The sequence below is a fragment of the Betta splendens genome, chromosome 3 (genome assembly GCF_900634795.4).
Source record: "Betta splendens chromosome 3, fBetSpl5.4, whole genome shotgun sequence".
Lineage (NCBI taxonomy): Eukaryota > Metazoa > Chordata > Actinopteri > Anabantiformes > Osphronemidae > Betta > Betta splendens.
In genome coordinates this window covers 4,358,054-4,630,553 of record NC_040883.2, presented here as the reverse complement: position 1 = coordinate 4,630,553, position 272,500 = coordinate 4,358,054, and the positions used below count along the sequence as shown (strand labels likewise).

The 272,500-nt window shown below is 45.5% G+C and overlaps 7 protein-coding genes and 3 long non-coding RNA genes across 25 annotated transcripts; 7 read left to right on the top strand and 3 right to left on the bottom strand.

Annotated features, from left to right (window-relative positions):
- The first annotated feature begins 22,591 nt into the window (after positions 1-22,591).
- On the top strand, positions 22,592-31,184 carry mmp2 (matrix metallopeptidase 2). Its single transcript, XM_029144396.3, has 13 exons — positions 22,592-22,954; positions 23,108-23,334; positions 23,796-23,944; positions 24,154-24,282; positions 24,367-24,540; positions 25,061-25,234; positions 25,854-26,027; positions 26,108-26,263; positions 26,359-26,482; positions 28,015-28,151; positions 28,658-28,817; positions 29,069-29,178; positions 30,167-31,184. The coding sequence occupies exons 1-13, from the start codon at positions 22,802-22,804 to the stop codon at positions 30,268-30,270; spliced, it is 1,971 nt and encodes a 656-aa protein (XP_029000229.1). The 5' UTR covers positions 22,592-22,801; the 3' UTR covers positions 30,271-31,184.
- Positions 31,185-31,340: 156 nt separating this feature from the next.
- Positions 31,341-37,275, top strand: lpcat2 (lysophosphatidylcholine acyltransferase 2). The gene is made up of 14 exons (XM_029144397.3): positions 31,341-31,889; positions 32,140-32,282; positions 32,980-33,197; positions 33,533-33,645; positions 33,818-33,878; positions 34,011-34,069; positions 34,196-34,230; positions 34,318-34,372; positions 34,473-34,555; positions 34,646-34,771; positions 34,856-35,009; positions 35,095-35,193; positions 35,557-35,698; positions 36,480-37,275. Exons 1-14 carry the CDS (start codon positions 31,779-31,781, stop codon positions 36,656-36,658), a joined length of 1,578 nt encoding a protein of 525 aa, XP_029000230.1. The 5' UTR covers positions 31,341-31,778; the 3' UTR covers positions 36,659-37,275.
- Positions 37,276-41,548: 4,273 nt separating this feature from the next.
- slc6a2 (solute carrier family 6 member 2) lies at positions 41,549-54,262 on the top strand. Its single transcript, XM_029145069.3, has 14 exons — positions 41,549-42,526; positions 43,499-43,630; positions 44,558-44,792; positions 48,152-48,290; positions 48,447-48,581; positions 48,808-48,911; positions 49,484-49,608; positions 49,693-49,805; positions 49,930-50,058; positions 50,479-50,578; positions 50,928-51,028; positions 51,808-51,975; positions 52,530-52,601; positions 52,724-54,262. Exons 1-14 carry the CDS (start codon positions 42,229-42,231, stop codon positions 52,745-52,747), a joined length of 1,875 nt encoding a protein of 624 aa, XP_029000902.1. The 5' UTR covers positions 41,549-42,228; the 3' UTR covers positions 52,748-54,262.
- A 4,891-nt stretch (positions 54,263-59,153) lies between these two features.
- Positions 59,154-70,951, top strand: slc12a4 (solute carrier family 12 member 4). 3 transcript variants are annotated; one of them, XM_029144660.3, is made up of 25 exons: positions 59,282-59,413; positions 62,342-62,474; positions 62,602-62,761; positions 63,338-63,435; positions 63,520-63,651; positions 63,946-64,092; positions 64,226-64,280; positions 64,524-64,654; positions 64,781-65,022; positions 65,186-65,400; positions 65,535-65,699; positions 65,868-65,966; positions 66,086-66,143; positions 66,258-66,432; positions 66,689-66,807; positions 66,905-67,003; positions 67,125-67,244; positions 67,335-67,439; positions 68,074-68,242; positions 68,325-68,520; positions 68,622-68,791; positions 68,905-69,036; positions 69,254-69,669; positions 69,764-69,897; positions 69,982-70,951. In XM_029144660.3, exons 3-25 carry the CDS (start codon positions 62,716-62,718, stop codon positions 70,071-70,073), a joined length of 3,315 nt encoding a protein of 1,104 aa, XP_029000493.1. In that variant the 5' UTR covers positions 59,282-59,413; positions 62,342-62,474; positions 62,602-62,715; the 3' UTR covers positions 70,074-70,951. The 3 variants fall into 3 exon arrangements, with proteins under 3 accessions (XP_029000492.1, XP_029000494.1, XP_029000493.1); XM_029144661.3 differs by lacking the exons at positions 62,342-62,474; positions 62,602-62,761 and having other exon boundaries at positions 59,155-59,413; positions 69,254-69,361; positions 69,482-69,669; XM_029144659.3 differs by lacking the exons at positions 62,342-62,474; positions 62,602-62,761 and having other exon boundaries at positions 59,154-59,413.
- Positions 70,945-76,358, bottom strand: dpep2 (dipeptidase 2). Its single transcript, XM_029144663.3, has 11 exons — positions 76,097-76,358; positions 75,551-75,683; positions 75,310-75,436; positions 74,963-75,092; positions 74,725-74,875; positions 74,227-74,296; positions 73,705-73,881; positions 72,456-72,540; positions 72,292-72,367; positions 71,827-71,962; positions 70,945-71,713 (listed from the first exon to the last, which is right to left on the bottom strand). The coding sequence occupies exons 1-11, from the start codon at positions 76,128-76,130 to the stop codon at positions 71,510-71,512; spliced, it is 1,323 nt and encodes a 440-aa protein (XP_029000496.1). The 5' UTR covers positions 76,131-76,358; the 3' UTR covers positions 70,945-71,509.
- Positions 76,359-76,613: 255 nt separating this feature from the next.
- Positions 76,614-80,205, top strand: LOC129603882 (uncharacterized). 2 transcript variants are annotated; one of them, XR_008694199.1, is made up of 3 exons: positions 76,614-76,859; positions 77,354-77,406; positions 78,970-80,205. It is a non-coding gene; the product is annotated as an uncharacterized LOC129603882 (long non-coding RNA). The 2 variants fall into 2 exon arrangements; XR_008694200.1 differs by having other exon boundaries at positions 76,615-76,859; positions 78,919-80,205.
- Positions 80,206-82,651: 2,446 nt separating this feature from the next.
- On the bottom strand, positions 82,652-84,625 carry LOC114851929 (ribonuclease P protein subunit p25-like protein). 2 transcript variants are annotated; one of them, XM_029143834.3, is made up of 2 exons: positions 84,256-84,624; positions 82,652-83,746 (listed from the first exon to the last, which is right to left on the bottom strand). In XM_029143834.3, the coding sequence occupies exon 2, from the start codon at positions 83,676-83,678 to the stop codon at positions 82,923-82,925; it is 756 nt and encodes a 251-aa protein (XP_028999667.1). In that variant the 5' UTR covers positions 83,679-83,746; positions 84,256-84,624; the 3' UTR covers positions 82,652-82,922. The 2 variants fall into 2 exon arrangements, with proteins under 2 accessions (XP_028999667.1, XP_028999666.1); XM_029143833.3 differs by having other exon boundaries at positions 82,652-84,625.
- A 43,358-nt stretch (positions 84,626-127,983) lies between these two features.
- celf6 (CUGBP Elav-like family member 6) lies at positions 127,984-234,902 on the bottom strand. Of its 12 annotated transcripts, XR_003785289.3 has the most exons (14): positions 234,426-234,899; positions 225,853-225,935; positions 163,910-163,958; positions 155,559-155,687; positions 151,677-151,756; positions 144,142-144,315; positions 143,084-143,231; positions 141,651-141,800; positions 140,824-140,886; positions 140,245-140,325; positions 137,348-137,491; positions 133,900-134,049; positions 130,654-130,725; positions 127,984-128,310 (listed from the first exon to the last, which is right to left on the bottom strand). XR_003785289.3 is itself a non-coding variant. In XM_041069988.2 (13 exons), exons 1-12 carry the CDS (start codon positions 234,673-234,675, stop codon positions 133,922-133,924), a joined length of 1,443 nt encoding a protein of 480 aa, XP_040925922.1. In that variant the 5' UTR covers positions 234,676-234,902; the 3' UTR covers positions 127,984-128,310; positions 133,900-133,921. The 12 variants fall into 12 exon arrangements, 11 of the variants coding, with proteins under 11 accessions (XP_040925922.1, XP_028999659.1, XP_028999657.1 ...); XM_041069988.2 differs by lacking the exon at positions 130,654-130,725 and having other exon boundaries at positions 140,245-140,322; positions 143,084-143,228; positions 144,172-144,315; positions 234,426-234,902; XM_029143826.3 differs by lacking the exon at positions 130,654-130,725 and having other exon boundaries at positions 140,245-140,322; positions 234,426-234,901.
- LOC129603883 (uncharacterized) lies at positions 144,206-157,878 on the top strand. The gene is made up of 4 exons (XR_008694201.1): positions 144,206-144,339; positions 147,457-147,590; positions 157,153-157,361; positions 157,434-157,878. It is a non-coding gene; the product is annotated as an uncharacterized LOC129603883 (long non-coding RNA).
- On the top strand, positions 182,667-186,584 carry LOC129603884 (uncharacterized). The gene is made up of 2 exons (XR_008694202.1): positions 182,667-183,189; positions 185,802-186,584. It is a non-coding gene; the product is annotated as an uncharacterized LOC129603884 (long non-coding RNA).
- Positions 234,903-272,500: the final 37,598 nt, after the last annotated feature.

Below are 272,500 nucleotides of genomic sequence, written 5' to 3'. Positions count from 1 at the left end.
AATTAGGCACATTTACAAGTCGCACTAACATGGGATTTGACACTTTTTGAAGTAAATTAAAAAATTATTGGATAACGGCGTATTTTCATTGTATATATTTTTATACCCTTCAAGTAAAGGACATGATTTTATTGCATGTCCCCTTCCTTAGTGCTAAACTCTTGGACAGCTCACAAGACAAGAACTGCAGGAAAGAGAGAAATCTCTCCTGCACCGAGTCAGGCAAAGTGCAAATGAGCAAGAAATGGCGTGTTTGAAAATGTTTGCCTGTCTCATCTTCTTTGAGCTGTGACATTATTAGTCATATGGGACATCAATGATGCAGTGGGCTAACGACACATCCAGCCCATGAATCTTTCAGCTCCTCTCCCCGGCCTCGGCGACGCATGCCGGGGCCGTTCCTGCTCGGGATCTTCTGGAGCCCGGGCGCGTCTGCCAGCGACAGCGCTTTGATCTCAGCTTGTGGAACAGATAGCTGCGAGGCCGGGCCTGGATCTGCCTGGGACGGTGCTGCTCACGCACACGCACAGCAGCTCTCGCTCCACGACCCCGCGCGCGCAGCCAAAAACTTTTATTTTGCAATATACAGGGTTTAGTTTATGCTGCAATTATGATTATTATGGTTATTTTTAAACATATGCAGGGAAGCTAAATGTTTTCCTTTGTTAAAGTAATTAAGAAACTGCAGCAGTTGATGTTTTTCCGTTTTTATAATTAACTACACAGCCCTACTTCCTTCTTTTTCATTCCACAGGAGCCAAAATTCAGGAACAGCCGGCTCCATTCACTCCCTGGGCAGCTCCACTGACATACTTTCCCTGCTAATGGGGCCACCTGCAGGTCTGCTGAGGGCCCCGTTCGGACAGTGTCAGAGGGGAACGCAGACAGAGCAGGCGGCGGCGTGGCTGGGTGGTGGTGCTGGGCATCTGTGACTGGCACCGGCATAAGAGCTCTTTCATTTCCCCCCTGTTCTGCTCCGTGCCACAGGCACACAAACAGAGCCGGGCACGGGTACAGGCCAGGGCACCAACACATGTCAGGAAATACTTTCTCTGTGATCCGACTGAGCGAGGCCCAAGCTAACGCTCCCCTGGCGCTCGAACAGCAGTGTAAAAGCTGCAGAGAATGCAAAAGAGAAAAGGGTCATGCAACAAATCCTGAGAGAGGCCACAAACCATACTGCTGAACACCACAGCACCATACACTGCTAAATACACAGCAAATTATATATATCCTACAAAATGTGACCTTTCCAGATTATTTTCCTGAATCATATTACTTCGTCCTTGCATTCTTTAACATCAAATAATTGTTTAAATTGTCTGACATTTTACATTATACAGTATAAAGTAAAAGTAAAGTAAGTAATTTGTCTGACATAATTGCACTACACCATAAATAAAGCAAAACTAGTGCAGCAACTTAATAACATCATTTAATAAGTCTCTAATCATTCTAAACAAACCTCAACTGAAGGTACTGTATGAATGAATGTGTCTTATTAGGTATCATCCCTGGGAATTCTGGATATTTTCACCGTGGGGTAGGAGCTTGTGTCAAAGGAGATGCTTGGGTGCTATATTTGAATCCCTCCAATGAAAAATACCTCACACAACAATTATAATATAATATAATTATAGTAGTAATTATGAAAATAGGACTCACAGCAGCAACCGGTTGGACAGGCGTGGAAAAAGAAGAAAGGCTGGGAGTGTGCGCTGGCTGAGGTGTAATTTACTCTAACCACCGTCCTCGGCTGTTAAGGAGGGGCATTTGGGAGAAAACAGTGTGCGATCCCCACACGACGGGCCCTGCCTTGGGGCAAGCGTGCAAATTAATGACTGCACCTTGCTCATTACACTCGAGAATAATCAGACTTTTAACGCAGACCTATAATTTCCCAGGTCCCTTCAGGCCACAGGTCTATTCGTGTCATTTACCTGTTCACACAACTGTAAATTTCACACGAGCCCAGCGTTCTTTTTTATAATGTGTTTTTGTGAATGTTTAACCGAGCCTGTATTTATTCATTGTTCATTTCTGACTCATGCTAAAATAGCACTTTATCTAAATATCTAAATTAGCCATATTTCTTGTCAACAAACTAGTATACACACACAGACAGGTTCGCTCGGCTCATCAAACGCCACAGCACTGAGAGCAGAAACCCGACTCCCCATTCAGAACAAAGCAAAACACACAGGCCGAGTTAAGAGGGAATCAAAAGGAGAACGATTTAGAAATTCAAGGGGATCAAATGGTAGCTTTATTAGGACCCGGGCTGCGGGGCTGGGTGGAATGAAAGCCTGTTCTGTGCTAGTCCTAACTGGCCAGGTCAGGCGAAACACTCAGTAAGAGAGAGCACTCAGGCCTGGAGGAGCCTTCACACCATCAGCCAATCCCCAGCCTTTGGCCTGCGCTAATGTCTTTCTCCGCAGACACTGTGAGCAGGAGGGCAGCCAGGTAACCCAACGCTGATGGGATGAGTCAGCCTCTCCGCAGGCAGGGCGGTCACTTTTCTGATCATCGTGTTAGCACGGCCGCTTATGAGGCGGCGGGGCTTTCAAGTGAATAGGCTAAATGAAAAGGAAAAGCATTCGCTCTAAGCGGCGAATGCAGGTGACGACAATTCGGGTCAAAGATTATCTGGTGTCTTACAGGGGTGTGTGGAACAAATCCAATTTCTGCAACAGGGAGAGAAAGTAAAGTAGGCCAAAGAGGATATCATTCATAATTACTAGGCTTAGCCAAAGCGAAATGCTCCCCCACAGAGAACTTCAACAATGGCCTTAATTACATTTTTTCCTCCAACCCCACCTCAAAGTAAAAACACGGATGACAAATTTGGCATTGGGATTCCAGCTCATGGCTATTCTCTGTGCCAATTCCACTTTTTGCTTGTTGCCAAGACAAATCATATTAACACGTTACTAAAGAATGCTAAAACCTTTTGGCTACGTCCCAGCCTACCGGTGCCAGTAAACTTCATTAAAGCAAAAAATGCTTTTAGGAAACCTTTCCTCAGTCGCAATTATAAATAAGTTCCTTCATGGAGCTCCCATCATGGGTGGGCTAGTAGCCCAGGGGCCACTGGCGTGCCGACAACTGATCACTAGGCTGAATGGAAAGCAAGCCCAGGGAGCCGGCTCAAGTAACTGCTTTGTTACGGAATAAATGCAGCTAGCAACAAAGTTTACAAAGGGGCCATTTGTCAACATTTTTATGCCATAACGGTTTTTCAACTACAGTGACGGTGGCCATGAAACGTGCCTGAGCCCACCAGGGAGTGGAGAGTAGCCTGTTCAGACATAACACAGAACAACCTGACCAAAAAAAAGCACAAAAGGGTCCGTGCTTGATCCACATTGTCAATGTGTAAGGAGAGATTGCTCAACTTCTATAAAACAGGAGCGTCTCACATGTTCCTGCCAAAGGCCTCAGTCTGTGGCTGCCATCGTGCTGATGAGAACTAAATCCTCCCTGAGTTGCTTTTGCTAATTAAATCTATCTTAAACACATTGAATATGCAATTCATTCAAACTGTTTTACAAATTTGGCAACACTCACAGTTCTTCCAGCCTCCCTTTAAACCCCAGAGGTACATAACATATCAATTTAGTCTTAAACTGTGCCATTTATTCGCTTATGAGGAACTCCCAACTGTGTGAAACCTGCGTTTGCTACAGTAGCTAGCTAGCTAACGAAGCAGCGAGACTGACATTGTCCAAGATTACATATACATATTCGGAGTAAAATCATCTTTTTGTGCTAATGTCTTGTGTCATTTTCAAAAGAGTAGCAAAACAAGACCTGTGGGTTTAGCCCTATTCAAGCTGGTCTTTTCATATCCTCGTTAGATAAGGAGAGCTGTTAAGTGTTGAGGCCTACTGACAACATATTAGACGCTTTTCATTAGCAGCTGGCCTCAGGGGACTCGCTAGAGGCCAGGCCATGAATGGGGGAGCTGTTTGAAGAGGCCAGCCGCTGTCTTCTCGCCGCTCCATCACTCAGTGACCTTCTCCCCAGGACACGGCAAACCAATCAGCAAAGAGGCCCCAAAAAACCGCCCTACCTGTCCCACGCAATCCCCGACCGGCGAGAGGAGTCCTCGACGGACGGAGGCCATTAATCTTTCTTCCCCTCTCATCCTGACACCTCAACCTGTCCCACCCAGCAGCCGCCTCTCCTCCGAGCGCGATAAGATCGGATCCTCACCTGCCGAGAGGCAGCGCCGCCGCGCTGCCGCCGAGCTGCCGCCGAGCAGATGTGCGCGGCGTGCTAAAGTATACCACATTTACTGACACAAACATGCACCTTTTGGTAGCTCGCTAACGGGGAAGCCATCTGAGACCCACGCTGACAGCGAGCCGACGCCTCCCCCTCATCTCTCCCGCACTCACAGTCGCACAAACGCATCGCTGCCTGACAATTTCTCTCATTGTAGTCAGATGCCAAACGCAGGGAAGTTGAGGGGTTTAAGAGATGACTTCAGACTTAAAGATGCTCCTGAGGACGAGGGTTTTTGCTTAAATACACATTTGTTTGAACACACACAGGTGCGCTCATACCCAAATGTTATTCCTGTGTTGCTGACACTAAAATGATGTTTCCCACTGAAGCCCCTGATACTAATGCTTCCTCATGAACTGGGTGGATGATGGGATGACGGTAAGTTCAGAGGATGCCGATGATGCGCAGTGATACGACAGCTTACAGCTGTGATACTTGTTTAGACAAACCCTCTGACAACAACATGTGTCACTAAGTAAGGCTTTAGCGCGGCACATTCCCTCATAACAAGATGCGGATTTGTTTGCCTTAGAAGTATGGAGACTAGTCTCCAAGCCGCTCTTATGACAGTTAGCGCTAAGCCACACTGTTTACGCAGCCTATTGGGGCGACTCCACCAAAATAGCAGTCATCTCCCAAATCTTCTTGTGACGAGCGAAAGTCTCTTCGGCGAGGATAAGGGGAGGAAGGGTCAAGACGAGCTTGGGGATTAGCGGCCCTAAACTCCTGCACGGCACACTCCGCCGTCTGGTACAGCACGCTGAGCTGCCTTGACTGGAGGGGGGCCGTATGGCATTTGAGGGGGTTAGATGGGGTCACGGAACCTTGCTCAGCAGGGATTAGGAGGCGTGTGGCCCCCTTCGCTTTTAATCAAACCCTTCCAATCACCTCAGATTACAATGGCATAACAGTATTGTGCTGATACTACTTCTCCCTTGACAGGTCTACAGGACGCCTGCATGTCAACTGAATGAAAATTAGAATCAGAGTTGCTTCTTACAAGATACATTAGTCAGAAATGATCAAACAATTGTTTCTCCAGTCCCTGATCTTTATAAACTGGAGTTCTTTAAGGCAGATGTTCAGCCCTTTAATGCCGCCTTTCAGTCGCGTGTTTGATGAAATCTGAAGTAGCTTTTTAGATGGGTTGCCCATAATGAACTCAAATACATCACAGATCGACCCGACAGCTAAAATTCATTCTCCCAAACTTTGGCTGGCAAAGAAAAGAAACTTGTTTAGTGTCTCACATGTGCAGCTGCTGGTTTGATTCACTTGCATCTCCTTAGATCCGCGTCAGGCAGATCACAGAGGGCTTTTGTCGCAACCCACTGTTTTACCAGTCGTTTCAACTTTGCAGAGCTTTTCTCCAGAGTTAGGTAAACAGTGTTAACAAGGTAGACGTTTTCATGGTCTGACTGAACAAAAGCCAGAGACAAGGCGCTCTGCCCGCGCTACCATCCACCATGATCAGTCTCCTTAATCTGGGAGTCAGGCTGCATAGCTTCTGATTTCTCTGTTAGAACATGGAGAGAAGAACGGCCCGTGGAACTTCAAAGGGCCGAGGAGACGCACATGGCTGCTAATTTTTCAGACTGGGCATATGTGGCGGAGAGCTTGGATTTGAGGCTCTCCTCTCACTTCAAAGCCGGGCGCCTTAAAAGGTCTGGCTGTGTTTTGACGTGGATCTGCAGAGGTGAATGAGAATCAAGCACCCGCTGCAGACCCTTCAGAAGTCAAGCTCACTCTGTTTAACACCCCCCACCCCCTATTCTCCCTCTGCACACACTCTCTCCTCCCTGCCTTGACAAAGAGAAGAAGAAAAACAAGAAAATTCAATAATGCCTTTGAGAGGCAGGATTACCTGAGGAGACGCCTGCGCTGCTATGCTGCGAGTGAAATCTCATGTGCCCTCCTCTCCTTCTGCTCTCACCACATCCCTCCCTCCCTCCTCTCCTTTCACTCTTCTCTTCCCTCTACTCCCTAGCTTGGCTAAAGACAGCCCTCAAAAGCACATCAAAACTCTCCTTTGATGCCGTGGCAGGCAATTAACCCCTCGGGTCCAAATTTACAGATTGCTGGGGATGTGACACATTTTGGATGGGTGGGGTGGCGAGTGTGCCTGTGCCTGTTCAGGGGAGTGTGGGATTGGGCTGCTTGGGCGTATTGTTTGTTTGCTGTGAAGCGGGCTACTTCTTTAATGAAGTGATGCCGTGGCAGACTTGATACAACCCATTTCTGTCAGTTTGAAAAGTAAAGTAGGGTAAACCTCTAGAGAAAGGGCTAGCCTCACCGGAGGAAGTGTTTGCACTCGATTATTTGTACTCCTGCTCACTTCTGATGAACAATGCTGCAATACAGAGGGAACAAAGGAGCCGGGCTCCTTGCGAATTTTAATTAAGTTGTGGGCGCAGCCAAATAATGATGAGGTCTATCCCAATTTCAACTATGTTTTTGTGTCACCGGCTCCCCTTGTGTTGTTTTGCATAAGAAATAATTAGCCTGAGTTGGAGCAGGAGTGTTGGATGGAGATGGCAGATGAAGCTCAGTTTTCCCCGGGCTGATGTTGGTGATGGAGTACATTATACATCACTGGGTATTAATCACAGGTTCAGCGCTCTGTGCAGATTTGTGCCGGAAAACAATTAACAAAATGACTCTATTCCGGAGGCTTGTTGGTCGCGGGACAGGTGCGTAACAGCGCTTGTCAGGTAATGAGACGATGTGGAGATGGGGCGACCACGACCCAGCGCGACAGCGACGGCCTCGTTTGGCTCAGGTCATCGCAGACGCCGTGACCCGTGACCTTTGACCTCCTGGCAACGGGAGCCGTCTGTCCGATACAGCGCTTTGACCGCAGTCTGTGCACGAGGCCAAATGAGAAGGAGCGCCTGCTGAAGATGAAACGCCCGCCTCTTGTCATTCCTTCAGGTCCTACCACAGGTTGTCCCACATGCGGCTCGCGCCCACAGGCCCTTCGCCCGCCAGCCGCGACGGCAGCGTTTACCCTTAAACCCGCTCCGCGCGGAGGCGTCGGAGCGTCCCTCTGTGCACTGTCAGGCGCTCATCCGCACAATTACCTAAGTTCAAGCAAACACGCGGCACTCTGATCTCGACAATTAGCACACATCACAGCAGTTGGGTACACAACATCACTCCGCAGCCTCTCCCCGCCGACGATCAGCGAGTCGCTCTTCCTCCCTCACCGCCGACTCCCTGCCTCTTTATCCTGCTGGATACAGGCAAAGGCTTCTGATCTCCTCAAGACATTGTTTTACGGCGGGATTTGGCGCCGCCCTCCCCTGGCAGACAGTGAGATTACACAGTGATTATAAGGAACTCAATATTGTATGACAGCCTTTTCCACGTGAGGGACTTACAATCATGTTTCATTAATTCAGCTTGAATGAAGCCTCATTTCAAGCATAGGGGAGCTTAAGATTTATGTGAAATTAATAACATAACAGATGTCTTCAGAATATCGGATCCCTGGTCTAAACAAGAGAAATCCATTTTTTTCAAAAGCACATTAATAATTATAATTTTTAGATTTGCATACAGGCAGCATCACGCGTTGGAGGGGATCCCATGGTTGTGGAGTGACACATTGGTATCAAATGGCCTCATTTAACACCACCTCTTGGCTTTAATTCTGGCGAGCCGTAGCATGTTGGATATTTCAATAGGATGTAATCACCCTGGGATCTTGTTGAAACATGCTATGCATCAGAGCCCTCCTTCTTTAATTTTCATGAGTTGCCATTACTTCTCATCTATTCTTCTGTAACAAAATGCATCTGTGTTTCCAAAATGTCTCACGCACTTTGTTCAAGCTGAGGAAGCTCTACACGAGATCGCCTCAGGCCAGTACCACTGTACTCCCCTTCCCTTTGTACGCAGTCTCTGCCTAGACTAAATATGGGGACAAGAGCTTCACAGCCTACTGTCTTGCGTGGCGCTGCCCTCCCCTGATACTCCAGCAGCGCAGCTCAAACGCAGGCTGTGGGGAGACAGTATTTCTCTGCTTCAAAGAAGGGGAAAAGATAAATCATTCAGGTTGGGATTTTTGTTCCAATATGCCACGGCGCCGCGATCACAATCCCTTTATCCACTCTCTTTGTTTCCCAAAGTTAAAGCTTCTGGATGTGACAGCGAATGTGACTTCCTCTGCAGGTTGTTTATGCAGCTCAATCACTATAATTCTTCAAAATTTGAAATGACACCTCCCTGACATGCGTGCCTTTATAAGAGCGGAGCCGTGGGATCTTATTGGGAAAAGATTGGCCACCTGGCGTTTAAGTCTGAAAACACATTCAGTGAACACCTAAATACTGTATACAGCTTGATGCAGTGGATCAATCTGCTACTTCACACTCTACAATAAAGGCAAACAATACGTGCAAGATCTGAAACGAACAATATGATTTATGGTTGCTAAACTAGCAAAATGACGGCAATCATTGTTATTTTCTACGCTACTTCAGCTGAGAGAGATGGTGATTTACACTGTAATTAATTCCATCACAGTTATTATGCTCCACTAAGTCAATTGGAGCACAAATTCAACTTTTTGTCATCGTTACTGAGGCGGGCCCGTGTGTATTGGCGCTCTCCACCGCTGATTCGGGCCCCCGTGTACGCCTTTGTCGGGCGGAGGTGCAGAACTCTTGTCTATGCCCGCTTGCCATTCAGCTTGGTTAAGTCATTTAAAGGAGTATAATGCAAACAGAAAAACAATAAAGGAAAATCTGACTTATTAAATTGGATATTGCAGTAATGCATAATCTAACTTCATCTCAATGAATCAGATGGAAAGTCTTTGTTTAGCCAGAGAGAGCTGAGGCAGTGTAATAATTGAAAAGCCAATTCAAATTTATATGAGAGCCGGGTCTATGCAAAAGTGGGCGAATGAAGGAATGAGGTGTAAGGGTGCATTAATCTTTATAACATTATTATTTTTTCTTCATTTCTAGAATAACAATTGTCTGCTGTATAATAGGATCAAAGTGAGTTTGCTAATAATGTCTGAGGAAGAAGGGGCTTACAGTGTGTCAGTCAAACACTTTCTAATGGCGTCTAATTCAGGCTGAACCTGGCAACCCTTGGCGTCGCTTTCTCTACTTTACACGCCAACGGGCACAGTGGCCTCAAGCTCCTACCGTGAACACAGTGGGGCGGAATGAAACGCAGCATTGTGCTAAACTGTCTTTAATCTATTCGCTGCTAGAGCTCGGCTAATGTTCCGCGTGCCTTTTTCATAATTACATCCTGACAACAAATGCTACGACTCCTTCACATTCGTTGGACACCCGCGCTACATCGCGCCATCACACTGTGGGAGTTGTAAAGAGGAGAGGCTTTAAATAAGAAAAAAAGAGCGATTTAGCTGTGATTGACATCCAGCTACTTCAGGACACAGAGGTGGGAGATGCCTTTGGGGGTGGGACGAGTGTAAATAGGGGAAGGGATGGTGACAGGAGGTCTAGTAAAGGGAAAGTGCTGCTGCCTGTGGCCCCTGGGGTGATACTTACATGGAGCCCAGAAGCGCTGGCCACTTGCCAGCGCTAACTGTACTTCCCTCACCCCTCCCTGCTGAGAGCACATCCATCTCCCACCCCAACCTGGCACCCGTTTATTCCCACATTCATTTGTCATGTCCCCAATCAGCTGGATGAATAGAAACGCTGTGACCATGATGGATGGTGATTCTAATTAAGACCAAACTTGAGATGCAGTTCTCCCCTTTTCGCCGTTTCTGTTTATCTAATAAGAAGATACCCCCCGCCTTCCTTCCTGCTGGTGGTCGCAGCCTTTACAGTCGCCGCCAGTCTACTGTAGGTCACCTGACAACGGCGAGGGAGAGAGAGAGAATTAGGTGAGGTGGGAAGGGGTGGGGCGGCCCAAGTAACGAGTAACTCTGGACCCAGGATGCTTTTGTTTGTTTGTTTGCTGTGTTTAAAACAAAGAGAGCATGGCATTGAGAATTCCATCTGAAGGAACTCCCCTCAGAGATTAGTTATTCAAAGGCATGCAAATGACATTGCCATGTGCTGGTTTACAAGGGGGCTGTGTTCATTTTGGATCTGCTTAATTGCTTCATTTCTAAAATAACCTCTCTGTTGTTTACTAGTTCGATACAGATAAAGGCTGAGCTGTTTTTTTGCACTGTTTGTGTATTGTTTCACTAGCTGTGTTTATCAAAAATCCATAGGCTGCCTTTTGATTTAAGTGCTTTTCTCATTGAGCTACGTTAGGGTCTTGACAGGTCAAAAGGGAAATCAAGACAAAAAACAGGACAACAAACAAAAGAAACACAATTAACTTAAGGTGCATCATAAATTTAATCTATTATTTCTAAACAGCAAGCGTTTAGCTCATTTAAAGCCTGTATGACTTGTGTTGAGTATTAATATGTTACATTTATAGTTCTGAGGTGCAGGTCCATTTTTTACACTTTATTTTGAAATCTTTCAGTCAACGTTTCCCTGAAAATGTAGAGAATCGATAACATTTACATTCCCAAAGCAAGGTCAGATAAAAATAATTGAGAGTATCCGTGTCCAGACTGTGTCATTATGCATGAGATTACACGGAGAATGGTATAATGGGCATAATCCAAGGAAGGAAGTCCAGCAGTACTTGTGTCCAAAGGAGTTAATCACCTTGGTTAGGCGCAGAAAGGCCAGATTGAATTACAAGGAAGCAGCATATCTGTGGAAGTAGGCCATGCGTGACAAGTCTGCACTCCTTTAAACATGCAATGCCAGCAGGGACCCCGGCATTTGAAAATCATTGAAAAGAATCAATTACTGTTAATGCAACAGGGCAAGTCAAGCATGAAACATCTGACATATCTTCACAGGTCAGTTTGGGGAAAGCAGAAGGTGGATTATCTATTGGTAAACTCTATAGGACGGCTAACGATATTCTAAAGCAATCCCTACAAAAACTGAATACATCAGTAACAGAGCTGGTGAGAAAAACTGATATTCACAAATGCTCATAGTGTATTTCTCTGTGAGATACATAGGAAAATGTTTTTTGTCAGCCAATGAATCAAAGCAGGATGAAAAACTAAAATTTTAAAAAATAAAAACATTGAAAATAAATGTTAAACTACAATTTGAGAAACACCTATTGTATAAATGTGTTGGTAAAAAAGGTGATTTTTTTTTTTGATTATTTTTTGATTACTTATTCTTATTCTTCTTATTTCTGTCCTCGGTCAGTGCTAAACACACTGTAGCCGGCAAATAACATGAAGGATTGCCGTCTTCAACTAAACCTTTCAAAATCACTCCAATATTGCCTAAATATTCTTATTATGTACATCGCATAATGTGCTTTACTTTCAATCAGCCCAGAAATCTTCCTTCGGCTTTATATCAGCAGTAACATGCCTAATCCTATGTTAAACGGAATAACACATAATAAAAAAGGATTAAAAAAAAACATCATCGCCCAGTCAAGACCCAAATCTGTTTTCCATGTCCATCCTGAGTGAACAAGCAATGTTATTTATTAGGAAACAAGGTGAGGACAAGGATCAGAGCTCCTCTTTGGGCACCATGTGAGGACTGAACCACTGTTTTCACATCATATCCCAGTGTAGACAAGCTGTAAACCCACATTGGTACAGTCTGTGTCCTTTGTTAACACTTGTATATTGGTCATTTTCCTGATCAGACATACTCACAAATATTGATCGCTACAAATTTCTGACATTGTCCCCACTGCCAGAACAGCAACCTTGGAAAAAATACGGGGTAATGCCGAAGAGGATTGCCTGTCGAGCGCCATGCCGCCGCCACGCTTCCCCAGTGCCGGTGCGTGCTCTGTCCGCCCGCTCTTGTTTGAGGGGCATTGCTTGATCATTCATTATTAACTCACGTCTGTCAAAGCAAACAATGAAGAGACTGCTCAGAATTGATGACTATATGGAAGTGCATATGAGCAAAAAGCATTTCATTTAGTGCCCTACTCTCCATGTAGGAGGTGACACCCATGATGGATATGACACTGTACACCAGATTTATCTTGGAAATGGAATAATTATGCATTTAATGCATGACTGGTGGTCTGCATTTATACTGATAGCTAACAGGGCAGGCGGGACGATAAGCAGAGGGGGTTGGACGGCGAAATCCCTGAAGCCGCGTCGCCTTGAGCCTCATCGGAAATCTTTAACTACCGGAAATATACATTTCCTTTGGTCAAGGTTAAGATAGAAGTTCGCGAGTGCCAAGCGACACCCTGACAGTGTCACCTCCACAGGGACAGTCGTCTCATCGCAAGGTGACCTTAGAACAGCTAATGGTGACTAATACCCCCATAGAGGAGAGTTAAGGGTCATAACATGCCACGCCACTTACAGGCGAATGATACAGAGACAGCAGCTAACGCCGATCGATACGCCGCATTACAACTTCCTCCATCTTTCTTGGCTCCTCCACGCTAGGACGGACATGGAGACGCGTAATGCAGAAATAATGTGGATTCCGGCGCGAGCAGGAGCGTAAACACCTGGCATGTAAATGCTCCGTGTTTCAAGAGAACGACTTTCCATTACAACTCCTCACTTTGCCTGTTCTGCTTGGGGAGCACAGCAAACAGCTTTACATGCAGCACTGCCTTTATAATTGAATGTGCGTCGCTCACACATCAAAACGATCTCAGGGCGGCAGCCGAGGCCTTTCTCAAAGCCCAACTTCAGATGGGGTTTCTCTTCGCGTCCCGTAGGGGGAGGGCAGAATCCCCCAGTAGTGTGGCTGACTGTGTGGTGCAACGCTAGACAAATAATGCCGCTTTCTCATTTTACAGGTGTCCGTCATCCGAGTGTCAATCCCGCCGGCAGATTTCACACGCCACCGGCACCAGCGCACTTCTGCCTGCTCGTTTTCTGTGTGTATAAACGCTCCCAGAGACACAGCGGACTGCAACCGATTCCGCACCCTTGCAGACATTTCAGACAAGACACGAAGGACAGTAAAGAAAAGGACCCCGTGATCACAGAATGTCAATTAAGGTCAGGGTGAATCTGTATAAATACCAAGCTGCTGTGCATGAAAGCAAAAAAGAAATGATCAAATGACGGCTCAGGTACAGTAATTGTGGTCATTAGCCTTACAATTTTTAATAATTACTTCCCATTGGCTTAGTATGATTACACGGTTGTGCTGAGGCCTTATGAAAAGCCACAGATCCTCCGCGGTGCTAAGCTACTGTATGTACAACAAATGTTACAATGCCAAAATCGAGGTACAGGATGATGAACAACAGCTAAATGGGAAAGGAGTTCAAATCCATCTGGCAGCTTCCTATTCATTCCTGTCCCTGTGGTTTCAGTAGTGAGTGGTGGTGGTGGTGCCATGCCTTTGATCAGCCAGCGGAGACAATGGCGCTCGGCTTCAACCCGACGGTGCGGGGTTTACCTGCTGCTAAGTCAGGTATCACAGCCAGGGCCCAAGCACCTTAAAGAGGCTTTTACCCTCCTCAGGATCAGGATGACAAGATTCGTGTGGGCTGGGTGTGGATTTGAGACCCTGCTGTGGCACAGCGTCTTTCATGTCAGACTGTTTATGAGAATATGGAGATGGGTTTTGCATGCTTGCGGGTGTTCCTTAAAGCAGCGGTACGACCTGAGGCTGGGCTTGATCCCTGACGAGTCTGAATCTACCTCTCGATGAATCTCATGTAGCACACTTAATACCCATAAGAACATGGCGCACAAGGCCCCTCATCTTGGTAACAGAAAGGAATTTGAGAGCAGATTAATATTATGAACAGTAATATTCCCCCAGTGGCATCTGCATGCGCCAGGGATTACAGGGCTCTGGGGTGATTACCGGCAGGGGAAGAGGGGTTACAAGTCCAAAAAACTTTTCATCTTTACCCAGGGCATGAGACAACATACAGTACAGAACAACAGAAAGACATATAAACGCACCACTGCCTTTGCTACAAATTTTACCCACTATGGTAGACGTTAATTTTGAAAGGCATTGTGTCATGTCATTTTTTCCAAGCATAATCAAAAAAAGAAGTATGTTCACATACAGTACAAAGGTAAGTGTGCTATGATGGTGTCCTAAATGTACTGGGGTTAATAAGGTTGGTAAAATATCTGCTATATCACATGTAGTGATCAATATAAATATGAGCAATTAATGTAAGTAAATAGATAGATGTTGACAAAATGGAATGGATTTTGACTTCCTCTTCTCTTCTTTTCTGTCTTGTCCGAGTTGAGGTACTGTATATATAAAATACTGTATATAGTCACCTTTGTCCCATTATTTTTTTTAACATGAGGACTAAACCACTGCAAGCACACATGTATTTTAATGTTTAACATATCAGAATGTGTGCATGAGCCCTCTAAGCCTATGCTGACTTCCAAGGTCACACTTAACCACCATGGCTTAAATTTAACAGCAGCTGCTTTTTCTTTGACCACTTTATCTTTGTTTTTCTCACTGAAGTGTGCGACTACTATTAGCTTAGTGAATTAAGAAAGAAGGCATACAAGGTGAGGAACAGTGAAGCTAATCTCCCTTAGGAACGGCCGCAGAGGTCCCTCAGGGCTCCTTGTCCGGCCCAATGTAGATATCAGTTTTCAGCGTGGCACGAGGACCTGCCAGGCTCAAGGCCCGGTTCCCTCCAAACCTCATTATTCCCGCTGCCACCGGGCTGACGCCAGGCCACGCGTGCGAAGCCGGCCAAGGAAATCTCCTTCAGGACTTGTCTTACGACAGATCACTCAGCAATTTCCTTGGGTCTATTTGCATGAGGATAACACGCGGTGCACTTTGGCCATGTGCAACCAATAAGTGAGCCTAATGAAGGCCAGGCTGTGCTGGTGGAGAGCGCTGAAACAGGCCTCTCGTGTCTGAAATGATCCAGAGGAGAGCGGTCACGCCGTTCTGCTGCGCGCTGGTGTCACGAACGAGGGGAAGCAACACTGTTTCCATTTAGAGCTAAGCTGGAATCACAGGGCACCAGAGATGGCAAACATTTCTGACAGTGGGATATTTCCCTTCGTCAGACTCGGGTGTTGACTTTGTAGATTCCAGCAGGTCTCCGGGAGCTGCGTGGAGGAAGGAAGGAGCGGGGCACTGCAGCGCGCCGCCACGCAGCGTCTGGGTTTGTCAGCAGCTCGTAAGCCGAGCAGTTCAAAGAGCCATCTGATAGAAAAGCTGCCTTGGCAGCGGTTTCCTCCTGTGTGTTTGCCAGTAGACCGCTTCCGTCCGACTGCACCCAGTGGTCATCAATTAGAAAACTGAAGGGTGCCATCCACACACAGGCAAGGCCTCTATTTGGACGTGAGCTGAGCAGACAGCAGTGCTGAAATGATTTCAGATCTACCGTCATATGGGACCAATAAACAGCGATGTCACACAATAGTTGATTGATGTTATTTGTGTTTGATCTTGTGCTAAAAAGGCTAAATATAAAAATAAATGACCAGATTGTATACTGTTTAAAGTCAATCAAACTTAAGCTACAGAAATGTTAACAGGACAATTATCAAAGCACTTATACCTAGGAAGTTTTAGTAGCAATACTACAGTTTATTGGAGAAATGTGCAATATTTACATATTTAACATATCGATGTTGCATTTTCCATTAAGTTTTGTCAGTATGTATTTTTTTTCATAAAAGATGCATTATTGTTAGGCAAACATGTTAGCTTAGCTACGTTAGCTACTGTAGGCTAACGTGGCTAACAACAACACAGGCCAAACGCAGCGAGAAACAGTCCAGCTTTCACGTTTCATTCATGACCCTTAATCTTATTCCACATGTCTGCATTTAATATTACGCTCCCTTTGCTAAAACGCCAGGACAAGCAGCACATTGTTAAGTCCCTTCTGTCCATAAACCAAAGCCTCAGCTTCCTGCAGGCCCCTGACAGCCAATGGTTACGCGCCCTCTAGTGGTGAACCTTGGTAACAACGGTTCTACCAAAGAAACGTACTGTGTGCAAGAAATTGGAGCACAGATATGATCAAATAAAATAAACCATGAGGTAAAATATGTAAATGAATCACTACTGTATAATATGACAGCTACTACAGTACTTTACCATGTTGCAATGACAGAATGGAGGTGTTTGTCTCATTTCAGTCTATATCCCCACTCCAGCAGTGTGAACACACACACACACACACACTTACTATTTTTTAACTACTGTATTTGCATACAATTCATTATTAGATTTTGTAATTTAAAGACTTGTGCAAGGAAACATCTGAACTCATAAGGCTTGAGATGTGTCAGTACTGGGATGATAGAAGATGAATTACTCTGCAAACAGCAGGTGCAGGGAGGGTGACCTGCGACAATCCCACATGACGTCTCTTCGGGGCAAGAGAAGGAATTCATTTCCCTCCCTCGCACGCCTCCCTTAATTACCACATCTAAATAGGGTTTTGTCACTTCCCATTAGACTTCTTTTTATATTGCGTGCGATGCAATCGCTTAAATGTCAAGCAGTTTGTTCTTGTTGAAAAAGCTGCTTTCAACACTCGGCTAAAACACAGCAAAGAGCATCTGTGCTGCTCTGCGTTGCTTAAGTGACAATTCTGGGATTAGAGCAGCACCAAGAGTAATATAAGCCCACGAGCAGGGATGCTGTAGAAATCAATACCCCATTGCATTTGCATTGCTTTGATGATGTACAGCAGGACCAGGAGATTAAGTAATACAGATTCTGCCTGACAGGCTGATCATTAACACTAGTTTGCAATCTGCTTGTGCATTCACTCGTCCTGTCTAACATCTTGGGAAAGACAAGTGTTCTACACAAGTGAATTTAGGAGGGCACATGTAAGACAGTGGCTATAACAGCCTGAACACCGTGCTGGGTGAAAGTTGTCTGTGTAAATCATCATCCGACTTCAATCACGCCTGGTTCAGAGCAGGAACAGGTGTAGGTGAGATCGAATGCTGCAATTATCTGGGTAAATAAGCATTAGATGTTTGCAGGCTGGCTGCGGACACACGGAAAGTGGGTCAGCGGGGATAACGTGAGTGGACGACCTCTGACCTTTCACTCCAGCCACACAGGTCTTCACCCACCTTCCTTTAATCCAGTCAAGGGTCAGGCTGCTTAAATCGTTGGGCTCGCGGATCCAAGCACACAAATTACTACTCCATATGCCACCGATATCAAAAATGAGTGACATATGACTTCTCTGTCTTCTTTCCTTCGTTTGAATACGTGCAAACACACGAAACAGTAACACATCAATACAGTGGGTTGTGGAAATTACTGTCCCTGATACTTTACAAAGATTTAAAATATAATATGAAGGATTATAATTTGATATCAGTTCTTACTCACTCTTGTGTGTTAGGGGGAAAAAAACACACCTGCCCTCTATCCCTGCAGGATCAGCGGATTAATCTTGGTAAGACATAACGCACACAGATGGTCAGACAGGAAAAATTAGAAAAATATGCAATGTGAATACATTTGTCCCGTGTAATATTGGATATGATTCATCTGTCAGCGGAATAATGGCTTGATGCATTGGTGTACTTAGCAAAGAGACAAAGTTAATTTCTTTATAGGCCAAATATTCCCACCAAGATCCCCTGTAATAAAAATGATTCTTCGGGGAATATTACATAAATTAAGCGTGGGCCATCTATTTGGTTTGCATAGTAACGGCAACAGGGAAACGTGTGCGTTGATTCATTCCTGCTCACGTTTCAATTTCACAAACACGATGCACTCAGAGGGATGTGCCATATGTTGCTGTATATATCATTTTAAATAACAACGAACACACTCCAGTGGAGAGGCTGATGGACATGACAGTCTGCTGCTGCCGCTCCCACGCCAGTCCTTCGAGGCGGAGCAGGCGTTGCATGAGCGTCGCCTGCAGACGGACGACTGGGTGATTATCGGGGTGAAGACAGAAAGGTGATATGTTAAAGCTAACCGGAGGCAGGCGGCCTCCGCTTCCTGGACGAGGGGGGGGGGGGGGGGGGGGGGGGGGTCAGCGTCCCGAAGCAGGAGAAGCAGGAGCGCAGATCACAGGTAGCGGCGATAGGAAAAGGCAGCGCTTCCGAGGGTCCAACACTGGTTCACACAGCAGCAACGCCACGCAACAAAGCGGTTTCTATGCGCCGCCGTGCTGCTCACGCCACATCAGGAGACGCATGGAAATCACTTTTAGACAGAAATAGGAGGGGTTATTTTGCCATAATACTTTGACCTTTCCCAGCACCATCGTGTGTCACAAACACTCACTGTATGTGCGGCACAGGCCGGTTCTTTGTGCTTTGTGTCATTGTAAACAACTCAAATCTATGCGGGATAAGCACCGTAGGAGTCAGTCCTTCTACAGGTTACACAGGAGTCTATGGGGGAAAAGAGTGGCTTCGTACTAGCAAAATAAGAGGAAGGAGAAACCATCGAATCAACTTAATCAGTTAGTCTGTTTGTGTACTCAGACTGAGTACTTTTAATATGAAATGGTCGAGTACGACACTGTGCTGGTCTGAAATATGTCAAAAGGAGGCCAGGCCACTGTAAAGCAGACAGACGCAGAAGCCTGGCCAGCTTCACTTTTAATGAGGGAAAGGAAATGAGAGGGAATCCGATTTCCCAAAGCCTTTTGCTGGCTTCAAATCTATTCGAATTTTCTTTTAATGGGTGATTTTTTAGCTTTGCATTTTTTTCTCCTTTGTAATTTTACTCAAGGGGTGAAAACAAATACTACTATCACAGAAATGCTGCTACTGTTTGATGTTCAGATAAATCGTACCGGGTGGAAGAACACTGGGGTCAGAGTTCTAATTATCACCACATTCGCAAATTCATATTTGATACTAGTAGACAGACAACAGCTTTGGAAGCCGACATGTGCAAACAACATAATAGCTAATCTGCGGCACAGGTCTCTGAACTGTCAGTGGCTCCAGACAGACAACAGCATCTCAACTCTCCTTTCACTCACTTGCATCACGCGGCGTTTGCGTTTGCGTTTCATCCTCGGCAGCGGTGTGTCTGACTTATCAAGGCTTTCCATTTATTGTGACGGCCAAATCACATCACCGCTGAAAAATTCATCCCGGTGTGTCGGCCTGTGTACAACCGGAGCCGCCGTGCTCCTGAAGCACCACTTTGAATATTTCAGAATTACTAAAAGCAATCCACGGTAAACATTCATATTTCATTTGTCTGCACTCGTACCCAGAGTCGTCCATGAAAGTCATTTGTCTTTGACGAGAGAAAGGCATCAGAATCACACAAACAAGCGGATAATGTCTCCATCAGGAAGATTAACTAACAGCTGGAGAGGTAACAAGTAAAACTCCGACAGAAGCTCCGGATAAATCTGGAAACTTCAAAGTTAAATCACCTCTGATAACATCCTGCAGCACCGGCGACTCTGTCTCATACACTGACGTCTCCCAGATACTGGAAAAGTGGGAACGCGCAGGAATGAGAATCTAAATAAAAACAAATGTGAGGCAGAGATCCTTGTGTTTGAGCGAGAAGAGGAGCTGTGAAGCGGTGCGTGGGGGTCACCCCCCCCCCTCTGCCGTTGCCACGGCGCCGGCGTCTTGGAGCGAGGCCGGGCCAGCCCCGTGTCCTATAAACACACACAAATCATTTACATGCTGTACTCATCAAAGGCAGCTCTTCCTCGGCCCCGTCGAGGCCCGCTGCCGATCTGAGCTTCCAACGCTGCGTCTCGCAGCGCGGCGGCGGCGGCGGCGGCGGCTAACCTTTGCGACTGCCAGGAATGTGATTAATTTTTTAAATACAGCTGTTGACCTATTATTGAGATGGAGGGGGGCCACGGGAGACGCTCCGCTCCTCTCCTCTGTATAATGGAATGCATTAGTGCATCAGTGTTTACACGGCATGCTAAGAGAGGAACAAAATGAGGGAGAAAACATTAAATATAGCAATTCGACTAATGTCGCTTAGGGCCGCGTGTGTGTACACAAAATGTCAATCAAACGTCGCAATTCTTTGATTCATTGCCGTTTGCTCTGGCAGCTGCATCTGAGAGAAGAGTGGTGACACAGTGTGGAACAATAATTACCCTGCAGTGTTAAAGTCCTCCAGTGTCTTGGTGCATTCATAAATAAAACATGTTCAAGATAATGGATTTATGTTCAATAATTCATCGTCGGAATGTTTCAAACCAAGTGATATAATATGTGTCACCGTATTCTGTAACACAGTGTTTAGCCAAATTAACTTATCTTGAAACAGATTTATCGACAGAGCTGTTGCAGCGTTCATTTACTCAGCAGCCATTGCTTAATTACTCCTGCGCAGCACATAAAGCAAACAATGCCAATAGTCTGATTCTAAAGCACTCAGTGTCAGTGTTAACTACACGCCCAGGCAAACAGCGCCGAGCGTGGCGCTCCGGGGTGGACCGGCGCCGGCCAGACACACGGGCCGCTCGGTTTGATGACCCATCAGAGGGGGGGGGGGGGTGACATCCAGAGCCGCCGCCTGTTCAGCTGGACCGGGGTCAATCAGTGGGCCGGCAGAACCCGGAGCCAGCTGGAAAGCCATGACACGACGGGCCTCCGTGTCCAGAACGTCCCATTCCCAGTCGCGCGAGGAGGCCGCGCTGGCATGCGGGAGGAAGTCGCTCCAGCTCATAATTAATTACAGGACCAGCGCGAACATATTGCAGCTTTGCATTAAGCTGCATTTGTAACGACCAACAGGAAGTCGTTAAGAGTTTGATTTGCACGTCCGCTGTGCAGATGCGACTCGTGACGGCGCCGCGGACGAACAGGGGACGCGCAATCGCCAGCAACAGGACGCGCGTGGCTTTAAAAACACCCCCAAAAAAACAGGATTTCATCAGCACACGCGCACGAGATAAGGCGTTTGGGTGTAGAAGCCTGAACGCAACAGAGGCAAACAAGAGAAAACAATTTACATGCAAATAAAAACCTTATCATCTCAATCTCCCTGCGCCACTTGCGCCCGCAAAATTGCATTCATATGCACAAAGGCGTTCAATTACTGTAGCCGCGGCTCAACTTTTCACGTCTCAGCGTTTTCTATTTGGAGAGACAGGCCCATGTACATTTAATAGGGAGCCAATCCCCTTCCCCAGCTCTGCAAGAGATCACTGTGACTGTGTCAGTTAGAGGAGATGGCAGCATGTATCAGTGCATGAAATAAAGCTTCTGCTCCAAAGTGACAGGCCATGGATATTGTTGGCAAATGGATGTTAAATTCACTCTGCAACCACCAACAGCAGCCCCGGCAATGAAAAATTAACTGTACTCTGGCTAAAGGGAAGGGAAATTGCTTCGCGAGATGTACCACAAAATCCTGTTTGCGAGCTATCCATCTGTCAGATCTCCTTTCAAAAGGAGTCCTTCAGCGTTCTCTATTAAACTCGCGTACGCTGTTCGCGGTAATCCAGCATGAGAGCGGAAACAAAGACATGTCAAAGAGAGTTAGAGTAAATCCCAAATCTATGCTGCGGACTACGAAGGAGGCGGTAAAGAAATGGCTCCGAGGGCCTCGCAGCACAGCACGTGCAGTTCCCGTGTCCGCCGCTAGAGGGCAGTGACACGCGCCGCCGATCAAACCTCAGTCAACTTACTCCGTGTAGTTTGTGCTACTTAGAGTCGCTACATGTGCAGTAGTTTTAATTAGATGACTGATTGATTAGGCTTCAACACCGCAATGAAACACTGATCCGTCACGTGCTTTCATGCAGCACTAAATAACCACGACGCTGCAACTGAACTGTGAATTTGGGTTAAACGTCAGAAAAATGAAGGATCACTTTTGGTCACTGCATTTTTTTAAATATATAATTTCCAGTTTCCAGTGCACTGTGGTGGGAAGGGGGGTTGTTGCCGTTTGCAAACTGGGTTTAGTTGGTGCGTTTCCACATTCGGCCACCAGATGTCAACATACCACCTTTAATAAGACTTGGCCTGTCAGTAGTTGGGTGTCGCTCTAAACTCAAACACAATCACGACGCGTTACGCCACTTTCAGTTGTTCAGTCACTTCCAGTGGTAAAAACAGCTCATATTTGTAAAACTTGGCTTCAGTTTCGCCAAATTAATGGCTTCAGTTATTTATCTCAATTATTCGGTTTTGGCGAACAATGCATTTGGTTTTTGACAGTGACGTTAATTGCAATTGTTTATACTAAGTATTCAACGGATCGTGTGGCAAATAAAAATAAAAATCAGCACACAATGTTCTTCAGTTACCAGGAAAATCCACTTTCCCTTCTCCCGTATAAAGTTTCCGGTGACAAACACATCCAGCTGTTCGAGCCTGGAACGACTCCGCTCCTCTTTCTCAACCTGGAGACTGCGCAGAAAGCGGCGCGCAAAAGTGCGTGTGCAAGCAGAAAGTGGCCGAGGTGCGGGATGTCCCGTTAGGAGGAGAAGCAGAGGCAGCGCGAGCGGACGCACGGACGGACGCGCAGCGGACAGCACCGAACCGAACCGAACCGAACCGCCGCTGACACGCAGCTCCTCCGGGAAAATGGCGTTTCCGACGATGTTTAGTCGTCGTCGGCTTGTTCTCAACTTGTTTCTGGTCCACTTCATCGCCTTTGACGCAACGAACGCGGCCCCGTCGCCCATTATCAGGTTTCCCGGAGACGACTCCCCCGGAACAGACAAAGAAGTTGCTCTGGTGAGTTGCGTGTTTTTCCTAAAAGTGGGTCAGTCGGCTGCGATGGAGCCGCTCGTGCGCGTTCATTGTTTATTCGTTCGGACTGATTAAACAGACACAAACAAAAAGAAGTGGACGCATAAAGTGTCTCTTGGTGTTTTTGTTTCCGTTTAGCGCTATCTGAACAAGTTTTATGGATGCCCACAAGACAGATGCAACCTCATGGTGCTGAAGGACACGCTGAAGAAAATGCAGAAGTTCTTCGCGCTGCAGGAAACCGGGGAGATCGACGCCAAAACCGTGGAGGTCATGAAAAAGCCCCGCTGCGGCGTCCCGGACGTGGCCAACTACAACTTCTTCCACAGGAAACCCATGTGGCAGAAGAAGGACATCACCTACAGGTCAGGCCTCCGTCGTCACCTCCTCACGTCCTGACCCGCTCACGCCTCGTCCAGCAGTTCCACTGTTAAAGAGTCCGCACAAACAGAACCGGAGTCACCCCTCTGCCCCCCCCCCCCCCCACAGGGCTTAGCTCTGGCTAAGAGCAGCATTCCTACACAGTGTGGGTCAGGTCCCTTTGTCTCTGGTTCTGTTTGGAGGTTTCAGGCTTGTTTCGTGCGGCTCATTCCAGCCCGTGCGCCGCTAAATGAAGGCCCGCGGGCCCGAGACGGCGGCGGCCACAAGCTCTCCGACCGCAGGGAGCCGATGCTGTAGACACACACTCAACACAACTCCAGATGACTCATGCGATTGTTGCTGACTGGCCTCCGCTGGCTTCTTTTCCATGACCCGACGCAGAAAACAGGTCGGCGCGCAGCTTTTACGGCATTGCGAAACCAAAGCACGCCCTTGTTTTCTCTAGAATCCTGGGCTACACGCCGGATCTGGACGAGGAGGTCGTAAACGACGCCTTCTTCAGGGCCTTCAAGGTGTGGAGTGACGTCACGCCGCTGTCCTTCACCCGCCTCATGGACGGCGAGGCCGACATCATGATCAACTTCGGGCGCAACGGTGAGACTCGCAGAACCTCCGCGCCCGTGGACCCGAGGTGTCTGCAAAACAACGCGCCTAAAAAACCCACCACACTCGTTTCCCTGCTGCTATTTTCAACATTTCTTCAAATAAACGCTTGTTTACGCCCCAAAAGCTGCGCCAGCTGTTGACTGTTGGGAAACAGGAAACCGCTGACACGTCTGCTTTTCTGGTTCTGTCGCCAACAGAGCACGGGGACGGTTACCCCTTCGACGGCAAGGACGGCCTCCTGGCGCACGCCTTCGCTCCGGGGCCCGGGATCGGTGGAGACTCCCATTTTGACGACGATGAGCAGTGGACTCTGGGAGAAGGGCAAGGTGGTAGATTAGCTTCTAGCAAAACCCCTAATAATCCATGAAGTACTGGTGTGATGTGTTACGTGATGCTTGGTCCTGAAACAGTGGTGAAGGTGAAGTTTGGCAACGCCGACGGGGAGTTCTGTAAATTCCCGTTCCTGTTCATGGGCACTGAATACAACAGCTGCACGTCCCAGGGCCGCGACGACGGCTTCCTGTGGTGCTCCACCACCTACAACTTCGACGAGGACGGCAAATACGGCTTCTGTCCTCACGAGCGTAAGTGCGTCTGATGCTTGTCCTCCTCCGGAGCGCGTTGCTCAATGGCAGCGGTGGAAAACCCGCTCCTCGCATCAGATTATTGCTTTATTCAGATGCGTTCTGCTGGTTTTGGACTGTAGAAACTGGGTCGGACCGTTTGCCAGGAAACGCTTGTTTTCTTTTTTTTTTTTTCGTCTTCATCTTGTTTTGTTTTCGTTTTTTAGGGTTGGAGCAGATTGTAGGACACTTCTTTTCCAAGTCGCTGCCCCACTTTCGAACGCTGGGCTTTGTCAAGCATTTTGTTTATCTGTGTTGTATCTGTGTGTCCGCGGTTCTAACGTGATTACATGCCAACCTACACATGTTGATGTTTTATAGGACAAGAACATGAATGAGGCCTGTTTGTAGTGGAGCCATCTGTTTCAATGCATTTGGTTTTGGCGACATGTTTTGCAATGCATCCTCACATTCACACACAGTCAACATCTAATTGACTAACGGTTGATAGTTTATGTCTGTTTCTGCTTTTTTCCGACAGTGCTGTTCACGCTGGGTGGAAACGCTGAGGGCGCTGCGTGTAAACTCCCCTTCACCTTCCAGGGTGTGAAGTACGACTCCTGCACCACCGAGGGCCGAGACGACGGCTACCGCTGGTGCGCCACCACCGAGGACTACGACCGCGACAAAACCTACGGGTTCTGCCCCGAAACCGGTACGTGGAGCTCAGCGGTGGGTTCGCTGACTCCAGGCCCCCTGCTGTGTGCCGGTGTGAAGGAATGCCCCGCGAACGCACCACGGCCTCGCTCGTGGTGCGTTCACTGGCTGTGAAAGCCTTTATTGTGCAGTAGCAGGGGTTCTTTTCCATTGTGTCAGTGCGGCTGACGTTGAGGTTAGAATGTGTAGATTCGATAGCTTGCATCAAATAGCAAGTAAAGTGTCTTTTTACCTAAACTGCATGAAACCAGCCCTTTCCGACTGGACATTCTCTCTTTGGGGCTGGAGGCGGTTTCTGGTGTTCTGCCTGCTGGATGAGTTCATGGTGCTTGTTGTGCCAGCTGCTTTCATGGTGCTTTCACTTCTGCCCATTTGGCTTTGATACGACGCGAGCTCTTCTGGGGAAACGGCGCGTCTGGCTTTTCGCCGTCTGACTTTTCGCCGTCTGGCTTTTCGCCGTCTGACTTTTCGATGTCTGACTTTTCGCCGTCTGGCTTTTCGCCGTCTGACTTTTCGATGTCTGACTTTTCGCCGTCTGACTTTTCGCCGTCTGACTTTTCGATGTCTGACTTTTCGCCCTCTGACTTTTCGCCCTCTGACTTGTCGTCGCTCACCAGCCATGTCCACCGTGGGCGGGAACGCGGAGGGGAGCCCGTGCGTCTTCCCCTTCACCTTCCTGGGGGACTCGTACGATGCCTGCACCTCGTCCGGACGCAGCGACGGCAAGATGTGGTGCTCCACCACCAAGAGCTACGACGACGACCGCAAATGGGGCTTCTGTCCCGACCAAGGTGAGGAAACGGTCCTCAAACCGATCCTGTTTTTAACGAATCACGCTGCAGCACTCGCTCACTGGATCCCCTGCTTCCAGGCTACAGTCTATTCATGGTGGCAGCGCATGAGTTCGGCCACGCCCTCGGCTTGGAGCACTCCGACGACCCCGGGGCGCTGATGTTCCCGGTTTACACCTTCGCCAAGGACTTCAGGCTGTCGCAGGATGACATCAAAGGCATGCAGGAGCTCTACGGTGAGACGAGGGGTCACGCATACAGGAAGTGGGGGTTTCCTTCTCTGAAGCCAGTGCCTCAGATCTAACGTGGTCCTGTCGATCTCCGGAACCAGGTGTGCCGACTGACAAGCCTCTGCCCACCCAGGGTCCAGTCACTCCCATGGACATCTGTAAGGAGCCAGTTGTCTTTGATGCCGTAGCTCAAATCAGAGGAGAGACTTTCTTCTTTAAAGACCGGTAAGCGCTTCATTCTGGAGGCCACGATGAGGAGCACTGTTGGACTGGATTCCTGGTTCCGCGTGATGAAATAAATTGAGGCAGCGAGTAGGTTTTTGCAACCATTTCCCAGCAGACAATGAGCAGTGACACAAGGCTCCTCCTTAAGTGCTGCTTCTCCCGTTGCCAAAGGCGGAGGTTGTGGTTTAGACGCTTGTTTCGGGATGTGGCAGTTAGCGAGCAGCACCAACAAACGGTCCGTCTCCTCGTCGTGACAACCAAAACAATCATCAGCCACAAACACGGCCTACAGTCGCCACCCCCGCTGGCGCCAGACGACCCGAGTCTCCGCGACATCCCAGTTTAATAAAGGGCTGCTACGGTTTCGTCAGCCGACTGCATGAGTCAGTGCGCTTTCCAATTCGGAGGCCAGTGTTGTCATCACAGCGGCTGAAAGTCGCCATTTTGGAGGTGAATGCAAAGCAAACCTTCTAGGAGAACTCCTCCGGTCAGCTGGGCCCAACAGGGTGCCGTGCTGCTTTCATACCGGCGTAGCAGCCGCCTGCTGCGGCTCCACAGACCTGAGATGCACACGAACTGCGCTCGGTTCCACAGTTGTTGGTATCAGAGTTCTTTATGGAGCCCGTGATTCCCACCGGGTTCCTAAAGCATAAGCTGAGCTACACCAAAGCTGCACCACGTCGCTCCTTTTGCAGCTTGGCCTAGTTTAACAGATGTTTAAAGTATCGTAATCCGAATCGCTGGTTTTCTGGAGCCAGTGCTGCACAAACTAAAAGACACCGGACTCGTTTGACTTATTTCCAGGTAACAGAATTTCAGCTAAGCAGCGAAGGAGCTGCAGCTGAGTGATTCACTGTCCTGTGTGAGAGCAGTAAAGCAGTGGCTTTTTGTTCCGACTCCTATTTAACGAGGAGCCTGCAGGCCTCTGGCGCAGACAGCTTTTATAGCGCTGCTTTCTCGGCTACACGGCTCATTTTCACATAATTATCCCAACACACGAGTTGCGTCCCCTTATATTGTCCTGACTCAGCGTATTTAGCTTGTTAACTTCACTGCGTGCTTAAAGCTGCATTTACACAAAACAGATTCACACAGGTGCAGCAGTCAGTACCAGCTACTATATGTGATTTAGTTTTAACTTAAAGCTTTGTTATATCTTCATTTCAATACCATTACTCAATTTTGTAACAGGCTCATCTGATCCTTTGCTGTTAAAAAAAAAAATAGGTCAGTGGAAAAGCGTTTGGGAAGCTGGCGCTGTTGTGCAGCTGTGTATTGGAGATCCGAGCAAGATGGGTCTTGTTCCGCTGGCGTCGGCAGCCCCGGTCGTAACGAGAACCAGATGCTCATGAATCGGGCCCATTGTGGCTGCGACGAGAGGCGAAGCACTTGCACTAAACCCCCCCCTCGCACACAAAACGCTCCCCACCTGAACCTCACCCCCTCCTCTGTTCCCTTTTCACTCTCGTTTCATCCCCAGTTGATCTGTGCTCGCTCGCCTACCTTTCTCTCTCTCTCTCTCTCTCCGCCAGGTTCCTGTTCAGGTCGGTGAACTTCAGAAGCAAGCCCAGCGGCCCTGCTCTGGTGGCCACGTACTGGCCCGAGCTGCCCTCCAAGATAGACGCTGCTTATGAGAACCCCATGGAGGAAAAAACAGTGTTCTTCTCAGGTATGCGGGAGCAAAGTCGTGTGATTCGAACCTCATCTGGAGCCGATGCCAGATTACATGAGCTGTCCTTTTCTGCTTTTGCTTTCAGTCTTTATGTCCATAGGTTGCAAAGACTTATTTTCTTTGTTTTATCATGTGTTTTCATCTTTTTCATTGAAGGAATTTCTTGCATAATGAAACATTAGCTGGAATGTTGACTGAGTCCTCGTCTGTTCACTCTTGGGACACTTGAGAGGTTCCACCATAGTTATTAGTGGTTTATGGTGCATATTTAGCATTTTACTGATATGACAGTCTTCCTGAATACTGATGAGATTTACATGATCCTCAGCAGTAAAGACATTAGCTGCAGGGTGTGGATACGAAGGCCTGAACGCTTATGATCTTATTATTTATGCCTAATAGGTTTGCAGGAATGTGGGACAGTCGCGTGTTAAAATAGTTCCCTTCCGTCCGAGTAACTGCCTCAGATCTACTGCACTTCACCACTTGCCCTTCCGTCCCAGGAAACCAGATGTGGATCTACAGAGCGGATGAGTTGGAAAGAGGCTACCCCAAGAAGATCGCCAGTCTTGACCTCCCCGCCGACCTGCAGAAGATTGACGCTGCCTTCAACTTTAGGAAGAACAGGAAGACGTACTTGTTTGCTGGGGACAAATTCTGGCGGTGAGCAGGAGATCTCATGCAGTCGTTAGTGAGCCTAAACCCGTATCTGACTCATGGTGGCTAATGCTGCTGATGTCATCGGCTGTTATGGGAGGACTGTCTGGAAGTGGTTAGTGTTTGGGGTGATCTAAACTACTGGAAGCCCTTGTGTGAATCCATCAACAAATAACAACACGTTTCATTTCCATGTAAAAGGTTGGTGTGGTGAGTGTTTTGCCCCTCAGTGCCTCATTACTCTCGTGTGTGTGCAGATATGATGAAGAACAGAAGAAGATGGACGCTGGCTTCCCTAAGCTTATTGCTGAGTCCTGGAACGGTATCCCAGATGAAATGGACTCTGCCTTCTCTCTTAATGGCATTGGTAAAAATATGAATTTTAATTACAAGTTGTGCCTTAAATGGATTAGTGTAAAACTTCAAGTATTGGTCTGATTAGAATCTGACTTTATGTTGGCCCTATGTTGGATGGATTTAAATGGCCTAGCACACCTAATCCCAGGATTCAAGTATCGTAGGAGGCATTTCTCTTCAAACCAGTAGTGTCAGCCTCTTGTTGGAGCAACATGAGGTTTTGTGCGTTGGGGCCGTAGAAATCAAATTCAGTTCAAATTCAAGAAACATCATGAAGCAATTAAAGATGGCTGGATGTGATTCTGTGGCGATGCAGTCAAAAGCTACCGACATGTCGGCTTGTACTGTACCAAATGGTCCAGAGCCACTTCCCGTATAACCCTGTCTGCGTTCTTCCTGGTAGGATCGCAGGCTCTATCGGCACATCTGGCGATAAACCAGAAGCCAGGAAACGGTGATGATGAACTGTTTAGAGAAACTCACAAAACAAGGGAAGGAGGGTAGTAAAACAGGCCTGTGGGAGTAGTCCTGAAGTCATCTGTGGTTGGTGGGAGTGCAGTTTGCGATGCTTTAAGTTTATGTTAGCCGTGCTTGCTGGAGAGCAGGGCATTGAGGGTAGAGCTCCGGTTCTGAAGCTTCATCTCAGAACTCTTAGTACACGTACACTTATGCAGATTTGTATGTCTGTGTCGAGCATCTTGGGATTTTGGGATTTTTCCACTGCGGCCGTCTAAACATACACACGGCTACAAGCATCTCATAGCCCCCGGCCGCAGTGAGCAGATGGGTATAAAGCAGGCCTGTGCCCCTCCACAGAGGTGCCTCTGTGCATCCTGCTTAGCATAATTCACACAGAGAAGCAGCTCTTTGGCTGCAGCGGAGCCTGATTAGATGTTTTAGTCCTCGTCCGTTTAATTGAAAGCGATTATCTGCTAGTCTATGTGCTCATGGAGCCTGACTCATTGTAAAACACTGCGTTCCTTCTTCTCTTCTTCTAGACTACAGCTATTTCTTCAAAGGCAACCACTACTTCAAACTGGAGGACAGCAGCTTGAAGATCGTCAAGTTGGGCGAAGTCACCAAGGACTGGCTCGGCTGTTGAGCGCCTCCGCAGCGTCCCTCGCCCGGCCGATCCTGTGACGACACCCGGCCTCATGAGGACATAGTGTGACCCGCAACGTGGGGTCGCAGCAGCGGGCGCTGTTGTAATTCTGCTGCACTTCTGTGGGACGTGCGCCCCCCCAGCCTGTATAACCAGCCTCCAGCTTTGTACAAAGGCACCTCTCCACAGTTTTACACAGGCTAAACATAGGCTACTGTATATTTCCTATATTACTGTGTGATAGTGACATAGTACGCGTTGTGCTGATGCTGATTCATCACTTGCACCCCTGTTTTATAGACATCAGCTACGTCCTGACACACCGTGAGATGATGCCGGAGGTTTTTTTTTTTTTTGGCTAGTTTGATTCTGAAAGACTGTTTTACACCACGTGAGCAGCTCACGTTCACATTTCCAGTATATTAGCTGCAGTTTTATAAGTGTGTCCGTTTTAAGTCATTAATTTTCTCATTGTTGTGCTCTACATTTTGTAAAAAAATGAATTTGCACAATGTGTCTGACCGAAAATGGTGCTTTAGAGGTAGCTTTTCGCATATAGTCCTTTTTATATGTATATCTATACACATTTTATATACAGCGTAACGGTTTTCATGGCTCTACTTCAGAGTAGTATTTTGCTTCACGTGGTTAGCACTTTTTATAGGAGGGAACTTTGTAAGGAGGAGACAGAGGTTGTATTTCCCTTCCACCGGTGGTACAGAAAGATTAAAGGCACAGGTTGCCTCCAGAGGTGTGCTGCATGATGGAATCATGACGAGAATATCGCAGTAGTATTGTTGATTAATCTTTTGTTATAATCTTTTTTTACATTATTTTTATCATGTTGTGTTTCGTGTTGATTTTAATGCTTGTGCACTTTGTTACTGTCACCAATAAAGATGGTCTATACATAATGTGGATCCTTGGTGGAAAGAACAGGAGCTCCATTTGTTTGTCTGCTGTTGTTTGTTTGAGTTTTTAATTAAAAGCACTTTCTTACCAGTAAAGGCTTGTTCTGGACACTTCCAAAGGTTAATTGTGACCAAAGAAAAATTTCTAGAAATTCACTAAATTAAGAAAAGAAGACGAGGCATTAAGTTGCACTCTTTATGGCGTAGCGCCATCTAGTGGATGTAGATGGAAGCTTGTTCACAATGTTAATAACGTTTCTTTTTTATTCCATTGTCTTTAATTAATTCAAGTAACTCATACACATTGGTGTATTATTGTTTTTTATTCAGCTTTTTATTAAACATATTTTTTTCTTTCTTGTTTAGTTGTTGTTTTGCGCGTATTGTGGATTCAAACAGTGAACTAAACGCAAGCAGGAAACAAAATGCAAACCTAATGTAAATCGGTGGTCGGGTCGGGGGCGGAGCTACGGTTCCTCTGCGCGTGAGTTCGCCGCCGCCGCCGCCGCGCTCCGGACGCGGTTGAGGAAGTGGAGTGATCAAGTAGCGGCTCTCCGTCCGCGCCGCTCGCCCCGTGTCTCCGCTTCCTGGACCGCGATGCCGCCGCAGCGGGTGTTCGCCCTTCCGCGGCAGCAGTCGCTGCTGCTGCCCGCCGTCGTCAACCCGTTCGTGCAGGACACCAAGCTGAGCCGAGGCGTCGTCATCAGAGTGAGTACGCCGATCTGAGATCTGTAAGGCGCGCGCGCGGAGCGCAAAGGACGCGCGGAATGCGCTGCGGCGTCTCACCTGGGGGGGAGGGGGAGGGGGAGGGGGGATTATAGTCTGGGCCTTTAATCCGCTGCACCGCGGCCGAAACAACTCTAACGCCTCGCTGTAGCACAAACCATGACCCACCTGCGTGACGCGTGTCTCTGCTGTAACGTGTACCTGTTGCCCCCCCCCCCCCATGTGGATCCAGTGCGTCCTCCAGGGGATCTTCCTGGTCCCGCTCCGGGCCGTCCTCATGGCTCTGGTTCTGATGGTGACATGGCCCGTGTGCGTCGTAATCACCTTCAAGCGTCCTCTGAAAGGAGCCGCGGAGCCCATGACGGGCTGGAGACGGTAACGCAGACGCCGGCACCGACACCTCCCTGTGGCCTCAGGTCACACACACACACACACACACACACACACACACACACACACACACACACACAAACGGTGGATGTAAATGTAAATGATGCACCAACGGAGGCTGAGCCACAAATCCACAGGGACTCGCATTTCCGCCGATGTATTTTCTATCTCACAAGGCATCTCCACAGACACTTTCACGCTTCTTTCAAAACAGAAAACGGCTCCATAAAAGGCGCGTTTCACCAAAGACGGTCTGTTCTCGCAGTAACGGCCCGTGACGTGGCCGAAAGCACGCGCCCGCGTCCACTCCTGTCGAGTCATGTCTCACTGGATCTCGATCTCTGCACCGCAAGCGTTACTCAAGCTCCTCTCCCCGCGTTTCTCAGAAAACAGAGCGAGAGTGCGGCCTGAGGCGGAAAAGCCGCCCGTCCATCTGTACGAAGCAATTCCCCACCGTTATTTAGCGCTATGTTTAGTCTAAAATCGCCTCTAATGTTTATTATGAGGAAGTGTGTGGGTACGACAAGTGTTACACAAAAATACAGAATGATGCAATCCTTCCTGTTGCTTAGACTTTCCCGTCCCACATCAGGGGTGTGTGTGTGTGTGTGTGTGTGTGTGTGTGTGTGTGTGTGTGTGTGTGTGTGTGTGTGTGTGTGTGTGTGTGTGTGTGCCGCTGCAGCTTCCTGTCCAGGAGGCTGCTCGCCGTCCTGGGCAGGGCCTACTTCTTCTGCATGGGCTTCAGGGTGGTGGTGAGGGGCCGGCCGGTCAGCAGCAGCGAGGCCCCCGTCATCGCCGTGGCCCCTCACTCCACCTTCTTCGACGGGATCGCGTGCGTGGCCGCCGGCCTGCCCTCCATCGTGTCCCGCGTGGAGAACCTGTCCGCGCCCGTCTTCGGCAGTGAGCCCCTCGCTCTCCTCCTTCCAGTAGAGTTGCGTAGTTATGTGTAACGTTGTGCCCATGGAGGTTCTAATTGTGTGTGTGTGTGTGTGTGTGTGTGTGTGTGTGTGTGTGTTGTGTGTGTGTGTGTGTGTGTGTGTGTGTGTGTGTGTGTGTGTGTGTGTGCGCGTGTGTGTGTGTGCGCGTGTGTGTGTGTGCGTGTGTGTGTGTGCGCGTGTGTGTGTGTGCGCGTGTGTGTGTGTGCGCGTGTGTGTGTGTGCGTGTGTGTGTGTGTGTGTGTGCGCGTGTGCGTGTGTGTGCGTGTGCGTGTGTGTGTGTGGCGCCGCCCCCTGCAGGGATCCTGCGCTGTCTGCAGCCGGTGCTGGTGTCCAGGACCGACCCGGACTCCAGGAAGAACACGATCCAGGAGATCGAGAGGCGGGCCAAGTCCGGCGGGCGCTGGCCCCAGGTCAGTCCCAGCGCAGCGAGCAGCAGCTCATGTCTGATCAGGACGCTGGTTTGGCCTCGGCGCCTCCTGGGTCACTTTCCCTCGTTAAACAATAGAATCAGCAGAAAGACGACCGTTTCCTACTTCGTTGCGTCCGGCAACACTTAACTTTGTCTAACGTTTGTTTTCTCAGCTTCTGATATTTCCAGAGGGAACGTGTACGAATCGCTCCTGTCTCATCACCTTCAAACAAGGTAGAGCCTTAAACGTGCTTATTCTATTGTATATAGAATGAATGTGGCCTTTGTGTTTGTGTTGGCTCACATTCTACCCGGCGTCCTTTGATGTGTAATGGGAGCTCCTTCTTGTGTCGCTGCTGTTTTTAGGGGCCTTTATTCCCGGGGTTCCGGTGCAGCCTGTGCTCATTAGATACCCCAACAAGCTGGTAAATGATGCACACACCATCAATATATATCTATATGTCCTAACAAAGCACACTGCGCTTGTCGCCACCATCGCAGGTCCCTTCAGTTCTTCTAACATCCCAAACGCATGCCTTTGTCTCCTGCAGGATACCGTGACGTGGACCTGGCAGGGTTTCAGTGCGTGAGTAGAGCTACATCTTCCCCTTGTTTCACCGCCTTTGCAGCTTTCAGTGACTTCCTTGCACTGAGTCGGTGGGTTCACTTGCAGGTGGATGCTGCTGCTGCTGACGCTGTGCCAGCCGTACACCGCGGTGGAGGTGGAGGTAGGGTGCGAGCGCGTCGGCCCTCCACTGGGGCTTCACTGGTTTCCTGGGGGAGTTTTAGGAGTTTGACCTCCGTCGTGACCTTTCGCGTGTTTTACAGTTTCTTCCTCCGCACGTCCCCACAGAGGAGGAGAAGAAGAGCCCGGCGCTGTTTGCCAGCAGAGTGCGAGAAACTATGGCGAAGTCAGTGTCATGAACTCACCATAGAAGTGCGTGAGTGTGGACCAAAGCGGCCTTTTGATAAATAAAGACCCCCCCCTCCTCTGTTTGCAGGGCCCTGGTGGTTCCAGTAACCGACCACACGTATGAAGACTGCCGTCTGATGATCTCCGCGGGGGAGCTCACCCTGCCCATGGAGGCCGGCCTGGTCGAGTTCACCAAGATCAGCCGCAAGCTCCAGTGAGCGCTCCGTAACCGCACACTTGTAGTGAGACTGTTTGATTCATGTGTGACTGTGACTCTCACTGTGCCGCGCTCGCTCAGGCTGAAGTGGGACAACGTGAGGAAGGAGCTGGACGGCTTCGCAGCCATGGCCAGTTCCTGCAGGGGAGGACGGATCACCATAGAGGAGTTCGCCAAGTTCCTGAAGATGCCCGTAAACCCGGCACTGGAAGAACTGTTTGCGCTGTTTGACAGGGTGAGGAACCTTAAGAATCAGTTTGAAAGGAACCAGAACCTTTGTATTCATACAACGCAGACTTATTATTTTCGCCTCTGTGCAGAACGGAGACGGCACCATCGACTTCAGGGAGTATGTTATCGGCGTGACCATCCTGTGTCGACCAGCCAACACGGAAGAAGTTCTTCGAATGGCGTTCCAGGTACAGAACAAAGATAAAAGGTTCTTGGTACCTAAGCTGTGTCACTCTAACGCCAATGTTCTTAGTTTAGTCCTCATCAAACTGACATCAAACGAGTACCAGAGCCAATACTGAGAACGTGGAATGCAGAAAAGCAGTAATTTGGAGATAAATCAGTCAGACATGTCATTTAACAGAATCAGCTGTGCTGTAGGAAGAACAGAGGCAGCGTTTAGAAAGGCTGGACAACGTCACTGTCTGTCGTTCTGCTGGGCCGAAGGTCCAACGTGGGTTCGGACCAACAGTTTAGCTCTTTATGTAATAAGAGAAAGACTTCAGACCGCTCGCCTGCTGATCCACAACCCGTTCATGCGCCTCCCGCAGCTGTTCGACACGGACGACGATGAGAAGATCACGCTGGAGGAGTTCAACGCTCTGCTGCGCTCGGCTCTGGGCGTGTCCGACCTCAACATGGCCAAGCTCTTCACGGAGATCGACGTCGACCGCTCAGGTTTCATCACCTTCAGTGAGTGTAGACACTCAGACAGTCTGACGCTGAGCCGTGGTTGTAGCTGTGAGCTCCTCTGGATCATTCTTCTTCCTCTTCTTCTTGTTCTTCCTCTTCTTCTTTTTCTTCTTCTTGTTGTTGTTCTTCTTGTTCTTGTTGTTTTTGTTCTCGTTCTTCTCGTTCTTCTTGTTCTTGTCCTTCTTGTTTTTGTTCTTCTTGTTCTTCTTCCTCTTCTTGTTCTTGTTATTGTTCTTGTTCTTGTTCTTGTTCTTGTTCTTGTTCTTGTTCTTGTTCTTGTTCTTGTTCTTGTCCTTCTTGTTCTTCTTCTTCCTCTTCTTCTTGTTCTTCTTCGTCTCCTTCTTCTATTACTTCTTCTTGTTGTTGTTCTTCTTGTTCTTGTTGTTTTTGTTCTCGTTCTTCTTTTCCTTCTTGTTCTTGTCCTTGTTTTTGTTCTTCTTGTTCTTGTTCTTCCTCTTCTTGTTCTGGTTCTTCTTGTTCTTCTTCTTGTCCTTCTTGTTCTTCTTCTTGTTCTTCTTCTTGTTCTTCCTCCTCTTCTTGTTCTTCTTCTTCTTGTTCTTCTTCTTGTCCTTCCTCCTCTTCTTGTTCTTGTTCTTCTTGTTCTTGTTCTTCTTGTTCTTTCTCCTCTTCTTGTTCTTATTGTTCTTCTTCTTCTTGTTCTTGTTCTTCTTCTTGTTCTTCCTCCTGTTCTTCCTCCTCTTCTTGTTCTTGTTCTTCCTCCTTTTCTTGTTCTTCTTCTTCTTCTTCTCCTTCCTCTGACCTCTGACCTCTGCCCATTCAGGTGAGTTCCAAGCCTTCGCCACGTCGCACCCAGAGTATGCCAAGCTCTTCACCACCTACCTGGAGCTGCAGCGCTACCAGGCCATCCAGGAGGCCACGCCAGGCGACCTGGAGCTGGCTGCAGGGACGAGTTCAGGGGTTCAACAGGAAGACAGCGGCTCGGACAAGAAAGACGACTGAGGGCGAATGCCGCTCGTCCACACGGGGGACAGCGCAATGTGGTTACGGCGGCGAGCAGGAAAAGGCCGGCGTCCAGTAAACGGATGATTAGGTTATTCGCCCCAGCAGAGCCACGGTTCAGGTCACGCACTCGCCTATTTACAGTTAGTGCTTCTGTTTTCAAGTTCAGTGCCTTTTAGCGATCAAACAAGGAATCCAAGTCACAGCACATGAAATGTCTCGGTGCAGCTTCTCTTTTTTGCGTGTGGTTAACTTTGAGTCTGTATTGATTTTCCTAATGTTTTATCCTGTGTCTGTGAGTGCCAAAGCTGCACGTTTCCAGGATTTTGTGCACTGTAAGGTCTCTCCAGCTCGCTCTGCGCTGCTGCGTCTGCTAAGCGTGCGTTCCATTTGTTAAGGCGGCTGTGTAATTAACCAGAGGTTTGCTTTGCACGTGTAGCTATTTGCATTTCGACTGTAGGTTCACTGAAACAAGGCAATTTGTGAGCAAAAAGCCGGCAGCGTTTCTTCACGACTGCATGTTCCAGCAGGGTGCGATACTGGCAGGAACATCACCTTTGAATAAATTAAAACTGAGGGTTTTCTTTTTTTTAAATAAATGAGGGAAACAACTGTAACCTTTGACTTGTGTTTTTATTCAGCACGAAGGAAGCTTGCATCTACTTCTTTGGACTTGAAATAAATGAAATGTAAAAGCGACGTAGTGCTGCTCCTCAAAACCACCACCAGGTGGCAGCAGACACCTATTGCACGTCTGCAGTGTCTCATTTCTACTTTTTGACCTCTAATATGTTTTGTCCTGTTCTTTGAGGTTTGGGCCAGAAAACAGTGAAGCGTAAGAACGTAACGGTTTCTGCTGAGTGTAGGTTTACAAACATTTCTTTCTTATTGAATTATTTTTTTCAGACTGTGACAAAATTAATTAAAATTTTGTAGAAATTAAAAAATAGATTTTTAGGAATCAATATTTTGGTCAATGCAAACAAACTGGTGATGTGTAGTTAAAGATTGTGTGTTAAAATGTTTTTCATTCATTTCATCTGTTGTCATTTGTGCTTTATAATGTTGTTTTAGGTTGTTTCATCTCCTCCGTCCTCCAACCCCTCTTCCTCTGTGAAGCCCACGACATGAGTAGATACTGTACAGTTCCCAGTGCGAATAGAAGCTTTTGTTAAATATATTCAACATGAGACCTGGAGAACGATGCACTCGTCTGCCTCGGTGTTGGTTGTCACATGCTGTTGATGCAGCAGATGTCTCCATTAATTCAGTTTCTCAACCTGAGACTTTATGGAAGTCTTATTTAATGACACCGGTCCAAACGTGTCCTGGTTTAAACGCAGCCTGCAGGACCGCGGTCGCACGCGCTCAGACGGCAGCTCCGTGTCCTGGAGGGGGCTGAAATGAGTGATGGAGAGCGGCTCGCTTCATTAAAAGCCCACTGTTACACGAGCTGTGATTACCAGCTGTGATTTGCACCTTCAATTTGTTTTAACCTTTTCAAACGTACAGAGGCTCATTTTATTTTAATCAAAATTGATGAGACGGCATGGAATCAATTAAGGCGCGTTGTTGCCGCCATTACAACGGCGCGACTCCTTCGCTCGGCGTCCCTGCGCTCCTCCTTGACCCCCCCCCCTCCACTGCATGGCTGTTGTATATTGCTGTTTCCATTTCAGCCTCGCCTGGGGGGGCGATCCTGTCGCAGCAGATTGTGGGAGATATGTGTTGCTAATGTGATTTGGTCTCCTTAGGACCTGAGTGAGTGAGCAGCTTGTGTTTGTGGACTGTGGCTGGACGCGGGCCTCGTGTGGACGGAGGGCTCGCCGCGCCGGGCTGGAAGGAAGGGAAAGGTCAGTGCCGACGGGCCTCGCTGGTAAATGGATGTGACGGCGTGCATCAGTCTAACCAGGTAGCTCAGGGCCCCGGGCAATTAGTATTCACAAACTTTAAAGGTGCTCGCCTGCTGTGTGGCGCCGACTGGATGAGCGCCGCTTTGTTACAGATACAGTTACGCACTTTGTGCAGACTTTGCACGGGTCCAAAATCCCATCACCGTGAATTCACCGGGCAAAAATCCTTGAAATGGAGGTTTTTAAAGGCAGCCGTTGTGAGGTCGTCTCTCCTGCATCTCACGCATGACGGAGGTCATAACGTTAATGATGTAAGCGATGTTTAAGCTGTGACATTTACATGCGGCAAAACATGCTAACAAGGTAAGATGTCACGCTCTCCGCGGCGATATCAGACAACTTAATTAGAAGTGGCAGCGGAGATAAGGACGTCGCCATGTCACTTTAAACGCTCAGCAGGACACTTTGGACATCTGCTTGAACTCCTAATTAAAGTGTCCGATCGGAACAATGCTTGGCACCGTAACTTTGACGGAGGGAGATGAAAGATGCGCGCGTGGCTGTGTGTCGGCGCAGACGTGGCTGCCATCCCGCCTGCATTGGGCCGATGGGTGTCTCCTCCTGGAGACGCGGGCATGCTTTTTTTGTTCACTTCATGTTGTGCCACTGCACGCGTGGCATCACCCCGCGCTCCTGCGCTCCGTCCTGGAAACCTGTCTCCTTCAGCTCCTCAGGGACTTCCTCCTCACTGCATTGTTGCTGTGCGTGTCCCCATCCCACCACATGACACCTTGTTGACTTTCTCTCTACTATTATTCTGTCAGGAAAGTGATTGTTCCCCGCTTCCCGTGTGACGGTTTGAAGAGTGGAGGTCCCGGCGAGGGCGTTGTGTGACTCCATGCGACATCAATGGCCCCGCGGCGGTGTCTGACCCACGGTTTGTTTCCCCGCGCTGCGTTTAGGGGGTTTCACGTCTCTGTTTGATTCGTTTCCAAAAGGTTTTTGGAGAGCGGGCAGCGACTTTTCCTGTCTAATATTTGAGCATGTGACGTTGTGGAAAAGACATTTGTCAAGTGCTGCCAAATAAGGTGTGGAAAAATGTACAGGATCCAAGGAAACTACTACTGTACTGTAGTCAGCGTAACAAATATGTCTTTCAGTGTTAGTTTTTACAAGAAGAGAAGAAGAATGAAGAAGAGTTCTACATTACAAAACAACACAAATATCCACTTGGAAATAAAAATGTAAAACAAATATATATTCTATGGGACAGGAGTCAGATTGTAAGTTTTACTGTGACTCTCACACTGAGTCTAGTCTGGGAATCAGAGTTTCCTTTGTTCTCACACTCCTTTAGTTCAGGCAACAGTACATTTCTTGCCAGGTACTTTTATTGTCCCACTCTCTGCTGAAGTAAGTTCTTTTCTTTCCCATCTGCTTGAGGATTAAAGACACAAACTACAAAGGAGAACTAAAGCTCTAAAGGAGACAGTCGCTGTCTGTTGGTGTGGAGTTTGTTTTGTGTGACTGAACAGCGGGTGAAACGTGAGATGAAGTTCGCTCCACCGGACCGGGCCTTTGATAATACACTTCCCAGGTGTGCTATGCGCCACTGGACACATGACTCACTCTGCTGTTTCTCCTTTCTGAATGTTTCCAGCCTGTAGGAAGTCCCACTGGTGAGGTACTTACAGTAATTGTGCAGATAACGACAGACCTACAGAACGGTTGACCTTTCGTGAAGCCTGGCAGAACTGAAGCCCAGCTTTATTGGGGACCGGAACCTACACACACAAAACATACAGTGCACTGAGAGGAGAGCTACTGTATGGAATAATGACCTGAATCTATGGAACGATGACAGGAAAAGGAAAAGGTATCTGACGTCAGAACCTCTAATTCTATTCATTTGATACATGCTATAAAAACTAGCAGGACTTTTATAGAAATATACAGGGACAAAAGAATGAGAAGAATCCAGATGTTTACCACGACCCCATCAAATGCTCAGGGTAAAACTGTGGCGAGGCTGCGTCCCATCTCATTAGCCTTTCATCTCAATGTTGACTTGGAAAAACTGTCCACAGTCACACGAGGAGAAGGATGAGACTATTTTACCTCTAGGGAAGTGTTCACAGAATGATACATGAACTGTGAAATGCATGGAAGGCGGCTTCATTCAGGTGCTACTGTCCACTACAAGTTGTTTAATGTAGAATATCAGGAACCCATTTCTCATAATTCGCTATCATGACACTAACACAGTTCAAAACATGTTCGTTATAGGCGGCAGATCACATTGGCTACACTGTATATAAAAAAGAACAAATTCAGAAGAAAAGCACAGTAATCGCACGATATTCCTGCTTGTTACCTGGTTCTTTGTTTTACCATCACTGCAGTTATTCAATCTTCACAAACAAAACGCCCAAAACCAGCCATATTGGGTTTTATAAAAACAAGCAGTGGGTAGCGAAGGGGACATTCATTGACTTTAATGGGATGAACTGATCAACCATATCTAATAGAAATCATTGCTCCTGGCAAAAGCTGCAGTGGAATTGAATTACACATGGAACACAATGCTTTTACTGCTTCTTAGAAAACTGTAATTCAATCTGTTTAGTATAGAGAAGAAACAGATAAAGTCCAAATTAAAAGATTAAAAAAAAGTTTTGTTGTGTGACATTCAACTACTAATGAGAAGCTGAAGGTAAAGAAGTCTCCGGTTAAATCCTAGCTTCAACCTGAAGATGTGATCTGTCTGACAGAGCAAATACACTTTAAGTTGCAATTCCACGGAACCAAACTTCTCAGAATCATCTATTTCCTGATTAAAACGTTTGCTTTAGCTTTTAGAAGAGGTAAGTAACTCTTCAACCTTAGAACCACCGTGTTCTGGCCTTTAATTCACTGTCAGGTCAGAGGCAGACGCTGGAGTTTATGGGAACTTGAGCTCAGACAAAAAACATTCATGCCAAACCGGAGAGAAAGCGTTCAATTATAAAATATCACGTGGAAGAGAGAGAGGAAGCCGATTTAAAAGCCCGCATTTTATATGGTCTCTGCGGGAGAAGGCGAGTCCTATAGTAGCTTCAGAATGGGCAGTCTTCCCACAGATGCATCTGGACCACAGCAGCATCGGGTCAGGGAGAAGTGTCCCTAACTACCGCGCACGGAGGCAGCCTTTCCTTTTAGTCTCTAGTCTGCTTTAGTCACGGCGACATAGTTAAATAGTGCTTTATCTCACGTTTGAGCTGAATGTTTGGAGCCGCGCGATGCGCTCATTGCGCGCAGTGACGTAGAGAGAAGCGTCTTTCACTTGGCACCTGCTATTGCGGCGCGTCAGATACAAAGTTTTGTCTAAATGGTGCGTTGGTTTTAGCATGACACAGACATTATGTCCGTCTGCCATGGGAGGAATGTCCTCATCTGTTCTCCCCTGGCGGCTCTAAAGTCTATTTACCGTTGTGCGTAATTTTACTGAAACTTTACGCACGGACGCCAAACCTCGCCAAACGCTCCGTCGCTCTTCCCTCCTCTCCGGCTCATGCACGATGACTTGTGCGCTGTAGTTTCGGTGGAGAGCACTGGCTTGGTGGGTTTTTTTTGTTTTTTTGTCTTTGGGGATTGCCGTCCGCATCCGAGCGCACCGAACACCAGAACCCGTAGGGGGCAATAAGAGGCAGAGTGGGCTTCGTACGCACAGCGGACAAGATGAATATCCAGGTTATGCCGGAACACAAGCTCTCGTCGGTGGTGCCGCTCAAACAGTGCAATGTGGAGAAAAAGGAGGTGGAACTGATACTGGTGAAGGATCAGAATGGCGTCCAGTACACCAGTTCCTCCATCATCCCGACCCCCGGCCGCCGCGCAGGTCCCCCCGGATCCGGATCCGAGGACGAACGGGAAACTTGGGGCAAGAAAATAGACTTTCTTCTGTCGGTCATTGGCTTCGCGGTGGACCTGGCCAACGTGTGGAGATTTCCGTACTTGTGCTACAAAAATGGAGGAGGTCAGTAAAAGATATGGTCCCTTGATGCGTGTTCGTGGATACTTTGAAGAAGTCATACAACTCCTGGTACTGAGGCTGAACGCTGCAGTAGACGATGTAACGTCTGTCACTACGGTTCTATAGCGTGTTTATTCCACGTCAGAGCAGATATTAGGTGCAGGTAATTGCTTAGTTGGCTTTTATTATAATCCCACGGGAACGAGTTTTAATTTACAAAATAAAGGAAACTCTCAAACTCCTTTCATAAAGAGACGCTGTAGGACAGCAAATACCGCGAGACTGTTGGAGAAGTTAATGAAAAACTTAAGAACAAAAAAAGATTTGATTTGTAACGAAACAAGTGTCCAGATTCTTCTTTTATTGATATATTGTAATATTAAAGTGCCCTTTGGATTAAATACATTTTACTGAAGCTAATTCTAATTAAAAACTACAGTGAGGTTAATTTGTTGTAAAACACTTTTTGTTGTGTTTTACAGTGAAGCTGACCTGGGGTCAGAGACATAAAGTACAGTGTGCGTGAATCAACAAAGGGCCGCTTTAAACACTGTGACGCTTTACCTTCAGCGCTCATCACAACAGAGTGCTCGCTAGAAGGTGTGCTCTGCCCTGTGTGCATTCACGTGGCCCACGTCAACATGTTGTCCCCACAGGCTCAGCTCCACCTCTGCCCTGTCAATCACGCCGGCCCTCAGCAAAACGCATTCATTACTGGACACAATGTGTCATTTGTGATGGACGGCGTCAGTAACAGTTCAGTCCTGAGAGGTCGTTTTCTTGCTGGTGGAGAGGACACGGCACCGAAATAGCTGCGGACCTCGTTTGTGCGCGTCTGTGTTGTTTTTCTAAGAATGTCAAACTCGTCGCCGCTGCTTTTTTCTTTTTTTTTTTTGTTTGGCATGTTCCATCTGTGTTGAGCACTGTGAAGCTGGAAAAGCAAACCCACACACTGTATGTGTCCTTTACTTCCAGGTGCCTTCTTGATCCCATACCTGCTCTTCTTGGCCATCGCTGGGATGCCGCTGTTCTACATGGAACTTGCCTTGGGCCAGTACAACAGGGAAGGGGCAGCTACAGTCTGGAAAATATGCCCCCTGTTTAAAGGTGGCGTGGTGGAACACACACACACACACACACGCACACACACACACACACACACACACACACACACACACACACACACCCTTCCTAACCTCTTCATCGTGCTAAATGCTGCTCAGTCATGCTTGCTCTCCGTGTCCTGCCCTTTCGTTCGATTCCTTCCTTCTTGCCCTTTCTCGGTTCGTGAGTGTCACTTGCAACTAATCTCAGTCACATCACTTCGTCCTCTGTAAATCCTTTATCTCTCCGTCGTACCTGCAAACTTGAACACTGTCTGAGTTCCAAATGAATGAGACCAAAGCGAGCTCCAGCTGCTGAGGTTCAGACGTCTGATTGAGCTCAATTTAAACCATGAAGTCATAAAAACACAAATTAAAGTTATTATACTGAAAAGCTTCAAGCTAATTCAAAGCCATCTGATGTATTGACAAAGAGTGTGAACTTTAAAACAGAGCTCGCATTAAGCTATTTATTTGTTGGGTGATAAGATGATTATTGATTTTTTTTCTTTTTTAATTCGATCTTTTCTGTAAATGAAGGCGCTGCAACAACCTGTTACTAGAGTCTATTCTCTCCCACTGTAACTGAGCCTGTCGACGGCCCAGCGTGTATCGTTACCTGCGTTTGAGGCGCGGTTTCTCGCTCGGTGATTCCTTATTGCGCGGCCCATTAAATCAGCACCAAAGTTTGCTTTTATTGGCTCCGGTGCCGAGGAGGGTTTGTTATTTCCCTGCGCAGAATGAGTGGGTGATGGGTTTATGGACGTACAGTAACTGCTTTCACATAAGGACATCGCATTCCGGCGGAGGCAAAACAACTCATCCCAGATTGATTAAAACGGCGGCGTTCGCGTGAAGCGGGCGACGCGGACGCCGCTCGCCTCTGAGGGAGCGCGTTACAGGAAGTGTGCTAACGAGCTTCATCCTCCAGGTGTGGGCTACACTGTGATCCTCATAGCCTTGTACGTTGGCTTCTACTACAACGTCATCATCGCCTGGTCCCTCCACTACCTGTTCTCCTCCATGACCAGCGAGCTGCCGTGGCTCAACTGCGGCAACAGCTGGAACAGCGAGAACTGCACGGACCCCAGGGACCCCAACAAGTCCATCCCCATCAACGGATCCTACACCAAGTACAAGACCACGCCAGCCGCAGAGTACTATGAGTAAGTGAGACTGAAATCCCCATTCATTCCTGCGTAGATTAGCGCATGATTCAGACTTCTTACAGTAAAATTCCCAACATGTGGACACTTTGAATACTTTTAACTTTAATCGATGTGCACTGATACCACAACACTGGGTCACTTGGAGTTTACTTGGAGTTTAGCTTTTATTTTGAAGGTTGGTGAGGTAGGACCACTCTTGCGTTCATTGTCAGTTTGTGGTTGTTGAGACACTTATTACTGACACTGTAGTACTCAATGTAGTACTCACCCTGGTGCTTTCTTCCGTCGTGAATGACGTCTGAATGACACTCGTACAGCACGTTACACACACACCCACGGGAAAATGTGAGGCAAGCCGCTGAAACGTGAGTAGGAACCTTCAGAATCCTCCAGCCATAAATGTTTGCACTGTAAAAAGTGTACACATAAAGAATTCAAGCGCGCTCGTTTGAAGTCCGCGAAAAAAGCTCCATCTGTTTATACTTCAAAGACGGCCGGCTCTTCCTCGGCCTCTGTGAAGTCTGACTGCGCGGCCCAGAGGAAGTCTGTGAAACGACTTGGACAATATAGGGACACACGCTAAGCGTGACGCCCAGCGGAGGCCAGTCCCGGGCCGGGTGGACCTCCACTCCCCTTCTGCTGCGCTGCTGATGCATATCCAGCAGCTTCCATCAGCCGTAAACTGATGGAAGTGGAGCCCGGCTCAGCGAGGTCAGGATTCACAGTGAAACCTACCACGACCCGATGCGTCGATGCTCCAGGTGAACTGTGAAGAAGGAGAGTAACTGTGCTTAAGCGGCCTGACAACAATGGGGCCGCTTCAAGACAGATCCCGCATGAGGCCGCGCTCCGCAGGGGTTAATAAATCCGCCTGATTTCAGCGAGCTTTGAGCACAGGAGCGATGCCAAGGCCCAGCATGAGGGAGTGAGGCCAACTGAGTCAACACTTCTCCTTCTTGGCCTCGTACACTCCCCTACTGTACACGCACAGGCCTCTACAGTAAGTCTGCCGCCTTCGGCTGTCACGGGGGGAGATCTGGGTAAAAATAAATCAGTAACATGAACTGGATGATGGAATATTGCTCCAGTCTTAGATTACAGTCGGCTCAGCTGGCGCTTCGCTAATTAGTGCTGGACACTGGCTTCGTTTTGTTCTGCCCACTCGCTGTTGCTGCAGGAGAAGAGATGTGACGCACATGTAACCCTGTTATTAGAGTGACCTTTGACCTCTGCGTTCTGAACAGCAGAGTGACCACCTCTTGATACTGAACAAAATCCTCCAAAGATCTTCTATTGGATTCAAATGATGGCAATAACAACGACTATTCGCTAGTCTCCATGTGAGACTTTGTGCCTTCCTGACTTTGAGTCTCATCCTTTCATCGTCGTCGTATTTGCTGTCAGAGTTCGCTCAGTAAACGTCACTCCGATGCACTCGCGTCGTCCTGCACCAGCACGTGCTCTTCATCATCGCTGGCATACTGTACAATAGTTTTGTGGGACATTTTCCTTGGATGATGTCTGTATGGGTTGAGTTCAAAGTCTGATCCGTTCACCAGTGCTTCTTCTCTAACTCAATGCTGGAGCTGTATCTGTTTTGATGTTCAGTAGCTTCATCCCTTTTTCCCATCTCACAGTCTAAGTATTATTTCTTTTTCACCTGTTAAACCTTATTACATCACAGTCAAAACAAAGAAAAGCGAGGGATTGGCTAATTTTATACCCTTCACTGGAAATAATCACAGAGACTGTTCACTTTGGTTGTACTTTGGTTGCTTTTAATGTAGGTTGCACTTTGGAGCCCGTATTCTCAACATAACCAGATGACGTATTAATTATAGCCTGAAGCAACTCGATTGATTTGTCAGGGATGATTACACTTGATAAATAGCTTTTACTTCAACAGAAAGCCCTGATTACTTGGACACTTGGGAAAATTAATCTCACGCACACTTTGCTGCATTTTTAAAATGAAACAGCTAAAATCAAACGTTTTTTTAGACTATAAATAAATAAATCAGGTTGAAGTAAATAGAACCCAGCTTAGTTGTGTTTTAATAGTCCAGTTAATTTATTTATTTTTGCATTTTTATTGTTACAGTAATGAAGTTCAAGCGCGCAATAGTGTGCCAGCCTCATGTATACGGAACCAAAACCTGCACAGTCAGGGATCATTAGAAAGAACGTGTTTAGAGTAACGAGCCAAAGAGGCTGAAGTGATGTTACAGGAAGCATTTAGTGGCAGTGCGATATCAATGCTATCTGATGAGCGGGGCCTTGATTTCAAAGTTTCTTTCTCCAAAATAAACAGATATTTTCACACCACAATCTGGTTCCCTGAAGGCCTCGCATCCACACACCCCACATCAGCCACAGATAAGTCAACGCTGAGCGGCTCAGATCCGTCTGCCCCTCTGGCCTGTCCGTCTGGACCTTTTTACTTGTGGTGTTACTTGGGGGGGTTGTGCTAAACAGTTGCATAAGCGGCTTGAGAATCAGATCCCAAACCAGTTCCGTTGTTTATCATACCTCGACATCACATGATGACTAAATTGAATGTTTCTTGATGAAAGCCTTAAGAAAGCATGTGTTTAAACGTTGTACTAGATGCTACTGACAGCACATCCGTAGAGATTTGCAGCGACCTCGTGGCCTCATGGAGTCCTCTTAAATACAGCACGGTTCAACAAAGCACTGAATGCAACATAACAGGTAAACGAGGTGAAGCCAGTGCATCACAGTGTATCAGTGTATAAAGTAAAGGCATGTGCCTCCTTCTCACTGCTCACAATAGACATTAAAAGAATGAGCTCACGGCTGCAAATGATATTCATCTCATAAAATACTTGAACCTTTGGATGTTTATTTTAATCTCATGAGCGCGAACAATTTCGGTGTGGAAGAAACATCTGATAATGACAGAAGGCTCACAGAGACTGAGTAATGAAAACATTAGTGTTGAACTGGTTGAAAGGGGCCGGGTGGTGAACTTCAAGGGCGGCTTTATTCAGAAGATTTATTCCACCTCTGGCTCAACGTGGACTCTTGGAATGTACAGTACCTCCTGACAGGAGCCCTGCCTCACACTTACCACTCCTTTCTCTCATCACACATTGTTTGAACTCCTCCATCTGCTGTAAATCCTGGGTGGGGTGGACACAAGCATACATTACTGCTACGACGGAGACAACATACAGTAATAAGCTGTAAAAACACATGACATAATGACTGCAGGGTAGTACTGAATGTGATGCTGATTGGCTTGTAGATGCTTCAAGTTATTGACGGTGATGCGCTGTGTACTACAGTACTAGTACACGGCACTACAGTAGAATCCCATGTCTGCCTTTGCATAGACGGGGAGTACTGCATCTCCACGAGAGTAAAGGCATCCAGGATCTTGGCCTTCCCCGCTGGGAGCTAACCTTATGCCTGGTTGCGGTGGTCTTCATCCTCTACTTCAGCCTGTGGAAAGGCGTCAAGTCCTCAGGGAAGGTACAGGCCCACACCCCACACCTGTTGGTTTCATAACTCCTTTTCTATTCTTTGGAACATCTGTAATTCACACAGGAGGTCTAGAGTTATTCTCATCTCTTCTATATTGATAGGATAGTTTAAGTGTGAAACTAACGTTCGGCTGCTTTTTTTCAGGTGGTTTACATCACTGCCACGATGCCCTATGTGGTCCTCTTTGTGCTGCTGATCAGAGGGATAACTCTACCGGGGTCCATGGATGGTATAAGGGCCTACCTCCACATCGACTTTAAACGGCTCCGAAATCTGGAGGTCAGAGACGCCGCTTCCAACCAGGAGCCATGCATGAGTGTTATTTTATGTCTATTCCTGAGCACACGTTAAAGGGCTCCCCCCAACCACAGTTAATACACTCACCAAACTCTATATTAAGGGCCCAAATCGTCAGGTCGATTGCTATTATAAGATATTAAAGGACACAGATGTTGTTTCCTGTTTATGTGGATTATCTTAACCTTTCTGTTATTTTTGGCCACAGGTGTGGATCGATGCTGCCACCCAGATTTTCTACTCGCTAGGAGCAGGATTTGGGGTCCTCATTGCCTTCTCCAGCTATAACAAATTTGAAAACAACTGCTACAGGTAGGACATTGCACTGCGTGTGACTCGCTGTTAGTCAAAACCATCCAGCTTCTGCACGCTCAGGACTTTCCAGCTGCAGCAAAAAACAGCTGAGGTGATTGAGATCGGTCCTCATCCTCCCTGTTCCCTCTCGTGCTACGAAGCCCTTCGAACCCCAACCAGGCCTCTAGCCTCATGTCCCGTTTGGAGATCTGTATGGAATGTAGCTGTGGCAGGTGGGATTTGCATTATGGCCTTAGTTGCGAACGAACAGCTCCCAACTGCAGTGGGTGAAGGGCAGCCGCCCGGAAGTGCTGGTGATGCTGGGAAAACACTGAACACTTTAGCCTGAAATCCCAGTACTGTATTCTCTCCTCTATATTGGACCTGCAGAAAATATACATGCAAATGTTTGCAAAATGAACTAATCACGACCTATGAACTCTACTGTAGCTTTAAATATAAATTCTCTTTAGTAGGAAGTTTACACCTCTAAACTTTAGGAAGTTTCGAGGTGTACCTAATAAAGCGGCCACTGAATTAATTCCTGGTTACTGTGATACAGATTTTGATGCAGTCTTTTCTCCTTCCAGGGATGCGATCCTGACCAGCACTGTGAACTGCATCACCAGTTTCTTCTCAGGCTTTGCCATCTTCTCCGTGCTGGGATACATGGCTTCCAAGCAAGGCGTGAAAATAGAAGATGTGGCAACAGAAGGTAAGTGTCTCTCTTAGTATTTGGCCCTTCATGCCTAAACACACGATGTTCGTTGAGCTTTTCCCGTACGTGTTATTGGTATAGGGGCGGGATTGGTGTTCATAATCTACCCGGAGGCCATTTCCACGCTGCCTGGCTCAACGTTTTGGGCCATAGTGTTCTTCATCATGTTGCTGACTCTGGGCATCGACAGCTCGGTGAGTTCCTACGGCGTCCGACGCCGTTTTCTAGAGCAGTTTATGAGTTTAAGTGGGTTTTATTTGTATTTAGCTGATGCTCTAATGGAATCTAATGTCTCCCTCGGATTGTCTCCCCCCCCAGATGGGCGGCATGGAGGCCGTGATCACCGGCCTGACGGATGACTTCAAAATCCTCAAGAGAAACAGGAAGATTTTCACCTTCGTCACAGCCTTTGGAACCTTCCTGGTTGCGCTGCTCTGTGTCACTAATGTCAGTAAACGAGTATCTTTAGATTAAAGTATGTGTCAGCTCTAAATGTACAAATATACTAAGAACAACCACTAACAAGAGTAAGTGCAAAACATGAGTAAACTGCATGAGGTTCATTGGTTCTGATCTTTAAAAGAGCAACTGTGTCTAATTACAAATGAAAATCTAATCAAATCTGTGTCTGTAGTATAAATAACTCATACTGTGAATAAATACTGTAAAGACAGAGACTTTATTCACAGGATGTATCTCTTAACCAATTTAATTATGGAAGAGGCAGCCCAGGATACAAATGAGAGACTATTTGTATGGAACCGGTCACCACTTGGTCCACGTGAGCCAACTGACGCATCGGTCGTGGAGACCGCTGCTGAGTTACTGCTGACCACACACACACTGAGCGTCTGCCCCTCTCTGCAGGGCGGCATCTACGTGCTGACGTTGTTGGATAAGTATGCAGCTGGGACCTCGATCCTGTTCGGCGTGCTGATTGAGGCCATCGGAGTTTCGTGGTTTTACGGTGAGAGAAGCAGATTTGTGCTTTTTAAATCAACACATTTACATTAATAACGAGGCAAGAAAACAAATGGACTCAACTCGAGTTGGATCCAACTGCAGGCGAACCAGAGCAAAACCCAGATGGATAACGACAAACTAACAGCATAGCAGCCTTAATGGATGAATGGAGCAAATGAGTGAAGGAAGTCAGCTGTGGTCAGGACTAGGGGGAAAAAGCCCACTGTATGAGCTGTAGCCGGTCATGTGCTGCGCGGCCTCCTGCCGCCTGGCGAGACCTGCTGCACTTTACTGTGACGGGACGCTGAGCACGGGCGGGAACCCCGCGGCGTAACTTCTCATGCTCTCTACAGGTGTGGACCGCTTCAGTGAAGACATTGAGCGAATGATGGGCTTCAAGCCAGGACTCTACTGGAGGCTGTGCTGGAAATATGTCAGCCCAGCGTTTCTGCTGGTGAGAATAATACGTTAATCAACGTTTATGTACTGCCAGAGCGGTTGAATGATATATGGATATACTGCAATTATATTCCTATCGTATTTAAAAAGGACTGACAGCATTTCAGAATCAGTAATGCAGCTGTTGGCTTGTTGCCATAGTAAAGATGGGCTCGGGGGAATGTTCTGGCTGTCAGTGCATCCCCGGGTTCCATAGGTGAAGTAAGTAACGTGCCCCTGGGCATTAGTGGAAGCACGTGGCCTGGCTGTCTACATGCAAACGGAGCCAGGACTGACTACGTGTGGATTTAACCACAGTGATGTGGTGATGGGCCGTTCATGTCTCAAAGTACAGGACCCTCGTTGCAGCCAGACACATACACGTTGCAATGACATAAGAAACTAACTCACTAAATAAATAAACGGGGTAAATGAGAAGCGGCTGATGGGGAGGAAACAAACCCTTATTGTGGCTTTTCTGGGGGAAACACCAACTTGTTTTTCTCAGCTCATGTTTTCTTTCCAGAATTCTGCTGAATGGAAACACCACCACAACACTGTTAAGACCCTTTTGTACCTTAAATACATAAACGTCAGGCCGGCTGCTCATTATTCTTTGAGGACATACTGGTACTGATAGAGGGTTAGGTGTGGTGTGTTTTACCATTATTGCCTTCGGCCCTGACATCGCTGCTTCAAAAAGAACTCCTCCATACAATACTGTACTGTATGTTATTCATAAGGGTGCGACGTATCTAATATGTCTGTTTTCCTTTCTCTCCTCTTTTCTCATAGTTTGTTGTTATAGCCAGTACTGTGAAGTCATCAGAACTAAAGTATGATGACTACAGCTTCCCGTACTGGTCCAATGTAGTTGGCTGGGGCGTGGCCATGTCTTCCATGCTGTTTGTGCCCTCATATGCCTTGTATAAGATTCTAAGTGTGCCAGGAACGTTCAAAGAGGTCAGTGAAATCACAATCTGCTCACAAACGGTCTGATACCGAATATGAAGGAACTTAAACCAGGACAAGCACATATTAAAACCAGATGTGTCATACTGTGAATGAACGTCTAAGCACTGAGAGATCATGACTGTAATTACCTGTCCATCCCTCACAGCTTCACTCAATTATAACTATTCCCACACCTCACTTTTAATCTTAGTCTTAGTCACATCCTCCATATGAAAACAGCACTGGCTGTAGTTCCGGACTCCACTAGAACCAGTTACTGTATTGGTGCTTTGGTGGTCAAGGCTCTGCCCCATATACAACCAACTGTGACGTACAGTGGTCTGACACACGGGCCCATGACCCATGACCCTGATAGATACCGACCCCTGCAGAGGGAACAACTCACTGATGCCCAATAAACCCCACCCACTGCCAGGAGCCACGATGAAGAGGTGATCGCTGTCCCTCGCTTCATCTGTCAGGGGTGGTAACGCGAGGGTCAGACAGCGATGTGCACTGTGAATATACCGTCAATGATGTATTTTAATGACTCTGACTTGCAGAGGTTAGCGTATGGGATCACTCCAGAGCACGAGCATCATATGGTGGCTGAAGGAAATGTACGGCAGTTCAAAGTAAGATGAAGTTCCATCACTTCTGATAAAAGGCTACAATTAAGCTGGATGCTTTATAGAAAGGGATCATGTTAAAAAGTAGACAAAAGCAAAGAATAAATACTCGTTACTCTGTCTTCCAGCTCAGACACTGGTTGGCCATCTAAAGAACAACAGCCAGACTCCCCCATGGACTGTTTGGAGCTCCTGCGTGCCACCGTGCTCAGACCAACACGGAGAACAGGCTTCAACCTCTCCCAGCGGCTCCTTCGCCCGTGCACTCTCCACCCAAGGCCTTTGTGGTCAACATTCGCTTCCAGCACTTTGATTTCAGAGTCCTGCATATGAATATTTTGAAACCATCGCAGAGCATTTCTGCTCCTAAATGAGAGGCATGCCACAGGGCAAATGTATGTGCTCACAGAAATTATTTTATTTAATTATGATGACTTTTGTTATGATTTTTTATCATATGGGACGAGACTGTTATCTTCTGAAAGGGAACTCAAGCTAAGATAGAAGCCAAAACAAACCCATGTCCCTATATATCAATACACGGGATCAAATTTCCTCATAGGCCTGTGATTATTATCAGTTTTCTTACTGTCACCTGTTGCCACTCCCCTCGGTCGAGTGGCCCATCTGTGTCAGTGCCTTATCAAGCAAGACACTCCATGTTTGTCATACTTTGAATAGGAAGATATAAAAGAAACTGTGTTGACTCAGGAACCCACTAAATATAACCACAGTTTGTGGATGGCAATCTCTTTTGAACCAGTTCCTTGATATTCAAGTCAAAGAGCTGGAGGTCAACAGTGTGTCAGGGCCTGTTAGAATGGGTCTGCGTTACAGAAAAGGGAACAATGTGCGATCTGGAAAGATTAAAACAGACGAGGCGGCCTTCGTTCACCTCCTCAGCTTTGAAAGGGCTGAGCCTGGGAAATCAGCAACAAATGATATATACGTGGCTGTTCCAGTTTTGTATTACTGTCCGGTTGTGTGAGTTGCTTTCCGAGTTTTCGTCTGTTCAGTGCTTCTAAGGAATCTTTGTGGCTTTTCCTCCAAACAGACGCAGAAGGAGCGTGTGTGAGTGTGCGTTGGGCTTTTGTTGCTGAGTGCTGTTTGTGTACAGTAACAGTGACTCTTTTCCCTTTGACCTTGAATCACCATCACGACATCCTGTGATGCCCTTTGTTCATCACTGCAGAGAAATGTTTTGGTTCTAAAATTAATTTTCTGCTTTATTTATTGGACTGGTGTTGAAGTTGACTTTTAACCTTGAATCATCGCAAGACACATAACGAAGAGGAGTAAAGCCAAAAAGAAAAAAATCTAACATGTGTAATATATCAGATTAGAAATATATATGAAAATATATTCTTTTGTTATATCTAATCTTGTATTTATCAAATTGTTTATATCAAAACGTGAATGTAAATTATTTTAAACGTAACTGTCCACAGTCATAACACGATGTTTGATGTAGAGTTAAGATAAACTGTTTCAAAAAAAGTATTCATTGTAGCCGTGGGTCACTAACGCACCCTGGCTTTCCTGGACTATGTTTACATAAATACGATGTACATTACCAGTGTCCTGTTGAACGTCAGTGACAAATACAATAGCTATGAAGAAGACTGAGTATTCACACTATAATAATAAAGAATTTCTTCTACACACAAGCCTAAAGGCCTCGGGCTGTTATTGTAATGTGCTTTTTTATCTGTTGGGCCATTTGAACCTTCTGCTTTAATATTTATACTTGATACTCAACACAAAAAATAATTCTTCTTCCTAGAAAACATAACAAATCTGTATTTTAATGGATAAATGGATGGGTAAAAATACAGAGATTTCCAACATCTGGGATCAATACAGTTCAATTATTAATAAATCCCCAGACAGTTTGACAATCTCTGGCAACTCATTTGGTGTGTGATTGATATCTGCATTCTGAATATCACCTCTTATTTTATGGATAAAATATAATTAAGGACCAGCTTGTTCACCTTTAACTGTGTTTATAAGAATTTTTCCCATTGTATTATTGTGAGCACACACAAGTCATTATGGGGGTGCAGTAGGCACCACAGCTTTTTTTTATAGCAATAGGGTTCTGAGATAAACCCAGGAACTCTCACAATAGATGTAGTTACAGTAGACAGCACATGTGCACCAGTGAAATAAAAACACAGTTATTAGATTTTTTCTTAACAGGAAGTGTGTCATGCTGATAATGTAAAACATTACATGTCATGTAATGACTAGTTAAATAGAAAATAGGTAAATTATTATTCTTGGATTGGGTAAGAGTGTAGTTGGAGAGGTCTTGGTCACACTGTAAATGCCACTTGTCACAATGCATCATCCGACCTCTGAAAAACAGTCAGATGAAACCTTTTATCTTTTACAGCTGCTTGCCATATCCTGTTAGCTGGTGTTACCTTCAAGGCAAGATCACAGGAGCAGAGGGCAACATAAAAAAGAACAGGAAAGAAAGAAAACCCAGGTCCTGGCCAAGATCTAAGAGGCCTTAAGACTTTAATTGGAGAGACCAGTGGCCAAGATAAGTTCAAATGAGGAAAAACAGATAGTGAGAGAGCTGCGACTGGGTGCAAAAGCCCCAGTGAATGCACAAGAAAGAACAAATGAGGCTGGAAAATAATTCAAAGCCTTTGTTTGCATTGAGAGCACAAGGATATTTCCTGTTACGCCATGGTTGCATGAAAGCCTATCAAACACGACTCCTTTTGTCAGAAACAAATCCATATTTAAACACGCACCCCATATGATACTGTTTTGGAGTCTTAGTGTTAAACAGTGCGTTCTCTCAGGGGTCAGTGGTCTACAGATTTATGCTTGTGTGACGGCTGTTTTAAAGTTCTTACCCTGTGGCACTGTTGAGGCATTACTGAAGGACAGCTTGCTTTGATTGCAACCTTCAACGAGTTTTTCTCATTTTCCTCTGACCAGTACCTCATGGTTATGTTACTTTGACTTACTGGGAGGTATTTCTCCTCCTGTCTGATTCAGTAGGTTCGTCCTGTATTGAAGGTTCCGTGATGAACTCTGCAGTGCATTGTCAGAATATGGAATAAATCAAGTTAGGCTAAATGACAAAAACATTATATGTCCATAATTTCATCGGTTTTGAAATAATCTACCTCTGAGTTGATAGTGACCACTGTCATGGATGATAACTTCTCCTTCCCACTGATCTTACCTTCAAAAAAGGTCTCCTCTGTCCGTTTGCCTCTTGCTCCTCATCTTTTATTTCTTCATTGCTTCTCAGTGCCTCCAGTTCTGCCTCAATGCAAAAGAAAACACACACCTACATCAAATCTGTTTAGCCAATAAAGGTCAAGCTGGACCTCTATAGACTGCCTCTTAATTGGCAGCTCTGCATGGCTGTAATGCGATTGGGACAAAGGTAAGCCATTTTTAATGTGCCTCTCTAAACAGGGGACTTGTTTTATACTCATAATCCAATTCCCCAGAAACAATCCATGTGACAGAGCTGTGAAATCTTCTACAGCACATGCAAAGAGCCTTGAAGATGTGGCCCATGAGAGCTGACTATGCTTATGGGGCCATATGCATACGCTGGGGGAAGCAACCATCAATACAAAGAATGCCACATGTGGAATGGCTGCATAAGGCCACAGCTTGTCACCTTTCTGACTCAATACATACTGCATGTACATGTATGTACCTACAGTATGTACGGGTTAGTGGATCTGACTCTTTGTGTATCTGGTCCACAGTCATATTCTCGTTTTTTGCCTTCCCCCTCTCTGCATCTTCTTTCCCTGATATTCATAATCTTGTTTGAGCTGCTTCCTGCTCTACAATGTATCACAAGGGGAGTCTGGTCCTGATGTTATCGTCTGTGTGTGTGTGTGTGTGTGTGTGTGTGTGTGTGTGTGTGTGTGTGTGTGTGTGTGTGTGTGTGTGTGTGTGTGTGTAAAACCAGCAAAGGGAAGCCAAGCATGAGTACGTTTCAAATGAAGGTCACCGCTGCATAAACCAGCAAGGAGGCGGCAGCTACATCCAAGGTCACAACTGGTTCCACTGAGGTATACTAAGGTATTTTATTTCAGCTTCGTGGGCAGCTTCGTATTTATTCAACATATCTTCCAGTGATGTTTGGCTTTTTTATGAATTCGAAGTTGTGTGAAACCATGACTTATCTACAAGTTTGTTGTTTATCCGACCAGAGAGTTTTGGACACACCTGATGAACTGGTGCCGGCTCCTACCACCTTAAAATGTCTTCATCTGTGCAGCATGCTATCAGAACCTAAAACACACTCACCCTTTGAAACATTCTGCATATTGTTTTTAGATTTTTCAAACTGGGGGATTCAAAATGAGCTCAACGCCCCAGCAGGCCCTGTCCATGGTGCTGAGAGTCCACTACACTAGACACTAGATAACGTACACGTCAAAACAACACATAAAAACAAAATACACTCCCGCGTGATACAGTGAAATGAATTATCTTGTTGCGTGGCAGTAACACAACACGTCCTCAGCTGAGCGATCACACAGCGCTTCGGGTATGGCGTGTTATGATAACTAAACTGTGTGGCAATCGTTGTCCACAGATGCAGATCTTCAGCGTTGTAGACAAAGTGAAAGGGGCCCTGTGGTCACGTCAAGATAATGATGGCAACCAAAGGTAGCTAATTGGATTGGCTTAAGTCCCCTGAGGCACAGTATTAGAAAATCCTAATCAGTGTCACTGGTGGAAAGACAAGGGCTGCTTAGCTTTCACAAGCAATTAGATTTAGCCATGGAGCGAAAATACCACTCATTCAAACTGGAGAGAAATCCCCTCATTAAATTTAAAGAAAGTGGAACGACTGTGGGGAAGATCGTTTCAATTGCATCTTTTTCCCAGAATCCATCACAATACAAAAGTACAATTCAGTGACTCGAATAAGATATGTCATTTTTCAAGTTTTCCCCCCACTCTTTCTCTTTTTTGTCTCTTAGTAGAAGAGAACATGCTAACTCAAGTCAGGCTATATTGAATGAATTCATGAGCAGCTTGAGTTTAGAAATGCAACAGCACAATTCAAAACACAAAGGTAAGAAGTCATTTTTAAGTTAATTCTAATATTAAGTTTTCATGGAGGAGAGAGAAATGTTTTGTGGCTCGTGACAATTTCATCTGGAAACCAACAACACCAAATACCTTTGGTGTGTATGTGAAGTATGCGTAGCCTGCCATCTAGTGGCCAAAAAGTCAGAGTGGAGAAGTAGCAGTTGAACAGGTCAACTACTGTAAGCAGACACATTATGACCAGACAGTACAATGATCATAAAAATGAGGCCAGAAGAAGCAGGTCAACAACCCATTTTCACACCTTCAGTCTGAAAACTCACTGTCTCAGAGTGATCAGACAAACCTGATGAACTGTCAACACTAAAACAATGTGAGCAGATGCATTCATAGCATTTTGCAGGCCCTAAGCTGTTCCTCTGACCCGTTGACCCTCGCGGGGCCTCCCGCTTCCGGGGACGCCCCCCTCCCGCCCCCGCGTCCTTCCGTGAGACTGAGTAACTGTGTCGGCAGAGGACCCGGCGTGAAGCCCCGGCCGCGGGCGCCGACCCCTGTCTGAGCGCAGCCCGGCGTGCGTCACGCAGGCTGGGAGACGACCTTACATGGATGACGGCGTCTCGGCTGCCTCACTGTTAGTCAGAGAAAAGTCACAGGTTTAATGTGGAAGTCACAGTTTGTTCGGGGGAGTGAGGTGCAAAAATAGAAACGACAGCAAAAGTTTAAAAGAGTTTAAAAGTTTTGTTATTTGGATTTGTTTCTTTGCCTGTTGTTTAGAATACAGCAGTTGATCCTGAAACAAAGTCCAGAAACATCTTAGAAACATACCAGACGCTGTCACAACTTCTAAAACGTCTGCAGCCCGAGCGGAGCAGCTGCTTCAAACAGGGCCTCTAATAACAGCTTTGGGAGGAGAGTCTTTGATTTGCTGCTTTCATTTGCGAGTTGCTCCTATTCTTAGAAAGAGGAGGGTCACGTTTTAGCCTCAATCAGCGATGTTATTGTAATTCAACGCTGAGCCTCTGCGCATACAAAAAGAAACGGATAAAAAAAAAGCTTAAATGGTTTAGACTGAAGCGAAAGGCTGAGTCAGCGTTTCCTATATTTCAACATGTATATGGTTCCTCCCCGCGTCTCGCTCGGCTCCTGCCTCTGCTTCCTCTTCATTAATGTGGTGGGACTGTTTTCCAAAGTGCCACGTCGCTGAGCGTGTGTTTGGGAGAAGCCCACGCACACAGAAGCCTGTGTGTGTGAACCTTGAACACCCCCCCCCACACACACACACACACACACACACACACACACACATGGTTCTCTGTGACGTGTGTCAGCGGGGGTGGGGGGTGGGGGGTGGGGGGGTCACCTTCACCCTCTGCACCACCTCTCGCTCTCCGTGAGTCTGACGTGACCACCTGAGCCCCCCGTTCGTTCTAGTATCTGTGTGTGAGGCCCGCGTACCCTTCTCCCGGGAGGGGCCGGCCCGTGGGCGGGGAGTATGATAATACACTCCAGAGGAAGTGAGCGCAGTGTAGTGGAATGTAGTTGCCATTAGTGGGAGTTGAGCTGACACTGGCTAACAGCTAGCCTGCTATGCTTGGCCTGAGCTGGAGACGCGAAGACGAGTGATGAAAACATGCCTCACTTCACTGTGGTACCGGTGAAGGACCAGGCTCAGTCCAGCTACGACAGCCTGGAAGGCCTCAACTGGGTGGATTACAGGGACACAGGGCAGGACTTCCCAGACCACCAGGACACTGTCAGCTCTGATGGTGAGTCCAACGTTTTACCCAGCGCATTTATGGAGTTTGGGTTCTTCTCCATGAGTTGGACCCACTGCAGCGTGGGCAGCGTGTGCTTTGTGCTGAGCAGCTGAACAGCTGCTTGTGTGGTTACTATGGCAATTCTCCAGGGCCAAAAAGTGGTTTTCCTACAGCAACCATGTCAGTTTTTAGCAGCTTACTTCAGGTAAAGTTGTAGAAAGACTTCTATTCATCGTTTTAAACGTCGTTTTCCTGCTGCTTAAGTCTTTTTAAAACAACACCGGGACAGATAAGTAACAAAGGAACAATAATGAAAGGGGTTGAGGACTGTGCAGGGGGGGGGGCACAACGGGGGCAGGGCTGTGTGAGGGAGGCAACAAGAAAAGGCCTCAAGTGCTTCCCGGCACAAAAGATGGAGCTCTCTTTGTGCCGGTGGAGGATTTCCCCCGGCTCAACGACGCGGGAGCAGAGCTCTCCCTCCGCGCTCGGCGCCGTCAGCGTGGAGGGAAGGGGGCGCCCGGTGCCGGAGAGCGAGGGGAGCGAGGACGGAGAGGAGCCGCTGGGCAGGATTGTGTGAGAGCAGCACTGATTTGCGAGGACTGAGGGAGACACAGCTCTGAATAGAGGAGTCGCAGGGGCGTAGCCTTCAGATGCAGCAGCCACGGACCCGAGGGCGAGGGCCGTCCACTCATTACGCACCGTCTGCACGGTCTGTGAACGCACCATCAGGGAATAATGTCATAGGGCTGGAGCATTACAGAATGAGGACAGTTAGGAGAGCTCAGTGTGCATCATCATGTGAATCATCCAATTTGCATGAAAACTGTTCCATGCAGATGAGCTGGACCCTGCTTCCTGTCGCTGCACCTGCTGAGCTCAGAGCAGCTTCCCAAACAGCTCAGAGAGGAAGAAAGTCCATGTCGTCAGGCTTCAGGGTGACACACGGCGACCGTGGCGTCTGCAGCGCGGAGGAAGTTCCACAGAGCAGAGTCTGCTCATCAACACTGTGGTCATTGTAGGAGTGAACGTTGAATAAGCGCCATGTTCGGGGGGCGGACGATGTCTCGCTGTTTCTGTTCGCCTCACTTTTTTCCTTGAGCGCAGCCACGGGTTTTATGATTCCTCCTTGTTGTGTTTGTAAAAGTTCATCCAAAAGTACGAACTCGAGTCGGACGAGGAGCGGACGCTTCACTTGTGAGTCCTGTGGCTTCGTCCTCAGCGCTGGAAACGACCGCTCTAGTCTGGAAACAGGAGACCGAACCCTCAACCACAACAGTTTATGGGACAATGAACTGAAATGAGCCGACAGGCGCCGATCTGCATCTCCAGCGCTCAGGGAAATTCCATGTTGTGTTCAATGCACCGCAACTGTTAAATGACATATTTCAGGTTCAGCGCTGTGTCCTGGAAAACAGAGCAGATGTGACAGCAAGAGACACACAAGACAGACACGATGTGAAGACTTCTGTGTTAACTTGGTTAATAATTCTACTTCGACGATGCGATGCAATGCGTGCACCTCGTCCCCCTGAGCTAAACCCCCCCCCCATTATTAGCACACATCAAACCTAATATGTTTTGCTGTGGAGCTCAGCAGGAGGACATGCCTCCACTCTGTGCGGATGCAGCTCCACATGCAGACATTCCATTATTATACAGCCCATTACTGTAACACAGCAGAGCTGCTCTTTGCCACAGGCCAGGGAGCAGCCAAAAGGCCAAATCGAGCATAACTGTATAAACAGCCAAAATAACGTTCTGGGGTTTTTCTGTTGTAACTTGCATTTAGGAAGCCTGTGTGTCTGAACGGTGACTTGTCAGCACTAAAATGTTACATTTTTTTTATGCTTTTTTTCCATACGGGGAATTAAAGAGGCTGTAGAGGGAGGACGTGTCCATGTCATGACAGAAATTCTCATTTTATTAAACTGCACATACCACACACACACACACACACACACACACACACACACACACCACACACACACACACACACACACACACACACGCACACACACACACACACACACACACGCACACACACACACACAGGTCGCTCTTGCCAACTATGCTGGGCTGAGCTTTACACCTTCTCTAGTTCTTAGATTTAAGCTTTAAATGTTTATTAAAGGAGCGTTTAGAGGCTTTTCCAAACCCTGAGTAGCTCATAGTCAGCGATATTATTTTCCATTTCTAATCAGCTTTTGAAAGTGCAGACACAGTCCTGTAATGTGTCTTTGCCTTCTTGTTTCAGGCACATAAACTGTGCCACCTGAATGAAGTTAGCAGGTGACCTATAGGCTGGAGGTTCCGTTGTTGTGGAAATTCTTTGCAGGTTTGCTGAGTGAAAATGTTAGCTTGTCTGTTCAAAGTTCAACATCCACAGGTTCCAGAGGGAATTGATCTGGATGTGGCTACAGTTTAAATGATACCCTGACAAACAGACTGACTATAAAAGCATAGACTTGTGTTTGTGGCTGTGATTGACTGGGATGTCGATGTAATGGTGTGTTGTTGTGTCGTCACTGTCAGCCCCATCACATAAGTACTGGCCTAAACTGCAGGTCCGGTCTTCGTGCTCGGGCCTGTGCCGGTGCCGGCTCAGGTGACATGTCGACGCATGCTGGTTTGAAGCCCGCGTGCTGTTCCGCACTTGCAGCGCGACCCAGCCGGGCCTTCATAACAGGCTGCTTAATCTTTAATCTCTTCAATGAGGCGTTTAATGCGAGGGTCCTAACAAGAGACCCCCGCTGTCACTTCGGCCTGTTGTTAGATTGAGTATTAAATGGCCTGACAAGCCATGGAAAGAGTTGGGGGGGTCTATTTTAAGGTGGTCGTGTACAGTAGGATTTAACATTCAGTTGCACCTCCTTGGATCCTTGTCAGGAAACTTTGTGAAAAACATGATACATTTCAGTCTAATTATCTCCTCTGCAGCTCTTTCCTGGCGCTGCTGCTCCTCCATTGTGCTTTCAGCAAGGTGACACTAGAGGACAGTGTTGACATGGCTTTCACTCCCATCACTTGTCAGACCTGCCGCAGGACGTTTGATCTCATTTAGACAGGACTGGTGAGAACACGGCCTCCCCCGGCCACACTTTAAGTGAAGTGCGAGAGCATACAGTACATGTGGGTGAATTAGTACCCCCCCCCCCCCCCCCCCCACTCACTGTGCACCATGTGTTACTGTAAATCAGGTCCCTGAACGAGTTTTCACACTGGCTGACCGGGTGTCCTGGATAGTAATCGACTATTCCCTGAGCTGAGCTAGAGCTCAGAGGTCCGTGCAGCAGCGTGCACGGCACAGAGCTATGCTCACCCACAGCGACAGCAGCAGCCGTGGGACGCAGAACGCAGGTGAGTGCGGACCTGCAGCCACGGTGACTTACTTTTAGCCAGACCGAGATCTGCTACCACACCATTGCTCTGACGTCCTGTCAGATCTTTAGTCGGTGAATGAATTTGTGTGTTCACGATGCTGCTGTTGAAGTTTACATGCTCTAATAACCCGCGGTTGGATCATTCTGGTTCTCGCACATGAGTGTGAATGTGTGAGCCGTGTGTGCTGCTTGGTGTGTAGCTGCTCCTGCTCTGTCAGCTGGGTTTCACCTTGTCAATCTGTGCCTCGTTTTGCTCTTTGCAACAACTACACTGTAGGAACTGTGTTTCCAAGGCTCAACAATCGCTAATGAAAAATGATCCTAAGCAAAAACAACAAAAATGAAATCATTGGAACACCCTAAAACTATTTTCTTGTCTACTTATTTTAATAATAGTCATGTTTTTAAGGGAGGGTGATAGATTTTTCCATGTTACCAGGATGCCTCCAATTTGATTCTGAGATAAAAATATTATTATTATTATTTTAGATTTGCTGTTTACAGCAGCTCCAGTAGTTTTAGCCTGATAGCATTTTTTGCCGTCTTTCAACAGGACATGCAAATCACAAAGAAGACAGCCCCTTCCTCAGCAGTGCTGACTCTGCTAGTAAGAAGAATGACTTCTATGACAGGAACCTGGCTTTGTTTGAGGTTCGTCACTTTCGCTCTTCCCACATTACTGTCACGCTATAAGACAGACCCTTGACTTGTCTTCTGGCCTTTCTCTTCCTGCAGGAAGAGCTCGACATCCGGCCCAAGGTTTCCTCGCTGCTCAGTCGCTTGGTCAACTACACCAGCATCAGCCAGGGAGCCAAGGAGCACGAGGAGGAGGAGAGCGCCGAGGCCTCACGGAGAAAGACCCCCAAGGTCAGCAGTCCGTGGAGGTGGAGGAACACTGTGCTCCACTGTTTTTAATATGGGAGCTTGGGTAACATTACCCTCAGCCAGGTTCTAGTTTTCTATTAAGACTTGTTGAGTGACTGCTCGTGGCTCTGTGCACTTTGCAGTCACGCTGAGCCCGAGTAAGAACCGGATACATGCAAAGAGCAAATCCCGTGATTGAATGACCTTTAAAACAGAACATCAATCAATGCTGATGATCAATACGGTACACTTGTTTCCTGAAATGCCATGCTCAATGCTCTCCGTCTCCCCTATTAGTCTCCCAACATGGGCACTCTGATGGGCGTCTACCTGCCCTGTCTGCAGAACATCTTCGGGGTCATCCTGTTCCTCCGGCTGACCTGGATCGTCGGGATGGCCGGCATCGTGCAGTCCCTTCTGATCGTCCTCATGTGCTGCTCATGTGTTAGTACCCCCGCACCAAAATGAACACAAGCACATAGAAATAGAGGTGTTCCGCTGCGTGGCAACTGGGCTCGATCTGAGGTCGATCATCCGGTAATAACATGTCATCCAAGTCTCTCCTTTTGCTTTGCAGACGATGCTCACGGCCATATCGATGAGTGCCATCGCTACCAACGGTGTGGTTCCAGGTAACACTACTCCTGTAGCACACTGTCGCACTTTATGCCAGTTTAAAAAAAATAAATCAACCATTAAATAGGTGTTTAACGTTTAACCTTCATTTCTCCTACTGCGTCGCGTAGGTGTGCAAATACCACCGTTCAATCACATGTTCATCCACTGGAGGGCAGCAGAACTTCACATCGGCTGCTGGCAGTGAAGCCTGACAGATTCCAGCAGCTTTGTGACTCTACCCTGTTTTGCATTTGCAGCTGGAGGCGCATACTTCATGATCTCACGCTCTCTGGGCCCGGAATTCGGAGGAGCTGTGGGGCTGTGCTTCTACTTGGGCACCACCTTCGCCTCTGCCATGTACATACTTGGTGCCATTGAAATCTTCCTGGTCAGTGTCCTGAAATATTCAAAAGCAGCATCTAGTTGAAAAATAGACTTCTATTATTGTATGTAATTACATACATGTTAAAGGCACTTTCGGTGCCCTGACGGTTCTGTTTTCGTCCCTCTTCAGAAATATCTGGTTCCCCAGGCGGCCATATTTCATGCCACAGACCACTCCGGCACCGACAGTGCCATGCTGAACAACATGCGAGTGTATGGTTCCATCTGCCTCAGCCTAATGGCTGTGGTGGTCTTTGTAGGAGTCAAATATGTCAACAAGCTGGCGTCCCTCTTCCTGGCCTGTGTCATTATCTCAATTGTCTCCATTTATGCGGGAGCATTCAAATCCTTGACTCACCCGCCAGAATTCTCGTAAGTCTACCCCAAAGTTGTGCTAGAAGAAACTTTAGTTTTTATTGCATTCCTGTTATTTTGTATTAATACAATATGTTTTTTTATGTTCTAAAGTTTAGGTCCATGTTTGGAATGATGCTGATTAACACAAATGATTTCAATCATCCGTTTGTACTTCTAGAGTTTGCATGTTGGGCAACAGGACCCTGGTGAGAGATCACTTTGACGTATGTGCTAAGACTGTGATGAGGGACAACGTGACGGTTCCCAGTCAGCTGGCCGAGCTCTTCTGCCTGCCTGGGAACATGAGCAGCACACAATGCGACGACTACTTCACTCAGAACAATGTGACGGAGATCCAGGGCATCCCTGGACTGGGCAGCGGGATTCTCAGAGGTAAATCCATTATTAAGTGATTCATGTTCACAGCGTTACATTTTGTTAAAAGCGGTAGCTTTTAAAGACTTTGTCCCGGCATTATGTTCTAATGGTAACCAGTTGGTTTTATGTGTTTGCTGCTTCCCTGTTAGAGAATATGTGGGGAAACTACCTGGAGAAAGGGGAGATCTTAGAGAAAGCACGGCTGCACTCAGTGGATGCGCACAGTGCCATGGAGAACTTTGGGCTGTATGTGTCTGCAGACATAGCCACGTCCTTCACTCTGCTGGTGGGCATCTTCTTCCCATCCGCCACAGGTACAAAACTCTAAACCAGACAGTATGACAGCAGTGTGTGCGTGTGTGTGTGTGTGTGTGGGGGGGGCTTCACCAGCACCCTCAAAAATAATAAAGTCCAGTTGCTTTTTACTGTGTGCTGTCTTTAATGGGAGGCTAGAATAAACAGTTTACACGTGTTTTTTGTAGGTATAATGGCAGGATCCAACAGGTCCGGTGATCTCCGGGATGCTCAGAAGTCCATCCCAGTGGGAACAATTTTAGCGATTACCACCACTTCCCTCGTCTGTATCCTTAATGACTACACACAGTGTGGCTCACAGTCTTTCTATTCAAAGATGCAGCATAATGTACTGTAGCAAGTATAGCATACTGTCACCTTCAGTTCCTTGACTTCTTGTCTCCAGATTTAAGTTCTGTTGTTCTGTTCGGGTCTTGTATTGAAGGAGTCGTCCTTAGGGACAAGTATGTTCATTCAATGAAGTTATTTTTAGATTTAAACAACTTCCTGTAATAATAACATGTAAAACAAAACAAAGCAGAAAAGACTATAAATCATCACTCAATGGGTTCTCGCAGGTTTGGGGATGCTGTCAGAAAAACCCTGGTGGTGGGAACTCTGTCCTGGCCGTCTCCATGGGTTATTGTTATTGGCTCCTTCTTCTCCACAGTGGGGGCAGGCCTGCAGTCGCTCACTGGAGCTCCCCGTCTCCTACAGGCTATAGCCAAGGACAACATCATTCCTTTCCTCAGGGTTGGGAAGTTTGCACTCTTGATCTTGTGTAACAGCTTCATATTAGAATTTACAGTAATTGTCTCCAACAGAGAACATTTTCCACATAGTCCTTTCTCTTTTATAAACATAATGTATATAATTTACATATTTAAGATGAACACTAAATCAAATGCTATACTTACTGTAAAACTTTGCATGTGGCCATATTGCATCTTTATTTGAATGCGTTACAGGAAGCGATTTGCATGAAGGTGATGAGTTTGCTTTTGTTCAGGTGTTTGGTCATGGAAAGACCAACGGAGAGCCTACGTGGGCGCTGCTACTGACCGGTCTGATCGCAGAGCTGGGCATTCTCATTGCCTCCCTGGACATGGTGGCTCCCATCCTTTCCATGTGAGCTCACAGACATTGTCCACATAATGATGTAAACAGTCCAACATGTATTCAACACTAAAAATTTATGGAAATGGTGTTTTTCTTCATTCATCAGGTTCTTCTTGATGTGCTACCTCTTTGTGAACTTAGCATGTGCAGTTCAGACTCTTTTACGGACGCCGAACTGGAGGCCAAGGTTTAGATACTACCACTGGTGAGTGCATGTGGAGCCCTTAGGCAAGGAGGAGTTCTCTCTCTGCTGTTTAAGTTAAATACAAACTAGTTAAACTACAAGACAAAGATCTGTGTTAATTTGAGGCTCTGACCCCCCACAGGGCCCTGTCCTTCCTTGGTATGAGCATGTGCCTGGCTCTAATGTTCATCTCTTCCTGGTACTATGCAATAGTGGCAATGGGCATTGCTGGCATGATCTACAAATACATTGAGTACCAGGGGTATGTCTGGAGTATAATCAGCATTTGAATATGGTACACGGGTGTCTTGACGAGCTGAGCTCAGATGTTGTTTTCTGTCGACCGCCACAGGGCAGAGAAGGAGTGGGGGGACGGTATCCGAGGCCTGTCCCTTAGCGCAGCACGCTACGCCCTGCTGAGGCTGGAGGTGGGACCCCCACACACCAAGAACTGGAGGTACAGTATGTGCAGCTTTAAATGCTGCACCATACGTCAGCACATCATGCACGACGGGAGGCCAGCTCGTTGTATAGAACAGTATCCATTCATGTTCATGTTGACAGCAGCGATATCTTAAAAATATGCATGGTCAAATGTTTTGGGAAGCAGTGGCACGAGATGTTTTTCCCCTCTGTTTGTTGGTTGTTTGTACATTTCCTGGCCGCAACCACTTTGATGCTGTTTGCTTCATAGCAGCCACGCAGCACCTAACCTTGACTGTGAGCATGAATGAAAGGAAGGCAACACAAAACAATACAGTAGGGAATGACGCGTGAATCTTTAGCACACATCATCATCATCATCATCATCATCATCATCATCATCATCATCATCATCATCATCACTATTATTATTATTATTATTATTATTATTATTATTATTATTATTATTATTATTATTATTATTATTATTATCAAATTCATATGATGACTTAGAAAACAGTCACTTCAGTTCCTGCTTTCACATGTTTGTCCTGTTTCAATTGTTGACTTGCAAATCAGATTCACATTCTTGACACTATTTGGTTAGTATCTACCTCTAATTAAAAGACTGACTTTCTGACTTTAAACTGACTTTGTCTGTTTTACAGACCTCAGCTCTTGGTGCTGTTAAAGCTGGATGAGGACCTCCATGTGAAATATCCCAGGCTGCTGACCTTCGCCTCACAGCTGAAGGCAGGAAAGGGTCTGACCATTGTGGGCTCTGTTATCCAGGGCAACTTCCTGGACAGCTACGGGGAAATGCAGGCAGCCGAGCAGGTAAACATCAGGAAAGGGATGCACCTGTAGGCCGTGAACGGTTCATACGCTGCCATGCACTTAGAACTAGTTGTCCTTCCAGGCTATTAAGAATATGATGGAGATCGAGCGCGTCAAAGGTTTCTGCCAGGTGGTGGTGGCGTCTAAGGTGCGTGAGGGCATCGTCCACCTGATCCAGTCCTGTGGTCTTGGAGGCATGAAGCACAACACGGTGGTGATGGGCTGGCCGTACGGCTGGAGACAGAGTGAGGACCCCCGAGCCTGGAAGACGTTCATCAGTGAGTCTGGGGGAGATGCTGTAACACCAGGCTGTTCTCAGGGGCACAGTGTCCACACATTGATATTATATATACCTGCATGTGTAAATGTCTGTATGCAGACACGGTCCGCTGCACCACAGCCGCTCACCTGGCCTTAATGGTGCCTAAAAACGTGTCTTTCTACCCGAGCAACCACGAGCGCTTCACAGACGGCAACATCGACGTGTGGTGGATCGTCCACGATGGCGGGATGCTGATGCTGCTGCCTTTCCTGCTCAAACAGCACAAAGTGAGATAAAGAACGTACTTTCAAATGTAGAGAATGAATGGTAATAAATGCCTCATGTCATCAGACGCACATGCACAATGATGACTTCTGACATCACTGCATTGTGTTTAAAGGTCTGGAGGAAATGCAAGATGCGTATCTTCACTGTAGCGCAGATGGACGACAACAGCATCCAGATGAAGAAGGACCTGGCTACGTTCCTTTACCAGCTGAGGATAGAGGCGGAGGTGGAGGTGGTGGAGATGGTGAGAATCCCTCAAACACAATTTGAATTGAGCTTTTATGAGTCAGTGAAAGCCCGGCTTAGTCATAAAGGGGGAGTAAAAGCAGATGTCCCATATGATAGAGAGGAAAAAACAAAAACAGGAAGGCTCCTGCCGTCTTCCATCTGTCCACCAGATGAATATCACAGGACGATGCTTTAGCTGCACTAACAATGACTTTACTGTAACTGGGTTTCAGCATGACAGTGACATCTCAGCCTACACCTACGAGCGGACTTTGATGATGGAGCAGAGGTCTCAGATGTTGAGACAGATGAGGCTGTCCACTGCAGAAAGACAAAGAGAGGTTTGTGTTGTATCACGTATCAGATATTTACACTGGGAGTTCAAACAGAGCATTACATGGCAGTGTAACATGAATACGCACCGACGCCCACGTCTTGTGATGTTCCCGTGGCCTCCGCAGGCCCAGCTGGTCAAGGACAGGCACTCTTTGGTGCGCATGGGGAGTCTGTACTCAGATGAGGAGGAGGAGGTGGTCGAAGCGCCTCCAGAGAAGGTTCAGATGACGTGGACCAGGGAGAAGTGCGAAGCCGAGAGGAGAAACCGGAGCAACGCCCCCGAGAACTTTCGAGAACTCATGAGCCTTAAACCGTGAGTGCACCTCTGACTGCTTGTCTTTTGAAACAGCCGAAAAGAGTTTCCCACTCGCATAAACTGACTCAGCCTCCGCTTGGCCGTCCTCCAGGGACCAGTCCAATGTGCGGCGAATGCACACGGCTGTGAAGCTGAACGAGGTAATAGTTAACAGGTCCCACGACGCCCGATTAGTGCTGCTCAACATGCCAGGACCGCCCAGAAACCTAGACGGCGACGAGAACTGTATCTTTTGCCAAAATGAATAAGAAACAGAAAGCACAGTAGTCCCGTTTCGGTTGCTGGTGCACGTCTTAACTCTCACTGCAGATATGGAGTTTCTGGAGGTGTTGACGGAGGGCTTGGAAAGGGTGCTGCTGGTGAGAGGCGGCGGTCGGGAGGTCATTACTATCTACTCATGACCAGTGAGAGCTGCTACACTGAACGGGCCACATTCCACCTCCTGGACACAAGGCCACACACACATCTGGGTGGATGCATTGTTTTTTCTATTTTTATACAGTACTGGGACAGAGTAGTTTACATATCTATCCTGTATGATCGTTTTCCTGCTCAGAAATTAATACTTACACTACGTGTTACCTAAACGTTTTTTAGGGAAGTATTTTCTTATTTGTAGATAACAAAACTATATTTGACAGAACTACCCTGCGTAGTAGACATTTTTGATTATTTTGTAAGCAAATTTTATTTATTTATTTATTTTCTACGTTTCCCCGCTGAAGGAAAGACAGTGTTACTGGGGTTGGGGTTGCAGAAACTGTGGGATAAGACAGAATCTCAGAGAAAGTAACTGAGTCATGTATATAAACGAGTTTTGAGTCATTACATTTATACATTTTCTTACAGACCTGAAAAGCTTTTCTGTACCAACATTGTTTTAAGTTATATCCTTAAGTTCCCTTACATCGAACATCATTTGTCCTAAGCATTTCAAGCATCTCTTCAGTCTACTCGCGTCTCACACTCTAAATAAATGATTTCATCATCAATCCTGCACCTGCAATCCCAGCTTGTTTGGCTGCTCTGTATATAGACACACCAGTTGCTGCTGTTTTATTTTTGACCTAGCTGCGCTGTCTTGAGTCTCACCTGTTCAAACTGTAACCATGACTGTTGCCAAAACAACAAAGGACTCAAGTCTCATGTCTTTAGGAAACTGTTCTCACATATAAGACTGACACATGACACGCAGCTGTTTCCTTTTGTAAGAATGCATGTGTTTATTACTTCAGCAACAAAGGACGTCCAGTTAATAAAAACTGATTCTGATCCTTGCTTCAGTTTCACAGATCTTTATTGAAGACACCCTTTTTAGGTGTGTGGGCACAATACACTCTTGGAAAAAGAACTTTATGTTGAAAGCAACGACGCTGTTGCATAAAAAGATGATGCATGTGGTGAAAGTTCCTTAAAATGAGATGCATTGAGATGAATTAAAGAAGGTTTTGGTGAACAGTTCTCTGTTTATCAGTATTCTCACACCAAAATACAAAGTATTGCTAATAAAATTAAAAAAAAAACATCTCGATATAAACCTCATTCCCAAGTGTTATAAATGTAAAAAACGTATAATACAAATCTGTACATTTAACCCAACCTTGTCGTCTTATGGTTTCTCATAATTTTCCTGAATTTCTCAAAGGCGGTGTCACTACAGGGGCAAAAACCTAAGAGCTAATAACTGAGGGCTGCTGTACTGTGCATTTCATTTTTGGCATCCTCACTGGCCTTTTCAGAGCTGCCTTGCTCTACAGCCATACACCCCTCTGTCTCTCTCTCTTTGTAACATAAAATGAGGCACTTTAAACTGCAGGTGACCTTGTGTCCTAAATATTCAACCAATCATTATTGGGCTGCACAACAGCAGGACTATGGCCGCGATTACCAAAGCCTGTGGCCTGTGTGGAGCTGAAGAGGAGACAACCTTGAAAGCAGGTATGAAGTCAGGAGGTCTGAGAACGAGCCTGCAGGGGTTCTGCACCTCTTCTAAAGGAATGTGGACCTCGCTGGGCTGCTGTGAACTCAATTCATCCCGAACCTGGGGAAATAAGAGGTTATTTAGAGCTGGCACACGCTAAGACTTTCTGCCAGGCATGAAGCCACTTATCTTCACTCAGCAGAGAAAAAGTAGAATAGGAATAGAAAGCTCACCCTTTCCACTTCTTCAAACACTCGCAGGAAGTTCCTTCTGAGGACATCGGCCAACTCCTGCTCAGTCCAGTTCCTCTGTAGGAGTTCCTGGATCAGGGCTGGGTACTTTGACACATCCTCCAGCCCCCGAGGGAAACTGTGGACAAATATTTCATTCATGGATATGAATTTAGCAATTAAATCTTTAGGATTAGTCACTGCATTCATGATTCTGAATAATGGATGAAATTATACCTGACAAAAAAAAATCCTGTAAATTTTTCACCCAGCCTTGTTATCGGCTGAGACAGGAAACTGCTGATGTCACGGGATAACAAAAGGTACCAAACTGACCCGGCTGTGATTCTGATCAACTTTATTATTACTCACAATAGACAATAGACTCATTTCTGAAGACGAACCTGTGTGATAGCACTTGTTCACAGCAATGTGTCCCTGTCAGTTGTGTTTGCAGGTGTTTCTTACCTCGCTACACCTTCATAGTCTCCCCCGATTCCTATTGAGCCCGCTCCTATCACCTTCTTAATGTGATCAAAGTGGTCTGCAAAACCAGGAGGAAGTACCAATCAGCAGAGATGCAAGACATGCAGCGTTTCTACCCAGTCCAAATGACAGTTGTGATGCCTCACCAGCCACGTCGGAAATGCTGGCCTCGCCGCTGCAGGAAATGAATTTGCTGTAGAGATTCACCATGATCAACCCCTGGTTCTTTTTCTAAAACACAAAACACAGATACAATATCAGGACCGGAAGAAAAGCTACAAGCCTGTTTACGAGCAAGTTGGAATGCTGCATAAAATGTGGCTAAAAAACAAAATGCAAAAATATGCAAAAAAAAGAAAAAGAGTAAATACAGTATTCATAAAGAAGATTCAGCAATGTTTCCGCTTCCTCTGCCTGAGCCCTTTGAAGACAGGCTGCTAAACTGACTAGGCTGCAGACCTGTCACCCCATAAACATCAACATCCTACAATTTAAACATTCAACAAAAGCCGTGCCATACTGACTATGTCAAACAGTATATTGGGTACAGATGTGCATATGGTTCCCACAGTTTATAACCACTTACAGATCGTAAAAAGAGATGATGTAACACAGCGGTCTCATCGCAGCATGCACATGACTTCAAACTACGTTTCTGTTTTACATGGAAAATTTTGTGTAAAATTAATTTTTTAAGCTTTAGTGATTAATGTCATCAGGTTTAACACATGAAAAACATCAAGGATTTGAGGAAACCAAAAGACCACAATACATAACACAATGCATATTCCTGCAGCTTATTTTCCTGCGACGTGTTGGTAGACCCTATGTGGCTAATTTGGCTAGGATCAACAAGCAAAGACTTGTTTCTCATTTTCCTCGGGGAGGTTTTATGTTGGCAGACATGCTGTTTTAATAGCGACCAGAACAAGAATCTGGCCAGGAGTCAGGGGTGAAAAACTCCTTAACTCCTTGTGCACATCCACTGTGGACGCTTCGACTTCTGGACAGACTAATGTACAGACAGCTGAGTCTGGTGGCTTTTATTCTAGAGTGAATACCAAAGGGTACTAATATTTACCAAGTAACCCAAGCCAAGTCAAATTATGCAGTATATTATATTACTGGTAGTTTAAATGACAACAGAGACAACTTCCATACATCATCATACTGTACCTACTGTACAGTATGCTGCACATTGTATAAACATGGTGGTTGCTAGCTGGACAATATGTAGCTTCATAAATTACAATTGTTGCTTCGGTTTAACTTTCTTATCTTTAAACGACAAGCAGAACAAACTTGGGCTGATTTTTACAGTATGCTAAAGACCAAACAGTGTATTATATATAAGACATATATATATTAAGAATGCAGTCATGTCTCTTTTCTCACCAGCTCATGCAGCAGCCAGTCAGGCACGTTGCGGCTGTGGTTACAGAGGGCGTAGGAGGACGAATGGCTGAAGATAACGGGGGCCCTCGAATGGTGGAGCACAGCCTGGGCTGTGTCCCAGGAGGTGTGGGAAAGGTCCACTATCATTCCCAGACGGTTCATCTCCGCCACCACCGCCTCAGAAGCACAAACACAGAACCATTTAAGCACATAGCCATATACACACTCAGGAAGGAAGTCGACTCACAAGCTGGTGACACACGCACGCATGTAAACACACATGTGCAGATAACATCAGTGACGTTCTAGATGCTGCGTTAGAACAAGGCAACTGAAGAGAAAACACTCCAAAAGGTGCAGTTTAAGCGTTGCTCTAACAAATGCCTGTGAAATGGCCTGTGAGTGCAAAGGGCTTTGGAACAATTACTCCAAACCCTCTTATCAAGCCATCGCTCAGAATGTGTGTAGAACTTATAAGCTCCCCCACTGATGACAGATGATATCGCTTAGCGCTGAGCTTACCTTTCCAAAGTGCGTCAGACTGTTATGTTGCCTCTGATACAGATCATGAAGTTGTGAGGACGACTCAGCCCTGCATGAAAGGAGACTGCTGTCAGCCGCTAAATCACACGTGTTTGTATAATTATTAGCATAAAATCAATAGGGAGCGTGAGCTACTGTATTTTAAATTCAGTATTTGCAATATCTTATCTGAGTACAGGATACAAATAGGGGCTAATTTGCATCAAATGGAAAATGTAAACATGACCTTTTCATTCAGTGAACTATGTAAATAAAATATTGTAACATTAGAATCAAAGCTTTCAAAGTAAAGCAAACAAGTATGTGCCAATGAACTAAGACCAAACCATTATACTGTACTGAGTCCTACTGTATGCAGTACTCCACAGAATAGTTACACAACATACAGCCTATTCAGGTAAAACTGTTTTGTAGGATACATGTAATGTATATTTATATATGGCACTGTAGTTGAAATGTAATAATGGTCTTATTCACCAAGGAGTATTGCAGGTGTGTGTCAGAGCCATGGAGCGGACCCCGAGCTGGTAAAACATCCGCAGGGCTGGCAGGCTGCTGTCAATGGAGTGCCCCCCCTCGATACTTATCAGACACGCTATCTTATGCCTCATCTCAGCAATTCTCAGCGCTGCAGGGACACAAGCAGTGGGCAGTGTACAACACATGCACAAGGCAGTGGCTTTCATTGGTTTTGGTTTAACGAGGTGTACTCTACCATGGGCAGATGTGACCAGCTCAAATTCATGGTACTCCGTGCACATGCGTCTGACCACATCTATTTGTTCCAGCGTCAGCCTCACAGCGTCCTTGTTCTGGGCCCCACACATTACATAGACTGAAAACATCTGACATAGGGTTGTCAGACAGAGAATAGAGAAGACAATTGAGCGACTGAGGTCAGGCTTGACATTTAGCACAACACAGGCTGAGCAGATGCTGACCCCTCAGGCTCTAAATGTCAAAAGGCGACATTAAACCGTCCGTGTGCTTTCGTTTCTTTTTTGTAATCCACCCTTTAGAACAAAGCAGCACCTGAAATAGAACGTTATTAAAACACAATACCTGAGCCTGCACATGGCCTGTCTGGAGACGTGTGATGTCTGTGGCCACTTTGCTGAGATTATGAAGGTCAATGTGGTTTAGGCCATTATTGTGAAGTATCCTCAGCTTGAGTGGAAGGTCATTATGACTAAGGAAAAACAGGGAGTCAGGAAAGTGGGCGAGGGAAATAATGTCTCACCTAATTTAATAATTATTATTTCCATGAATGCAGGTCACGTGTAGGTGAAAAAAAATAATTTACCCATCAATGAGAGGATATCTGGACATCAAGTCTTGTACTCTATGTTTGACAGAGTATCCAGATATAAAATGGCACAGAGAGGAGAGTATGAGCAGGTTCCTAAGGGTCTGCATCCTGAAGTTGTTGGAAGCAGCTGTCAAGGGTTTTCCGGTGAACAAGAGAGAAAACACACCTTGTTACTCTGACACTGGGGAACACAATTAGTTTAGCATGCAAATAGGATACACTGAAAGTGAACATTTAAATACTATACTAAATATTTCAGAAAGAAGCATGACACTAAAAATTAAAATAAAACAGGCTTCTCTTTAAATCTGTGATTCACTGGGCATTTTATGTCCTATCTGGAACACGTTGTACTGTGACTCTGATGAGATGAGAGTTAAAACAGCATCTTTCCCAGAAAGCTCACAAGTTAACTATTAAGACCATAATGAGGCCTGAAAATGCACACTACAACGCTCATTTTCATGTAATTGTTGTTTTATATATACTATATGTACAATAGCGGAAAAAAAAACAATGAAAAGAAAACTGCCGACTTACCGCACGAGCCGGTGTGAAAGTCTTCGTTGCACATTGTAAACAAAAAGGGGACACGAAGAGCCTTCCCACTGACCGGACCTTTTTCCACACATAGATGATGCGTTCATGCCGTTAAGTAAATTCAACTTTAATGCATGCAGCTATGCTTTAAATGTATGTGTCGTCAAATGACAGCTATGAGATTATATGACGGAAGAACCACTTAATGAAAGCAACAAGTTTTGTCCTCAATGTCGAAAAATATCGAGACATTATTTTTAGAAAGCCTTCTCACTGACCGGAGAACAGAGAACCAGTTTTTCACTGTCGTACTGACGACCTAGCGTGGTGCGTTCAGGTCGGTAAGTAAATAAAACTTTAATGCATGCAACTCAGCTTCAAATATATGTGTCATCAAAAGACAAATACGGTGTTATATGATGGAAGAACAAAGTAATGAAAGAAACAATGTATACCCTCAATATCTAAAAATATCGATATAATAATTTTAGAGATAAGCTTTACCACGGTCAATTGAACGCATGTGGTGGTACTAATGCCATCTGCTGGTCGGTTGGTGTCATTACAGCTTCACAGACCACAGTTGACTCGTCACTTTATGAGATATTTTGCCACAAAGCTGCAGGACCAATGTGTTTCTGCTTTGTTAGATGTAAAAATACCAACACCATCTTCGTCTACACTGCTTTTGAGGGGGACAAACGGTTGAAATACACAAAACAGCAGTGGTTAAGCTTAATTAGATCCTTGGAGAGGTACCAAAGTAAGTCAAACTAAATTTTAAGCAACTTTTATTGTAATAGAAAATACATACAACAATAATACAAGATATACATTCATATTTTTAAGAAAAAACACTAAGCTGTTAAATATGTTGATAAGCTAAGATAGGCGCGAGTTAAGAATCTAAGCTATGCATACGTTAACAAGCTATGCTAGCTGTGAGCTAACAAGCTAAGCTAGCTATGTCAATCACTGACAACCAACTTCCAAATTTGGAGAAAACGCTAATTGGTTTGTACGAACAATAATAATTTTATTACGGGTGAAATAAAAATTTGGGGGGGATTTTTAAACATTACCACATGAGGGTGTTTTGTGCTACAGAGAGGTAATTTAATATTAATACTTAATTGTCAAACCAATATAAATTTATATTCAAAATGGCTTACTGTTTTTTGAGGATTAAAGTTTTGTCTTCTATCCAATTTATGGTTGTTAAATTAATGTAAAGTAAAGTAAGAATTGTGCTTTCAGGGAGCTGACTACGACTCTGAGCTTTGCATATGAGGGGAACAACAGGCTACACGGTAAGACTGCATTAATCCTTTAATAATTCCTTAGGTGTTGATTTGAGGCCCAGGTTTAACATTTTATAGCTGGGCGGTGAACACACTCAGTACAAATAACCTCAGCGTAGTTTGGGTGCATGGGGTTAGAGGAGCCCATGGTTTTGTGACACTGTTTTTGTAATTGTATTTTTGATTTTAAAAATGTCTGTATATTTGCTTCATAGAGAGAACAGAATGTGATGTTGTGGCCTAATATTTTTGTGATGAGGTGCATATGATTCCTACTGTATTGTAACAGCCTACGGTTTATGGCCTACAGCCATATCATCTGGGGCAGATCTAGTATGATCAGCATGGTCACATTGTGCAGTAAGTACAGTGGGGCAGGAGTCTTAGACAACCACCAGTCCAAATACATGAGGTGTGTCCACTCTGTCAGATATGTGCTACGGTATGTTGTCCCTTATTGCAGTTCTGTTCAAAAGGAGCTGAGTGCTGTGAATATTTTCATGGACCACTCAACTAGAGCGTTACTTTGATCAGATTTTCCTTAAGAATCACTCCAGGAAAGATACATTTGTTGCTGTGACCTGCAGTCCGTTCAGACAAAACACAACCTCTGCCTTGATGCTTTTCATACAGAGGTGGTGCTTTGCTTGTGCCAAACATATTCAGGGCTGATTGTGCAAATGTGAATGAATCTGGTGTTGATGGGAAGCATCAGGGCGCCTCGAATGAATTTCAATTAATTTCAGAGGGAAGATGTGAAGCCTGATTCTATGGTCCACCCACTGTGATTTGGCCTTGTAGTCTGTAATGAGGAGAGTGATTGGGCCATGATTGGAGCACCCTACTGCTTCAATGGAGTAATCACAACTGTGATCCCAACTGTGTTGATATTACTCCTCCAGTCTTCCCACTGTGCAGAGTGGACCCCTGGCTGACACAGTTTGAATTCAAATTAACCAAATCATTTCTTTTATTATATTGTTGACCTTGGTGTGGAATGTGACTGGCAATACAACAGATGAAAATTCCCAGTCCACAGTTTGATGAGGGGGCTTGAAGCTAATTCTTATTAGGGTTGCTGGTTTCTGCAGTTGACTCAAAAAATGTTATGTTAGGTAAGGATGCAGGTTTGAGGCAACAATCAGCTGAGCCACTTTAAACATCAGGTTTTCTGCATACTGTAATGAGGCAGTCTTTAAAAATTGTAATATGACTGTTGACATATAGCTTTTCTAAACGATATGAATATATATATATATGAATAATATAGAGGGAGCTTCTTACAGCACTTACACTGTACAGTCCTATCATGGTTGTGAGCAGGTGAAAATAAATAAATACTCTAGTCTTTGCATTACAAACAAGACAGAACATTTCAATATGCTATGGTTTTAAGACTGTACCTAAAACTCAGAACGCTCAGATCCTTTTTGCTTCTTGTGAATTTTTTATTGATAAGAAGACCGTCAGATAGCAGATGGCTGTTTTATAGCTTGGTTGTCAAAACGTTCTAATTCACAGCATTTGGACTTTTTGCAACGTTGAGCTCAGTAGATGCCTTCTTCTCTGCAGCTGACATTGAGTGGGTGTGGCCACCAGAGGGCAGCAAAGGTCAGAGCAAACACACCTCGGTTTTCTTACCTTTGTAAGCCCATCTCTATGACAAAAATAAACCAAATACTTATAATACACAAATTTTCTGATATATTGCAATACATGAATCCATGTAGAAATACTTTAAAAAGCTTGAGAAAAAATTTTGTTCTGTTTGAGTCCTTAAATTCTAACAGCACAGTGCAGCGCTTACAAACTATAATAGTTTCATTGTACCATCCACTCAGTTGTTGGTGATATTTCTTTTGAAAACTAACATTTGTTTAATGTAGTTTCATGTGGTTCCAAGAATGCAGAAGACATTTGTGTCTCCAAACTTGTTTCCTTTGCCCTGGATTCTGGCAGTCCAATCGTCAGTGTTCATTATCTGCTCTTACAGCTTTGACTTTAGCTCAGCAATTACATCCTCAGCTGCACTGATTAATCCAACATGGAGGCATTTCACAAAATGGTTTTGAAAAGGCATTTCCAGACACTTACCACAGAGTAGCTGTGGCACGACTTGTTTATGCAGATAGACCACAGCTAGTCATATTGCAATAAGATGTTTTCCAGGGCCGCTTAAGTGTTCTCTTAACCTCCAGTGTACACTGTGCAGGAAACAATAGACTGTTTGGAAAGTGATTAATTTAATCTATTTTCCCCCTGACATAAAACGGAAGTCTGCCTGATGTGATGTTTGGGTAATGTACGGTCCCCTATTGTTGAACATTTTCTGTCTGTAGCCATTTGTTAATATGTTTCCACTGTTGTCTGCTTAACCTTCCATTCTCTCCTGGCAATCACATCATCAATCACTGTCCGGTTACTTGACGAGGGAGACAAAGAGAGTGTATGAGTGAGAAAAACCTTTTGGCCTGTCTCGACAAGCAAGAGGAATGTCGACTTCAGAGGGCTAACACAGGCAGAAAACATAGGCCTAGTAAATATTCAATTTAAAGGATTCCCAGATAAGACGAGTTGAAAAATTGAGGCAGCACCCATTCTTCTAGATAAGAGAAGACGGAGCCATCTGGAGGCTGGGAGATAGCGAACTCCCACGCCATCCCAGAGACCTCACTCTCATCTACTGCAGCGGCACAGAAGGAAAAAATAGAGTGCCAACGCTTTCATTATGTTAACTTCAAAATGAATTTATTCATGTAGTTCCTGCCTTTGGTAAACAGAAGGTTACTGTTGTGTCCACATCAAGACAGACCTGTGATTGGTCAGTCTTGTTTATTAACTATTACAACAAATGTTAATAATATTATGTAGTATCTTTACATATTTATTAAGACATATGAATAAAACCAAGAAATAATATGAAGTATGGATTCTTTGTGAATTGTTTATTGTAAGACAAATAATTTAAAAAAAACAAAGCAAAAAAAATCACAAACCAGCATACAGTATATTCTTACTCAGGAGTAAATATATTCCTATTTTTAGCATTCATATAAACTGTATAGAGTTTTAGAGATAAGCACAACCATGTAATTCATTATACAGTTAAACACATCTTTAAACCCTCTAAATAAGAAATTACCCAACATAGAAAACATAGTAAGTTGCACTTGAAATAAATAAATTTAAACATGTTTTTTAAATTTTAATTTTGTTAGAGACTGTCTTGGACCCGCCGAAAAACAACATCGTCTAAATATTGCATTTACTGTAGGATTTTATTAATATTGAAATGAGCTTTATCCGTTTTCTTGCACGCATTATGGAAAAAATAACTCCACTATTTGCAGTTAGTGTAATAATGGTGTATCCTTGAGGTACAGTGCTACCCAAACCCATCTAGCACATTTAAGGTTTAGGCCTGTATCTCCTCCAAATCCACCTTGACTAAATCTTTGAAAACAAACAATCCTGGCAAAATGGACTCTCAGCTTGTGAATAACCTTGTCCGCACTCGTATAATGCACTTTGTTGACTCCTCCACCATGCCATTTCATGCCAGCCACATTGGATTTAGCTCCGGGATAATGCTTTTGTCAGTATGTTTTATCTGTTCTCTCACTCAGGTACGCTATGCTGTTATCCCTAATTACCCCCATTGCATTTTACACTTGGCCCAGAATTCTTAATGCTAGATAACAGATGCAGGTCGATTTGAAATTTACTTATAGCAGCATTATCTTTATGACCTGCGTCGCACACGCCAACTGTCCCATAGACTCTTGGGTGAAAGCTGTTAACTCTATGATAACAGCGACCTGAAGTGATAACCTTCCAACAGTTTCTGGGACACGCGGTTTGCTACATATGTGCTGTTTTGCAGTCACAGCATTTCTCATTCAACCTTGGGTGCTCTGCTGTGCTCTGATTCATTTAATGGGATCGAGAGCGAGGTTAATCACTATGTCTGCCATAGAGGGTTGAAATGCTGGCTGACCACTGTATGAAATATTACAATATGTATTTCTTTGAAAGACAAATTTGAACGCAAATGCCAGAGGCGTGAACTCTCCTTTACTCTCTGTTTTAAGATGTAATACAATTGCCTTCCCTCTTAGGAGTCACTTTGAATCATTTACTTTAGGGGACCGATATCTGTGTTTGCAGATTTTCATTAAGATCAACAGTAAAAGCTTCACACACGGTTCCACTTGTCTAATTTATTATCCCCACAAGACATGTGCAATTAAATGGAAGAAGTTCTGAACTATTTGGATGAAATAAATCTCAGGAAGGTTTCGACTTTTCATTAAGTACATATAGACATCTTTTAGTTAATTTTAGATTGAATTATAATAACTGTTACGTGTCAGTACATGTTCAGAGGTGCAATTATAATTGTGTTGAAAGGTGTAAAAATGAAAACAAAACAAAAAGAAACCGTAGGTAAAAGTTTGTAATTATTTAATTCATTATGTTTTTAGGGGCAAGTGTATAGTGTTTTTCCAACATGTTGCTGAGCATATTATTTCAGAATAATATGCAAATGTTAGAACAAAGCAGTATCCTGTACAATAGATTAACTGGGTGCATAGGCCTAGGCTGCAAATATAAGAAATAGTGTGTGTTGCCCTGGATTCATATTTTGCAGTAACGGTGTAGCGTGAAGCTCTGTCAAGCCTAGTTTTAATCCTTTTCTCTAGTGTGTTGTGTGATGTTATGCCGTTATCTTAATGATAATCTGTGCCTGTATTTCTGCCCGAGGCTTCTCTGTCAGGCTGGGTTTCGCTTAGGAGCTGTGCCTTATCAACAGCTTTGTCATTAAATCAACTTTTCCACAGACAAATTTCACTGCTGTTATTTTTATCATAGGATCAGCACGCTGTGATTTTCTGTTCAGTCAGAGCTTTGCAAAGTCAATACTGTTTGGATAAGTACAAAAATACAAAACAAAACTTCCACTGGGGAAAAACGTTTATTTATTTTTTTTGTTTTTAACGAGTTAATAACCAGACAAGTAAAATTAGTGTAATTTGCATTTGTCATATTGTCAATGGCTTCAAGCTTTTATGTTCTTGAATTGGTGCATTTTCAAAGGCTACATGTACGAGCGTGGAGGAACAGTAGTGATTGTGACATGATGCCAATAAATAAATTCGTACACAGGCTGCATATAATATTTCCGCAAGAATCTAAAACCTGTGAGGTTAATGGCTTTTTCTTTCATTCATTTTAAATGGCATTTTTTTCTATAATATGCATCATAGTTTTGTGAAAGACCATTTTGGACGCGCCAAGTAACACATCCCCTAAATATTGTATGTACTGTATGTACAGAAGCAAGCTTTACGGTCTCAGTCAAACTGAACTGTGGAGGCTAGAATTGCTACTCAGTTCTTCTGAGAAAACACTGTTCTGTCTGAGTGAATGTTCTGATTGTCTCAGCACTGTGCTTCGGTGGAGGGCAGCGCCAGATGAACTCGTCTGATTCAATCCTCTTCACTGTTTGACACTAGTTCCGCCAGTCATTGAGGAGGGACGACTGAAAGTCCTTCGCCCAAACACACTTTCTTACAGTGAGCGACACCGCTGTATGGCAAAGGTCCAAGAGGTCTCTTGCATGCGGTCTGCGAGGCAGAGTCGACTCCTTCTTTCTCCTCCCACAATGCACTTAGAGTCTCTGGAGGCTGATATCCCGGTTCCTGGGGATCCAGGGGGTCTTTGGAAAGAAGGATACTGATGGAAGGCACAGTCCTGTGCACAGTCATTTCTGATGCCCCCCCTTCAGTACTCTCCCACACCTCTTTCACCACCTTGTACCGCAGTTTTGTCAGCTGGTGCAGGGAGCCCACTTTCCTTTTCATGATCTCAGCACAGGTGATGGTCTTTGTGACTGCACGGCCCGACCCCGTGAAGACCACCTGCCTGAGCCCACCACCGCTCATGCCTGCTGCGTTTACACCCTCCCCGCCCTGCATCCGTGCCATGGCAAATCCCATTAGGTTACGTATCTTACTTCCTTCCTTCACACGCATCTCCAGGACCCCAGAAGCCAGTCCAGGAAAGGGGCAGGGGCTGTCTTCCTCGGTTCGGCAAACTTTCTTGAAGCCTTCCTGCCCGAGTTTGAGTGCGCGGGGCGGCGCTGGTGCTGGTGGAGGCTTCAGCGGGATGGAGTCATTAACCACTGCTGGCTGAACAGAAGGGCTGTACGTTTGCGCATGGTAGCCCGGACAGGTGCCTGCTGTAACCCCATTCTCCGCTGGGTTCGATCGAGTCACCATCAGACCGGTGAGAGGCCTGACAGCGTCTTTGGGTAGGTATTGGGTTTGGCCAGCAACCACTCCACAACCTGTGAACATTTTTGCTGTGCTCAATACTCCACTGCGATGCTAGTCCAGACACACATTTTTCCCACATAGAAAACAGTGTAACATCATTCTCTTAAATATTGGCCACTGTTCTTTTCTTCCAGTGAACAGCTGCAAAGTTTCAAGTGTTCATATAAGAATTATCACCCGATCCCCAAGAGCACTATCAATGAATTCTTTAATGCTCCCTCTCAGAATGAGCTGGAGAAATAAGATAAACGCCTGGCTGGTGAATTAAGAGCCCTGTTGGGACCATTCATGATGTTCTTTAAAGAGCATCTTAATTTCATACCACAAATGAATATTTGGAAAATGCACTGAAGATGGATGCAAATATAAAAAAAATACATACTACGGATGTTTGCTTAGTTTGTATGTTTTTCAAATATTGCTTTTGTCCTTTTAAAAGCTCTAAATCAACTGCCTTATAGATTCTTCTTGGACAAAACTTTTTTTACTGAAAAACTAAGAGCTCAAATCAAGACTCCACCTTTTTCATAGCAATCCAGTCCAGCGTTGTAGATTTTGATCTGCTGTCCATATCGGCTTCAACTCAAAGCTGACTTCTTGGCTTGTCTAGTTGTTAAGTTCCACCTCCTCTTCTGGACCCTCTGAGTGTTTTACTCCACCTTGAGTAGGTCTACGTCTCTTCTCCCTGCGTCTTTACCTTTGCGTCCACTATAGTTGAGGCTGGGGTTGCATGGAGGTCTGCACCTGGGGTGTTCTCCCTGGAGGTCTGTGTTGATTCCAGTGGCGCTCTGGGAAGTCTGTTCTGTTCCCCCACAAAGAGACATAAGGGACAGGAGCTGCCTCACAAATGCTCACAGGAGGAGTGTCTGCGTGGTTGAGGGGGAGCATGAGGCAAAAAGGAGACAGCCCTCTTAAAGGCGCAGGCTTTTCATCTTTTAGATGAATGCCCCCCCCCCTCCGCAACTCAAGCCTGCCATCTGAGGAGAAGGCTAACGTACGGAATGGCTACTGTGTCCCTTTAAACGCAGATCCTCGGCAACTTTGTCAATCTCTTTAGAGGACGTTCCAGTGCTCAATGTACATGACTGATTAAACCTGAGTTCTGAAATAGAGACTCAGTCAACCTTTAAAAATGCATTTTCAGCTACGAAACAATGAATTAAATTAGCTCTGTTATAATTGAAAACATCCTTCAAAGAGCCACTGAAAGTCAGCAGCATTAAATTGCACTGTACTTAGCCTTTATCCTATTAGATGTTTGTGACCATTACAATTTACATAATGCAGCATTAATAGCTTCATTATTGGAGCAATCAAGTGGCACATTGAAAATGCCTTTCTCTTAACGCTTGGATTATTATCCAATCGTTATATTTTTTTATAAGGATAGCGAGCCCTAGCGATCAAGGACATAAGAACCACAAAGAGCACAGAGGCATGACATATATGTTCACTGTGTTAATAGTCAGTGTCTTCATTTGTCTGGTGCACTTGTGCAGGTGAAGAGACGTGGCTGGCAGGTGGGCTTTTCACCACCAGTGGAGGGCGCTGGCTCACTCCCTACTTTGCCGAGTCAGGCCAAGACAGCTGTAGCATCGCCCCGTTCAGCCCAGTCTCCTGGTCGACAGGTGGATTTGTTTTTGTGTGTGACTGGCAGATGGGAGAATAGGTAAAGACAGCCCACTGAGGCTGAACCTATGAGGCCAGGAGAGAGAGGCAGACAAGTCCTAACTACTCTCTGCTCAGTATATACCACATTGCACAGTAGTACACAGACAGTATAATCTCACTGTGGCTCAGCCACATTCTTACTATGAGGCTAATTCACAATGTGTATTATATTGGATCCCTATGGTAATCAAGGAAAAATAAGGAAATGCAGTCCACCCCCAAATCTAACTGGAAAAGTGGAAACTTTGAATATCTTTGGTATTTAAATGGAAATTATGAATAAAGGATCAATAGATTGACCACATCTATGTAATGGTTAACTTGTTATTTAATGTATGTTTGTGAGGAGTCATTTACATGTAGAATCATTTGAGACACTAGGAGAAATAGTAACATAAACGTTTTTTTGGGGAATTTTCTTTCTAGCTAAAAGAAAGTCAGGAGAGAGGGAAGACACTGAGAAGAGGGAGGGTCTGTAGCGCTCACCACCAAAGTGATCATTCTGTTGTTTGGGAGAAATTACCCTCATCAGTCATACAGAGATGCACAGCTGCCTAAGGGGATCTGGTAATGTTACTGCATAATAAACTGTGTTTTTGTGTACACACGTGTGTGTGCGTGCGTGAGTGCAGAGTGACTGCGAGGAGGCAGGGCAGAATTGCAAGAGGGCAGGGGGTAAAAGAAGCCTGATTTAACCACCGAGAGGTTAGAATGGCTGATAATAGCAGCTCTGTAATCATCCCGCCTTACTGCATCATGTTCGCACACTATTTATTGCTTCTCGGTTTAACTTCAGGAACCTGTTAGCTGGCAGTAATGCGACACATTAAGCACTCCGAGTAAAACTGCAGGCTTTTGAGCAAAGTGTCCACAAATACACGTAATATTTTGCGTCTCCATCAAAGACAAGTCTGTCCTGCAGACGGCTAAATGAAACCACGGGGGCTCTGCAGAAGTGCTGCGCGTTGACCTTCTTTGAGCCGAGCTGTTTTCTTTTAAGTGGTTCTATTTAACAATGGGTGGAGGGGGCAGCGCTCCCGCTTGGTCACTCACACGTTTGCACCTCCTCTACACAGCTGACCTCTGCTCTCGTAGCTTTCTGAGCACTTGCTCCTCCATTTGCGTGACCTTGGCTAGCATCCATCACAGCCTAGGCGCTCGCTCCTGCACGCTCTCGTCCCCGTGCTCCTTCGAGAACCACCCTTGTCTTTCAGTCCTGCCCACCAGAATTTAAGTAAAAAAAAAACATTTATTCCCAAGGGCTGTGACAAATGGTAGTTGTTGTGTTTTGCTCTTCTCCCTCTTTACTATGTACTTCAGATGTCTGAAGTGGCTGCTGTGGTGAATTGTAGGGTTGTCCTTTTGTTGTTTGTTGCAGCACTGCAGAGTCTCGTTTTAGAGGCGGCTTGTTGTGCTGTTGTCAGGGCTGCACATAAACGTGGTGCCTCACTGTGACAGCCGGTCGCTCACTTTACGTTAACCGCAAGTGTTTTCACGGTCATCAACCAATGGTGGCCTGGAGGCTGTCATTTCACTCCATGTGGAGCTCGCTCGCGGCTTGGTTCTGCCCCACAAACTCACAGCCGGCCCTGGTGGGGGGACAGAGCAGCACACACGTGCATATAGACACACTTACAGGCGTAGACACACACACACACACACACACACACACACACACACACACACACACACACACACACACACACACACACACACACACACACAAAGAAAAACTATATGCTCAGCATAAGGCAGTCTGTTTGAGCAATTACAGAAACATGGCAGAACACGATGAAGCAGGCCCTACTATCAGAAGGGAAATAGAGTGAGCAGAGAAAAATGATGACGCCATTAATAACACAGGCTTGGAGGGCGGTGGGGGTGGATGACCCTCTGTGCTTTCCCTGTGACAGCACTTTGAGGCGCAAATGGTTATGTTTGTGTTAGATTTCTTGACGTTTAAATGGGTATGTTTTTGTGTCAAAGGCAAAAAAATAATAAATAAATATACAAACTCTGTGCTTTAATATACCAAATGATGCTTGAAGTGATGCTTTCCCATCACTCACGCATCCATTATTTCGTCAAATGACAGGTCAGGCCTATTCTCACTCTGTCTGTTTGCATCTCTATCTCGGGCTATTCACACACTTTCACTTCTCTTTCAGCCGCTGCTTTCCCCTCGGCACTGCAATGCAGATGTGTCTCGCGCCGTAGCAGGAAACTTTCGTTGTAGACGCATGCGAAAGAGGAACATGGGAGAAGGGATGGTCGGTAAATGAAAGCGAAGAGGGCCAAAGGATGAAATTGGTGGGGATATTTGCAGACTAGAAGTAATATAGAAATGACTTCACTTTGTGCAAACACCAGGCATTAGGTTGTTAAAGAAGTGAAAGCATATGGCAAAAGAACAAACAGACATGACAGTTTCTGATATATGAGGCGTGCGTGTAAAAGGCATGTGTTTAGTGTTGTCAGCTACAGATTTATAACAGTATCACCCCTTCTTGCAACAAATGTTTTGTTGTTGTGAAGTGCCATCATGATCTGAAAGGGTGACAGTTTGGTTGAGTATTAATTTGGACTGGGCGGATTAAACCTTGTTGACCTATGCTTTTAGGTGTATTATTGCTCACAGTTTGATTAAAGACACTGTCTCCAGTTTAAATTGGCAGCAGCGGTTGGTAATAGCATTTGTGTTTGCTGCTTCTGTTTTGTCTGCCCCCAGGATAAAAGTTAATGGACTTTATATACAAAAAGATCAATTATATCAAGAATTAATTGACCATGTTAAAATAAATGCAAAAAACAAATTAATGCCTCAGAGAATTCTGTTGCTTTTAATTTGGAAATCGACTGCTACTTGCTCTACTGTATTTGTTTACGAAACAACTGGTCGGTGTCACAGCAAGCAGCGTTGACAGAGTGACGTTTGTGGATGGTGATGGTGTTGTGTATGGTGGATATTTATTTGCAAAGAGGTTTCACATCAGCCCTTTTCTGAGTCTGATTTGTGCAATGCAGTCTTAAATAATAGAGATCTGTCTGGTTGTGTACAGTATAATGGTGTTCATTGCTGCGCTGCTTGTTTTTGATTTGTGTTTATTGCTTGTAATATATATACTTACTGTGAAACACTGGTGGAAATGATCTAAACTAAATGTACTTTCACTGTAGGACCTGTTCCAATAGAAAGCATTTTTAGATGCAATTGATATTGGATAACAGCTTTAAATCTGTCTGAAAGCTGTTGCAGCCTTCAATCTGAGATCTCTAATGATTTATCTAAACCACGTTGTCACTCCGATCCTAATCCTGGTTTTACTTTAATTATTCCCAACCCTCAGTAGTAGACAGAGGAAAATAAACTATCAAACAGAGCCATTTAGATTTATTTTTGCTGAGCTTACATGAAAATGATTTTTGTCCTTTACATGTTTGCTCTAAATGAGCCTGGGGAGGCCAGTTTTTCCAGCCACTGCCCCTTTACGCTGCTGACAGAGCAACCACACCAGACCGTTGTTCTGATGACAGAAGCTGAAGGCAGGTTGGAGTGATGTGGATTCAATGGAATATTGCTGTAGTAGCACATTTCACTTTAAATGTGAACGATTATACCTTAGGCCTTTCAAACACTCTTCATAGATGGAGGTTTTTCAGCAAAAGCCATTTAATGTGCATTTAGTAATTATCTCTTTGTATAGTAGATTTAATTATTTCTGGTAGATTTAGCTTTTCCTTTTTGATATTTAATTTTCCCAAACAGGCTCAAGGGAGTCGAAGTAACCTGCGCATGCACCTAGTGTTAGTTTTCTTTTGTGTGAACCACCCTACATGGGGGGAAGTCTGGAGACATTGTGTCCCTGTTTTGCTTTGTGTTCACAACTGTTTCACCCCTACTGTGCACGTGCATTGCAGTTTTGCATCCCTGTTTACAGATTGATCTGCTCCCGTCTACAACAGGCTACTAATGCAAACCAAACATTTTCTAATGGGGCCATGTTAAATTGTGAAGCAGCTGTAGAAAAATGCACTTTTCACTGAGGTAAGAGGTTCTTTGCACACAACAATGCATTTTTCATTACAGCAATACAAAGTTGTTTGTGATGGGTTTTACTGAAATAGTAATAGTGCAAGTGACAGCATCATAAACAGCAACTTCAGTACTTCAATATGTCAAGTTTAATAGTTCGTCCTTCTTTTCTTTTACCTGTTTAAATGGGTTTTATATAAAACTAAATCTTGAATGGAGTGTGGAAAATAATGTGTCCATATAAGAACACATCAAGATTAATAGTACCATAAACTCTCAAAAAGCTTTACAACATTATAAACTTCATTATAAGTTGGACTACCGTTTTTAGCCTGAATTAGAGTGCTGGATATATTAAACTATTGACCAATAGATCTTAGTTTCACTCTATTTAGTTGGTTAGAGTGGCCAGTCTGGTGAAGCCCAGTTTTATTGGGCAACTTGGAAGTCAGCATTAGCTAGAATTCTAGTTAGCTTCAATATTTAGTGTAAATATTTTTAATACTCTTTTTGGGGATTAGCAGCTGAGATCATATTGTTAGTTAGTTGGTTTTGTTATGTTGCTCTGCCAGCACAATATTGGTGTGTCAATACTAATATATATACACTCTATTCTCACCCCACGCGGGTGGTCTCATCCACTTTCCAAGCTCGGGTCCTCTACCAGAGCCCAGGAAGCTTGAGGGTTCTGCGCAGTATCCTTGCTGTTCCTAGGACTGCACTTTTCTGGACTGAGATGTCGGATGTTATTCCAGGGATCTGTTGTAGCCACTCTTCCAGTTTGGGGGTCACTGCCCCCAGTGCTCCAATCACCGCAGGCACCACTGTGGCCTTCACCTTCCAAGCCTTCTCCAGTTCTTCTCTGAGCCCTTGGTATTTCTCTAGTTTCTCATGTTCCTTTTTCCTGATGTTGCCATCGCTTGGTATTGCCACATCCACCACTACGGCTTTCCTCTGCTCTTTGTCCACCACCACAATGTCTGGTTGGTTCGCCATTACCATTCTGTCTGTCTGTATCTGGAAGTCCCACAGGATCTTGGCTCGCTCGTTCTCTACCACCTTGGGAGGTGTTTCCCACTTTGACCTTGGGGTCTCCAGTCCATACTCTGTGCAGATGTTCCTGTATACTATGCCAGCCACTTGGTTATGGCGTTCCATGTATGCTTTCCCTGCCAGCATCTTACACCCTGCAGTTATGTGCTGGACCGTCTCAGGGGCCTCTTTGCACAGTCTACACCTTGGGTCTTGTCTGGTGTGGTAGATCTGGGCCTCTATGGCTCTGGTGCTCAGGGCCTGCTCCTGTGCGGCCAGGATGAGTGCCTCTGTGTTGTCCTTCAGCCCAGCCCTTTCAAGCCATTGGTAGGATTTGTTGAGATCAGCCACTTCAGTTATGTTCCGGTGGTACATCCCGTGTAAGGGCTTGTCCTCCCATGATGGTCCCTCTTCCAGCATCTCATCCTCTGTTCTCCACTGCCTGAGACATTCACTCAGCACGTCATCTGTCGGGGCCTTATCCTTGATGTACTTATGAATCTTGGATGTTTCATCCTGGATAGTGGCTCTCACGCTCACTAGTCCTCGGCCTCCTTCCTTGCGGCTAGCGTACAGTCTCAGGGTGCTGGATTTGGGGTGGAACCCTCCATGCATGGTGAGGAGCTTTCGTGTCTTAACATCTGTGGTCTGTATCTCTTCCTTTGGCCACCTTATTATTCCCGCAGGGTATCTGATCACTGGCAGAGCGTAGCTGTTTATTGCCTGGGATTTGTTCTTGCCATTGAGCTGGCTAGCTGCTAAGGGATGGGACTCACCCTGAATGGCTAACCGAAGGGCGAACGATCCTGATAATGAAGGATCCCTCAAAGGGTACAGTCCCATCCAACTACCGGCCAATAACCTGTCTCTCCACAACATGGAAGCTCATGTCAGGCATCATCGCAGCTAAGATAAGTGGGCACATGAGTCAATACATGAGCGAAGCACAGAAGGGCATTGGTAAGCATACCAGAGGAGCCAAACACCAACTCCTGGTAGACAGAACAGTCGCCCAAGACTGCAGAATGCGACACACCAACCTGTGCACAGCCTGGATCGACTACAAGAAAGCCTATGACTCAATGCCACACACATGGATCACTGAATGCTTGGAGCTGTACAACATCAACAGAACTCTAAGGGCCTTCATTGCAAACTCGATGAGGTTGTGGAGAACCACCCTTGAAGCCAATGGGAAGCCATTTGCCCAAGTATCCATCAAATGTGGCATATACCAAGGAGATGCACTGTCCCCACTGCTGTTCTGCATAGGTCTGAACCCCCTCAGCCAAATAATAAACAAGACTGGCTATGGATACCGACTCCGGAACGGGACCACCATAAGTCACCTCCTCTACATGGATGACATCAAGCTGTACGCCAAGAGTGAGCGAGACATCGACTCACTGATCCACACCACCAGGATCTACAGCTCGGACATCGGGATGTCATTCGGGCTCGAGAAATGTGGGAGGATGGTGACAAAGAGAGGCAAGGTAATCCACACAGAAGGGGTCTCACTCCCAGAAGGAAGAATAGCAGACATTGAGGACAATTACAAGTACCTTGGAATACCACAGGCAAACGGCAACCTTGAACAGGCAACAAGGAAACAGCCAAATACCTCCAACGAGTAAGGCAAGTCCTAAGAAGCCAGCTCAATGGCAAGAACAAATCCCGGGCAATAAACAGCTACGCCCTGCCAGTGATCAGATACCCTGCAGGAATAATAAGGTGGCCAAAGGAAGAGATACAGACCACAGATGTTAAGACACGAAAGCTCCTCACCATGCACGGAGGGTTCCACCCCAAATCCAGCACCCTGAGACTGTACGCTAGCCGCAAGGAAGGAGGCCGAGGACTAGTGAGCGTGAGAGCCACTATCCAGGATGAAACATCCAAGATCCATAAGTACATCAAGGATAAGGCCCCGACAGATGACGTGCTGAGTGAATGTCTCAGGCAGTGGAGAACAGAGGATGAGATGCTGGAAGAGGGACCATCATGGGAGGACAAGCCCTTGCACGGGATGTACCACCGGAACATAACTGAAGTGGCTGATCTCAACAAATCCTACCAATGGCTTGAAAGGGCTGGGCTGAAGGACAGCACAGAGGCACTCATCCTGGCTGCACAGGAGCAGGCCCTGAGCACCAGAGCCATAGAGGCCCAGATCTACCACACCAGACAAGACCCAAGGTGTAGACTGTGCAAAGAGGCCCCAGAGACGGTCCAGCACATAACTGCAGGGTGTAAGATGCTGACAGGCAAAGCATACATGGAACGCCATAACCAAGTGGCTGGCATAGTATACAGGAACATCTGCGCGGAGTATGGACTGGAAACCCCAAGGTCAAAGTGGGAAACACCTCCCAAGGTGGTAGAGAACGAGCGAGCCAAGATCCTGTGGGACTTCCAGATCCAGACTGACAGAATGGTAATGGCGAACCAACCAGACATTGTGGTGGTGGATAAAGAGCAGAGGAAAGCCGTAGTGGTGGATGTGGCAATACCAAGCGATGGCAACATCAGGAAAAAGGAACATGAGAAACTAGAGAAATACCAAGGGCTCAGAGAAGAACTGGAGAAGGCTTGGAAGGTGAAGGCCACAGTGGTGCCTGTGGTGATCGGAGCACTAGGGGCTGTGACCCCCAAACTGGAGGAGTGGCTACGACAGATCCCTGGAAAAACATCCGAAATCTCAGTCCAGAAAAGTGCAGTCCTAGGAACAGCAAGGATACTGCGCAGAACCCTCAAGCTCCCTGGCCTCTGGTAGAGGACCCGAGCTTGGAAAGTGGATGAGACCACCCGCGGAGGGTGAGAATAGAGTGTTGTGTTATATATAATTTATTTGTATCTCTAGACTATTTAAATTTTTATTTGTTTTTTATATTTACTGTACTTTGTTGTTCTTTTTTTAACACCTGACAGCATAATTTATTTAGAGCTTGAGGATGTTACTTTCTCTTAAACCAATTGTGTAGCTTCACCCCTTGGGTCCCAAACCAGCCTTTTAACAACACAGCACTGGATCAGTGACTTCTGTACAACAAAAATGAGACAAAGTAGGTTGTGGCTCTTTGTTCCCCAGTCTCACATAAACACCTTGCTGTCACTGAGTTTCCAGATGGCCACGCTCGTCTGTATCCCACAGTTCATAGCTTTAAACTTCCTAGTGCACACATTTGCATCGGGTCACTGCCCACTCCGACACGCTACAGGAAGAGGAGCAGTAATCCTTCCCAGCATGCCTCCCTGGAAATGTTTTCTATGCAAATGGTTGTTTTTTTGGGATCCACAGTGAGAGTGGCTTGATTAAAAGCATGCACATCCGTGGGGGTGCTCTGACAGACGCGAGGCTATGGCTCAGTAGGTGTGGCTCATTTGGTAGGTGACCTCCTTAACAGAGTGAGAGTTTCAGGTTTCCTGTCTGTTAGGAAACACAGCTGAGAACTTTAAAAGATCTGTTCACAGGTCTATTCCAGAATTATCCTGTATTTAATTGCATAGGAGAGCAATCACTCTCTGCCCTACAAATCCTTAGTAAAGCTGCGCTTTACAATAGAGCCATAATTGCAGGAGTTTAATTGCCTGCCAATGCTGTGCTCCCACTGCCTGCTTGCATTGAAGAGCCCAATAATTAGAAACAGGGAGAAATTAGGTGGCAATTTTGTCTTGGCAATTATCATAATGCAAAAGAAGTACCATTAGTATTGTTAGCCCCACAGTACATAATCCTTTGACACTGTCAAGTCCCTCTCTTAGCTGCTGGGTACAACAACTCTTGATTTCCCTGTAGCCTTTGCACTCCCTCTGTTATCCAGGCCAGCCAGCACACTAAGAGTCAAACTAGCAGACTGAACACATGCCCGAAGTGCTGGGAGGATTAGGAGCTACAGCATTAGCAGTCTGTGTTTCCTTTTAAAGGTATATAAATTGGGTGCTAATCCTCTTCCACCATGTCAACCATGAAATTGTGTTTGATATAACAGAACCGTTAAAGCAAACGACAGATATTGTATTTGTACCCCACAAATTTTGTTTCACTAGTTTTTTTATTTTTCAGTCCAAAGTTTTATGTCAGGATACGTTTATAAGTGTAAAAATAATATATATATTTTCTAGATTATTTAAGGATTTTGTGGCTGTTTTATTATTTGTTTTATTAAAATATAGTCAATTTAGAGACCTAATATGGGGTTAGTATTAGATTATTCAGTAAAGTGAAATGCTGTAATATAATAATAATGCTGTAATTTATCAGTAACAATTAACAATTATTTGAACATTTCAGGAAAGAAAGGGAATGACCAAGGTTCACTTACAGTACTGTACCTTCCATCCGATAATACTCTCCTCGTCTGTTCATGAGTTTATGACTTTTGAACAACGTTACTATGGCTCAGCTGTTTCAATTAGTTTGTGGAGACTGAGAAAAAATTACATTTCTCTGACTTATTCAGCCATTGAAATAGCTCATTCACTCGCAGATATTTTACACAACCCTCAAATATAAACATAACTAAACTATACTCTAGAAAGACAACACATAAATGAAGAAACTGGAAACTAAAAATGAAAATTTAAACCAAATCTTAACACCCTGTGGATGCTTGACATTGAAAATGGGTCATTTACAGTATATTGTGTTTCAGAAACTCTGCCTGGTTAGTTTATGAGTCCATTAGAAAGCTTTCCACAATATAGCTACTGTATTCATCCTCAAATCATTGTTGCTGACTGTTGTGTTTGCTGCCCACGGGGTTATGATCTTTATAACTAGTGTATATTATTCATCCATTGGACACTGCTATGCTTTCTGTTTCTCCTTTTTGTCATTTCAGCATGTGACAAAAGGCAGTACATTACAGTATGTCTGTGTGATGTCCCAAAACTTTTATACAGTATGTATACTGTATGACATTGCAATGTGTATGTTCCATTGGAAGCTCCTGTATTTAAATACAGTAATACTTATAATTTGACCCCTTTTTACCTTTTTATATTAGGAACTTGTGGCTAGTATCACTTTTACTGTCCGTTGGACTGGGGCATTCTTTCCATTGCTCAGTAAAAGCCTACAGTATGAATACATTGTCATGATTTATAACTGACTGACTGAAAAGAGTTCCAGATATACAGTAGGTTATTAGGTGTAGTTTATTATTGTAGAAGTCTTACTGTACCATTGTAAAAGTATAATAATCTTTGTGTGGTAATTTAAGATGAACATCAAAATGTATATACACTATTATATATATATATATATATATATATATATATATATATATATATATATATATATATATATATATATATATATATATATATATATATATATATATATATATATATATATATATATATACTGTATGTAAAATAGAGATGTGTTTTGTTTTGCAAAAGGGCAAATTAAAAAAACAACACATCAAATAAAACACATGACCCAAACTACCTTCTGCCATCAACAATGGTCTAGATTTTCACATTCGGTGCATTTCTAATCTTCATTATGACAATAAAAATATGTGGTAAAACCTATAAAATTCTATTACAGTACACTTGGGGAGCGTTAGGTAATGGCTTATCCTGTATTTGAACCCATATATGAGGACACAGAGGGACAACCAAGGACACGTGCCCTACCTTGTTGTTTCTGAAGGTAACGGGGTTGTACGAGACCATTTAGTAGTAGAGCGTTATCTGTGTGCAGAAAACAAGAGGTGCTAAGACACGCCTGAATAATGAAGGGAAAACGACTTTGGGAATCAGGAAGTCCTTCACCATTAATGTTGAGCAACTCTCAGTGGCTCTCAAGCAATCAAGCAATGGGATTTACAAAAGATTTTAATTTGGATGCATTATCCAAACTCCTCAAAGACCAAAAGGCAGGCAATTGCTTTGACAAAAGATATGCACTGATAAGTTTGAAGGTCAACAAGCTGCAGCAGTAGAGATAATCAGCAGCTGTTCTGTACCACACACACACACAGTGGCAGTAAAATTCAGACACACTTATTGTATACATACTCATTAGAGAGTGACCAGGTGGCATAAACACTATCAAACACTAAAACCGAGTGTACAATTAGCCTTTTTCACTCCTCATCAAAGTTTACGATCAGTAAAATGCTTCGGTTTCATCACACATTTGAAAGTCACATGGAGCACAGCTTACGATTTCCAAATGCCATAAAGGAGAACTAGCTAATGAGGCCCTGTGTAGAGAATAAAAGGGGGATTAATGAACAACACTGTTTGAAGAGGCTCGGCAGCCTTCGCCCAAGCCCTTTGCAGTGTATGCATATACTAGGTGAGAATTTTCTGAGGCTTTCACACTTTGCCACAGTATTGAATGGTCTGTGCCGCGCTTGGAGGAGCATTCTGCTGATGGAATCAAAATCCCTTTCACAGATTCAAATGAGGTGCACTCAGCTGTGATTGGTATTGGAAAAGCATTTGTCGGAACAGAGGCTTACAGAAGGCTTCTTAAATACAAGGCAATCAGAGTGTCTAACGCAGAGACGAGGCAAGAGGTGTGCCTGGACTGCAGAGTGGAAAACAGGACAAAGGATTATGATGGTAATAAGCAGTAAACCAAAACAAAGTCATCCCCTGATCCCTCATTCTCTCTCTCTCCTTCTGTCTCTGCCTTCCAATACCTCTCTCACCCCTAAATCCCCTCACATGCTCGCTCACTCACCCCCCCTTCTCTCTCTGCATCACACACACCACATATTGACAGGACCCATTTTTTCACTTTGCCTGAGCTACAATTTAAAACTCATTTCTCATTATTTGCGGTGAATACTTACACACAATTTCTAATCTGTCGGGTCCATGATGGCTACTGGCAGAAGCAGAGGCTCTTTATGCAGATGCCCGGCTCTACACCTATATGCAATGTCAACTCTTGCACACCCCACTGGCCTTATTTTATTACAGGCGTCAGCAAATCTGCATGCTGTCAACTGTGAAGCTTTCGTGCTAATGCCCCCCCCTCCCCTTTAGCTTAGCTTGTGGTGTACAGACTGAAGGCATTTTTAGATCTCAGTGAAAATGTGAAAGTGCAGATCAAAAACGGTTTCTGGCTTACATGCTCCAAGAGACACTCCTCCGACACATAGGAGATACAGAATCTGCAGACTGGAGCAGCTAATCATGCGTAGTGGAGGTGGATGAGCTTGGGTGGCTGGAGGTAGTGGGGTGGGGGTGGGGTTTTACAAACCTCCAATTTGACCTTTTTAATGAAAGGTTGTCAGAGCTTTACTATATCACAAAGTGGGTACTCCTTTGACTCACACCTTTGACGAACACTGTCCATGTAAGGTTGTTGTAAGGTTGTAAGGTGTGTGTGTGTGTGTGTGTGTGTGTGTGTGTGTGTGTGTGTGTGTGTGTGTGTGTGTGTGTGTGTGTGTGTGTGTGTGTGTGTGTGTGTGTGTGTGTGAGAGAGAGAGAGAGAGAGAGAGAGAGAGAGAGAGAGAGAGAGAGAGAGAGAGAGAGAGAGAGAGAGAGAGAGAGAGAGTGTGTGTGTGTGTGTGTGTGTGAGTGTTTCTGGAATTGTCCAAGTGTGGCACACGTGGTCCTCAGTCACTTTATCAGTGCCACAGCAGCATTTTTTCCACCTATCTATCTGCCCAGTGACTATTCTCCCCTCCTCTCAGAGCGGAAAAAAACCCAAACGCGCTCTCATCATGGATGGCTCAACACAATCACTAAGCTTTTTTGCCCCCACCTATTCTGCTCTCACTATCTCTTCACTCAACAACACTCTGTCTAAATGCTGTTCTTACTTTTCTATTCATTGCTCAATTTCATCATATTTGTAAAAGTGCACCGTCCTGAAAAAATTCCCACACTTCATCTTCGCTGCACATGCTGTGTCTATCTTTCCTGTTAACACAACGGTTGGGGGTGTATTACCACAAAGTACCACAATGTCTTTCAAAGGTTTGTGAGTTGGTACACGTGCAGTGTACTTTAAACGATAATCTGGGGAACATTTGTCAGAGGGTTAAATGTTTGACCAAGGACGTTCTTTCTATTAATTATAGTGTATCTTCTTTTCAAAGACTTTGGATGATACTTTCTACATACAGAACATTAATGAGACAGCATGAGACATTTTCATGGTGTTTGATGTGTTTGGCAGTCTGTAAAATATATGGAATAGATTTTGCCTGGTGCAGTCTTTGTCTACCGCTGCATGTATTTGCATAGAAATGAGGCTTTCGGAAGAGTATACCTTCAACCTATAGTACAATACATCATGCTCCATTTTTACAGCATCTATTTAATTTCTTTATACTTTTTGTTTATTAAAGGGAACTTATTGAAAGTCAGTGTTTGCATTTGGCAATATTTGAAGAATACCAAACCTGAATTTGTCAAGAGTACAATACAAGTTGCTGCCATGTGTAAAACGAGTTTACTTCCTACTGTACATTACTATAAGCACTTAATGTATGCAAATCCACGTGAGATAACTGTAAAGGGACAATAGCTCACTTTCCATTCTCTGTGGGTATCCTCGTGGTTTGGAATTGGAACAAAACATTTCATGGAATATTGTAGTATATTCTACCCAGATACTGTGGAAAACACTTCAGAAAGCACCTGTCGCATCATAGGAGATAAATATGCCATTAGATAGATAAACGAATAAAATGCAGCGCATGCAGTGTACTTCCTAAGTGAGGCACACCAGCGCAGTCATTCCTCCTTTTCATTGACTGGTTTTGTCACAAGCAGTATATCGGAACTTATGTATATGGAAGAAAATGTTACTACAGTATATGAATGATATCATAGTCATAACAGTGGGCCAAAGAAATGCAAGACTGTCTAGATTACTGTATTTTTACAATAAATGCTGCTGTGCTCGTAGGTCATTTAGACTATTAAACATGGAATAATGTTCAATTCCTCTTCTATTTACTGTAATGTCCAAGGTACTGAGCAGATTTATTAAACGTTAACATACTGCATATAGTATATTTTTTATTATGTACATTATATGCAGTATGTAGGTAGAAAATATTGGAAACCTCCGTAGGGGTAAATATTTTTTCTGTTTTGTGCAAAATTACTTTAATTTCATAATACATGTTTCTCAAGTAGAATTCTCTGTCAAATCCATCTCCAACAGTTTACACAGTTTAAATTATTGGCTATGACAGGAAGATTTTTTTAAAAAATGAAATAGATTGTGAAAGTGCAGCTTGTCTGCAAATGTCCACAGAAGCCCATCAGAACAAGCTAATCTAAAAAATATACTAAGCTAGAGTGGATAATTGATCTGGCTAAAATTACAGATAGATTTGTGCAGTGTTGCCTGTAAATCTTTTGTGCTGCAGGTAAACTATTGAGAATCATGGAGGTATGTAATACATTGAAATGGCCATAGAACAGTGTTAATAATCTGTTTACACGTCAACCCCCATTTTATTGATTTTCGTTCTCGGCATGCAACACCAGATGAGCATCACCTTCACTAAGGACAATAGTTGTTTTAGAAGAACAGTAGACAAGTGAAAGGCTGAAACATAGCATTTTATAGCACCTTCAGAAATCATTCAGTATTCACACAGTGTGTTTACCACTGCTATGATAGAATCAATATTTATTATAGTTTGTATTGATGATGCATCAAGTCTTGATTATTGGTTTGGGCTGTGTATTGGATTGTGTTTGCTCATTTGTGCCTATACCTATAGTGCATTGCCTGTGTGTGGATGTGTGGGTCTACATGAAGATGTGCACAATTATTCAGTCTTGTAATGTTTTTGACAAAACATTCTTTAACTTCCTGTTTGGTAGATTTGATGCATTATCTTTGGACTGGTGTCTATTATTATCCACTTTACTCTTCCACGGATGCTGTGGGTTCTGCACTGTATGTGCATTGTTCATTCGTGCCATTGTTTGTATCTGAGGTCACTGCATCCGCTTCCTTACACCTGCTCTCGCTTCCGTGTGTGTGTGTGTGTGTGTGTGTGTGTGTGTGTGTGTGTGTGTGTGTGTGTGTGTGTGTGTGTGTGTGTGTGTGTGTGTGTGTGTGTGTGTGTGTGTGTGTGTGTGTCTTACTGCAGCTCTGTCTGTCTGCCTTTAAAGAGGCTGTGAATGATCTTATTTAGTGTGTGCTGATTGCTGCTTTAACCTGGCGGCCACGCTGGCTGCTGCTGCATTAATAATCGCAGAGAGGCAGGAGAGCTGGCGAGGCTCGCACCTTGTTCACCGCTCGCTTGCTCGCTATCTCCACAGCACCAAGGAAAGAGCCAGCAAACAGCAGGGGAAGTGTGGCGGAAAATTACAGTCTTCACATGCCAGCCAGGAAGGCTGCTGCTCGGTGGGGGCCAGTGCTGTGTGAAGAAGACAGAGGAATTGGGAGGACGTTTTAGTGTATAATGCCTGTGTGGAGGGAGAAGAGAGAGAGAGTGTGTGTGTGTGTGTGTGTGTGTGTGTGTGCGTGCGTGCGTGCGTGCGTGCGTGCTGCCTTCTACTTGTGTCCATGTTTGAACCAGTTTGAGGATTTAACTTTTTTGGTTTCTCCTCCGAACGTTCTGATTTGCATATATTCAGCAAAGCTATGAATTATTTTCATCTTAGTCTCTACGGTATCTAATTAAATAACATAAAAAAATCCATTAGACTAGTATGTACTGTATGTACAAATTGATCTCCGTATTAGTGTGTTTCATTTAGATCTGTGTAAAGCTGTGCAGTTTAATGCATGCACGTTAGGTCATTTGTTTTTGGTATAAATGTCAGTGTGGAGGTTAACGCTACAAACGACCAACATCCACGATGAACCTGTCTTTCGTCATCGATGACTGATTTGGTTGTTTATAGATGTAGCACTTTAGATTTTCAGTCTGCCTCGTTAACCTTTAGAAAGAACTGCTTTTCTGTACCACAGTATGAAATGCGTTGCACTCTAATGACTGTAGGTGGTGCTCAACTTACACCCACATGACAAGTTCTTCCCTGAATGATGCATGCACATTGGCAAACTGATCAGTACAGGTCAGGATTCAGGCTACTGTCAACCCATTATTAATGTGTGTGGATCTAGGGACACATTTGCTATTTTCTGTGTTTAAATTGTGATTAACTCACCATCGTATTTTTTAATGCAGCTGTAAAACTTGGCTGAAGCACTGATTGAGTGCTTCTGATGCCTTTGATACAGAAAGCACAAAAAACAAGTGATCTTGTCTAGCACTGACTCAATAGCAACATCAGGGTCTGTAGATACGCAATGCTTAGAACTGTATGTTTAACATGTAGAGAGAGGAGATGAAGTGGAAGCGAAGACAAGCTGAATATGGCAACCGAATGGCTCCTGGTGGACCTCCTTTGTGTCAATATTATTTAGATGGGTTGAAACCCCTGGCCTTTGAGCATGGCCAACAGTTCTCTCTTTTAGCTCAGTCCGGACGACATTTTGATTGGTAGTGCGAAGATTAAAGCTTCACACTTTCTTCCAGGGAGAAAAGTGTAATTGATATTTCAGCTCTGGGCGAACTTGCTCTCGCAGGCCAGTGGCTGTTTCAGCAGAAAATTAATGTTAGCACAGCTTGGCAGCAGAACGGCTGGCATGTTTCAGGAAATACACAGCGAGTTGAGTATTTCTGGTCCATTTGCTTCCGCTGCATCTCTCTCTACGTGCAATGGCCATCTTTCATGGAGAAAATGTATGTCCTCCTCCTTTGTGGGAATGGGCATCCACATGAAAGCAGTTTACCGCGAATTTAGAAATCAGCGTGACATTGACAAAGCTCAGGGAGGCTGGTGCTACACCAGCTGTAACATTCTTGTTACATTCCAAACTGATCTTCACGTGCCAGATTCTAAGATGTCAAGGGCACTTCGAAAAAGAAATGCCATGAGAGTCTGAGTAGGATTAGATCAGTCTCAGTGGTCCTCAGTAATGTCAAACTGCTCAACAATGAGCAGCATCTCTTGTCTACTTCATTAACACATGTATCATCCAGCTAGTCTGGAGAACATAAAAATTGACCTTGCGTGAAACAATGCCAGAGACCTCTTTCCCATAGCACCCTCATGCTGCACTTGCCCTGAATGAGCCATTTAAGTGGACACAGGGGATTAGGCAGATGATGGCAGTCGAGGTCCTCATATTGGTGCAATGTGACTCGGACCACATTAACAGGACATTAGTCTCATTTCCATTCCGATGGCGTACTTCCATGCAACACTGGAGAGCACGACCAAAATCATTGTGACCCTCATGCTCCAGTCTTTCATTTCCTGTCGCCATTCAAGCCTTCCTTATCTCTCGCTCTGTTTTCCTTCTTGCCCTCTCTCGTCTGTCTTTCTCTTTTCTGCCCTTCTCGGCACCATTCTCTTCTCCTTCGTTTATTCCTTCTTGTTCCACATCAGCAGCTGGGTGAAGCCTCTCCCTGTCACGCTTGGCCGCACGCTCCTTAATTACCATGTATTCTTCTTTAGCTAATAAAAAATGCTGATGAAAACGATTACATGGCAGCGGGGCTTTGTACGGAGTTGGATTTAGGCACGAATGGAGAGGGAGAGAAGAATAGAAAGCGAGAGGGACATTGAAAAAAGGCAGAGAGAAAGCTGGAGACAAAGGGGTTGAGGGAGATAGGGTGACAGAAAGCGAGACAGAGGCAGCAAGAAATGGAAATTATGGTTTAGAATTAGGGCTGGTGGGGGTGGTTTGGGCAGTAACCCGTTTGTTGTCTTTGTTGTTGTTTGGGTCAGAGATGCTTTAGGCCCTGAGGGAACTTCCTCATCTTATCACATCGAGCAGACGGCTGGCACATCTTTCTCATTACGAGCCTCTCAGTTATAGATTACTCCTGCCTTACTCCTCTCCCTAGCCGCAGGCAGTCTCTGTTACAGTCTACAGAATCACGCTTGCACCAAACACAGTTTGAACTACTGAATATAGACTTTGCCTTTTTCTTCCCCTTTCATGAACATTAAGTCACTCTGGCTGTCCATGTAATTGTGGTTTCAACTTCAACCAACTGTGGCTTAGAGAGAAAATGAATTAGGGCTTCTTGCTTGATTGAAAAGCCTTCTGAGAGGAGCTGGTAACTGGTTCACTATACACTTTTTCTCTTTGTTCCTGCTCAGCTGGATGGAGTCGTTCTTGTTTCGTTTCACATTGGATACATTAGCACCTGTGTGTAGGGTTTTAGTTTCAACAACGCAGTAAAAACCGCAAAGAAAACTTACCATCATCCATTTACATACAATCAACAAGTTACACCCTAGGATCCAGTGTTTTTAATATTTTTTGATTAGCAGCAAAATAGCGCCTTGCAAGTGCTGATAAACAAATGCTTTGCCATTACCGGTTTGTTGTCCTATTCAGTGACCCTTTTTCAATGAAAACAGAAGCCCTGTGAGGCATCCTCCACATTTACATGTTAATGTTTGCAATTTGTAAACATAAATTGCAAATGTCAGAAGCTCAATAGCTAAATGGAGATAAGTAAACACATTATTGAAATACTCTGGCCACTTAAGGTTGGACACCCATTACATACAAACGCTAAAAATTATTAGGAGGAGGAGAAAGAAGACAAAGAGGCATAAGAAAGCGAAAAAGAGGGCAGGGGCACTTTAATTCGCACAGCACGTACTTGCCGAGGGGGTGAGACGATTAGGTTTGTGATGAGAGGCAGCACTGTGACGGAGAGGGCATGGGGGGTGTCAGGATGAGCGAGGATGAGGGAGATGAGAAAGAGAGAAGTATTATCTAGCCATGGCTTCAGAGCCCCACACATACACCAGTGGGAAAAAAAAAAAAAAAAAAAAAAATATATATATATATATATATATATATATATATATATATATATATATATATATATATATATATATATATATATGTAGATGTGCACACACAGTTTAAATGTTACACAGACGAATAATGTTTCTCCCTTTGTCTTTCAAACACAGACACACGCTCAGTCAGTGGCGAAGAGGAGTCAGTGCAGTTGGCACCTGGTTCCCCTCACTGCACACACATTCATCACTTTGTCGTGAGCCTGACAGAACCCCCTTGCCCACGGGCCACGGGACCACACAAAGACCCAACAAGCATACACATACAGTACTTTTACACACACGTGCAAAGAAGTGATAAAGCACAAGGAGACATCAGCAATACTTTCAAGTAATAAAACTGCCCACAGGACAGGCAACTGCGAAAACACACTGCGTCCTCATTGTAAATAAGATCGTAAAAAGAACAAAGTTTTGACACTAGAATTAAAAACCCCGGTGAGTTCACACATATAGGACATGAATAGGACATCTGTTTTAGATAGCATTTTGATTTAATAAGTTCATAAAAAGTCACTGAGGCAAAGCTGACGTTTTGCAAAAATGCTTTGCAAAATATAATTGATCTTCTCATTTAGCTTATTTTGCCTTCTTCTTATACTGCAAAGCGCCGCACACACACACAGACACGCACGCACACACCCACGCACGCACACAATTCTATATTTGAAGAAAAGGAAAATGGAAAAGTTAACTTTTAATTGATCTTGTCATTTACTATGCCTCTGGGGCACTTCTGCAATTTGAACGAAAAGCTGCAGATGTAGAACGGAAAATCCTGTAGCTGATAATTAATACAACCGCTGCCTGCATTTTACAAGGTGCCCAGTGGCTGCAACTGGTTCACCAGGAAGCACAGGTGTCTACAATACAGGTCTTGAGGCGTTCCATCAGGTATATCTCATATCTGAGTCATGTGTTTTCTTCTTAACTCCCGGCTAGGATGACACGCTGAAGCTGATTAAATGTCAATCATTGCGTTGATGCATCAATTAGATAATTCTTCATTCATAGTATTTGTCTGATAAAAGCATTAGATTTTCTGACTAAATCTGTTACTAATTTTAACCAAACGAGGAACATTTTGATAGATTGGTACATCTCTGCTGTACATAGAGTTGGTTTCACTTCATAAAAGATTTAACAGCCCCAAAGTGCAGTGACCCACCAGTACCAGTTGAATGTGTTCATTATTTCTGTGTCAGACACAAGGTTTATGTGTGAAAATGGTTGCAGGCAAATGTCATCTCACAGCAGAGAAGAGACAAACGCTTATTACTCTGAGTGATGAACAATTGTGTTACAGAGGAGAAAACTGCCTAAAAGCTCTTCAAAGTTATCTAAAAGCCTCCAGACTATAGCAGCAACTAATGCTGAAAAGATGTGAAGAGTCTCTACTCATTTCTACAGTATAGAAAAAAATTAGATCGTATACTTTAGATTCATATTCAGTTTGCATCCTCTGACCTACTACCTGCTTAGCCTGTGTACACGCAGTACAGTGTAGGTTATCATAACCACCATAACTGTATTTACTATACAGATCACTCATTGTGCTTTTTAAGTGCCAATAAAAGGAGATATTTCCGCTGGTAAAAGTAAAGTGCAGAATCTATAGACTGCGATTTTAAGTCACATTTACATGTTAAGAAAGAAAAGAAAGCCTTTCTTGGCCTTCATCACATCTTACAGTAACAACGAAATTCAGCATTTAACCCGTCCCCTGTGGGAGCAGTGGGCTGCCATGCCAGAAGCTAGTACAAAAAGTGTCTTACTCAAGCACACACCTGGAGGGTTTGAATCTGCAACCTTCTGCTTCCCAGGCCACCAACTGAATGAAAGCTAAATGAAGTTAAATGAAACCAATGGCTGCACACGTGTCTGCAGACACACCGCTGATGCGGCTGTTTGATGAATGTGTTCAGGTTGTATCAGAGCATCAGGCAGTGGTGGACAGTTGTTGTGAACCAGTGTGGGTTTGACCATGTCCAGCTCTCTCATGCATATGGTGCACATGTTTGTTTGTTGATGTGCAAAATCATTGGTGCAGAATTCCCCATGTCCTCATCCTTGTTTGTTTCTCATTTGTTTCATGTTGAATAGAAAAGCAAAGAAATTATACAGTTAATGCAAAACACAAGACTAGAGAAGGGTAAGTCAGCAAGACAAAGGAGAGGTAATTTGCCTGTGGCCACCATTTGTTAAAGTATCTTTTGAGAGGGTTCTTACTTTATTGCACCTTTTATTGCTTTTATGTGTATCAGCACAGGTTGAATAGACAGAGTGTCTTCCCTGTTTGTTAAACCAACCTGTTTTTACAATTAAGTCTGTGATTTAAACGTGACAAAGCACATCATCAGCAAATCCTCTCCAGCTCCTTTGGATCCATGTGAGCACTAAAATCAGGATTACATCTTCGTAGCAGCATTGCGGTCTTGTACATTACCAGCTTGTACAGGTGGTGACAGAATGTCCAGTGGTCCAAATTGGTCCAGACATGTGTTCTAAATTGGAATATTATTTCATACAGTGTATATGTGCCTAATAAATGTTTCCATTTGCCCCAGTTGGCCAATAGAACAATGGAAATGCTCCCATTGTATTTAAAGGACTGGTAATGAGCTTTACTTGTGTTTCACCTATAAGATGCTGCAGAGTGCCTGAAATGGTCTAAATGAAAGTGCTGTTGTTATTTTCTGGCATGATAAGGATAATTAACATTAGCTGTGCTTTGAAAAGTAATGAGGTGATCAGGACACTCCTAGAGGCACTTTAGTAAATACAGTAATACATTTCTTTGATTATTTGAGACTCCCATTATGATTCTGCCAAACAGATGCACTAAAAAAACCCCATCACATTGATGATCTAATTACACTCCCTAACCAATGAAGCAAATAATGTTGATTATCTCATATCAACAATACATGTCAAGGTTGAAAAATGTCAGTGTAAGCGAACATTTAGTTCTTTCAGTCAACATGTTTGGTGCAGGAGAATTAGGAAGGTGTAAAGCCTAGAGACACTGAGAAACCATGAAGTGGTAACAGGGTACTGGGAGGCGTACTGGTGCTGCTGGTCAGGTCTGGGTAGTTTCACCTCACAGCATACAGTAAGGGATATAATTTATCTGCTGCCTTCAGAGGTCTTAGATCCTGTGCCTCAGTGGGATGTGGCTGTGCAAAGGACCAGCAGCATCAGCTGGACGTGGTCACTAGGCTCTGTTTTAATGCCTGCTACACTACAGTATACGTATGACTCCACTTTGGCACTTAGAGACTAACGCTTGTTCATTTTCTTGTACTCCCTCACCACTTACAGCATATTGTGGGAGCTTAGAGGTCTTTCATCCCAATTTTTAAAACCTGGTTACATGGAGAAATCCTCAACTGCCTAAACCTGCAATTCCATTAATGAGCTGTCTGGCTGCATACTTAATACAAATGCAAATCTGGTGAACTGAGTGTGGGTGTTTTTTTATGATTATTTTTATGTACCTGCGTCTGTGTTTGCTTGCAGACAAATTGCTAAACAAAGCTGCCAGCGCTTGCCACTCCACTGTCCATTCACGCAACAGACATCATGGCAGTCTGGGGATAATTTGACCCTCCTGCCTCTGCCTTTAAAGGCCCACCATTGGTATGCAAAACACGGGTCGTCCTCAGCAATAGTTCTAGGATAAAATCAATGTCACTGCCAGTGAATGGCTCGTGTTCTACTGGCCACAGCAGTGACTTTGGGAGGGTGTGTGCGGCTCCGACATGAAGGTTTGACAGATCTTGAACAGCTGTGTTGGTGGTGGGCCATGTGCGGGTGGGGATGAGGATGTTGACAAGGCTGTCCATTAAATCTGCGAGTGACACATGAGCAGCAGTAAAGCTAGTCTGTCCCATTGCCATCATCACTGTCACCAGTTTGCCACAGTGGAGGGTTCAGCCTTGCATTAATGGATTCTTATTTGATGGATTCCACTTGATCACATCTCAGTTGAATCTCCATTAAGATGTCAACGCAGTGGTTAATGTATCTGAGATTTTCCCCCTCGTCCCGCTAAACCATTATTTATAACACTTATTAGGAAGCGTAACCCGGCCATCAATTAATGTCCTGCAGGCATGCTAAGCAATTGGGCCCATTGGCGTCAGACCAAATGTACTGGAACGTCCATTAATACTGCAGTCCGCACACAAGCGCACACATTGAAACGAGCACATTTCGAGACACACAAATGCACGTCTTTAGGGAAAGCTTTAGATACATGCACTGTCACTGTTAACTTCCACTTTGGGAGTCAGTGTAAGAATAAAAGTCGGCGAATCCTGAGCCTGTGGTGCATCAGAAGGACAGGAAACACTTACACCAGTTAGTATTATGAACATTACTGATGGAAAAGCTTTGTCCAGCTGTTTTTTTTCTCTGCTAACACAACCCACTTTCATCTGTATCATATTTCTGGCTTGTCTGAGTGTGGTGACCATATACCTGTAGCTTAATGAAGCAAAGAGTGTTTTCTTGCTGCTTCACAATATCTCATCTGTGCCAGGTGATGTAACACCTGTCACCTGTCTCTGTTGCTATCAATACATCAAACTATTTTATTTAAGAACTTCAGATTCAAATTCAAAATCTGTGCTCACCCCCAGCTTGCACTGAGTGGTAGAGCAGACAGAGTCTGGCTCAACTCTTCCAGCCCAGTGGTGGATGTAGTCTATCATTAGCCTACAGTCTGTCTTGACAGGTTCTTTTGTTAAAGGAATTCCCTCAAGTTCATCAACTAGGTTTTCTGAAGTTTCTATTATAAATGTGTGTGTTTAGAATGGCTGCGTGACAGCCACTGTATATGTGTGTGTGTCCCTTCTGGCGCACATGCTGCCTTGCGTGTCTATATGTGTGCTTGCGTGTGCATGCGCACGTCTGCTGGGGTTTGTGGGGTTGACAGTTCTGCTCTAGGCAAGTAGGTAATTAGCATGCATTATTCAAATGAAAGACAGAGGGAATGAGGGTGGGGACCTGTCCACCTGGTTGTCAGCGCTGGAGCCCGTCTCGTTTAGCACCACTTACTTCACACATTTAGAACATCAGAGTGTGTCACTTGTCAACATATTACCCTCTCCCCAATCGAGGGATAATGCCCATTATGAGGAGAAATGGGATCCAAGTAAGCCAAAGTCGTGTGTTTCATCTTTCTATTTAAGCCAGATCAAATAGCATTTATCTGTATAACATAAAGGTCTGACAAAGTACTTCACATTGCAACAAAGGGTAGACAGGCCTTCACAGTAAAACGCAGCACATCCTGAGATAGAGGGACTCTGAGGTCCCATTTAAAAGTGTCATTGTTGTTAAAAACACATCTGCAGCCAAAGGTATGAAGAGAACAAATGCTGAAATACAGAATATACACTGGACACCTGCTGAACACATTGTATAAAAGTATGCACATGACACACACTGTGTTCTTTTAGACAGCTAGAATGAAATGCTGCAGAAAGATATAAGCCTTTAAATTAAAAGCCTTTGTCCAGGTGTTCTCTCATCAATCCTTACTGTGAAACAGCCATTTGTGATGAATAAGGGAAGTCATTTATTTATAAAAATATAATCTCCTATTTTTTTTTTTTTTTTTTTTTTTAGGTTGCCGCTTTCCGAGTCTTTTTCAGGATGAGCACTGAACGTTATAGTGTCTTCTCCATCAGACCTGTGCTAGGCTAATGACTGCCTCAAAGCGAAGGCCGGGTTTACAGTTATTGCCAAGCAGAGCAGTCACTGGGTTTGTTGGGTTTTCTATTTACAGTAGTTTATTGTTGTGTTGTGGTGTCAGGTCTTGAACCTTACATTGTAAAATGCCTCGAGATGACTTTGGTGAAATTTAATGCTTTATAAACACTGAATGTCTGATAAAACCTCACGCATGCAGCGTAAAGAGTGAAACTGCACGTTTTCTTTGCTGCAGAGACACGAGAGGCAGAGAAGGCAACGCTACTGTAAACACCAGGAATGTATGTGCTTTCATATAGTGATTATGCATCTAGTCTCAGATTTGTCTGAAATCAAGGACCCAACAAAGACAATGCTTTAGTACCAGAACACCTGTGTAACTGGATCCAACCCATTGAAGTGTTTCTGTTGTTAGCATTTATAGGCTTAATGTTTTGTTTTCATGTCTGCACCAGGACAGTATGAAGCTGTAATGTGTGTTGTCACATTGTAAGGTGTCCACTCACACGTACATTAAATCCTCAACCAGACTCCATGGCAGCAGACACGCAGGAAGCGCCATTGTACACGGCAGCCAGAGTAAACAGTGATGTTTTAGACCAATTACTGACTAGCACTGCACTGAGAAAACTCCCCTTCTTCAGCCAGCAAGCCTCAGCAAAAGCTAAAGCGTTTGTATCTCCTCAAACAGATCCCTTTGTTAGCACGGGCAAAATGAATTACATTTCTGCAGCAAGTGAGCTGGCAGCTGCACAAGCAGAAAATGCCTTTGACGTGAAGTATAGCAGTAGTATAGAACAGGAATATTGGGCTATAAATACTACAGTAGGTGTAAGATTTGTAAAAATTGTGTAAATGGACAGTTTTCTGTGCATCAGACACATCCCTTTCTTGATGATACTGAATCACGGCATGATCTCCAGCAGATGACCACCTCTCGCGTCCGCTGGATTAACATCATTAGCACGTTGCCTTATCTCCCACCCATTCGTCAGTCCCACCACGGCTCCTCTCCAGGAGCAGCCTCTGTTTACTTAATTGATCAATTAGCTGCTTGAAAAGACTCCCTCTCCTACACACATCCCATTTAGCCAACATTTACATGTGTCAGTTTAATTGTGTCCCTATCTCCTCTCCCAAATTATTTACCTACTCACTCACCCACACTTCAGAGCTCCCATTGTCCCCAGGTGACTGATAGGCTGACTGGAAGGGCAAATGTGTTTTTTTTTTTTGTTTTTTTTTTTATGGTGAAATTATGGTTAATCTGACAACAACACTGATCACTGCAGAACTTTTCCCCATTAACTTTGTAGCAGATTCTTCTTACCTGCCGACCATTTGTTTTAATGCAGTCAGTGTTTGCTTATGTTATATCTACTGTAAGTGCTGTTATAGAGTAAAGGGCTTCTGAATGTGGATATGCATGGAACCAGAGCCAACTGATTTCCAGGAATAAAAACTGCTGTAACAAAACATTTGCAGAAAAAGATGGTTTTGTGTCAGTGGCTGACTTTTTGTAATTTTTCTATTCAGCCATGGGTCTACGGGCCTGAGGTCCATTTCTAGTCAGTGGACTGGGCATGAAATCAGACTGGCATAACCCCCCTCTCCCATAGTGGATTTACACAATTTACATACAACAGTCTTTTGATTGTGCTGGACCACCAGCTGATCCTTTGTTCCCAGGAGGGCGCCAGCTGTATTTTGTCCACCCTTTGTCTGTGGCAGGGCTCTTACTGCCCCCATGTGGTGATGGGGCATATTGCACATTGGCTGTTCAATAGGTTGCATTTGTTGGAAAATCTACAGTGTGTTCACAAATACACAATTATACTCTACTAAATTAGGTAGTAAAGGAAAGTAAATATCAGCTTTAGTTTTTAAGATGGTCTTCTATTAACTATGCTTATACAAAAATGTGTATGTTTACAACATGGTTTGCTGGGTAGTTACTAGAAGTGTTTGTCTTTAGCCTCAGTTATACTGTTAAGCGTTTAGACACGTTTAGTATTTTTATAGAATGTGCTTCCTCTCTCAACCACAAGGTGGTGGTAAATAACTGAGACTGATTTGGGTTTTTATAACTCACACCTGGGACTTTTGAAATACAGGATAAAATGGTATTTTTATTTTTGTTTGTTTATCTTTTTACTTAGGTAAATTAACATTTATTTAAATCTGCATACAATATATTCTGCCACATTGATGGATTGGAGTATGACCATTTTTGTAGTTTCTCTTTTGCTTCTGAAATGAAACAAAAGGAGCACAGTTAAACACCTTGTTTTTGGAAAATAAAGAAGAAGAAAAACGCATTTGTCCAAAGCAGCTACCAACCAGTTATGACATCATTGTACTTTACTACATTTACATAGCCTCACTGGTTCCAGTTCAGGTTTACTTTGTATGACATACTGGCTTTATTCTACTTACTGATGAAACAGCATTACCAATTTAAAGGCAGTCCAGCAGAACTAGCAGAAAATCAAGTGCTATTATAATTAAATATTGGTATAATACATTATGTTTCTCAGGCCATACTGTATGCTAGTAGTATGCCAAAACTGTCAAGAGAATCTTGTGTTATTATTAGTTAGATTATAGATTGTGGTAAGTCTAGTAGTCTGTACAATAGTCCATCATTATTTTTTCAATTATTATAAAGGTTGATCAATATTAACAAAAATTCATGACCAAGCACAAAAACAAAAAAGTACATAATATGAATATAATTGAGCTATTTGCTTTTGAGAAAACACATCTGTGTGTGTGTGTGTGTGTGTGTGTGTGTGTGTGTGTGTGTGTGTGTGTGTGTGTGTGTGTGTGTGTGTGTGTGTGTGTGTGTGTGTGTACTCAGCACTTTACTGAACATTGTCGGGCTAATGGTTTAGTCCTCTGTCACAAACATCCAACCATCAGGGTTCAAACAAGGATCTGCCCATTAACAGCGAGGCCGTAGGATGCAGACACCACACCAGGAGAGAGCGGGTTTGACACAGAGCAAGTCGCTCTCCCGCAGCATGCTCAGCAGCCTGTACTTTCCAAGGACATTACGGCTCCATTCCACCAACTCTCCGGTGGCAGGCTATCATTAGTGCGCTTGTGAGAGCCCAGAGAGGTGATAGCAGGGGAATTGTGGGCTTTCATATCCACAAGCTGGTCCACAGGATGCCAGGCAGAGTGTGGTAATTTAGCTCAGAGGTGATGGAAAATAGTGGGTTAGTTTAATGATAAGTTTGTGTGGCCATGTAAAAGCACTCATCAGAGAGTGGGCGATAGAGAGAATGGGTGAGAAGCAGCAAAATGAAGAAAGAGAAGGGACTGTGTCAGCGTGTATGAAAGTCTGTGTCCATTTCCAAACAGACCTCTGTTTCTCTTGCTAATACAAACAGTGAGAATGCGTGAGTGTGCGCGTGCGTGCGTGCGTGTGTGTTTAAATGACCTTACATCAGTAACAACTTAGGAAATATAAACCTGTATAAATCTGCCTGTTTTTTTTATTTATTGATGTTGATATTAACTATTTAAAGTATTAGACATAAAAGGTTGGATGCTCCTTGGATGCAACTTTAGCTTAATCTCTAAATAATGTCAAATATTACCTTACAAACCATATATATTGCAGACACATACAGTTTTGTTATAAACGTCCCACCATCATATCATTAAAACCTGCAGGCTGATCACTGCTATAAACAAAGTCACCATTCATAAATGTTAGTGTGTCCTGTCTTTTTCAATGTTTATTCATGCCTCTAATTCTCTTTAAATTTCATCTCTAAAAAAATCAATCCTCCATCTCTGTCTCCCTTGGCAACAGGTTATAATCCATAGTTACGAGGAGCGGTTGCTAGGTGCGTTGCCGAGATACAGGCCCTTCTCTCCACTGGTGCTACGTAGGAGGCCACCGGGTCCTTGATGATGGCAGCGAGATGAGGGTGGGGTGAAAGCAGACAAGAGACAGGACAATAAGGACAGGCACACACACACACCTGACAGAGGATGAACGAACACAGGTGCAAATAGAGGGCACAGGAGGAGGACCGAAAATAAGAGCAAGGAATTGAAAGTGAACACAAAAGGAAAACGCACCAGTCTAAGTGGGCAATCTGCACACCTCCATTTGGTGCAGCTGTATTTTTTTGTGTGTGGGTCTGTGTGTGTGTATTTGTGTTGCATTTGAAAGACAGTCAGAGTAGAAAAGAGAGGAAATGGGGACTCTACTTTGACTCCTTGAAAAGCCTGCAATCATGCTAAAAAAGACATAAAAAGCCTGTTCTGATGACTTCAATCACTAAATGCAGACTGTTTTTTTTCCTTGAGGAAATTGTGAACAAAATTATAATAAGAAGGAAACTTTGAGTCTGTGGCTGGAGTCACCAACTCACTGCAGGTGACACAAACAACGCATGGCTACAATGTTATATTTAGCAAATACAGAGATGTAATGTGTTTTAAGGTTGTCTTGATGTTGCTTCGATTCTTGAAAACCTCCCTTTTCTAGGCATTTTCGATTTTTTAGACGTCTCCATACAGTTCCTCAGATGTGACTCTGTTTATTAGCGCTCATGGCCATATAACCACCTGACTTACTCAAGCTGTCATGTTTTTTTCTGAGGCTGATCCGATTAGCACGGTGATGATAGAAACCCCTGGGAGTACTTACTCCTCACGAGTTGCCTTGTTGGTAGACAGGAAGTCGTCTTTGCTGCAGGAGCCATCTGCCTCTCCCAGCTCCAATTATTCCCAACGCCCCCCCCAGGGGGCAGTAGCACCGTGCACACCGACCTCCTCTCACGGTGATCTCTCATCAAAGACGCAGTGGTTGTAAAAAGCTCAAACATCCGCCGCCACCCCGTCTTCTGTGTACCTCTGGACATGTTTTCAGCAGTTGGAAAAAAATATTAGCATGATGCTGTATTAAGAGTAACACACGGGGCTTCCTTTGAGTCTGTATTGCAGCTCTGCCATGTCCATGACCCCTTACAGTGTCATTAGGACATTAGCTCTCATAAGCAAACACACAATGTGCAACACCTTTGCAAGCCTCCCTCTCAGGCTGCGTCATTGTTCTGTTCTCCACTGAAATTGTGTTGAAAAAGTAAATAACGGGTTAATAAGAGGTCTGGTTTTGGACTAGAACTTAAAAAAAGTCTATACTGTAAATGCTAAACAGAAAAGCTTCAGCTGAGAAGTCTGTGTATGAGCCAATGACGGATAGACTCACTGTTCACAAACATTTTAGTATTGCCAAACTTCTGTATATATTTGTTATCTGCACAATTTTTTCTGTTTTGCCTAAATTTCTTTGAGGACTTAAGTAATTCAATACACATAACAACCAGCTTGTAAGAAGTGGTTAAAATATTCTACAATTTGTTATTAAGCTAATGAATTTAAAATCTCAATGGTTGGCTGCCTTGTGTGATTGCTTTGATGTCTTAATGCACCCAAACAAAATCCAAACAAAAGGAAAGACATAAAAAAGAGAAATTAATTAAGAGCCTATTAGTTTATGATTTGTTCTTTTTTTTCAGAGAAAAATAAATGTGGTTCACTGTGTACAAATGCAAATAGAGAGTTATGCAAATAGCTTTAAATGAAACAATGGATGGACCTCTGGCTCCGTATCCGTCCTTCAGACCAACAGCCTCTTCATATTGTAGGCTTTGCTTTGAGAGATCCCCGTTGGTTGATTGGAACGACTTCCTTAATTGGATTCAATTCCTAATTGAAACGTAATAAAAATGCATCAGTAGACGTGGCGCCAACAATTACCTCATGCAAATCTCTTGATGAATTGACGTGAGGGGCGTAATTGCAGCTGTTAAAAAAAAATGCATTGATTTCTCCTGGAATAACATCAATTCAAATCAGTTCACACTCACACTACAGCCTGCGTGTGCAGAGCATTTGTCACTGCTCAGTGTCCCTGTTTGGAGGTATGGAAACATCTGTACCCTTTCACATGGGTACGTCGGATTGATTGGGCTTGTGAGGCTTTGAATCAAATGTGCTACGACGGCGCATATGCAGTATAGTATTGCCGACCCTTGGGATTCAAAAGCAGGAACGTCTTTGTTCTGTTTCCCTTTTTTCACTGAGATCGTGTGCAGGTTTGTTGAGCAAACGTATTCTGCTGTGGATGTGCCGCTGAAATACACACACACTGGCACACACGCAATTAAATATGGCTGGAGAAGAAAAGACACTGAATCAGATACAGGCTTTGATTCCTCATTCCACCAAATGTTCTGAACATTATCCGTCTGTCTGTTGATCGGGGGTGGCAGTCTAGATAGAAAAGGGTTAAAGCATCTTCTGAGTTATTGCCTACCGCCGTAGTCATAGCAACAGGTTAATAAGTAGCTTCTCTGATCTTCCTCTGTTGCTGCACAGGTTGCTAAGATACAAATAGCATTCTGGACCCAGTGGACTGAACTGCAAACATCTTTTGATAAACAGAAACTTTAAACATTTAAAAGTAATCTGTGCAATAAGGTTTGCACAGTGTGGGGTGGGGGGGGGGCATCATTGCACCTACAGCCACTGTTATTGCATCCACCACGTTTGGCCTATCCAGGCCGAGGAGAACCGCAGGAAAACAAAAGTGAGCACTTGCTAAATCCAGCTACCTCATACCTGGGAGGATAGTGGTTGGCCCATGTCTAAAGGTAAACGGGCCAATCAGCTTTGCAACGGAGTGGCTGTTCCTAGATGCGTGTGCGAAACCAAGGGCAAATTAAAGCATTGCCTCCGAGTTGCATCATTCTCCCCTCACAGCTCTATTAGTAGGCTAGCCACAATGTCTCTTTACGAGAGCTACTCTGAGAGCAGAATTAGGCACACTTCCCTGCAGTGATATGTCTTTTTATGAACCACACTGGCATCATGCGTGCTGGTTCCTGCAGGAACGAGCCACCGGTGGATTAGTGGGAGAGATGTATGGATACGCCTCCTCTCCCTGGAAAGTGATGGAATCACGGAGCAGGAGTTTGATGGAGAGTGTTTTTGTGTTTGATTCTGCCTAGATAAATACAGATTTGAGTCAGATACTGAGGATCAGTGGAGTTATTACTGATTCAAAAAGATAAAGAATAGGTGCAGTTTCCTCACCTTTCTCACAGTAACTAAACTTTTTTTGTACTTTCGTACGCATCACTTTTCCCTTCTAGTAATAGCAGCTGAAAAGTGCATTGATTCCAAAAGACAGCGCGTCCACGCTGACACAACAAACAAACGAGCAGCTTGACTGGAGGAAGCTGTGAGGCCACAGTAGGGAGCACTGGAGTCGTTTTTGATGATCCCTCTGTTCTGTCACTGGGCCTTCGTGCTTTTCACTTCAGCTCGTCTCGGCTGTCAGGCGGCTCAAATGGTCGCGTACGTGAGCACGGGCACCCTCACGCTCTCCATGGATCATGAGCGGCAATAATTGTGTGTTTGTGTGATTAAGACAGTAATCAGAAAATAATGACACTTGAGTGTGATTTATGAGAATGGATGAAATCTCGCAGCTGAAAGGTGGCAGGTTAAACATTGCCGACCCGCCAAGTACCAAGAGAGATTTAAACAAAGGCCAAAGCTAATACATCACAGAAACAAGGGGGTGGAGAATGGGACGTGTGTGCGGCGCAGCTCCGGACAGCGTGAGCCCGCTGGGGATTAAATAAACCGTTTTAAGACGAGCTTAAAGTCGTCGGAGCTTAAACACCTCTGGCGGGTGACAAACAAGCCCCCACATCTGCTCTTGATTTATTAAAATGGTGCACAGTTATGGCCTAAAAAGTTATTTATTTCAAACAGCAGATCTGTTTTGTGGGACTTTTTCCCCACATCAGTATAAACGTGCAAACATCTACAAATGAAAGCAAGACTCTCTCCAATACTAATTAAAGCCTCTTTGCTCCCAGGGGCTCCACACAGGTTTGGATTCATTCAGTTTCTACCTTGATTACTCGATTGGAGTCATTGATTGAAGGAGAACTTTAATGACTTATTATCTGTGGTGTTAATCAGGTGTTGACAGACAGCTCTCTGTGGGACTGGACGGGCCGGTGGCCAGAATGGACAGAACTTTTTCTGGACTCCTGCCGCTCGGTGGAGTCACAGGTTGAGCAGCTTGCAGACTGCAGACGCGTCCTCCTACAAGTATGTCTCGGGAGCACAGTCTGTGCACAGCAGTGACATCATCTCAGCTTTGCCCAGGTCGGCATGACTCAGATGTTGTGCTCTTTTTTTTTTTTTTTTTTGTAACGCACACATTCACACCCACTTTATCTTCCCCTGGTACAGTTTTACCACCTCGAAATGAGAGAGAAAGCCATCGGGATGAGGCCTGTGCATGCTCCCGACATGTTCTCATTTCATTTTGTATTAATAGAATAAATGCAGCTGGTAAAGTTACGTACATTCAGAGCAACCGTGTTAACCTTGTGAAATATTACTTACTGGAAAGGCCAGGGGTTTTAATAGGAATAGGGTCTGCTGCATTAAATTGAGTTATTACAGACTAGTTTGAAATTAAATTACTTTTCCAAATGTACATAATGCACTTACATGTACTTGGTCAATCACATCCACCCTCTCTAATATTTCCTTTAATTGTGAGGCATATTGGGTATAAGAAACCTGTCTATGCTTTGTTTAGCTAAGATTAAGGTCTGTTACCTTGTCCTTCTCTTTCCTGTGACAGCACAGCTTTTTTAGAGCTCTGAGCAATATTTTATATATTTATAGCCTTGGTATTATGTCAGATGTGAAAACCTTTTCCTGTCTGATTTTCAAGTCATACTAGAAGCATTAAGTAAAGAAAAAATCCCTACAACTGCAAACTCCTCAGTCAAATGCACCTTCACTTACATGTGTGTCTTGTATTTCTACATGAAAACAACTCTTGCTCAGACTTTGAGATGGCAGCGGGTGGAAATCTTAGCAGGTTTCTCCACTCCAGCATAAAACCCTGTAGACACAGAGCTACACCTGTCTGCATCACCTCCTCCATCTCCTGCCCAAATCTCTTTTGTTCCTTCCTCCCACACGTCTCTCACTGCATCCCTCTCTTTAATTATCTCCCTTTTCAATCCCAGCATCTTCAAGTCTCATCAATGCTTCTTAATTTTCATCAATACCGCTGCAGCCTAAGCTCTCCACACCTGTCCAGTCACCATGGCAACCTCACCTCTGACAACAAAGAGCTCTGTAAGACATGGCATGCTGTATTCTCCTTGATTAGATATTGATTAAGCTTTTGTAATACATAATAGGATCAAAGGGATTGTGCAGCTTTGCTTACCAAGGCCTTTTCCACGCTTTCATTTAGTTATAATCTTTTGTTATTTAGGAATCTGCATGTCAAGAGGGATGGAATTGAAATTTGCCATTCAAGGCCTCCTTTGGAAACTTGTAGACACACATTTCGTTACCGTATATGCAGGAACGAAAGCACAGACACTTGTAGTTGCGTCTGCATTTTAATCGCCGTTGTCTGGTTTCTGACCGTTGCATCTCATGTGTAGTAATGCGACGTGTTTACCATTAAAGAACATGCTAATAGGCTCGCTGGACTGTGCAGAGGCTCCCAAATGCTCTCGTGCCCCTAATGTATCCACTGATAGATTAATGGGTGATAAAAGTCAAATACGTAATGCATGGTAAGTGACAAGTGATAAGTCAATATGGTAAATATTTGTGCAGGACATAGTTAAGAAGTTGAAAGGCCATTATTCACATCACCTACAGACAAGCAATCCCCTGGTACAATGAGGCACGTCATGAATTTAAAGCTTAGGCAAGTAATGGTCTGGTCCAGTATATTTCTGTCAATTACGTCTTCATCAAAGCTGCAGCTGCAAAAGAAGAAGACATGATAAAATTGTTCTACTTTATCGTACACACATAGTTTTTAATCAGCATTCATGAGAGAATATTTAAACATGCCATATGCTTTTTGCAAACACTGGCTTCTACACATAGCACTTGATGATGTGTTACTAAAACACTGAAGACATTTGAGGCTGACGTTAAAAAGATGGAGACCTTTTTTTGTTTTTTTATGTCTGTGTTGGCACCTGCAATATTTAAGCTTTATAGAGCTGCCTCGTCCCAATCAGCATCGCCGTTGAGCTAAATACATATAAGAATCCCGTCAGTTTTGACAGGAGGAGGGTGTCTGCTGCCAATTTACACTGAAGATTTATATGGAGACAGGGTTGGGAGAAGTGAGAAAATCAATTCTTTCTCACCCACACGGAGAGTAGGGGAGTCAGAATTGAGGATAAACCCAAGAACTGCAAAGAACCATGTTTGGAACAATCTGACCTTTTTTCTACAACTCAAACAAGGATAAAGACAACAAAATGTAATAACTTTCCCCTATCCAATCCATACTTCATGATTATCCCTCACTCCAAAACATTGGAAAAATGGAACTGTCAAAAGAGTCTTGTTGTTCCATTTTCTTTCCCTTGGCCCCCTCCTGGAGACAAACAAACAAACCCCTGTTAGCACATTTCATCAGCTTTAGGGGTTACTGAACAGATTGAGTATCGACAATAGTGGCTGTCGAGGCTTATGGCTCAAAGGCAACAGTAGAGAAAAGTCTCAGGGGTAGGAGATGCAATCGAAAGGACCAAAATAATTCAGCAGGACTCACTCGAGGAACAATCCAGTTTGTCATGTGGAATCATGGAGTGTCTGCTGCACAATGAGAGAGGGTCTCCAGGGACTCGGCAGAGGAGGCAACGTGTGAATGGCCGAGAGTTAGTGCCCCAACCTGCCACTCTTTTCTTTTTTTATCACCTGCAAATTTAGCAGCCATAAATCTGTTTCCACGCCGACGCTTCTGCACAGATGCACCAGAGAGGCCCATAAACAAGAGATGATGCTTGGTGTCTTGGGATGGTTTGACCATTGATGCTCCCTGGGGTGTCATTCTCTGTTCTGGGGACAATTACTGTCAGGGAGTTTAGATGTTTTCCTTCTGTTGTGACAGACAGCAGTGGCATCGGGGAATTGTTGAACCATGTTGATTTGTGCAAAAAAGTGAAATTATGTCACCAACTGTGCACAGGGGTTAGTGGGGGAGCTCTGTTTTGTGTGGTTATTTCTTCCCACTGTAACGGACAATAAGAAGGACACTGGCCATAGGCTTCAATGTGACCTGCCCTCCTTATCGTAATATCCTCATCAGTGAATGCCAGCATGAAGAAAACCCCAGATTAATCGATACAACTCCTGCTTCTTATTTGCAAACAATAACCAACAGTCCTCGTTGCACCTGATTTTGTTTGCACTATAACATCTTCACAGGACCTGAGCTGAATATCCATTTCACTTTAATCAATTCACAATTTATTCTCCTCCCGCTTCTAATCTTCTATGCATTTATTATGCATTATTCGCCCTTTTTAAACGATTTCCTACAAACCGTCTCATCTAATTTGGTATTCGGATGCGGTTAGCGCTGTTAGCTCAGTTAACACAATGACATGTCCTAAATGCATCCTCTTCACAGTTCAAGTGACAAGAGGACACTGAATGCTTTACATGTCCGCAAGTTTGAGGTTGTGCATTGCAAGATCCGAACCTTTAAAAATGATTTCATCACAATGCAAGCATAGGTAAAAAGGACAAAGCAGGCTCACTTTTCTACAGGACTGTGCTTTATTTTAGTCTAAGCAGAATATAATGAACTAGAGAACTACAGAGTTCAGGAGCACTATGGGAGATATCACCCCGAATCAGAAAAACAGACCCGAGCCAACACTAATTCAAATTACATCTCTGTTTCAAATAAAAAGAAAACAGCAACTTATATCTGTTCATGTCAAATAATAAAATAAATGATTATCTCAGTCAGTGTGGATATAAATACCTAAATATTAACAATATATAACAAATGAAGAGAATTAAATTAGATGGTGAAGCTGGGAATGTAATGATTCATGAGACAAAGATTCATGATACAAAATTTCCTATAACTAAATGTGGATATTTCGAAGGCTCTCATTGAATGCTTGATTGGAGCAAACTGCTCAGTTAGCTGAGTTGGTTCACCTTTTGGTCCTTATAACCCATGGAAATGGAAGTGTATGACCACATCCCTACTTGTGTCGGAATGCACTGGAGGCAAAACTGACTCTGGCGAAACCTCGTCTGATTTCTGACCATTTGGCATCCTCCACGAGACTATTCACAGGTAGTACTGTCAGAGAGAACAGGCTGGGTTTAAGGCAGAATTCCCTCCTCACATTAACAAATCAACCTGACTAGAGTGTATCTACTGTATGTGGCTCTATCTTGTGTTCGTACAACGTCTTGAGCGAATGAATTCACATAAGATAATAAAATACTGTGGAAACATTGAAATTCAGAGAGATGTCCGAGATTACACCAAGATTTTAAAGATAAAGGAACAAAAACAATTATGTAAAGAAAGGAATACAGGAATCCACTTATGGCTTAAAGACAATGAGTCGTTCAATCGGGCTGCAAAGCGATATTTTTTGCCTTTTTTTTTCTTTTCTTCAAAATAACAAATGACCTCAGATGACATTCTTCATGAACATGCAATGCTGATTGATTTAAACTCAGTTGTGCAATTGGAGTTTTCAAAATCCTCATGATCAGTACCACCAGTCATTCATTTACAGTGCAGATTGTTAATTCCTGTATTGATTTAAGAGCTTCCAGTCACAAAAACTCTTTGAACTTGCCCATCCACCAAGGATTTCACACAGGGATTGTGCAGCCAAAGAAATAAAAAAAGTAGAAGAAAACAAAAGAAGTCAAGAAAAATGATCAAAGCATATCTGAATAAACCTCACAACAATGGGTCTATCCCAGCTTCAGTAACAGTACCAAAGAAAAATGAGAAAACAAAGAACCATTTACTGACATGAGTAGAAAATCCCATTTTTCAACATCAGTGCTTCACTGTACAAGAAATAAAATCATTTTATCTTCTGTTTTGATAAATTATTTCATAGGTTCCTTCTCTTAGTTTCACTGAAATATATTAACTATTCCTTCTTTTTTTAATGTTTGAACATGATCTATTGTACGGCCTATAAAGAAGGTTGAACAGAATTGAAAAATAAGCTATATTGTATGTACAGGAGTAACGCAGCTGTGGTGTCAGGAGAGCAGTGGCAGATTGGGTCAAGCAGGCAGGGGGTTCTGCTGGGTTTTACTGTAATTGCTGTCTAGCTTCCTCCAGTCTTGGCCTAACTACGTATGCAGCTTCAGCACACAGTGGTGAATGTTTGATTTGACAAACTGCTCCCCCGTGTTTCCCTTTGCAAAGCTATCTTGTTTAAATGTTGCAAAGCCCAGACTTTCTCCTCCATGGAGTCTGAAACCGTGTGGTGGCGGTGGCCCTTCTGTCAAGTGTTAAGCACGCAGATGGATGAACTCTACTGTCACTGTCATATCTGTTCATCAGCCCCAATTGGTCTAATCCAATTACTGCACAGGCGATCTTTCTTCTGTCACAAAAATCATGACATGTCGATGTACACAGAATCTTAATTAACGGATCACTTCGGGGCTGTGGCTTAGGTTTGACACTAAGTCAAATACTTTAAGCCTTGGTCCGGCGCTTAAGGTTGTCGGATGCATGTTCCCAGTCCAAACATAAGGGGCTTAAAAGGACTAAAACTCTGCTAGATCCCTGCACTGCTGTGGATACATTTTATAGTGACATCATTGTCCCACAGAGTTGGGTTTCTCAACACAAACTGCTGTACAACGTTCTTCAGCTTTGCTAGTTTCATAGGCTATTTACATTACAGATGTAAAAAAAACACATCTTTGTTGTCACCAACCGTTCAATGTTATTCACTGTCTATTATTAGGTGGATTTTCTTTTTTTTTTTTTTGACTATAAATCTAAAACATGATCCAGGTGATTCGTCAGCCGTGCGCTGACTCAGCACTTCCTGCTTTGGGATACGACCTCACAGCTACCACTAATGTTGTATTGGTGATTCTGCTCGACCTCCCTCAGGATCAGGGGTAAGGCAAGGCTCTGAACCTCTCCACTAATCATGACATCATAGCGCCTGATGCCCTGAGTATTGGGAGTGATTTTGTGGAGTTTCAGTTTAGCACACAGCACCCCCACCACCCAGTGCCCATTTCCACCTCCACCTCTTTCCATACCAAATCCCATTTCCACAGCAAAACCCTTTTCTGCACTAGAGTGAGATGACGGAAAAGCGCTCTCCCAAAGCAGCTATTAAATGAGAGGCATTAATTTCTTCCCTCCTGTCCAACAAGTTCCTTTAATTATCTCTCTACTTTCAGTCAATTACATTTCACTTCCTTTCCTTGACAATCACTGCTATTTTAGGGTGAGTGTTATGCACCCAGGGGGCTGGAGATTTGTAGACACGCTCTAACAGTTCTCTGCTCGGCCCCGCCACTTGCTGGGGCTCTCTCAGGATATATTCCCCTCTCGAGGGCTGACCTTGTGAGCGCTGGTGTAGCGGCAACTGAGAAAATGGCTATGCTATGTATATACACCCACACACACGTTTCTCCTTTAACGATAAAAGGCCAAAGTGAGTATATACATCAGCAGCAGTGCCGCAAGTTGTCTAAAAGGGAGAAACATATTTGTCACTTTTATCTCTGACTGTTTCACTGCTATATCTGTTTAATGCACAGCACTTTAGTTGCATCCTCTCATGGGGTTAAAAGTAATAAGAGCAGCCTTGTTAAAAATTGTTGGAAGTGGTGATTTCACATCGCCCAATTTAGCCTTGGCATAGCGGAGATGCTACGTGAACACTGTTAGCCAAGCAGACAGCAGGATACTATGCTAGTCTGGATTTTGGCTCGCTGGGGACTCAACCTGCCATTAGCAGTGGGAACCAGTACAGCGTTCGGTGTAATACAGAGAAGATCAATGGAGCAGGCATGCGATGTTCATGTTCAGGCTGACAGCGGCTCACTTGCAGAACTCGCACAACACAAAGGCCAAGACGAGCACAGGCAATTTCTCTGCATGTGGGACCTTAGATTTCCCATCTCTTACTTGCATGAATTATGAGCACAGGCAGTTTGCAGAACCTGGCTTTGTTTTGACCTGCTTCACATTAATTCATACAGCTTCCTGCATCTCCTCTGAGCATCTGATTGAGGTCAGAGAGGTCTGGGTTTTACCTCACATCTGAAGGCGACTTTTACTGTGAAAATCACTTACTTTCATGGGCATCGTTTTTAATCCGAACAACAACTGTGCTTCTCAAACGTGTTGTTTTTTTTATTCCACTGTTGAACAATGCCGTGCTTAGCAGGTGTCCCAGCAGGGAGTCGAGCAAGAAAAGAAAGTGTGAAGTTGCATTGTGGAAAAAAAAAAACGTGGCCTCTGTTGAGATTCAATTACGTGCTGCAAGGAGCACAGTAACACAACAGCAGCTGCTTCTACACAAGCAAAATAGATTCCGCCCAATTCTATTGCTTCAACACTGTAAGTAAGGGAAAACTAAAACGTAGTGGGCTCTTCGTGCACTTTACCGTCCTCTTTCCTCTTTAGACTGAGGTGCTCTTCAATCACTCTAATGCTATAATGTGGACAGTTTTCCCCCACATCCTCCGTCGCCTCTTCGGGTAAATTTGGCAGCATTAGCGGTGCCAGGTCAGCTGTCAGCAGCCTTGCCAGGGAGTAGGTACAAACATAATTCTCCCTAATCTTCCTTCTGTCATCTATGTGCATGCAGGGGACCGTCTCCCCCTCATTTGGTCCAAGTGATTATCCTGGTGATTTTTCACTTGGTTGCTGCTAATGTATAGAGGCTGGTGATTACAGTGTGATTAGAAGGAAAGGTGAAATACCATGTCTAATACGGCGCAGTGGATAATTGGAGGGTGAGCTCAGACATTAGCCAGGTTTGCAAATGCTGTTTTAAGGGGAGTAGTTGCGGAGCGGCTTTGGAAGGCGTGGCTGTTCACATGGCAGGACATTTATTAGCTTGGAATCCGCTGGCGCATTTCTTCGTCCCTCCTTCAGTGATTTGAATACAATGACTGGAGACGGTCCAGGTGAAGGGACCTTGCTGTGAATGTTCGCTTGTTGACTTCCCCGACTCGCCTGCCTCCCTCTCGACGTCTCGCCCAGCCTGGCCTCTCGCTGCCAGCTGCCGGCGCTCCAAAGGGGCTGGTGTGCGGATGTGAGCGGGTGCTCGACACAGAAAATTGGGACGTGTTCAGAGCGTCTGCAACAGCATCGCTCCTCCCTCTTTACTCATTGCAAGCGTATTGATCCGCTTTTGAAGAAACGGCTGGATCTAGAGCTCTAAACCATCCAAATGAGGGATACAGGGCTGAATCAAGGTGTGACACTAGTGCAGTGCGTCAGTCTATCCTGCATGTTGTTAGGGCCAGACAGGGTGTGTGACGGTAAAGACTGTTAAGTACAGGACTTTATAGTGTGTTTGGAACTGATGCATAGGAGCATTGGCTCCATGTGTAGTACAGTATATGAGGAATGCAAGCCAGCAAACATGTTAACAGTGGAATTTACATTATATTTGACAGAGTTAAATGAGCCCTAAGAGTTTGCACTGTTTTCCATCAACACTCTAAATTGGGTTTGTTGTCAGAATAATATGGGTTTTTTTTTATATATCTGCCAGTAGACAAGTTCCAATCTTTCACAATCTGGAGTTTTGCAGCAGCTCCAGAGGACACGCGACTCCTTGACACAGTACTGTAGGTGTACTGTTTTCACTTCCTACACCACAAGGGCTAAGTCCTGTACGAGTTCCTTCTGCTGGCAGTTTCAGTAGCTGTCACCTCACTCCTCCTCCCATACTGTATCCATCATGACCGTCTACTTGTCCGTCTCACACCTCAAAACATCTGTCTCTTAACATTTTGTTGCTTCATAATTCACACGTCACGTCATGATACAAAAGGTTGAGAAAAGGAAAAAAAAAGAGAACATAATAAAAAACACCCCATGTCCATTTTGCTTGGTCTTTACAGTGGATTGTCGCTTGAACACACAGGCTAGAGAGACGCCTCAAACGTTTGCACCCTGTCCAGCACAAACATTAAGAAGTTCAGTTTTTTTTTCCTCTCGTCATTCTTCTTTTCTTTTTTTTTTTTTTTATTCCGTCTGCAGCAGTCTGTTCGTAGCTGTCGGAGAGAGCGGTGACTTGTACATCGTGGTGAGCGAGATATCCAGTGGCTGATACCTTAACATCCAAGAGAAAGAGACTTACGGGGACGTACAGGGTCAAATGAATGTTTCCTCCCCCCGTTTTTGCTCCCTTTTTCATTTACGACTTCAAGTAGTTTTTTTTCTTTTTAAACAACAGCAAAAATTATTAAATCTACATTTTTTTCTAGTCTACTTCACTATTCTACAACCTGGTGCTAAATCAGCATCCAGAGCAAAAGATCAGCCCCTACACTACGAGTCCATGTCTTTTTTTAATACATTATTTCCATTTTCTTTTATTCGTACTTACAGTAGGCCACTGGATATTGATTTAATGACTATTTTTTTACTACGAGTAAATTGTAATACTTGCAGCTACAAGGTATGAGTTTTTAAATATATATTTATATATTTATATATTTATATTCTTTTAAAAAGCGTTTAGTCCTTTGGTCCCTATTTCCTAAGGAATGATGCATGTAAATTATCCTGGATTCTCCTCTTCACTCCTTCTTGTTTTCTTCTTCAATCCAGAGCTTGCCCTGTCACAGAGCACAACACCTGTGTAGGCACAAAAACCAAAATGGCAGCAGGCTGGTGTGTGTGGTTTGTGTGTGTGTATGTGCGTTTCTGTGTGTGTGTTTGCTGCAGTACTTGAGTTGGCATTTGCACGTATTTATACATGTACAAAGTCATTTTTTCATAGTTTTTTTTTAAGGTGTAGCTTCTTTAAATGTGTATGTTTGGTTTGTTGTCTGTGTTTATGTGTGTTTATCTATATCCCGTGTCAGTATGCATGCTTTGAGCATAATGAGTCTATAAAGGTTTTTTTTCCCCCATCATGTCTAAAAAACAGCAGCAAAAACTTGGTCTCTGCAAAAAACCTTCTTCCACAGACGCCAAAGCAAAACAGGGAAAAAAGAGGCATTTGCGAAGAAAGAAAAAACTTAAAAAAACAACAACTCTGGGATCCTTCTCTCAGTCACCCAATCTTTCAGCGGGTTTCCAGCAGGATCAAGGGACCACCCTTCCTTCATGATATGTAGCAGAGCAAGAAGTCTTTGTACTTTTACTGCACTTGTGGAAATAAGGTGTTGTGGCCCTTCATCCTGTGACAGAGAGAGAGAGAGAGAGAGAGAGAGAGAGAGAGAGAGAGAGGGAGGGAGGGGAGAATAAGGATTGGATTCAGTGAGGCTGCGGCAAACATGCTCAGGGTTGCTGGCTCCTGGTTATCACACAGACTGACAGGCACAGCCAACAGCATGAGAAACAGACGGGGAGGAGGGGGAGAGGAGTATGTCAATCAAAACCAGAAATAAGTGGGTTAGAGGTGGGGTGAGAGATTTGTGTTTTAACCATATGGAACAGACATCTACACTGTGACAGCACTAATCCAAGGAACACCTAATTTAAACTGACTACGTCTCCCTGCATGGGAAAAAAAAAACAAGAAAACAGCCGAATGTTGCCTGGGATGTTGTTTCCATTCATCTTATTGTCAATTCATTACAAGCAAAACACCAAAACAAGAAGGAACCAAAGAGGATACGTTTGTGTGTGAGTGTTAATATCATGTAATGACAATAATGATATCAAATTGACAGTTGTCAAAAGAAAACATGTTCATATTCAAAGAAATAGCCTCTAATTAGGATCCCATGAAAACCTAAGCTATCTTCTCCGCTGCCTTTGTGTTGACTCGTTATGCTGCACCGTCACTAAATACGTCCGTGCCGCAGAGTCTCGGATATAAAAGATGTATTTTACAGCCTATCATCCCTAATATGTTGTGAGCTGTGATGTGGGTGAAGAAAGGCTACGGAATCACAGCAAATCACTCTCTGGGAGTGAACATGAAAGGGTCTGACTTTGTGACGGGGAACACGCGCCCAGACGCTCTTTGTTCTACCTTTCCATTCCTGTAAATGAGCTTGTTACCATTTCATAATAGATCTCCTTTTTAGATGTGGGAGCGGGGAGTCTAACTTATTTCCAGTGTGTGCCAAAGCGAGCGCAGCCATTAGCAGCATGAGGCACTAACACTGACGACGGCCACCCTCTTTTATTAGTCACTAGTGGTTTTAGGCGCAGAAGAAACACACAGGAGCTTTAAAATAGATTCTTTCTTTTTCCCCCAAGTAAACAACTTATTTGAAAACATCACAAGTCCTTCATCCTCCAACTCAGACAGATAATGAACAATTTCTGTTCCTAATTTTCTCCACAAGCTTTTGTCCCTCCCCTCAACGCCACCACCTACTTATAGATGGCTCTATAAAAGACACCTGGCAGTTAGGAAGCACGCTCGATGCCAGAAAGCCCTTATCCCTACTGGCTTGCCAACTTAGACATTCCTCCGAGTTCAGTGGAGAGACTACGGGGGGAAGAGGCGCCTACAGGGCTTCTGAGAGAATATGGCAGAAGAAGCTCGATGAAAATGACTAACTCTTATCAGGGTTTGGCCTAGAGGGATAGAAATAAACCCACTTGCAACAAAAGGACCTTTTTCGCTGTGCTGCCTTTTTTTATTTTACAGAGGGAGCAACAATTATTTACCAGCTAATACATAAGTGCTAATTTATCTGGCGGCAAACAACTAAAATATCTCCAACAACAGCAGATAATCACCCCAGGTATTTGTATTTTGTTCTATTCATGCACTGTGCCCATGTTGTACATGCGTGTGCACAGGTCGGCAGTGTGCTGGGCGCGTTTTGGCCACGTGGGCCCGCGGCGCTGCCCGCAGCTCTGCCATGTGCAGCCGGAGTCTTTGCGCTCATAAATAAATAAATGGGATGTGATTTTCATGTTAGGCAAACAAAACAGTCTTGCAGAAGTACTCCCTGTGCAGATGGAATCCACATCGAAGTGGAGTGTCAACATTCGCCTGTGCTCTCGCCATAAACGGCGCAGATTTAATTGGCTGCACAAACATAGGGTCATCTTGGCCATCTCGCAACTACACAGCTGTTGATTGGAGGAGGGAGGAAAAAGGTCCTTTTTGCAAGGAGTGAGACTTTCATAAAAGGAATATATAAATAAAGAGTCTGCCAGTGAGAACGCTGTAGATGTGAGTGTGCAGAAGTAAAGACGTAGAAGATACAGTACATCCATACACATGAACCCCACAAGAAAAAGTAAAACATCACAAGGGCACACGGTACAATAGCACAAAGGGTTAAAGGCCACTTCCAGTTATAGTCAACCAACCAGTCAGCACGTCAGTTACAGTATGTACAACAGGTACCAGCCAGAAAAGGCATCGGTTCACTGCCATCCACAAACTGCCAAGATACAATATGCAGTGTATATATAAATATACATATGAAAGGAGGGCAAAATATAAAGAGAGAGAGTTCAGAGAAATCAACCAACGCCACGTCATGCAACGCAGTCACAGTCCCACCACATGACGTCATCCAAAATAAAATGACACCATGGGTTCAACTTACAGCTGTGGGAACTTGGCCCCATGACAGGAGTAGGGGGAGGGTGTGGCTATAGCGGAGAAAGGCCACCTCACACTGTGATTGGCCGTGTCAGGTTGCCAGGTTGGTGGCGGTGCAAAAGAAGGAAAGAAACAGTGGGATTTTCTCTTCCTTAAGTCAGGATTCAAAGCAACCCTGTTTCCATTAGTTCTCTCACTCTCACTTATTCTGCCTGGCAAATCAAATAAGGTTACTATGGTTATTACCATAAACGTGAAAAAGAAAGAAATGACAAGTTAAACAGGAATAGCAGAACAAATAATCTTTAACACAGCACAAAAAAGCCTTTTCCTGTGCCTCAGTGTGGTGGCGAATTATTCTCAGGCTGACAACATTTGCAGGTTAAAAGTTGAATTGATGTTTTTTATATTCACAAAGATAACCCTTAAGGCAGAAATGCATATTTCAGAAACGTGTCCTGTCTACCGTAATTGGATTTGCCTTGCATTGTTTGCTATGAGGGTGGCTGTACAGTGAGTGCTTCAGCTATTTTTTTTTTTTATTTCCTTTTTTTTGCATTAAGTTTATCTTTAAGACACAGAACGCAATTCCCAAGTAGCAGGGCTCCTGAAACCAGCAGAAGAGAAAACTGTCAGATCAAGTTTTTAATTCAACTTTGGAGTAAAACCATCGGAATTAAAGGGGGAAGGGAGGACTCTGCATATTGAAGTTAGAACCTGAGAGAAACAAACAATTCAAGTTTCATGCTTTCGTTAATATAACCCCTCTGATTGTTTTTATATTTTAGGCTGTAGGACTCACTGTACCGTCAAACAGTAAATTAGAGAACCTTGAAAATAAATTGGTCACGTTTCAAAATAGAACTTCTTTTTAGATTCCTCACAATTTTCTAACAATCTGTAAATCTGCAGCTTTTATAAAGAGACGTCCTAGTACTGTGTCATTCTTTAGTGTTTTCATGGGATTGCTGTTGGTTTTTCATCAACAGAGAAACAGAAGTAGCACACAGAGATGGACTGAACCGAACTAGAGACAAATGAGGACGTAAAAAAATGAACAGAAGTGCAGACACACGTGCAGACACACACACACACACACACACACACACACACACACACACACACACACACACACACACACACACACGCGCCTCTCTTTATGGAGTGACAGAATGTGATCGTGGGGCATGTCTGGGTCTGGAGACGTTTCAAGTACATCCCCAATGACTGTCCTGTCATTCTGCTGTTGGAGGATATTTTCCATTTGTCCCTCAGTGATGTGCTAAATCACAGTCACCCCCACCTCTCTCCTCTCAGGGAGTCTGCTTTGAAAGCCTGTCTTCAATTAGCGGGACGCGGCTCCATTCAAATGCTATCGGGCAGGGCGTAAAGGCAGCATCTATCATTTGTCTTGCGAAGCACCTTCCATTAATGCCGTCCCGTGGCTTTTAAAGAGTCAGGGCTAAAACAAACAAATGGGATTACGGGCCCTTTATTTATGAACGAGCGTAATCCAGGCTCATGGAGTTGTAATGAAAAGTTGTCCGGCCAATTTGGTGAAGGGAGCATGTGTATTATTTGAGCACTGACTGCTGCACTTTGTAACAAATGGACAATGATTCTATGAATTAAGCCTGACACTGGCATTAGTCTTTGTGGCGCTACTTTTAAGTAAACCTGTGTGTGTATTGTTTAAAGATGACCTTAAAGGCTCAACAGCTAAGTATTGATAAATCACAGCATTTACATTAGCTGTGGTAAGAAATGAATGCTGTACCCAAATTACAGGTGTCAACACCCTCGTATCCTATGGAACTACAGCACCACCACAATATTATCATTTCACAGTATTTTGACACCTTTCATTATCATACAGTATTATTGTTATAATTACATTTTAAATATAGAACTTTCATTAACACTGTACGTTTATATATGTTAAACCATCAGCAGGCCTTGGCGCTGTCTAGCTGAAAGGTTAGTTATTTAAAACGACATGTGAGGACATGCCTTTGGTGCATTACACAATAAATAAATGTGCATGTGAATAACAAAGGCACAATTACCACACTAGCATATTCTTGTGTTGTTTTGTATGTAGAACATTTGCAAGCAAAGACTGAAAATCTGAAAATCAATGATGACTGTTTTAGTATAGAATATATTGGTGAAGCATCACTTGAACTAACCAAATGGTGCTCACTGATGTTCGCCGTCATTATACAAGCCGCATGCTGTTGATGGTGTAAGTGCTTTTCCATTAAGCATCTCTTTTGTTTGTTTATTTTTGTGAGCATAAACTTTCTTTTAGACATCCTGTATCTCCTCATCAGTCGTCTCATAAAATGTTGTTCCAGTGTAAATCTATTCTGTATAACGTGTCTCTCCTCAGCGATTTTTCTATAATTAAAGGCTCCACTGAAATGGCTCCTGGATTCTGCTAAGCAGCTGACAGGAATCTAATGCTGAGCTATTTTAGGCCAGAAACAATTGCTTTCTGGTTTTATGAATTTCTAGCCTAACAACTTGCATCGATTCCCAACGCCGTCCTCAGTAGACAGATAATTATGCACAGCTGGGTATTGATGATGTCATCGGTTTGCACTGGAGCGTCGTTCAGGTACAAATTAGATTTTAAACCCCAGAAGAAACAAAAACAAATCAGTGGAGCTGGGAAGCCTGACAAATTCTCAAGGTTGATTAAAGGAAGAGGGGATATGCAATGAACAACCCAATGCTCTGACACCTTTACAGATAATAAATAAAATTATTCAACAAAATCAAGGCTTTTGACCTGACAACATACATCAAGCCTTGTGGGACCAGAGTCAGATAATGATTACAGGGCCATCATTTTTATTTCCCCTCTAACTGACCTATTTTAGAACAAAGGAGTATAAGTGTATGCATTTCGTATTTTATTAGTCGTAATTTTAAACAATGCGTAGAGGAGAGAGTCTTAGTTTAAAGTGTACGTTATCCATTCAGGTTCTTTGTTTATGGTGTATTATATACTGTAAATAAAGAGTCTTTTTTATATTTACTCTGATAAAGTGTTTTACCTAATGAATACAATGAGAAACTGGAACAGCTTTGAATTCTAAATAACACTAAAATAAAACTTTTTATTAAAGTGAGCGGCGCTGTAATGCACTTTCACGATCACATTTACTGTAGCAGCTGTAGAGCAAAGTGGAAAAATGGATTTCAAACACGTATACCTTGAATGTTACCGTCGTTGTTACTGTACCTGGATATGGACAGCAGACGAGTCAATAAGGTCGGTTGGCATCCTTTGGCCGCTTTAGCTGCACCTTCAGCCTCTTCATGCCTATCTGAAAGCCATTCATGGCCTGGATAGCGGCTTGAGCACTGGATGGGTTATCAAAACTCACAAAGCCTGAGACAAGATCACAGAGCAGGAGGGAGATGAGGATGGAGGAAAATGTATGAACGCAGAATAAAAAAAGAGAGAAGAAGAACAAAATATGAAGGATGAAGTATGGGCGCGAGATGAGAGAGAAACAGGAAGAAGACAGAAGGAAAGAGGAGAACAAACAACAGGCGAGATGAAGGAAAGAAGAGGGAAGAAGAAAACGCTTTTTAGCGCCCAACAATGACACAACAATAGCTCTTTGTTTTCTCTTTTCAGCAGATTAATTGAAAATCTCTGAATTAAAAAGATTACATAAAATACCACAAAGGCTAATAACACAGATATTAAAAATCAAACAAAAGGAGAGCTATTAGAAACCAGGGGGGTTTCTCCAACAGGGAGCGAAACATGAAAAGGTGTTCAAAGATTAGACATGAAAAGGAGGCTCGTGTCGACTTGCAGAGCAAAGCAGCGTCTCCAAATGCTACCTGAGTGTCTGAGGCGGAAACGTCTGACACAAATATCCCTTTGTCTGCGTGTGAGGCCGCGTATTTACATGCACGCGTGTGACTGAGCATGTTCCGTATCGCAGCGAGGAGCAAAGGGCACGGGGTGGGGGCGTCGGGACGAGATGCTCGCAGCAAGGTGTGCAGGGCGGAGGTGCCCGCTGCTCTGAGTTATCACCTGGGTGTCGAGGCGGAATGAGCCCACAGCTTTCAACGCCGGGACTCCTTGCCTCCTCTTATCAGGCTCCGCCGTGATTGACGGCCCGAATTTTCCGCCAGCCTGCTGATTTGATCACACCGCTATGGGTCCAATTTAATTTGGGGGGAGAGGGCAGGCTTTTGTCAGTGCGGGTGAGATAAGGCTGCTGCTTTTACAAACCCTTTAACCAGACTGAGCAGGGAAGAGCCTGTCAGCTGGCAGTGATCCCCCTCCCAAGTCCACATGCACGCACGCACGCACGCACGCACGCGCCCGTGTCGGACTTTAATGAATCGCCATACCTCACATTTACATCCACATGCCAAAAAGGTGATGGGCTGCTGTGGGTCAAAATACAGAGGAAGAGGACGGGCAGAGCCACGCAGACCTAAAAGCCTCAGTCCTTGTACAATAAAGCAAGCGCTTAAAAAATTTTTATAATAAGGTTTCGGTCGTTTTCTCCAGAAAAAGTTTCTGACTGATGTTTCACCGCTTTAATGCAGGACTGGCTGTGTGGAGCTGTGCTGCTCAGTACCCTGAATGCTACCCTGCAGTCTCTGTATCAGCAGAATGTGGCATTGTGGCATGCATTTCCAATAATTAAAAAAATAAACACTAGTTAAGCATCAGGCACACAGCTGGTGACTGGATGTGTGCTGGTCCCTTTATTAAAGGATGTGGCTATGGTGATCGTGGCGTCCTTTTCGCTGTCTCGTTTGTCAGCGTATGTCCTATTTTAGGTTTACGTGTCATTCCATCCTCGAAAAGACCTTTTGAAACTAATTTCGAGCTAAATCCAGCTAATTCCACTTAACAAGGTGAGCTTTGATCACTTTTAAAAGTCAATATTGAGTGACTAAACGTAGAGGATTAAGGGGAATGTTGTTTCCATATATTCCCAGGTTGAATTAAACACTGCTATGACTCTCCTCAGCAGTGCATGAGCAGGGTGTCCACTGAGCCTAATGGATGCTCTATAGATTTTTCATTAAAGCATAACACAGTCTGTTAAAGGATGTAATTCACATTAATATAAGCAGAGTTTTATCTTGGGTTTCTTTTAACCTGTTGTCTTATTTATTCATGGCACAGATATCTGAAGCGCCAGATCTTTTATCAGCACACCTGCACATGTGTCTAATATCAGACCATGTCAAACCAAACAGACGTCTTGTCTGAACTGACAGTGATGCATCCTGTTGGAGTTTGCTCTAAATCCTACTCCAGAAGTACACGCGTTATAGGAATAGACTTCAAGTGCTCCTCCAGTGACCTTTTTCATCATATTAAAATTTCCAGGCTTCTCTGTAAACACTCCATCTCCAAGAGTGATGTCTGATTATCTGCTCTCCGAAAAATCCCAAAATGTAGTTCACCTGTGCTGCGGTGAAATCAGGCCTGAGCAGATGTTGGAACTCGTTTCGTTCCCGCTCTGCTGTGACGATCATTTTGCTAAATCGGTTTTACCTATTATGCTGTTGGTAATAAATAAATATTGGAATGTTTATAGTCCTGAGTAGATTGATCTTCCTTTGTTTGGGCTCCACCAGGCAGAGTAGATGTTCTTGGCATCATTGTGGGAAAGGTCATTTCTTATAGTGTAGCTTCACAATCAGCAGTTGACTAGTTTATTTGTATAGGTGCTCCTACATCTGCATTAGTGAGTCTACGCGTCCGTGAGTCTGCAGTGCCTGTTAGGCACGCGGCCGCAGCTAAACTCACATATTGTGAGACGAATTGTTCAAGTTCTTGGAGGCCTAATAAGTTATCCTCTTTAACGCACCACATCTTCTGCCTAATTTGTTAATTTCTTACAAAAGGGCCCAGGGGCAGCTGCTATAAAAGGAGAGAGAGAAATGAGTGAATAAAACTCCACAAAAGAATCATGGGTTAAATTGTGCTTTTCAGCCAAGATCTTAATTACTAGCTGTGGAAAATAAGCCACTGAGACTGATGAGGTCACCGCCCCTTTGTCCTTCCCCCTTGTTGACTGACAGATAGTGATAGCGAGTGGCATATGTTTAGAGTGGAGCACACAGGAGAGAGAGAGAGAGAGAGAGGGAGAGGGAGACAGCCTCATAGATGTGCCATGTTGAAGAGAAACTGAAAGAAAGCCAATGCTGGGAGTCTCTCTCTCCCTCTCCCTGCCTGTCTCCTGGGTGCTGCTGTCCAACTGAATCAACAGCAAGGCCCACACCAGTCTATTATTATCTCTTTAAGCCCGTGGATTCCACCTGCACCGCCTCCATCCTGATGAACTGGTTTGCTGCGTGGGAGGTGAGGGGTGGGGAGGGGTAGCGGGACACTGCTTAAAGATTTTGGGAGCTCGGGGTCCAGGAAAATGTTTCTTTTTTTTTTTCTTAAGTAAAAGAGGCTGAGTGGCCGAGCAGAAGAAATGAATACTGATTGTATTAGACATGACGGAATAGAGGGGGTGACGTCTAAATAGATGTGTGAAGCAAACGACGATTCCGGATGGAGCTTTGGGTCAGGAGCTGGATGAGCATTTCATGGTGGTGGTGTCAGATGATAATTTGGGCAAAAGCAGTAATAGAGACTAAAATGTGAATTGCAGTTTAAAATAAAAGGAAAATAACCCACATCTTTTATTACTTACCAAAACATTTGCTCTGATTGGTCGCTCTGTCCACAAAGACTTTGGCGGAGATGACGTTGCCAAAAGGCAGGAACATTTGCATGAGCTCTGCGTCGCCGAACTCCTGGGGCAGGTGATAAATAAACAGGTTGCAACCTTCTGGCCCTGATGATGAGAGAAAGACAGCGGGAGGGTTACATGGGATCATGAACAGAGATGTCCAGCGAGCGAGGGACCAACCACAGTAAATGTGGCTGGAAAAAGACTTAATAAAGCAATCAAGTCAATAACCCGAGCAGCGCTGGAGTTGCATGTGGCTCAAATATTAGTACTCTACCTGGCTGTTGTTGAACAAATAGACTATGATCCAATTTCAGGACTGTTGAAACAGTGTTCAGTCGGCTTCCATTTCACAAAATAACTGAATAGACAGGTGGTGGATGACAATTGATGTCATACAGCTATATTTGACTATTGTGCCATATAATATCAACATAAATGTAAACAACCACAGTGAAGCAGAAATAGGGCAACTAAAAGAGAAAAACAGCCAGAGATAAAAAAATAAGACAACGGGAAAAGGAAAAAAAACAGAGGATGATTGAAAGAAAACATGGAGACGGTTAAATTGAGAAACTGTGAGACACGGAGGAGGAGGAGGAGGAGGAGGAGGAGGCAGAGCATTAAGACATAAGCCAAGTTTTTGCCCCAATTACGGTGTGACAGTAGGACTGTCTTCCAATCTCTCTCCATCCCTCCACACTCATCCACCCAGCTGCCACACAGTGTACAGGCCAATCTGGATAAAGGGAGAAATGAACTGGAGAGAGAGAGAGATGTGATGGACCCAGGGACAGTATGCTTGCAGCAGGCATTCACTCCTGTCTCATTGCTCAGGGTGATAGCATGACTAGATGAGACTAGGGCTGGTGAGAGCGCTGATAAGAGGGCTGCAGGGGTGGCTGGCTGTAGTGCTGTTTGGCAAGATAGAAGATACAAACACACACACACACACACACACACACACAGGTTGACTGCAGAGATTTTTTTTCACAGTTCAAAAATGAATTTTAGTTTTGTCTCTTTAGGTTTTGTTTCTTATAGAAAATGCTTTGAAAATTTATATTTTGGAGAGAAAGAAATACCAGCAACAGGGCCACGAGGAAGAAAACTCAATATCAACTATCAAGAGCCTGTTCTTTAGACTTGGTTATAGGGACCGGTAAAATAGCTTCTCAGAAAGGAAATAATGTCATGTTCTGCATTGAGACGGTAGCGATGGCTGCATCTGTGCATTATACAAAGGAATATGCTGTGTTCAAGACACAATGAAACAGCTGATCGGGTTTTGTGATCCTGTAGATTTGAAGCACAGGGTCACAGAGTGCGGCGTCTGGGACTCAACTGTGAATTGATTCAGTGTTTACAGAGAAGCAGGGACTGCCACAAACGAAATGCCCAGTGCTGTTTGGCAGATGCTTCACGTGACAAAGTGAAGCCGTATGGCATTACCACCCGTGCCCGTTTCCTCCATGCAACCGCGCATTATCGCACACATTATAAGATGCGACTGAGCGCACACAAGGTCCCGGGCTGATGCTTATTTCCTACTGTTGCCACAAACTGTTTAGTGGATTAGTGGGACAGTACCGAATTTGCAGTGACGTTCTCACATCAAACTGTCCCTGTGTTGCTGGACGTGTTCACGTCTGACGCTTGACGTGGATTTTGAAGGAGCCGCTCTTAGGCCTCTCACATGGAAATTCTAGCTCACATTGACTTGGAGCTTTAAGGCCTTTTCACCTGGGATGCTTGCGTGTATTACAATATTTAGCAGCAATGTGCTTATTGAGGATATGCACAATGGGACACAGGTTTTATGTAGCTGGTATTAGCTGGATATTAAAATGCTATTTTTGCAGAAGGTGTTGTTGTTGTTAGTTTACAGTGGGAGGCTGAGGCTGAGGCACTCAGGTTTAGGCGTCTCCTGTTTAATGGCAGGGCAGCAGACTATGGCAATGGGCTGAGCCAGACTGGGAGAGCAGCCAGAGCACAGAGGGGGCCACAGGCTCAGCGAAGGAGAGCAGCGTGTGTGCGTTTGCCTTCCTGTGCGTGCTTTTGTCTCTTGCATTTACCTTAGCATGACTTGTGTGCAACTCTTGCGCTGATGATGTCAGTGTTCCAAGAAAAGGATAAGACGCATGTACTGTAACAGCTGCGTGTGTGTGTGTGTGTGTGTGTGTGTGTGTGTGTGTGTGTGTGTGTGTGTGTGTGTGTGTGTGTGTGTGTGTGTGTGTGTGTGTGTGTGTGTGTGTGTGTGTGTAAAAAATCAAAGTCTAGACTTCATTTCGGCTCATCAGAATGACCCCCGTTCACACACACAGCTAAATAAACGAAACCCTTTTTTTCAGGCCACGTTGGAAACACTCATTTTAAGACTTCCTATACTGAATATTAATGCCACTCTGAGCTGTCTCATACAGTAAAATCATATAGATTAATAATTGAGACTGACGAATAGTGTCAAAAAAAAGTGATTTACCTTCACCGTATATCCCAGGCTTTATTACATCTGATGCAGTGGCATAAGAATGAACACTACACTAGGAATGGTAATAAATTATTATGCATGCAGCTAATTAATCTGATGAATATTTATAACCACTTAAACACATTGTAATGGACTGATTAAGCAGTCCAACGCTGTGAGTTTGAATTAGTGCAGTTTTTGAATAATGACAGAGTAACTTTCCATCTCACTGCTAATGTTCTTCTCTTTAAATGGGGAGCCTTTTTCTCACATTTTCCCCAGCCAGCTTTTTCCCTCCCTCCCTAATTCAAAGCAGCGTAGCTACATCAGAATGGAACATGGCAATTATCACCTTTTATCTTGGGTGGGCGCGCTTGCTCGCTCTTACCTTCCCTCTGTTGCTGGGGAATGATGGTTGGTTGCTGGGGGAACGCTTGGCTGATTGGCGCATAGGCGGCAGGGTAGGCTGCTGTTGCAAAGGGAGAACCAGAGTGGAATGTTTTCACGTCTCCATTTTCATATTTGACATAACAAAACTCAAGTCATTATTCCATTGTTCATTTGCATCCTCTAGACATTGAATAAATAAATTGCATTACAGTATGTCTGAGACCCTGGGCTCGTTTTGCTCTTGAATCACCACGCATGGCAAGAAGGAAGACAGCAGATCAACTATGCATGCACAGAAAGACTTATACCATGCTAGTGAGAGCTGGTGTCAGGCATGAGAGGTCTGGGTCATGCCTAGTGTTGGTGGCTAAGGCAGGTTCTAGAGTCAAGATTTTCCCTTTCTGTGTTTTGCAGTACTAACGCACGTAGCCTCACCTGCAAGGAAATTGGCTGTTCGTCTGGCTATCGCTACCTGTCATAGTGTCTGCTGGTGTGACAACCAGAAAGGCAGAGGAGCGAAGGGAGAGGGACAGATGGAGAAAGTGAGAGAGCGCAGGAGATAGGAGAGACGGATCACCTGCGTAGTGCTGGACGCCAGCATAAGCCTGTTGGAGAGGGTCGGTCACTGTTGGACTCTGTGCTGCAGAGATACAGATAGAGAGAGAGAGAGAGAGAAAGGCGGCGACAAGGAGGATTAGGAGTAAGAACGCACGACGAGAGGATGGTCATGACAGATACAAAGATAGAGAAAGATACAGAGGCTATAATAAAGTGCAGGACAGAAATCGGCGTACTGTAGGTGAGCGCAACCATTGGGGGGTGAGATCACATACAGTACAAGTGGAAGGAATTTAGGTTGTCATGCCACTCGGTTCTTCAGAATGCCCGTTCACCCCAGATGTTAGCATCAAATATTTACAGCATGCCAAACAAACCACTTTGTAGTTCATTACAGTTGCAGCTGCTTTTGCATAATGCAGAGACGGGTAGTGTGTGTCTGTCAGTTCTTCAGGAATCAGTCCCAGACAGCATTAAGAAGCCGAGGATGGGCTGAGACACATCAAATTAACCATAATGGACTGATGGATGAACTGATGGATTCATCATGATACCGAGGCTTGCTGCTCAGAAATGTGCCAAAGACGCTGCTGATTGACCCTCGAGCCGTAAACGCTGCAGGTCTGATCAGAAAAAGATGTGAAGTAAAAAGGACTCCTGTCGGAGTGTGATATAATTCAGTTTGTCACGACTGACATGTTGAAGTTGCTTTGTGACAATTATATGATGTTCACGTTCAGATGAAGGGCAACGCTTGAGAATAATCCAACGCACATCACCATAGGTACAAGCAGCGAGGCGAAGTCGGAGCAAACATATCCTCCATGTAAACTTGGACTGGCTCACCTGGGTAGGGATGAATACCGTTGGTGTAGATGGGCTCAGAAGTGGGCTGTCCGTTGCTCTGAGGCGGGAGGGCGCTGAATCCATTGACCCCGATGGGGGTGGCTATGCTGGGCACGGCTGTGGCAGAGATGCCCGGAGGTGTGCTGGTGCCTACAAATAGACAGCGCGTCACGCCAGGAACCGCAGGGTGCGCTTACTCCAGAGTAGGAGTGAGAGCTGTATTTGAAACGAGCTGTAACACACTTCCTTCTATCCTCAGATGTTGCTTGACCGGCAGTTATGGTACAGTTTTGTTGGCACCAATTCAGCCTGAACTACGTTAAAGTACATTTCATGTGCACAAGGCTCTCATTAACCATCCAGGTACAAAATAATAGGTAGCACTCACATATTTTGCACATACTTCTCTCATAACTGTACTTTTGAAGACACAATAACCACCTAGAACAGGTGCCATAACGTGCTTAAACCCTTTGTCTCTTTCCTCTTTGTGCTGAACTTCTCTGTCTCTCACCTTGTCAGTACCCTTTTGCATCAATAGATTTTTATTATTTTTCTAATCCAAGTGAAGGGCATTTAAGTCATGTAGGATTATGTGGGATAGGCATTACCAGGTATGTGTAGGCCTGTGGATTACAAATGCCAGGTGCAGCGTCAAGCCACTTTATTTAATACATTTGCAATGACCCTGCCTTCAGGCGGCCTGCCTACTTAGTGTCGAGCCATCAAAGCTCCTCCTGACAAGGGCCAAAAGGATAGTTCAGACTGGGGTCCGGGATTATCTCGCACAAATCTTTGCTCTTATATTGTATAAGCCAAGGTCTCTGCATCCAATGTCATCGGATTGGCTGCGTTCCCAGAAAACACACAGTGTCACAGAGGGAGAGAAGGAGCGACAGACAGAGCGCAAGAGATAATGAGAGAGAGGAGGGACGAGAGACTATAATGTGGCTGCCGATGAGTGTCAAGAAACACTGTACTCCCATCATGCCTTACTCCCTACTAGGCTTCACTTTCCTTTATGCAACACTGGCAAAGTCTTCTTCAGCCCAGAAAACCGAGCCTACGACATCTTAAAAATATAACAAGGGCAAAAGCAGAAGTAGCTAGAATGAATATATTAGTACGGCTTCGATAATTCTGGCTAATGATGAAAATGGACAGAATTGAGAAATGAAAGCCCTGCTGTGTGTGTGTGTGTGTGTGTGTGTGTGTGTGTGTGTGTGTGTGTGTGTGTGTGTGTGTGTGTGTGTGTGTGTGTGTGTGTGTGTGTGTGTGTGTGTGTGTGTGTGTGTGTGTGTGTGTGCGCGCGCGCGTGCGTGCGTGCGTGCGTGCGTGCGTGCGTGCGTGCGTGCTAGTGCGCCAATCTCTTTGGCTTGTGTGTGTGTGTGTGTGACTCTTCTACCCATTAGTTGCTTCCTGTTCCTTCGTACCTGAGGATGGTGTCATGGGAGTAGCCACCAGACCGTTGACATTGAAAGCTGCCATTTGCTGCATTTGCGCGGCAGCGATGGCTGCCATGGGGTTCAGGTAGGACCCTTGTGTCGCTGCCATCAGGGCGGCTTGCTGTTGCATCATCTGCTGTAGGATTAAATAGCAGTGGGGAGAGAAGGATGGAAGGAAGGGCAGAAAAGGAAAGGAGGGTGAAATAGCCGCAGGACCAGAGCATGTTTACTCTCACATCTCTGTTTGTTTGGCCCGTGCCTTGTTCTTGAACAGAGTGGCCTTTGTTGCCCTGCAGCGTTGCTTCGCAGCAGCCGTTAACGCCAGACTGGCCTTGTGCTGGTTCACACTGACACAGGATGAAGGCTCTGCGCTGAATATTGCCAAACTATGTACGTATCTGTATGTGTCGTGCATGTGCATATGCGTGTGAGAAAAAAGGGGGTGTGCATTGGCGGAGTTAGTGGAGCGATTGTGTGTGAGTAGGCGATTCTCACCTGTCACGGTGAGTTGCTAGCTACCGCGTGAGTGCAAAATCTCACAGACTCTGGCTGTGACTTTCATGTGTGAATATGAAGTGGGGGTGGGGTGACATGGAAAGGTGTGTGTGTGTGTGTGTGTGTGTGTGTGTGTGTGTGTGTGTGTGTGTGTGTGTGTGTGTGTGTGTGTGTGTGTGTGTGTGTGTGTGTGTGTGTGTGTGTGTGTGTGTGTGCGTGCGTGTGTGCGCGTGTGTGCGCGCGGGGGGTAAGTCTGCGATGACGTCTGCCTGACTCGTGTGTACAGTAAGTAGAGGGAATGCTTGGTTTGGCAGTAGACATTACAGGCACAGTCATTAAAACAAAGTGTTGAACATACATGATACACATCATCTGTGGACAAACGGAGGAAATGAACAGGGCACAGGATAAAAAGCCGTGCAGCACCAAACAGCAGTTTAACAGTGTGAATCACTGAGGGGCTTCGCTGGGAGTGTCACATGCCTGGTGGGAGAGATAGTGAGTTCAAACCTCAAACCACAACAGTTTTGTTTTCATTTTTTAAAGCTCACCGTCTCCTCCCCCGCCGGGCTGAGACTTACAGCGTGAGAGTAGGCGCCATAGGCCCCAAACTGGATGGTCATGGGACTGAAAATGCCGAGCTGGCCGGCCATCTGGTGCATCCTGCGCAGGGTCCTCTCCTTATCGGTGTCTGCAAACTTGACCACCAGACTCGACGAGGCCCCCTACGAGCACAGGGGGTTCACAGGGTCAGTGGAGACGCACAGGATTAGGAAGGAGGCTTGCTGCATAACCTTTGGTATTACTAAGCAGGGGTTTACAATTTTTTTAAATTATATTTTTATATAAACCAAACATTTAAAGAAGGCTTTGCAGTGGGTTAACGTCTAAAGAAGAGCAAAATTAATTTGAATATAATTAGTCTCAGCCATGTTTTACTACCATGGCAACCTAGAATTGGCTGGTTGTGCAGATTGCACCTATCGCTTTAGCGAAGCATCTCGCCAATCAACAGATGTTTGTTAGCTACAGCCAATGTTGAGCCAAAGTGAGAAAGGTCTATTGCTCACGTTAATGTGTGATGCTTTGCTGATATATGAACAGACACTAACCCAAATACAGGCCATTTAGAAACAAGGTTACTAGGTGCATGCATTAGATTCCCATGTTTTATTGTGTGGTTAAAAATAGCATTTTGTGTGCGTTTCCCTTGGGAATTGACCTACAACAAAATGTTGTACATAATAGCTGGTAGAACGATTCTGAGTGCATCACCACAAGGGAGACACAGTGGTGAACATGCTACGTTATCTGATGGCCAGCGAGCGCTACACTTTAACCTTCAAAACCTAATAATTCCAAGTCACCGGAGCCAGTGGAGCTGAATATGCAGGCAGCTATGACTGCAGTCATTTAGCTGTCAGCAATAAATGGAGCAGAGTAGTGAGTGATATTTGCTTTTGTGAACTTTCCAACTCCACTGTATACACTGGGAATGAACTGTGATCCTAACCAGATCCCACAGGAGTCCCAGTCCCCCCACTGGTGAAGCTCCACTGAATACGGTACTGGGTAATTAGGTCTGACAAAAGCCTTCGGCATGTGGAGGGCGAAGTATTGACTAATGGCTCTGCCTTATGGCAGATATAGTTCCGTATTGATGTCCATGCTCCTGAGTTTGCATCCAATTAAATCATTTGAGAGACAGAGACCAGAGTCAGTTCCTCGTGTGACATCCAGGCAAGGAGAGCAAGGGGAGTGAAAGTGTGTGAGTGAAAGACAGAGAGACAGACGTAGAGAAAGAGAACGGGGAAGAGGGGGCTGTCAGGCAGAGAAGGCAGCCGCAGACACTGTCAAGAGGACCAGGCTCCTATTTAATTACAGGCAGTGCATGCTGGGAAAGAGCATGGAACACCACCAGGACAGAAGGACACAGGCAGCCAGGGGCCAGTCAGGATATGATTAGTAAGATCATAAAAGCAAAGACACGGGGAGAAAAGGACTCCATAATCACAACCTGGATTCATCTCTCACAAAATGTCTCATCTTGACAGGGTCAGTACAAATCCAGGCTTTGATTTAGATTTCCATATTATGTTTGGGTGTATGAAATGTGACTGAACTGCAGAGGCCACAGTGACGTTTAAGTGCATGAATGTATGAGCTCCGGCGTTTAAGGAACTGGAGGCGACATGAGCTGCTCTCGGGGTCCACTCGGCTCCTCGTGTCACTGAAGCGGCGCTATCCAAACAGAAAATCTCACAAGCAAACAGTTTTGTTTCCCACAAAGTGCATATTTAGATACAGAACAAACAGACCTGGCCTCGCCGTGGAGCAGCCTCACTTGACGCCACCTCATGGTAATTCATGCCGGAATGTGTCCTGTTTTTCTAAGCGTTTCATGAAAATTTAAACAGGGAGCGCTAAGCGTGCCATCGCGAGGGCAGTTCGCAGGGGTGGTCGTGTGCTCGGGGGTCTGGTTAGTCATGGCTGCTGCAGCAAACCTTACATAATTCCTGCTTATATATATTTATCCCGCCCAGTCACCATTTTTAAGTCTTCATCCCTCCCCATAGCAACAGGTATTTTGTAACTAGACCATTTTGCGATTTTCATAAATAAAAAATGCTGCGCATAAGTTGTTGTGGAAAGTTTTCTGAGAGTGTGCTGGCTGCAGATAAGTGAGAAGTGTCTGGGGAGTGAGGGAAGGCATCAGCTTGGACCCCAGGGACAGTGCATCTCAGATGGGATCCTATCAGAGCCAGCCAGCACCCCACCTCAGGCCAGAGGAGACCCATCTGCTGCTTCTCCCCCAATGCCATTTCAATTAGTTAAACCAATACCTATAGCAATTTCTTCCTTCCTAATTTCATTTCTTTCTACCTCGTGACCTTTTTCAGTTCGCAGCTCTGTGGGCTGGTTGCGAGACTGGTCTGATGGATTTAATGAGGCTGCCACTTCATCATCCTCCAGTGTCAACATATTCCTTCACCATTGTTGCTCAGGTCTGGACACAGCAAGGGGGCCTGGCATTTAGATCACATTCATCGTTCTCTTTGTGTATCCACATACTCTTTTATGTCTTTAATACCCAATGAAGAGTACACTGTAAGCATTAGGACTGTAAAAGCCTCAGGCTGCCTGTGCTCGCTGAGCCGTTGCTTCAGATGAGGCAAGTCTGGCCTGGTCTGGCTTCTCCCAGCAGAGTCCTCTGCTTTACATGACATCACAGGAGGAGACCCAGTCTACAGTGTCTGCGCCGAAAAGTCTTGGCAGCAGCGCTAAAGCGCTGCAACAGCCTCTGCAAATGTTGTCAGCGCTGACACCCACAGCCTAGGTTTTCTGACGTTCATGGCATAAAAGACAAAATATTCCTCCCAAAAAAAAAACAAACAAACAAAAATTCTCCCTCTCATGTTCACCCTCACCCCTGAATAGGAGAGTTTCATATCCTCACATCTGAAGCAGGTGTATTCTCTCCAGATTCAGAGTCTAATCAGAAAAGGCAGATTTCAGAGTGTGAGCCCCCTCACGGATCAAGAGTTGCCATGCGCATAGAAAGAATAATATGTGGCCAGGTAATGAAGGAACAGGTGGCATCAGACAACAGGCACTGGATGCAAAGCAGCCACTGCTCACTGGTAGCAGAAAATCACAAGCTGACAAACAAACAAAATAATAACCTCCAACCGCAGGACTCCTATACCTGGAGAGAAAATGAATTTGCTGAATTTGATAAGGGCCAACAGGGAGCCTTCACTTTTGACAGGTACAACTAAGGAATTTGTCATGGGTTCAAAAACTAATCTAATTTCTTGAGCAACACACTTGACTCCTGAAAATCTCCCGTATTGGATTTTGTGCAGGCCACGAAATGTGTAGACGGAGAAATACACAACGGTAATTGAGGGATTACAAGTCAACTAAACCAGTGAAACGGCATTATGCGCTGATGTGTGCATTACTGCGACACAAAGACAGCGGTGGAGTCTACCAGCAGGTAAACACACACTCCAGCTCACAGAAATATAATACAACAACATGCTCAGTGAAGGCAAATCGGTCATCTTGAAAGGCACTTAATGATCATTTAGTAACACTGTACGCTGAAAAGCTCCCGTTTTTCTCCATCACTGGCGTTTTGCATAGCTTGACATACTAAACTGAAGTTATTAATTGGGAATTTCTTAGAAATTAATAGAAAACACTAGAACAAGTTTGTTTGGTAATTGGAGGAACCCCCTGCGGGGCCCGTGTTGGACTCTCTGAACCTCGCTACGTCTCTGCTAGCCTCATGGGAGGACTGTCTCTCATTAGCCGCGGATGATGCTGTCTTGGTGTGGCCTTGCTGTCCACCACATACGGCTGCAGCTGCCGCGCGCACGCGCGCACGCCGCGTCGAGCCAAAAGACACCCAAGAAAAATTATGCCATTAATAATAGTATTTTCACTTGTCGCACACCGTAATGCTACGTTGTGTCCATAAATAACGCTTGTGCCGTAATGAGATGAAAAGCACGAGTCCGTGCAGTTTGTTGGCTACAAAGTCCGCCGAGGCTCTACAATAGCTTCACGTGGAGTTTGATGCATTTTGTGTTACAGTGACAATGTTCTCTGGCTCGGACTTATCTCTCATTAATCCAGAACTATAGTATCACACGCGCGCGCACTCGTCGCTGCCAGCACCGGCGAGCTCCACAGGTCCTGTCAGCCACGCTGTGACATCGAACATGACAATGTCTGCAATTTGCTGGGTGCTGTCTGCCTGCCCCTGGCTTTGCCATTTGAAGTTTTGCCACCTGTGCCTCTGCAGCCCTACTGTAATTCAACAGCTGAACCAGCGAGAGTGCCTGTTCCGTGCCCAATCACCTTTTAAGTTAATTTTAGAAGCACCTGCAATCTGCAATAAACATCAATTAAATCTATGACCCGATCTATCAGCGCATGCCCTTTGGTAACATCCCTTGCCCTTAAGCTTCATTAAAGCCTTTCATTCTGGGCCAGCGTATTTTGGAGCAGGCATTATTTATGGCATGTGTGTGTGTGTGCCAGGTAACACAGATGCTGCAGCGAAAGCATTAAGAGAGAGAGAGACACACACACACACACACACACACACACACACACACACACACACAGGGAGCTACAACTCTTTGTTCAAGGTTCATCCAGACTTCACAGCTGGCAGCCCACTCTCTGAATCCTGCCTCCTGTTAGCCTGTTGTTGACGACATGTGGCAGTGATATTATCCAAATTAACTGCATCCCCATCGGTACCAAAGCCATAGTTGGATACTAATAGCCACCTTGCCTATTAATCTGAGAGGAACTTGGATTTGGGGAGAATATGGTAACAGGTGCAGGGATAGAGGAAGAGCGACATGGATGATATAGCTTATTAATGAACTTCAACGTGGCTCTTGATCTGCCCCGGGTCTGTTTGGGGCTCCATATGTTGCATTGGACAGTTCATTTGGAGCAAACTTTAGGTGACTCAGGAACTCAACCCAAGGCAACTTTGCCTGGAGTGCAACAGACAAAAAAGGCAGCGCGAGTCACGTTTTAGATCTGTACGAGATCAGTCTCTCCAAGTCCAAATATGCAAATCTCCTGGATGTAAACATATTCTCTTCATCGAGTCAACAAGATAGTTTGAGTAGTAGGTAAATATCTTGATTATAATCAGATTTTAGTAAGTGGCCTGTCATAATTGTGCATGATCAGTATGCAACGTGATTACTGTTTGGCTCATGGCCCACTGCTTATTAAATCCTGACCCTTGTGGCTTACATGCCAAAAAAAGAGTGGTCTCTAATGTGCACAGCAAACACACACGGAGTCGAAGCGACTCCACCACTTATTTTCCTCCCTCACTACTTCAATGTAATGCAAAATGAGGATGCATCAAAAAGATGTGTAAATTACATCTGGCTTCCAGGACGGAATCTGGCTGCCAGGAAGCGTCCGTAAATATTTATTGCGGAACATCAGTGAAGTGTGTGAAGGTGCGGATTTGTGCCAGAAAAACTGTGCGCTCACGTGTGTGTCCAGCTGTGCAGCACTCGGCGCCTATACACTAGTAACTGGCTGCCTCCTAATTCATCATCTCTTTTACTGAGGCTTTGGTGACCTTGTTTAAGCCTGACAGAAACATTTTCAATTGTTAATGAACTGCAGCCTGACAAGAGTTACTCATCCTGCCTCCAAACAAATGCTGTTGAGTGCAGCTCATAACTGCGTCGCTGTATATCAAGCCGCAGCAGCACACTCTTATATGGCTCCCACAGTTTCTTGTAAACTTCTAGCTACTGTATATTCTGCACCGCTCTAAACATGTTTACGTCTCCTCCACCGTCCACACAGTCAATATGTGTCTGCAGCAGAGCTACGGGAACAAACATGGATTTGTGTCCACTATCTATTACAAATATGGAATTTATTCTTATGCACCACAATATAACAAAGCATTATCATAGCAAAACTAGTATCCAAGTCCTGAGGAAGTGGAGGGATACAGTTTAAAAAGGTAACTGGAGACTGACTGAAACCAGGACGTGGAAATCCACCTTAACTCTTGTATGCTTTTTAATATCATTAACATGCAGTGTTCTCGTTAACATCCGTCTCTTCTCATCTCCTAATACTTCGTCACAGTGTTTAAATTTAGCATTTTGAACAGAACGTCACCCCCTGACTGGAGCCACACTGTCACATTCGAACTAGCTGTTCTTTCCTGTTTTGCAGCATGAAGCTACAAAAAATAATACAAAACACAAAGTCAGCACCTGCTACTATCTATCTATTGCATTGCATTTCTCTGCATTTATTGTCACTCACAGTATCCATGCATACATTTAGGTAGACATACAGTACAGCATTTATTTGTTATATACAATAAATGTGTTCTATTGGGAGGTTAGAATCTCCACAATCTGCATAGAGCGTATCAAACTCTGGCCTATCTCTGTAGCTGTTCTAATGTTGCTCAAGCAGCATATACGGTGTCAAAAGTTAAACTGTTTCTGAAATAACATTTCTTGGGCCAGTAACTCAATTAGATTGCTTCAGCAAGATGATGACACACTGTCACCCAGTGTAAAAGCCACTACTTTAAAGTAGGGACGGTTTCCTCTTTGACATGGTGGACATTCAGCACTGTACCAAGAAATAAAAGCATATACAGATCTACATACACTGGATTTAAGTTTCCTATACCATGTCCTGCTTCTAGCTGGGCGTTTGTTAGCTACAGTAAATGTACCACATGAGTCATTCTCCCTCCAAAGTAACACTATGAAATGAAGAGTAACATTTAAAGAATAAATATTTTTGAGTTTTACCAAATCCAAATTTAGATGATTTTGTTTGTTCATTTCAATTTGAGTGTTCTGTGCTGTTTAATGATTCCATTATAATTATCAATAGTAATTTATCTAAGATGCCCAAAATATCATCATGATCAGTGATTACAAACTGTTCTGCATATGCACAAATCTTTTTAATTTTTGATTTCAGTTCCGGTTAATCTAAGACTATAATATAAATAAGACTTGTAAGTATTTAGCAGATGCGATCAAATGTTGGGATACAGGGAAGGATTCAGATGTGGTGCACATTAATCATGTCATGTCTATGTACTGTATGAGCATAAATATTTCTTATCAGTTTGCTCATAGTAGTAGTTTAAATAGCTCAAGAGCAAGGTGGATATTGAGTGATAGAGAAACTGCAGCTATGTGCTGACAATGGGAATCTTTTGTGTGATAAAGACATTATGATGCACAGACATAAACATAAATAAAAAATATAAAGTAAAAAAAATTTAGTTATTCTGGATTTATTTCTGTTTGTTTCCCTCATGTGCTGTATGTTATGAGATTAGAGTTCTAAAACCATACATGAAAAACGAACACTTTTCAAAACAAGCGACAGGACGCAGTCTAAATGTCTGCCAGTGTTTGCTGTAAACCTTAACCCAGCCTACCCCAACTAATTCATAAAGCCGCCACCACAGGGAAAACAGCTGGCACAAATAGCCACGCAAAGTGGCAGCACATCACACGCGCCTTCATAGGGTGTTACTTACAGGCATAGTCTGTCCACCGTGCAGGCTGTTGATGGCGGCCTGCGCTTCTGCGTGGCTGGAGAACTTGACAAAGGCACAGCCTGCATGGACGAGGGAAGAGAGAAGCAGAACGGAGGCAGCAGCATCAGTGAGATGGCCTTGAATGCGGGCAAGAACACAATTCATTACCATTGTTTTCATGTTATCTGGTTTGTAAATATATTCTGCCATGTGTGTGTTCAGCGCATAACTCTGAATAAATCAGTCTAATTGTAGTGAAGGCATTAGCTGTGTGGAACATCCTGTCCCTCGCCCATTTCTAATTCCACCCCCTCCACTTTGGAGCATGGAGCCAAGGCATTTACTATCCTGACTTGTTTGTGATTATTAATCTGTTTAATATTTACACATTGTGATTTGTGTGCAGTCACTCATAAAAGAGATTATGATGACAAAGGCATAGTATTATAATCTGCCTATCTAACCGAATCTTTGCACGCACATAATTTCAGACGGAGGGGTCTTTGCTCAAGGGGCATTCAAATCATCTTAAATCTGTTGTGTTGTTAATGCACAAAAGGGAAAGTCAACATAGGAAAGTTGGCCGTGAGACAGATGAACAGTTCTTGGCAGCCGCGCTTTGGAGCCTCGCCGCGTTAACATTTCAAACGATATTAACCACGATTCGAGCAGATAATATTAATTCACAATATGTGTTTTGGAAGCGCACTGTTCATACAATAACCACGTGAGGAAGTAGTGCGTCACTGTGTAGGCACAGACACGCAATGAGCTACAGTGACGTGGAGCGAAAGTGGACTAAAATACAGTGGATCTGAAATTTGGTCATTTTCCAGAGGCCATTAAATTAAACAGGAGCTATTTCTCTACGCTTTATGGTCGTCATAGACTGCAAGAGGTATTCTGTTATGTCCTATTCTTATCCTTGCCTTCAGGTAGCTCATGTGTTAAGTCAAGAGATACCTAATTAACAAACTCGTGGATTAATTCCTCCTCCTTTTCATTAATTGAGTATCACCAGTGTCTAAGACCTGGGTTCAGCGCCTGGCTTCTCCACAACTGCTGAGACCCGCAGTATTTAAAACGCTTACATGTGTTCATATACATTTATTCACTCTGCGTTCCCACAGGAGTCATGATGATTCATTTAAATTACAAACAATGATAAGTGGGCTCCGGAGAAGTTCTGGCTGTGGAAGCAACCCATGCAGTTCTACAGTACATCCTATCCTTGCCCTCCCGACAAACAAATTAATTATTACCTGACAATCTCAGAAAGACTTAACTTGGGGGGGGTCCATGCATTGTGTGCACAATCAAAGGGGGACAATTTGCGTGTACCAGAGGCTTTCCAATGACATTTGAACCACATAATAAATTGCAAACAGTGGATGTTTGGCGAGTAGTACATTAAAGACCATGTGTTTTCCGTACTGTCAAATACCCTTTGAGCTTTATAGATGTGCAGAGGGAAACAGATAAGTCAAAGAATCCTTTGATTCTGTCACAGCACTCTCGCACCCATTTTACTTCACTTGAACGCCCCTCCGGGTAGAGGCTGCAAAGGTCTTTATTTGTCCGAGTGAAAAGCTTCAGCGCCGTGTGCCATTTGACTGCAGCTGTCTTTGAAGGAACAGACGCATTTAACCTTTGTAGTTGAAATAGTAAGAGAGGGTTTGTTCTTGCAAAAAAAAAAATAAAAAATCATTTGGTTTTGTAAAGCGAGGTATCTTGCTGGTGGTTCCCTAACAAGGCTATCAGATATTATGCCAGGGTCCCAGTGACCCCGGCAGATCGGCACGGAAAGAAATGGTGAATACACGGGGCTTGGCTAATACCATCGTTGACTGATAGAACATACAATGCTCTGAAAAGGAAGCGATGCGACCGTGCTTTTCTTGACCAAAAAAAGCGAGAGAGAGAGCACAACATTTCAAAAAACTGGAAGTGCTGGAGCGTCATAAATTATAGTGAACATATGAGTTCTTGAATTTGATGGCTCTGAATAAGTTGGGGGGAAAGGAAAACGAGAGATTGTATTGCTTTCAAGAGAGAGGATCCGCGCCGCCTTTTGAATTCCCGGGGTAATAATATGTATGCATGAATTCCATTCCGCTGGATTGGTGACATTTATAACACAACTTAATTATAGACCTAAAAGCCATCTCTCTATTATTCCTGACAATTCGGGGATCTATTCAACTCTGGCAGCAAGTGTTGCACTTTGAAAGTACTTTGAGGAGCAGCACCATAGAGAGATGGATGTTAAACTTCTCGGCCTTTTTATTGGGTGAAGAGGGGTGCTGAAAAGCCTCTGAGTAGCATACATTTACATCAACAGGGGACAAAGCCTCCATCATGGAACAGATAGCACTGTCAATTTCAAGGTCTGTCTCATTCAAATTAGGGGAACCTCATCCCGAGCGAGGCGGCTGGCACAATAATTTGCCGTAACATCCCGTAATGATTGCGTGGGACTGTTGCGCAGTGAGTGATAGGGCCAGATACCTATATATGAGACCTTTGTCTGGTGGTAGCATTCGTGGTTAACATTATTCCACAGTTTTCCATTTCATGGCAGGCAAGAAAAAGGGGATGATCGCGTCAGTGATAACGGAGACAAATACCAGCACAAGAAATATATGGCACGGGGAGGTGAGGAGAACGAAAAGGAGTTGATATGTGGAGTACAGGTGGGTGAAAAGGAGTGAAGGCGTGAATGAGGGAGAAAACTAGTTCCTGTCTGACAGCAGCATTGGCCTTATTTCATTTTATGTGCTGTCAATCAGCTTGAGGCATCTGAGACAGGAAGAGGGAGGGAGAGAGAGGGGGTGAAATAGGAAACAAGGTTGGGAGAAAGAGAGGTGGTGAGGTTGGTGGGGGGGGGGTACGAGCAATAGATCCAGGATTAACAGCGAGAGAAACAGATAGAGATACTCAGATACTGTAGGTGCACAGTTCACTTTAACCGTCCTCTCCGTTTGATATATCAGCTGCCTTTCTCTTGCCCTCCACGCATCACACGTTCACATGCCTCATGCGGGAGATGAAATCACAGTCGACAGACACAATGAAGGGTAGAGCTTCATCACTGGCGTTATCGCTTTAAATATGGAGGAGCCGCTTGCATCAAAGGCCGTTGGGGGAGCCGTGTGCACTGTCAGAACGATCCTCACTGCACTGTACATGTCATAGCCGCCGTTAATTTGCCTGCTTTCTACCCATTAAACTGCACACACGTCATTTGAGTATTTTTCCAAATTATAGGCTGTTTGTGAATTTAGGAAAAGCCACTGAGCGACAGCAGAGACGTCCAGAGTCTGGCTGCTTTATTTAAAGTAGGACATTATCGTCCAGCGTCGTCTCTGGGGAGAGATGATGGGAATGTGGGAAACAAACATGATTACACCCCTCCACTTTTCAGATAACGGGAAGAGGAGGACGTCGGCTGAGTGCGCCGAAAGACAAGGTGTTGGAAGATGTATTTGTTGGGTACGAGCACAGGGTGAGAGGAGCCGCCGCGACGACGTTCGGGAGGGGAAGAAGAAAAGGGAGTGAGATCTCGAGTGGGAAGAAGAAAAGGCTGGAGAAATGGAGAAAGTAGCGAGAAAAGGGAAGTGGGAGGAAGGAGGTGTCGAGGCACGGTGACAATGAGGTATGAAAGAAATGCTAGCGAGACACATAAGAGGAGGTGAAAAGTGTATAGCTGTAGGGGAGGATGAGTTATTCAGGAGCGCGGAGTGGATGGCAGACAGCGCGGCTGGGAGGAATGTAAAGGCCGTGATCACAAAGAGAGGCAGCGCATGTGCATGGACAGTCCGGCCCGGTCCGGTCCGGTCCAGACGGGGGGGCAAAAGAGTGGGACGGTGTTTGGGCTCTGACCCTTACTGGCCCCATCAGGCCCTCGCAGGACGGTGCACTCCTCAATCTGGCCGAAGGTCTCGAACAGCCGCCGGACGTCGTCCTCGCTCTGCTGCTTGCCAAGCATTCCCACAAACAGCTTCCTGTCTTCTGGATGGGAAGAGGGGGGAGGGAGGGAGGGGGAGGAGGGGTGGAAGAGAAGAGAGAACAGACAAATGCTACAGCTGATGACACCGTTCTGCTGAGCTGAGAGGAACTTGTCCAACCCCCCCCCCCCCTTTTATCGCTGTGCTGAGCCTGAGCTGCTGCCGCTGCTGCTGTTATTGTTGTTGTGTAGTGTGCCGCCTCATGCTGGGATGGGGGGAGATGTATTCCTGTTTCCAGTGAGCTATTCAGGTTCGCAGCAGCGATGTTTGATACAGGTGATGTTTTGACTGTTGTGACTTTTGGGTCCAAGTAGAAAGAGAACACGAACGTTTTGCGTAGGAAGACGAACCATTAGATTCGTCTGCGTGCGTCAGTTCATTCAGGCTGACGGCACCGCGCTTTTACTGTACATCCAAAGTCTATAATTATGGAACACATTGCATGGAATCAAAGCTTTAAAGCTCTGATGTTTCTCCAATTTTGTAAATTGTTGTTTTTGTTATTTCTTTATTATAATTAAGAGATTTCATTTTCTCCGTTTAGTTACAACCACTAAGGTAGTTTTTGGAATTTGTCTTTGTGGCGTTGGCAAAAAAGTATTGCTAAACATTTTAACAATGAAAGCTACAAGGTCTAGTTCTCATGCCCTGGAACAAAAGAATGACAAAGTACAACCGTTGGTATATTATGTCTTATAAAATATGAACCTGACTTAAGTACTTCTGTAAAGTGCGTGATGGCTTAATTAGCCAATTTGAAATCAGTGCTTTATATGAGGCATGGAAATAAAAATCCTACATGATGATGTAAATCAATACTATTTGAAAGCTTTGTCCTGAGCAGGAAAACGCTACTGGTGAGTGGCTCAAACTTGGCTACATCCATTGATTAATGGGTTTTAGAATGTGGGCTTTCATTGACCACCAGCCTTTTCCAGTTTCCTGACCAGTATTCATCCAAAGAGGCGTTGACTATGATGTTACTCCTTAGATTTGTAGGGCAGATACACTTACAGTTACATCTTCACATTAATGCATGACCTCCGTGGAGGCACTCCAGCTCAGATGTATGGGCTCTATACTACAAAGTTTGGGCCACTCAGGAAGCTGGATTTCTCTAATTAATCTTCCTAGTGCCCTGGCAATAGACAGCGTATTCATCTTCTTTACATCTTTTCCATTATGCATCTCCTGTTTCACCGTGTTGTGGAATGAAATGGCTACTAGCAAGAACCCATCGCCAGAACTGATAGAAAGTGGCAGGAAGAGGAAGAGGAGTTTATTGGAAATGACACTGTTGATCTTCACTGTGAGTCATTTGACTGGTGAGGAGCGGGGAGGAGCGGAGGGCAGGAGCATCACCTGGGCCCCGACAGATGTGACGCCTCCTGTACCTGCCAGGCCCCATTAGACGCAGCTGTTCTAAAAATAAAGCACCAGGGTTTCCTTTTCTTTTTTTGTCTTTGCAGTGGGGGAATCGGATCCTGTTCCTGTCGCTGCAGAGTTCAGCTGAGACACGCGGCTGCTGCCCGCTTGGCCACACAAATGAGCACCTCCGTAATCAATAAGGCCACGCTGCCTGCTCCCCACTGCTGCCGTTGTAGCTGGGGTGTCACGTCCGTGTTCCCGTGGTCACGCCTCGCGCAGCAGGACTTCTCACAACCACCAGCTGAGCTCGGTACTACCGCTCATTGCCGCTCTTCCAGCCTCGGAGCTTAGCTTATGTGACCGTTAATTGGGCTTTTTGCAGAGACATCGACGGACGGACGGCAATCGTGGGAGGAGCTGTGTGGCTTTAAAGTCACCGCTGGACAGGTTTTACTAAGAATGGATCCTGACCCTTGTCTGTAGCAACAGAGGTGAAAAATACAATCTAGCAACAGCCAGACGTTCTCCCCTCCATCTATCCGATTTCCACTGAGGTGTCACTGTTACAACTTAAATGGGCAGTGGGCTTTTTTTCACAGGCCCCCTGCGGTGTGTTAATGTTTTGGGACAAAAGTCTCATCTCGGTCCTGGCCCGAGGAGATCTAATGGCGGCTTTACAAGGCTAATTAACAAGCCATGAGCGAGGTAATGAACTTTCCAAATGTGCTGGCAAACGCAAAAATAAATTACACCCCAGTGAAGGCATTAAAGGAAGTGTGAGTGTACTCCTGAGCCCTCCTTTGGGAGCGCCACAGCGAGAAAATGAATTTGGAGCTGCTATCTTTTCATTGCCTGACCCGAGAGCGTCTCAGTCGGCCCACTGCGTGCCCTGGCCAGAGTATAGATTGCTATTAATTAGTCCACTTTGCACCTGTCTCCAAAGCAGCTCTTATTGGATTTTGCGAGATCCTGTTCATCTCCTATAGCTATTCACAGACTTTAAATTGGCATTTTGCGAATATAAATAAATACACTCTCTGCACGAGGAGGTGACTCCATGACTCTACATATTAATCCATTAGAAGTGGAGAGAAAAAGAATACCCTTCTCTAGTACAAGCATGTATTTGCATTAAGAGGGGTGAGGACCTTCCTATGGAACTGTCTGGGGATATAGAGGAATGACAAAACTCATTGAGCCGACTGTTTGACCTCATTGTACTTATCTTTCCTTGAGAGGGGCTCATCTTATCCCTCCAACAGAGCTCAGCCACAGCTAGAGAACATTTGAGCTGTACAACACCTCTGCGCTCCGCCCTGAAGAGACTTTTGTAATCTGCACTTTTAAACCCCGCCGCTATTTTAAAATAATAATGTGAGCACCTGTGCGCGTGCTGTAGTAGTATTTAGTTGGCTACCTGGCGTTAATTAATCCATGTCTCTCTGTAGCGGTTCATAATTCAAAACCTAATTAGCAGAGGCAAGGACACGCATGCTGCTGAAACTGCTTTTAGGTGCTGCGCAGACACGCTCACTCCGTACACTACTTCCTGTCACATCCACGCGTCTGCTTTGTTTCCCCCCAATGTCTCATCTCCAGACTGAGGGTGGGAGCAGTTGTGTGGAAAATGGTTCCGTGTCAGTCTCAGGCTGTGTCCAAGCCGGGGTGGCATGTGGACAGGTCCGTTTTATGAATGCAAATAAAAGGGGCGATCAAAAAAGTTATCAAAACACTACTGACATCTGACAATTGCTTGTCTCAGGAAGCCTTTTCATTTCAGCGCCCGGTATATTAAAAATTAATGGATTTTGCACAGACGCCATATGCTGTCAAGATTGATGCTTCTCTCCCTGGAATAAAGTGCTACTTGTGTTGTGGGCTGCTGTATATGCATATAGATGGTGCTTTTCCTTTGCTCCCTTCTCCTTTTGTCTCTCTATTGCTCCATCTGTATCTGTATCCCTTCACCCTTTATTGTCATCCCACACCCTGCTCTTCTCTGCTGGTCTACTTTTGTGAAGTTGCTGCTGTTGTTTGCCAGTAATGGGAATATTATTTATAAAGTATTACTGTCCTGTTTGGTGGTAAATATTTCTTTTTCCCCTTATTTTTCATGATTCTATCACCTGCCCCCTGGCAGGAGCCAGCGAAGCTTGGTGGTAGTAAGTGTTCAGTAAGCATGGACAGCTGCATCCGACGATAAAAGATGCCTGCTAGGCGGCTGGGTGCATTTCAAATGCAGAGTAATGTTCCAGGCAGCACAACAGAGAAGTTGTGCTTCTTATGGACTCATTAGAAAGGCCTGATGCTGATGCGCCGCTGCCTTTGAGGCGCGCCACCAGCCACGCTCGCATGTAGGCGTGCAGGCCAAACAAAATGTTGGGAACAGCTACTTCATATTGAGCTCAACGTCGGTTTTCTGTTAACGGCTGTATTTCACTGTCACGTGTGGATGTGAAGGATCTGCATGAATGTCTATCATGGAACCAAAGGACTTGAATAACAGTAACAGTAATGATGAATATTGTGTTGTGAGAACCTGGATTGTGGACATTAAGCCATAGTGGCTTTTTGAAGAATGGACTTAACCTCGATCTTTGGATCTGTGGCATCCTCTTTGTTTGATTTATGTCACATTGTAGAACTTTTGAACATTAATTACTGTAGTCTATTCTTATTATGGAACTAATTGATGATTCGAGCCGTTAGAGTTAGAACGTGTAATGGGATGGATGTTATATGAACAGTATACTGTATGTTTAGTGGTAGCTGCATTGCCCAGCAGCCACAAGTTTGGCCTTTGCCTTTACGCAACATCTGAAGTTACATCCTAAGCACCACCATATTTATAACTTCTATATCTTTCCTACTCAGCCGGCAGAGGTAAGCAGACCACATCCCCATGAAAATGATGTGCAGCCACACACTAAACCTTTCTGCTGCTGGTCCCGATCTGATGTATGCAAGTGGATTATCCAGTATAGTGAAGTGGTAAATGGAATAATCAGAGAAGAACAAACATTCAAATTGCCAGTGTATCAGGCATGATGAGAGGATACAGGCTTTGTGTTTGTAAATGCATTACCCATGCACTAGAGCTGCCACATCCATTTACCCAAAGGGAGTGAGAGGGGAGCTTTACACCTTCTGGTGAGCCCGATCAAACCCAACACAGAACGTTTCAGAAAACTTAGGGGAACTTGCCAGTTGCATGGTCTGAATAAATATTTTACCTCTTTTCTTGTAAATGTTAAAAATCATCTGATAACGAGATGCACAGTTCATTAAAACCTCCAAGGAACAGCCAGCATCGGTCAGTGTTGGCGCCCCGTGCATCCTTCTGTCTGCCCATGTGCCTTGTCCCAGTCAGTTTCTCGGCACAAACGTATCAACTGCCACTGGGCTTCTTCTTGACTTTTCAGAGTTTTGCATGATAGTGTCCAGAGGCACAGAGGGATCTTTTGGCTTCATTTGCATGTAAAGTGGAGCACCCTCCTCTGTGGGCATGAGGCGCCTCCAGACAGCCCCTCCCCTGTGGCCTGCCACAGTGAGGCAGCCAGCAGCCCTCAGTCCTCCCTTCCTGCTGGGGTGGGGCATGGCTGCACAGTGCGCAACATCTTAAGGTCCTGTCAATCACTCCAGCGCCGAACTCGGGTCAACCTTTTGAAGAGCAGCAGGTTGGCAAGGACAAACGTGAGGCGCTCGCTCCCCCGCTCCGCCAGACAGACAAAAGCACGGGCAAGATATTAAAGAGGGCTCACGCGGAGCTGCTGGAGTCAAATGCAGGGATTGTGACGCTGCTGGCACTGTACGAGCATCCAATGAAACAAAAGTATAACGAGCTGATAAACACGGAGTGTGAGACGGCAGCGTGGACAAATGCACAGCGAGTGGCACATTGTGGAAAAGTCAGTGTTGATGGAGGTTGCTGGGCATTTCGGCGGAGTGTTGAAACCATCTTATCAGAATTAATAAAAGGAGAGGGTGTTGCTGGCTGACCCGTCATTTCTCTTCTCATCAGTGTGGTCTCCAGTCTCTCAGCAGTGGCCAGTGGAGAGGGACCTGGCTCCAAGATTGTGTTTAGATAATGGCCATCTCCAATCATAGATAATCTGGCCCCATCTTTTCTTCACAGACACAGCGGCAGACAAGGTCAGGGGGAAAAAGATTCCTGGCGAGGCGAGGAGGAGATAGGGACGGGGCGGCTCTGAGATGATTTACTGCTGAGATTCACTCAGCTGCCTCCATCACCCTCCGTTAACTTTCTCATGCTGTCGTCTCTCCCCCTCTCGCTCTCCTTTTTTTTTTTTTTTTTGGTCTCCCATCTCTCACTCTCCCGCATTCCTCTTTGGGCCTTGTACTGAATCCCCACCTCTGTCTATCATTTGCTTCATCTCCTTTGCACTGCAGGAACAGTAGGATGAAAGGAAGGAGGCGAGGCAGCGAGAAGGCAACAGACAAAGACGGAGGACGAGGCGTCTGCTTCTCCTAATGTCGGCTCTTTGTGGACGTGATGCTTCATCTGTCGCTGCGCTGACCACGGAAAAATTAAGCAAAGGACCTGTATCTCAGCGTTAAAATCATGCTTTGATATAATTGAGCAGGCAAAAGTGTGTTAAGCACATGAAATAAATGTGGACTTCATGGTGAAGGGGTGGGCTGACTAAAGGAAAAGAAATAGATTTAAAGGCTGCAAAGTTCCCCTTCTATGCTCCATATTTTTTGTGATAATCCGACGAAAAAAAAATAAAATAAGACATGACTTATTATAATAGACAGTTAGAGAAGCAGCACTGTGATCCACATTGGCAGCTGAGCAGCAGGATTGTATAGCGCCAGCCCTCCGTAGCAATTTTCTGAGCTCTGGTTTCACTTCTCCTGACACTCCCATATCCCCAGAGAGATGATGTCTCTCAGGGATACGGTGAACAAAAGAAGGACTACTCCAAATGGAGTAATGGGCCCTAATGCCTGCACTGGCACGTAATCGAGACCCCTGCACAAGTCCTCATGACAGATAATTGCCGGTGTCTTCGTAGTGATAAATGTGACTCAATTCTAAAGGTGCAAATGTCCCGCTTCAGCCCCGGGTTTGACAGTGTGGCGGCCCCACTGGGACTGGTGCACCTGACTGGTCCTCACGCTTCTGCAGAAGAATTCCTCGCTACCTTGTAGCCTTAGCTGGGCTCTCTATTTTTCTTTAACCACAGGCCTTCATAGTAAATCTCATTTCATTGTCAGCTGCAGCTGTGGTTTACTTCCATGGCCTGTCTGCCGACTTCCTGTTGCCATCAACGCTCAATATCTTTGTTGGGGTCTGTCTGCTTGGTCTTATTTCATTGTGTGCGCTGCGTCCTATCCTGTCCTCCCGTATAGAAAGTTCCTCTGACAGACTAGCAGAGGCTGCGCCAGCCTAAGAGCCGTCTGTATTTCATTCAGACTGCCTGTTCATCTCCCTTCTCTTTCTGCTGAAAAAAGGGTCGTAATTGATATTGGGACCCATCCATCCTCCCCTCTTAAGCCCAGAGATCCAATTTATCTTGGTGAGAATGCCGACTGGCTCTCGCCCAGGCCTTGTCGGTCAGACTTTGCCTGTTTTAGTTGGCCGTTAATTAAAGTGCCACCGTGACAAAAAACAAGATCTGCACGTGTGTGTGTGTAGCAACAGAAATGGGCCATCTGATTCATACTTGACCACATAAATTAGCACAGTGGCTCAGTCTAATCTGACCTAGGCTGTCTAAATCACTGGCCTGAAATACAAGCACAGGGCAGAGACAGACCAGTCCAATTAGATGCAATTCTGCCCATGTAAATCTTTAACTGGCTTAATCTGCATTAACCTCAGTGATGTTAGTCACAAATGGCTTCACAGTGATATAGTCAATCACTGTGTCAGCCAGGCTGGAAGTGGGAGGACGTGCAGGAGAAACGGTACGGGTGGTCCAGCAGTCCAGAATTCCAGTGTAACCAGTGTAACCTCCTCATGACATGAGGAGGACCGTATAATAATAGTACAACACTCTAATTAAACACATCTCTTAATATTTTCATGTAAATAAAGGGATTTAAAGGTAACAAATAGCAGATGGCTGCTGACAGTTTGGGCCATTTTATTTTCAATTCAACTATGACCTTTGTTTCCTATCCTCTTCATTGGAAATAAATGGAAAGGGTTTGTGTCGTTTCAGAGATCGGGCTAATACTTAGAAGTCAGTTAAGTCCAGATAAGCTGGAAGGCAAGTGGTGTACTGATTGTGTACAGTACCTGGTCAGGTATCGGTTTTAATGTCAAACAGGGACTGTGTAGCGCGATCGATGTGGCCTCGGCCCTTCGTTCTCAAAGGAATTTACCAATAAACTCAGTCAAACTGGTAGCTCCTCGTTCGGGTACTGCAGGACCTCCGAGCTGGTTCTTTACTGTACGCGGTGTGTTTTTGTTTATCTCGGTGTGTGGGTGGGAGTTTGTTTGGAGAATCTTCCTCAGCTTGGCGTCTTTGAGCGAGCTGGAGTATCACACTGTGGAGATCCCCCACTCTGCTCCGCTCCGCTCCACTCCACTCCACTCCACGGCCGTGCTCTCGTTTCTTCCTCTCCATGTCTCTCTGCCTTGTCTTTGAACTGCTACTAGCGACTGTGAACCTTAGACAGCCCCTCTGCTGGCACAGATGGGAAGTCAATAGAAGCAAGTGACCTATATTACAGGCTACTCTACTAACTCCCAGTGTGTCTCATGTGAGAGCGGAATATTAAGGATCGTGTGCACCGTTTGGGTGTATTTGTGCTCCTGCGTGCCTGCGCCCGTGTGTGTGTTTTTTAAGGCAAGTGTGCAACGGAGACCAAAAGAAGGTTAATTACCTCCTCGTCCTTCGCTGTCGGCTGGCTTCACCTGGATGGGACGGTTCATCTGCAGGGAGAGAGAGAGGAAGGAGAAGGGTAATCCCAGGTTAGCAGGAAACGACAGGAGCAGCCCCCGGGATGTACAGTGTGACGTGTGAGATGCGGCACTGTTGATGTTTCGAGTTCGTCCTGCTCTGTGAGCGAAACACAGAAATCAAACCGCGGTGATGCTGTAAAACAGATGAATCTGTGCAGTGCTGCATGCCAGGCTGTTTAATTAATCCAGGGCACTGCCTCTAGAGATGCCTGAATTCCCCTCACAGTTCAGCAGAATTAGCACTTTTCAATGACGGAGCCACACTGGGTGTCAGATGGCACTGGGAGATTAATGCCATTACATCAGCCCCTCCCAGACCCACAGGGAGAGGTCCTCTCTGGCTGGCCCTTGCTCTTCCTGTCCCCTCCTGGCTCCAGACTCGTAGTCACCAGCTATATCCTGCTCATCCCTGACCCTCAGCGATCCGTCTTCCTCTTCCTCCATCCCTACCTCCTCTCCTGCCTCCCTGCTCGGGAGCCCTTTGGAAACTCATGACCAATATGTCTGAGGTCTGGTCAGCCAACCGCACCCTGCTCCAGCCTCCGCCTCCTGAAATCTATCGAGAGCCACCGTACAGCGTAGCTGTGAAACAACTTGTGAAAGGTTAACAGCGGGGAATCGATAAACAACCTTTGAAGATCCATTTCATAGTGAGGTGAAGCTGACGTAAAAAAAATAATAATAACACTCCCTGCCATGAATAAAAAAAAATCCCGTTTCTTCTCTGATTCTGTTTTTTTTCTCACCCTCTAGAGTTTGAACAAAAAAAAAAAGAAACACTCGATCTCGTGTTTTCTCTGAAACAGAAATAATATCCCCTCTCTCCTCTGCGAGAAGGGTGGGTGTTAGGAGCCACGCTCGAAGACCCTTGCTTATTGTAGCTACCCACGCATGTCATATTTGGCATTGTGTTTTATATTTGGCGTTGTGTTGTTCTGGCTGCAGTCAGCAGCGCGCCTATCTTTCTAACTAGGCCATGTGGACAGGTCCAGCACGCGAGTGCCAGTGAACAGCACATGGTACTGCCCACTCAGATCACTCAGCGAGGACGGCACAGTGGGTGTCGGGGCCCTCAGGCAACACACTTGACAGCAGTTGACATAATCCCAGACCACAGCCAAATATAGATGTAAGACTGGCACAAGGGTATAGACAGGCGTATACATGGCGACACCCGGGGGACGCAGCGCACTCACCTAGCATTATGTTGTGACAGTGGAACAAAAGCTTAGCGAGACGAGCCCACGGAGCCGTAAACGCCGGCCGAAGGCCGAGCAGAGGCCGCGGCAAACGTGAACACGCCATTAGCATGTTGCGCGTGCGGATTAGCGGCCCTCGGTCACCGTAGCGTTCTGCTCTGCGTTGCCCCAGAATGACCGCGGGCAGAGGGGAAGGTCATCTGCAGCTGCCTGTCAGCGTCTGCGAAGCCAAGCGCCAGTGAGGACGCGGACCTGTTGACTCACTGCAGGTCCGGCTGCGTTAGCGTCACTCCAGCGCCCACGGCGGCACTTTAACACATTTTACATGTCCTTTAACATGTTCTAGATGCTCACAAAAGGGGGGAGTTCCAGACGACGTGATGTGAGCCAATACCCTGTTAGAGGCGGGTTTGCTGAGGCCAAGTGAAGTCCTGTTGGTCTGTGTTTAGGTGTGTGGACCTCGCTAGAACTGCTGTTTCTCTCCCATTTCAGGTTGGATGAACCCAGGTTAGCGGCGTTATTAGGGGATGTTTGAGAGCAAAGGACAGAATCGAGGTCGGCTAGAGCATTGTTAGCAGTTCCAGTGTTCTGCATGTTCATATTGTAAGCGAGGGCGAACCAGGTCGTCTTTGTCTCGCGTTAGAGGTTTAGAGCAGCCTTAAGTCCCCAGGTCCCCGTCCAGTGATCAGTCAGCTTCCAGGTCTTAAACGGCAGCCATTGGTCAGGACGCTTCATTAACAACCCCTGAGCCCCCGCCGCACCAAGAGTCATTAGACACCCCCAAAGTACAGTCGGGGGTTGCCAGGCAACCAAGAAAAGGTGGCCCACAGGCTGGAGAGCGAGCAGCACGCGGGCCATCGGTGAGCAGGCGTCGAGCCAGCCAGTTGGATCCCTCCTCTTTTTTTCTGCAGGTCCAAGGAGGTCACGGTGAGACGGGGGGGGGGTTCCTCAGCTCCCACCTTCCAGCGTGTCCCACTTTCATGTCCGTTTATAGTGACTGTGACAAAGGGTTTTCAGAGCGAGTCTGCGGCAAGTTGTGCTCCTGCTTCACGCCAAATTATGGGGTTGAGCGTGATGCCGAACATCCTGGGTGGTGCTTAAGATGTTAAGCACCACCCCACTAAAAGTCTTGGGGCTCAATAACAGCAGGTGGCTTAGGTGACATTTTAATCCCTTATTACTGAGTGCCGGATTAACCAACAGATCAAGGCAGAGTTAATTATATGAATTCATCAGAGGCAGCCTGCTTGCCCCTTGGGCCAGGACCTATACAGCCCCCCCCCCCCCCCCCCCCCCCCCCCCCCTCCCCGCATCCACCCGTCGCACGCCCACGCGTACGAACGCCGAGCACAGCGACGAGCGACGTCCTGTCTGTCTCAGATGCTGGCCACTTCATTACCAGCGTTGCTCCAGCAGAAGGCTGCGATAACGCATACAGTGGTGCCTCCAGAGACGCTCCGAGACAAATGACATCCACCACCGTCCCATTGGGCCCTGCAAAATGAACTGCATAGACACTGGAGAGGCGGACCAGAGGCGGGCTTTTTCATCCTGCAGACGTGCGGCTGCCGAGGCTGAAAGGAGTTCAACACCTCGGCCGTCTTGCTTTATCTTTGTCTCTCCCTGCCCCTTTGGCCTCCAAAACCAATATGCTTCCCACCACAGCCCCTTAATGGGTTGATCAATGCTGACAAATAGGCAGCTCATGCTGTCTTGCCTGGGAACTCGCAGCCCTGTGCCTGTGTGTTGTTGCACTTAGAGAGGCCATCTCTCTTTCTCCTCCACTCTCTTACTTTTTCTACCTTCCTCTTTCTTTCACTCACTTCCCCCCCCCCCTCTTCGTTTTTCCCCTCCTTCATGCTCTATTTCCTTTATGTCTATACGTTCCTTTTTTTTCTTTGTCCTAATCTCCAGGATCAAATCTATATTTTTCATTCTGTTATGATGAATAAAAGTCAGCTGAAGTCACGGAGCGGTGGAGAGCCAACAGTGTGGAAGAGAGGAACTTGCTTATATTTTCCGGTGGAGGGCTGTTTGCAGGTTTCAGGGTGTGTAGTTGTGTGTGTGTGAGCGTGCGTGTGTGTGTTCATGCATTCGGTCTTTGCTGTCTTTCGCTGGTGTGTCTGATTGATAACGGTGCAGCGAAGAGGAAGAGAAACAAGGACACTGCCGACCTTTGACCGCGTTTGGCCATGTTCTGTGAATACCACTGCTCACAAAGCAGACCCTCTAAATACACAAAAAGGTTCTCCCACAGTGAAACCGTGTGAGCGCCGGAACATATCCTCCACTGCACCATTCAATGTCAAGACAAACTTTTTTTTGTGTGTTCGGAAGTTGATTTAAACTGAATAAATTAGACTGAGAACTCTGCAAAAGTTCTGAACCTTTAATTGAAAGCGTTTATGTGCGTTGTTAAGTCTACCATCTGTAGACAGTTTCAGCTGCTGAACAAGTCTGGAATGTATGCATGTGATTAACTATCCAACTTCAGGATTATTAGACAAGATCATCGCCTTCCTCAAGTTTTTTCTGGCGCAATACTGTAAATATCAAGTCAGTCGAAAGATGTCCTGTAAAATGGAGCATACTGCATTTCAGATGATTGGACATGGTGTCACGTCGGGCAACTGGGTAGACCTGCATTTTTCAACCAGTTTGTTGCAAAACTGCTGAAAGTCTCTGTTTATTCCATGTTTAATATGTTATAGTTTCATTGTGACAGAGACAGTGAGTTCATAACCGTAGGTGAGGAGTCACGCTTGGTTTATAAACTTTATACTTTTGACTGTCTTTGAATGAATTCACTTGATGAAGTTGGACTGGTTCCGTTTTGGCTGGATCAAAAGACAACAAAAGCACCGGTGCCAAAGCTGTGATTGAGCATTGCTCTGTTTGAGCCCTGCACAAACTGACAGCTTCCCCAAATAATCCCGTTTGCGTGACGTCCCCTGGAGAATCGTGGCAGCGTTTTTCTGGAAACAAATAACTCGTTCCGTGAATCACCACGTTCAAATTGAACTGAAACAATTATGCCCACGCTCCAGCGTTGAGTACACAGTACAGTACCTTCTCTTGTTGTGTTATTTACAATTAAGGTAATGCTACAGTATTTGCTGTTTTACCACTGTTTCTGTGGTTTTAAGGAGAATTGTGGTAATGAAGCATGTTTGTACTGTGGTCTAAATGTTAAACATTTTTAATAGTGCTAATAGTTACAGACCAGTTTACTGAAATGGAACCAACTAAATGAAGATGAAAACGATAACACAAGTATTTGTTGTCTTTATTGTGCGTTAATCCTGATCTCATTGATCTGCTCCCACACATCAGACACTGCGATGGTTTCAAGTCATCAGGCACCAGTGTCTTTATACCTCAACCATTGTTTGATGCCTCTAATTATCATTCTGTGGCTCTGCTGTCTGTTAATTCATTGAAGTTGTTCATGCCTTTTACGCTCAATTAAAGTTGTTTAATGCAGACTGACGTTTGAGAACCAAACAAAGAGCAAGTGGTTGTACCTGTGAAAGCAGAAACTAACTGTACATATAGGAAAACCACCAAGTCTCCAGAGATCTGCTCTAATCATTAATGCCACAACAAAGATTCAGCGAATTATGATTTGTTTTGATTTACAAGGAATTGACATATTTTTAGTTAGTTAGTTTTTTAGTTTTGATTAACAATTCTCTTACCCAAATCCTTGTCATGTATGTTTGTGTTATACTGTAAATATAGTACTGTAGGAAGCGAAACATGACAAATTCAAGTTTTAAAATCATTTTTTTTTCATAAATAAAAGTCTGCATTTTAAAATATAGTCATCCCATTGCATTCCTTTCTAACTATGCATGCAAGCTACCAAAACCTGCACAGCCTGTACTGTACCAGGCAGAATTACAACTTCCATCACCCATCGCGCTCACGTCAGGACATCCTGCCCCTCATTTCTGTGTGAAAGAGAAACAGGGCCAGCGCAGCGGGAATGAGTCTTTCTCTCAAATTGGTCTGCGAGTTCACATCAGCCTCCCTGTGAGGCCAGCGAGTCAGGAGAGGTTGGGCCTGTCATGTGCATTGGAGGAGATGGGTTAGAGCTGGATTGATCACACGCTGCCTGTCTCCCTTCGAAAGCACATGAGGGGGGCTGTGTCTGTCTCACTGTGAAGAAGAGGGAGAAGGGGCGCTGACAGCTCAGTAGAGGGTGGCTGGTGGTGAAATGCCGCCTATTTTTAGCTCGGAGCCCGAGATCCTATTTAAGGACTAGGTACCGGGGGCTGGTTTGGGAAGGGGAGGGGGCCACCAATGGCAAAAAAGTCATTGGAACCCAGTGAATTCCAGTGTGTGATGCCAGGATGCACTGACATCCACCAGCGGGACATGTCTGTGTTTGTGTTTAGTCTGTGTAATTTCTCTTCCATTCTCAGTAATTACCTGAGAATTGATTCCGCCTCAAAGCGGACCTTTGGCTTTTAATTTATCTAGATGGATCTGGGACCGGTTCTGTGGTCCTTTAAAAGGCCCAGCTTCACCCTCCTTGGCCTGGTCTGACCCATTGTGGTGTTAGGGACTGTATCATAATGTGTAGCCCTGTTCTCCCTTCCTAGCTTTAATTTCACTCCACCGGTTTCCAGCAGGCCTCATCTTGAGGTGGGACACAGAGGCAGACAGAGACTGGAAGTGGATGAGAAATCGAACCATCATGTTATCTTCTGCTCCATAAAGCCCCTGTTCTTCCTCTAACTGTAGATGGATTGCCGTGTAGCTCACTGCAACCAGTGGGCAGCACACTATATTACATTTATTGCCCCCTTTTTTCCTCCCTATTTCCCTCCCTCCGTTTCCTGTGGATATGGGGGAGAAGGACAGGGGGGAGTTGGGGCAGAGGGGGTGGAGGAGGAGGTGACGATTCGACACAGTGAGACAAGACTAACAAATTAGTCAAAGTGACAGGGAGTTTTATGAGGTCTGCTCTTGTAAGGCGAACGGTGCTTTCTCCTCTCTCTCCCCATGTCTGGCCCACTCCTTCTCTGGGCCGCAGGGACACCGTGCCCCGGCTGAGTGTGTGTGTGTGTGTGTGTGTGTGTGTGTGTGTGTGTGTGTGTGTGTGTGTGTGTGTGTGTGTGTGTGTGTGTGTGCGTGTGCGTGTGCGTGTGTTACGTGCTGTATTTGTGCATTTAAAGGAGAGAAAATAGTGAACAAAGTGCTGGAACAAGGATGGAGCAACAAAAGAGTGTAAGAAGAAGTAAAATGAAGAGAAGCAGTGGAAAAATGGATGCGAGCAGCTCAGGGATTAGGAAACAGAAAGGCAGAGTTTGCTTCTTATTTTGCATGACATGATGTAACATACTTTTTCACATTTGGTTGACTCCTGTTTTAACATATTCTAAAGGAATGAGAAGCATTCACACAGAAGTGAATGCACTTTTTTATAGTCAGGCTGCAACCTGCAATTAATGTCCTTGCACGCCCCATGTGGACTTACATAAAGTCTATTTATTGCTCTTAACCACAAGCATTTAATTAAAGTAATACTCAGAAACAGTATCCCAATACAGTGTCTGTAAAAAAACAAACTTCTGCCAGTGCACACAAGCAGCCACAGGAGGTTAAAGGCACAGATCTGAGTCGTGCACACGAAAAAGGCAGCAACAATAACCTGGTACCTCCCCAGGAGCATCTATCACTCTGCAAGGCCACAGTACAAATGTTTCTGAGCTGGGCCAGAAAGGCTCCTAAAGTGTCTCACAGTATAAAGAGGAGTGAGAGAATAATAATAAGTGGAAGGTAATGACACACCATGCATCTGTCAGATTTATGGGGGCATGAGCCGCTCTGCTCCTCTCATATACCTGCCGGCCGGGTCCGCTCCACCCCGTACGCACAACAATGCTGATGAGAGGAGTCAGCGGTGAGCAATCATAGAGCACAGCGCAGAGGGGAGAGCGGAGCCGTCCGGACTCACTCTGCTGTGGGCAATGACAACATCCGACGGTCCAACAGTAAAAGGCCAAGAGCACTCACGCACATCATAAAAAAGCGGAGCACATATAGGGGCGGCAGCCAGGGGCATGGCCAGAATATTACGAACACAGGGCTCAGGAAGCAGAGCCTGCTGATGTGGAGACATGGAATTTGGGTCATGGAATGGGATGATGCTCGTGTAGTGAAGTAATTCTGATCCCAAAGCTCAACCACAAACATGAACTAAATGTTCCAGGTTGGTTTTGGGTGCAGTTGTCACCATGTTGACAGCTTCTCCTTTTGCATAGCAGAACCGGGTGGTACTTCACATAACACATGTGAAACACAGGTCAGGCACACGCATACTGTAGGTACTGTACTGTATAGTGGTTCTGTAGACCCGCCCACAGACCGGCGCTACAGCAATGAACGGCACGAATATGAAGATGCTCACGTGCAGCAGAGATGAAACGATTCGAATAGCAATGAACCAGAAGATGTATTGTTGTTATGAGCAATAGAGGGCTCTTATTACACACAGATGCATGCGTGTGGATGACAGGCGCGTTAAGACATTCATACTTATAAACAAATCATATAATCATGCACACACACACACACACACACACACTGGCAGGCGCTGCAGAAATGCCTTTAGATACATTGTAGCACAGGCGGACACGCGAGCGTGACGCCCTCCGGTGTGTTCCAAGACGCCGTTAGCACAAAAGACTGTTTGCGAAAATGATCACATCAATCGAAGTGATAGATAAAAGACTGGGAGCAATTGATAAAGTGCCACAATTATTCAGAAGATGAATGGCTGAATTTGCTTTTGAAATTGGACTGAATCTCAGAGCAATGGAACAGAACTCATCATCATCAATGAGCCTGCCGTTAGATTGCTTTCTGTCACAGCCCAATATGGGCCCGGACAATTGGATCCATCTGCCAAATGGGATCAAATAGACCTACTCACAAAATATCAGCGGTGATGTATAGTGACCATGTGTAAAACGTATCACCTTGCAAATGCCCAATAAATCATTGTGTATGTTGTTGTTGGTGGCTGTGTATAATGTTCACCATCACGGCGTATGAGTACGCTCAATAGAAATGATTTGAGACACACTCAAGCAACACAAGTAGGACATGGAGAGCGCTGCTAGAGCCATACAAGGAGGGACAAAAGCTACAGGCTGGAATGCCACAAATGAACCCATCAATTCATGTAACGCGCGTGAGATGACTGTAAAGACGAGGTATCGTGTGACTGGTCGCTGATAGATGTGCAGTTATGGGCGGGTTTTAACAAGAGGACTCATTTTACATCCTGCAACAGCACCCGCGTTCCAGGATATTTGTCTTTTATTGTTATTATTTAAAGGAATATTTGCAAAGTTGCAACTCATAAAACTTGCACTATCACATCCCATAATTTATTTAAGCCAATAAATCCTTTGGCTTTTGCAGTTATACGCCTCATAATGATGCATTGGTTAAAACGGCCTGAATATTTGAGCCACATAAAAATGGTAATAGATTAAAGAGAGAGAGAGAGAGAGAGAGAGAGAGTGTGTGTGTGTGTGTGTGTGTGTGTGTGTGTGTGTGTGTGTGTGTGTGTGTGTGTGTGTGTGTGTGTGTGTGTGTGTGTGTGTGTGTGTGTGTGTGTGTGTGTGTGTGTGTGTGTGTGTGTGGATTAAACCAGGAGAGAGTGTGTGTGTGCGTGTGTGTGTGTGAGAGAGAGAGGCCAGTGCGAGCGTAGCTATCACTAAAGAAGTATTACTGCAGCTTACACAGGCCTTAGCATACAGAAGGCAGCGTCAGAATGCACTGTGTCATCCCTGCATACACGTGCACAAAGCAACGGAAGAGGGACGAACACAGCAGGGGGCCTGGAGGGAACCACGCTAAGTAATGTGTTGCGCTGTGAGGGAGGTGACAGGGGTCTGACGGGACGTGGAGGGAGACGTGGAAATGGGCCACTAGCGCTGCAGAGGGAGGCTGAATGATCGTCCACGGCCACACATCTGCCCAGAGAAAACGTCTTTGGACTTAAAATATGTTATTTACCGTTTTCTGTCCTCGGCTTCTGGGGGATGTGCGGCATCCGGTGCGATCTATCTAACTTACATGCTCTATAAATCACACACAATCTGTAATAAATTGCTTTATTACAAAGAGCAGCGTGCTCGTTCTGTGGCTTTGCTCGTATCCTGCAGCTCCGTGTCCTGTTGAACAGCGGCCTATTGTCAGGCGGCGCTGGAAGGTAAAGAGTCACTATCTTTTGCCTGTCTGAAGCAGTGACAGGTGAAAGTTAAGTGAAATGTAATTAAACTTTTGAAAACAGACGCACTTGTGCGCTCGCCTACGCTCTACCCTTTTCTGCCCACATTTGCAATGAAATGGGCTTCTTCCTGCTCGTCTGCGAGGGACTGAGTGTACACTGTATCCTGATCCACCCTTCACCATCACATCCTGTCTTTTCTTCTCCACACTCGTTGTCTCTGTCACACAGAAATGGCCTCATATACGGTACACACAGACAGACACGTACTGTATGTATGCGCGCGCACACACACACACACACACACACACACACACACACTCTCTGCTCCGTGCGGTCATTGTCTGGGGAAGCTCTGAGGGGACCTGTGCTGTCAGAGAGCAGACCACACAGTGTCCCTGGTCCCTGCTCCACCTGCTGTGACAGCTAATTAGGCCTGGCCACAAAGGCTGGCCTGTCTGGGTGCTGGAGCGGGTGTCATGGCACGGCATAGTGGGGCACGGCACAGGATGGCACGGGGATAGCATGGCCAGCTGATAAGGTGGCCTGCCATGTTGTCCAGGGACACACTTAACCCGGGAACACCCACGACCACAGCAGCGTGTTCTCATCTTTGTTAGGCCTCCCTTCAGTCATTAATTACGCTCACGCACTTCTATTAGTCCTCCGTTTAGTCTAATCAACAAGCAGGACCCTCCACTGACATCATTAGCTCTCATAACAAGCAGCGGCATTTGGGGAGGGGACCTTGGGAGCGGCGCGTGAACATTAACCCATTCTTGGCGGTAATGAGCCGATGCTCGTCTCGTGGCGCGTCTCGGGGTCCTCTGTCCTGCCCTTGTTGTCCGCCGCCGCCCCCGACTCGCTCTCGTTGCGCTGGCGTCATTAGGAAGCGGCAGCATCTACTGTAGCGGCAAAGCTGTGGCCGCTCCAGGCAGACAAGGAAGCTTAAATAGCATGGCAGGAAGTTAACACTGCAAGGAGGGCAATGTATTTTTGGGAGGGTTGGGGATCAAAGGCGCTGAGGAAATGGGATGAGACAGGGCAGCCTAAGCCCTTGGGTGTGTGTCTTTCTTTGAGTGTGTGTGACTCATATTAGATATCGGGATGGGATGGAAACGCAGGTTGGAGATGGTGACAGGGAGCTCAGATGTTTGCCTTGAACAGCAGGGGGCACGAGAAGAGAGAACGCCTCCCCCGAACGAGTGCACGGCCTCCCGCGGTTTGAGCTGCTGTTTGGACGCAATATTAAAACCAACAACACGTTTAAATACACAGACGGAGCAAAAATACCCGGCACGTCTGAGTTAAAGGCCTATTTTATCCTTCCTTTTTCATGATTGTCACCGTGACGCCCATGGTTGGCGCACACAGCCAAACACGCGCGCGGCTTCTGTTCCCGACTCGCGCCTAAGGCCACGTTCAGTGTCTTTCAGCCTTTGTGAGAATAACACAGGCCTTGTCAGTCACGGCGGCGGCGGGATCGCGTTCGCAGCGGCGCCACGGGTGAACGGGAGAATTTGGACTTCCAACGTTCGTCTCCATGGCTTCGCGAGGACATTCAGCGGGACTTGACCCATGTAGAGATTCATTGTGGGTAATTCATGGTTTTAAAATAAGACAAGCGACGGTGTGAATAGAGCGTAGTGTGTACCCGCACACACACACACGCACACGCACGCACACACACACACACACGCGCGCGCGCTGAGGACGCCCGGCCCACGTGCTGCTCACGCTACGCCGTCTGTGTAGACACAGCGTTCGGTTTGTCAAGCAGCAGTCAAACAACTGTGTGACTGCTGCTACTGGCCTCCCCACACTCACAGATTCACACCTACATGTAAACAAACCACCTCTCTGCGCATTCAACGCGCCGGTTGCAGCCAACTTTACAGCACAAAGAATGCGTTCAATGATTACGTAGAGGATCCTGAGCCGTGGAAGTCGGGTTCATTAGAGTCGCGTCGCCCCTTCAGGTCGACTCTTAAGGCACTTCTAGCCAATTAATGCAAACGCCCCTAAGTTCTCCAATTTTTAATCTCTGCCAGGTTTGTTTGGTTCTGACCGACAGCTCGGCGTGAAACATCCACGTTCGCCTTCGTCTCATGTGCAGCTGTCGCTGACCAGTGTTTTGCATGCGTTTCTTTTACGTTGTCACTAAATATTGCAGGCCTTTAGCTCAAAGCAGCGCCGTCCCTGAACCGCGTGGAGGTGGTCATTTTAAAGATGCTGCTCTGTGGAGCAATTTTCATCCAAACAATCCGCAGCGCACGATGCTGAAACACGTCGGAGTACCTCCGCCTGTTTGTTTGGTTTCTCGCTCATTTGTGGGTTTAATTTTCTCATTTGCAAACCCACGTCAAACAGGCATATGCACGCACTCAATCATGCATGCACACATGCAATTTGTGTCAAGAGAGTGTCGGCATGAAAAGGGTTAATACACTATTTTCTAACTCTTATTGGTGCTTGTAAAAGGATAAGGAGAGGAAAAGTGAAAGCTAGAGCGAGGGGGGAACGAGGAAATGCCATTTGGGGGGAGAGCCAAGTGGGTCTGCTAAACGAGTGGATTCTTATGCAAATACATGCTAATTTATGCGCACAAGGCAGTGGCAGTGCCCGAGGCTGCTTTGATTGGCAGTTGCAGGTCTGTGTGTGCTGAGGAGGGATGCTTGGCTCGGGGTGCTTCTGTAAAGTTGGGCACGGCTGCCTCTCCATGTTCTACATGCTCTGGATCTAGCAGCTGCACACGTCTGCATGCGAGCCCCTCCACCGGGCCGGTCCCGGCGAGCAGCAGGGCTCCCGTCCACAGAACTCTCCACGCGCCGAGAGCTCGGCTCAGCCAGCTCCAATTCCTCCATGTCTGCAAGCAGCCAGGGCATCATTATAAAATCAATGCCTCAGCTACATGTAGCCTGGCTACAGTATGTGTGCGCGAGCAGGAGGGGCAGCGTTCTGTGCTTGTTTGTGTTGATTCTAGGAGGTGTTTGTGAGTGGCAGAATAGCAGAGGCGCCGATGCAATGCTCTCCACGCTCACTAATGGGCTGACACAGAGCCTCCAGGTCAGGGCCTCCCATTACTTCAGGAGGGAAACCGGCTAAATGAATAGGAACCTGTACCCGGCTACTACCCAGAGGAAATGTAAATGCCATTTGTTTCTGTGGCAAGGTGTTGTCATGCAGAGCAGTGGTACATCTTGATAATGTAAACATAAATTCCTGAATACGGTGATGCCAGAGTAATTGGGTGGCTGCTATTTATCATTTTTTTTGGCAGATTTTCTTTTTTTTCCTTTTTTTTGTATTTGCAAGGCGGGAGGAAGAAAAACAAATTTCGCCAGGCAAGGATGAAGCCATTACTCTGTCTATTACTCATTCACACAGGCCCCCAGGCCAATAGAAAAACACTTGGAAATCACCAACATAAAATAGAATATGTTGCCTAAAAATATAGTGCATTTTACGCTGCCTCATAAATATACTCTGTCGTGATGAGGTTTCTTGGAATGAAACAATGGAGACATTTCTCTCCTGTTCCTCTACAGTGATATGCATGTGCGGTGCTACTCATGCATATGCGCCTGCTAGCTCATTGTAACGTCCATCTTGGCTCGTCCTACATACAAACACACACATGCGCGTGCGCGGCACACATCGTGCACCCACATGACAGTCGATTCCTGCCCCCCCTCCAGCTTTTTACACATGCCAAAGCCAAATGGGTATTTTTTAGGTCTGCAATTATACCCTCTGCAGAGTGTAGGCAGTGAAATTACTCGCTTGGCACCCCCAGCACCCCAATCCCACACTCCCTGCACACCCCTATCTCAATGGGAAATAAAGCAAAACCATTTAGACAGATCTGGAACAAACACATCCAAAACCTTTTGTTTGCTGCACCTGGGGACCACAAATGGATTCTCATCATACTGTAGAAGTAGATTGAAAATTTATGCTTATTTATACCATCGTCTGTCCTTTTCCAGATACGGCGGCCGCTTCGCCAGCCGTGAAGTGGCCACGCATTTGCCCATGTTGCCTTTGCTAAACTAATCTCCCTTCTCCACACCACAGACATGATGCGATGTCACCTCATCTCCCACCACATATCTCCCAGCGCTGGCGTTTTTTCGAAATAGCGCACGAACCAAAATGCATATTTCATCCACCCCTCCGTCACCGTGGCGCCAATGAATTATACATCTTTTATTATATTATTGCAAGAGATTTGTAACACTTGAAACGGAATGCAATATGCAGTTTATCTCCGTGCGCGGCGAACACACGGCGCTTCCGTAGCATCTGTCTGTGTCACCAGGCTGCAGGGAAGAAGAGAGGCGAATAGAGGAAACAAGCTCGTGTGACTTCTGACAGTCCGTCAGCTTCCGAGGGCAATTATTCCAGCAGCCGAGGGTTTGGATGCTGAGGCTCTTGGTGGCCTTGTGCATGTCTACACACGCTTAAACAAAGATGTGTAATTTTTACCAAGGGCTTCATGTGACTTTGACACTGCCGACTGCAGCAGCTTTAATAATATCATGCGTATCGATGCCCTTGTACAAACTAGCGAAGTGTCCTGATATGACATGATTTTAGTATCTCACTTACATTTGCAGATAGAAGACAGCAAAGTTTGTGTCCCTTACTTTTTCAGGCTTCTTGTTCCGTTCACCAACTGTTCCAGACCTAGAAATGATACATTTATTCCCCATATTCTGCAGACCAGTATAGAAAGTCTGGCATTATTAAAACCCACCCTTAATCATCCAGGGCTTTTGTTTTGCTGCCGTAACTGAGGTCCATTTTGAAATTTAATTTCCTGAAGTAGGGGGTCGAGAGCTGATGCCATTTTGAATAAAATAATGGAAGTTTTTTTTTTTTTTTCTTTCATGCATATGTCAGCAACGGTGTTTGTCGTCGGCCTGGCTTCTCCTCCTGGAAATGAGAGGGTGAAAACGCACTGAAGGCCCGCGGAAAGCCTTTCAGCGTCTATCGTTAAATTTGACGAGGAGGTGTGAGGTGAGCTGGAAGAGGAAATACATCTCGCTGTTGCTATACACCACTTGAGAGCTCATTCACTGCCTGGGGCTATTGACCACATCATGTCAGGTTCTACGCTAGAAACGCGTCCCCACACAGCCCTTAAATTGCATTTGGACCTTGGCTGGGGTGAGCAAATGCCTGGCCAGAAATCAATGAGAGGATACAAGCCTCGGTGGACACGGGAAGGCGTTAGCTTTCATTCCAGCTATTGATGAATGCCAGGTACATTTCATCAAACTACTGTAGCTCACTGGTTTTTTGTTAAGTGCACACATGCAGAATTTGAGATCGTTGCTTAGGGAGAGTGCCGTTACATAAAAGGTTGGATAAAAGGCGTCTATGGTGAATATGATTTGACTGTTGTTCTTTTAGTAGCCACGAGCTGAGAAGTCTACGAACACCAACGGGGAGATGGGTTCAATGCTTAAAAAAAATAAGTAGATGGATAAATAAACATTGTATCAAAGCTTTGCTTCAGTGATCTGTGACTAACTGGATAGCCATTAATGTTTAAAAATCCCAGAGTGTGAAACAGACTGGAACACATTGAGCTTCAGCTCAGCAGAATAGATTTTCATTTCCTTAATCAACTTCCTTATTCATCCCTTTTTTTTCTCAAGGAATTAATATAGATCAGTGTTAATGGGAGCCAAATACGTGAGTGGCAGCATGTGGGGAGCAGGCTCAGTGGAGAAGAGCAGGCTTTTCTCCTTCACCAGGAGCAGCATCTGTTGCTCCCCAGCTCCAGCGCTATTTACAGATAGTTGCTATTATTTACGCCTGATGAGATTCTATCCAATTTGCCAACCCACACTGTTTGCAGAGACGCGGACAACACAAGCACTTAACAACCAAGTAGCAGGATGAAGCTTGTCAGCTGGCAAATGCAGTTTCCGTCGCGGCGTCAGTAAAAACAGAGAAAACACTGATTTGTTTCTATAAATATAGACGTTCGGCGCGGGAGGGAAATGGCGGCGCATCGACGGAGCGCGGCGGCTACAGACACACACCTGCGTGTGCCGCCGTTTGCATAACATGCGCCTTGAATAACCTTCACAGTCGGATATTGATAATGATGCCAATGTGATAAACCCGAGGTATCGATGGCTTGGTCAGAGTTGTTATTCAGGAGAACTGACGTGCGCCGGTGAAGAGACAATATGTAAACTGAGATAAGGATTACACAAAGCTCTTAGGATAAAATTTCTACTCACCGTGTAACAGGCCTCTTCACAGAGCCACCAGAGCAGCATATTATGTACACCTCTGCTTAAATACTGTGTCTAAACCTCGGATGAATCCTTGGAAACTTTGATGTGGCAGCTTTGAGCTTTGGCTAGGTGGGCGAGCATTATTTTTAAAGTGAAATAATGCACTGTGAAAATTCTGTGCAAGTGACATTTTTGTGGATTTTGAAAATCATATTCGTCTCTGACTTCAGGGACTTCACAGAAAGAGGATTTATTTATGTCTGCGTTTGTGCGCGCGTCTATGACAGTGCGCAAGGAAGACAGGAAGCGAGCGAGAAATGACAAAACACAGCGCTCGGAGAGGAAGTGACAACGAAACAAAGGAACAAGAAACGAGCGAGACGGAGAGGGAGAAAGTGACAAAGTCGCCGAGCATAAAATGAGGTGACGCAGAGAAAGAGGGGGATGAAAAAAACGAGGCATGTCGAAAAGCAAAATAAATGGCGTGCGGGGAGGATTCACAGCAGCAGACAGAAAGAGGAAGACGTAAAAAAGGTCGGGGGGGTGGAGGGGGGGGGGGTTCTGCTGTGGCAACAGAAACGATGATTGCACTCTTTGCAAATAACATATAGTGTCAGTTTTACTCTGCTCCGAGCACCAGATGGATAGTTTTTCCACATCAGGACGATTTTGATGCCAGCAGAAAATAAAAATTGCAAATTGTCAACTGTAAAGAAAGAAGTCGCCTCTTCAGGAGCTCCGAGGTGTCACGTGTCACCGTTCAGGCCGCAGGGAGATTAAAACAAATACGTGCGTGAATGCGCACGGTCGCACTTCAGTGTTGCTTTGTGTAAATGCTCATTTAGCTTCAGCCGCTAAAAACGGGCGCGAGGATGTTTGCTCGGGTGTCGACGGGCTGAGCTGCTCATAGATCTGCACTCGTCTGATGGATCCTATCGGACGTACCAGTCTCTTTAATAACGCCATGCCCGGTTTTTTCCTTCTTTTTAACCACGTAGCCTTAAATGAAGATGAAGCGTCTGCAGCGCCCAACAGGACACAACAGCAGCCGCCTCACAGGATGACCCTTGATGCTCCACCCTCGCAGGGCGCAGCATCCATAAGCTGTTTTTGTCTATTGAAGGAAGGCGTTCCACTTCGCTAGATTACGGTCAGCGGCGATTAAGATCTTTGCCTCACTGAATCAGGCGAGGAAAAAGAGGGTCGTATTCTGTAACCTAAAGAAGAAGGAATAAAGGAGACAGAGGAGATAAAACAGATGAAATCCTTCCCTCGCTCAGGAGCCCCCGGCTGCTCAGTGGGCGTGGCGATCCCAAAGCATGAACGGCATCATTGGCTCCTCGCTTTGAATGTCTCTGTCTTTCTCCTGCTCTCTCTTTTTGTGTAAGTCTCTCCCGACTGAATCTCCTCGTCTGTTTTTTTTCTCACCTTACTGCCTTCGAAAGAGGGAAAAAACATCCCTTGTGTGTCTGTCCTTCCCTCTGATCTCTCTGATCTCTGATCTACAGTCAGAATATTATCAGTGCACAGTGGCGCCAAATGTGCATTTCATGATGCTGGATGCTTGAATGCCGTCTGCTCCTGCACTTATTGTAAGTCAGTCTGGGCAACATCCATAGGTTTCCTGTTTGAGAATGTGTCTCTCAGCCACAGATCTTATTAAAGCAGGCACATCAAATATGTAGGTGATTAAAGGGCCTGTTTTCTGAGTAGACATGAGCAAGAGGCATGTATTAAATCAATATTAATCAATACTTAGACCAATAAGACAGCGTTTCAAGCTTGTGTTAATAACCAACAGCCACTTTCCTCACCTAAAGATAAGATTAAACTAACAGCTCAGTACAGTAGTGGTCGTCACACAATAAGCAATGAATAAATGAAGGAATGAATGAATTAAAACACAGTGCAGCTTCAGTGACTGATTCGACTTTTGTGACGATCGCGTATCATTTGCGTAGAATCGTAGACGTTATGAGGCGACGGAATCAGTTGCTCTGGTGTCAAAACATCCAACATCAACAGTGAGCGAGTTCTTTACCAAGCGCTTGGTCTCAGTGGACCTGTCGAAACACTCAAAACCCACGTCTACGGTGAAATGTGATGACTCACTCGAGTCCCATGACACTTAAATCCCTGTGCTGCAGGTTTTTGTTAAGTTGATTTACTTGATGAAATATGTCATTCAAAAATAAAAAAAAATGAATGGAATGCAAATATTTTACATTGTGCAGCAGTGAGTGACAGAAATGGATGCTTTGGTGTCATGCTTGGCTTTTGGCGCTCAATAATTATGATGGAAAGGCAAAATGGTTTTAAGCTAAGCTGCCTCGTGTCATTATGGGAGAGGAACTCATCATGTCACTGGTGGACGAGTAGCAATGACAGAAGTTTATAATTTCCTATAACGCAGTCCGTTGTCCTGTGAACTCACCCTCCCTGTTACTGTGGAGCAGTCGCTTACCAGCGTTCTGATCTGAGCCCAATCCTTTCTCTCTCAAAGGCGAAACTCACAACTCAAACTCGCACAGGAATATTCTGTAAGCCTCTTAAAACCTTTCCTGAGCTGCCAGTCCTGCTTCTACTCCACCCGCATCTTCCTTTAAAGTTTGGTTTGTATCTGCTCTCTGTATGTCTAGTACATTTAAATGATCTCATCTCAAGCCTTGCGGGGTCATCCTCACCATCCGTATGTTTGAGCAGGTCATAAAGCCCCTCTCTCAAAGCTCTGTTGCTTTTCTGCTGGCCTACATTAGAGGCAAGGTTCGGGTCGCCATTGCACCTTCTAGGCACGTTCTTAGAGAGAGAGAGAGAGAGAGAGAGAGAGACGCTGCTCGCTCTCTTTCTCACTCTATCTCACAAGATAAAAGGTCTTTTTGTGGCTTGCACCCACTGCTTCCCTCTCATGCCCACATTGCAAAAAATAATATTAACAATTCAATTTAGCCGCAGCGCGATGTTAAAATACATCTTGGCTGCTTATTTTCCCATCGAGAGCGTTCCAATTGTTTACCAATTAGTTTTAATTTCATTGCAGGAACTTTCATTAGCTGTAACAAACTAATGTGTGGCAGGGTACTGTTAGCTTATTGCGAGAAAAGCGGTTGGATTGTGCTTGGATAAACTCAGATCATCTCACAACAATTGTAATTCTTTTTTTATCTGAATTCAAGGAAAGTAATATTCTTAAGGCACTGCAGGATTAAATGATCTATAAAAATAGACTTTTCTTCTGTTTGTCTGGTGCCTGCATTACCTTTGCTTCGGTCTCTCTCCGCCCACCATACAGTATGGCCAAGTATACCCTCACCCTTGATGCTAAACCACCTACAGTACTATAGGCGCAAACACCCCTATCCTCATGCATGCAGGAGGAACGCAGCGTAAACCACAGGGAAACCACGGGTCCCGGTCCAATAGGGCATCGCAGGGTGGGCTCCAGACCCGGCGGTGTGTGGCGTCTACCCATGTGAGGGCACTCGTGCTACTCCACTGTGAGTACAATGTATTCATACAGAAGTTGTCTATGGAGATTAAGTGCCTCTGCGGCGCCGGCAGGACGGGTCAGAGTTGGTCGGTAACGAGGAGCTACAGCACCAGCGCGGGGCAAACAATAAATCTTTCCTGTGTGCCAGCAGACCTGTGGACCTCCAGCTCACTGGATGCTTTGTTTTTTAAATGAGCTGAGTTGACCTTAGCGGTGCATTAATACACATTTCAGATGCAAAGACATTTTTGCTCAGCAAAAAAAAATAAAAAAAAGAAGAAATGAATAAAAAAGCACTGCTGCTGGCAATATGAAAGAGAATAACAGAGACAGCGAGAGGGGGGAGACGGAGTTTACTGTTATGACTGTTCACCTTTTTACCCAGGCTGCAGAATTAATTTCAGCGTTTGAATAGTAGTGCTGATGTTTGGCTAAAATAAACTGCCAGTGCAATGATCCTCAATAAAGAGCTATGAGTGTTTTACATGAGAAAAGACATTGCCATTTGCAGTGGGTGGCCCATCAGATCAGTTGCTGAGGGCTTAGAGAATAAAAAAACAAAAAAAAAAAAAAACTGGGGCTTTTATAGGAAGCTGATAGAATAGCCTCATCATATAAAAGCTCTGTCATACCAGGGCGAGAAGAAAAAAAGACTCTGTGCTGAGATTATGGGTTGTTTTTGCTCCATTTGGAATTCAAATGGTATTTCACACTGACAAAAAACAAAGCTGTGGAGATAAAGGCAGCTGGTGCGAGAGCTGTCATAGTGGCAGCGGCGTTTTTAATGTTTAAGGCAGGTCCAGCCATTGTGGGCAGATGGCTGCCGTTCAGCGGAGCCAGAGCTGGGACCCGGCACAGCGCCCCCTTAAGGGGAAGCGTGTCGTGGTGTTCCCCTGGAGGAGACCCAGACTGGTGGAAAACATTGGCCGGGCTGAGCCAAGCTGTCGTTCTGTCATTAACAGCTTATGATTGACACTGCTATAATTCTCTCAACCCTTGCGCCTCCTATCCCAACACCACCCACCGGCCTTCTTGGCCAACACTGAGACAAATGTGCATCCTCCGATCAGCATATGCAGCCTCGTCATCGCTCCCTGGAAAGGATGGAGGCCCTTATAGCTGTCCGGAACAGAATGTCAAGATGAAATGAGGGACGAAGGGACGCCAGAGGAGCACTAGCCGGGGCCAGATTAGCCATTATTTGCCACCCGAACCCTCGTGATGTGAAGCCAAGGTCAGGCGAGCAGGAAGGCACAGCTGGGCACCGAAACAGTGGCAAATGGCCAGCCTGTGATCAGGCGTGTCATTTCTGTCAAGAAGGTGACCCGCGCGATCGCGTCCGACCCACTAACCAGCGCCTGAGGCCGTAGCAGTGAATGATGGCTAACATTTGCACTTAGCGCTTGCGCTCCCAAGTAGAAGTGGAGAAAATCTTAATTTCGTGGCTTCGTCAGCCTCGTTACACGAAGTCACGCTCCGGGAGAGACTTAGCAGCGTCTGGGTTCAACGGTCCCTCAACCTCAGCCTGAGAGCTCGTCACACAAACGCACTGAGAGCCAGAGCTGGGCGGGGAAGGGCCGGCACACGGGGGGGGGGGCGGCCTCGCTAACCATGCCCTCTTCATTAGGCCTGAGAATCCAATGAACCCACGTGACGCAGCCCCGTCTCCGCCTCTGTCGCCCTTTCTTAGCCTTTTTGAACCGCAGGACGACAGAACGACACTCAAGTTAATTAAGATTTTAATCCAGGGTGAGAGTGTCAGTGCCACACGACAAAGGCAAGCCCAGGCCCATCAAGCCGGAAAAAAAAGGGAAGCTAGATTTGGATGTTTGCTATAAAACACGACAATATTCATCTGCCCTCGCAGAGGTCAAACCGAACCAGTCACTTTGTAGAGCGATGCAAAGTGCCCGACATCTGGGCCTATTTCACCCGGCGAGAAGCTTAGTTCAATGTCATCTACAGCTGAAATGATTAGTTCATTCCCAAACACAAAATAGAGAATCAAAAGCCATGTCAGCTGTTGTAAACATGAGGAAACAAATTACGCACGAGGGTAGGGGAGCGACAATCCATGACTGACTAAAGAAAAAGGGGGATGGAATTGACTTGGAGACATTTGAATGCTTCTGCTTCTTCAAAATCCTCTCGCAACTCAACTTCAAAATGGGACAGCTTGCTACAGCTGACATGTTGGGAGATTAAACACGCGCTCGCACAAAGCCTGATTCATTCTTCATGTTTTCCACTTAGTTCTGAATCACATTTGAGGACCTTTCCTCTATCGGCGCGCCCCAAAGTTCGACTTAACCAACAGAAAGACCTTCTGGGAAATGTAGTTGGAGTGGAAATGCGAGCGAGCCCTCCCAGCGGCCTGATATGGCATCAGGCTGCAGGAGAGGCAGGGGCCTATCCCATATTAGGTGGGTTCACCTACGTGGCAGGGCGTGAATGGTGGAGGAAGTGGGACAACTCCCAGCAGGCTGAGCGCTCACTGGCCAATAAATGATAAAAGAGCAAGGCCGGTCCCCGCGCTGCCTTATTGAAGTTTACCTTTGTACGTTTGCGCTGAATCCCAACCCTCTGCATTTTTAACACATATCTCCTCCCCTCTGGAAGTCCGCGGACCATCAGAGACGTCCGGGCCTGTTTTGACTGATTGGCGTTTGGCGTGGGAAGATAAAAGAGCTGCCGGAACGACTACAGCGATCAGGAAAGTGTTCTTCATAGAGAAAAGAACCGTATTTCCCCGCAGATGTTTTTCAGGACAAGATTAACTTTGTTTTTGCTTCTGCCAGTTTTCCGAATCTCTTCTGATACCTCAGTTAATAATATAATGTTTGGTGAGCCAGGGATACATTTGCAGATGGGAGAAAATGACTGTACCTAAGGTTTTAAGCATAGAATATGGATTAAAGGACGTGTGTTCTCTTCTGTTCTGTTTTATCATTACTTTTCTACTGATATATTTAAAACAAACCAATGCCAAACTTCTTTGTGGGTCTTTTATGTTTCTCAAAGAACGTGTCTACGCGTCAACCTCCGTGAGGTGGATATTTACAGTATGCCCTATACTGTAGATATTTACGCTGCGCATGGCTGCAGTGATGAAGGCTGCATCCTCATCCTCAATAAGACTGAGCTCATTAATAACATAAATCTGTGCCTTTAACCTGAGCAAGGAACAGATACAGGCACATCAGTGCAACCTTTAGGGTACGTTGGCTCTCCTTCATGAGACCTGAGCAGACGTGAGCCTGATAATTCACTGACCCGCTCGGTCGACCCGAAACACACTAATCATATTTGCACAAACATAAGCACTTTAACTTTATTCAGATATGCAAATGAGACTTGATACCGGTGCAAGTCAAACTCTGAGAAGTTTTTTTTTTTTTTTTTTAGAGCCAGCTCAATACCTTCCCACTTAATATGCTGCCAAGTTAATCAGCGTTGGTTGAAATCCGAAAGATCACAGGCACTTTAGCTGCTGACGCGCCCGGCGTTCCTCAAAGGCAACGGCTGATGGATCTCCTGTGTTCATTATAGAGGGAAGGAGTTCTCTTTAATCAGCCTGGGAGTCACTTATCATAAGGATGCTCTGTCACACGCGCACTCATGCACATACACAGAGCCTCACACCTTTGTGCAGAAATACACACAAACACACACTCATATACAGGAGGTCAGGACTTTTCCAAAGATGGAGAAGTGACTTGGTGAGATCACAGAGGATAAGTTTACAGATGCAGAATTCCCATCACCCACGGATGCCTCTGGGATTATCCCTAAGTAATCCAAAAAGGAACAAAGTGTGTTTATGAATATCACTGTGTGTCAACCTACAGACCTGTTAGCATGACTGAGCGTGCTGCCAGTCAGCCGCTGCGCCGGTCGGAACGTGACAGTCCCGGGAGGATGTGGTCTCGTGGCAGGATGTGTTTACGATTAAATAAATATTTGAGGGCTTTTGTTCAAATACCTGTCGGGGGGGATGTAGGTAAATATATGTGGCTGTACGTTTGGCTCAGTGCTGTGTCACCGTGTGTGTGTGTGTGTGTGTGTGTGTGTGTGTGTGTGTGAGTGTGTGTGTGTCTGTGTGTGTCTGCGTGCGTGCGTGCGTGTGTGCGCATGTGTGTGTGTGTGTGTGTGTGTGTGTGTGCGCGTGCGTGCGTGCTAGTGCGCCAATCTCTTTGGCTTGTGGACAGGCGAACACTGATTTAATCACTCCCCAGGCAGAGTGTGGGGGAGGCAGAGGAGGCTGTGAGGCAGATAGGAACAGACAAACGCGACAAGGCGAAAGAAGAAGCGAGCACGGCCGCCTTGCAGACCGGCGCGGCTGCATAGTGAATACAGACACTAAACGTACATCTACACGGAAGCAAAGACATGCACATACTGTATATAATATACAATACAGTGCATTGTAGTTTATTATTAAATCTTTTTTTATTTATATGTATAATAACAGCACTTGCATTTGCTGATGCCGCTCATGCGATTGTGCCGTCAGATGTTTATCTGTATACGGGTTTTTGTTTATTATGTGCCTCTGGATACACGGACTGTATTTAGTCCCAACCAGAGGTCACTAATGGAGAGCAGGGTGGTAATGGGGCTGGCAGGTCAGGCCGTTCTGTAATCACATCATTCTTTACTCAATAAGGTAAAGGTCAGTCCTCTCCAGCAGACGCCATGTCCCTGCTTTGACCCGCTGAGAAACAGAAGGCCTGGCACCTCAACCTCAGGGTCTGTCGGAGGCTGCATCCACGCTCATTCAGCTCCTGCGAAGCCTCGTTCCCTCTCTCTTCACCAGGCAGTTTGACAACAACACGCGACGGCAACAAGTAGGTGAAGGTTTCTTTACACTTACGTCATTTTACTGTGAACAGCTCGACCTGCTGTTTGTGAGCTCACTGTTTTCTCCATCTCTGTAGCTTTAATCAGTTTAAAGAGACAGGATCTCAGCTGTACAGTGTAATTCAAAGTAATAGATCGGGGTCGATATTAGTGTTACATTCAAACACCTGCAGATTTTATTTTGCAGGCCCACATCACAGTGGTTGTTCCTGTGTGTCATCATGAGTTTTTACAAACCTTGAGGTTTTCCTTTGACTTTTCCTTTTAGCTGCAAAATGAGTGTTTGCTAGATTTAAACAGCTCGTCAGTCAGAAATGCAAAGCAAGAATCTAGCAGAAATTATTTTTTTCCTGCTCTTGTATCTTCTCTCTTTTCCGGGATGAGTTTAAATTCTGCAACGTCATAGATTTATATAAATGCTAATCTTTTTGATATTTCTAAAAGTAAGCAGTTCACACATTTGAGAAAAGAACTAGGGAGTACCATGAAAATAGATCCCCCCTTTCTCCCCACTCTCTCTCTCTTTATCGCTCTCGCTCACTCGCCTCTCACAGCAGCGAGTGCGTTGGTTCTGGAGTTTGACAGAATCAGACCATGTGATCAATGAGAGCACAGCGGTGACAGTGAGGACCGAAGGCTGAAACATTACACACACACACACACACACACACACACACACACACACACACACACACACACACACACACACACGTACGCACAGTGGAAACCTGAGACTAACTGCAGTAATTAATTTAGAACTTTCTGTAAAACACACCACACACACACACACACACACACAAACACACACGATCGCAGCCTGGAAAATGGATCAAAACAGGAGTCAGTGGAAAGTAACAGCTGTAAAAATTTGTCACTTTCCCCAGGAGTCATTTCCGTGGGTTTCAGGTGTGTGACATGGCAGGCGAGCAGCAAAGGGAAGGAGCTTAAAGAGTGACCTGGGAGACTCCCAGTGAAATGCCTCTAATCAGCCCCGGGGGATAACATCCTCTCTGGGCTCTGGCTGAGCTGGGAGCCGGGGGCAGGCACATGGCAAGTCTGCCAGACTGTCTTCCTAGAGATCAATACCCAGACTCCTTTTAAAGTGTGACATGTTGAGAGGCAGACAAGGAATTCTACTTCTGAATTCCCAGGGAGGAGAGTTTTTATGTGATTTTCTGGTGAAATTGCCTGACATACAGCAGGTGTGTGAACATCAGCATGTGGTTACGAGCGTTGTGTTTCTGTGGATTGCATCAGCCTTATCTTCATTAGGGGAATGCGAAGGGGAGGGACTGTGCATGTTCAATATGTGCACAAACAAAATGACTTGTGGGTGATTGCTCGAGCCAAATATTGAGTTTACTTCATTAAAACACACCATGAAAACGAATGTCTACCAGAGCAGCATCTGCACCAACTGTACTGTCACCCCAAAGATTCTACGTTTTAATTGGTAATTCTCACAAAATAGATGTGCTGTTACTCACAAATATTTTAACATTTCTTTTTTATACCAGCTGGATTTTTTTATACAAAAGTCCTTTTTTACAGTATTTGAACTAGCCATGCAGAAATTCAATGCTAGCATTGCAAAAAGCTTACAAATGATACAGTACCTCATCCTGTAATTTATCAGCACCAACAAAATGAAGAGGCGAAAACAAATAAAAAGATAGTTTCACATATTTGCCTGCAGCAGTTCCAACACCCTCCCTTTGTTTTTTTAGTTTTTTTGTCAAACTAGCAGCACCCATCTGGCTCCCCAGCAGCCAAACCGTAGGAAAGTCTTTGCCAGTACTACCTGATCCAGCCCCGCTTGTTCTTCTGCATAACTTTCCCCAGCATCCGTCCCACCTGACATCTGGCACCGGCTGACTGGGCACAGTTCAGCGCAGCTCGGCTGCGTAGCTTCAGGGGAGGTCAGCGACTGGGGACCGCGCGCCGGGGCCGTCGGGGAGGGTGCTCTGCATGCTGAGCAGCGTGATTAGGCGCAGGAGCACGGAGGGGCTGCAGCCTGAGAGCGGCCGGCGGGGAGACAGGCGTGACGGCACACGGCCCTCCCTGCCGTGCCGCCGCCGACCACGTAACGGGTGACAACGCACAGCCCATCTAGCTTCGGCCAGAGGCGATTCAGGGAAGTCGCGGAACATGAGCTAAAAACTTGCATTCACCGGATTAAGTTTGTGGGAGACGTTTTGAGTATTTACTGTGATGGAAAGACACATTTGTGATTAGATGTACAGACCAAAGCATGCACATCCAGGTACTGTCCTTTAACATTAACATTAACATTAACATTAACAGAAACACTAACGCCTTGCAGCACGCCTGCCCTCCTCAGGGAGTCTTGACACACAATAAGCTCAACCCAATAGGTTGCAATTTCACACAATCCTTCGCCCGTGACTCTTAAAAAAGATCCACTGCCATTGTTTGGCTGCTAAATAATGTCTGGCCATAGGGTAGGCAGGATTCCCATTGCGAGTAGCGTAACGATGTTCTGCCCCCCTATCTCTCAGTCTGCTTTTAGTTTGGCCTATATAATAGCAGCCACAGGGGCATTCAAGTCTGTAAACAACATGGGTGTTATTACAGTCCACACACGCCTCAACTGGAGCGATTGTTTGTATCAGTAAAGAACGTTTTGAACCAGATGCTCAGGACCTATTGATTATTGATGTTTTCAGCTGTTATGACCACACCAGGTTGTCTTTGAGTTTATCAGAATGAGTTAGAATTAGTTTTATTTTGTAGTGAGCCAGATTTAAATGGAATAACATACTGTACTGTATGACTTTTCAGTGTGTTCAGGGTCTCAAGTACAAAAGCGATGATGGTTTGAGTTTTAAGCATCAGTGGGGTTTTTTTTATGTCTGTGTAAGACAAAAACCAAAAAAAAGACCCCAAACTCTGTCAAGTCACCACTGTCCCTGCAGTGAGAGCAAATTGATAAAGATAATGAGCCCGTGACAGGCCTGGCCCCCGTGGAGCCCAGCACAGCTGACTGCCCACAGCAATGCATCCCTTCCCCTGCCTCCGTGGACACGATGCCATCGTGACGGATAATTTGCGTAATACCTTTCCATTCCACCTCACTCTGCCATTCGATCTAATCGGGCCTCTCCGCGTGGAGCGTGCCCAGGTGCATTATGGTAACTGATAAACCAGAGCAACAACACAGACACAGAAATAAGCCTGTGATTAGGGAAATTGTTGCTGCGGCACAAGCAAAAGATTCATGAAGTGTTCCTGACACACACAGATTACTTTCCATTCCCCGCGCTGCGTCTTCTTCTACCAGTGAGGTGAACAATGGGGGGATGTGCTGGAGGACTGGAAATGATTGCTTGTATATAATGGTTCATTCGAAAAAAATAGGTGTTCAGAGGACGAGTCGGCAGTTCGCATCACGCCGGTCCCCTCGGCTCATTGTTGTTTGGACTTTGCCCGTCGTGCACAAGCGCGCCGACATACGCGGGCGCGTATTTCTACTCAAGACCATGCAGCACAGGTACGGGGCATAATTAAGAAGAATAAAGGCGTCCGACACTGCCAGGAGCGCGAGAGAGAGAGAGAGCGAGAGAACGAGAGCGTGAGCAGAGGTAGAGAGGTCAGCCAAGCGCCGGGATGATAATGAAAGAATAATAATAGAGTACAGGATAAAATTACTGAGCTTTACCCACAATATCTTCTCTCATTAGTGCCAGCACTAATGTTGCCGTTTATGCTTGTGTTCTACACCAGCTCCCCCTAATTAGGCGTGGGCTTCTAAAAATAAACAGCAAACTAAATAGTGGCGTGAAAGTACATGCAAATCTGTCGATGTACAGGAATAATGGTGGCGGGTGGCGGAGGGGTGGGGTGGGGATTAGTGGTGCGCTGCAGACTGAAGTAATTGAGTTGGGTAGTGTTGACACCCGGGCGTAGTCACAGTGCCCATGTTGTGGAACGCGCGTGCCGGCGCTACAAGGCTCAGCCGGCGTTCGCCCTGTGCGGCTGGCGTCGCGGGGAGCGCGTTGGCTCTGGAGGGAAGACCGGATGCGAGGAGGATGCGCCCACGCTCGTCCCTGCAGGAGTTCTTTGAAAAGAGAGGAGTGGACTGGGACCTTCTTTCGTGAAACACCTGAGAGGGTCCGGTCAGTCACAGGTGGGGGGGGTTCTTTAGAGGAGACGGGGCATTATTAAAGTATTAAAGTGCTAAAGTAAGAAGTATTAGAGTGAAATCAACCAGATTCCTGCAGCACTAATTGCACCTAAAATCGTCACAACATTCCTTTAAGGAGCGACACAAGTAAATTGCGGGGACCAATGCGTCTGTCACTACTTTGCTTCTGTAGTACTTTGCTGTGAAAATAGTTTCAATCCAGTGTGTTTTCTCCCTTATCTGCTGCATATCATGAAGCTGTCAACATCCCAGCCAATCCCCATATATATTAGATGTTATTTGAGCTATTGAGCTTGAATTTGTTCTCTGAGCAATGTCACCAGAGGACACCAAATCTTTGTTATGGTAATTACAGCTCAGTGAAATTATGTAGATGAAACAAATGAATGGACCAAAGTTTGAGCGAGCAGCGCGCTCGGGGAAATGTTGTATTTCCCAGTTAGTCATCTTCGAGGGGAGAATACAGCTTAATCGTAATTCAAATGATAGCAAGTATTATGACGAAGGAATCAAACTGAATGGCATTGCCTGTGAACTTCCTCTCAGGGAAACGTGTGACGGCGCAGACAGGGAAAACTGATCACGCCCCAGCCAGGTTTTCTCCTGTTTTACAAACCCTGCATGAGTCAAATCGTAGTCGAAACTTTAAAAGTGGTAAACCTGTACTTTGCAGATTTGCTACTGGCGTCACTCACGTCTGGGTTTGAAAAGCCGTAACTCTGTGGTGACTAATGTGTGCCTTGAACGCAGCCCGCTGGGCCTCGCTGCTCGGTCCGTTATCGCAGCACTGAGTCACAAGCGTCGGACCTAAAGCTTTGAGTCCTCCTGGCACGAGGAACACACCGGTAAACATACAGTACATGTAGTCGCACACTGTACAAGTATTTCCTCTCTCCCTCTCTCACACACCAACAGCGCCGCTTCCCCAGGAGCCTGTGCTTTTTATAGGACGGCTGTGTGTTGGCGTGGGCGGCGATATGGCCGCACCGTTTCACCCAGCTCAGGCTGGATCTCAGATCAATATCGCTGGTCCCCCGGTGGCCAGCTGGTTCAGGCCGGACTCGGAGCTTCTGAAAACCTGTTTATGTGGTTTAACTTCCGTCATCGCTAATAATAGTAGACCGTCTGCTTGTTATTTGCCGAGCGGTCATAGACGCCACGCAATATTCTCACTGTGACAACCGGGAGGACGCTTGTGCTTCATCATCCTGAACAGAACATAACCAACAACTGCAAATGTTACAATCAACACAAAATCCAGGATAAGAATAAATCACCTTGGTTATAGATGATTCTTTTTTATATTTCACCAAATCTATGTTACCCGGCTGCTAAAAATCAAGATATCATTTTAAATCATTTTAGAAATGTACATTTGAGTAATAAAACATCTAAGACACCAATTCCTTTGCCTTTGCTCCTTTAATGAATTTTTTAAGATAATTAAAGTGGTAAGTAGATGTATTATTAAACTTTTGGGAATGCTTTGTCATATTTAACTAAATACGTTCAAAGTAAGATGAAAGGTAAGAGTTGACTAAATTGGAAACTTTTATCTTTCATAATGAATTTGAGAACAATTTTTTTTGGATCAAATATGATGAAACCCAGAAGCAGCAAAACAAGCACAAGGCTGCAGCATCTAAGTCTGCGGTTCAAAAAGGGCGGAGTAGACTTTGCAGCGATCTCTATGGCTAGTTGGGCCCTGTGACCTACCTGTCAGGCCCTGACAACTCTTCATGATCAAGGTGACTTATGGGGTAATGTCCAGCACTGTGACATTGCGGTCAGGATCTCATTCCCTGACAGATTACAGTGCTGGACAAGCAGCCACTTGCAGCACTGTGGCTGTGATGACTCTAATAATTGAAGTGCTCAAAGGTGGATGCTTTGGACAGATGAAACCCCAGTCAATGGATCAATAGAGTAATCGTGAGCTCCGGGTTCTGCAGCTGGGCGAGGTGGACTGGGCCTGAACAGACGACAGCGAACTGTGAAAGGTCACAGTGCTTTTTTCTGTCAATACTCGTCTTCTTGCTTTAAATCTATTTTTCACACGCCCAAATTTGCTATTATGGGACCAAACGAGCTACATGTGCCCTCGGTGCCATATATGATGTAGAGAAAGTGACAGAATAAAAAATATACCTTACAAACAGCATGACAGCCAATATCTTCTAGGCAGTCTGTGGCATTTATAGGAGTATTGGTCGGGTTTAGCCTTTGGGTTCCACTATTATTGTTTTATCTCTCCCTGTCCAATTTCACTGATATAACCATCTATTTGTCTATCTTCTGCCTGGCAAATAGAGAAAAACACTGCTCGACATTCAACGCGTGGGCACAAACTGGATTCATAATCACCACTCACGTTGCTCACAAGTCATTTGCCGTGACTTTATCAGCAGGAAAACACACAGAAGGTTTGTTCATGGACTTAATTGAATAGAAATGACTGAGCCCCAGCATCATTTTCATATTGCTCAAATGTCAGCCGCTGATGAGGCGACAGTCTGATCTGGCCACCTGTCAAGCCTCTCTGTGAGACGCGTCGCCGAAAAATACGGCATCGGCAGCACCGTGTCTCACCTTTACCTACAGTGGTTGGAATGGTGACCAATGGACAAACAAAGTATAAATATCACAGAAACACGTCAGTTAAATAAATAAAAGAGCGGGCATAAAGCGATGAGGACTACTGGCTGTGTAGTTTGCCAAATGCAGGTGATCTGTGGTGATGAGAACAGCAAGATGACTCAGAGCAGATGATTTGTAATGTGCAAAGGTCTCTAGAGAATGAGGGGATAAGTCACTAATAGGAAATGTGCCTCACAACTAAGTATAGCTCTAACACACTCTCCTACCAGTAATTTACACTTATCCAGACAAACTGAGCTTCAGTGAAAGTGAAATGCACGAGAGGAAGATTTTTCCTACATTTTGTATTGAGATACTATTTAGCATTTTATTTTTACTAGAGGTTTAGAGCCAGAGTTGCCTAGGCTCTAATTATCCTGCTGCCACTGTGAAAAGCTACTAATAATAAGTGCAGTATTTAAAGACTAAAAGTCATAACTTTTGGTGGCAGGTCCCTAAAATGACAATAAAATAGAGTTGAAGAGAAAATCAAAGAGAGTAGAGAAGGAAGAAAAAACAATTCAAGGTAAATACCAGATGCTGGAGGCCAGAGTTGTGGTCAGCGCTGCACACTCAAATAGCCCAGTGTGTATATAAAGGACAGAGCATGAAGGAGTTAAAGAAGGAGCAATAAAGAGGTGGAAGCCGTATCTACCGTGGATGGGGAGCAATGCAGAGGCAAACTAGGGAGGGGGCAACAAACAGGGAAGTAGTGAGAAAGAGAAATAGCCAATTAGCAGGAAGCCAGCAGGTGTGCTTTCTCTCTGGAGCCCTCTCCCCACACTTCCTTTGCCCCCCATTCCTGGTATTGGGGTAGGAGGAGTGTGTGTGTGTGTTTGGGGGGTGGGGGGCGCCAATGATGTGCGGGCCTTAAAAAGCAGGGAGTTGCTATGGCAACCGCCCGGCATGCTCTGTATCCAGGGAAACGGAAATGTCACTGCTTTAAGAGGTCTCACGGAAAGCGAGCGAGAAAGAGAGACGCCGAGAGAAGGATGGAAAACAAAGGTACAGGTATCAGCCCGACGAGATGTAGAGACAGGCTCCATCTATTACTGCTGCTCTTTGTACCGGGCCTGTCACATTATCTATGGAGTTTCTCTTCAATCAACTTAATCATCTGGCACCCGTAGAAGGTAATTTAGTGACGGTCCCCTACCGCAAACGGGAAATCCAGGTTGCCTGCACCTGAGCACGAAACAGCCCAAGTCCAGGCCTTTAAGGGCTAATCAACCTTGATTTATTTAATCAAATATTTACTGTCATAAGCAGCCTGAGGGTGTGGTGGGAAAGCAAGGCCGCATTGGCAGCATGTGGCGAGGTTGAACGTGGTCTGTGTTTGCTGTTGCGCTAGGGCTGACCCTCCAAATCACACATTAGCCAGGGCCGACGAGCTGAAAGCCCATTAACCTGAATGGCCGCTGATTGCTCCACCATTAACACAGTCTGACTCCTCTCCTCCAGGGCTGTGCCCACTTACACAGGTGCTTCAACACCCTGCAAGGTCTTGGCTTAATCAGAGTAAACAAATGTTGTTTATATGTGATGGCAGTGCCACTTTGTGTGACACGTGTCACATGTTAGAGCTTCAGTCGCTTCCACTTTCCTCCATTTACTCTTGACTTTTTAGTTTATCCTCGTATTGTGCCCATCTGGCATAATTAACCTTTTGTTGTAACCTGTTGCCAGTTGGAAATGAATGTTTCAATTGCTTTGGAAAGTCGGCAGAGAAGTGAAAGGTGTGAGTACTGTACACGCGTGTGGTATTTGTGTGGGGAGGACAGCGGGTTCTCGGGGAAGGAGATGGCCGGCTAAATGGAGCATTGCACCCGCATGCTGCTGCGCGCCTGAGAGTGTGGCCCGGCCATGCCTAATTTATTTCCTCTTTTGTCGTTGTTGTCTCCATTCCTCGGTTGATTAAACCAACCTCATGCAGCTATGCTCAACAAATAGCCTAATTGAGTACGACCTTGGCAAATGATATATCAGGCCTATCCTCCAAAAACACCACCTGCACCAGACGCCCATCTCTCCAGCCCATCGCTCTGCGGGCCGGCGCACCAGGCACAACAAACACAAACAGGGGATTCGCCTCCTCAGCCAAAGTCATTTCTTGCACGACCTTTCCCACAAATCACCGCGATGACACAGGCCTGGATGGATCACTGAAATGGGACACATTTGTATCACTTAGACCTTTCATCAGATGCAAGCCGATACTCATCTATTATTCCCCTTTCCATTTGCAACTTTTACCCCACAGCCTGCGCATGGAAAGCAAAATAACTGAACAAAGCATTCCTATCAGTGCCCCATGCAGCAGCTGCATCCAGCTTAAACAGTACAGAATTCTCATTAAATTTCCATCTCGTCTCTGTGTTTAGATGGAAGCTGGAACGAGGGGGGGGAGGGGGGTGTAGGGGAGGGGTGGTAGTTTGTGTTCAAAGGGGTGTGCTGTGGAGGATCTGATGGCTCTCTCAGTGAAGTCTCTGGTGGGATCTCTCGCAGGATACAGATGCCTGCTCCAAGATGGCTTCATACCTAATGAGTCTGAGCTCCAGCAGGGCTGCACACAAAGCAGCGCTGCCCTCGATTCTCTGTTTGTTTGCCACCGCCAGCCCCACCCTCGTCTCGCTCGCTCGCTCGCCCGCCCGCTCTCTCGCTCGCACGCTCGCTCAGCACTGAGTGATGTGCCTGCCCACAGCTAGTGTGTGACACTGATGTGTTTCTCAGGAGGGATGCGTATCCTGCAGGTAAACACCTGGAGGCTGAAAAATCACCCTCCAAAAACAGGCGGCGAGGACTGAGCTCCAGCCAGGGACTGTTAGCAAAGTGACACCCGCGCCTCCGCCTGTCTCCGTGTGCGCTTCGGTTTCAGTGCCAAGGCACTGGACCACAGGACAGGGCTCTGTGTGTGAAGAAATAATGCCTAAATGGCAGATCTGATTTTATTCATATTATATTAAAAATCATTACAAAGCATATGGTAAATTTCAGGACTGCAGCTTTATATATATATATATATATATATATATATATATATATATATATATATATATATATATATATATATATATATATATATATATATATATATATATATATATATATATAATTGCAGATTGTCAGTGTGTGTGTTTGTGTCAGGGACCCATTCATACCATGGTGACCTCTACTAAATCCACGGAGGAGGCTGCCAGAAGCAGCTCTTCCCTCCGTGTCCCTTAGAGCCTGCAGGCGGGACAGGGATGTGATGATAACAATAGGTCCCACTGCCAATACAGAGCCTGCGAGAATATCGGAGAGGAAATGGACGGCTGCTGGGAGAGTTAAGTTTGTGTGAAGAAACAAGAGAAGTCTGGTCAGGTCTCGCCATTACTCAGAGGTCAGACACTGTTTTCAACACTTCAACTCTCCGCACTGCTGATAATTTTAGTGGTAGCATCCACAGGCAACCACTTTTAAAATCAAATGGAAAAATCACACTGGGGGGTATTGCATACTGTAGCTCATTAAAACTTCACTTTAGAGCTCTTTGAGGAGCTCCGCGCTTGGAGGGTGTGTGAGAATAAGTCCCTCAAGGCCACTCACATAAGACAAACTGCAGGGGGTGTCTATGTGTGTTGCCATCCAGGCGGTTAATGCATAGTGCACTAAAGGCCCCATACAGTCCACAGCCCTCACGCCATTAAAAGCCTGCCTGAGATGAGCTGTCATGGTATAGACGGTGGCTGTCTCAAGGCACAATGACTTTAATCAAAGCCTGTGAAGAGCCAACAGTCACTGGGGACAAGTCGCATTGGGAGTTGAGTTATAAGAATGGAGAAGCCATGCAGTCGCAGCTCCTCCCAGATGTGGAGCAGGGATTAAACAGTGATGAAGTGGCACAGATGGATGGAGCATAAAGAAGCCTACATGCCTTTTCCTAGAGAGCTGTCATGATAGACGGCCCGGCCAGCTCTTGGCTGGGAGCTCTCAGTCGCAGTCCGGACGACCTGGAGCATTTGAACAAACCTGGGTGTCTGCCCTCTGGTGTGCCTCTGCTCCCCTTTGAAGCAGCCTTCCTTTATAGCCATCCATCAGCTGATAATTTGACGTGTGCCCCTCGTCACGGATAATCCGAGCCATCAGGGCCCCACCATCAGAAGAACCTAATATTGTATTCCTCTCAACACTTCGCTGCAAATATTAAAAACATTTCCCGTGGTTAACAATTTACATATGGCCACTATCACAAGACTTCATTAAATGAATAATTTGGGATCATATCTCTCCTCAGATATTTGTAAATCTAATTATTCCTTTATCAAATTGGATTTAGCTGTTATTATTTTTATTTTCAGGGCGTGGTGCCCGGCAGTAGGATGATGAAATTGGTGCGGTTTAATATCAGTGCTGCTGATAAATGTGTTTGGTTTCATCATTGCAGCTGTAGACAGTCCAAAGGGCAGGCGCAGTGCTCCGGAGCACGGGCTACTGCCGGGACGACTTGTGCGTTAATCATATTACAGCGCGGCTCCAAGGTGTGCAGAGGACATTTGCACACAAGGAAATGTGTGTAGGACAAAACGGAGGAAAGGCGGCACCTCGAGTCACTGCAGCGATGCTAAGTTGCAGTGCTGAACAGACAGGATTGTTGTGTTTACTGGTTAAAGACGCAGGGAGATTATAACTTTCTACGGGGAGCATAATTAGCCATGAAGCATCAAATAGGGAACAAAGAACACAGACATGAAACCGCCTCTGATGCATATCCTTGAACTCTCAACAAGGAGATGGCTTCTTTGCAGAATAAACAGGTTCCCCATCCTTGTCTCGGGGTGCCATTTGATCTCTTCTCTTTGCTGCCATCTACATGTTTTCCAACTATAAACAAAGGAAATAGAAAACGGATGATTCTCCGTGGAGCCAGTCTGATAAAACGCTTCTTCCTTGAAAGTGTACAGTGAGGAGAGAGTGGCGCTCCCCAGAGCATCTGTGTCCACTGCCAGTGTTAGTCCAGCCTCCACGGTCTCTGGAGACCCACTGTTGGTGAGCACAGGGAAGGCAAGATGGGAAAAAACACACAGGGGGAAATTAAAAAGCTTGTTCTCCTTTCTTCTTCCCTCTCATCATCGGTGCTCCTCTGGTACAAACCTGGATTTTCTCTTTCTCTTTGTAGCGCAGCACAAATGAAAACATGTGAAGAGAAGCAGAGAAAAATGAGGCACCCTCAGGTGGGAAGAGAGGGTAGAGAGTGCAAAGAGGAGCGCTGGGACTGTTTTCATACAAACAGATAAGCCAGGGAGAGGATGTGGAACATTTTAATGTGCTGCCTACAGTACAACCTTCCCCTAATACTACCCTCATGTGTGGGTGCGTGCTTACACGAGTCCGACCCACGGTACCTGTGTCCTGTTCATGCTGAACTTCACCTAAATAGGAAATGTTGAAGTTGGTAACTTGCTGTAACCAGCGTTGAAACGTGCAGCAGCCTCGTGCCGGCCTATGGAACCTGGGGGGGTTCAGTCTACTGCATCTACTGTGAAAAGCAGCTTAGGGGCGTAACTGTTGGTGGCAGCCGGTCCAAGGATACGTCCCGCAAACGCCGCCTCCTCCGTGAGCCCTCTCACCAGACGCCCATAGCAAAAGAAGCTTACAATCTTATCTATGCCCAGTCCACCGTCATCTATTTATTTATCCCAATCCTGAAAAGAAAAAGAAAATGAAAAACACACCTTTTTCATTATTTTATTCTTCATTCAAGTGCTTTCCAGCTGACTAAAATTCATATTTATGCTAATATGCGGCACCTCTTTCCGCCTCTGCCTCGCATGGGAGATGGGAGCCTTGCTAGAATTAATGACATTGCATTGGCGGTAATGTTTGCCGCGTTTCATTAGCTGGTATATCTTTAATTTCCAATAAACACAGTAATTAGGGGATGTATCCGCGGAGACAGGCCCTGGCAGGCTGCTGCCGTGGTAACAGCTGTAACCAAATCTGCACAGAGGTAACAGCAGTCAAGGAGGACTTTCAGCTTAACCAAATCCTGCCTCGCAGTGGGAAGAGCCTCAATTCAATTATATGAAAATGAAGCCCACCACAGATATAAGCTCGGCCCTTCATGGAAGAGTGAGAGGAATGGGGAAGCGTCTACTAGAGCAAGCGCAGGGAAAAAATGGCTCCAACTAATACATCCATATATCACAACACCACTTTTTTTTCCTCTCACTATAAAAATCAAACACTGACATAAATATAGACTTTTATTTCACTTTTTTTTAAAAAGCCCATTTCAAAGCAGAATCTCCATTTGACTCATCGTTCAAAAGCCTACTTTTTCAAAGAGCACTTAAGAGGGAGGGGAAAACATTCAGAGAATGATCCAAAAATCAGCCCATCACATATTACACCGCCTCTTGCTCTGCTCAGCACAAAGGCCAGGCGGATGGATTAATCCTACACATTATAGTCAAAGGACTAGTGAGACTCATGTACAGAGAGGCAATTTACCAGCCTGACCTTTCAATCTTTAAAACGTTCCACATATCCTTCCCCCTTTCCCTGCACGCGAGCTTTCTGAACGCGCTCCTCCATTGCAATCATCTGAAAATTTCTTCATCTCCGCATGACTTGATGAACGGCGCGAGATAAAAATGAAGGATGAAAAGAATATAACGGAACACTAAAGGGAGGGGACCAAGTCAGAGAGATGCGAAGATACAGGCGAGGGCTTCGGAGGGAGGAAATGAGCCAGGTAGCCAATCGGCTGCGCTCGGCGGGAGAGGGGCGCCGCGTTTCCAGGCCTCAACTCGCAGTCACGGTGTCCTGTTTGTTTAGAGACAAACGATGGTACGACGGGCTGAGCTAATAGGCTGTGCTAGGTGCTCAAACCCAGTCACCCCAGCTAGCGAACACAGGCTGAATGAGCTGAAGGATGCTGCTTCCTTCCCCATAGTTTAATCACTTGGCATTTTTTTCAAAGTATAAGAAAAATACTGTATTAATCCCAAAATGTGACGCCAGCCTTGCTTTAAACTAGAACCGTTGGTTGCACAGGTCCTTTCTTTGACGTGTACGTGTCTGTTCTTCTCAGGTCTCGTCCCTGACCCCATTCTGTTGCTCCTCCAGGAGCGGCAGCCTCTCCAGCATGGAGGCTGTGCAAAGGTTATGGCTCACCGGGGGTCCAGGCAGCCTTCCTCTGCCACCACCCCCTGTACTCGCAGGATCAGGTTCTGCTTCCAAGGACCGCGGGGCCCGGAGCGGCTCTGCCCCCCCACCAGGCTGCCTCAGCCCCCGGGCCTGGTCTGCTCTCCCAGCGTGTGGGATCTCCAGTGTCAGACATATCCGCCGTAATCGCCAGCTCAACTTTTCAACTTTTCTGTGCCGGGCTGTGATTAGCGACAGTGGCTTACGACTCCTGTTCAGAGTCTGCACAGGAGAACAATAAGAGCTGACATCTCCATCTGCCGCCGTGAGTTACTGCCGCCGCCTGGTTTTACTCACCTCGCCGACAGTTCCGCGCAGGAGCGCTCCCTTCGCGCCCCGAGTCTGAAGCACGCGCGCCCAAGCTGTGCATCTTCGCCCTCCCCTCTCGCTTGATCTTTGGGTGAGCATATGGCCTGAGAGTCGGGAAAGTGCAGCGTCTCGGCAGGCTGGATTAGGGATGGAGTAACAGGCTGCGAGGGAGTGGTGATGGGCACTTTGGCTGGAGCATGGCGTAATCTACCCAGCAAAGCAGAGCACAGATGCTGGGCCAGGCAGGGAGGCTCACTCCACATTAAGGGTCCATTACAGAAAAGTCCTCGTTAAAGAAACACCACTGTGAGGATAAACCGTCCAATGGCTGAGCAGGAGCCGAGAGGAGACTATTTACTGTAATTAAATAATGAATTAATAGACCGGTTTTAAATGTAAGCGTGTCCCTGTGTCTTTCATAAAAGATGCAGCATTCAGCAGCCAGCATTAAACACATTATCAAGAATGTGTTCCTCAAAATCCTGTTTGATTCTTTTCTTTTTATATTTCACGTGTGTACGTGTTTTCCCACTTTCTCTTCCAGTGTCTCCTCACAGTCTTCTGGTCCAAAGAGCTGATGTACAGAACGGGAGGGAGAGAGAGGGTTCTGCTGGTTTAAGGTGGATAGTTTGTTTGGGGCCCGACTCAGGCTTACTTGATGTTTCAGTGTTGATTAAGAGACAGAGAGGGGAGCGGGTTTGAGCTCAGTGTGGAAAAGCAGCAGGTGCAGGTCGGGACGAGCCAACGTCGCAGCGGTGTTGACTGACGTGAGTCTGCGCGCTACAAAAATACCTTTCTTAAATTGGGAATCATTAAAGCGCAATTACCACATCATCAAGTGCAAAACGCTCCGAGACTCTTCATCGCTCAAGTCTTTACGTTTAGCTGATGAGCAGTATGCAAATGCTGCTGTAAATGTTATTTGATGGCGTGACGTGCTTGAAGAACGCCTTTAGACTAGTTTTACAGGAAATATACAGCAATCATTCAAATAATTCACATTAAAACTATTTATTCACGAAAAAATGAGAATTGCTTCCAAATACAAAGTCACTCTATAGAACCTTCAAACTTCTTATCCTGTCCGTGCAAAAAGACAGTTTGACGCGAATCTAGTGGATTATTAAAATACGACAATGGTCTGTTTTCCGCTAATTGGATTGGAAGTTAAGTAACCCAACGATAGACCTGCCTGACTCATCCTAAAAGCAAGGCGCTGCATTTAACAGTCGTATGCGAGCCAATAAAATTTCACACCAAGATATTCTGCAGTTCGGAAGCTGGGAGATATTCTCCAGAGGAGCACGTAGGCTGAACTAATGTAAGGAAGATTTTTCCTCTGCCTCTTTTTCACTGTAACAACCTCCCTGAGCATTTCATAGCTGCATATGCTGCTGCTTAAAGCACCGCTGAGATTTATGCCGTTGTCAGCTCACAAGGGTGCAATCAGGAATAAAGATCCCATAAACCCCTCTGATGTGTCCACAGGTACAGCACTGCTGCTTATTGCTGATGGTGGATAAAAACCACACAACTGTAGGTTTGGTGCTTTATCTGTTCCTCGTGTGAGCTGAAGACTTGCTCATTGTGAGTTGCATTACCCCTTAAATTCTGAATTCTGATTAATTCCCACGACGGTTTTGCCACCGCTTCACCGTCGAAGTCGAGCTCCTCCCGACTTCGTACGGCAGCGGCGCGACGTTGGGAGACGTTGGGAGCAGTAAAAGCTGCAGGCAGAAGCGAAGGATGCGGATGCATGGCACAACAAGCACGTCCCAGCAAAGCTTCAGGGCCCCTGTTTTAATCCTAAGTAATGCTGATTTCCTCTGGGTTTATGAGGACGCCGGGCGTCGGTACGTGCAGCGTGTGGGTGAATGCACGTGTGTGTGTGTGTGTGTGTGTGTGTGTGTGTGTGTGTGTGTGTGTGTGTGTGTGTGTTTAGCTTGTCGCTGGAGCCTGGCATCTGCTGCTGCCGGTGTGAGCGACGTGAGGGCTCCACGTCCTGCTGGTGCCCTGCGTGCGTGCGTGCCTCCGGGCCTCCCTGGATCAGGGTCCAGCTGGCACACGCAGCTCTGCCTTTCAGCGCTATCGGACCAGCACTTATTTATCTCTCCCTTCACCTGTTCAGCGTGTTTATTTGTTGTTTTTCTCTTTAGTTTAATTGATTTTCTTGTTTTCCAGATTTAACTGAGGCGACGCGGCGGCAGAAATAGTTCTGTGTTTTTTCGCTCCGCGTCGTCACGGCGAGGGTGCCCGCCGTTGCTGCGGTGCAGATAGTATCTGCTGGTCAAAATTGTACAGTCGAAGGAAAAGAAAAGACAAATCTGTAACTGTCTGCACGCCTGTGCAGTCCGGTGACTGATGGGAAAAGTATTTGTGTGAAGGCTGAGGTATGAGCGGTGTCTCGGTCCTGTCTCTATGCGATTGCCGAGTAGTAATCAAAGAGGTGGCATCGTGTCATAGTCGTCCCCAGGCGGGTTTTTCTCCCTCGCAGGGACAGACAAGACCAATTGGGCAAAGCTTGGAAGTCTTGGGCTGAGCTGATGTCGCGCCGCAAACACTCCCTCCAAACTCCCCTCTGGGCTTCTCCAGGGCCGTCCATCCCACTCCATCGCATCACCGCAGCGACAGCTCTCCCTCGCGCCCCCATCAATCCCCCGGCCGGTCGCGGCGCCGCGGTCTCACTGCCAGCTCCTCAGCCAGTCAGCAGCTGCCCAACAGCGCCAGGCCTGACAATCGCTTACCCTGCTGCCTTCAAGTCTGTCAACCCTGGGCCTGTCAAATTACTGTCAGCATAAAGAGTCAGTGAGGGAGCGGAGGGAGGTAGGAGAAAGAAAGTGGATGGGAAAGAAGTGGGGAGAGCAGGGTGGGGCATGTTCAGCGGGATGAGATGGAGATGGGAGAGTAGCATGCGCGCACACACACACACACACGCACACACACGCACACACACCTCTGACATATATATCATTCTTGCTCCATCTTCTTCTCATGCTGGCACTTGCTCACTCCCATCAACGTCCCCCTCCCCTCTCCTTCCCCCATCTTTCTTTCAGGTAATTCCCTCGGTCACATCAGTCCTACTCATCTCTCCGTGCTTTTCCTCCCCACATTCCTCCCTCTGCCCCTCTGCCACACATGTTCTATCTCTATCCCCCAGTCTCAAAGCACCAGCTCAACATCACTTTGATTCAAAAAAAAAAAAAAGAAAGAAAAAGTAATGGGCAGAAAAATGAAATGACTTTCTGGGCCCTCACGTAAAAGCGTGGCTCGCTCTTCGAGACAGGCAATATTCCCTCAATTATTGGCACTCACAGAACCCTCTTTGCCAGTGGATGAAGTTTTAATTCCGGGCCTCCAATAAAATGGATGCTCTAGATATAATGTGGAAATAACTCTTCAGTGTTTCAGGATTTGCATGAAGTGTGGTATGCGCCCGCTGCACATGCTGCTCATTTACTACTGCTGAGTAGGAGGTGAAGCTACATATTGATCTGACACTGGTCCTGAGCTCCCAGCTGTGAACTACAGGCATCTGCAATTCTTCACTGGAGTCCATCCATTCTCATTCATTTACATATTCAACAGCATTAATGTACTTCCACATACATGAGCCGATATGTCGATAATCCCTCAATTATTCATGTGACTAATACTTTCTATCTAGGTGCACTGTGTAAGAACTGCTCCTAAAGCAACTATCTGAGACTTTACGTGTCAGTAACTGGTTCAAACACAAAAAGCCTTTAGTGAAGTTTGGAGACATAAACTCTTGGTCCTGTTGCATGTTTGTCATCTACTCCTTCACTACAACTCTCTCTTGTGTTGTTTATTACACACTATACGGATGCTTTGCACCTTCTGGCCCGCTGGTATGTAACATACAGTAGGTGAGTGTTGTACTTAACTATACTTATCGACTAATAATGGCAATTTTACATGTTAGTGAGTCAAGCAGCTTTCGCAGCAGCACTTTTGACCCGATGGCCTAGAGTTCTGCTTTTATTATGGCTCGAATTAAGATTAAATTTGCAGTTCCTTCTTTGCACGAGCTCTGGCAAAATAAAGCTGCTCATCATTGTTATCAACTACTTGTCCTAAAATAAGATATTACACTCTCAGTTTAAGTATTGTTGTTTTTATCATATATAAGTAGTTTTCATTACATTTAAGTCTACATTGAACTTACTTTTAACAGTAGTTATTGCTTTATTGGAAGCTCTATTTTTCTACCTTCCTAAGCGCTAATCCTGAATAAACTTAAGTTCAGCACCTTCACCCCACTGAAATGTCTTTGACTTTATGTTCAGATGCTGAACCTACAGCGACTAACCTCAGGCACTCAGGTTTCTGATTGGTCAAGGGAGGGGAGTGGCCCCCGCTGTGCATAGATGAGTGCTCAGATAATTGGTTGGGAGAATTGGGAGTCGTCAGCGGTCACTCTAACAGAAATGGGTCCGGCCGCCTGAGCTCCCAGCTCCTCAAGTGCCATTTTAACACATTCCCCTGACTTTTAATTGCAATCAGCCATTGAGGGCAAAGACGTGGCCCTGGCCTTCAATCATACACTAGCACACGTGTTTAGTGGGCAAACATGCATAAAAAAAGGAGTGTTAAATATTAAATATTACTAATGATGCTCAGCAAACATGTACTCTCTCACTGACAACAGATCAGATCCACACTGCTGACACACTAGAGGGAATAAACATGGCAAAGGTTTCAGGGGTTTCAAAGAGAGAGGAGGAGGGAGAGAGGCTTTGTCTGGGGTGTAGCTGCGTGGCTGTGGGGATCAATAGGTTTAACCAGCAGGGGCTTGGGTCTGTGGAGCAGGAAGAGACACAGGCAGGAGGTGAGGGGTGGACAGAACAGCCGGGAAATGCTTTATCACCACTACCAGCTAGGCACTGTCTCCCATCAGGGGCGCAAGAAGCTTAGAGGCTGGAGTGTGTGTGTGTGTGTGTGTGTGTGTGTGTGTGTGTGTGTGTGTGCGTGCGTGCGTGCGTGCGTGCGTGCGTGCGTGCGTGCGTGCGTGCGTGCGTGCGTGTGTGTGTGTGTGTGCTAGGAAGCATGAGCTTCATATGTTGCTTTATTATCCAGGGTCTTTTACTTACACTACATAATGATGTTGTATTGTTTTAATGAACCTGGCATCTGCCAGACTTCAGGGAAGCTGTCTGATATTAGTTTGACTCTCCATTACCCGGTAGACGATATGTTGGAAGAGGAATGCGAGAAGAGGGAAGAAGGAAAACAGGTTGGAGACTGTAATGTTTGTCCGTGTGCCGAGCGGGAGGTGGAAAATGAGGAATGGGAGTCGAGGTGACGGACACACGGAGAAGGATTGATTAGACATCTGCATGGGAGATGCAGCGGTTGCGATAAGAGCTGACCCGTCACGTCGAGGGCTCAGTGACAACAAAGAGGTGCCACTGGGTCAATATGCGCCGTAACGGCAGCAGAGACGAGACGCAGCAGCAGTACCGTGTGTGAAAACGGGTCCATGGGTTGGACAGAACACCAGGTACCTTCTGATGTCAAGTCCTTCCCTGCTCCAAATGAAAACACCCAGAACCCGCCTGGGCTCGGTGAGAATTAGCGTCACAAGACCAGGTCAGAACTAAATAAAACGGGGCGTAATGAAATAAATTACTGTATAAATAAATCGTTTTTATTTCAAAATGCAATATCCAATGCTACTGACGGTCCAGACAGTGTTTATCTACCGAGTAAATGCAATCACAATGATAAGTGAAGCACAGATGCAGCTAGTCACGATGGACGGCAGCGTAGGTTCCAGGTCACAGCAAAGGAACAAAACAAATTCAAGTAACGACGTTTGCACAAATTTAATTTCATTTATAATTTTTATTCATGAAGACATTAAATCAAATTGGAAAATATCTCCTTTTTCATTTTTTGATTCCCTTTCTGTCAAGGATGGAGCAACCTCTCAGCCACTGGCTCCACCCCGTCTGCCCTGATTGACAGGCAAAGCCATTGAAGTTGCATTCAGAAGAATCTATTATTATTTATTATTGTTATTTACTATAATACTGTTATTTATTTCATAATGTGCCATTTATAAATGTCATTCTGCAGTTCCATACACTGTGTGATAACAAAAAAATATGATGTTGGACTTTGACAATTTCATTCATTACACCAGACAAATCATACAGTAATTGAGCCGAATAAGTTGTCCTAATGTCTTAGTCCCCTAAACAAACAGCGCTGTCATAATTTGTTTTTAATCGGATTGCATTGTTTTGGCTGATAAAATATGCTAACTTGCATTATTATGAGTAATGAGAGGAGCGGAACTAACTGATCAGCAGCCCTCATCTCAAACAGCAAAAGAGCCTCATCGTGTTTGTACAGTAGATGCAAATGAGCATCTACGCCGTCTGTTGATTCAGGCGACACAGCCTGAAGTGGATGCTTCTGTCGCCACGTGTGATTTCTACCTTTAACCTGGACTCAGTCAAACTTGTGTGAGGAAATCCCAGCGTTTTAATTCACCGCACTCCTCACCTCCTTTGGATTAATACAGATTTGAGCGCAGACTGTGCATTTTAATTAGATTATTTCCAGCTGCAACAGGTAAACAACTGCAGAGCTTTTTAATGAAGTCTTTTCACATGGCGTTAGGCTTTATTGTGTTTGTGACATGTTGTGTATTTAGTCCTTTAATTGGATACATTTTTCTTATTCACTTAGTTTCTGTGTGTACTGTAGAAATGAGCATGTGATACCTAGAGATTAAGATAAATCCAATTTAATAAACCGCAACCCAATAGTTTAACTAGGTGCTATTTTATATATTTATTTGTACACTATATAAATAAATGGTCATAGTCAGTTCATGTTTGCAAAGGCACTAGAATGGTTATATGACTGAATGGAATATAACTGTAGGACTCTGAGAACATGAACTGCATGAGGCTCCGTGTCTCGTTTCACTTTTCCAATTTGGTCCACGCTGCGCTGGAAACGCCTACACAGTTGATGAATCAACAAGCGCGAGTCAGCGAGAGTCGGAGCCGTCAAACCTGCCTTAAAACAACGGGAGCCGACTCCAACGCTGACACGAATGACTTAAACAGTTTGCTCTCTGCTCTAATTTTCCTATTTAACTCTGTGGGTAAAATGAGAGGACGGGATCAGCTGCCAAGTGTTGTTCCGCTTGTCTTCGAAATGGCACAGGGAACAAGAAATTGAATCGCACACGTGTGAATTTTCACACTTTTTTTTTTTAAATATGCAAGAGCATAATGATTTTAAAAGACTTGGATGCATCCAAACTATTTTGGCAACACTGAGGGGGTGTTATTGTACAGCTGTTCCAACTGCGGGATAATCCAACAAGTTCTAGCATCAAAAAACTGCAAACCGCACATGAAAACAAACATTATGTTTGCTGATACGCACAAGCTCTGGAGGTAATAGATTGCGTGTACGGGGGATTTCAATCATTTGTCCATAAATAGCCTGTCAGTCATTGATGTAGTATTATCTTTAAAAATACATCAGTTGAAAAATGTGAGTCCCAGAATGGAGCAGAGACAAAGTACAGTAAGCGCTGCAGTGAGTGGACAGTGCAAGAAGCATGGCCCCTGTTCAGACTGTAATACTGTACTGAGACCTATTCTGAAGGACAGCGCGTTGCACTTTTTAAATTCTCTATCAGCTAATTAATCAGCAGCACATAGAAAGGACATGATAAGAGTCATCCCGCTTAAATAGCCGCAGCTAAAGTGGTTCTAAATAACCCCGAGGTGCGGCTGCGGTGGGACCTGGGCAGCGTGGAAGGTTTTACCTCCATTACAAGACGAGGCTCAGGCCGCGGCGGCGCTGGATCCCGAGCCCCTGATTTGTCAGGCGCGTTTTTAAAGCGTGCGTGCGTGCGTGCGTGTGATGAGGCGTGTTGTACAGGGAATGTCTGCAGACGGATGCTGAGTCATGCGTTGTGGTTGGGCCGCGCCCTCCCTGGGCCCAGGAGCGCCCCCTCACGACCCGCACGGACCCAATACGCACGTACCCCAAGCCTCGGCACCGACTGCCCTCGTCCCAGAAGGCCCGGCAGGAGCCCGTCGACTCATGTGTCGCCCCCACCCCCTCCCACCCGGGTCGCTCGCCCTACAGAGAGCGGGCGGAACCACAGTGGCGCAAACGCAGACACAAATGGCCGCTCCAGACGCTGCATTCATTACCTCTCATTTTTGTCACGGAGCACAAAGCCTGGCGCCGAGCGGCCGGCGCGCGCTCCTGACGGGCTTCGCTGGGCCACGGCACCGGCCTTCGGGGCTTATGGCATCCGCGGTTGAGACAGTCAGAGGTCATTAATGAATATACATGCGGGGACTGTAGTGGGAGAAAGCGAGGGAGGAGGATGAATATTGAGCTAACGTGCAGCGCATGTGGGGCCGGAGTCCCAGCTCCCACTCACTACAGTGTGTCCTCTGCTTTTAGTCGCTGTCTGGCTTGTGAACATAAATATTTACATGGCTGCCGTGGGTCAGGATTTATAGAGGATCCTTTGCTTTTACCATAAGAGGAATATATAAAATATGCTCCGCTCCCTCTTTAGCTTCGCAGAGGAGCTGTAGGTTTCCTTTTGCACGGCGGCAATGAAACTCCTGTTTGCTCTGGGATGCCTACGCAGCCCTGTTGTCTCTGTAGTGTGTGCCGAGTGCACGGGGTGTGAATATTGTCTCATTATATTGACAGTTCTCATCGTTGCCCGTTTCAATACCCAACATTGGGCGAAAGAAGTGCCGTAACGTAAACAGTTTGGATGCTTCCAGCCGGTGAGGGAGCGGCAACAGAAGCAATAACACAGACAATATACTTATTGTCTTCCTTTGTAATACTGGATGCAATAACAATACTGCAGGCTAACTTGTCTGATGTGAATCTCCGTGTGGCTCGTGCGTGCCCAGACAAACTATAAATATTTGGGACCATTACAGGCATATTCTCAGTTGAAGCAGCCCCAGTGCAAACACCTTCTTCTGGCTTCCTCTACTTTTCTTCTTCCCGATTCCATCCTAATTTGCCAATGCCAAATCTATTTTGTCATGTAACTCCTCTGATAGGTTGGCATGTAATTAACTCCTTGGCATGCTCTGTGGGTTGTCATTTGCATGGTAATAAATCTCGGCTCCTTATTGTAGGTGGGGGAAGCATAGCCGACTGTGTGCTTAGCTTCGGCAAACATTCCCGTCCAACCCTTTATCAACTACCCCCGAGTCCGACCTGCTTGGTCTGAGAGGAGTAATCGTCATTTCCAGGTGGCAGACTGTATTGATTAAACACTGCATTTAGATTTTAGGAATGTATTTAAAGCCAGACCTGCAGCAAATGGAGCTTTCGAACAACTTGCTGCTATGAAACTAACCCTGAATTTCTTTTTTTTTTCATCCTTTTTCCATCCATTAAAGACTCATTTCCTTTTGTCAACTGTGAGGGTTATCTTTCCTGGACTGAAGTAAACTAAGCTCCAATCTATAACTTATATATCATTATAAGAAAAAGAAATATATATATATACACAGACCAGGTTCACATATGTCTGGTCTGTGGGTATTCGTGTCCCCTGGTGCACATGAAATACACCAAAGAGATGAGGCGTTTGGGAGAAGGATGCACGTGTGCGTGTGTGCGAGGTGATTATATGTGTGTGTTTTGAGAGATGGATGAATGGAGTAAAGATTGCACTCATCTGTCGTGGTACAGTGCTCCCATCAGGTCTAATGAGTGTGCCGGGGTGACCTCCGTCTCGTAGGTTCACAGGCCTGATTAAACATCGTCTCAGAGTCGGCTCAGGGGAGACCAGCCCCGGCTCCCGCTCTCCCCCCTCTCTCCCCTTCTCTCCCCACTTCTTTGATCCCCTCCATCGTCCTAATGGCTTCTTCTGATCTAACCCCATTTATCTCTATCACCCCCCAACACACACACATACTGTATGTGTGTGTGTTGCTATCCCCTGCTTCACTCTACTAGTGATCGTCCTTTTGTTTGACTGTCATCTGTCTTTATTGATATTTGTTCTTCTGGCTTGTGTGTTTTTAGCATTTTTGCTCCACTGTTACATGTTTCCTGCTGACAGCCAACAATAAATATGCGTGTCTGTGTGTATGAGCTTCCAGAATCTGACTGTCACATCTTCCCCGAATGCTCCTCCAATCTTTCTATGTTTATTCAGAGCTGGTAAGCCATAATGAGGCTGAAGTTGAGGGATGATGATTAACTGCAACAGGATCCTGGAACCGGCGTAAGTCGTGATAAGACAGCTTTCTGTGGAGGCCGTGATTTATTTGGCTGTAAGGTGCGGAATATCAGCCGCTGCTCTCCGCTGCGGGCCATGTGGGGTCACGAGTCGGAGACATGCAGTTAAGATGCAGCCGGCCAGTGTGTTTTAATCTTGCTCTCTTCACTTTGATCTCAGTAACTTCAGTCGAAGCGAGCTCAAATCATCACCAAGACATTTTAAAGGGTTGCAATTAGGGGCAAATAGCCTGCCATTTATCAAGCTCCTTTCATGTCCACCATTTTATTTTATGAAAGCAATCGATTGTCTCTGCGGCGCAGAGACGCGGCCCAGCCTCCGCCGGTGCTCCTAGGTGAAAGTAATGAGCACAGCCGGGCCACGGCGGCGAGAGAGCGGGACGGAGGCCGGATTGCGTGACTGACGCGTCCTCCACATTCACACCAGAGTCATCAGACGGGCCAGGCCGGTGAAAATGGAGCAGCGAGTCGGAGCGCCAGGGGCGCCGGGCATGTGTGTTGGTTTACGGGGAGGGGCCGGGCCGTTTAAAGGGAGCCTGGAAAGCAGAGGCACCGAAATAGACAGAGGTCAGAAGAAGGGGAGGAATCGTTGGAGGAGGGAAGTCGGCGAGCGGAGCTTCTGCAGCGACTGCCACAGTTGTGCGCTGTTTATTTACACTTAGTCCACATCAGCGCTCCAGAGGTGCCGGCCACTCTGCAGGCAGACGGCGAAGGGGAACATGTGGCCAGCGCAGACTTAGACAAAGAGAATCGCATGTATGTGGAACGTACTCACACAGACAACTGGGATTTGTTTATCACAACAGATGCCTGTTAAGTACGTACAAAATGAGCTCTGTTCATCAATATTTAAATTCTAAAAGTATGAAATGAAACATATTTATTGCATAAAATATACATGCATTCTTTAAACATTTGCTCTGCTGCATGCTAAGTATTAAACCAGTCTTAACATGCATATTTATCAGCAGACGATATTAACGGATCAGGGAGAGGAATATGCACGACCGTACACAACGATGCCAATTATGTTATATCCACATAGTTGATACACACACACACACACACACACACACACACACACACACACACACCGAGACACACGGGAGCAAAGCAGAGCTCCAGCAGCGCGGGGCAGGAGAGGAGGCTGCAGGGCTCTGACCACATAATCATCTCCTAGAGAGTGATCATCAAGGCCTCCAACATCACTGCACAAATACACCAACCCCCGGACCCCCTGGCAGGAGGGTGGGAGGGAGGGGGAAGACAAAGAATGTTTACAGGAGAAAAGGGGGAGAGAGACAAAGTGGAAGGAGGGAGGGAGACAGAGGAAATTAAAATGTGGGTCGCACAGAGAGGAAAGATGGAGTAAAGGAGAGGTGCGCCCAAAATTAGGAGACAATAAAAGACAATGAGTGAAATAAAGAAGACGTGGTTCTGTTTTGGTGGATGTATGAAGAAGGAAAAGAAGAGAGAAAAGTAGAAATAGAAGAGAATAGAAAGTAACAGAGGAGCAAAACTCTTCTGTGAAGTAAAGAGAAAGCGAAACGGATGAAAAAGCAATAAGGTGAGAAGGAAACAAAACGGGAGACGGAGGAATAAGAGGCAGAGTGTCTGTTTGCCACGCATGGATGTACACCTGCGTTGCCCTGGAAACGCCAGCCACTTGGATTATGAGCTGATTAGTTGCTCTCCTCCTTGAAGCCCCCCCTCAACCGGACTGTCTCCCCTCGCCGGGCGTGTGCGCGCTACCTGGGACACGCTCCGATGAGCGCTCGCCCACACGCCGGCTCCGCTCAGACACATACATGCAATAAACTCGGCCCGCGCTCGAGTCGTACCGACTCCAGCCGATACCCTTCTGTGTCAACATCTCAATCTTTTCACCCCCCGCCGGACTCGGCCTCTCTGTCTCTCAGCGTGTGACGTGGGAGGGTGCTAATCTCGGCCCTTATCTTTGCCTGCAGCTCTGCTCACATTCCCTTCTCCACAAGCACCTTATCTGCCATCACTGTCAATCAGAGCAGATCAGGCTACCTACAGCTGAGCCCGCTCGACCTCCTCTCCCCCCCGCGCCCCCGTCAGCCTGCCTCCCCACACGTCCATTACCAGCATTAGCACCATGCTCCCTGAACCTGCACAAACATCCACACACACACACACACACACACAAACACACACGCGTCACTCCAGCCACTACTCACAGCTTCCTCTCTGGCATTTCTTCTGCAAGTTCAACTTTCAATAAATTGGCTCATTCTTTTGGCAGCTGTCTCGCACAATAATCATAAAATCGTCCCTCCGTGTGACAATCTGATTGCATGTTTGACCACTAAACTAAACAGATCTGTTCTTGTACCTGCTCACGGCCAAAACAAGGGTGAAATTTAATTTAGATTAAAGTTTTCCTCAGGGGAAAGGAGGCAAAGCGCAGGAGTAATTCAGTCATAAGTACTGCATAAAAAAAAAAACACAACAACAACACAGGAGCATTTTTGCAATAGCTGTTTACCGTGTACTGCAGGGTAGATAGGGAAATAGGTTTAGCTTTTAGTGTCGCGGTTATTCATAAAGAGAAATGGCTTTAAAAAAAAAGCTCACTAAAAGAAAAACCCACGGTTCGACCACAGTGATGTCGTCATTGTAACACAGGCGCGATTCGAACACTTACGACATGTAGATGAACTCACACTCCAGCCCTTCAATCAGGCAGCGCCGGCGACCTCCTCCACCCGCGGTTGCTCTAGGAAACCCACCCATCCACGCGCGCTGCCCACATTCACACACACCCACTAATCAGGAGCAGTAATCCAGACTGCCGGCATTTAGGTTTCACGAGCCTCGCCGTGAGGGCAGCCGCACTGCAGGTACAAGTGAGGGAGGGGAAATAAAATAGCACAAATCCCCTTTGGGCAGGTTTAATATTTTTAGGCGAGGGCACTTTTATGTGGGGGCAGGTGTGCCTTGGATCCCTAATGCTGAAGTAATTGTAGATAATGGAGTTTTTAGGACAGCTGCTGATGCCGGTTTAAGTAGGATTTGGGTAGAGATTTATAGTGGAGGGAGAACGGGCAGACGGGAGGAAAAGTTGGAGAGGCGCGAGCATGAGGGAGTGAAGTACAGTAGGAGGTGGAAAAGGAGGCCGGCCTCAGCTTATCCCAGCAAATGTGAGAAGCAGGAGGAAAGGGGGAGGATGAAGCTAAGAGAAATATATATATATATATGGCTCTGTCACTTTACATAAAAAGCTCTGGGAGTGAGGGGGTAAAAAAAATTAACTCATCCATAGTTTAGTGTGAAACGAGAGACCGTCTGGCCCGGTGCTTCCCGAGAAAAGGGGAGCAGAGGGCACAAGCAGAGGGCACAAGCAGAGGGCACAAGCTGGATGACTAATTGGGGAGGAGACGAAATGAGGCTTGACTCAATCTACACTCTTGAATCAACTCTGCCCTACAGTATGCGTCAAATGGGCTCCCTAAGTGGTGCTTTTCCATTGATTATATCCGTTCAATGTTACGCTCCAACTCCTTGTTGGAGATATTTGACAGAAAAAAAGGGGGGTGTAAAAGGGGGCAGAAATCCCAGTCAATACGTAGTCAGGGCAAACCGGGTGCAGTGAGTGAATGATATCATATAAACAGCCAGAAGAGAGCGAGAGCGAGGGAGAGGGCGGTGTGTGTAAACGTGTGTGTGACTTGCCGTAAAGGCAGCGACGCATGGCACCTCGCCTGGCACGGCACTCACGCTTTATGGGGTGTGGAGGGGCCGTCTCCGCCGCCTTTAATGATACAGTTTAAATGGAAAAGCCGGCGCGTCAGTCGCCACCAAAGGGTCCGAGCCACGGGGACGAGAAAGAGGCCCGCGTCCCCTGTGCAGACCCTTCCTCAGCTAAACACACCACAGTCCAATGGCACCGCAGTGGAGCGGGGAATGAGGCCGGGCAGTGACAGCAGGTGGAAGTATGTGTCAGAGCCGTGAAGTTTCCTCACATCTGCCCCGTGTGTCCAGCCAACGTACAGTACACACCCAGGAAAAGGTGTGCACCCACACCTCTCACCTCTCACTGTAACCTCTAAGAGGAGAACATACCGCGGTAATGCAATATTGATCTGACGTGTGTGTGTGTGTGTGTGTGTGTGTGTGTGTGTGTGTGTGTGTGTGTGTGCGTGCGTGCGTGCGTGCGTGCGCGCCTGCACAGGTACAGTATATGTTTGAATGTGTCTGGGTGAGATATGTTCTCAGCAGCCTTGTGTACGAGTGACTGAGCTGTGTGAACTTTGGCGATGTGTGTTGCTTTGTTTGTGTGTGTGTGTGTGTGTGTGTGTGTGTGTGTGTGTGTGTGTGTGTGTGTGTGTGTGTGTGTGTGCGTGTGTGCGTGTGTGTGTGTGTGATTTGATGGAAGCTATGAGAGCAATGCATTAATAAGGAAGAGGTGAGGTGTTAGCCTTGGTGCTATTCCTGACACCTCGCTGTCAGAGACTTCCTCTGCAGTGGCGAGCATGACTGAATGGAAACTAGCAGGGGCCTGTGCGCCTCGTTCCACCTTTCACTTGTCTGCATCACTATCTTGTTCTCTCTCATTTTCCCGCCTTCGCGCCATCCGTCTGTCTAGACTGAGGAACCGTTGTACAAGGGGTCATTATTTACACGTGCAATTAAAGCTTGGATTAAGTGAATAATAAATATGTAAATGACAATCTGAATATATTTATGCACCGGTGGAGTGCTTTCATTTATATTGCTTACAGGTAGTTTGGTGAAAGGAAAAGTCAAAAGCCTTGAGGCAGAACGTCCCAGTGTAAACACCATTCACATTAAACATGCAAAAATACCATTAGAAGCTATTTATTTATTCTGGGCCAACTCTACTGTAAATGTTCAGCCAAAATGAGTGTAGCACTGGAAATTAATGTAACCAAAAGGATTATATGATTTTACTAATTATATATATTTAATATCCCTTCTACATATTCTTTCTTTGCATCTCTGAGTCAAATAAACAAACATCTGAAGTCTTTGTTTAGCAAATAGAAGATTCAATTTCCAAACAGGTTGGTTTCTGTTGTTATAGAATAAAATTCTTTTTTGTGCTTTTCAAATATAGAATAAAATTCTCTTTGTGCTTTTCAAAGCGCTGTTGTGTTGAAAGAATAACAAAATTTTGAAAGAAAAACAAAAAGGGAAATTAATATTAAAGAGTCTCCAACTTTTTTCTGGACTGAGTTTAATGGGACTAATTTGAACGCTTTGTTTTGTCTGAATTTTCAAACTTTTTGGCTGCTGATTGTTGTTTCAGACTTTCAAAGTAAGACTCTTTGCAAACAGACTCTGAAAACTGTGAACTCGTGCTGCAAAGTTGTCTCATGTATTTTAGCATCATTTAAAAGAGCAACGATCCAAGCTGCAGCGAAGAGAAAGAAGAGCGAAGCAAACAGGTGAAACATCAAAGCAGGAGATCACGAGGAACGCGTCCTTCGTGCTGGGAAACAGAGGGAATCACTGCTCCTAATAAGGTCTCATTGTTCCTTTGTATTAATAACATATTTTCTAACAAATTGCACTGATTTCAATTATGACCTGGTTCCAATACATGGGAGACCCTCGCAGACACACACACGCGCACACACACACACACACACACACACACACACACACACACACACACACACACACACACACACACACACAAACACACACACACACACATATCCTGTAGTATAGTACACACACTGAGTCATATCAGCCCAGCAGTGATTCCCAGTGCAATAAAAACGGCAGCTAACTTATGGAACCACCCACACACCAAACATACTTTTTATCACACACACACACACACACACACACACACACACACACACACACACACACACACACACACACACACACACACACACACACAGTCGTTGCTCGTTAGCTGTGCTACATCGGGCGGCTGTTTCTGCCGTTGCTACTGTGACACAGTCTGGCTGCTGTGCTGAGAACGCAGCGGTGGAAATACTCCACTTAACAACCTCTTCTGATTACAGTTTGACTTTCTCTCCGTCTCCTCCTCTCCCTCCTGTCTTTAATCAGCATGTAAACAAGCGCAAGGTCATTTTCTTTCTTAAACAAAATGGGAGAGATAAGAGGAGCGTGGCGTCGTTAATCCTTTGGACACGCTGATGGAGGAGTTTGTCCTGGTGATGCTCGAGTGTTAATTATGCAAGGATGCATCTCCTCTCGTGCTCCTTCTCCCCCGTCTCATGATGACTCATCAAGTTTATCATTCAACTCTTTTACTCTTTTTACCTTTTCTCTGGCTCGTCTGTTTTTTGCCCCCATCTCAAAAATGTCAGTGTGTGTGTGTGTGTGTGTGTGTGTGTGTGTGTGTGTGTGTGTGTGTGTGTGTGTGTGTGTGTGTGTGTGTGTGTGTGTGTGTGTGTGTGTGTGTGTGTGTGTGTGTTTTCTAAACGTGAACATGATTAGCTGCAGCACTTGATAACTGCCAGAGTGATTTGCTGAACTCAGCATTATGGTGGTTTCTTCAGCCCTGGTTTTGTCTCCGGCGATCTTTGCCTGGATGTGTGTTGTGATTACCAGAATGAGATGTGAATTGCAGTGAAAGGCTACTAACTTACCTGGCAGGAAGGTAATAGTTAGGGTGAGAGTAACAGGACGACTAAGAAGAAAATGGAAAAGGCTTAAAACTTCCCAGCTGTCGGAGTAGAAGGCAGCTTTTCAATTACTCCCAACCCATTTTGGGGTGTCATCACCTGTTTCGACTGAGACATCGCATTGTCGACAGCCAGACTGAGGCATCTTTTGAATATCACAGAACCTTAGAGGTAGATTTACGCCTTGATCTTCTCTAACTGAATGGGATGGATGTTAATTACCGTAATCCAGCGCGTTTTTGATGATTTGACGGTGGAACTCCGCACAGACGCGCACACAAAGATTCGCTTTAATTTGTTTTTGATTTTTCATTCCAGTTGTTATAGCCAAACAGCCTCATCTTGATGCCAGGGAAACTTTGATGTTTAATTGGTTTTAGAAATGTCATATTCCGGCGTGCGGCGTGCGAGACAGCCGTCCAGCCTGAGTGCGAGCTGGAAGCGTAGTTCTCGGAGGTGTGACAGCGCCTGGGCCTCATTTCCATCTTTCTCCACTATTTTCCAGCCTTTTTCTCGTCCCCAGTGAAGCAGCAATGTTAACAATGCTGTCCCCACATTTACCAGTTCTGCCTCATTACTGCTAAAGAAGTGGATAAATTAGCGCGGGAGAGCGTGCGCGGCGGCGGAGTCCGACTCCACCTGTCAGCGCCGGGGAGGTGGTTACTGCACGGATGTGGGGTGTGAAGGAACTGCAGCGAAGACGTATTCAAATAAAACCCGTGGAGGGAGGCTGACGCTCACGGTGCAACTTTCAATGTCACCAAAGTTGGAAAGCACGACGATACGAGCCCGAGGGCACGGGAGGTGCAATCAGCGAGAACGAAGGCCTGTCTCCATACTAAAGCAGCTTCCTTCATAAATCTAATTTTTCAATATATTCTCACCTGAGTAACTTGTTTTATTGCGACGCGAGTTCAAGATCGAGAGGACAAATGGGCCTGACTGTCCCCGTCAGAGCTCCGCCGCCTCCGCCGGCGCACGAGCGCTATCTGTCCTTCCCATCGTCTGGCGCCGCCGGCGGCCATCTTTACGGGCTGGTTACGGACGCTCCCGCCGTCAGCTGCGTCCACGTTCTCCATTGGAAAGCCGAGCGTCCGCAGGGTCCGCGGGACTGCCTGCCAGGATTAGCATTCCGCACTCTCCAAGGTTGAAAATCCCATCAGATGGAACCAAATTAATTTTTTTTGCACAATATTCAGGGCCACCAGCCACGTGGGGAGACAATGCCGAATGCATCCCTCGACTGATTCCATTCAGTCCCTAATCGGCAGGACGGCCGTGCACGCAGCGGCAGTGTAGTAAATGCTTTCATCCCAGGGGGATAAGAAAAACAATGGCCCTTTTTAATTTCTCTTCCAAAATGGGCAGGAGAAAGGAATGATATAGAGGTAATTGATGATGGGGAAAGGAAGGGGAGCCTCGGCAGAGGTCTCACGCCCAGTGACATTTTTTTTTTTTTGCCTCATAATGGCGACGGCTCAGGGACGCCGGAGGTTGACAAATCTGACGGGGAGGACAAATTGATCGTCAACAGAGCACGAGTTGTGCCTTAAAAATGGGCAAAGGCCTTGTGTGCTCTGAGTAATTAGAATGTCCATCCAGGATTGGACCCGCTGATTATTATGGGCTGGGCATGTCCTCCCCATTTCGTCCTACCACTCGGTGACACAGCGGCGCACGCGCCACTCCCACCTGGAGCCACCCCTTTATTAATGAGCACGGTTGGAGACGCGGTGCTGCCCTCGCCTCGGCCTCCTCCCGGCAGTCGGTCGGGTGAAGGGGCGCCTCTGCGTCGCCCGTAGGTGAGAATGTGAGTGCGGATGTCTGGTGGTGTCAGTCTGTTCTACACGTCAGGCCTGTGACAGTCTGTCCGGTGTGTACTCGACCGCTCGCCTATAGTGACAGCTGGGATTGACTCCGGCGCCCCTGCGACCCTTACAAGTAAATAACTGTTGGAATAATGGATGGATGGAGGTTGTTAGTCGAAGGGAATAAAGAAAGCTAGTGTTTTTTCTAATGCATTTGTGAGTTTGCAAAAGACGTAACCCTTCAGTAAACATTAGTATACCTTAATGATATAAGTCATAATGCAGTGGATTAGACTTTTGGGCTACGCGCTCACTCCCTCCTCTGTGAAGCCTTTGTAATGGTAAGAATAACTGGGGGAATAACGCCGCTCGCTCTTTCTCTCGTGCTTTGAGCCACAGACAAAGACATATGGCAGGTCTGCGGCGGCGGCGGCGTCTGTGGCGCGACGCGGGGACGCAGTGTCAGGAACGCGGATGCGCTCATCCGTGGCGCCGCACTCAGCGCCACACAATGCGGCTGTTGCACAATCTCCGCCTGACCCATTTTTTTGCGTGACACATCCTCAAGTCAATTTTCTGCACGTTGCATGCAAAGGCGACGCGGGGAGAATGTGAGAAAGTCAAACATTTTGCCGCTCGCGGTGGAAGCTGATGCTTTTCACTTCACCCTTTGAAATGTGACAAGGAGGAGATAGAAGTTTCCCTCCGATCTCCTGCTCCGCCGTGCTTTGTTGCTGCACTGGAGTCAGGTGCCGCTGATACTCGCTACGACACAAAAAAAAAATGTTTATCCTTCGACAGGAGCCTCCGCATTAATGACAAGCGTGAGACCGCGGCGCTGTCCCGCACTCAGCACATTCCATGGAGACGGTGTAGAGACAAAGAGTCGGGAAGTGAGAGTGGTCGCCTGCAGATATGATGAGAGGGATGGAGGGAGGGCGGGAGGAGAGGGAGAGCACAAGTGCACGAGACACAAAGAGAGGCTGGATCTCTTTTCCCTTAAAAAATTTTAATTGGCTTTCGGGCTTCAGTAGCGCCCAATTAGCATGCTTGTTACATAGGCACCCCAAAAGCTAATTGGCCTGAGAGGAGAAGCTGCGAGGCCCTGAATGGAGAGAGCGAGCTGCATTTAAATGTTCAGCGGCTCCGGCGGCAGTTTGCTGGGAGGGCACCTGGCAAACAGATGTAAATAACAATACGGCGCTGCCATTGTAAATATTATACATTTCCTTTTGATTTTATGAGCAGATAGGGTTTAAAAAAAGAAAAGGTAATGACAGCAATAAAGTTTATAGTCAATCAAAGAGCATTATTAAGTCATCAGCTGTGTGATCAACAGCTCACCTGATTTACACAAATTGCCCTGATGCAAAAGGGAAGTGCTAATGGATTGAGCATAAACTACTGTTTGGCCCAAGTTTGTGTGTAAATGTCATAGGAATTAATCATATGTGGAGGTAAATCATTCACAGGCATGACCTGAGCTGTCCACGTGCAGCACCACACTGCCCTACATCGGGGAATATGCTGAATGGGCACATACACACAACAGCGCTGCGAGCTCACCAAGGGCAAGAGGCTGAATCTCTGATTACATTTACTGTACAAACTGTAGCAGCGGGATCTGATGCACAGGACATCAAGAGCTCATTATACTCTTTACATGCAATTAATCAAAGAGTGTAAACAAAGCTCGTTTTAGCCACAGCAGACAGAGCTGGATTCCCTGGTGGCAATTTAGAAGCAATCCACACAGCACAAGGAACAGTAAATATGAATGGATGTGTGAATTATGGAAAGTTTGAGACTCGCAGGGAAATCAGAAGACGAGGTAGGAGTCGGATTGTCTTGCTGAGGCCACACACACACACACACATACACACACACACACACACACACACACACACACACACACACACACACACACACACACACACACACACACACACACACACACACATATAATTGTCTCCTGGTTAAAGGCGTCTGTTTGACTGTGGTTGGGTTTACTGTTTCAATTATGCATATCTGCATATCATTTTTAAATGTGAAATCTAATGAAACTATGAATTTAAAAACAACTTAGAAGCAAAACAAGGAGAAGGTTAGATCAAATGTTGAAGTGATTACTAATTTTTTAGTAATCACGTTTTAGAATTTTTTGGGGGGGGGTCTCACAGCTGATGCTTTGACGAAACAGTCTCTCAAGGTGAGGAGTTGGCATTCTGTCAAAGGCTTATGTGTAATTTCCCAACATATAATTTCAATTTGAAGATTTGTCATAAATGGTTAATAAAAAAAATAATATAATTAAAGAGCAAAAGTGTTTCATTCATTTCATTCATTCATTATCTGCAGCCATACTTAACACAATATGGATGTTTGTTTAATATAATATAAGCGGACTCTTATGTTCTTACCTACAACAACGCTGTGACTTCCTGTACTGTATAAATATCACAATGAACTCTGTATTATGACTAATTAACGAGGCTTCGGGTTTTATTTATTTATTTTTTGCACCAGCTCGGTGCTCATGTTCATAGTGGTAGTACTTTAACTTTATTCTTTCCCCTGAACAACAACAAAAGCTCCAGTAAGCCCTAATATAGAGAACAAAGCAGAAAATCTCAGACAAGGGATGATCTTATCACCTGTGGCTGTTTTCCTTCTGACAGATGCCAGAACCACTATGAAACGGTCCTCGTCAGAGCAGAACCAACGGCCACTTCCTCCTTTTCCTTCAGCCTCCTATTTTGTGATTGGACATTCCTTAGCTGTGTTCAAAGTAATGTTTGGAAACTCCTACATTAGATTAAACTTGTCAGGTAAATAATTGACAGCCGTCGTCCTCGTCTAAACTTAGCTGAAGGATGCAATGACATTTAGTAAGTAAAGACCCGTGCTGTAAAAGGACGTCGTCTGCTAACCTCGGTTGAAGCAAAGTGGAGGCTCATAGAGATGTGGGTAAAAACAATCACTGTGATGAATCAGGCAGATGACTAAAGGCAACACTAGTCGCATTTGCATTTAACCTCAAACAGCAGTTCTGCCGAGCTCCGGTGGCAAATGTGAGTTACCTCAATCTGCCTCCACTTGTAGCATTAATTTGTTGAGTCCACTTTTAATTTGAATGCTGTTTTGCGTATGTACTTGCGGGGCAGCGAGACCATATTTTTAAATGTCAGCCGTCTCATCGGAGCAGAATTTGCATTTAGGTTATGTGACAGCCACACGGCCGGATCCCGTCTGCGATGCTGTGTGGAGAAGCCGCTGAAAAGGGACCATTACGCCACCGAGCATTTTAAAGCACCAGGCCATGACAACGACAATGAGGCTTGTCCACCAGTCTAACAGTCTCCGCCTGTGTGTGTGTGTGTGTCTGTCTCCTGCTCTCCTTGTTTTCTCTCCCTGTCGGCCTCATACATGCGCGAGCACACACACAGGAGGACGGGTCGTCTTTATTAGCCGTCTGTATGCAGGCTGTGCTCATGAGATTGCATGACTGACCCCTCGCTGCGAGCTGTACGGGGGAAATGTTTATCCAAACCCCACAGAACATTGCCATTAACCTCTCTCTGGATCGAAGGCACACAGGGATGTCCCTCCGTGGGGGCAATAAAGAGGAGAACACCTATTCAGGACCATCACGACAATCATCTCATTAGGAAGCCGCGGGAGGCAGCATGGAGACAGGGAGCCTGGTCTCTGGGGGACTCTTTCGCCGCAGTGGGCCAGTGTACATGTACCTAACATCCAGCGAAGTGCCTGGTATGCATTGAAGCGTAAACAACCAGACAGCGAGGAACAATATACAACCGCCGCCCTCCACACCCAACTCCATCATCCACCTCTGCCCTCCCCTTTTGTAAAGGCCTTCCCAGCCCCGTCCTCCTCCACCACCTCCTGTCTCCCCACTGCTATCTCTATCTCACTCGCTCTCCCCCTACTCTCCCTCCCTGGAGATTCAGAAGGATATCCTGAGGCTCTGATTAAAGCCCAAACTGGGAGGGGTGTCTTGGTATGTGGTGGAAGCAAAGGGGGGGGGGGCAGAGAGGATCCTGGGCATGAGAGCAGCTTCTCCGTCTTATGGACCCATGGGCGTAATTCAATCACACCTTGATAATTCCCATGATGTGAGAGTTGAATCCCCCTCGCACACATCAAGCACCGATAGACACCAAAGCTCGTGCTCATCCCAGATAGAGGGGCTCCTCCTGGGTGGGCTTAACAGCCGACTGCTGGGTACATTCTACCTGTGTCGTTTGAAGAGGCCATTATTTTAATGAAAAAGTTACCCGCCTGCCAAAGGCAAACAATAGAAGACGGGGGAAAATATGGGGGAGAGAATTAAAACAAAAACACCAGATGGTGATATACATGGTAAAAATGATTGTTTATACTTACCGTTTGATTATATGTGATAATGAGAGTGGGATTCCTCAAGGCAATTAGTGTCTGCAGCAGCCATATTGTGAGAGGACAGGGGAAGGACGGCACGGGGTGTTATGAAAGAGCGCTTATCAAATATCTCCACTGGGGTGATTAGTGTAATAAGACGGAGCAAGGTAAAAAGGCCGCTCACGCGCTTTTAGTACGTGAGCAGGAAAGAGGCTGAGGAAGGATGATGACTGCTTCCATCTGCTCCTATGTCTGTGTGTGTGTGTGATAAAATGCCCATGTTAATGTATGTTCCCATGTCCCGCCGGCCGCCCCAGGGAGGTTTAGCCCATGACAGGAGGCAGGCTCCGGGTACTTACCCCTGGCAGAGTCTTCTGTTCATGGAGGGCGCTCTGGGCCTTCAGTGCTGACTCTCTGGCACAGTATGTTAGAAAGGCACATCCTGCAGAGGCAGAGACACAGGAAAGGCTCATTCCACCAGAAAGTAGTTGGATGAACTCACGTGCTATTAATGATGAAGCAGGACGAAGGAGAAGTTGATCATTCATCGTGTGGTTTGAAAGAAGAGCTTTTCTGTGTTTGTTGTGCTACTTTGGTTGCAACCCTGTAATAATATCAAGCTAAGTTGTGAAGCAGCATCTTTTTAAAGAAGCTTTTCAGTTAAAGTCAGACGTCAGAGCTTGTTGTCGTTCCTCTACCAGTAACTGATGCATAGTTGAAAGCTGCCTGGAGATTTTACTATAAGATCACATCAAACTTTAAAAAACTGCTGCCCAGGAGCATTTTACTGAAATCATGAGCATTGAACTTGTGATTTAGGTTAATTGTTTGCATATTCACAGTATGTAAACGATTATCTTTGCAGTGGTTTCACAACGGTGGTGCGGTGGGTAGCACTGTCGCCTCAGTGACAGTGAGCGTGTCTGGGTTCGATTCCCGGAGGCGGCCCTGGTGCCTTTCTGTGTGGAGTTTGCACGTTCTCCCCGTGTTTGCGTGGGTTCTCTCCATTGCCCGTCGGTGTGAGTGTGTGAGTGAATGGTTGTCTGTCTATGTGTTGCCCTGCGATGGACTGGCGACCTGTCCAGGGTGTACCCTGCCTCTCGCCCGTAGCCAGCTGGGATAGGCTCCAGCACCCCCGTGACCCCGCACTAGGGAGTAAGCGGTTAAGAAAATGGATGGATGGATGGATGGTTTCACAACAGACGGCAAAACAAAGAATCCTGAGAGTACAAAATCATATTTAGATCAAATAAACAAATAAATTTTAATTAATTTTTTTATCTTAATGAGAACCCATCATCTTTGTACAGTAGCTGGACCTAATTTTACTTTTACCACAAAATCTTCAATGTTTTGCATTTCTCTGTTTGCTTAAGATCTGTGACACTACTGATGTAATTCCACTTTATACTCCAGTAATATAAGCCTTACTGGAGGTTCACAATCTATTTCCTAAAAATGCATTATATTGCATTTAAACCTTAAAGACACTGAGTTAAAATAAAGGTCTGTTCAATTACTACACTTTGGTTTTAACACCAGAACTAGCCAAGGCCATGATTTTGTCTTCTGACCCAAGGTTTGCTGTCACTTTTTCAAACTGGCTGAGTGTAGCTGTTGCATTTTCAGTGAGAAAAATCTCATCCTCTGCAGTGAGCTTCTCTCCCAGTTTTCTCAGAAACTCTATTGACAATTGGAGTGTGGCTCTCTGACGTTAATGGCTCCATACCCTCAGAGGAAATAGCAAAGTTAGTGACAGCCACTTCAGACTAGATACACTGAATTCTACAATTTACTCAATGTATAAAATCTAAACATGAAATTATGTATAAATAAAATATTGGCCACAATGACTGTTGATGATTTAGTATTTCACTCAGTCTCGGTTTATTGAATTTCATTGTATTGTAATTTTGAACCGAAGCAGCAAAATGTTAAACATCCCATTACGAGCTGGAGTTTTCATTCTAAAGAAAGTGGTTATGCAAGCTTCTTATTCACCGCTTATAAGTGATTTTTTCAATTACTGAAACATATGAATACTAGTTCTGACAAATGATCATTTTTATAGCTTCTGAATCAGTAGCCCAGTACATTTTAGCTGCTAGAGAATAATGCATTTAATAAGACCTTTCCTTCACTTATTTCTTCAGAAACGTCTTTAATGTGTACTTCTATGTACATTTATTTTTGTAATAATTAACGTGAAAACTGTAGAGAGGTGCCGTGAAAGGCTTCGGTGACCCAGACTCTGTGAAAAGCCTGACAACAGCGCAGAGAGAGGCCCGGTTCTGTGGGCTTCTTGCAGTGTGAGTATAGGGCAGGGGTGGAGTTTGAAGCTGTAAGTTGGAGAATGCAGGCAAACAAGTCTACAAAACAAAACCTGAAAGAAAAAACGTGACAGCTTTCATTAAAAGGTGGGTAGTTGCTCCGTTACACGCATGGCAGCGTTGACAGTGGGTGACCCCATTCAGCAGAGGTTTTGCACTGTGCAGCATAATTTCCCATTACTACAACTCACACCTGCTGCCAAAGATTCCCATGGGTGACGACACACACACACACACACACACACACACACACACACACACACACACACACACACACACACACACACACACACACTCATACATACAGATGATCCTCGGCATGCAGCACACAGCACCCATCACCCCCTAAAACCTAGCAACACGCTCTGGCACCCGGCCAGGAGAGCTCCCTTTCACGACAACCTTCACCCACCTCCACAACTAGGCACTTACTCAAGAGGAAAAATCACCTAAATGACACTGATGAAACAGCGCGGCACACAGCAAAGCAGAAAAGTTTGGGCGCCCAGGGAGACACTCTTCATCCTTTGTGACATTACAAAACTGTGAAACACGATTTGAGATCTCCTGGGGGGGGGCACGTCCTAGCTAATGCTTATGGGAATTGTAGGCTGAGGCTCCTTGGCGAACGCCCCAGCAATTTCTTCTATGCTTCACCTCACGGCCTCGCAGGTGTTTACGTCCCATGATTTACCCAACCATGGATGTAAAAAGGCTTCTCCACAAATCGGCACAAACTCACGGAGCGGTGATGGATGGACGGAGTTTAGCTGTAAAGTTTTATCTGAAACTTGTCCTTCAGGGAAAAGTAGTTTCTCACAAACTGCAAAACAGGCAAAGTTTCTCAAGAAATCGCAAATTGGCATAAAATATTTTTTTTTATATTTTCTAGTAAACTAGTGATTAAAGCTGTACAATGAATAAATGTGGTATAAAACTGCAACTTTCTTTATAGTGGAGTAAAAGAAAAAGTACGTATTACCTCAACATTGTACTTATATACTGTAGAAATATACTTTTACTTTATATCACTGTTTTTCCAGGAGCATGCATATACATTAACTGCATCTAAAACAAGTGAACCCATCTCAGCCCTGCATTATATATTGCTAAACAACTTGTTAAACTGGACTGTTTGTGCTGAACAGCCTTTAATATTCAGGACCGCGTCTTTGCCGCATCAGCTCTGGGAGATCGGCAGGACTTTAGGAAAGCTTCGCATCCAACAACGCTGGCTCGAGGGACAGCTGAAGCCCAGAGGAGGCTGCGAGAGCCAGTTGTTGAACAGATGAGCGTTCAGCTTAGAGAACACGAGAAGAGGCAGAATGGTACTGTTTGTGCGGATGTAACAGGGAAAGCAGCAGCTGGCAGCAGGTTAGGCCTGTCAGCTCAAAATTCCACGTTAACTAATTGGCATGAGATTACATTCGTACTTACAAGTTATTCCGCATTGCTTTCCCCCTTGATATTAGATGCAATCAGATGGTTGTGTTAAAAGCAAGCTGCTTTCATTGATTTGGAAAATGCAAACTGGTCTCCAATGTGTGTACAACAATACCACCAAAATTTACTTTGACGGAAAAAAAAACAAACATAATGTTCACTGTGATAAATTAGATTACTTAGAGAATTAAAGTAGAGATTTAGTTTAGATTATTTGGGATGAAATCCTCATTAAGTAATTTTCACAGATACAGCTACTTAAAATATGTTCATTATTTTTAACTAACTAACAAAAACAAATGCATCAAGAGACGGAAAGAAGAAACCGTGGACAAGGGTTGGAAATTAAGGTAAGTAGCTCTTCTTGTGACGAGCAGTTTAAGTGGGGTGAAAATAATACTTTGGTAATCAAAAACAATTTACCACACTACAATTTCAGAGAGGGCCCAAAGTTCAGCAAATTATATTTTAAGGCAAATGATTGCGAAACGCTTTGAAAGGAAAACCTGAAAATATGAAACGTGTCATCGCGTTTGCTCCACACGTTTCAGGTAATTACTTAAAGAACTTTTCTTCTTCCAACAATTTGTTCTAAAATGGAAATTAGTATGTGCTCACAATTGCATGCATCCAGGCATTAAGAGCAAATTGTGTGTTGTTTTTTTCCAAGGCATCAGGTACCTGTAATTGAAATCACTCCATAGCAAATTTGTATAAAGTTTCAATTCATTAGCAGTGAATTCCTGAATCATGAGGAATTTGTTCTCCTTCCCTCTCACGCGCCTGAGACAAGGATGTTTATTAAACTGGAATAAAATGTAAATTCACATTCAAAAGAGCAAAAAAAAAAAGGTCTAATATGTAAAACAAATGGATGCTGCTCTAGTGACGGCTGGACCGCCTCATGGGAGCCGAGGGAAATGCGATGTGAGGATTCATCTCTCTCCTCATGTTTCTGCTAAGCACTGATACCTGCCTGCGCGGCGTCTCCCTCTCCCTCGGCCACTGCGCCCGTCCTCTGCTCGGAGCCGGCTGTTCGGGGGGGGGACTTGCTGTCTGGTTCGCACACGGCCCCCTTTCTAATGATCAAAGAGGTCATCTGTAGACTTAAGCTACACCTGTCACTCAACTCACACAACCTGTCAGTCACCGTCTGCCTCTTCCTCCGTGAACACTCACCCGCAGCTAAAAAAAAAAAAAAAAAACCAATACGCTCGTCGACCTTTAACTCAGCGGCTGTTACTAAAAGTCACATAAAAAAACAACCAAACAGTCTTCAAGCTGAAAAGACGTGTGTGGATTAGTTGTTAAATTCTATGACTCATTTGCAATTAGATATTAGTGGCCTGCTGAGAGTTACGTTTGACATTTCAATGCCTAGGAGGGTTTTTTATGTCTATTTGGCCAGCTATTTATAGACAATTACACTGCATGGACCAACCAAGGAGAGCAAAATGGATGAGAATATTTAACAACTCTTTGTCTGTTCCGTCTGGCTGTGTGGTGCAGCTCCGAGTCCCTGCTCTCAGCATCACGACGGATTGATAGATAACGCTACTCAAGCAAAAGATTTGCCCCCCACTAACATTCAGCATGTCTGAACAATGCACGCGTTCTGGCACTGACACTAAGTATCACCATAATGCAGTGCTCAGCGTAATGATTGGATGTTAAACAGCACGACCCGGCTGCACCGCACGCGGACCGGCACCGCGGAGTCGTCCCACGCTCTGGATGAGGCTCCCCGACGACGCACGGCTGCCCGACGGGCCATAAAGACCGCACAGAGCCAGGGTGTGACCGGAGTCAGACATTTCAGGTGTGGAGGAATGGAAACAGCAGGAGTCCCCAGACACTCAGACTGGAAAGAGATCCTGGAAACACTACAACTGCCCAATGGAAAGAGTGGCAAATTGCAAAACATCTGTTTTAAAACGGATGCAGGACAATCTGCATAAATTAGTCATGAGCAGACATGACATTTTTTGATTTCTCCTAAATCTATAATTATGGTGCGGTTCCGTGTCACTGGATGCGAGCTGTGAAAGAGTAGTGCTGGCAAATCATCCATTAGGTACGGTTTACTAACTGATGCTAACAGCAGCTATCTAAATCAAATCCTCTCCAAACACAAACTTACTTCAAAGATGGATTTCAAAGTAGAAGCCCAGCCAAATCTTTTGAACTTTATTTTTTTAAGGGTTAATGGAACCCAGCTGATTAAATCTTCCTCTGCTGTGAACGTCTTAGTATTTATGATTTTAAAAAAAAAAAAGTGAATTGAATTTGTGATAATTTCACAACATTTCATGCCTCTGGGCTTGTTGACGACAGCGAACAACTGTACTTTGACATATGATGAATTTAGTGAAGAGAAACAAAACACTTTCATATAAAAGTACTATGCCATCGAAATAGATTACTTAGTCTTTTATTGTAATACGTTTTTAGTTTTAGATGAACATGCACCGACACTCATAACATATTTCTAGATGATGGCAGTGGGGTCTGATACCATGTGACCAACTCTGAGTGGTCCGAATAGGCAAGCCATCGACACCCAGTAGAGTCTAATATACAGTCCACTGGAAATCTTAGTTTGGTTTTTAAAACGAATATAATGCATTGGTTTACCGGCAAACAGCTTCAAGATCTACTTTAAAGCTGCACTAATCCTATTTTTTATCCTTTGCAGAGCTGCAAACACAGCACAGACATATCATTAAACTTTTAGTTGATTTCGACAAATTGGAAACTAAAGCCATCAGGAGCCTTTGTTTACAACTGAAAAATCTGAAGTAACATTAAAGTTTTATACCATACAAAAAGGGAATTTTCAAAAGTAAAAAGAAATCCCTGTGCAACTGTTGATATTGTTAGTGTTTAATGTAATATTATTAATCATTAATGTATGACATTAGCTTTAGAAAGTTGGTTGAGAAACTTAAACATGTATTAAAGATTTAATTGAATACTTTTGATGGCTTGTCCAAATAACCACAATCTAATTTCTATAAATGAGCAGTATTTTAAAGAAAACTTAATAAATCCTTGCTGTAATTGTCCACGAGCAGTCTTATTTTCACAGTAGTCGCCCAATCAATGGTTGAACATTCATCATATTATACTCTACAACTACTGGTTCATTGCATTACCACTCTTGTTTCTCTTTTCTCATCAGTCAACAGGTATCACATGCTCATCCAGCTGGAGGTCTGATCGTAGCCAATAGGAAAAACTCATGCAAAATAATGTATTGGGGTAATCTGATTAAAAGAACGTCCCCGGGCTCCCAAAGTGACTTTGAGCGTCGAGCAGGATGAAGTGGACGTATGCGTGCAGCCGAGTGGCCTTAGCGGAGGTTGATTTGAACAGGCTGTCTCTACAACAGGATTATCATTCCCGACGCAGGCAGGCGTCCTGCTGGACGGCGTAAACAACGCGGCCGAGGCAGCGGCTGAAGGCCGGAGGAACAGGTGGCGCGTGGAGACCTTCAGAGCCGCTAGAAAACGGAAGCCACGCTGAGCCCACGCTCGTTCCTCCCTCAAGAGCGCTTCACTCACGCTGATCAATACGACGGTGAACCGTGGCCACTGACTTGTACATATCACACGCCGTTTGCCTGCATTGAGAGGCTGTTTTGACTGGGAACTCATTGTGCTCATGTGAAGATGTCACGTGAGAGAGAGAGAGAGAGACAGTGATGGATAGAAAAAAAATCTGTTTAAAATTACAACATAATTATTATCTATAATTTAGCGTCAGTCACAATCGGAATCAACAGTTTCATAAGATAACATTATTGCCAGTGCAGCACAGTCCTTCAGCTCATAATAAAATACTGAACCGCAGGCTTAGTACGATCTGCTTATGACATGCAGTGAAATGGAGGAGGATGCTGATTTTGGATATACTTTACTTCAATGAACTTACTGCTTCATTCATTATTCTAAAAAATGGCAAATGGTAAAGAAATGATATAAATAAGAACACATTATGAGCAGATATGACAATCATTAAACAAGTTACAAGTTGTAATATTATCATAAATAGTGATGGCATGCAGTACATGTAAAATGTCAGCGTGTATATGAGCTTTTTTATTATATTCACGTTCAAGCTTTTTACTGTGGTAACAAGTTAAATAAGTTTAAATCTAGGCCGTTTTGTGCATCAGACTTTGAAAGCCTACATGCACTGTGCCATTTATCATTATAACTATCATTACACTGACCAGCCCCTGATTATCCGTGTCCTGTCTGAAGAATAATTACTAAGTGAATTGATCCCGGCCGCTCTGCTCGAGCCCGTGAACGCAGCAGCAGCGAGAGAGACCCCGCGTGCTGGATCCCAGCCTCTACTATTACCCTGCTTTGTACTTCCTGACTGCATCCCGCCCACGGAGCACCATCACGGTGCAGCTGCCGCGTAAATAGTAGTTCCCACAGCTAATGACGTCCGAAAAGTAGGCTGCATCCGAGCCGGCAAAAAGGTCAAAGCAGCATGTCAGCTCCACCTTAATCAACGACGCTGATTGCCTGATAATGGTTTGCATTTTCCGCTCCCCTGACAGCGTTGTCTTTCTCTCACTATGCAGCAAATGGGCTAGACTCTGCTGTTGTTATTATTATTATTATTATTATTATTATTATTATTATTATTATTATTATTATTATTATTATTATTATTATCATCATCATCATCATTGTGAAACGGTTGCGTGGCTTCAGAAGGAACACAGCATCCCCGCGCTTGCCTGTCCCGCCCCCTTAAACCGAGATGCCCCGCACATGATAGTCAATGTAAACACACAAAGGCGTTTTCAGCTGTAGTGTTCACGTGGATGGGCTGGACGCGCTAACAATTAACCCTGCGTTCGCGAGCCACTCGCATTCCACGTGTTCTCCCTCTCACGCCTCGCATATCCGTGCGCGCGCGCGCGCGCGTGTGTGTGTGTGTGTATGCGTGTGCGCGCCCGTGTGTATGTGTGTGAAGGCTCTACGGGGCTCCCACTCTGTCCCGAACGTCTGCAAATTAACACACTTTCCGTCGCTCCCGCTCCCGAAACTGAGCCGGGACGTTCTCTGGGGTTCTTTGTCGCTAAATCTTTGCTTTCGCTTTTAAAGGTACACAAAAGTAGCGATGCCAAGAAAACCAACCTTTATGCATCCCCGTAAACCTGTCTTTCAGAACAGTGAGTTCGTATATCTTTCCGAATTCCTCAAACAGGGGTTTCAGGTCTTTTTCCTCCAGGTTTCTGGGAATCTGCCCGATGAAAAGCTTGATGGCGTCGTGGTCCTTCATTGGAATGGTGTTCTGGCCGATGGTAAGCCCGTTCATCCTGCCGGCGCTGTTCGTGGTGCTGAATCCATTCTCTTGCTGCACTCCGTTTGCAGTGACTGTAGCCATCTTTCCTCAATGGGCCGGCGGGCTGCTCTCTCTCTCTCTCTCTCTCTCTCTCTCTCTCTCTCTCTCTCGCTCTCTCGCGCGCTCCCTCACACACACACGCACTCTCTCACTCTCGTTCCCCTTCCTCTCTCTCTCTCTGTAGTCAACTGCACGGCGCACACTCCCCCCTCCGTTATATCCTCGCTCTCTCCCCGCTCCTCCTCCGGTTTTCCCTCCTAACTCTCTCCTCTCCTCTTCCTTTCCACCAGAAGACCCTTTGTTTGGAATCAGCTTTATTTATTTTTTTCTTACGCTTTATATGTTTTCATTCCCCCCCCCACACGCACACATACACACCATGCCCCCCTCCCACCTCAGCTGCTCAGCCACTTTGCTTCTGACGTCAGGTCGTACTCCCACGAACAGACCCCGCCCACCGCATAATTTGCATAATGAGCGCTGCGCGAGCCAATGGGAGAGCAGGATGACTGAGCGCCCCCCAGGGCAGAGTAAGAATGCAAACATTTGCGTAGAGAAGAAATCTTGGGACATTTAAATAGTGCAAAGGCAGCATTTGTGCTACTTCTTTCCATTTCAGATTACTGACTAGTTTTAGCAACAGAGTGAACATTATAACAAATAAACACTTAATATCAATTCGAAACTATTTTAAATAGTATGTATTTTGCTTGTACAAAGATAAATACACAGCTTTTGAATTGTTGATGTTGAGCATTTACTTGCATAAAAGACCACCAGCAGGGATGTAAAACCCGCTGGTGGTCCAGTCCTGAAAGGCATTTCTGTGAAGACGTATAAATGTTTCCTACAGTAGTGGTTCCGAGTTTTTGTCCTTAGAACCCTGCTGACTTTCATTCCAACCATCTAACAGGGCCTATTTCAAACTTGCCAGGTGCATGCATTAACTCCCTGTGAGGAAGAAAACACACAGATGTCACTCACAAGCACTGAGACACAAAACTCTGTTCAAATGGTCAGGTGGAATATTCTTTATGGTGCATGTATGATTCAGATCGTGTCACATTTAATTTCACATATTGGGAAAGTGTGTGTTTGTGATAAAGAGGGATAAGCACGTTCTGTACTGAAACATTACACACCAGAGACATACTCAAACTGCAGAATCTGCATACATCATGGTGCAGGTGCAGTCAAAGCACAATGGCCTTGAACGGTTCAACATTTTGTCCAAACAGAGGATCAAATATATTGTGTTGCTCAGCAATTCAGCAGCAGAATGTGAGATAGAGGGTTTCCTTGGTTTTCAAGGTGTTGAGGCATATCCTCCATCATCAAGGACTGTACACCAGGTCTTGTGTGTGTGTTAATGCCTGTTTCATATTTTTCTCCAAGGAAATGTGTGAATCACTTCACTTATCAGACATTAGACGACTGTGGTTGAAAATGTCAGCTGTGTTCATCAAAACAATTCAAAGGAAAACATAGTGTAGGAGTGAAGACATTAAATCAAATTGGAAAATTATGCCTTTTTCATTTTTGATCCCTGTCTGTCAAGGATGGAGCAACTCTCAGCCACTGGCTCCACCCCGTCTGCCATGATGACAGGCAAAGCCATGGTTGAAAGTTTTGCAACAGAAGAATCATTATTATTATTTGTTTATTTACTATAATACTGTTTTTATGTCAGTATGTGCCCATTTATCAAATGTCTTCTGCAGTTCCATACACTGTGTGATAAACAAAACAAATAGTGGATGTTGGGACTTTGACAATTTCATTCATAAACCAGACAAATCATCATACAGTAATTGAGCCGAATAGTTGTCCATGTCTTAGTCCCATAAACAAACAGCGCTGTATATTTGTTTTTAATGGATGGCAGTGTTTTGGCTGATAAAAAATATGCTAACTTGCCTTATTATGAGTAATGAGAGGAGGAGCGGAACTAACTGATCACAGCACTCATCTCAAAACAGCAAAAGAGGCCTCATCGTGTTTGTACAGTAGATGCACATGAGATCTACGCCGTTGTTGATTCAGGCGACACAGCATGAAGTGGATGCTTCGTCGCCACGTTTGTGATTTCTACCTTTAACCTGACTCAGTAAAACTTGTGTGAGGAATCCCAGCGTTTTATTCACCGCACTCCTCACCTCCTTTGGATTAATACAGATTAATTTGGCGCAGACTGTGCATTGTAATAAGATTATTTCCAGCTGCAAAAGGTGAAAACAACTGCAGAGCTTTTAATGAAGTCTTTTCACATGGCGTTAGGTTTAGGTTGTGACATGTTGTGTATTTAGTCCTTAATTGGATACATTTTTCGTTTTCTTATTCACTTAGTTTCTGTGTGTACTGTAGAAATGAGCATGTGATAACCTAGAGAAGATTAAGATAAATCCAAGTAATAAACCGCAACCCAATCGTTTATAGGTGCTATTTGCTATTTTTCATTTTTTGGACATATATAAATAATGGTCATAGTCAGTCCTGTTGCAAAGGCATAGAATGGTTTATGACGATGGAATATAACTGCGGGAAGGATATGAGAACCTGAAATGCATGAGGCTCCGTGTGTATCGTTCACTTTTCCAATTTGGTCACGATGCGCTGGAAACGGCCATACACAGTTGAGAATAAACAAGCGCGAGTCAGCGAGAGTCGGAGCGTCAAACCTGCCATTAAAACAACGGGAGGCGACTTCCAACGCTGAACGAATGACCCTTAAACAGTTTGCTCTCTGATCTAATTTGCTATTAACTATGTGGGTAAAATGATGTCAATGAGACGGATCAGACTGCCAAGTGTTGTTCGCTGTCTTCGAAATGGCACAGTGAACAAGAAATTGAATCGCACCAGTGTGAATTTTCACACTTTTTTTTTTTAAATATGCCAAGAGCATACTGATTTTAAAAAGATTGGATGCATCCACCTATTTTGGCAACCTGAGGGGGTGTTATTGTACAGATGTTCCATGCGGGATAAACCAACAAGTTTAGAATCAAAAAACTGCAAACCGAACATAAAACAAACATTATGTTTGCTGAGAAGCACAAGAGAAGGGAGGTTCCCACCCCGGTAATAGATTGGTGTACGGGGGATTTCAATCCTTTGTCCATTAAATAGCCTGTCAGTCCATTGATGTCGTATATCTTTTAAAAATACATCAGTGAAAAAATGATGAGTCCAGAATGGAGCAGAGACCAAAGTACGTAAGCGCTGCAGTGATGGACAGGCAGAAGCAGGCCCCTGTTCAGACTGTAAACTGGACTGAGACCTATCGAAGGACAGCGCCGTTGCACTTTTTAAATTCTCTATCAGCTAATTATCAGCAGCAAATAGAAAGGACATTGGATAAGATAAGAGTCATCCCGCTTTTAAATAGCCGCAGCTAAAGTGGTCTCTAAATAAACACGAGGTGCGGCTGCGGTGGGACCCGGGCAGCGTGGATAGGTTTTACCTACATTACAAGACGAGGTCAGCCGCGGCGGCGCTGGATCCGAGCCCTGATTGTCAGGAGCGTTTTAAAAGCGTGCGTGCGTTTGCGTGGTGTTGATGGGGAAGGGGGCGTGTGTAGGTGAAGGAATTGTCTGCAGACGTGTATGCTGAGTCATGCGTTGTGGTTTGCGGCCGACGCCATCCTGGGCCCAGGAGCGCCCAATCACGACCCGCAGGACCCAATACGCACGTTACCCCAAGCCCGGCACCGACTGCCCTCGTCCCGAAGGACCGGCGGAGCCCGTCGACTCATGTGTCGCCCCCACCCCTCCCACCGGGTCGATAGCCCTCAGAAGCGGGCGAACCACAGGGGCGCAAACAGCAGACACAAAATGGCGCCTCCAGACGCTGCATTCAGTACCTCTCATTTTTTCAGGAGCACAAAGCCGGCGACAGAGCGGCCGGAGCGGCGCGTCCTGACGGGCTTCGCTGGGCCCACGGGCACGGGCCTAGGGGGGCTTATGGCATCCGCGGTTGGCGTCAGCGGTCATTAAGAATATACATGCGGGGGACTGAGTGGGAGGAAAAGCGGAGGGAGGAGGCTGAATATTGAGCTAACGTGCAGCGCCTGGGGGCCGGGTCCCAGCTCCACTCACTAACAGTGTGTCCTCTGCGTTTTTGTCGCTGTCTGGCTTGTGACATAATATTTAAATGGCTGCCGTGGGTCAGGATTATAGAGGATCCTTTGCTTTTTACCCATAAGAGGGAATATTTAAAAATATGCGCCGCTCCCTCTTTAAGCTTAGCAGAGGAGTGTAGGTTTCCTTTTGACGGCGGCAATGAAAATCTGTTTCTTGGGATGGCTCTACGGCCGCCCGGTTGTCTCGTAGGTGTGCCGAGTGAACGGGGTGTGAAATATGTCTCAGTTTATATTACAGTTCTCATCGTTGCCCGTTTCAATACCCAACATCTGGGCGAAAGATGAAGTGCCGTAACGGTAAAAAGTTTGGATGCTTCCAGCCGTGGTGAGGGAGCGGGCGGCAACAGAAGCGAATAACACAGACAAATATTATTGTCTTCCTTGGTATACTGGATGCAATACAATACGGCAGGGTAACTTGTTCTGATGTGAATCTCCGTGTGGCTCGTGCGTGCCAGCCAAACTATAAATATTTGGGACATTACAGGCATATTCTCAGTTGAAGCAGCCCCAGTGCAAACACCTTCTTCTGGCCTTCTCGACTTTTCTTCGTCCCGATTCCATCCTAATTGAATGCCAATCGTATTTTGTCATGTAACTCCTCTGATAGGTTGGCATGTTAATTAACCTGGCAGGCTGTGGGTTGTCATTTGCATGGTAATAAATCTCGGCTCCTTATTGTAGGTGGGGGAAGCATAAGCCGAGTTGTGCTTAGCTTCGGCAAACATTCCCGTCAAACCCTTTATCAACTACACCCGAGTCCGACCTGTTGGTTGAGAGGAAGAATCGTCATTTCCAGGTGGCAGATGTTTGGATTAAACACTGCATTTGATTTTAGGAATGTATTTAAAGCCGACGGCAGCAACTGGAGCTTTGAACAACTTGCTGATATGAAACTAACCCTGGAAATTTCTTTTTTTTTTTTTATCCTTTTTCCATCCATTAAAGACTCATTTCCTTTTGTCAACTGGAGGTTATCTTTCCTGGACTGAAGTTAAAACTAAGCTCCAATCGAATAACTTATATATCATTATAAGAAAAGAAAATTAATATATACAAAGAACAGGTTCCACATATGTTGGTCTGTGGGTATTCGTTGTCCCCTGGTGCAACATGAAATACACCAAAGAGAGGAGGCGTTTGGGGAGAAGGATGCCAGTGGCGTAGTGTGCGAGGTGATTATATGTGGTGTTTTGAGAGATGATGAATGAGTAAAGATTGCACTCATCTGTCGTGGTTACAGTGCTCCCATCAGGTCTAATGGTGTGACGGGCGGTGACCTCCGTCTCGTAGGTTTCAAGGTCCTGATTAAACATCGTCCCAGAGTCGGCTCAGGGGGAGAACCAGGCCCGGCTCCGCTCTCCCCCCTCTCTCCCCTTCTCTCCACACTTCTTTGATCCCCTCATCGTCCTAATGCTTCTTCGATCTAACCCCATATCTCTATCACCCCCCAAAACACACACAAATACTGTAGGTGTGGTGCTATCCCCTGCTTCACTCTACTAGTGATCGGCCTTTTGTTGACTGTCATCTGTCTTTATTGATAATTTGTTTATTCTGGCTTGGTGTTTTTAGCATTTGTGCCTCCACTGTTACATGTTTCCTGCTGACAGCAACAATAAATTATGCGTGGTCTGTGTGTATGAGTTCCAGAATCTGACTGTCACATCTTCCCCGAATGCTCCTCCAATCTTTTTATGATTTTTCAGAGTGGTAATCCATAATGAGGCTGAAGTTGAGGGATGATGATTAACTGCAACAGGATCTGGAAACGGCCGTAAGTCGTGATAAGACAGCTTTCTGTGGAGGCCGTGAGTTTATTGGCTGTATTGTAAGGTGCGGAATATCAGCCGCGGCTCTCCGCGGCGGGCATGGGGGTCACGATGTCGGAGCATGCAGTTAAGATGCAGCCGGCCAGTTGTTTTAAATCTGCTCTCTTAGTTGATCTCCAGTAACTTCAGTCGCAAGCGAGCTCAAATCATCACCAAGACATTTGAAAGGGTTGCAATTAGGGTTGCAAATAGCCTGCCATTTATCAAGTCCTTTCATGTCCACCATTTTATTTTATGAAAGCAATCGATGTCTCTGCGGCGCAGGAGACGCGGCCCAGCCTCCGCCGGTGCTCCTAGTGAAATAATGAGCACAGCCGGGCAACGGCGGCTGGAGAGGAGATCGGGGGGACGGGGCCGGATGCGTGACTGACGCGGTCCTCCACATTTCACACAAGAGTCATCAGACGGGGCCAGGCCGGTGAAGAGTGAAATGGAGCAGCGAGTCGGAGCGCCGGGGCGCCGGGCATGTGTGTTGGTTTTTACGGGGAGGGGCCCGGCCGTTAAATGGAAGCCTGGGGGGAAGAAGAGGCCACCGAAATAGAAAGAGGTCCAGAAGAAGAAGGGGAGGAATAGTTGGAGGAGGGAAGTCGGCGGCGGAGCTTCTGCAGCGAATGCCACAGTTGTGCGCTGTTTATTTACACTTGAGCTCCACATTCAGCGCTCCAGGTGCCGGCCACTCTGCAGGCCGACGGCGAAGGGTGGGGACCATGTGGCCAAGCGCAGACTTATACAAAGAGAATCGAATGATGTGGAACGTACTTCACGCAGACCAAACTGGGATTTGTTTATCAACAACAGATGCCTGTTAAGTACGTACAAAATGAGCTGTTCATCATATTTAAATTCTAAAAGTATGAAATGAAACATATTATTTGCATAAAATATACATGCATGCTGTAAACAGTTGCTCTGCGGAATGCTAAGTATTAAACCATGTATTAACAGCATCATTCTCCGCAGACAGCATTTAACGGATCAGGGAGAGAAAGGCACGATCCGTACACAACGATGCCAATTATGTATAATCAACATAGTTGATACACACACACACACACACACACACCACACACACCACAACACACACCGAGACACACGGGAGCCCAAAGCAGAGCTCAGCAGCGCGGGGCAGGAGAGGAGGCTGAGGGCTCTGACACATAATAATCTCCTAGAGAGTGTCATCAAGGCCTCCAACATCATGGCCACAAATTACACAACCCCGGACCCCCTGGCGGGAGGGATGGGAGGGCGGGGGAGACAAGAAGTTTTACAGGAGAAAAGGGGGAGAGAGACAAAGGGGAAGGAGGGAGGGAGACAGAGGAAATTAAAATGTGGGTCGCACCAGAGAGGAAGGAAAGATGAGTAAAAGGAGAGGTGCGCCCCCAAAATTAGGAGACAATAAAAGACACATGAGTGAAATTAAAGAAGACGTGGTCTCAGGTTTTGGGGGATGTATGAAGAAGAAAAGAAGAGAGAAAAGTAGAAATAGAGAGAAGAGAAAGAAACAGAGGAGCAAAACTCTTCTGTGAAAGTAAAGAGAAAGCGAAACGGATTGAAAAAGCAATAAGGTGAGAAGGAAACAACAACGGGGACGGAGGGAAATAAGAGGCCAGAGTGTCTGTTGCCACGCATGGATGTACACCTGCGTTGCCCTGGGAAACGGCCAGCCACTGGATTATTATGAGATGATTAGTGCCTCTCCTCCTTGAAGCCCCACCCCTCAACCGGACTGTTCCCTCGCCGGGCGTTGTGCTCGCTACCGGGGACACGCTACGATGAGCGCTCGCCCACACGCGGCTCGCTCAGACACATACATGCAATAAACTCGGCCCGCGCTCGAGTCGTACCGATCCAGCCGATTACCCTTCTGTGTCAAAATCGCAATCTTTTCACCCCCCCGCGGACTCGCCTCTCGTCGTCAGAGTGTGACTGGGAGGGTGCTAATCTCGGCCCTTATCTTTCATGCAGCTCCTGACTCCATTCCTTCTCCACAAGCACTTATCGTGCCATCACTGTCAATCAGAGTCAGATTCAGGCACCTACAGCTGAGCCCGCTCGACATTCCTCTCCCCCCCGCGCCAGTTCAGCGCCTCCCCAAACGTCCATTACAGCATTAGCACCATGCTCCATGTGAACCTGCACAAACTCCACACACACACACACACACACACAAACACACACGAGTAACTCAGACCACTACTCACAGCTTCCTCTCTGGCATTTCTTCTGCAAGTTCAACTTTCAATAAAATTGGCTCATTCTTTTGGCCAGCTGTCCGCACAATAATCATAAATCGTCCTCGTGTGACAATCTGATTTGCATGTTTGACCACTAACTAAACAGATTTGTTTTGTGACCTGTCACGGCCAAACAGGGTGAAATTTAATAGATTATTAAAGTTTTCCTCAGGGGAAAAGGAGCAAAGAGCAGGAAGTAATTCAGTCATAAGTACTGCATAAAAAAAAAAACACAACAACAACACAGGAGCATTTTTGCAATAGCTGTTTACGTTGTACTGCAGGGTAGATAGGGAAAATAGGTAGCTGTTTGTGTCGCGGTTATTCATAAAGAGAAAATGGCTTTAAAAAAAAGCTCACTAAAAGAAAAAACCCACGGTTCGACCACAGTGATGTCGTCCATTTGTAACAGCGCGATTCGAAACACTTACGACATGTAGATGAACTCACATCCAGCCCTTCAATCAGCAGCGACGGCGACCTCCTCCACCCAGCGGTTGCTCTAGGAAAACCCACCCATCCACGCGCGCTGCCCAAATTCACACACACCACTATCAGGAGGCAGTAACCAGACTGCCGGCATTTAGGTTTCACGAGCCCGCGTGAGGGGCAGCCGCACTGCAGGTACAAGTGAGGGGGGGAATAAAATAGCACAAATTCCCCTTTGGGCAGTTTAATATTTTTAGGCGAGGGCACTTTTATTTGGGGGCAGGGGTGCTTGATCCCCTAAGCTGAAGTAATGTAATAATGGAGTTTTTAGGACAGCTGATGATGCCGGTTTAAGTAGGATTTGGGTAGAGCTATAGTGGAGGGAGAACGGGGCAGCAGGACGGGAGGAAAAGGTTGGAAGAGGCGCGAGAATGAGGGAGTGCAGTACAGGTAGGGGTGGAAAAGGCGGCGGCCTCAGTTTCCAGCAACAAATGTGAGAAGCAGGAGGAAAGGGGGAGGATGAAGCTAAGAGAAAAATATATATATATGGCTCTGTCACTTTACATAAAAAGCTCTGGGGGAGTGAGGGCGGTAAAACCAACAAATTAACTCATCCATAGTTTAGGTGAAAGAGAGAGACCCGTATGGCCCGGTGACTTCCCGAGCAAAGGGGAGCAGAGGGCACAAAGAAGAGGGCACAAGCAGAGGGACAGCTGGATGACTAATTGGGGAGGAGGACGAAATGAGGCTTGAACTCAATCACACTCTTGAATAAACTCTGCCCTTACAGTATGCGTCAAATGGGCTAACTAAGTGGTTGCTTTCCATTGATTATATCCGTTCAATGTTACGCTCACCACTCCTTGTTGGAGATATTGACTAGAAAAAAAAGTGGGGGGTTAACAAGGGGGCCAGTAATCCCAGTCAATAGTATAGTCAGGGCAAACCGGGTGCAGTGAGTGAATGATAGCATATAAACAGCCAGAAGAGAGCGAGAGCGAGGAGGAGAGGGGGGGGGTGTGTAAAAGGTGTGTGACTGACGTAAAGGCAGCGACGCTGGCACCTCGCCTGGACGGAACTCACGTTTATGGGGTGTGGACGGGGCCGTTCTCCGCCGCCTTTAATGATACAGTTAAATGGAAAAGCCGGCGCGTCAGTCGCCACCAAAGGACGTTCGACGCCACGGGGACGAGAAAGAGGCCCGCGGTCCCCGCGCTGTGCAGACCGTCCTCAGCAAACAAACCACACAGTCCAATCCAATGGCACCGCCAGTGGGAGCGGGGAATGAGGGCCGCGGAAGTGCAGCAGGTGAAGTATGTGTCAGAGCCGTTGAAGTTTCCTCACATCTGCCCCGTGTGTCCAGCCAACGTACGTACACACCCAGGAAAAGGTGTGCACCCACACTACTCACCTCTCACTGAAACCTCTAAGAGGAGAACATACCGCGGTAATGCAATATGATATGACGTGGGTGTGTGTGTGTGTGTGTGTGTGTGTGTGTGTGGGGGTGTGTGATGCGATGCGTGCGTGGTGCGGTGCGCGCCTGCACAGGTAACAGTAGATGTTTGAATGTGTCTGGGTGAGAATATGTTCTCAGCAGCCTTGTGTACGAGTGATGAGCTGTGTGAACTTTGGCGAGTGTGTGTTGCTTTGTTTGGTGGGTGTGTGTGTGTGGGGTGTGTGTGTGTGTGTGTGTGGTGTGTGTTGATGTGTGTGTGCGTGTGTGCGTGGGTTGTGTGTGTGATTTGATGGAAGTATGAGAGAATGCATTAATAAGGAAGAGTGAAGGGTAGCCTTGGTGCTTCTCTGACACCTCGCTTGTCAGAGAGAGACTGCCTCTGCAGTGGCGAGCAATACTGATGGAAACTGCAGGGGCCCTGGGCGCCTCGTTCAACCGTTACTTGTCTGCATCATATCTTGTTCTCTCCATTTCCCGCTTCGCGCCATCGTATTGTCTTTGAAGGGGGGGGACTTGTGGGAGGACCGGTTGTACAAGGGGTCATTATTTACACGTGCATTAAAAGCTTGGATCAGTGATAATAAATATGTTAGACAATCTGAATATATTTATGGCACCGGTGAGTGCTTTCATTTAAGATTGACTTACAGGTGTTTGGTGAAAGGAAAGTCAAAAGCCTTGAGGCAGAAACGTCCCAGTTAAACACCATTACATTAAACATGCAAAAAATACCATTAGAAGCTATTTATTATTCTGGGCCAACTCTACTGTAAATGTTCAGCCAAAATGAGTGTAGCACTGGAATAATGTAACCCAAAAGGATTATATGATTACTATTATATATATTAATATCCCTTCGACATTATTCTTTCTTTGCATCTCTGAGTCAAAAATAAACAAACATCTGAAGTCTTTGTTTAGCAAAATAAAGATTCAAGTTCCAAACAGGTTGGTTCTGTTGTTATAGAATAAAATTCTTTTTTGTGCTTTTCCAATATAGAATAAAATTTCTTTGTGCCTTTTCAAAGCGCTGTGTGTTGAAAGAATAAAAAATTTTTGAAAAGAAAAAACAAAAAGGGAAAATTAATATTAAAAGTCTCCAACTTTGTTCTGGACTGAGTTTAATGGGGACTAATTGAACGCTTTGTTTTGTCTGAATTTTAACACTTTGCTGCTGATTGTTGTTTCAGACGTTCAAAGGTAAGACTCTTTGCAACAGCACTTGAAAACTGTGAACTCGTTGGCAAGTTGTCTCATGTATTTTAGCATCATTTCAAAAGAGCAACGATCCAAGCTTGCCAGCGAAGAGAAGAAGAGCGAAGCAAACAGGTGAAACATCAAAGAGGAGATCACGAGGAACGCTTCCTTCGTGGGGGAAACAGAGGGAATCACTGCTCCATAATATAAGTCTCATTGTTCCTTTGTATAAAATAACATATTTCGAACAAATTGCACTGATTTCCAATTATGACCTGGTTCCAAACATGGGAGACCCTCGCCAGACACCACACGCGCACACCACACAACACCACACCACACACACACACACACACACACACAACACACACACACACACACACACCACAAACACACACACCACACAACATATCCCTGTAGTATAGTACACACACTGAGTCATATCAGCCAGCAGTGATTCCCAGTGCAATAAAAACGGCAGCTAACTTATGGAACCACCCACACACCAAACATGATTTTTAATCACACACACACACACACACACACACACACACACACACAAAAACACACACAAACACACACACACACAAAAACACACAAACAGTCGTGCTCGGTCGCTGTGCTACATAGGGCGGCTGTGTTCTGCCGTTGCTACTGTGACACAGTCTGCTGATGTGTGCTGAGAAACGCAGACGGGGAGGAAAGACCCACTTAACAACCTCTTCTGATTACAGTGTGACTTTCTTCTCCGTCTCCTCCTCTCCCTCCTGTCTTTAATAAGCATTGTAAACAAGAGCAAGGTCATTTTCTTTCTTAAACAAAATGGGAGAGATTAAGAGGAGGTGCGTGTTAATCCTTTGGACACGCTGATGGAGGAGTTTGTCCTGGGTGCTCGAGTGTTAATTATGCAAGGATGCATCTCCTTCGTGCTCCTCTCCCCGTTCTTCATGATGACTCATCAAGTTTATCATTTCAACTCTTTACTCTTTTTACATTTTCTATGGCTCGTCGTTTTTTCCCCCATCTCAAAAATGTCAGTGTGTGTGTGTGGGTGGTGTGTGATGTGTGTGTGGTGTGTGTGTGTGGGTGTGTGGGTGTGGTTGATGGTGTGGTGTGTGTGTTCTGCTGTGTGTGTGTGTGTGTGTGTGTGTGTTTTCTAAACGTGAACATGATAGCTGAGCAATTATAACTGCCAGAGTGATTTGCTGAAACTGCAGCATATGGTGGTTTCTTCAGCCCTGGTTTTGTCTCGGCGCATCTTTGCATGGATGTGTGTTTGTGATTCCCAGAATGAGATGTGGAATTGCAGTGAAAAGGCTACTAACTTACCTGGAAGGAAGGTAATAGTTAGGGTGTGGAAGTAACAGGACGATAAGAAGAAAATGGAAAAGGCTTAAAACTTTCCCAGCTGTCGAAGTAGAAGTAGAAAGTAGAGAAGCAGTTTTCACTTAACCTCCCAAACCCATTTTGGGGTGTATCACCTGTTCGACTGAGACATCGCATTGTCGACAGGCCAGACTGAGCATCTTTTGGAAATATCACAGAACCTTAGAGGTAGATTTACGCTTGTCTTCTCATAACTGAATGGGATGGATGTGTAAAGTACCGTAATCCCAGCGGAGTTTTTTGATGATTGACGGTGGAACTACGCCAACAGACGCGCACAAAAAGATCGCTTAATTGTTTTTATTTTTTCATTCTCCAGTGGTTATAGCCAAAAACAGCCTCATCTTGATGCCAGGGAAACTTTGATGTTAATTGTTTAGAAATGTCATATTCCGGCGTGCGGCGTGCGAGACAGCCGTCCCAGCCTGGTGCGAGCTGGAAGGTAGTCTCGGAGGTGTGACAGCGCCCTGGGCTCATTTCCATCTTTCTCCACTAATTTTCCACGCTTTTCTCGTCCCCAGTGAAGCACAATGTTAACAATGCTGTCCCCACATTTACCCGTTTGCCTCATTAGCTAAAAGAAGTGGATAAATTAGCGCGGACGAGAGCGTGCGCGGACGGAGGAGTTCCGACTCCACATGTCAGCGCCGGGGAGGTGGTTAATGCACGGATGGGGGGGTGAAGGAAATGCAAGCGAAGACGTTATTCAAATAAACCCGTGAGAGGGAGGCTGACGCTAACGGGGCAACTTTCAATGTCACCAAGTTGGAAGCACGACGATACGAGCCGAGGGCACGGGAGGTTGCAATAGAAAGAGAACGAAGCCTGTCTCCATTACTAAAGAGTTCCTTCATTAAATCTTAATTTTCAATATATTCTCACCTGAGTAACTGGTTTTATTGCGACGCGAAGTTCAAGATCGATGAGGACAAATGGCCTGACTGTCCACGTCAGAGACTCCGCCGCCTCCGCCGGCGCACACGAGCGCTATCGTCCTTCCATCGTTCTGCGCCGCCGGCGGCCATCTTTACGGGCGGGGTTACGGACGCTCCCGCCGTCAGATGCGTCCACGTTCGCCATTGGAAAGACGAGCGTCCGCAGGGTCGCGGGGACCTGCCTGCCAGGATAGCCCATTCCGCACCTCCAAGGTTGAATGAAAATCCCATAGATGGACCAAATGAATTTTTGTGCACAATATTCAGGGCACCAGACGTGGGGAGACAATGCCGAATGATTCCCTCGGACTGAATTCCATTCAGGTCCACTAAATCGGCAGGACGCCGTGCACGCAGCGGCAGTGTAGTAAATGATTTATCCCAGGGGGAAAGAAAAACAATGGCCTTTTTAATTCCTATTCCAAAATGGCAGGAGAAAGAAAGGAATGATATGAATGATATAGAGGTAAGTGATTGATGGGGAACTTAAGGGGAGCCTCGGCAGAGGTATCACGCCCAGTGACATTTTTTTTTTTTGCCTCTAATGGCGAAGGCTCAGGGACGCCGGAGGTTGACAATTGACGGGAGGACAAATGATCGTCAACAGAGCACGAGTTGTGCCTTAAAAAATGGGCAAGGCCTGGTGGGCTCTGAGTAATAGAATGTCCATCCAGGATGGACCGATGATTTATGGGCTGGGAGGTCCTCCCCATTTCGTCCTCCACTGGTGATGACACAGCGGCGGGAACGCGGCCCACTTCACCTGGAAGCCACCCCTTTATTCATGAGCACGGTGAGACGCGGGTGCTGCCCTCGCCTCGGCCTCCCCCGGCAGTCGGTCGGGTGAAGGGGCGCCTCCGTTCGCCCGTAGGTGAGAATGGGGAGGTCGGATGTCTGGTGGGTGTCAGTATGGTCTACAGTGAAGGCCTGTGTGACAGTCTGTACGGTGTGTACTCACCGCTCGCCTATAGGTGACAGCTGGGATTGACTCCGGCGCCCCTGGACCCTTACAAGTCAAATAACATGTTGAATAATGGATGGTGGAGGTGGTTAGTCGAAGGAAATAAAGAAAGATAGTGTTTTTTTTAATTGCATTTGTGAGTTGCAAAGACCTAACCCTTCAGTAAATTAGTAGAACCTTAATGATATAGTCTAACTGCAGTGGATTAGACTTTTGGGGATACTACGCGCTCACTACCTCCTAGTGGAAGCCTTTGTATGGTTAAGAATAACTGGGGAATAACGCACCGCTCGCTCTTTTCTCGTGCTTTGAGCCACAGACAAAGACATCTGGCAGGTCGTCTTTTTTACGTACGGGGGCGGCGGCGTCTGTGCGCGACGCGGGGACGCAAGGTCAGGAACGCGGAGGCGCTCATCCGTGGCGCCGCACTCTAGGCCCACCACAATGCGGCTGTTGACACAACTCGCTGACCATTTTTTTGCGTTGCACCATCATCAAGTTCAATTTTCTGCACGTTTGGCATGCAACGGAGACGCGGGGAGCATGTGAGAAAAGTCAAACATTTGCCGCTCGCGGTGGAAAAAAAAAAAAAAAAAAAAGCTGTGCTTCACTTCACCCTTTGAAATGTGACAAGGAGGAGATAGAAAGTTTCCCTCGATCTCCGCTCCGCCGTGATTGTGCCTGCACTGGAGTTCAGGTGCCGCTGATTCTCGCTACGAACACAAAAAAAAAATGTTTATCCTTCGACAGAGCCTCCGCATTAATGACAAGCGTGAACGACCGCGGCCGCTGTCCCGCAATCAGCACATTCCATGGAGACGGTTTGTTTTTGTTGTGTAGGGACAAAGAGTGGGGAAGTGAGCGTGGTCGCCTGCAGATATGGATGAGAGGGATGGAGGGAGGGCGGGAGGAGGAGGGAGAGCACAAGTGCACGAGACACAAAGAGAGGTGGATATCTCTTTTCCTTAAAAAAACTTTGAATGGCTTCGGGCTTCGTAGTAGCGCCCATAGCATGCTTGTGACATAGGCACCCCAAAAGCTAATTGGCCTGAGAGGAGAAGACTGCGAGGCCCTGAATGGAGAGAGCGAGCCTTTTATCCCGACTCAGCCTATTCAACACATTCCATCATATGTCATTTTGCCTCCTGTTACCCTTCTATTTATTTTCTTTCTCCCTCACCCTCATCCTCCCCTTCCCTCTCTCTACACTTCCCCCCTTCCCAAATATTTTTCTCTCATCACCTCTGTAAGCCTCCCGCGCTCCCCCAATTACCGCTTTTCTCCATGTCATGCATTTAACTTTCAGCGGCCCGGCGCAGCAGTTCTGCTGGGAGGGCACTGGCAAAACAGATGGTAAATACACATACGGCGCTGCCATTGTAAATATTATACATTTCCTTTTGATTTTATGAGCGATAGGGTTTAAAAAAAAAAGAAAAGGTAATGACAGAATAAGTTTATAGTCATCAAAGAGAATTATTACGTCATCAGCGTGTGATCAACAGCTCAACTAATTTACACAAATTGCCCTGATCAAAAAGGGAAGTGCTAATGGATTGAGCATAAACTACTGTTTGGACAAGTTGTGTGTAAAGTATGGAATTATAGGAATAATCATATGTGTGAGGTAAATATCACAGGCATACTGAGCTGTCCAAGTGCAGAACACACACTGCCCTACATCCGGGGAGAATATGCTGAAATGGGCAATACACACAACAGCGCTGCGAGCTAACCAAGGGCAGAGGTGAATCTCTGATTACATACTGTACAAAAACTGTAGCAGCGGGATGCTGATGCACAGGACAGCAAGACTCATGATACTCTTTACATGCAATTACTCAAAGAGTTTGTAAACAAAGCTCGTTTGTTAGCCAAGAAGACAGAGCGGATTCCCTGGGTGGCATTTAGAAGACGCAATCCAAACAGACAAGGAACAGTAAATATGAATGGGATGTGTGAATTATGGAAAGTTGAGACTAGACTCGCAGGGAAAGCAGAAGAAGGGGGGGGGGGGAGGAGGAGTCGGATGTCTTGATGTGAGGCAACCACACACACACACATACACACACACACACACACACACACACACACACACACAACACACCACACACACACACACACACACACCACACACACACACACATAGAATTGTCTCAGGTTAAAGGCGTCTGTTGACTGTGGTGGTTTACTGTTTTCAATTTGCATATGCATATCATTTTTTTTAAATGTGTGAAATCTAATGAAAACGATGAATTTAAAACACTTAGAAGCAAAACAAGGAGAAGGTTAGTAGATCAAATGGTTGAAGTGATTCAATTTTTAGTAATCACGTTTAGAATTGTTTTTGGGGGGGGTCTCACAGCTAGCTTGACGAACACAGTCTTCAAGGTGAATGAGGAGTTGGCATTTGTCAAAGGATTTGTGTAATTTCCAACAATCATTTCAATTTGAAGATTGTCAAAATGTTAATAAAAAAAAAAACTAAATATAATTAAAGAGCAAGTGTGTCAATTCATTTCTCATTCAGATCTGCAGCCATACTTAACACAATATGGATGTTGTTTAATATAATATAAGGGAGACTCTTATGTTCTTACTACAACAACGCTGTGACGTCCTGTATGTATAAATATCACACATGAACTCTGTATTATGACTAAAGTAACGAGGGGCTGGGTTTTATTTATTATTTTTTGCCCAGCTCGGTGGTGCTCATGTTATAGGGTAGTACTTTAATGTATCTTCCCATGAACAAAACAAAAAGCTCCAGTAAGCCCTAATATAGAGAACAAAGAAGAAAATCTCAGACAAGGGCTGATCTTATCACCTGTGCTGTTTTCCTTCTGACAGATGCCAGAACACTATGACAAACGGGTCCTCGTCAGAAGCAGAACACAACCGGCCCACTTCCGCCTTTTCCTTCAGCCTCCTATTTATGGATTGGACATTCTTAGCTGTGTTCAAAGAAGGTTGAAAACTCCTACATTTAGATTAACTTGTCAGGTAATAAGACAGCCGTCGTCCTCGTCTAAATTAGCTGAAGGAGGACGAATGACATTTAGTAAGTAAAGAACCGTGCTGTAAAAGGACGCGTCTATGCTAACCTCGGTTGAAAGCAAAGTGGAGGCTCATAGAGATGTGGGTTTAAATTAAAAAACAATCACTGGATGAATCAGGCAAGATGCTAAAGGCAACACTAGTCGCATTGCATTTAACCTCAAACAGCAGTTATGCCGAGCTCCGGTGGCAAATGTGAGTTACCTCAATCTGCCTCCAATTGTTTCTGTAGAATAATTTGTTGAGTCCACTTTTAATTTTGAATGCTGTTTGCGTATGTACTTGCGGGGCAGCGAGACCATATTTTAAATGTCAGCCGTTCTCATCGGAGCAGAATTGCATTTAGGTTAGTGACAGCCCACACGGCCGGATCCCGTCGCGATGACTGTGTGGAGAAGCCGCTGAAAAAAGGGACCATTCTACGCCACCGAGCATTTTAAAGCACCAGGCCTGACAACGACCAATGATGCTTGGGCCCCAGTCAACAGTCTCCGACCTGTGTGTGTGTGTGTGTATTCTCGGCTCTCCTTGTTTTCTCTCCCTGTCGGCCTCATACATGCGCGAGCACACACACAGGAGGCGGGGTCGTTCTTTATTAGCCGTTGTATGCAGGCTGCTCGCTCATGAGATTGCATGAACTGACCCCTCGTGCGAAGCTGTAGGGGAAAGTTTATCCAACCCCCAAAGAAACATGCCATTAACCCTTCTGGATCGAAGGCACACAGGATGTCCCCTACGTGGGGGCAAGAAAGAGGAGAACACCTATTCAGACCATCACGACAATCATCTCATTAGGAAGCCGCGGAGGCGCATGGAGACAGGGGAGCCTGGTCGCTGGGGGACTCTTCGCCGCAGTGGGCCAGTGTACATGGACCTAACATCCAGCGAAGAGTGCTGGTATGCATTAAGCGTAAACAACCAGACAGCGAGGAACAATATACAACCGCCGCCCTCCACACCCAACTCCATATCCACCTTGCCCTCCCCTGTTGTAAAGGCCTCTTCCCCAGCCCCGTCATCTCCACCACCTACTGTCTCCCATGCTATCCCTCTATTCACTCGCTCTCCCCCTACTCTCCCTCCCTGGGAGATTCAGAAGGATTATCCTGGGCTCTGATTAAAGCCCAAACTGGAGGGGTGTCTTGGTATGTGGTGGAGGAAGCAAAGGGGGGGGGGGCAGAGAGGATCCTGGGCATGAGAGAGCTTCTCCGTCTTAGGACCAATGGGCGTAATCAATCACACCTGAAATTCCCATGATGGAGGAGTGAATCCCCCTCGCACACATAAAGCACCGATAGACACCAAATCTCGTGCTCATCCCAGATAGAGGGGCTACTCCTGGGTGGTTAAACAGCCGACTGCTGGGTACATTATACCTGTGTCGTTTGAAGAGGCCATTATTTTATTGAAAAAGTTCCCGCCTGCCAAAGGCAAAACAATAGAAGACGGGGGAAAATATGGGGGAGGAATTAAAACAAAAACACCAGATGGTGATATACATGGTTAAAAAATGATTGTTTATAACTTACCGTGGATTAGATTGGATAAGAGAGTGGATTTCCTCAAGGCATTAGGTCTGCAGCAGCCATATTGTGAGAGGGCAGGGGAAGGGACGGCCAACGGGTGTATGAAAGAGCGCTTATCAAATATCCCTGGGGTGTTAGTTATATAATGGACAAGGTAAAAAGGCCGCTCACGCGCTTTTAGTACTAGTGAGCAGGAAAGAGGCCTGAGGAAGGAGATGACGGATGAATTCAATTGCTCCTATGTCTGTGTGTGTGTGTGATAAAATGCCATTGTTAATGTATGTCCCAGTCCCGACGGCCGCCCCAGGAGGTTTAGCCCATGACAGGGACGGCAGGCTCAGGGTAATTACCCCTGGCAGAGTCTTCTGTTCATGGAGGGCGCTCGGCCTTCAGTGCTGACTCTCTGCACAGTCTTTAGAAAGGCACATCCTGCCTGCGAGGCAGAGACACAGGAAAAGGCTCATTTCCAACAAGAAAGTAGTTGGAGGAACTCACGTGCTATTAATGATATGAAGCAGGACGAAGGACGAAGGTGATCATTCATAGTGTGGGTTTGAAAAGAAGAGCTTTTCTGTGTTTGTTGTGCTACTTTCGGTTGCAACCATGTAATAATATCAACGATAAGTTGTGAAAGCGCCCTCGTTTTAAAGAAAGAAGCTTTCAGTTTAAAGTCAGAAGTCAGAGCTTGTGTCGTTCTTACAGTAACTGATGCATAGTGAAGCTGCCTGAGATGTTACTATAAGATCACATCAAACCCTTTAAAAAACTGCTGCCAGGGCATTTAGAAATCATGAGCATTTGAACTTGGGATTTAGGTTAATTGTTTGCATTTTATTTTTCACAGTATGTAAAACGAGTATCTTTGCAGGGGTTACAACGTGGTGCGGGGGTAGCACTGTCGCCTCAGTTGACAGTGAGCGTGTCTGGGTTGATTCCCGGAGGCGGCCTGGTGGCCTTCTGTGTGGAGGTTTGCACGTTCTCCCCGTGTTTGCGTGGGTCTCTCATTGCCAGTCGGTGTGAGGGTGTGAGTTGAATGGTTTGTCTGTCTAGGTGTTGCCCTGCGATGGACTGGCCGACCTGTCCGGGTGTACCCTGCCTCTCGCCGTAGCCAGCTGGCTAGGCTCCAGCACCCCCGTGACCCCGCACTAGGGATTAAGCGGGGTGAAGAAAATGGATGGATGGAGGATGGTTCACAACAGACGGCAAAACAAAGAACCTGAGAGTACAAAAATATATTAGATCAAATAAACAAATAAAAAAATTTTAATTAATTTTTTGATCTTAATGAGAACCCATCATCTTTGCTTACAGAAAATTAGCTGGACCTTAATTTTTACTTTTACCACAAATCTTCAATGTTTTGACATTTCTCTGTTTGCTTAAGATCTTGTGACACGGACCACTACTGATGTAATTCCACTTCCCCTATACTCCAGTAATATAAGCCTTACTGGAGGTTCACAATCTATTTCCTAAAAAGGCATTATATTGCATTTAATTTAAAACCGTAAAGGACACCTGATTGTTAAAATAAAGGCTGTTCAATTATCCACTTGGTTTTAACCACCAGAAACTAGCCAAAGGCCATGATTGTGTTCTTCTGACCCAAGGTTTGCTGTCACTTTTTCAATGCTGAGTGTAGCTGTTGCATTGTCAGTGAGAAAAAATCTCATCCCCTGCAGTGGTGCTCTCCAGTTTTCTCGAACACTCTCTTGACAATGGAGTGTGGCTCTCTGACGTTCTATAATGGCTCCATACCTCAGAGGAAATAGCAAATAGTGACAGCCACTTCAGACAGATCACTGAATTCTACAATTTACTCAATGTTAAAATTCAACATGAAATTATGTATAAATACATATTGGCACAATGACTGTTGGATTAGTATTTCACTCAGTGCTCGGTGTATTGAATTTCATTGTATTGTTAATTTTGAACCGAAGCAGCACAAAATGTTAACATACAATGACGAGCTGGAGTTTTCATTCTAACAAGAAAAGGGTTATGCAGCTTCTTATTCACCGATATAAGTGATTTTTTCAATGATGAAGACATATGAATACTATTCGGACAAATGATCATTTTTATAGCTTCTGAATCAGTAGCCAGTACATTTTAGTGCCTAGAGAAAATGCATTAATAAGACCTTTCCTTCACTTCTTTCTTCAGAAACGTCTTTAATGTGTAATTCTATGTACATGTTATTTTTGTAATAATTAACGTGACAACGTAGAGAGGTGCCGTGAAAAAAAGGCTCGGTGACCCAGACTCTGTGAAAAGCTGACAAACAGCGCAGAGAGAGCCCGGTTCTGGGGCTTCTTGCAGTGTGATATAGGGCAGGGGTGGGTTTGATTAGCTGTAAGTGGAGAATGAGGCAAACAAGTCTCAAAAACAAAACCTGAAAGAAAAACGTGACAGCTTCATTAAAAGGTGGGTAGTTGGCTCCGTTACACGCATGGCAGCGTTGACAGTGGGTGACCCCATTCAGCAGAGGGTTTGCACTGTGCAGCTAATTTCCCAGTTACTACAACTCCACACCTGCTGCCCAGATTCCCATGGGTGACGACACACACACACCACACACACACACACACACACACACACACCACACACACACACAACACACACAACACACACACACACTCATACATACAGAGATCTCGGCATGCAGGCACACAGCACCCATCACCCCCTAAAACCTAGCAACACGCTCTGGCACCCGGCCAGTAGAGCTCCTTTCACGACAACCTTCACCCACCTCCACAACTGGACTTACTCAAGGAGGGAAAAATCACCTAAATTGGACACTGATGGAAAACAGCGCGGCACACAGCAAAGCAGAAAAGTTTGGGCGCCCAGGGGCCATCTTCAGACTTTGTGACATTCAAAACTGTGAAACACGATGCGATATCCTGGGGGGGGGCACGTCCTAGCTAATGCTTTATGGGAATTGTAGGCTGAGGGCCTCCTTGGCGAACGCCCCAGCCATTCCTTCTATGCTCACCTCACGGCCTCGCAGTGTTACGTCCAATGATTTACCAACAATGGATGTAAAAAAAGGCTTCCTCCACAAATCGGCACAAAACTCACGAGCGGGTGATGGATGGAGGAGTTTAGTGTAAAGTTTTATCTGAAACTTGTCTTCAGGAAAAGTAGTTTCTCACAAACTGCAAACAGGGCAAGTTCTCAGAAATCGCCCCAAAATTGGCATAAAATATTTTTTTTTTATATTTTCTAGGAAACTAGTGATTAAAGGCCTGTACAATGAATAAATGTGGTATAAACTGCAACTTTACTCTTATATGAGTTAAGTAAAAGAAAAAGTACGTATTACCTCAAAATTGTACTTATTATACGTAGAAATATACTTTTACTTTATATCCCACTGTTTTCCAGGAGCATGCAATTAATACATTATTAAATGCATCTCAAACAAGTGAAACCCAGTCTCAGCCTGCATTATATATTGCTAAACAACTTGGTTAAAATGGAATGTTTGTGCTCACAGCCTTTAAGAATTCAGGAACCCGCGTCTTTGCCGCATCAGCTCCCTGGGAGATCGGCAGGACTTTAGCGAAAAGCTTCGCATCCAACAAAAGCTGGATCGAGGGAAACTGAAGCCCAGAGGAGGCTGCGAGAGCAGTTGTTGAACAGATGAGCGTTCAGCTTAGAGAACACGAGAAGAGGCAGAATGGACTGTTTGTCGCGGATGTAACAGGGGAAGGCAGCAGCTGGCAGCAGGTTAGGCCTTGTCAGCTTCAAAATTCCACGTTAACTAATTGGCATGGAGCTTACATTGTACTTACAAGTATTCCGCAGTGCTTTCCCCCTTTGATATGAGATGCAATCAGATGGTTGTGTTAAACGCAGCTGCTTTCATTGATTTGGAAATGCAATGGTCTCCATGTGTGTACAACATACCACCAAAAATTTACTTTGACGGAACAAAACAACAAAACATAATGTCCACGTGATAAATTAGATTACTTAGAGAATTAAGTATGAGATTTAGTTTAGATTATTGGGGATGAACATCTCATTAAGTAATTTCACAGATACAGCTACTTACAATCATGTTCATTATTTTAGCTCTAACTAACAAAAAACAACTGCATCAAGAGACTCGGAAAGAAGAAAACCGTGGACAAGGGTTGGAAAATGAAAGGGGTAAGTAGCTCTTTTTTGACGAGCAGTTAAGTGGGGGTCGAAAATATATTTGGTAATCAAAAACAATTTCAACAACACTACAATTTCAGAGAGGCCCAGGTTCAGCAAATTATATGTAAGGCAATGATGCGAACGCTTGAAAGGAAAACCTGAAAAATATGAAAAACGTGTCATCGCGTGTTGATCCACACGTTTCAGGTAATTACTTAAAGAACTTTTCTTCTTCCAACAAATTTGTTCTCTAAATGGAAATTAGTAGTGCTCACAATTGCAGGCATCCAGGCATTAACGAGCAAATTGTGTGTTGTTTTTTTTCCAAGGATCAGGTACCTGTAATTGAAATCACTCATAGCAAAATTTGTATAAAGTTTCATTCATTAGCAGTGAATTCCTGAATCCTGAGGAGGAATTGTTCTCTTCCTCTCACGCGCCCCTGAGAAAGGATTGTTATTAAACTGGAATCAAATGTTAAATTAACAGTCAAAGAGCAAAAAAAAAAGGTTAATATGTAAAACAAATGGATGCTGCTCTAGTGACGGCGGACCGCTCATGGGAGCCGAGGGAAATGCGATGTGAGGATCATCTCTCTCCTCATGTTTCTGCTACGCAATGATTACTGCTGCGCGGCGGCCTCCCTATCCTCTCGGCAACTGCGGCCGTACTTCCTGCCTCGGGGAGCCGGCTGTTCGGGGGGGGGACTTGCTGTCTGGTTTCGCACACGGCCCCCTTTCTAATGATCAAAGAGGTCATCTGTAGCTTAAGCTACACGCACTCACCTCCCACAACCTGTCAGTCACCGTCTGCCTATTCCTACCTGAACACTCACCGCAGCTTAAAAAAAAAAAAAAAAAACCAATACGCTCGTCCGAACTTAAACTCAGCGGGCTGTGTTATAAAAGTGCACATAAAAAAAAAAAAACCAAACAGTCTTCAAGCTGAAAAGACGTGTGTGGGATTAGTGTTAAATTCTAGACTCATTTGCAAGTAGATCATTAGTGGCCTCGCTGAGAGTTACGTTGACATTCAATGCAAGGAGGGTTTTTATGTCTATTGGGGCCAGCTATTTATAGACAATTACACTGCATGGACCCACCCAAGGAGAGGCAAATGGATGAGAATATTTCACAACTCTTTGTATGTCCGTCTGCTGTGTGGTGCGCTCGAGTTCCCTGCTTCAGCCAGCAAGACGGATGGATAAGAAACGCTACTCAAGCCCAAAGATTGGCCCCCCACACTAACATTTCAGCATGTCTGAACAATGCACGCGTTCTGGCACTGACACTAGTATCACCATAATGAGTGCTCAGCGTAATGAATGGATGTTAAACAGAACGACCGGTTGCCACCCGCACGCCGGACGGCACCGCGAGTCGTCCCCACGCTCTGGATAGGCTCCCCGACGACGCACGGGCTGCCCGACGGGGCAATAAGACGCCACAGAGGTGCCAGGGGCTGGTGACGAGTCAGACATTTCAGGTGTGGAGGAATGGAAACAGCAGGAGTCCCCAGACACTCAGCTGGAAAGTATCCTGGGAAACACTACACTGCCAATGCGAAAGAGTGGCAAATGCAAAACATCTGTTTAAACGATGAGCGGGGACAATCGCATAATCAAAATTAGTCATGAGAGACAGACCATGACATTTTTTGATTTCTCCTAAATCTATAATTATGGTGCGGTTCCGTGTCACGGAGATTGCGAGCTGTGGAAAGAGTAGTGCTGCAAATCATCCATTAGGTACGGTACTAACTGATGCTAACAGCAGCATCTAAGCCAAATCCTCTCCAAACACCCAAACTACTTCAAAGATGTATTCAAAGTAGAAGCCCAGCCAAATCTTTTGACACTTTATTTTTTAAGGGTTAATGGAACCCAGTGATTAAAATATTCCCTCGGCTGTGGAACGTCTTAGTATTTATGATTTTAAAAAAAAAAGTGAATTGAATTGTGATAATTTCACAACATTTCATTGCCTCTGGCTTTTGACGACAGCAAAAACTGTACTTGACATATGATTGAATTAGATGAAAAGAAAACAAAACACTTCATATTAAAAGGTTACTAGCATCGAAAAAGATACTTAGTTCTTTTATTCGTAATACGTTTGTAGTTAGATGAACATGCACCGACACTCCTAACATATTTCTAGATGATGGCCAGTGGGTGGTACCAATGTGACAAACTCTGAGTGGTCCGAAATAGGCAGCCATCGACACCCAGTAGAGTCTAATATTACAGTCCACTGGAAATCTTAGTTTGGTTTTGAACGAATATAATTGCATTGGTTTACGGCAAACAGCTTCAAGATCTACTTTAAAGACTGCCATAATTTTCCTATTTTTACCTTTGCAGACGCCCCCTGCAAAACAGCACAGAAATATATTAAAAACTTTTAGTTGATCGCAAAATTGGAAAACTAAAGCCTCAGGAGCTTTGTTAAACTGAAAAATCTGAAGTAGTAAGACCATTAAGTTTTATACAAAAAAAGGGAATTTTCAAAAAGTAAAAGAAATCCCTGTGAAACTGTGGATATGGTTAGTTGTTTAATGTAATATTTTAATCATTAATGTATGACATAGCTTAGAAAGTGGTTGAGAAACTTAAAATGTATTAAATTAAAGATTGAATTGAATACTTTTGATGGATGTGTCCAAACTTAAAAAACCACAATATAATTTCTATAAATGAGCAGGATTTTAAAGAAGAAATTTAAAAATCCTTGCTGTTGTAATTGTCCACGAGCAGTCTTATTTCACAGTAGTAGCCAATCAATGGTTGAACATTCTCATATTCTACTCTACAACTACTGGTTCATTGCAGTACCACTCTTGTTTCTCTTTTCTCATCAGTCAACAGGTATCCACATGATCATCCAGCTGGAGGTCTGGTGATCGTAGCCAAGAGGAAACACTCATGAAAAATAATTGTTGTATTGGGCGTAATTGATTAAAAGGAACGTCCCCGTGGGCTCCAAAGTGACTTTGAGAGTCGAGCAGGATGAAGTGGGACGTAAGAGTGCAGGCCGATGGCCTTAGCGGAGTTGATTGACAGGCTGTCTCTACAACAGGATTATCATTTCCCGAACGCAGGGCAGGCGTCCTGCTGGACGGCGTGTAAACTAACGCGGCCCGAGGGGGGCAGGAGCGGACTGACGGCGGAGGAAAACAAGGTGGCGCGTGAGCTTCAGAGCCGCTAAGAAAACGGAAGCCACGAATGGCCCACGCTCGTTCCTCCCTCAAGAGCGCTCACTCACGTGATCAATACGACGGTGAACCGTGGCACTGACTTGTACATATCACACGCCGTTTGCCGCCATGAGAGGCTTGTTTTGACTGGGACTCATTGTGCTCATGGAAGGAGTCACGTGAGAGAGGTGAGAGAGAGAGAGAGAGACATTATGGATAGAAAAAATCTGTTTTAAATACAACAAATTATTCTCTATAATTTAGCGTCAGTCAAAATCGGAATCAACAGTTTCATAAGATAACATTATGCCAGTGCCAGCACAGTACTTCAGCTCAAATCAAATACTGAACCGCAGGCTTAGTACGGATCGGCTTAGCAAGCAGTTGAAATGGAGGAGGATGCTTGATTTGGATATACTTTACTTTCAATGAAACTTACTGCTTCATTCATTATTCTAAAAAATGGCAAATGGTAAAGAAATGATATAAATAAGAACACATTATGAGCAGATATGACAAATCATAAAACAAGTTACAAGTATGTAATATTATCATAAAATAGTGATGGCAGCAGTACATGTAACAATGTCAGCTGTATATGAGCTTTTCTTATTATATTCACGTTCAGCTTTTACTGTGGACAAGTTAAATAAGTTTAAATCTAGCGTTTTGTGCATAAGACTTGAAAGCCTAAATGCACGTGCCATTTATCATTATAAATACTTACACTGACAGCCCCTGATTATCCGTGTACTGTCGAGAATAATTTACTAAGTGAATTGATCCCGGCCCGCTCTGCTCGAGCCCGTGAACGCAGCAGACAGCGAGAGAGACCCGTCCGTGATGGTCAAGCCGTCTACGATTACCCTGGTATGCGCCCGCTGCACATGCTGCTCATTTACTACTCTGCTGAGTAGGAGGTTAAGCTACATATTGATCTGAAACTGGTCCTGAGCTCCCAGCTGTGGAACTACAGCAATCTGCAATTCTTCACTGGAGTCCATCCATTCTCATTCATTTACATATTCAACAGCATTAATGTACTTCCACATACATGAGCCGATATGTCGATAATCCCTCAATTATTCATGTGACTAATACTTTCTATCTAGGTGCACTGTGTAAGAACTGCTCTTAAAGCAACTATCTGAGACTTTACGTGTCAGTAACTGGTTCAAACACAAAAGCCTTTAGTGAAGTTTGGAGACATAAACTCTTGGTCCTGTTGCATGTTTGTCATCTACTCCTTCACTACAACTCTCTCTTGTGTTGTTTATTACACACTATACGGATGCTTTGCACCTTCTGGCCCGCTGGTATGTAACATACAGTAGGTGAGTGTTGTACTTAACTATACTTATCGACTAATAATGGCAATTTTACATGTTAGTGAGTCAAGCAGCTTTCGCAGCAGCACTTTTGACCCGATGGCCTAGAGTTCTGCTTTTATTATGGCTCGAATTAAGATTAAATTTGCAGTTCCTTCTTTGCACGAGCTCTGGCAAAATAAAGCTGCTCATCATTGTTATCAACTACTTGTCCTAAAATAAGATATTACACTCTCAGTTTAAGTATTGTTGTTTTTATCATATATAAGTAGTTTTCATTACATTTAAGTCTACATTGAACTTACTTTAGTAGTTATTGCTTTATTGGAAGCTCTATTTTTCTACCTTCCTAAGCGCTAATCCTGAATAAACTTAAGTTCAGCACCTTCACCCCACTGAAATGTCTTTGACTTTATGTTCAGATGCTGAACCTACAGCGACTAACCTCAGGCACTCAGGTTTCTGATTGGTCAAGGGAGGGGAGTGGCCCCCGCTGTGCATAGATGAGTGCTCAGATAATTGGTTGGGAGAATTGGGAGTCGTCAGCGGTCACTCTAACAGAAATGGGTCCGGCCGCCTGAGCTCCCAGCTCCTCAAGTGCCATTTTAACACATTCCCCTGACTTTTAATTGCAATCAGCCATTGAGGGCAAAGACGTGGCCCTGGCCTTCAATCATACACTAGCACACGTGTTTAGTGGGCAAACATGCATAAAAAAAGGAGTGTTAAATATTAAATATTACTAATGATGCTCAGCAAACATGTACTCTCTCACTGACAACAGATCAGATCCACACTGCTGACACACTAGAGGGAATAAACATGGCAAAGGTTTCAGGGGTTTCAAAGAGAGAGGAGGAGGGAGAGAGGCTTTGTCTGGGGTGTAGCTGCGTGGCTGTGGGGATCAATAGGTTTAACCAGCAGGGGCTTGGGTCTGTGGAGCAGGAAGAGACACAGGCAGGAGGTGAGGGGTGGACAGAACAGCCGGGAAATGCTTTATCACCACTACCAGCTAGGCACTGTCTCCCATCAGGGGCGCAAGAAGCTTAGAGGCTGGAGTGTGTGTGTGTGTGTGTGTGTGTGTGTGTGTGTGTGTGTGTGTGTGTGTGTGTGTGTGCGTGCGTGCGTGCGTGCGTGCGTGCGTGCGTGCGTGCGTGCGTGCGTGCGTGCGTGCGTGCGTGCGTGCGTGCGTGCGTGCGTGTGTGTGTGTGCTAGGAAGCATGAGCTTCATATGTTGCTTTATTATCCAGGGTCTTTTACTTACACTACATAATGATGTTGTATTGTTTTAATGAACCTGGCATCTGCCAGACTTCAGGGAAGCTGTCTGATATTAGTTTGACTCTCCATTACCCGGTAGACGATATGTTTGGAGAGAGAATGCGAGAAGATGGAAGAAGGAAAACAGGTTGGAGACTGTAATGTTTGTCCGTGTGCCGAGCGGGAGGTGGAAAATGAGGAATGGTGAGTCGAGGTGACTGACACACGGAGAAGGATTGATTAGACATCTGCCATGGAGATGCAGCGGTTTGCGATAAACGTCGAGGGTCTCAGTGACAACAAAGAGGTGCCACTGGTCAATATGCGCCGTAACGGCAGCAGAGACGAGACGCAGCAGCCAGTACCGTGTGTGAAAACGGGTCCATGGGTTGGACAGACACCAGGTACCTTCTGATGTCAAGTCCTTCCCTGCCTCCAAATGAAAACACCCAGAACCCGCCTGGGCTCGGTGAGAATTAGCGTCACAAGACCAGGTCAGAACTAAATAAAACGGGGCGTAATGAAATAAATTACTGTATAAATAAATCGTTTTTATTTCAAAATGCAATATCCAATGCTTACTGACGGTCCAGACAGTGTTTATCTACCGAGTAAATGCAATCACAATGATAAGTGAAGCACAGATGCAAGCTAGTCACGATGGACGGCAGCGTAGGTTCCAGGTCACAGCAAAGGAACAAAACAAATTCAAGTAACGACGTTTGCACAAATTTAATTCATTTATAATTTTTATTCATGAAGACATTAAATCAAATTGGAAAATATCTCCTTTTTCATTTTTTGATTCCCTTTCTGTCAAGGATGGAGCAACCTCTCAGCCACTGGCTCCACCCCGTCTGCCCTGATTGACAGGCAAAGCCATTGAAGTTGCATTCAGAAGAATCTATTATTATTATTATTGTTATTTACTATAATACTGTTATTTATTTCATAATGTGCCATTTATAAATGTCATTCTGCAGTTCCATACACTGTGTGATAACAAAAAAAATATGATGTTGGACTTTGACAATTTCATTCATTACACCAGACAAATCATACAGTAATTGAGCCGAATAAGTTGTCCTAATGTCTTAGTCCCCTAAACAAACAGCGCTGTCATAATTGTTTTTAATCGGATTGCATTGTTTTGGCTGATAAAATATGCTAACTTGCATTATTATGAGTAATGAGAGGAGCGGAACTAACTGATCAGCAGCCCTCATCTCAAACAGCAAAAGAGCCTCATCGTGTTTGTACAGTAGATGCAAATGAGCATCTACGCCGTCTGTTGATTCAGGCGACACAGCCTGAAGTGGATGCTTCTGTCGCCACGTGTTGATTTCTACCTTTAACCTGGACTCAGTCAAACTTGTGTGAGGAAATCCCGCGTTTTAATTCACCGCACTCCTCACCTCCTTTGGATTAATACAGATTTGAGCGCAGACTGTGCATTTTAATTAGATTATTTCCAGCTGCAACAGGTAAACAACTGCAGAGCTTTTTAATGAAGTCTTTTCACATGGCGTTAGGCTTTATTGTGTTTGTGACATGTTGTGTATTTAGTCCTTTAATTGGATACATTTTTTCTTATTCACTTAGTTTCTGTGTGTACTGTAGAAATGAGCATGTGATACCTAGAGATTAAGATAAATCCAATTTAATAAACCGCAACCCAATAGTTTAACTAGGTGCTATTTTATATATTTATTTGTACACTATATAAATAAATGGTCATAGTCAGTTCATGTTTGCAAAGGCACTAGAATGGTTATATGACTGAATGGAATATAACTGTAGGACTCTGAGAACATGAACTGCATGAGGCTCCGTGTCTCGTTTCACTTTTCCAATTTGGTCCACGCTGCGCTGGAAACGCCCTACACAGTTGATGAATCAACAAGCGCGAGTCAGCGAGAGTCGGAGCCGTCAAACCTGCCTTAAAACAACGGGAGCCGACTCCAACGCTGACACGAATGACTTAAACAGTTTGCTCTCTGCTCTAATTTTCCTATTTAACTCTGTGGGTAAAATGAGAGGACGGGATCAGCTGCCAAGTGTTGTTCCGCTTGTCTTCGAAATGGCACAGGGAACAAGAAATTGAATCGCACCCGTGTGAATTTTCACACTTTTTTTTTTTAAATATGCAAGAGCATAATGATTTTAAAGACTTGGATGCATCCAACTATTTTGGCAACACTGAGGGGGTGTTATTGTACAGCTGTTCCAACTGCGGGATAATCCAACAAGTTCTAGCATCAAAAAACTGCAAACCGCACATGAAAACAAACATTATGTTTGCTGATACGCACAAGCTCTGGAGGTAATAGATTGCGTGTACGGGGGATTTCAATCATTTGTCCATAAATAGCCTGTCAGTCATTGATGTAGTATATCTTTAAAAATACATCAGTTGAAAAATGTGAGTCCCCAGAATGGAGCAGAGACAAAGTACAGTAAGCGCTGCAGTGAGTGGACAGTGCAAGAAGCATGGCCCCTGTTCAGACTGTAATACTGTACTGAGACCTATTCTGAAGGACAGCGCGTTGCACTTTTTAAATTCTCTATCAGCTAATTAATCAGCAGCACATAGAAAGGACATGATAAGAGTCATCCCGCTTAAATAGCCGCAGCTAAAGTGGTTCTAAATAACCCCGAGGTGCGGCTGCGGTGGGACCTGGGCAGCGTGGAAGGTTTTACCTCCATTACAAGACGAGGCTCAGGCCGCGGCGGCGCTGGATCCCGAGCCCCTGATTTGTCAGGCGCGTTTTTAAAGCGTGCGTGCGTGCGTGTGATGAGGCGTGTTGTACAGGGAATGTCTGCAGGCGGATGCTGAGTCATGCGTTGTGGTTGGGCCGCGCCCTCCCTGGGCCCAGGAGCGCCCCCTCACGACCCGCACGGACCCAATACGCACGTACCCCAAGCCTCGGCACCGACTGCCCTCGTCCCAGAAGGCCCGGCAGGAGCCCGTCGACTCATGTGTCGCCCCCACCCCCTCCCACCCGGGTCGCTCGCCCTACAGAGAGCGGGCGGAACCACAGTGGCGCAAACGCAGACACAAATGGCCGCTCCAGACGCTGCCGCGCGCCTCTGCATTCATTACCTCTCATTTTTGTCACGGAGCACAAAGCCTGGCGCCGAGCGGCCGGCGCGCGCTCCTGACGGGCTTCGCTGGGCCACGGCACCGGCCTTCGGGGCTTATGGCATCCGCGGTTGAGACAGTCAGAGGTCATTAATGAATATACATGCGGGGACTGTAGTGGGAGAAAGCGAGGGAGGAGGATGAATATTGAGCTAACGTGCAGCGCATGTGGGGCCGGAGTCCCAGCTCCCACTCACTACAGTGTGTCCTCTGCTTTTAGTCGCTGTCTGGCTTGTGAACATAAATATTTACATGGCTGCCGTGGGTCAGGATTTCTAGAGGATCCTTTGCTTTTACCATAAGAGGAATATATAAAATATGCTCCGCTCCCTCTTTAGCTTCGCAGAGGAGCTGTAGGTTTCCTTTTGCACGGCGGCAATGAAACTCCTGTTTGCTCTGGGATGCCTACGCAGCCCTGTTGTCTCTGTAGTGTGTGCCGAGTGCACGGGGTGTGAATATTGTCTCATTATATTGACAGTTCTCATCGTTGCCCGTTTCAATACCCAACATTGGGCGAAAGAAGTGCCGTAACGTAAACAGTTTGGATGCTTCCAGCCGGTGAGGGAGGCGGCAACAGAAGCAATAACACAGACAATATACTTATTGTCTTCCTTTGTAATACTGGATGCAATAACAATACTGCAGGCTAACTTGTCTGATGTGAATCTCCGTGTGGCTCGTGCGTGCCCAGACAAAACTATAAATATTTGGGACCATTACAGGCATATTCTCAGTTGAAGCAGCCCCAGTGCAAACACCTTCTTCTGGCTTCCTCTACTTTTCTTCTTCCCGATTCCATCCTAATTTGCCAATGCCAAATCTATTTTGTCATGTAACTCCTCTGATAGGTTGGCATGTAATTAACTCCTTGGCATGCTCTGTGGGTTGTCATTTGCATGGTAATAAATCTCGGCTCCTATTGTAGGTGGGGGAAGCATAGCCGACTGTGTGCTTAGCTTCGGCAAACATTCCCGTCCAACCCTTTATCAACTACCCCCGAGTCCGACCTGCTTGGTCCGAGAGGAGTAATCGTCATTTCCAGGTGGCAGACTGTATTGATTAAACACTGCATTTAGATTTTAGGAATGTATTTAAAGCCAGACCTGCAGCAAATGGAGCTTTCGAACAACTTGCTGCTATGAAACTAACCCTGAATTTCTTTTTTTTTTTCATCCTTTTTCCATCCATTAAAGACTCATTTCCTTTTGTCAACTGTGAGGGTTATCTTTCCTGGACTGAAGTAAACTAAGCTCCAATCTATAACTTATATATCATTATAAGAAAAAGAAATATATATATATACACAGACCAGGTTCACATATGTCTGGTCTGTGGGTATTCGTGTCCCCTGGTGCACATGAAATACACCAAAGAGATGAGGCGTTTGGGAGAAGGATGCACGTGTGCGTGTGTGCGAGGTGATTATATGTGTGTGTTTTGAGAGATGGATGAATGGAGTAAAGATTGCACTCATCTGTCGTGGTACAGTGCTCCCATCAGGTCTAATGAGTGTGCCGGGGTGACCTCCGTCTCGTAGGTTCACAGGCCTGATTAAACATCGTCTCAGAGTCGGCTCAGGGGAGACCAGCCCCGGCTCCCGCTCTCCCCCCTCTCTCCCCTTCTCTCCCCACTTCTTTGATCCCCTCCATCGTCCTAATGGCTTCTTCTGATCTAACCCCATTTATCTCTATCACCCCCCAACACACACACATACTGTATGTGTGTGTGTTGCTATCCCCTGCTTCACTCTACTAGTGATCGTCCTTTTGTTTGACTGTCATCTGTCTTTATTGATATTTGTTCTTCTGGCTTGTGTGTTTTTAGCATTTTTGCTCCACTGTTACATGTTTCCTGCTGACAGCCAACAATAAATATGCGTGTCTGTGTGTATGAGCTTCCAGAATCTGACTGTCACATCTTCCCCGAATGCTCCTCCAATCTTTCTATGTTTATTCAGAGCTGGTAAGCCATAATGAGGCTGAAGTTGAGGGATGATGATTAACTGCAACAGGATCCTGGAACCGGCGTAAGTCGTGATAAGACAGCTTTCTGTGGAGGCCGTGATTTATTTGGCTGTAAGGTGCGGAATATCAGCCGCTGCTCTCCGCTGCGGGCCATGTGGGGTCACGAGTCGGAGACATGCAGTTAAGATGCAGCCGGCCAGTGTGTTTTAATCTTGCTCTCTTCACTTTGATCTCAGTAACTTCAGTCGAAGCGAGCTCAAATCATCACCAAGACATTTTAAAGGGTTGCAATTAGGGGCAAATAGCCTGCCATTTATCAAGCTCCTTTCATGTCCACCATTTTATTTTATGAAAGCAATCGATTGTCTCTGCGGCGCGGAGACGCGGCCCAGCCTCCGCCGGTGCTCCTAGGTGAAAGTAATGAGCACAGCCGGGCCACGGCGGCGAGAGAGCGGGACGGAGGCCGGATTGCGTGACTGACGCGTCCTCCACATTCACACCAGAGTCATCAGACGGGCCAGGCCGGTGAAAATGGAGCAGCGAGTCGGAGCGCCAGGGGCGGCCGGGCATGTGTGTTGGTTTACGGGGAGGGGCCCGGGCCGTTTTAAAGGGAGCCTGGAAAGCAGAGGCACCGAAATAGACAGAGGTCAGAAGAAGGGGAGGAATCGTTGGAGGAGGGAAGTCGGCGAGCGGAGCTTCTGCAGCGACTGCCACAGTTGTGAGCTGTTTATTTACACTTAGTCCACATCAGCGCTCCAGAGGTGCCGGCCACTCTGCAGGCAGACGGCGAAGGGGAACATGTGGCCAGCGCAGACTTAGACAAAGAGAATCGCATGTATGTGGAACGTACTCACACAGACAACTGGGATTTGTTTATCACAACAGATGCCTGTTAAATACGTACAAAATGAGCTCTGTTCATCAATATTTAAATTCTAAAAGTATGAAATGAAACATATTTATTGCATAAAATATACATGCATTCTTTAAACATTTGCTCTGCTGCATGCTAAGTATTAAACCAGTCTTAACATGCATATTTATCAGCAGACGATATTAACGGATCAGGGAGAGGAATATGCACGACCGTACACAACGATGCCAATTATGTTATATCCACATAGTTGATACACACACACACACACACACACACACACACTGAGACACACGGGAGCAAAGCAGAGCTCCAGCAGCGCGGGGCAGGAGAGGAGGCTGCAGGGCTCTGACCACATAATCATCTCCTAGAGAGTGATCATCAAGGCCTCCAACATCACTGCACAAATACACCAACTCCCGGACCCCCTGGCAGGAGGGTGGGAGGGAGGGGGAAGACAAAGAATGTTTACAGGAGAAAAGGGGGAGAGAGACAAAGTGGAAGGAGGGAGGGAGACAGAGGAAATTAAAATGTGGGTCGCACAGAGAGGAAAGATGGAGTAAAGGAGAGGTGCGCCCAAAATTAGGAGACAATAAAAGACAATGAGTGAAATAAAGAAGACGTGGTTCTGTTTTGGTGGATGTATGAAGAAGGAAAAGAAGAGAGAAAAGTAGAAATAGAAGAGAATAGAAAGTAACAGAGGAGCAAAACTCTTCTGTGAAGTAAAGAGAAAGCGAAACGGATGAAAAAGCAATAAGGTGAGAAAGAAACAAAACGGGAGACGGAGGAATAAGAGGCAGAGTGTCTGTTTGCCACGCATGGATGTACACCTGCGTTGCCCTGGAAACGCCAGCCACTTGGATTATGAGCTGATTAGTTGCTCTCCTCCTTGAAGCCCCCCCTCAACCGGGCTGTCTCCCCTCGCCGGGCGTGTGCGCGCTACCTGGGACACGCTCCGATGAGCGCTCGCCCACACGCCGGCTCCGCTCAGACACATACATGCAATAAACTCGGCCCGCGCTCGAGTCGTACCGACTCCAGCCGATACCCTTCTGTGTCAACATCTCAATCTTTTCACCCCCCGCCGGACTCGGCCTCTCTGTCTCTCAGCGTGTGACGTGGGAGGGTGCTAATCTCGGCCCTTATCTTTGCCTGCAGCTCTGCTCACATTGCCTTCTCCACAAGCACCTTATCTGCCATCACTGTCAATCAGAGCAGATCAGGCTACCTACAGCTGAGCCCGCTCGACCTCCTCTCCCCCCCGCGCCCCCGGCAGCCTGCCTCCCCACACGTCCATTACCAGCATTAGCACCATGCTCCCTGAACCTGCACAAACATCCACACACACACACACACACACACACACACAAACACACACGCGTCACTCCAGCCACTACTCACAGCTTCCTCTCTGGCATTTCTTCTGCAAGTTCAACTTTCAATAAATTGGCTCATTCTTTTGGCAGCTGTCTCGCACAATAATCATAAAATCGTCCCTCCGTGTGACAATCTGATTGCATATTTGACCACTAAACTAAACAGATCTGTTCTTGTACCTGCTCACGGCCAAAACAAGGGTGAAATTTAATTTAGATTAAAGTTTTCCTCAGGGGAAAGGAGGCAAAGCGCAGGAGTAATTCAGTCATAAGTACTGCATAAAAAAAAAAACACAACAACAACACAGGAGCATTTTTGCAATAGCTGTTTACCGTGTACTGCAGGGTAGATAGGGAAATAGGTTTGCTTTTAGTGTCGCGGTTATTCATAAAGAGAAATGGCTTTAAAAAAAAAGCTCACTAAAAGAAAAACCCACGGTTCGACCACAGTGGTGTCGTCATTGTAACACAGGCGCGATTCGAACACTTACGACATGTAGATGAACTCACACTCCAGCCCTTCAATCAGGCAGCGCCGGCGACCTCCTCCACCCGCGGTTGCTCTAGGAAACCCACCCATCCACGCGCGCTGCCCACATTCACACACACCCACTAATCAGGAGCAGTAATCCAGACTGCCGGCATTTAGGTTTCACGAGCCTCGCCGTGAGGGCAGCCGCACTGCAGGTACAAGTGAGGGAGGGGAAATAAAATAGCACAAATCCCCTTTGGGCAGGTTTAATATTTTTAGGCGAGGGCACTTTTATGTGGGGGCAGGTGTGCCTTGGATCCCTAATGCTGAAGTAATTGTAGATAATGGAGTTTTTAGGACAGCTGCTGATGCCGGTTTAAGTAGGATTTGGGTAGAGATTTATAGTGGAGGGAGAACGGGCAGACGGGAGGAAAAGTTGGAGAGGCGCGAGCATGAGGTAGTGAAGTACAGTAGGAGGTGGAAAAGGAGGCCGGCCTCAGCTTATCCCAGCAAATGTGAGAAGCAGGAGGAAAGGGGGAGGGTGAAGCTAAGAGAAATATATATATATATATATGGCTCTGTCACTTTACATAAAAAGCTCTGGGAGTGAGGGGGTAAAAAAAATTAACTCATCCATAGTTTAGTGTGAAACGAGAGACCGTCTGGCCCGGTGCTTCCCGAGAAAAGGGGGTTATAGAGGGCACAAGCTGGATGACTAATTGGGGAGGAGACGAAATGAGGCTTGACTCAATCTACACTCTTGAATCAACTCTGCCCTACAGTATGCGTCAAATGGGCTCCCTAAGTGGTGCTTTTCCATTGATTATATCCGTTCAATGTTACGCTCCAACTCCTTGTTGGAGATATTTGACAGAAAAAAAGGGGGGTGTAAAAGGGGGCAGAAATCCCAGTCAATACGTAGTCAGGGCAAACCGGGT

What these genes read in the sequence shown, in the direction of transcription:
- lpcat2 (XM_029144397.3), top strand. Translation starts at nt 31,779, where the DNA reads ATGCCGCCGCAGCGGGTGTTCGCCCTTCCGCGGCAGCAGTCGCTGCTG. An exon ending in ACCTGGCAGGGTTTCAGTGC is followed by an intron (nt 34,231 to 34,317) that starts GTGAGTAGAGCT and finishes GTTCACTTGCAG; the next exon opens with GTGGATGCTGCTGCTGCTGA. An exon ending in ACACCGCGGTGGAGGTGGAG is followed by an intron (nt 34,373 to 34,472) that starts GTAGGGTGCGAG and finishes CGTGTTTTACAG; the next exon opens with TTTCTTCCTCCGCACGTCCC.
- slc6a2 (XM_029145069.3), top strand. Translation starts at nt 42,229, where the DNA reads ATGAATATCCAGGTTATGCCGGAACACAAGCTCTCGTCGGTGGTGCCG. An exon ending in CGGAGTTTCGTGGTTTTACG is followed by an intron (nt 50,579 to 50,927) that starts GTGAGAGAAGCA and finishes TGCTCTCTACAG; the next exon opens with GTGTGGACCGCTTCAGTGAA. An exon ending in GAAATGTACGGCAGTTCAAA is followed by an intron (nt 52,602 to 52,723) that starts GTAAGATGAAGT and finishes TCTGTCTTCCAG; the next exon opens with CTCAGACACTGGTTGGCCAT.
- dpep2 (XM_029144663.3), bottom strand. Translation starts at nt 76,130, where the DNA reads ATGTGCAACGAAGACTTTCACACCGGCTCGTGCG. An exon ending in CAGGCCATGTGCAGGCTCAG is followed by an intron (nt 75,093 to 75,309) that starts GTATTGTGTTTT and finishes ACCCTATGTCAG; the next exon opens with ATGTTTTCAGTCTATGTAAT. An exon ending in CACACCTGCAATACTCCTTG is followed by an intron (nt 74,297 to 74,724) that starts GTGAATAAGACC and finishes CCTTTCATGCAG; the next exon opens with GGCTGAGTCGTCCTCACAAC.
- celf6 (XM_029143823.3), bottom strand. Translation starts at nt 234,675, where the DNA reads ATGGCTACAGTCACTGCAAACGGAGTGCAGCAAGAGAATGGATTCAGC. An exon ending in GTTTACGGGGATGCATAAAG is followed by an intron (nt 225,936 to 234,425) that starts GTTGGTTTTCTT and finishes CTGCCTCTGCAG; the next exon opens with GATGTGCCTTTCTAACATAC. An exon ending in TCCCCAGCAACAGAGGGAAG is followed by an intron (nt 137,492 to 140,244) that starts GTAAGAGCGAGC and finishes TCTCATCATCAG; the next exon opens with GGCCAGAAGGTTGCAACCTG.
- LOC114851929 (XM_029143833.3), bottom strand. Translation starts at nt 83,756, where the DNA reads ATGTTCACAGGTTGTGGAGTGGTTGCTGGCCAAACCCAATACCTACCC.
- slc12a4 (XM_029144659.3), top strand. Translation starts at nt 59,278, where the DNA reads ATGCCTCACTTCACTGTGGTACCGGTGAAGGACCAGGCTCAGTCCAGC. An exon ending in CACGGAGAAAGACCCCCAAG is followed by an intron (nt 63,652 to 63,945) that starts GTCAGCAGTCCG and finishes CTCCCCTATTAG; the next exon opens with TCTCCCAACATGGGCACTCT. An exon ending in GGAGTCGTCCTTAGGGACAA is followed by an intron (nt 66,144 to 66,257) that starts GTATGTTCATTC and finishes GGGTTCTCGCAG; the next exon opens with GTTTGGGGATGCTGTCAGAA.
- mmp2 (XM_029144396.3), top strand. Translation starts at nt 22,802, where the DNA reads ATGGCGTTTCCGACGATGTTTAGTCGTCGTCGGCTTGTTCTCAACTTG. An exon ending in AAGAAGGACATCACCTACAG is followed by an intron (nt 23,335 to 23,795) that starts GTCAGGCCTCCG and finishes TGTTTTCTCTAG; the next exon opens with AATCCTGGGCTACACGCCGG. An exon ending in AGGCATGCAGGAGCTCTACG is followed by an intron (nt 26,264 to 26,358) that starts GTGAGACGAGGG and finishes CTCCGGAACCAG; the next exon opens with GTGTGCCGACTGACAAGCCT.